Consider the following 243793-nt stretch of genomic DNA (forward strand, 5'->3'; position numbering starts at 1 on the left):
GACAAGTAAATGCTAGATTGCGAAACATTAGTTTCAAACGTTATGATGAGCCATATATACTGTGACGAAATATTTCATATGGGCAAAGGGCGACAATGTGGTGTGAACGGAACCACACGAACCCGCTACCTAAATTATATTCACCGATTCTTTCGTGAAATGACACTGGTCACACCGCACCCACTGCGCGCGAAGCGCGACGAAAATTCTGGGCTTTACTCAACTTTCATGAAAATTATATGTTGATACTCCGTGAAAACAGCCCGAAATTCTTCAGGCTATCTTCCTGATTGGAGGATTGAACTACTTCTACTTGACAAACTGAAAATAGCGAAAATTAAGTAAGTAGATCACAAAATATTACGAAGTAGAAGTAGAAGTAGCGAAAATCAGATCTACTCAGGTAAGTACCAGAAGTAGAGAAAAAGTACTTGAGTACTTTGAAAAAGTAGAAGTACTTCGTTACTGAAGACCTCTGCCTACCTCGCATTCGTAATCCAGATTCAAAATAAAGGCAATGTGGCAAAGTATGAGTAGCAATTGAAGTCACAAGAAATCACTCTTTCCATATAGTCTAGTTCAGGGGTTCTCAGCCCTTTCTTGGCCGTGGCCCATTTTCCGGTTTAAAAATGTGCTGTGGCCCACCTGATATCTTAGAGTCATAATCCTGTTTAATGCGTTGTCATGGACAGCGCCCATAAGCCTATTTCTCTAAAATATGCGCATTTTCTCTAACTGATGATATTTAAATCTCAATCTCCCGGGATATGAAATCGCGCGAAGCGCGAAAAGAAATTTCAGGTTGAATTAATGTCGTCCAACAAACGACCAACGAGATAATCTTGGGCTCCTTCGAGCTCCCCCAATTGGGGGTGTGGGTGCGGCAGTTACGGCCCTGGTATATCATAAGCTAAAACTCCTAGGTAGATTATTTTCGTCCGCTGCTCCATTCGCGTCGCGAAACACAATGATCAGATCCCCGCACTGTGTGATCGGGACTTTAGTGATACTATTGTGGGGAATATTATAATCATTCTGGGCCAGCATCAAACAATTCATTGGTGAATGGGGTACTATGGCGAAGTGAAGAAAGATTTTTCAATATGCATGATGTACTTTGTCCGTCTTGTACCAAAACACCTGAAGTTGGATGTCAGAATATTCAATCCAATGATACAATCAATTCCTGTGACTCTTTCATTATGTACACTTATTTCCAGGCCGGACATTTCAAACCGACTTCAAAGATTAATGAGCTCCGATAAATCCACAATCCATTAAGATTCGTAGTGGTGGTGCAGTATACCTTCGCAAGAAGTTACTAATAATTTGCAATTATGGCTATTTTTAGCTTACAATAACACGGCCTGCCGAAGTACAGTAAATCTGTACATCAATTGCACTTCATTGCGGTTTCATTGCATACCCCTTTCGACGGCATACGACATATGACCCTGCCGGAATACTTGGTTACTTCAGCATTATCTTGCAGCTATTATACGCTTGAAATTATTTTAGTTGCTGTAAGCCGTAGGTTGTCATAGCCAGTAGAAAAAGCCACCGTTTCTCCCTAACGTTTTGGATTTGTAAATGCTTACTTCATACGCGCCACCACGTCTAATCATAGTCGGATGAAAAGCTTCATGTAGCCTACGTATAATTGGATAATACGAATATATTTTTAGCGAATAACATAAGAAATATAACTAAACTTACAACAATTCTGAAATTTTCTAAATAGCTCTGTGGCCCACCTCAAAATGCCCTGTGGCCCACCAGTGGGCCATGGCCCACCCTTTGAGAACCCCTGGCTAGTTCAAACCTTCTTTGCTGCCATTGTCACATTACGGATTAAACGGTATGTGTTTCAAATTGTTACGTGATACGTTTCCAAATCCCTAATTGGTAAAACAAGTCAATCAGTGCTCGCGATGATTATATGACTCACAGTCGTCATCATGTATATCACCCATAAAGGATTAGCGTGCATGCCAAAAAAGTCAAAAACTGAAATTCAAAGAAGGTTAAGGTTTAGACTTTAAATCACTAAATATTTGTACACTGGGGTCAGGGGTAAAACTTTCATTTTAGTTTTTGCCGAGCATGTCCACAAGATTAGGGATTTTAATTGAAGTCGGTCTTATGACAAAAACTCGAACACTCGGTCAAGGGAGGGCGAAGTTCAGGAAAATGGCAAGCTCCGCTCAGAGGCTAGTTAAGCTGCACACTGCCCGGAAGACATCGAACAAGAAAATAAGCTTTGTGCTATTGCATATACATTTCAGTGTAGTGGTTCTCGACCGGGGGAGGGGGAGGGTGCACTATTATAAACAGAGGCGTGCCTAGAAAAGCTTGAGAACCACTATTTTAGAGTCTTAATAGAAGAACGTGGATAGGTGTTAAAAAGAGTTAAAATGTATCATGCTCAACATTGTCTCCAATCATGACAGCAAACAGATATTTTTTAAATAACCCTCAATTTCTCATTACTTAATATGAACACATTAACTGAGCAGCATATACTAGCAATGTAATTTTGAAATGAAATAAAAATACGCTGGAGAATATAGCCAAAATTTTTCACTCGGCCCGCCAACGCATTTTCTACTTCTTAATGGCCCGCGGAGGAAAATAATTGCCCACCCCTGCCCTAGGGCTTGATTATTCCTTGAACTATGAAGCGTATAAGAGTCCGTAGAAGATATGCTTGCCGTAAGACGTAACGAGGTGTGTGGGCGTCGCCGTGCGCAAAATCAGTAAAAGAACATCCATGCTCTTCCTAAATGCATGGCGGGTAGCCATCAGTGGGCCGGGGAGTGTCGCTGACGACGCCCGATTGGTTGATTATGAATACTGTTTCGGAATACCCAAGCGAGCGACGTCTCCATGAGCAAGAAGAAGAGGCATGTCATGCTTAGACTTTGGCCTCATTACCAAATATACCATGTCAGCATTGGCCTCCCAGTCCGAGGATGGGTTAGTATCAGGTGGCAACAGAATAAGGTCTAAAGGAAAATCCGAGACGAGAAACAAGCGGGTCCCAGCCTGGAAGATGCATTAAGGCGTCACGTTGTATACTCGGCAGGCATTAGAGGGTGTCAAAGTGTGTGCGCGGGAAGATGCCTATTGGGCCACCTACGATCTTATGAAACTTGTCAAGCCCTTGGTGGAAACCAGTATGGCCAGAGGGGTCTAGACTTGCGTTACGATTGTGTCCAGCCACCCTACTCGAAGAGGGGTTCGTCGACCACTAATGATCTCCGTCCAAGGCAATATATTCCAGATCAGAGGTCACCAATGCGGTGCCCACGAACCCCAGGTAGCCCGCAAGTACCAGGTGAATCGCCCGCGGGCCTGTTCTAAAAATAGATGGAGAAGAAACATCCCTTACAAGTGATATTCATTTATTTAGCTGTTATTGTGTAAATCACACTAACATGTAACATAGTCACTCCGCCATTTACCCGCTTCAAATTTTAGTGTTTTTTGGCTGTAACTCGTATTGTGTTCACAATAGAGAAAACTTTATGATGTTTCCGCAGATTTTGAGCTATATATCATGACTCTTCGACCAGCGGTTGCCGGTATGGGCCATTTTACCCCCCCCCCCACCAATTGGGTGGTTGCCGGATGGAAAATGGGGGTAATTTCCTAAAGTCGATTTTTATTGAAGTTTTGGGTGATTTGTCAGGATTTAAGAACTCCCTTTTTTCGATTTAAAAAAAAAAGTAATTTTCACTCCACCCTACTATACAAATTCCAGTATACCTGAAACAAAATAACCTCTGTGCTGAAGCGCCAACCAACTCGTTCCCCCAGCTTCTACCTCATGTATGGTTGACATTCAGGTAACAATCGGGCGAAATAGCCCCACGGATCACGGTAACACAGTATCAATATAGCTGTATCACCACGAAGTGCGATCGTGCAATTTTTAAGGTGGACACATTCTTCGATGCCTCGCCGCAATTTCTTTCTTAAATCTAATGAGTTGAGTTTTAAACCTTACTCTTTCCACGTCAAATCCATTCGACTTAAAACCCACCTAATGACATTAACCTATATGTAGCGATTGCTAATTAGATTACATAATTAATCATATTATCATAGTTTGCTTCATACACAGCCTGGTGTTTCCCAAGCCGCCGAAGACTGCAGAGCAGAGATGTATCGACGTGGAGATGGGCGGGCCTCTTTTGTCCATGTGTCTTGATTTTGTCAAAACTTTGAAAATACTGGATGACAATCTATGCGAGGATTATGTGGAGCCGGAGAAGCCGGCTATTGTAGCTAAGTAAGGATAAAGAAAATAAATTACTGCATCGCGTAAAACCGGCACTTTTCATCCCACTCACTTTTATTCGCACGACTGCATTCTTACATTATAGCTGGTATCAATACGCAGTTTCCTGTGAAACCCAAACATTGTTGAAAGGCTAATGCAGTGGTTCCCAACCTCTTTCGACTCATCGCCCCCTTTTGAAGCTCCACTACGATCATCGCCCCCCAAATATTGGGAAACAAAAAACAGCACTTCTTCAGCCCCCATCCCCCCGAAAAAAAGTTGGTATTTGGCCCCATAGGGTGATAAACCAAACCCCAGACCCCCCTCAGCCAGTGGGCTATTTTTCGCTACATATCAGCTATACCCTACTTCATGTACTGTTTGGTGAGTCACCGTATTTCGCCTAAACGCGCTAAGCGCGACAAATTCATATAATTCATGTTTGAATCGGTCAATATGGTCGATTTGGTATGTTGGAAAAGGTAAGACCCCTAAATAATAATTAAACATCTTCGGGCGGAATCGTTGTTATATTGACTTCTTTACATGATGCTATTTCGTGACCTCCCATATCTGCTATGTTAGAAAATATGGAAATCGTCAAAACGTACCAAACTAAAAGACGCACATGATTCCATATTGGTATTTCTTTACTGGCAAATAATTTTTTACTTGCGGGATGGCATTTGTCCTGTAGGGTTAGGGTCGCCAGGACATGAACATTCGATGCCAGCCATTGAGGCGCCTATGGACAATTAAACATAGGCCTATATGTATAATGTATATGTATATCGTAGTTTTCGGTCAGCACAAGGGCATTCCTTTTCGGCCAAGGTCTTCTCGCTGCTGATCGTTCTGGCACACTTCTCGAAGTCGCATATTACATGGCCTCTAACTTCATATGTCTTGGTGCGTCGTGGCGCAGTGATGGCCGACGCCGAATTCTCCCATTTCCATAAATCATGCGTAGTTTTGTTGGGTGACGGGGTCCCCAACATCAAGATACATGAAAATACTTAAACGCGCGCAGCGAGAAAAATTTCTGAAAAAGTCGCCTGAATTTCTAAAAAAATACTTTATCATTCATGTTAATTCGCGAAATAATTTTGGGCTTCCTTCGATTTCGGCCCCCCCCCCACCCCCAATTAGGGGGTTTGGGATGCGGTAGTTACGGTCCCGACTCCAATATAGCCGTTTTAACGCGCCATCGCCCCCTATCGCCCCTTTCGTTGTTTCCGCCCCCTATCGCCCCCTTCGTCCGTTTTCGCCCCCCTATCGCCCCCTTAGTTATTTTTGCCCCCTAGACCGCTAAATCGCCCTCTGGGGGGGCGATACCGCCCACGTTGGGAGCCACTGGGCTAATGCATTCGCATTACGCAATCAATCTCATTTTAACCATGCAATGAACTCTGAATGGTTTTCGCTCAATATCTCTCATCCTGTTGGCAAGGGGCCAGACTTATAAAACTATCAATATAGTTAGTTGACGGTCAACTAACTATTGTTTTCGGGTAATTCTAGTGCTAGTTGCGGATTTTAAAAAGTGGGTAGTTCTATAGTTCCAGTTGCGCATTAAACAAAATTACTTGCCTATTGCCTAACAACTGGAAAACACGTATTTTCAATGTTGCTTATACCTCATTCACAATTTAGGAATTGAATACAGTTGGTTGTGTTTAGTAATAGTTAGTTGCGGTTAGTAAGTCTAGTTCTAGTTCTAGTAGCGAACGAAAATAGAGTAATTTCTACAAGTCTACTGACTTGCCCCCTGCTCCCTCAAATGCTGGACCATAACTAACCTTCCGATAGAAGGATGATGAGTACTGAGCATGGATACTTTCTGCAATATTTTATACGGGTGCTGTATTGGAGACTTCGTACTTCCTCATTGGTACAAAGTAAATTTTGGATTGTAGACCTTTCCAATGCTCTCCGTTCTCGTCAGGGTATCGCACCAAGGAACTATCACAGAGGCAAACGATGACGGTGTTATCGACGCCAATTGCCAATATATTACCGCCGCCCCCGGATTTAAAAGCTTCTTGTATTTCAACTTCTTTGGTATGTTCGTCGTTGTACATGTGCCATCTTGCCTAATATTTAATGCTTTTGGAGAAATGGTCCAACATCAACTGATGATTTTGAAAACTTTTCGACCGATACTACTGTGTTGACTCGACTACCGTTTTACCCAATTTTTGAACGAAACCCTGACGTTCGCTGCCTCGGGATCGGTTTTTAATACTTTTTCTAGAAAAAAGTGGGCAAATTCTCAAAAAAGAGGACATTTAGGTGTCCTCCAAGGACACTTTCAATTTATTGAAAACTGAAGACAAAACCTCTCAAAAGAGGACGTATGGTAACCCTAAAGTTCACGAGCACACAATCACTTTTCATACGTTCGATGGTAGGTCCTGCCCACCTCATCCCAACAACTCGAATGATTTACAAATACAATCTGCTAGTTCCCATATGCATATTCATATTCGTCCTCTTGCAGATCATCTGTGTTTCCTACATCCTCATTATTCACTACGTGAAGAAAACGCAGTTTCGCGTCGACCAGGGCAGATCAAAGAATTCTGCGAACGCAGGCAACAGGAACCGACCCGTCATCATGTGCACTAGTCTGGTGATCGTGTTTGTCATATGCTGGCTGCCGTATCACGCACAGCATTTGGCGAAGATGAAGGGAGTCGTCGGAAAAAGCGTGAGGCATTTTTAATGTTAATGATTTAGATTGTAGAAAGTTCAAAGGGGTTCATTTTATACGACCGCAAATAATTCAATGCCAGTTCTATAATCCATTGGAGATTATTTGATATTTTCGACCATACTGATTTCCTCGCACTTGGTGACAGTGCGGTGGGTTGATCACGACTTCACGGAAATGTAATTATTACAACATGTTTCGCATATGCTGCGATACGACCAATCGACGTTTACAGCCTTCCGCAGTGGAAAATAGTATCGGAACTGTTATTCTCGTTGGTGATTAACTCCTAGTGCTATGGGAAGGAGAGGTTTTTTGTTTGTTTTATTGAGATAACAACAGTGGCGCTTTTCGCCTAGTAAGGCCATGTGCGCCACGACAGTAACATTTGTAACAATTCATTGTCTTTGCTTTTTCGTCATCTTCCGGGCTACTTTTCACACTCGCACTCTTTCACCATCGGCCTCCCTCGTTTTTCATGCGCCCGTATATCTTCGTCTGTACTGCCGACTTTTTGGCGCGGCTCGCCTACATCTGGGCTTTTCAATGCACTGCGACTGCAGTGAGGTTAGCGATGAGGAGCCCAGAGAAACCTCCGACACGTAGAAGTTGGTCCGAACAGGGATTCGAACCACTGCCATTGGTGTCGTGGCGCTGGTGCTCAACCAACCGCGCCACTCGCTTCCCTAGGGAAGGAGAGTATAATATAAGTATTCAAAAAAGTCATCTCTTATTATACTCGATTTCGAATCCTCACAATTAATACTCGATTGAGATTCGAGTATGCTCGAATCATGATACCCAGCCCTAGTGCGTAGTTCTGAGTTCAACATGTTGAGCAATAAGTTTACCCGACTAGTTTGTACATCATCCTAATTTGTTTTGTGATGATGAACCTTTGTGAAATCTCTATATCTCGCCATATTTTACATTGAGCGTGTTGAATGGTGCTGCGAATGGACTCAAGCATCAATCAACCCACCGTCATATCGCACGCGCTTCGAATAGCGGTCATACGAACCGATGCACATCGCGATGTACCGACACTATATGAGTATCTGTTTCACTTCCCGTCACAAGTACCGAAAATAGGATTTGTGTGAGTCGGTACATTCGACATTAACCATATTATTGTTTTATCTTCAGCTTTATTACAACGCTCTAGTTTGTAAAATATTATTTGATAATCACATTCTGTGAAAACAGTGGTAAGATTGTGAGGAAGAGAGAAATTCCCAACCAAGCACTTTTCATACATACTAATCTAGTTGTATTTTTCAGATCGAGGTGCTAATGATGGTGTTTATGAAAAGTTTGTTCATATTATAACACCCTTCAACGCAACGCAAGAGGTGGTACACATAATAACACACACATAATAATTTTAATTGAGTACTGATCGGAAAGTTGAATCTCGTGTTGCGAATAAATTGGCTAATATGTAATCCGTAAAGAATTTGCTCGCATTACGATGTCTTACATTATAATACATGGATTCTCTTGCGAGAAATATATCTCAATCTATCATTGACCAGACATTCGGATCTGGTATACTCAATATACAACCTGTTAATCTCAAAGTCACATTGTTGGAGCCATAATTGCTGTGTCTTACAAAATACAAACTCATTTTAAAGTTGAATAAAAAATTTCTGATCGAGTTGCAAGGGTTCAACCCTTGACACGACAATAATCAGGTATACCTATAGCCGACGCAAGCGCTTGAAAGCCTGTTTCAAATCTATATGTGATATACACACGGGAAACAATAACCACATTCACGGCTTTACTACAGCAGTGATTCGTTACACTCGATATGATGGTTGGGTGCTGAGCGGTTGTAATTGTAATGTATATACTCAACGTGTACGCGATTAATCCGACATGCAGCTTGCAGAACGTTGATCCGTTGTATCACATTTACTCATATACCACCTAAGAGCGAGATAGTGTAATGGTTATGCGTCCGGCTTCTCGAGCCGTAGGTCGTGGGTTCGATCCCTGGCCGGGTCATACCAAAGACTCGAAAATTGGTATCCGCAGCTATCCTGCTAGGCGTTCAGCAATCACGGATAGCATGGAGGAGAAAAAAAAACGGGGGCTAGATGACCTCGTGGGGCCGCATCGCAACTCCGTCGTCAAAGCATCTCGATGGTGCAGGCGAAAAAGAATATCATATATCTCTCTCTAAGGTATATATTAGACTCGACAGGATGTCATAGTCGTCTGCTGCACAGAATATGTAGGTCACTGCGCGCTGGAACACCTGTTTTCAAAATCCGTACGTGGAAAATCAGCCATATGCACGGATATCCATATCAGTTGAGGTTTATTCTGACCGAAACAACGGTTACATATAGTCATTAGTTCGACGAAATACACAGCTCGCATACCACGAACCAACATAGCACGCTTTTCTGAAGTGTTTGGCTTATTTATTATATTTCACGAAACGATACATGCCGCTTTTAGCGTACGAAGCACCTCAGAATGCTGCTTCTTTGAATTTCCGGTATCTTTGTTTATTTCCACATCACCACCAGGCGTCTATACTACTTGTCACCCTCATTGAAACTTGTCGATCGAATATGACTAAATGCATGATTCCATCTTTAATGTCATACAGGAAAGTTTGTTTTATTGGGATTTAGAGATGACTAGCTGATTATGGCGGTGACAATAGAAGCGTAACCAACTAACCATCCATGTTAAGTTGTGACCTATATATATGTCCTCTATCAATGCTACGTGGGCTGATTGCACGGCAAGTGATAGCCTATGCTGCACAGTAACTAAGCACCGCTTCTTTTCAGGAGTACTGAAGTATGTTTTAACTATACTTGCCCTACTTGCTCAAGTGTTACGTTTCAAGTTATGTTTTAAAATATTTACATTTCTGTTAAACTGTTTACTAAGCAAATCTACTTACTTTTCACACTTCGTGTTTACTAATGTTGAAAGTAGTTTTGACACGTACTTGCATCGCGCTCATGAGTCAAATTGTCGTAAAACCCCACGAAATGGTCCCTGTATTAATGTAACTGCATGGCTATATATTATCGCATTTTTTACCAATTTTTTGTGGCCCCAAGTATGACCGTGCGAGGATGAATCTAATTGAGACCGCCGAACGGAATATATCAATACTAGTCAGCCCTCACGTTTACCGGACCACGACCTGACATATCGATCTCGCCTTCCGACACTCGTCACCTCTTTATGTCGCCTTTTTGTATTATCTTATTTTACTTTCATTCAGTGTGTATGCCTCATGTTAACAGCGTCTGATTTCAAAGACTACTCCAACTCGTTCCGACGCCTTCCCCTCTTTTCATTGTATCGCAGTCTCGTGGTGTGTTGAAATGATGAGATTGTTAACAATAAATTAAATTGAATTAAATGAAGTACCACTAACTCCGAAGTCACTACTCACCGATCCTCATACTCTATATGGCCAGTGAACGAATTCACGACATCATCAAGGGGTCATTATTGCAAGATATGGTACTGGGTCAAAAAGCCGAGAAGTCAACAGACATTATATCTCCCCTCCCCCCCCCCCAATACCTACCGTACCTATCTGTCTATAGACAGACAGTTGGTAGGTAAAACTACCAATTTAAGGTACGATTAGTTATTTTCCATTAGTGGTGAAGATGCTCTTTGAAATTTCAACAAAAGTCACCCCTGATTAATTACTTAAAGTGTGCGATCCCTCGACAAAATCTACTTAATTAATCTAATTATGTGGGTACTTCTCATTATATGGATCCAATTGGAGTAGTTTTGACATGTCTTGGAAATGAGTACTTCTCCTTGAAGTTGAGAATGGCGTTACTTTGACTCTACTCGACTTGCGGAGTGAATTTGCGCATATGACTCGACCAACTCATACGACTCCAGACTCAGACGGTCAAGACCGACATTCTATATTACTTGATTCAATTCTCTTGTATCAAGACCGATACACTTCAAGAGTACTCGTGTAAACCCTATTTATCTGTTTGAATAAATTTGTTGAGAGTGTGAAATATAGGTTTATTATATATGCGAGGCCTCGATATCACCCAGAAGTGAGTTGACCTTTTTGATGTGAATAATGAACAGTGAACTCTGCGACTCGGACTCGGACTTGACTCTGGTGGTGGGGTGAAAATGATTCGACCTGGCCCGAGTCAAAACTATAAAAGTAAAATTGAACTGTGACTCGGAACCTTGTGACTTGGTTACAACCGTGACTCTTACCAATGCTATAACTCTGACCACCTCGACATGTAGGTTCATATTTGTGAGGAAGTTGTAAGTGGTGCTGATTACCTTATTATTGCGAGTGTCCGCTTCGTATCTTCCCCATTCAAATATACAATTGTATCTTGGAATACGTTGTTAGCATGTCAACATACTTACACCATTTCCGGATATTGGATAACTCCCGCGACCCAGTGAGCTTCAATCATGCTACCTTTTGCTTTTCAGTCTAACTTCTGCAACAATTTGACGCTAGCGACGTCCACACTCATATATGTCAATTCCGCGATTAATCCATTCCTATATTTTCTCATCACTCAATGCAGAAGCAAAGTGAGGTAATTGTCTATATCTTACATTCGAGTCAAATGTTGAAAGGGTTATGTCATCGTAGTGCGCCTTGATGCTAGAATTCACGCAACCCGTATACAGTGAAATGGCCGCTTGCCTTTACATATGACTAGAGCAGTGGTTCCCAACCTGGGGTTCACGGACCATTTGGGGGGTCCGTGAGGAAGCATTTAGGGGCCCGTGATTACCATGATGAATTTGGGGGTGAACGAGAAAGTTTGATTGTTCTTTCTTTCCTTAACCACAACAATTGGACAAAGTACAGTATAGTTTAGTAGCATAACTATTACAATAGTCAATAGTATTTTAATTGAGTTTCAGGTAAAATCCAAGCAGTGGTCCACAGAATTATTAATTTGTACAAAGGTTCCCGCATATGTATCGTGATGACAGGAAATATTTTCGAAGATTGTACTGTAACGTGTTTGTTGTAGTGTCATCGATCGTTTTGCATTAGTCGTTAAGATGCGTGTTGCAATTGTGAAAGTATACCACCTCCGATTTAAAACTTACAGAATGTAGGCTACTACACATGAACCAAATCAGAGCTGGCCAACTAGATCATATCCAGCTTTTCCGCGTTAGATTAGAGCTAGAACTATATCCACACAGTTTATCCAAATATGATTTAAATTAGCATTACAGAATAAAAATCAAGTTGAATCCATATCAAACCTGAGTCCATTCTTATGAGCATGAGAATGGCAAATGTCTGTACAGCAACCTTGGTTTGATTCACACTATACAGTTCTCCTGTAACATTTTCAGGAAAACCAGAAATAAAATTAGAATTCAAATTAGAGCATAGAAACATTTCGCAAGCTAGGTTTTATTCACATTATTTAGTTCTGTTACATTTTCAGGAAAACCAAAAATAAGATTAGAATTAAAATTAGAGCATAGGAACATTTCACAAATTAAATTAGAATTCGATTACTGGCAGATCGCTGTGATTAATGTAATTAGAGAACTAGGGTTATCTAGTTTTCCAAGTCTGTAGCGAGCCTTATTTTGGTACTTTGCTTGCTTGCTCCACTTGTAGGAGTTTTGGCACGTCATGGAAATCCTCCTTTGCTTGTACTGTAGCATAAATTTACTGTAAAACCGTCTACTGCTACTCGAGTAGCTGCACCCCAGCTGTCACACCAATCTTGAGACACCCTAACCCCAACTTTGACCCCAACCCACATCCCACCCCCTGCCCCAACCGTAGTAATGGAAAACCCTAACCTCAACTTAAACCCTAATCCTAACCCACATCCAACTCTAATACCCCCTCCCCTAAACCTAATATCCGTCTATTCAAATGCAAAAAAAATGCGTTGACGTTTATAAAATTTTATCGTGTTCATGTGGAAACATTTCGTGTGTCATAGGGAACACTGTTTCGATCTCGGGCGTATATCGAAGAAGCGCATTTTTATGTACCATCAATCACTGTTATTATAGTAACGATAGAGATCAGGGGCGGCCAAACCGTGCCCCGCAGGCCAAATGTGGTCCGCGAGAAGCTTCTGTGTGGCCTGCGAGGTAATTCTCGAAATTGGATATAACATCAGGTAAAATTGCAAGGCCAACCACAATGTGATTGGCCTGACGGCAAAATTCGATGACTAAAACATCAGTTTCGACGCATTGGAGTAACCAGGGCCAAGCCACATTCATCGCAGATATTCGTATATGACAATAAAGTAGAATATTCCGTAGCAGATTTATTTGATTTGACATTTTTCTTAGCACTTCGCATGATTAATTGTCACATTTCTTGCATTTAGTATTGTAACCCCTCCTGGAAATTATAAATACGCGTAATTTACAGAATTGAGTCAAATTATACTCGCAATTAGGAGATAACGTGTCGTCCAACATGCGACTGCGCTTGTGCGCTCGATGCGAGATCGTCGGCGATGAAACATTTTCACAAAATTACAGAGGCATGTTCACCGAAAAGGTCGATAGTGCTGTCTAAAACGCCAAATAATCCTGTCCTTACCAAATGCGCTGCTCGCTATACAGACGGCCCCTAATATATGCAAGTAATATATTTATTGATCGAATTTATTCATTACCTTTGAAAATATTTCGTGCTTCGCGCGACCAGGGCATGACTGCGCAGTGCACAATGTAAAGTTGCACACGGAGTTTTTATGACATAATTGTAATCAATTTTAAAGCGTAGTCTAATAAGTCTTGTTTTCAATCTGACTTAATTCGGTTCGTTCCTATCGGAAGACCAAAAACGGTCATCAACAGTCAAATTGCCCCGCGCAGTGGCTCGTAAATCTCATGTGGCCCTTTGGCCGAAAACGTTGGCCGCGCCTGACATAGATTGAATTGGCCAATATTTGCAAATTACAATTCAGTTGCATAGAGGAAGAAAGAAGGAATATGCATCTTCGCGATGCAGTCACAAGTTGATGTAATTTTTGTAATTATACCATGATATTGTGACAGAGCAAATATATCGTCTGGTTGTAAAATTGATGTAAATGTAACCAAACACCCCTTCCCACTTGACAAAATTAAAAATATTTGTAGTGTAGCTTAACTGCTTTGGTCGAACAAATGATTGAGAAAGAGTGTAAGTCCTAGTCCTTGAATACCTGACTATGTGCATGTTGACTAGACATATGCTATTTGACTACGTACTTCCTAAATTTCGTTTATGACTAATGACTAATTAGTAGTGTGAGAGTGTGTGTGCTTGTATTCAGTACAGTGTGTAATGAGAAAATTAGTAAGATGCATCTATGTATTAGTTGCTGACTCATACACAAAAGCAACACTTCGATTGTTTTATCTACATTTTAATTATATAGGATGGGCTATATGTCGTGTTTGAATGACTCATACATATTAGGTTATTAGAGAGTCCATGTTATAAAAACTGATAAAATATGGAAAAGGAGTGGTACTTAGAAAGGCAATTTTTCATGCATAGTGAATAATTCGAGTTGTGCCACAATGGAACAACTTTGCATGTCATTGGTAATCATATGATTGCATATGTTTAATGGTTATATGATAGTCATTTAAACGTCACGGTGGCATATAATTTTCGAAGTAAATTGGTAATAGTGTTTGAGTCGGGTTTGAGTCGGAGTCGGTAGGTTTAGAGACTCAGGAGTCGGAGTCCATAGCCCTGGGCTGAACGCTATTATGTGTTCACTAAAATCTGTTTTTCAACTTTGGTGTCATATATGTTACGATCATATCCAAAGGTGCCGTCGGGATCTATGGGCGTTATTATTACATTCGTCACCACCTATTGTTGTTGAAATGGATTTAGTTTAGTTACAGAATTTACTTTAAAACAATAAAAGTCTTCCCAATTTCTACATAATTATTAGGCTAAGATGGTCATTTTGTTGCTGTTCATCACTAGCACACAGTTGATATTTGCAAAGGAAAGATGACGGTTGCACGATAATAGAGCTAAATTTGAACTGAAACTTTGAGGGTCCGAGGGGGTTATGTGAAGGTCCAAAACGGGTCCGTGAGGACAAAAAGGTTGAGAACGACTGGTGTTCGCGGTGTCTTAGAAAAGCATAGAAGTGTACCGTGCTATAAGTGGGTAAATACGGAATATAGGCCTGGTGTAAAATGACCAATGTAGTGCACAATGATTAAAGTAAACAACAAGACTCTCGAGTAGTAATGCCGAGTAGCTTTGAACACTTTGTCTATTCATTCCAACTCTTTTGTACAACAGACATGCGAAGGAAACCAGAGCCGGCTCAGCATTGGTTTCTTTCTTCAGAAAGAACACCAGTGCAGACCGTTCCAAGGCAGCATCCAGAAATACTCCGGTACACACTGCGGGAGTATAGTGTAACAGACAACATTGTGTATTTCCGCGCCCATATTCGGATACGAATATGATTTCCTATCGCAATGATCTCGAGTCTTTATAAGTCGACTCGAGACGAGATTCATGTGAACCTACTTCCAAACGGTTGAATAAACTGTGTAGTGTATGGACAAATATATCGTACGAAGAACTATCACGACAGCAAACCAGGACAGTCTCTCAGTTAAGTACCAGACAGCTTACAACGTAATATTGGACAGCTACTTTCTGAGTTATACTTCACAGAGACATATTCCGCATTTTACTATAACACAAGGATTCGTCTGTAGTCGGAACTAAATACAGAGATGGAGAATAGAGGTTGAAATGAACATATTTATTTCAATCACGATAACATGATCTTAACTAATGATATATCGATATATAATTGACTTGAATTGCGCGTTGGGGGTAAATAGCTACGTATAGTCAGGATTGGCAGCATATAGATAGTGTTGCTTTTCAGTATAGATAGTTAAGGCTCCCCCGTGGATATCTCGAACTCTAGATATATCTGGATTTACCTCAGGGTTTCAATACGTTTACTTCACTTAACCTTTACCTTAGTTATCTGTGGCTAGACAGTGGTTCCCAACCTTTTTTTAGACGCGCCCCCTTTATGATCTAGTGAAACATTTCGTGATCGGTATTGTCATATCACAAAATCCAACCGGGATGCTAGCAGCCCCAATAGATTCTTTGATGACATGTTGATGAGACAATTAAAAATATGAAATTCTGTGTATATTCAGAGAAACACGCGTGAATTAGGGTTAAATCGCGCAAAGCGCGAAAATTTGTTTCAGTTGACCGCTTCTTCGCGCCCCCTTCAGAGCTTTCACGCCCCCCAGCTTGGGAACCACTGGGCTGGAGTGTTGGGAAAAAGGGTCGCGCGCGCCAGTCCACGGAAATCAGGAGGGATATGTGAATTGCGTGCTCTGGAGAGCTGGAACTGAAGATGCCTTACAAAATATTGTAAGACCTCGCGTAAGTCTGCATCTGCTGTGATTATTATCGAAGAAAGCTAATAATGTCCTACTTGACAAAATTCGATTAATTTATAGTTTCAATTTTACTTTGATGCCACGCAAAACAAATATGCGTTAATCGCGGTGACATTCGTGACGTGCCATGCATTGGAGCAATGTTTCTTTAGTGACGGCCGGATGATTTCAGATATATCTTGTTACGTTTACTGCGCGTTGAAAATATTTGTATTCAATTCTCCGCGTAGACTTTGAGTAATAGGGAAGTTTCGACTTTTAGAATTATAATAGAATTGGAGTTCTAGCTAAACAGTCTTTTTACTATTTGGAATAGAATCATTGCATTAAGTTCGTTCTTATAAGCATAAGAATGGCAATTGTCTGACCACCAAGCCTGGCTCGTTTCGCACTACACAGTACTCCTGTGTAGCATTTTCAGGAAAACCATATTAGGTAAAAATGAAAATTAGGGCATACAGAAACATTCAAAAAATTAGGATATAATTAGATCGCCAGCATTTAGCTCTAATTAGTCTAATTAATAACTAGCGTTATATAATTATTCGAGTCTGTCTCCACGAGACTATACTATACAGTATCCAGTAATATACTCAGATAAAGATATGAATTGCGTTGCAAGCCAACATTCTCACTCGTAGTGCGAGGCTATATGCTGAAGATACACGCAACAGGCATAGGGGCATCACCACGTATGATCACATGCCTGCTGCGCTTTCATAAAAAAATCCTCGTTTTATTCATTAAACAACGGACGATTTTTGGTCAAAAGCAGCCGATGATGCACTTCGACAATTACCGTATCGAATCGATTGACATTAAGTAATAAGGCCATGATGAATGATAAAAATCGTTCGAATGCCGTAGTTGAAGTCCACTGGGCCGCAGATTTCCATTTCATTTCATTATCCGTCCGCATATTTACCGCGACTAAATAATAATTCAGAATTAACGTTTTGCATCATAATTGATACGCTTTTAAATTGCTCATATTTTTTGTAACTCGTAATGATGCACCTAAATGGTTTAGCTGAGTGCGCATGTGAATAGACGAAACGTTTATTTCGATCTGTGAATATAGGAATAGGGTATGGATGATTTCGGAAAATTTATAATATAACATATATAACAATAGTGTGTGGTTGCTGACAATAGACATAGCCTATTATTATATTCTTAATTCATAGTAAAACTGGTAAATACACACATAGGCGGGGAGCAACCTGTCCCCTAAGGAAGATGGAGATTATTCACTGGTCAATAAAATAAAATTTCTTTTTGGCAGAACAGCTGAGTGCCGTTTCTGGGGTTTTCGAGGTTGCTCATTACGAATATCACGTTAGTTTTCCCAGTTTGGCTCTTTTTCAGAAGTTATTTATAGCCCTAAAAAAACAAAATTACTGTATTTTCCCTTGAATATTTCACTTTATAGGAAGAAAATCGTAGTTTTTTCTGATTTTATACTGCACAGAGTTAGAGATACATGACTATGAAGAACTCTCATGTCGTTCTCAGTCATTCTGTCATAAATTAACATGACCTGGTGCGAAATATTTTTTTGTCTAAAAAGCAGTTTGTCAAGTCTCCAAATTCTACTTTTGCACAGCAGAAATGCAAATGCTCCTGTATCAATTGGTCATTCTGCCAAAATTAAAGAGGAGTAATAAGCTATAACATTTGTCCTTGTGAAGCTTTACTACAATACTCATATACGTCTCATTTCTTTTGACTTGTAAATGGATGATTTTCCGCTGAGTCAGCAAACTGGGTATACCTATAGTATCCCTATCAAACGAGAAGCTTAAATCTGGTATCTTTGATAGATTTCAGATTCGACCTCAGTAGGTTCTGCACCGTGAACCCTTTTCAAATATTACAATTTTCGCGTCATTATTACATCTTTGGTTGGAATTTATTGCATTTCACCTGCGGGTCGCTCGATTCATGGCGCTGGCGGCATAAAAAATCAACACTAAACGAGTATGGACCTTAACAATTTTATAGATTTTACTTGCTTTGTTACAAAAGTTTGCTCGAAATACCCAGTTTTCTGTTTGTGAATATTTAGTGACTCTCTGCTGTGAGCTTGACCCGCAATCACACAACATCAAAACAAAACTACGCTCCATGTAGGTAGTCGGCGAATGAAGCTTATCCAACCAATCAATGAAATTGATATCGTTGTCTGATGTAAAAAATTTAGCAAGCGTACGGGGTCCATCTCGATTACATATTATATTGTAAAACCCGTTTTACACTCTGCTCAATATCAACGTAGCAACCCCAGTGTAGCAATAGTAGGGCTGGGCACAATGATTCGAGTACTCGAATCAGAATCGAGTATTAATTTTAATGATTCGAGTCGAGTAGTGAAAGACAATTTTTTCGAGTACTGAAATTATACGCTTCTCGCCACTGAAAGTTAATTTATCAACGAGAATTAAGTTTCGATACTAATTTTCACTGTTGAAGCCTTGAAACCTTGATTGGCGGTATCGTAGCCTACGAAACATATAGTACAAAGCTACGAAGGTTACTGGATGTAGCGCATTTTTGAAGTCATGATTATCCCACAACATTGTCACCAAGTGGATGAAAGCGGTATGGTCGAAAAAATACCAAAGTATTATTTATGAGATGGAAAACAGGCATTATATTCTTTGTGGTGGCATAAACGTTACATATTTAAACGTTGACGTATAACATTCTGTTCTGACGTCATAATGGGTGATACTCGATTACTCGACTCGACTCGAAGCATATTTCGTGATTCAGAATCGAATCACTCAGGTACTCGATTTTGCCCAGCCCTAAGCAATAGTCAGATGCCGAATACATTGTCCGGTCTGGTCTAGACAGTTAAGGCGTAAGTAATGTTTTCGTGATTAGTACAGCAGCAACTTTCCATTGATATCCGTTTTTATCGGCAAGCGGCTCATAAATGGTCATAAAGTTGACTTTGGTCAAGTGGAAAGTCTGACGTAAGTAGTATATATGATGGGTGGCGAACTAGCGTTGTGGCTTATGGGTGATGACCCCCCTCTCGTTGTACTACAAAAATTTTCAATTATTTCTACCATAATACGTATTTTAAGTTACAATATTTTAACGAAATCCGGTCCTATGAAGAATTCCAGTGGTTACGTTCAAATATTGTTTTTTCGCGTAAAAAGTGGCCTGTCTCTAAGCCAAATACGGTTTTTCAGGCCAAACTACTTCGTTAGGACAGCCAGTTCCAAACAGAAATGAAGATAAGTGGTACAATTTTAACATTACGTCGGAAAAGACCTAATTTACATAAGTTAGGTCTAAATTTGGTCAAAATTAAGTTTGTTTAGGAAAAAAGTAAAAAAAATTGATTTCTTAGGATAAAATTTTCCATTTTTTAGGTAAAAAAATACCGCCCTAGTAATATAAAATTGTACCCGCTGCAGTGTTCTGCCACATCACGTGATCTCTAATCGTACATGGTACGACCATAGTGTCATATATGGTGTGGACACAGCGAGATTGAATGGCTCACTGCATTTGGGTTTCGTCAGTATAGTATATCTGATCGGTGGCGAACTAGCGTTGTGGCTTATGGGTGGGGTGGTGACCTGCCTGAAAACCCGGGGGGATGATCCCACCGTTTTAGACCCCCCTGTCGGCGGTGAACTGCCATTGTTTCTTATGGATGCGGTGATGATCCCACCCTTTCAGGTATAGGTTGTAGGGATGATGTGCCGTGAAAACTCGCGTTGGTGAGTCGTACTTTCAGGTATGACCTGCCGTAACGTTGGTGATACCACCCTTTCGGTATACGTTGTGGTGATGACTTGCCATGGATTGCTTGGTAGTGAACTAACGTTGTGGGTATAGGCAGCGGCGATGAGGTGACGTTAATGTATCAATTCCAACCAGTGGAAGCGGAGTTATCACCGTCAAAAAAGCTGGATTATGAATAAAATAGTATTTACGGTGACCAATTCCCTACTTATTTATTATAGTGGTGCGCACCGTAACTACTATTTTATTCAAATCCAAATGTTTCGACAGCAATACCTCCGCTTGTTCTGGTTGAAATTCAACCAAATTTCGTGAACATCGTTTCTATAGACAACCTAACACTTTCTTGGGGTGAACAGAAAATTTTCAAATTTTTTGTTGTTCATTTTTATGTAATAAATAGAAACTTTCTTCTCCTGTAGCAATGCGGCTACTGGTTGGAATTGAACCAAATTTGGTGTGTAGGCTTAAATTAGGTAACCTAACAATTTTATCAAGTAGCCAGTGCTATTTGAGAAAAAAAGTCATTTTTGAAGAGCCCTAATGGCTAGGCTATGTCAACAACACTTAAGTTATGCGTACACTGCTGGTGACACATCATGTTGCTTCATTCTGACAGTGTTGTCTACATCACAATTTATCATCATGCGCTTCTTAATATAAGAATGATGCAATGCCCAAGAAGTATTTCCTCAGTTAGGATCTTGCGGTACGTTGACCATAACACCATGTCTACTTATTTGTTTTATTTTATGATTCACAATGAGCAGACAATTAGCCATTTACAACGGTAGGCCTATAAAGTAGGCTACAAGCTGTAAATTATCGAATGAAAAGTTCACCGACAGTGCAAAATTTACGATACAAACGAAATGCAGACGTCAAAAGAATTTCGACTTTATGAATAATTTTAACAAATTTTGACCTAACGCTACAATTTTGACAAAATCTTGACAAATTTTGACATGTCTAAAAAAACGCCCTATAGCCCTTACAACTTGACAATTCGAATAGGAAACACGGCGGTAGATCTACATTTCACAAGCAGCAGAATAGTAGTAATAATAGTCGTCAGACTATATTTTCATCGGATCATGACATACACAATGTACAATGCGGTAAGTATATGACCTTAAATAATCAATAATATGACTTTATTTTTTGGAAAATATGACTTTATATGACTTTATGTGAAAATCGTGTATTTTTACATGCTAACAACGTCACTCACGGAACTAGAGAGTAAAACAGACGCAACATAACAGCAATACACATCCATTTATTATTTTAAACCATTGTTGTAGCACAGTTTCATGTAGTGTGGAATGTTAGAGTCTTTGAAGTTACGATTTGGACGTAAAAATGACTTTAGTAAGGAAAATGATCGCTCCACAGACGCTGATATGGGTTGACAAAATATGACTTTCTATGACTTCATAACTTTCTTAATATACCTCATAAGGATGCGGTTTTTGCGGTAAAATTGATTTTACGACTTACTGATGCATAGAAAAATATGACTTAAATGACTTTAAATGGCCCTAGCGATAAGAGACAATGCGTTGTAATGAACATGTGAGAGGATGCCAGTTGCGGTCTCTTAAACTGGTTTCCACCTCGACCTAGTGGCCGTTGTCACAGTTCTTTTTCGCAGTTAATCTTTATTCCCCGGCTCTGTAATACTCGTTCCATTTTTTGTGAGTGCGTTCTTTCATGGTGTCTTTTACTGGGCTTTTTTGTCGCTGTAAGAACAGCGACGCGGAGGAAGAGGAGCTCAGATAAACCTCCGACGCGCAAACGAACCCGGGCCGCCCTGGTAGCAGGCGCTTATCGTCACCACTACACCAACTCCCCCGCTAGAGTAGTAAATAGTAGTAAACTTGAATGCATTTCCAATCACGTCTTCCGTATCTTAGACATGAAATGACCGCTATTCGGCGCCAATACGTTTTCATTGAATTCGAAACTGCAAAGTCGTAACGTCGATGCCGGATATGGTTCGGGGGTGAAACATACGATTTAAAAGGCATGATTGAACCGCTGGTGGAGCGATTTCAATTCACGCCGCAAGATGTCACGAGTGACCCAGACTTCGTCAACTGCGGGGCCGCAAATCTGCAACAAAAGTACGTCCGCGATCACCAGGGTTGCGTTTTGACAATATATTTAATGACAATATATTTAAAACTCAAATGTTTGGAACAGGGATCTTGTTTATACAGCTCGCTACGCAAATCCCATAAATTTTTTCGTCAATTTCATTATTAGGGCCGCGAAAATTGCTCCCCCATTCCAGCATATGTTCATCTGTAATATAAAAGTTAATATGAAACGTATAGTGAGGGTAAGCATGGTTTTTCGGGGATCTGGAGCCAATCCTGTTCTCTGCAGTGGAATTCTGATGCGATCCGAATCCTGGTTACATCGTAAATGTTAAATCCGGATCCAGAAATATCCTGCATTAGATTGAGCAACTCATGGGCCCCTGTCTTCGATATTTTTCTAATGACACCTCGGCAATGCATTGATAATAATCAATAATCAATAATGGTCTGATTATATTATCATCTTATCAAAACACACACAATTTACAGATACAATGCGATCTACTGAACAGATAGAATGATGCCGAAATGATCAGTAGCGGTCTCTGGATCTGTCATGCACCTTTTGCCTAGTGCCCGATGTCGCAGTGTATTCGATGTTAATTTTTATTCGGCGGTCCTTTTGTATACGCCTTTTCTTGCTCTGTCCATTCGATCTTTTTGAGTGCGTTCTTCATCGGGTCGTTTTCTGGGCTCTTTGTCGATGGGGAAGAGGAACCCAAATTACCATCCGAGGCGGAATCGAACCAGATTTACCCACTGAGCTATACTACGCTAACTCTGTTTAGGTTTTTCGAAATCGTGATACAATGCTGATAGCAATGCTGATATCATAAACATAAAGTGACTTTCATGCAATTAAGGATCATGTCCTGATCGGATTCTGCAATCGGAGAAATAGGTGAGTCCGGATCGGCTTCCGTTTGAGAAAGTCACGCCGGATTCCTGTCCGGTGAGCATCCGAAATCCGGATCCTGTACATCTCTAGTAAGCAGGTGATGTGACTAGTCTACGCTTCACATACACCAGATCAGGGGTCACCAACCTTTTTGCAACCAAGAGCTACTTCTTGGGTACTGATTGAAGCGGCGGGCTACCATTCACTCCCGCCGTTTGCCCGTACCAGACTAAATTTGCCCTTTTATATTAATAGCACTGGGCAGGAATCACTTTGAGGAAGACTTCTAAGACAGTCTTTTAAAATCAAAACAAATGTTAATTAAACTAGCTAGTTACAAACATTTTAAAGAAACCATGAACTACTTCACACCATGTTTATATAAATTATGCAACAATTGTAACTCAAGTTTTTATATACATCATGTCACACTTTGGACTGGACATCCTGTTATCTGTTTCTATATCAGTCCGTGGAAACCCGGGCATTGCATGTTATCAAGTAGTGCGCTGTACTCTGATATGTAACTTGACACGGCAACTGTGAGTGAGTCTTCCAGTTGTGCATTAGTGAGGCGTGTTCTGTGTTTGTTTTTGATGAAGTGCATGTCAGAAAAGGCTGATTCACAAGTTGAACAAAACATGCCTGCAACCTTCATAGCTGCTGCGCCTACACCACTGTATACTTCTCCGTGTCAACTATAGGAACCAAAGGTTGCTGCAGCCTGGTGGGCTATATGAGGCGGAGCTTGGTGGTCATTTTGCAGCGTTACAATTTCAATCTCCAACTGTTCAGCATACACGCTCAATGGATTTCGTTATACCAGACAGCAGCAACGATTACAGAAAGTTAGAAACATGGTACTAAACTGCGTTGAGAGTAAGATCTTCAGGATGTGTCAAAAGACGCAATACGTAATGGGCAGGCCGTGTTATTTTTGGCAAATGCCAAAACTGCCAAAAATAAGTTATTTTTGGCATTTTTCGATTTTCATTTTTGGCAGTTTTGGCATCGTCCTCTAAATAGATAGTTTCAGCCTCGAATTAGTCACAAAACGCTTTATTTGGACTAGTTTGTGAAAAGACACCACAAAATGTGCAGCATCCACGTATAATCAGTGCCAACAAATAATAAGAAGAAGAACAAACCTAACGATTTCATAGGTTAATAATATCAAACGAAACCACAAAATGTGCAGTATCCATCGGAATCGGTGCCAATACGCAAAAAAAGCCTAACAAACACGCTCAACAGCTGATTGTTACAGCTGTTGAATAGACTTAAATCGTTTGCACTGTAACAGTGCTTACAAAATCCGGTCAGCTAAGTTTCTCCTAAATTCATTTCTCGCCCAGCGAATCTGGGAAATATCGGCTTCAACAGCAGCCGCTGAGGGAAAGAATGTTGCCAGTCATCCACAAAAGGTTTTCAGAGCTTCAAAATCTTTGGAGGGCCGAACCGGCTTCCATGTATCATGAAAAGAAATCACTTCGCCAGTGCCATCGATCTCATCGCGGAATGAATTTTCTTCCCGATCCTTTTCCAGGAGTTTCCTGTGCTGTCTCTCAACACATTCTATTTAGTAGCCCAACTATCATTTCTCCTTCAGTCTACCGATATATTTTCGGAGGACTTTTGTCACTTCAGGTGGCTTTAATATTACCAACTCGCATGGAAGAGTCCTGGAGTCCTGTCTGGCAAAACGAGATTATGCAGCTCAGAAATAGCCAGACAGTTAGTTGAGTCACAATGTTCAACTCGATCACAATGCAAAAATCGTGGTTGATTTTGGGGGTTCCAGTTCCATGAGCAGATTATAATTTATATTTTAATAATCAGCACTGCGGCAGCTTCTCATTGATACCCGTTTTATCAAATTTAGCGCTCGACAAGACGGTCAAAAATGGTCGTAAAATTGCCTTTGGACAATTGGAAAATATGACGTAAACCAAATGCACTCAGCCGTTCAATCTTGCTGTGCCCACACCATTTAGGACACCATGCTTTCACCCCTAATGGGTGGGCTGGACCCAGATTAAGAAATCTGCCTTTCACAAACGCTCTTTTCGCTTGTAACGCGGTCCTGTTAACACAATACCATGAATGAAATACATTATTTGGCAGGCCGTGTTATTTTTGGCATATGCCAAAAATTGTTTCAAATTTTTATTTCTGGCAGTTTTGCCATCTGGCTCCTGAAATGCCAAAAATAACACGGCCTGGTAATGGGACAGACAGTGAAAATATTCTAGTGCTTCACGGCTATATGCTACCGAATAGTAATGTTGTTTACTCCTTTGGCATTGTCCTGGACGTCTAGCTACCATAATCGAATCACAACCATTTCAAGAATACCGTGGACGGCATTCCGTAATGTCGCCTGTATATAGGCAGTGTGTCGTATCCTCAGTCTTGTGATTCAATTACATGTTGGTATATTACTAATTGAGGATATTTGATATCATCATTTTAAGTGTTTATATATATATATGTATTGTCATTTGAAAGTTACATGTTAGAATGATTTAAACAAGAATAGCTAAATCATAAATCTAAATGAATAAAAGCTCAGTCGTATACCAGTGCTTATAAGTGCTGCTATTTGATTTATTTTTAGAACAGCCTCGCGGGCTACCTGGGACCCGCGGGCACCACGTTGAAGACCCCTGCACCAGATCATCGCAATTTATGTGTTTCCACGGACCTGGTGCAAAAGTTGGCTTTCATTCGGGTTCCCAATAGAGTAGCATGGCCATATGGACACTAATACAATGTTGATACCGACACTTGATCGGTCAAGCGCTCGCGCCTAACCTGAAATAGATAATTTTCGATAGATTTATGAGACTACGCTATGTATTGTATAGTCATTTTAGCGTTCACGATGTCATAATCCGGAAGCACGTAAATACAATAAGTATCATTTCACGGGCATTGGCGCGGTGTTCTAGCAACTCTCCCAGGCATGATTAGCAAGGCTCTTAAGCGCACTCGCCTTAATTGCTTCGCAGTTCGCTGGACTAATGATGCACAATGTGCATTGCACATATTCCGGTCGTATATTACGGGTGACGTGAGACGCCTACCAGCGATCCATCCATCCTTCGATAGCGGAAGCCGTGATTCAAGTCAAGTGAGAATTAAGGGTTCGTGATTTTATTAGTGGATCGCGCTGAGTAACGGCAATTCAGCAGCAAGTATAGTGCTCATACCAATTGCTAATTACTATAAGAATAGCCATGTTACCTACGAATATTCGGATCGAACTAATAGACTTAATATTCACGATTCATGTTATGTTTATGCTCGTGGAATTATCAGGTTCCGTCAACTGATGTACAAATTGTACGTACACGTACATTCATTAGTCAAGGATATATGTAGAACTATAGATATCCTTGTTTTGAATATATCTTATTGACCTGTTTCTGAACTTCGACGGGACATTTCCTTCGTGATTCCGACTGCCGCGTATTTTGTGTCAATGGACTGAGAGACATAAAACTTGCATACGGGATGCTTGTGAATCGACTTTGTTATGCACAATATTCACCAATGGTGCTGTTGCATGAAAACGGCAGTCGCTGCTGTTAGCCCTTGTCGCGCCGTGACAGTATTGCAGAATATACTTTCGTGTTGTGGAAATATTTCATTAAGTTAGGTATCGATTAGCTTGTGATCTAGTCTGCAGCGAGGTTACCATAGGCAGCACAGTACATATGTATGATACGTAAGGCTATACCTGTCATACTGACTTCCATACATCCACGGCTAAGCTGAATTAGCGGCCTAAAAGGGATAGAAACAGCCTGACATAGGGCCGATAAAACTTTTCATTCTGGCCTGAAGATGTAGTTATTATAATATTCCGATATTCTATTTGATTCCCGACCATGGCGTGTCTTCAACTATGGTCAATACCCAGCGATGGCGCTTATATATAATTTGACTTAAGTGGCCAGGAAAGATATTAGCGGTTGCGCGACGAGTATAGAGACGCATCATCAGTTATTAACACCATCGTCAGTGACACAAGCTGAAGTGTTGTGAGCGTCAGAATATGAGCGCTGATTTCGTGCAGTTGCATACTGCCATATCGTTCTTGATCATTTAGTTTACGTTTTTCTTTCCAATAGCTGTAGTTTCGTGTGACATTATAGTCAGATTCAATTGTGATCGATGTAAATTGAGATGCTTTGATCCTTGAATGCGGCTCTACCATAATACGGAGAATAACTAGAAACATGTTAGAATCCCGAAAAAGGGCGAGGGTCGGGCAGAGTTTTTTATAGAACAAATGTACTAAGAGTGAGGCAATTTGAAAAGTAGTCGATGGGTCTTAAGTGTAGGTAGGCATGAATAAGCGACGTAGTAGTCAACTATGTCCTAATTATAGTTTGTAAAAAGCGCAGGGTCGTACGAACGGAAATCAATACATTGAACGTGCATTAACGTGCGCTAAGCAAACTACACGTTTCTAGTACAATTCTATAATTTCGCAAATCCATATCGATTCATTCTTCGGAAACTGTTATAAAGATCAACCGTGACAATTGGATCTGCTATTGCGGAGCAAGAATATGTTATATTACTGGTTATCGCAATAATAGGACGTACTTTGCTATTGTCTCATCTTATAGCAGTTTTCAAACTGCGGTCACACCCCCTAGGGGCGGCGTAATCCAATTTCCAGGGGTCACGAGCAATGGCGCACTCTACTCGGTAATGCTAAGCCGTCAGGCTTTTCTCTTCAATTTTTGCGAAGTTGAATTGTCGATCGTAAATGTAGAAACGTCGTCGATATATTCTGATAATAACTGTTTTAACCTTCTTATCTCAAGCCTGACTCATTCGAGGTTAATCCAGGCTCCAAACTGGTCATGGTCATCCGACCAGCGTTAGTGGCGTCCTACAAAAGCATATACCGAAAGTGATGGGGTTGCTACAAGCTACAAGTCGGTACTCAAGAATCATGATGAAGCGTATAGGCCTGGTGTAAAATGAGCGATGTAGTCGAAACGCCATGAAAACTAAAACAATAAGTACAGTAAGGTCTTTTGGGGCTCTCGTTTTGCGTGGTTCAGCTGTATTTGCGCACTCTTTTGCGCGTGACATCTAGTAAGCGTGGCAAATTGAAGTTGGAGGAAAATGTTGTTAATTCGATGAGATTGAACCCCTCATTACAGATTTGCATGCGAGAAGTGTCTCCACCGCCCTTTCTGTTAATAGTAATTTATCCACGTAAATTACATTTGCTTGTATTCTCGATTATTTTCTGGGCATGGGATGAGGCGTGAAACGAAGTGCGGTAAGTTAAGAGGCGGTTAAGAGGCGAGGTTAATGACCATGACCACTGCTTACAGATCTCAATATATCCACATCAATCGTACTCGATATTCTTTTTAACAGACATTATCACATTGCCGAGATTAATAAACATGGCAAATATGACTACGACCGGCGGGAGCGACATACTCGAAACGACGTTTTTGAATACCACGATGCTCGCGACTGGAGGCACGTCCGCCGCTCTACCGACTTTGTCACAAACATTCTCAACGGCGGGTAGGTTAAAGTCTGAGATATCGATTCGGAATATTATATTGGTAATCAATCAGAGATGGCCAAAGTAGTCAGCTTTGGTACAGTATTCAATTCGTGGTAACTTCATGGATTTCTGCTCAAGTACGAGTGGAAATATAATAGAGAGAGAGAGAGATATGATATTCTTTTTCTCCTGCACCATCGAGATGCTTTGACGACGGAGTTGCGATACGGCCGTGAGGTCATCTAGTCTGCGCTCCCGTTTTTTTTCTCCTCCATGCTATCCGTGATTGCTGAGCGCCTAGCAGGATAGCTGCGGATACCAATTTTCGAGTCTCTGGTATGACCCGGCCGGGGATCGAGCCCACGACCTACCAATCGAGAAGTCGGACGCCCAACCATTACACTATCTCGCTCGGTCAACAACGTCTAGTGCGGACGTTGATAATTGTAATATATATATATATATAAAAGGCCCGCAGTGCAGACGCTCCCAAATCTAGTTTGTGAACGTGAACCTCTAAATTTCTGAGGTTCACACACACAACGCGAACATGAGACTCCCCTTTCACGCCATCCCTAGTCTTGACCTCCACGGAACCCCGGAGACTAGCTCATGGCAACCCTAGTTTTCCGTGGAACACCAGTTAAGGACCACTAGTCTAGTTGAACTAAAAAAATGAAGGTCTGAGAACTACTCAAGTATACGTAGTTTCAAAAAGCGAATTTGGTCGAGGGCTCTCTTACTTTCAGCACTTATCGGAGGTGGCAACTTTATAAATTACGATATATATCTTCGCGAAAAACACAAAGCGACTGATGCCAGTAAAAATAGGTCAATGTTCGATAAAATGTCAGTTATCGTGACACAGAGACTATTTCCGCCGACTACTATTGCGATTTCACTCATAAATCGTAAGCTGATAAACCGTAAAACAAGTTTCCACTCTACAAACTGTAAGTATCCAAGAAGTCAGTCTTTTCACCGTAATAACGTGTAAGTATAAGTAGTCTAAAAACATATCAACTTGAGTCAGTGAGCCAAATAAGCAGTACTTACTAGAGTACTCTTGAAAAGCAGACGTGTAGTTCGTTACTGACCACCTCTGCGAATTATAATTCGTTATTCACCGGGTGATGTTCTGAAATGCCATACCTCGGATACCTGGTACCATGCTAACGCGGTGTGTGGATATTATTAATATTTTATGTCATCTCACAACGAGATATATCGACCTGTATCGGTGTGATGTTGTGAGCGGAATACCATTGTGTATTAGTCCTATGGGGCAATTTGCGGCGGAAATCATGGTGTAAGTTATCTCGAAACCGTTATCCAGCGTTTGAAGAGTTTCGATATTGGTGCAATCATGTTAATTATGATTGATACTTTTGTTAGATTCCTGCTATATTCTCGTCCAGTGTGCAGAGGTTGTCAACGTAGTCAGCGTTGGTACTCAAGGAGAATTAGCAATGTCCAGGATATGTCGAAACTACTCCAAGTGGAAGGAGAAAATGGAGGGTTCGAAAATGGAAGTCGCATACTTTTAGCAGTTGATCGGAGAGAGAGAGAGAGGGATCAGATTTATTTTCGCCTGCACCATCGAGATGCTTTGACGATGGAGATGCGATACGACCTTTAGGCAAGGTCATCTAGTCTGCACCACCGTATTTTTCTCCTCCACGCTGTCCATGGATGCTGAGCGCCTAGCTGGATAGCCGCGGATACCAGTTTTAGAGTCTTTGGTCTGACCCGGCCGGGGATTGAACCCACGACCTACCGATCGAGAAGCTGGACGCATAACCATTACACTACCTCGGAGTATATAGGATTGCCCGAAAAATTGTTACGAATAAATTTATGTAATCTAGAAATACAATCACATGAGTAAGTGTAGAAAAAGTAGGCGAAACCTACTTGAGTGGCGCGTAAAAGTAGAAGTACTTCGTCACTGACCACCTCCGGGAAAAAAACATGTCAGTATACCGTGATATGCTCACATCCACACGCCGATACCTTGGCATCTGCAGAAAACAAATCAATCTGAAAGTATCCTTTAATTTAACGCGGCACGTTTTTTACTTTTCATAGTTACCGCCACAAGAAGATACAGACCATGTATTGATGATAGCTGAACGGCTGGAAAATGTTCCGCTTTCCCAAATAAAATCAGTATTTTGGTTAGTTTTTTCAGACATAGAATAGAATTAGAAATACTGAATTCATAAAGACTTGACAACTGAATTATACTCCTAATTGGAAAGATTTTCAATAAAAATCATGTTCGGATAAATTCAAAGCAGAGAGTTCATTCCCATAAGAATAAACATGAGAATGACAAATGTCTACGCATGAAACTTGACTAGTTTCGTACTATACAGTCAGGGTTGCATTTAAATCAAAAATCAATTTAAAACAAACATGTTTAAAACAGGACCCTTGCTCAAAACAAGTTTTTTATTGTTTTGTTTTTTGTTTATATTTTTTAGTCATGACGTCACAGATATTCAATTGTGACGCCATAACGGATTGACATTGACAATTGAAAACATTAGGGTAAATATCTGGACTATTGCTGTTGAACCGACTATTTTGATGGTTCCAACCATCCTATATCGATATACGTCGACTATATCGGGTGGTAATTGTCCGTAGGCTCATACAACATGTTTTTGGGAAGTATTTAAACAAATATGGCATAATTTTACCACTTAAAAACACTATTTTTAAAAGGCCTTTGTTTAAAGCAGTGGCGGCTCGTCCTATAGGGCAACTGGGGCATTGCCCCACCTAAAATTCTGTTCAATAACAATTTAACCATTTATAGACGCACAGCGCTCAATATATACCGAGATCACAGCGAAACCCGCGTTCTTCTTGTGCTTTCGCTAGCAAATGCCCATACATAGAGAAGTCTCTGCGAAAATCGAATTCTCTTCTGTGTTTTCGCTTTGTGAATGCCTAGCCGGGGCTTGCCCCGGTAGCGCTCATAACAAGCTTTCACTATCTATTCTCTCAAAGCCGCGCACAATTAAGAAACGGTGATATACTCTCTCCTATTCGTAAAATGGCCGAGCAACCGGGGCATATATGCCTGTCGCCCCTAAGGTGTGATGTAACAATCGTATCTATATCTGAACTAGGATACCGTGATATGCGTTGAGTCGACCTTTGCTGGTATAGGTCGATTTTGATGGTGTTTCACACCATGATAATTCTTGAAACTTGGTATGTCATGTCGTGATGGTGGTATTTAACACTGTCCTAAGTTTCAGGGTTTCTACTCAAAGTTTAGGGTAGTAATTCCGTTTCCAAAGTCGAGTGTGTGCTGATCCGTCATGTATCGCAAACATATTTCACGCAAAGCCGGTATTGGTCTCCATTAATTTTAACGATGCTCCTTAGCTAGATCCGTCATGAGCTTTTACATGGTATGTCTTGATTTTAGTATCGAACGCTGTGCCAAGTCTCAAGGTTGGCACTCAATGATTAGGGCAGCAATTTCGTTATCAAGTTCGAGTATGGTAGAGATGTGCGCTGATCTGACACTTAGCCTACCTAACGCATTGCGGATTTCACGCAAAAGCCGGTGTATCTGTGTTCCATACTGAGATAGGTGATGAGATGATGATATCATGAAACAGTTTACTAACATCCTCGGTTTGCATTCAAATATTTAGTTTTATTTTATATTCTCCAATGTCAATTTCACCGTGGAATGGTGGCCTTCGGGCCATTTGCTCACAATTACAACCCCTGTCAAGCGCGATAGCTGTTTCGTTTTCGATGGCGGCTAACAGCTTATCGCTTGATCAGCCTATTCCTCAGTAAATTTTACGCAAAATTCGGCGTTGATCAATTCGTATTAATTTTGACAGTGTACCATACCGAAAACGGTCATGAGGCTACTTCTCGATGATTTCATGTAACAGTGTACCAAGTTTTCGGCTTTCATCCACGTATTTATTCGGTAATATATTTTCCGAAGGCGATTTTGCAGCAGACATATAGACAGTAGACACTATAGACCGTAAGCCGTATGTGTCGTGTGACAATCTCCAGCCTCAAGGTCAAAATCTCCCAAGCTGTACCGGGACCGAATTTCCGAGGCTGCTATCCGTAGTTCTTCAGAATGATGTTTTGGATTCAATATGACATTTCCTTGTCCAATCTATGAGATAACAATTGCGTATGTGTCCGAACTCGTTGACCTTTCCAGTAAGGCATACGCAATCTCTCGATTTCAGACTTGGACAACTAGAAAATGTTCAGCTTTTCTGAATTAGATTAGAATTAGAATTAGAGCTCCATAGTTTTTTTCAAATTAGATTAGAATTAGAATTAGAGTTACACAGTTTTTCCAAATTAGATTAGAATTAGAATTAGAGCTCCACAGCTTTTCCCAAATTAGATTAGAATTAGAATTAGAGCTACAAAGCTTTTTCCAAATTAGATTAGAATTAGAATTAAAGCTACTTAGTTCGCAAAAAATTGGAAATTGAATGAAATTGTATATGGGAACGGAACACAGCAAAATTCAGTTCATATCAAATCACAGTGCGTGGTGCAAAAGGCCGTCACGCGATAAGCGCCACATATTTTTGTTTAATAAACAACCACAATAACATCAGTGCATTCCCATTAACTTCTGTACACCAATATTGGCTCGATTTATGCTATACTTCAATACAATATTACTTCTTTATAATAACCATGGGCATCGCCCATGTTAGTCAGAACGGCGATGAACTAACGTAAAGTTTTAAAAACTAGAATTTTGTTCGCAGACTACAAGCTACTCTAGCAGGCTATTATTCGTCATAATATCTACTATGACTGCACGGTGTAAGTAAGGCGATGGCGGCTTGGCACTGGATTTCCCTGCGCAAGAGGGATCTTCTTGTTAACTCACTGCAATAGTGCAATATGCCTCGGACAAAGAGGCATTTTCAGGAAAACAATAATTAGATTAGAACTAGAATTAGAGAAAAGGGACACTTCACAAATTAGATTAGAATTAGAATTAGAGCATAAGAACATTTCACAAATTAGATTAGAATTAGAATTAGAGCATAAGAACATTTCACAAATTAGATTAGAATTAGAATTAGAGCATGGAAACATTTCACAAATTAGATTAGAATTAGATTACTGGCATTTCGCTCTAATTTAGTGAAATTAGACAACTAGAATTATCTAGTTGTCCAAGTCTGCTCGATTTATAGTCATTTCCATTTCTGCAGATAAGTAGTCAGGTCAAGTGCGAACATGAATCGTGTTGAATCTTTGCTCCGTACGCCGTTTAGCCAGCTGCCTTTAGAGCAAAAATTAGAGGTAAAGCGACCAGGTCCGTATCAGCCTAGAAATTGCCCATTGGTCCAATCGTACGCCGGAGGAAAACGCACTCGTGCCTTTTCTTCAGCGCATTTCGATAAAAATGAATGGCTTACTTATAGCGAGGATAAAAACGCCTTTTTTTTTATTTTACTGTCTTTTATTCGACAGTGCCGGTACCGGAAGCAGTGGCTCTTGTTGGAACAAAATGGGTTATCGCGATCTGAAGCATTTGTCAGAGCGTGTGAAAGCGCACCAAAAATCCAAAAATCATTGTTTACGGGAAATTCATGTGACCATCATGAACGTTGAAAAACGCTACTGTGACGTCATATTGATAACAAGTCGCTTGCGGCCCTTGCCCCACCACCCGATATTGTCACGAGCCGCCACTAGTTTAAAGCACTGTTTAAGACATGTTTAAAAAAAGCGTTTTCAGACACCGTTTGTTTCAAATACAAACCTAACTACAATTCTTCTATAGCATTTTGAGGAAGACCAGGAAATAGATTAGAATATTTGAGCATAGAATCATTTCACAAATTATATTACCGGTATTTCTCATTAATTTGTGTAATCAGAAAACTAGAGTTCTTTGCTTCGCCAAGCTTGATGTTGATCTATTGGCGTTTCTATTTTCCAGCCACCGCAATGCCCGCGCCTGTCGTTCCGGCGATGGATTCCTTGAACGCGTTTCGAATATTCATCTGCGTGATCGGATCTCTGGCGAATCTCGTGGTCATCATCGCCATCGTTGTCTCACTGGAATTTACGAAAACCGTGACGTCGTGGTACGTAGGCGGATAACTAGAAAATTTCCAGCTTTTTCGGCAAAACCAGAAATTGTCTTGGAATTAAAATTAGAGAATATAATCATTGACTGACGAATTAGTTAGTCCAATTACACAAGCAGAATTATATGTAGTTATCCAAGTCTGCATGGTTTGAATTCCCATGACATGTCAATTCGACGATGTCTCCAGCAGGCCAGAGGTTTTTGAACTACCATATATGTTTTGCCGGGGGTCCCTTTTCAAGTATTTTGATATTTCGGGACCTTATAAAAATCAAAGAATGCTATAGCAAAACTAGAAGATGAAAGCAAATGCTATCAAACGTAATAATCCTTTATATTGGGATGCTGGATTCACCTTTTTTGCTGTAGTCAAGTCACTAACGCAGCGGTTCTCAACCGGGGGTCCGCGAAGCAATTTCAGGGGGTCCGCGAGACTTCTAAATTTTTTAAGTTGTTGATAACGTAATTTTTATTTTATTTTTTAATTTGAGAGAGCGTGAGGCAGTTTCGCATCACAACTGCTGAAAACTCATGACTCATATCATCATAATAATCGTCCGACATGAACTATCGTAGTGTAGAAATTCATTTTCATTGCCAATTTTCCAATAACCTGCTGATACAAACATATTGCTGTTTAGAGACGTTTTGTTGATGTTTGTGGAAAAAATAAAAATATAGAGATAGTAACGTCAATCAGGGTGACTTCGTATTTCCCTAATTTGTCCAAATGCAGGGATTGAAACCTCGCCACGAAATCCATTTTATCCTATATGTAACCACTATTTGAGCAGCTTCTTGGAAGTACAGAACTTCAATATACAATTGAATAGTATATTCATATTGAAATGAACCCGAATATGTTTGGCTGACATTCGTCATAAATCAGACAATGATATACCTTAAAGCTCGGCTATCAGATTTGGCGCATTCTTATTGCGGATGCCCTATCCGCAAGGCTGATTTTTTGATGACCAAGGAGTGTTTCGTTGCTATCAAAGCATTACCCCCCAACCCTGAAATTCATAGCACCAGTTATATTGGTATGCAGCCTTGTCTTGTTAATGTTGAATTGTTCATGGTCGAAAATGTTCACTCGTAAATATATATATAAACCCGAACAGAACAAGTCGTTTCATGACAGTCTTTCTCGGATTGGAAAACTTGGATCCATTATTTGGCGCATAAAATTTGTCTATACTTTTTTATTAGGATTTCACTTTGGCGGTAGAAACTCTCTTCGGGCGATCACGCCAAAAGTATCGTCGGAAGCGTTATGCGTTAATATTGCATTAGCCTCCATCTATCTTTTCGGCACTCGTTCATATCAAAACGAAGACGCGGATTTTCAAGACACGACCACGTGCTTCAAGAAAGTCAGCAGCAAAATTAGCTTTGAAATAATGAAAGTCTACTAATTTCTACATAAATAGTATGATGTTATTTCAAGAAAAATCATTATTTTGCTGGTTATCACAAGCCTACAGTTCATATTTGCACGAGACAGATGAAGGTTGCTCCATAATAGAGCTAAAATTGAACTAAAACTTGAGGGGGTCCGCGAGGGTCCGTGACGGTCAAAAGGGGTCCGCGAAGCCAAAAAGGTTGAGAACCACTGCACTAACGTTTGGTTTTGGATAACGAAACTAGCATGTGAAATATACATCCAGTCGGTTTGTCTATATGTTTTTCTTAGTGAGTAAATTCTAATTCGCAGGCCATCTCAAACTAGTTCAGGGGCCGCTGCTCTAAATGTTCATAGAATCGCCTGTTTACTGATAGACACACTATTGAAATGTGCCAGGAGCAGTGGCGCAAACTCCATTCGCATACATACAAGGCAAAAGATGACTAGCAATAATATAATTTTACGTGGCATTCGGAACACCGCGCAATCGAGTCGTATTTCAGTAATCCTGCTGTATAGGTATGTTGTTATATTTGTAACTATTTGGTGCCTACTAGGACGTGATAGATCACCTGGAAATGGTAACCTGCAAATGCCAATCAATGCTAAAATTGGCACCTGTCTCGTTGTGACATATCTGTTCAAACATTGCATAATGCATATGAACTGTTGAGTGTTTAATGTTCAGCTCACAAGCAACGCCATCAGGTCACAAATCATTTTTAACGTTACCACTGCTTTATTTCTAAAAGGCGGGGATTCCGAATCAACCTCCTAAATCGAACAATGAGACTATACGGCTACATAGCTATACATGAACCGTGAAAACATATTCGATTAGGGTAAAGCATAAATCGATTGCAAATACACGCCAATATTAGCCTTACTTATTCAAACGTTGCACTATGTACATTCACGCGATCAATATTTTCGAGACTTTACTTGGCCGGATTTCAATAAACTGTCATGCTAAAATGTTTGACGAACATCCGAACGACATCCCGCAAGGATCCAATTTCACAGGGCTCGGTTGCTATTACGAATCGCATTCTACCGCGGTTTCAACATATTGTCCTTTACATTCCCCCATTCCTTTCAGGTATATATTACAGCTGGCGATCGCCGATCTAATATTTCTCTTGACCATTCCCCTGAAAGTTATCGAGGACCAGTACAACGCATGGAGCTATACCGAAGGGATGTGCAAAGGTCTGCAGTTGATACTTTTCGTCAACTATTACGCTTCCATTACTTTCCTCACGGTGAGTTTGTTGCACATTTCACAAGCAAGTCTTCAGGTCTCATTTTCGCCACCAATCCAAGGAGGCTACACGATACCAAAGAAGAGTATTTGAAGTCAGGAACAGGTTTTTAGTAGTTCTAGTTCTATAGTTGCGGATTTTGAAATTGGATAGATCTAGTTCTAGTTATGTTTCGCATTTAAAATTGTTTCGGAAAATCTAGGAAACACGTATCTTCGTATGGCGTATATCTTGATACCGGCAGTGGTGGCTTTTGAGGTGGGCAAGGTGGGCGGTCGCCCGCCCCCCTCTTTGGTTTTAGCGCTTTTTCAAGGTTTGTAGCGAATAGACGTGGAAATCCTTGTACCAATCAAGAAGATGATGATTGCGTTCAGAAGAATCATCAAATCTCCGCATTTGATATATATGTCCCATATCACGACAATCATCAAGTCAAGCTGCGATTACACACTTATAGCCCCCCCCCCGGAAGTCTCGCCCAGCCCCCCCCCCCCAATCGTAGGGCCACCACAGGGTACCCGTATTATATGGTGTGTGATGTTCTAGCGGTCATTGTTAGCTCAGAGTCATCACCGCTAACAAATTAAACAAAAACAATAGTTGCTTTGGAAATGAATTTATAGTTAGTTTTGTTTGAGATAATTAGATGCGTACTTTTAACGGTCGTTAGTTCTAGTTCTAGTTGTGAAAAGTGAGTAGTTCCAGTCATAGTTCGCATTTTGAAAATCCATTAATCAGTACAAGCCTGACTTAGATTTGGGCAATTGTACATTGCCAAGAATGAGCAATACCGCACGACGCATGATTAATGTAAATTTGCTTAGACGCGAACACTGGTCAAACGCATTGCATGGATTCGTGACGATAATGACGTAGCCTAAAATGGCTCCGTTGTCTTGAGTCAGTTATTTGCACACACGTGATATTTAATCGCGGAAAAAATTCGATTTCTGATTCATATGCAAGGAATTGCGTCAGCGGAAGTTACGGCCATGGAGTATGAGCTTTTTATAGAAGTATGCCTAATTGCCTATATGTAACAATCAATGACGAAGCCATATTCGTGAAATGCGTAAGCATGTATCACACATTGGTGCGGTTTCCGACTGTAATATTGGTATTGACGGGATGCTATATTTTCAGGTCATGGCTCTTGACAGATATATCGCCATCTGTCATAGCTTTTCCGAAGGGCTGCAGAAGCTACGGTCGCATAAGGTCGCCTACGCTGTGACGGCCTTTGTCTGGGTACTCTGCATACTGCTCTGCATACCGGTTATGCTTAACGCTAGCGTACAAGGGATTGAACCCAATTGTAAATGCAGGTATTGGGGGGGGGGCACTGTTTGTTTTGTGCATAAGGCCTTACAGCACCTATATCGAGAGAGAATGGGGTAAGCACTCGTGTGTGTAGCCTTAAATCTCATAGGTATTCTTCTGTCGTATTCTGAATATATAATTTGGATGTATGATAGTCAAAGGTGCTGAGCAATGGACTACTTTTTTTGGGGAATGCTAAAGTTTCAGCTGTTTACACTACTGATTCAGATTGTCCTACTTTTAACTACTTCCAAACTACATGGGTTTTACATTTTGTCAAGTAGATAATAGTGTATGTATAGAATTACAACACGTTTAAAAAATTCTGCCTGAAACAACAAAATCCGAGTATACCAGAAACAAAATGACCTTTATGCTGAAGCGCCAACCCGTTACCCCAACGACTATACCTCATTTATGGGTTGAAATTCACGTAACAACCGGGCGAAATAGCCCCAGCACGGATCGTGGTAACACAGTATAAATTCGAAAACGCACCTATTAGCCTACTGTACTGCTGCGAAGTACGATCTTGCAATTTTTAAGGTGGACACATTCTTCGATGCCTCGCCCCAATATCTTTCTTACATCTACTGCCTTGAGTATTTTTCTTACTTTTCTCTTTCCACTTCTACTTCGGCTAGTTTGGGTTTGACTTCCAAATCGCTACTTTGCTTCCACTTGTAATCCGTTCGACTTAAAGTCCACCAAATGACATATTCCTAGCATTTGCTGATTACAGTGATTTCTAGAACTAGATATAGATAGTTCTAGATATCCCTGGCTGACAAGATTTTGTAATATATATTCAATCATATTATCATAGTCTGCTTCGTACACAGCCTGGTGTTTCCCAAGCCGCCGAAGACAGCAGAGCAGAAATGTATTGATGAGGACTTGGGCGGGCCACTTTTGTCTACGTGTCTTAACTTCTTGCAAAAGACAGATGACAAGTTATGCCAGGATTACGTGGAGCCTGAGAAGCTGCACATTGTACCCTCGTAAGGAGAATTAAAATAACCGTCCTCATTACAGAGTATAGGTACTTTTTATCCCACTCAAAGTTCATCATTCTTTAATCCGCAAGACTCCATTCCCACATTCACAGTGGTCAATACCAGAGTTTGATCAATTACAATATTTTAATTCAATTACAATGCTAAAAATATCAAATTACAATTACAATTACAATTACTGTTAAATATGTAATTAATTCCAATTATAATTACAATTACAATTACTTTTAAACTGGTAATTGATTCCGTAAAGAGGTGTTCTTTGACAACCGTAGCGACGTAATTCCTGATATGTAGAATACCCTTTAATTTAAAAAAAAACTCGAACGTATTCGAACTATTCCTAATCATGAGTACTGAAAAGTACAAGCACAGAAAAATGTTTCAAAGCGACTGTTAAGAACCAAAGGTTTGCGCGACTAACAGCGAATAGGCTACAGGACAGTAAATGAAATGTAATCAAACGATTAGGCTACTCAGAGCTGAGTCAGGATAATGAAATGTAATCGGTAAGGCGTCAGCCATAAGGATGATACCGATAAGGCGCGTAAAATTAAAATAAATGCAAAAGGAGAGAACCTCCTGATAACTAAGAATTACAATATTTTGATTCGCATTTACATTTTCACTTGCTTGGAAACTGTTAGATTGCATTTGATGAACATTAGGGGGCGAAAAGTTTCTGGCCCCAGTAAATTTGGCCAAGATTGGAGGTAAGATTGGGATAATATCTCTACAAATGCGTGATGAAGTTTGATGAAGCCTTGGTTGGAAACTTGATTTTTTTGCTATTGTTGCAACAAGCCTCGGTACTGGTCAGAGATTAAGAAAACTTTGACCATGATGTAGGAAATGGTTCAGCACAGGTTTCAAAAGAGTTTGTTTGCTGTTCATCCATTTTTGAAATACTAAGATTTAGTTTACCCCACTGGTTCTCTAACTTTTTTAGACACGCCCGCCTTTATGACATAGAATATTTCGTGCCCCCGTATCGTCATAGCACACAATGAAACCAGAAAGTTAGCAATCCTTACATATAGTTTGATGGTATGGAAGGCTAGGACTGTTGATGAGAGAATTCTCCAATACGAAATTCAGACTATACACCGAGCAATAACCATAAAACGGAGGTTAATCGGGCCAAGCGCGGAAAAGATTTCAGTTCACTGGAGCGTCGCGCCCCGCTCAGTTGCTTTCACGCCGCCTAAGTGCGCACGCCTCCAGTTTGAGAACCACTGGTTTAGCCTATATTGTAATTCACAAAGTTTTCTGTTGCTACTGAAGTATGGGAAACAGTTTAGCGTGACTGAATTATCTAGTTATAACGCTGCACGCATATAACACCGATGTAAATAGGCTAATTATTACATGTGGTGAATGTTCACTAAGGCCTTAAGGCCCCTCATCGTCATCCTGGTTCGTACCGGATTTTCACTGGTGCGACGAATAAATGATTGATAAAATGATTATTTTATGCTGTGATTGTCAGGTTTCGATGAAAATGTAATTGAGATTGTAATTGAGCAAACTTTTGATCAAATTACAATTACAATTACAATTAGACAAAATTGAAATGCTTCAATTACAATTACAATTACAATTACATGAAAAAATGTAATTCATTACATTCAGCTCAATTCCAAACTACAATTGATCCAACTCTGGTCAATACGCGGCTTCCTGTCAACTCCTAGAATTGTTAAAACGCGAATCGATACGATATCAATCTCATTTTCACCATGCAACTTACTCTGAATGGTTTACAGTATATCTCATCCTGTTATTACGCATATTCACAAAAATAGCTAATTCGCGTAGCCAGCGGGACAGACTTGTACCACTACTAATCTAGTCAGTTGGCCATTTTCTAACTGCTGGTTTTCAAGCAGTTCTTGTTCTACTAGGTACAATAGACTAGACCACTACTAACAGTGGCGTAGCCAGGGATGGGTTTTGAGGGATCGAACACCTCCCATTATCCGAATTCAAAACCTAGTCCTGCTGAAATACCGATTCTGTCTCCATTATTTCTTAGCTTATTCGTAATGTCGGAATTGAATATAGTTCGTTGTGTTTTAGTAATAGTTGGTTGCGGATCTTTAAAGGTCGTCAGGTCCAGTTCTATTTGCTAGTTTTGTTGAAAAAATACCGAGTATAGTTCTCGTTCTAGTTGCGAATTTGGAAAATGCAGTAGTTTTTACAAGTCTACAGTGGGCGACTGGTCCCCCTGTTCCATCAAATGCTGGACTACTGTACAGACTAACCTGCAAATAGAAGAGTGATGAGCCGGTGTTCGTTCTGTAATTATTGATATGGGTGTTGTATTGGAGAATTCGTACTTGCTGATTGGTGCAAAGTAACTTTCGAATCTTCTTAAACTATCGACCTTTCCAATGCTCTCTTTTCTCATCAGGGTATCGCCCCAAGGAACTACCACCGAGACGAGCGATGCCGGTGTTATTCAGGCGAATTGCCAATACATTACTGCCGCACCCGGATGGAAAAGCTTTTTGTATTTCAACTTCTTTGGAATGTTTGTCGTACCGTTTGCGGTAAGTGCAGTTATTCCCTTGATCTCTGTAGCCTGGGACTGAAAAAGCGCGCTGTCTGATTTGGAACTATAGTGATGTGAATTTATTTCGTTTTAGTCCGTTACGTACAAGATCCAAACAGTTCCTTTTAAACATTTGTATAATAATTATTATAGTTTAATAAGATCAAGTTATTGGGAACTGTGCATATTCTTCGAAAGACCTTGAATACACCACTGGGCTAATTTACACTTGGACAAAAAAAAATACATAGCGTCACTTCTGTAATTTCGGTTTTTTACTTTTAAATATCTCTACCTCGAACGCCATTACCAATTCTATATCTACCGCCATTCTCTGCATGAATTACCTAGAAATAACGACTTGACTTTACTACTGAAATTTAAATTTTAAATCAATCTCGACATTTTTCTTTGAGGCAGGTTGCCCCTCGGATTGAGTGTGTCCGGAATGTAAATTCACGGAAATTACATATCTTGTGGTTTTTCACTATTTTAACATGGCGATGTGAAATTGCAAAATTAATGTATTATGACGGTTTACGGACGGACTGTACCTTCCCGGCTTATAAATGAAAACGGTTCATTGGAAGCGGTAAAACAATTTCAAAAGTAACCTTTTGCATAACTAATGAAGAAAATTAAGTTCGGTTTATAACTCATTTCGTTTCTATGTTCAATGTTCATACATAACCATTTAGTATATTCATGGGCCGTGTGAGTATCTAGAGATGGACGTATATTGATTTTTGCAGGCCGATACCGATACCCATTATCGACACACTCGCATGCCCAATAACTGATTACATATAGGCCGATATAAATATGGAAGGAGCGGAGAACCTTCTTCCGAAAAAACAGATATTAGCCAAGATGGCACTTGTACATGTACATTGTACAATGTACATGCAACAGAAAGCTGAACAACAAGCAATCAAACTGAAATCAAAAAGAATTTTTGCTGAATTGTGCACATTCATTGAAATTTAGGCCAACCCAAAAAGCTAAACGTGATACAGAATTGCTGATCAGTCCAATAGGGGTAGATTGTAAGGAAGCACAGTTTCTGTGCATGCTCACCAGTTTAACTTGTCCTCATGCGAGTGTAAATCTGAGCAGTTCCACTGAAAGCACGTTCACTGTGGGCACGTGGGAGTGACGGGGTTAGTGGCTTTGGCTGGTGGCTTTGGATTTTGAACTATTGCTGATACCCTGTGCAAGTGCGTCATCTATTTGCCTATTTATTAACGGTATTGGGGGTATAGGTACGTTTAAAAAAAAATCAAAACAGCTATTGTCCTGTGGGCTGTCACTATGTGTGGTGTGAATCACGAGCACGATCAGCTCAGTAGATAAGACGTTGACTGATTGACTACAGCGAAAAAAATCGGATGGGAAGTGCCGATGTCACATATCGCCATTTGCGTCGTTGATTTCTGAGATTGAGAACACGTATCATTGAATTTTAAAAAAAATGAATTTTTTTGTGATATAAAATAACGGCCGCGATATCTGCTTTCCTAAACTTCAATGTATAATTGAATAGTATATTCCATATATTGAGTTTCATTTAAATATGAATATGCTATTCAATTTGATACATAAGTTAATACAGGGTTTACAAGCACATAGTCTCTATTCACTTATTCGACGGTAGGTCCTATACCTCACCGCAGCAACTCGAAAGATTTAGAAAGGACACTCTGCTAGTTTCCAAATGTATATTCACGTAATCCTCTTGCAGATAATCTGTATTTGCTACATCCTCATTATTCACTACGTGAAGAAATCGCAGTTTCGCGGCGACCAGGGTGGATCAAAGAATTCCGCGAGCGCACGTAACAGGAACCGAATCGTCATCATGTGCGCTAGTCTGGTGATCGTGTTTGTCATATGCTGGCTGCCGTACCACGCACAGCATTTGGCGAAGATGAGGGGCATCGTCGGAAAGAGCGTGAGGAATTTTTAATGTTGTTCTTAGAAGGGCTCGCACCAGTATGAATGATGTGGAAAATTCAAATAGGTACCTTTTACGCGACCTCAAGAACGTAATGCATGTTCTAAAACACAATAAAGATTATGTGGTATTTTTCGACCATACCTATTTCATCGCACTTGGTGACAACGTTGTGGGTTGATCACGATTTCACGGAAATGTGTTTTTTTACAGCCTTCCACGGTGGAATATAGTATCGGAATTATATAGTTCTCGTTGATGATTAACTCTTTTTCAGGCAAGGAGACTAGGAGAGTATAATATCAGTATTCGATAGAGTCATCTCTTACTATCGAATTCGAATCTTTACAATCAAAACTTGATTCATATTCGAGTTTATGCGCGAATGATCGTGTCCAGTCCTAGTCGTTAGGCAGATGCGGTCAGTAACGAAGTACTTCTACTTTTACGAAGTACTCAAGTAGATTGAATTTTCGCTACTTTTACTTCTACTTCGTAATATTTTGTGATCTACATACTTACTATTCGCTATAGCGTTTTAGCAGACCATCGTTAAGTGTCTCGACAGAAGACATGAAATACATTTTCCGCTTTTCTGAAGTAGTATTGGTATTTCTCGTTCAATTCGCAGTATCATTACTTAGAGTTCTAATTAGTTTCAGTTCTTTTGTCTGGACAACATACATGTTTCAGTTTAAAAGCAAGTGTACCGTCGCCCTCTATTTTATGAACATACAATTACACTATAGGACTTCACGCCGTATTTTTATCACCGTATACGAATCGCGAAAAGTGTTAACATCGTATCCATGCAACTTTTCCGTATATTGCTCTTCGACTAGACTGAAGGCCGTAATATGAGTGAGAGAACATGCCATAGCCTTTTATAAAACGGGATGTTCGAGTATATAAAAGATTTGTATCTCATTCCCGTAGCAAAACTATCATTTGCATATCATGATGCGGTCGAATGCACATGCTGTGTTGCGGTATCGGTATAAGATTTCGAGTATGGTCTGTAGACCAGTGATTCGCAAACTGTGTGGCTACATTTGAAATTAGACATGGAGACAATCATATGCGACTTAAAAGGTCTCCGCTGCTTTATTATCCGATAAATAAGCACACGTGAAGATGAAACTGGTAATTAACATATCATGATTGGGTTGCTATGTTGGAATTAAGTCTGACTTTTGGCTGTCTGCTTCCAAATCCGATTGCATAATCGGCGTGGAAGCAATCAAAATGATATTCCCATTGCATTGTCGAGGCTTTGTAAACATGTCTTTTCTGAATTGATTGAAATGAAAGCTGTAAAGGACAGATACTGCTTCAAATTGACGACGAAATGCAGTATTTTTGTTATGGAACCTCGATTCAGTCGTATAGGTTCGTATCGGGACAATCTTTAAAAACTAGTTCTGAACTTCTGGTTCGAATAAACCACCGTACCCATCGCATTAACACGTGAAAATAATATTTACAGCAACTCTTCTTGTCTTGTAAGGGTGCCGCGAGCGATATATATATAATTTTTCTATGCTGTCACAACTTGAAAATTTATGGGAATCATAGGCTCGCGTAAATGAAATCGAAATTGAAATGTTGACGTGCATTTAGAAGCAAATGCTCTCCGAATATTGTACGTTGATTTCATTCCGTGGAAACAGCACTTGAGAAGTTATGACGTGTACCGTTTCAATATGGAGTCGGTGACTAGCGGCGAACATAATCAAGTCTTGTTTGTTGCTCCGTCGCTAACTCGCTATAGTTTCTCACGCTGACGCCTAGTCTCCACGACCAGATGGAACTTCGTTCGCTAAAAACTGTTATTAACCTCCACAAAAAAGATGATTATTTTAAAAAAATTCACTTGTAAGCACCCGACAGTGACTTAACTCGGGAGCAATGGAAATTCCTTTTAGAATTGGTAGCATATGGCGGTTTCTGAGAACTACAGATTCCCGTTAGCCGTACTTAAAATGTAGGACGCTATGCATATGTATGGTGTCACCCTCATTGAAACTTGTCGATCGGATATGACTATATGCATGATTCCATCTTTAATGTCCTCCAAGAAAGGCTTGTTTTACTTGGAATTAGATATCTGTAGCTGATTTTGGCGATCCTCAGAGTAGGGTAATCAAATCATCCATGTTAAGTTGTGACCAACACCGCTGTCCTCTATCAATGCTAAGTGGGCTGATTGCATGGCACGTGATACGCTGCTCAGTAACCAAGTACTGCAACTTTTCAGGAGTACTGAAGTATGTTATAACTATACTTTTACTACTTACTCAAGCGGTTTCTTCTAAACTGTTTACTATAGGCAAGGCTATACTTACTTATCACACTTCGTGTTTACTAATGTGTAAAGTAGTTTTGACATATACTTGCATCACGCTTATGAGTTAAATTGTCGTAGAATTGGACGAAATAGCCCCTGTGTAACTGAATATAAATTCTCGAGCTTTTCACCAACTTTTAGTTGTCTCAAGTATGACCGTGCGGGGATGAATCTAATTGAAAGCGCCGAACGGAATAAATCAATACCAGTCAGCCATCAAGTTTACTGGACCACGACCTGACATATCGATCTCCCCTTCCGACACAGGCCACCTCTTTTTGAAGCCTGTCCTTTTATATTACCTTCTTTTACTTTCATTCAGTGTGCATGCCTCCTCTTTACATCGCCTGGTCCAGGTGGGCGTCTGATTTCAAAGACTACTCGCAAGTCGTTTCGACATCTTCCTATCTTTCATTGTATCGCGGTCTTGTGGTGTATTGAAATGATGAACTTTTTAGCAATAAATGGAATTGAATTTGAAACAGTACCTGAACACCTGTTAGGACAACACTTTGGTTTTTAAACACGATCAACACTTGTGTTCAATTTTCGGATCAGATTTCATGTTCAATTTTCCCAATTTGAACTGCACTTATAAATGTACAGTGTAAGCGATGCTCAAACTCTGTGGCCAGTCACCAAATTAACGATATCAAGTGGTAGGACAATACAAAACGAAAAAGAATAATCCATTGACATAATACCGGAGTCATTATCGCCAGATATTGTCCTGGGGCAAGCACCTAGAAGCCAAGACCCAACCCCCTAATACCTCCCAATCTGTCTACCTACCAATTTATAGCGTCAATAGTTATTTTCCGTTAGTGGTGAAGATGCACTTTGAAATTTCACAATAAGTCGCCCCTACTACTTAAAAGGTGCGATCCCTCGACTAAATCTACTATTTTAATCAGGGTAATTTTCGTACCTTCATTTTCTACATCCACTTGGAGTAGATTTGACATGTCTTGAGAATGGCTACTTCTGCCTGTATTTGAGAGGAGATGTAGTCGGTTACATCTACTTCTACTTGGACCAGGGTTGTATTGGTTCGACTCAACTCGACTTGAGTCAATATGCTTATTGACTCGACTTGTACTGGAATCATTGCGCATGACCCAACCAAGTCATATTTACTGGGTACATTTTATATTACTTGATTCAATTCTCCTGTATCAAAACCGATACTTGAAGAATAGGCGCATAAAAACCCTATTTTATCTGTTTGAATAAACATGTTGAGAGTGAGAAAAGTGAATTTATTATAAATGCGAGGCCTCGATATCACCAAATACTTTCACAGAACTGAGTTGACCATCTTGATCTTAATAACGAACAGTGAACTTTACGACTTGACTCGGTGGTGAAGTGAAAATGCATCGGTTTCACTCGAGTCAAAACTATAAAAGAAAAACTGAACTGTGACTCGGAACCTTGTGACTTGGCTACAACCGTATCAACATGTTCGATGATAATAAAGATTAACATCGAAAAGACTGCGTGGTGGTATAATCCACAACTGCAGCACCAATCTGTTGCGGGTTCGAGTCCGACCGAGGTCGACTGCAGAAATCCCACCTAAGTGTTGGAGTTTTATCTAGGCTTCTCTTCGTCATCTCATCCATGTAGGCAGTGTTCTATAAAAGCCTAGAAAGTAGCCCGTGCTACAAGTGGGCAGCTACGGAATAAGAATAAAGAAAATTGCCCTGGTGTAAATAACGAGCGCAGTCGACAAACACCATGAATGCCACAAATAAACAAACAAGCCGTGTCTTGTACCAACGCTATAACTCTGACGGCCTCGGCATGTGTATAGGTAGATATTTGTAAGGAAGTTGTACGAGGTGCTGATAACATTATTACTTTGAATCTCCCCCATTCAAATATCCAATTCTGTCTTGGAATGCGTTGTGGTAATGCCAACACACTTACACCATTTCCAGATGTTGGGTTACTCCTCGAACCCTGTGAGCGTCAGCCCTGTTACCTTTTTCTTTTCAGTCGACATTCTGCAACAATTTGACGCTAGCGACGTCCATACTCATATATGTCAATTCCGCGATCAATCCATTCCTCTATTCTCTTATCACTCAATGCAGAAGCAAAGTCAGGTAAGTGAATGCCTCATATTAAGTCACGATGTCTGATATATTGCGACTCGATGCTGTAGTTCATAAATCCGTTGTATACAGTGAAATGACCGCTTGCCTCTATGACTATAGAGCAAGTAAGATTTGATGAAATGAAATAAGAATTAAAATTAGAGCAAAGAAACATTTTGCAAATAAGATTGGAATTAGATTATCGGCAGTTCGCTCTAATTAATATAATTAGAGAACCAGAGTGATCTAGTTGTCCTAGTCTGTACCAAACCTTTTTTTTTAACTAAACTTACTTTAGTATCTTGTTGGCATGCTCCACTAGACATAGTTTCGGCGTGCTCTATAAATCCCTTTCTGCTTGTATAATTGAGCAGAAATTTACGGAATAACTTCTACTCATACGCTGACTACTTGGACCACATCGAGAATTCATTCCCACTGTCTTGTACAACAGGAATGCGAAGGAAACCAGAGCCGGATCAGCATTGGTTTCCTTCTTCACAAAGAACACCAATGCAGACCGTTCCAAGGCAGCATCGAGTAATTACTCGATACTCGATACTCCGGTACGCACAAAGATTCGTCGGTAGCCCAAATTGAAAAGTCCACCGCCTGAATGTCGCTCGTAACCGGCGGTGCTAATTCATCTGGAATGCGGTGCGATGTGCTCCTTAACCTTCATTTGCGACTCAACTACAGGGAGATGGAAAATGTTGGATTTGACCCGGTACAACGTAGTACCTTGACCAGAATTGAGGCTTGCAGTTTGAAGATGCTGGTCCTTTCTAATATCGCCATAGTTCTATTGTTTATAATACCTACACTACAGCATTACTGATCGTAGGAGTCAATTACTGTGTACGCATACGGTTGCACAGAAGACGGAGGTGGTCAGTAACGAAGTACTTTTACGTGTTCAAAGTACTCAAGTAGTGTCTTCAACTTACACTAGTTACTCGAGTAAATATAATTTTCTGCTATGTCTACTTTTACATCGTAATAATCTGTGAATTACTTACTTACTCAACTTACTCAAAAAGTATTATATTCTTGCAGAGAAAGAGAGAGATTTCCGGATGTAACATTATATGTTTATTGCGTTTTTACGGTCTACCGTATCTTTAATTAACGTATAAATCGCACAACGCGTTTCCGTAGTGCCCTTCGCCTTAACTACTGGCCTTATAATAATGAGAAAGGCACCATTTCATTGACATTTTTTGAAACGAGGCACTGGGTTAAGCAAAATTTAAGAACTAATGTTGCATACAAAACTATCATTTGCAGTCCATGTTGAATGTTCATGTTGTGGAAACATTTATCCCTTCTGGGATATGGCAGCACGAACCCAGCTCTGCACTGTCTGCGTTGATGCTTTCCACGACTATCTACTTACATGAATAGATTGAAAGTCCGGCAATTCTACTCCAGGTAGTTTATTAGGTTTCTTTCAAACCCTTACTTCTACTCGTTCCTGGGTATATTTGTGTGTCTGTACTTTTAATTCTACTTTAGTGGCTTTCTTGGACTACTTTGACCTCCTGTGACAGTAGCCAGTCAATTTAAAACTGCTTGCACGTACAATGTTCAACAAAAGTTCCATGTTCGGAAGTGTAGGGGAGATGTGGTACCGATGGATCAAAAATTGCAAAATGATCTCTGGCCCTCAAATCTTCAGCCGAGAATAGCAGATCTTTTGCTGTCTCAACACTTCGATACAAGATCTACCTATCGCGGACATTAACATGGATATCCGCCTTTTCAAAAGATATTTATAAACATTTAAAATTTGTTGCTCGAACGTGTCATCGGTCCCCACCCGGTGGGTCCAAAGGCACACGACCATGGTACCTATGAGACATACGCTCGAAAACTCAAATTTGTTAACTTGTTTTGTTGTGTACTACAAGTTAAGCTACAGCAAGCCAATGAAGGATGTTTCGTCACGCCCTTCAAGAATAAAATAGATTATATCAACTCAAATGTTGGCATAAAACATGTTTTGATTTACGCCCAAACTTACAAAATTAATGCCACATACATATTACCCGCAAATCGACATTTTGACTTTCAAATACCTCGTAGTAGCGACAAAACACCACAGGTAACTATGATTTAAAGCCTATATATATGTAGGCGAGTTTCTGTTGTTAAGTGATTAGTTGGTCCATCTATTCTGCTTGATTTGGCTATGGTACCATAGGTCCCCCACCCCATGAATATTGTAATTGAATTGAAAATAGTTCACTCGAGGATGGTATTGATTCAAAAAATATGTGCCATTATATACCCTGATACAAGCCCTATACTTCACATCAAAAATTATGGCGGGTTTGTTAGTCTGAAAGGTGGTATAGAAAAATGCAAATGTCGATCCAAATTTACTTTACACCCCCTAAAACGTTAATTATTCGTCACAGACCCCATAACTCTCGCACGTCGAATTTTTGTGCATGTGGGGAAAGATTCTGCCAGCATGTAACTGTAGACAAATTCACGGAGTGTAATCATGGAATTATCATGGAGAATTTTTCAAGTATTTTCGGTCCCAGTGATCCATCGGTACCACATCTCCCCTACTGTACAAGTCTTGTTTGCGTCTACATATCAGGAAAATTCATACAGTGTTGTGATGAAATACTTTCACTAGAATCGGCGAGGCACACCATTCTGAGAATGAATAGCTCAACAAGCTCATACTCTTATTGGATCAGTACCTCTACATCACCGAGGCTCGATATAGGATTGATATGCCACACTGTTCTATCTCACCGTAGTGATTCGAAATCGGTATTCATTCAGCCTTCGGGCTGGTGTGGGACAAGGTACCTGCAAATTGTACAATGTACATGTCCAAAGACATGCCTGATGTCTTGCGGTTATATGCATGTAAGAAGGAGAGGTCAGGATGCGCCTTGTTACTTTTGGCATGCTAGTTCGTATCAAGTGGTTCGTACGATCGGTCCAAGTCATGGAAAGCCTTAATTACAGGGTAAGGATAAGTCAGTCGATACTTCAACATGACTTAAATCTTTGATGTTGACAATACGGACTTATATAACTATTTTGTTTAGCAATATTCATTTATTGATAGGAAACTGAAGTAAATTTAAGAGATTAACGACAATAGCTACAACGTTTTGTCCGGATTCCATCTCTTCATCCTTTTCTCTGATGCGTCTTGCGATGTAAAGCTCAAAGCTTCCGGAAATGTACATTTCACTTCACCTAAGATTGCTGCAGCATTAGACATCATCATTAGATAGTTCGATAGTCCGAAACGATTTACATCACTAGCGATTGAGAAATCCGTTGTAGTATACGGGAGCCGCTGATGCCTGTAATCAAGGTAGTGTCGCACGGGTATCAATCCAGTGTAGCAGCCCTCGTGCGCCCCCTATTCGGGTCCGCTTTCGGTCATGCTCTGTCTATTCGGGAAGAGCATGAGCTGGTTTGGTCTCTTTGGGTTGCGTGGGCCGTGTTGGGCGGTCGACGGTATTTGTGGTCGGATACTTGGTTCTGGGATCTGTATCGTCTGTCGGGTTGCGGTGTATTTTGTGTGCTGAATAAACCTCCATACTGGACAAAGGCCTCTACATTGGCGAGCACGCCTGGAGCAGTATGGAGAATTCGTCGCAGTCTATCAACTCGCGGGTCTGGCTAGTTAGTGAAGTCAGAAGATTGGAGAGAGAAATTGAAGCACAACAGTTGGTTATGCTGGAGGCCGAAATTGATTGTCTGCAACGACGATTTGAGGACATGGAAAGTACATGGATTTCTCGAATCGACGGTACGTCTGCAAACTGCGTGAAAGCTATGGAAGAGATCGTTCAACGCAAGTTTCAGACATCTGAGGATAGAATGATTTCGGTGCTCAAGGCAATACTACAAGGTGACGATGCTGGTTCTGAAATTGTTATGGGCGTTGAAGGTTCCGGTGCTTCTATCGGTGAAGGTGTTGGAATCGGGAAAGTGTCCAGCAGTGGTGTACCGGTACTTGTCTCGTGCTCAGATACTACATCCTCCGTCGCCTTGCCAGAGAATTGCAGTGTAGCAGCTGAAGTCATTTTGGGTGACGATCCTGTGCTTGAATATGAAGTGGAAGTCTCGACTGAGGATTCAGATTTCATCGTGCAGCTGCCATGTAAGCGACGTGATGAAGAACGATCAGAAAGCGGCTGGAGAGACAAGCCTAATAACCGGGAGAAGATTCCGAATGACACAGGATTTATTGCGGCAATCGCGGGAAGCTTGTTGGAACTGAATTCGAATGGATACGTTTCACCTGTCTCAGATCTTCCGAATTGGCTGAAGTCGTACATCTACTATGGGGAATTTGGGAACCGCCGTGTGAATGATAGTATGGACTGACGACTGGAAATTGCATATGTTTTATTGTGATTACTGTACCTTGATTGTTCATGTTGATATTTGATTGCTATTTTGTGAATTAGTGAGAGTACTGTCTATAGTATCTCTCAGAATTAGAGGAGGGTGATGTAGCAGCCCTCGTGCGCCCCCTATTCGGGTCCGCTTTCGGTCATGCTCTGTCTATTCGGGAAGAGCATGAGCTGGTTTGGTCTCTTTGGGTTGCGTCGGCCGTGTTGGGCGGTCGACGGTATTTGTGGTCGGATACTTGGTTCTGGGATCTGTATCGTCTGTCGGGTTGCGGTGTATTTTGTGTGCTGAATAAACCTCCATACTGGACAAAGGCCTCTACACCAGCTACAAAATTAACTGGTTAAGATACACTCGTAGTGAAAGCAATGTCGTTATCCAGTGAATTAGACAGATACCTTCGCCTCAGTTAATGGCAGTTGTTACCACTCAACTCGCTGAATTTGTGAGGTTATCATGCAATCTAGTGTGTGATGGATTACAATGCGAATGAACTTGTAGTTTCTAATTTGATTTGAACACTGCGTCATCTACTCACGACTGGCAATTTGTCTAATAACTTATTGACTATTTATAGCATATTATAGTATAGGCAGGCAGGCTATAGTTCAGTGGTCAGTTCAGGGGTCGGGAACTTATGGCTCGCGAGCCATATATGGCTCTTTTGGGTATAAGATATAGCTCTTTGACAAATTTTTAGTTTTTCACTTAATTCGTCAATATTGCAGCAACTATAAGTTAATTATCATAGCGGCCAGAATAATTCTCGTGGCAGCATAAACAATACGTCTTCCAGAGGTCAAGATAGTGGGGTATCCATGGTTAGGCACGCATATCCCCTTTTTCAAAATCCTCAAATTTAAATTGCTGTCGCGCCCTAACATCACTCGCGAATTTGATCTACCCGACACCGCGCGCCTCGAAATCTCGGACTGCATGATACCTTGATTGATCAAAGAGAAAAGCAGATATTGAGACGCATTTATGGCAATGCAGTTTTCGAATACACATTTGCTTCCTGAAATAAACGCCCAATTCAAATTAGAAACAATGCCATAGCGATCCATGTTCTAGATTGGTAAGTAATAGCTTTCTAGTACCGTCGTTAAAATGTAGGTGTGTATCGCAAGGTTATGTTACGCCGAATAGTTGAGAGATGGATCAATATTTATATATTCGAAAGCATCTGACGGGGAGGTGCGAAGCTGCGGTCAGCTGAATTTTTTTTCGCGCGACGGGCGATTTACATCCAGTTCAGTTTTTGCTGTGTATTATTCTAAATTGCAAACTTCAGAATTCTCCCATTGACAGTCATAACCTTCCATGCCATCAACTATCCGCTGGGATTGCCAGCATTCTATTTGCATTTTGTGATATGACAATAGGGCGCGCGAAACTTTTCACTATCATACTGGGGTCGTTTGGTAACCACTGTTTTAAGCTATTTACGATGAGTTGCGCTATCACAGGTGGAGGCTTGACCCGTCTGTGCGTAACCTGTACCTTAGCTCTCCTTTCGGGCTTTATTTTCGAACCATATATATGAATATTTCGTGATTTTGTAAATAAAAATGTTCAAAATCTTGTCATTCATAAACACCGATAGAAAGTATCAATAATCATTGAAGGTTTCAAGGTATGAAATGCCGTGGTGACTAGGTTTGGTTCCACCTACGCATGTGAGTAGAGAAGATATGGCGCACACCCCCAATTCCATCTATTATTGCTACCATTACGTCACAATTGAAAATTCTTGACGTAACAGTTGATTGACATGGCTCTTTGGGAGTTACATTTGAAAATATTGTGGCAATAGGGCTCTTCGGTCGAAAAAGGTTCCCGACCCCTGCTATAGTTGATGCTATTCTCTTTGGATGGATTCCGCAAACCGTGAGCAACTGAGCAACCAACATTGATTGTATTGTGATTATATTGCCAAAATAGCCCGTGTTCGATCACGCGCGTAACCAAAACAAAAAAATATTCGGACGGACTCAAGTTGAATTCAACGATTACTGCTACATTCCGGCCCAGTGTACAAAATGGCAATGTCTAATAGTCCTGGTTTTCCTATTTTTACATCAATCACGACAACATAACGCTAACTAATGATATAGCGATGTATAATTGACTTGCATTGCGCGTAGATGGTAAATGGTTATGTAGTCAGGATTGACAGCATATAGAAAGTGTTGCTTTCAGTATTGATAGCTAAGGCTTCCCCAGGGATATCTAGAACTCTATATATCCCTGGGTTTACATTAGGTTTTCACGACGTTTACTTCACATAACCTTTACCTTAGTTATCTGTAGCTTGTGTGTTGTGAAAAACGGTCGCGCGCGCCAACCTGCGGAAATCGGTAGGGATAGGTTGATCGCATGCTGTGAAGAGCTATAACTGAAGATGCCTTAAATATGGTAAAACGTCGCGTAAATCTGCATCTTCTGTGATAATTATCAAAGAAAGCTATACTGTATCCTACTTTATATAATATGACGAATGTACACATTGTACAGTTTCAATTTTACCTTGCCGTCACCCATAACAAACATGAGTAATCAGGGTTACCATACGTCCTCCTTTAGGAGGCGTTGTCCACCTTTTTCGGGTTTTTGAAAATGTCGTCCGAGGACGCCTAAATGTACTCCTGTTTTTAGATTTTGTCCTCTTTTTGGAGAATTTTGGTTAAATATAGGGTGAAATTCGACTGAGATACAGTACACCAGCACTGAAGTAACGCTCCGGCGGCAATTTCGGGAGCTGAGCCGGCAGGTTGACTTTTTTTTTCATAGTCAACCAACCACAAAGTCAGGAAAAATTTACCATTTCTTCCGAATTTTACTCCCCAATTCTAAGTCTGCAAATGCAGAAAAAGTTTCCTCCTTTCCCGATTCCAAAGTATGGTAACGCTACGTTAATGCATTGGAACATTGTGTCTTTGACGACGTTCGGCCGATTTCAGATAAATCCTTGTTACGTTTACTGTCAGTTAAGATATTTGACTGCAACTCTCTGCGCAGAGTTTGACAACTCGGCAATTTTCGGCTTTTACGAATTATAATAGAATGAAAGTCATAGCTACACGGTTTTTTTCGATACATACAGCAAAATTCAGGTTCATATCAAAACAGAGTTCGTTCTTATTAGCATAAGAATGGTAATTGTCTGCTTACCAAGCTTTGGCTCGTTTTGCACTGTGCAGTTCATCTGTGCAGCATTTCCACAAAAACCAGATTATATTAAAACTAAAATTAGAGGGTATAAAAACATTTCAAAAATTAGGATATAATAACCAGCGTTTAGCTCTACTTAGTCTAATTATAAGACTAGAGTTATAAAATTGTCTGATTCTGTCTCTATGAGACTATATAGTATCCAGTTATAAACTCGGATAAATACATGAATTTGGTTGCAAGCCAACATTTCCACTCGTAGTGCGAGGCTCTATGCTGAAGATATACGCAACACGCGTAAGGGCTACGCCACGTATGATCATTAGGGCAAGTTTTATCAACTTTTGGAACTTTCTTCTACAGCTTCCGGCAGCTTCCTAGACACTCGGAAGTTTATAGTATGTTGTTCTAACCTAAGCTGTTTGGAGGAATCTTATATTGCAACTATTGGCAACGTTTCTTCATTTTTTTCATGCAACTTTTTGCAACTCTTTTTGATTTTCATGCAACTTTTTGCAAGCTGTTTCGATTTTTTATGCAACCAACTTTTTCTGCAAATATTTGGCACTAAATGTAAATAGATCGCTTGATTATTTAACTGTCGTTTAAATTGGAGGTCCTGTCTGATTTGACGTACATTCAGGCTAAGACCGCTGAAAATTATATTTTCAATGGGTCTATGTTTTCAGGCTATTGATTTTGTTGAAGTGGCCTACATTGAGTTTTGCTACAGTGACTTGGATACGGAACGATTCGAGTATCTCATATACCCTAATAATTGTAAGGAACTTGTCCATAAATTCAACTTCTTGGTGCAACTTTTGTGAAAATTAAATTCAACTTTTTACTGCAACTTTTGTGAAAAATAAGTGCAACTTTCCACGGATTTGACTGCAACAAAAACTTGCCTTTATGATCACTGATTACATGCATGATGTGCTTTAATTAGAAGTCGTCGGTTCAGTCATTAAACAACAGACGATTTTTGGTCAAAAGCAGCCAATGATGCACTTTGACGTTTACCGTATCGAATCGATTGATATTAAGAAATAGGGCCATAATGAATGATAGAAGCCGATCGAATGCCGTAATTGAAGTCCACAGGGCCGCAGATTTCCATTTCATTTCATTACCCGCCCGCATATTTACCGCGACTGAATAATAATTCAGAATTAACGTTTTGCATCAATAATTGATACGCTTGTTATTACTCATATTTTTTTTGTAACTCGGAATGATGCACCTAAATGGTTTAGCTGAGTGCGCATACAATAAGCGCAACGTTTATTTCGATGTCTGCGTGTGGGAATGGCGGTATGGATGATTTTGGATAATTTATATTATGTTTATAATATTCCGCCGTTAAGCTCAGATGAGATCGTAAATGCAATCGTAATTGCGTTTTGATATTAGAATTCACGAGCTGTGTTATTGTCATGAAGGCGTGAATCCGCTGGGACAGAGATCAATACGAAATCCAACTAAACATCGGTGCGATGACTTGAGGTTACGAAAAAACATATAGTGTGTAGTTGCGGACGATAGAAATAGCTTATTATATTCTTTACTCACAGTAAAACTGGTAAATACACACACAATCTGGGAAGCAACCTGCCCCTAAGGAAAATGGCGATTATTATCACCGGTATCGCACTGTATAGTGTATTCCTCTGCGTGTCCACTGCCAGCGGTCCGTACATGACTGAGGTACATTATGGCTAATACGGGTTTTCATGACATGATAATACCTTTAAATTGCATATTCACTAAAAACGCATTGTAGAATATTCATCCATAAATCAGCATTGGTCGATTGGTATTGATGTAATCCTGCTAGCCGTATATCATTAGATAGTGACGGAAAGGCGCAGAAAATGGACACGTCTGATTTTATAAATATATTCCCGATAAGTCGCCTGATGTTGCTGTGTTCTAGTAATTCCGACAACAATTGCTGATTTAATTGCAGGACTAGGAAAATATCAGGAATTATATAACGCATGTCATTGTCAATGTGGTGTCATGGTGCATAGATTTACAGCAAATACCCCGCATATATTGAAAGTATGATATCAACCGCTAGTTGTTCAGATTGATTAAAAAAATGTAAACAAATTACATCGCATACTTGGGCACTGGCGTGGGCGACGGGTGACTTTGTCCGTCCCCAATATTGGACTTGTTCATTGTCATTTCATACTTACTTGCATCGTAGAGGGTCCATGGCGTTTCGCCATTCAAAAAATATTTTATCCAGGTTTGTATCGGTGGTTTTCACCTCGATTCGGTATTGATAAGTTATCTAAGTATATAGCTGTAGTGAAGTGCTGGCCATACTGTTAAGCGTTCTATCGCCTCAAGTATCGTCACATTTCCTCGGGGTTTTCTATACTTCAATCTTGTACAGCCAACGCCCAGCACTCTCATGTCGGGAGTGATTAAAAATAAATGCGGACTTGCGGAGTGCATGACAAGCCGTAAATATACCTGGTATAAGGCAGCTTACAGTATCTCAGGTTTTTCGTAATAGAAAACTGCGTAGATGGCACGGTAAGTGCACTTTCCTGTTTCGATCGAAATTGCTTGGAATGAAAAACAAACAAATTAGCCTGTTGCCTGAATTTTATTACCGATATATGCAAAGCACTGGGGCTCGTGTGCAGTTAGAAGCAGATGGTAGTAAGCAACCCACACTACTTTGTTTGCTTATTGTATTGATTTTTGCGCGTTCTATTTAAATGAGCATCACTTATGTAACCTTATTTTTTAAGTATGCATTCAATCGATTTCTAATCCGATTTATTTCGAGTTTTCGTGTATCTCGATTCTCAAACGATGACGTGTCATCACTCCGTCAGTCATCTGTTTACAGGGACACTGCACTGCACTGTAATTAAACAATGAACATATGTTATACACCCAGCAAAGATGAACTTAACTTGCTTCAGTATGATATTGAAGAAGCCGATCTCCTTACGTTCCACATTGGCTACTAACTATACTAGCATTCATGCATATAACAACGATGCACTGTTTCATAAACTTGCTAAATAGCGATACTTAGTGCCGCCTATAGAAATATATACTGCTCGTAGTGCTAACGTTGAAATTTCCTATCCAACAAACGAATAATATCAAAATGCGTCTATGCATTCTTTATGATTGCACCAGCACTAAAACTTTACTGTCGGCCTGTTATATAATCATAATATTGGATAATACTGTTAAATTAAGGAGTTCTAGTAATCAGATTTTTCACGCAATCCTATCGACATTTATATATATTGCTGCCCAGGCTTTGGCGAACCGCTCAAATTTGTCACTGCCCCTCGTTTGCACATGTCTGATGTAAACGCAGGAATATAGGCTCTTTCATATTTTGTGGGTACAGCGTGTAAAATTGGCACTGGGCGACAGGGTTGTTCAAAAATAACTTTTTTCCAGATCGTGGGAATTCAGTGAATAAATTGTTAGGTTGCCTAAAATACGCTGCACACCAAATTTGGCTCAATTCATACCAGTAGAAGCCAACGCAGAGCCGATTGAAATTTATTATTTGCTATGAAAAAAAATTCTTACTGAAACCTCGCTAAAACGATGCAAAACAAATTTGACGCAATTCCAACAGGTAGAAGAATTATTTGAGTTCTTCATTAGTAATTGGTGGTTTTCCCACCGTCAATGATATTTTAGCAAATTTCAAACTTTCAACCACTTCTACCGGTTGGAATTTAGCAAAAATTCCTATGCATCGTTCTTGTAGGCCACTCAACAATTTTGTGAGGTTGACAGTAATATTTGCAATTGTTTTTATAATAAATTCCAAAATTTCAATTGACTCTGCGTCATCTTTTACTGGTTGGAATCGAGCCAAATTTGGTGCGCAGCGTTTTTAGGCAACCGTGCAATTTGATCAGTGAATCCTCGAAATCCGGGAAAAAGGTTATTTTCGAACAACCCCACTGGGCACTTGGGCAATCTAAGCTACAGTCGCAAAATTGTATATGCGGGTCATGCATAATGTTCATAATGTAATCTCGATACGAGTTGGTTTCAATATTTCATGGCCGTAATGTCCCATTGATATTTCTTATTTTGATGAACGCGGCTGAAACCAAATTAGAGCTGAATTTGTTTGGCGAGGGCTAACTTTCATCGATTTTACCCCGACTTAAGATGCGCGCTGTGTAGGCTCGAAATTCGGTTAACATTCGAGTGACAGCCGAGATGTAACCTAACGCTGTTCGGATACGCGTAGAAACCCGGTCAGGACAAACTTCAAGTGTAAAATGTGAAAGGATTTCGCCGATACAACTGATCTTTCGGTCGTGCTTCCTGCTTACATCTTTCAGGGTTCAATCGTGCGTATCTGCTAACATAAGTAAATATAGTTGCAGTCGACATTACACTAGATTACCTGATCATCTCTTGTTACCAAAGTATGCATGGTATATTTTCCTCTGCATTTCATATGTAAATGTGGTAATTTCGAGGTATTGGTCACCGTATCTTCATTACATAAAATATGTATAAGCCTACATATACAATTTACATACTCCGGTCGCGTAGTCGCTTATCTGTTAAGTGAAGGCTCTTTTGAGGCAATGTTTACGCTAAATTTCTAGAGATATGGAAGGTATATGCCTAGAGGTGTTTGAGACGTCGGTTGAATAACTAATTGCAGTCGATTACATGTTTAGTGTTAGCGACACAAAACCTGTGTGGACTTATGTTCATTGTTGCATGTTTGTTCGCGCGTGTGTCGCCAAAATTGAAGAAATCAAGTCTTTTGTTGTGTTGCGAGCACATCGAGACCTAAGCATTCGTAGATTACTCAGTTCAGTTCGGAGGCATGTTGATATGATGGACGGCAGGGGCACGAGGGCTTTGTGATTGGCATATAACGTACGATGTTTCGTCCGTATTATTAATCTCGAGGTAATTGAATCTTTATAGATCCCTGTCGTTTACCGTGAGGGAGTCGGCGGAGCGAAAGTGATCTGTTGGCCCTTGTCGTGATTCATATTTACCGGCGCGGACATTAGTAGAAAGTTTTTCGATAAGCTGTAGATGTCGTTGACACTAACAAGGCGTGCATCTCAGAACGCCATTATTCAGAATCATAGAAGGATCCAGTGCGTCGATATATGGATTAGAAAGAGCCATACGGGAATACTTTCTCGGTCGGTGATCGAAATTCGGTGAAAAAATATATGTTTTCTATATAAATGGGGTTTGCATCCTTTCGGCATTTGGCTAGTAACGCACAAGTCGCTTGGACTTATAGCATTTGATTTCAGGTTGTTTCAAGCGATGTGTGCTGTTAAGTGCGGATAAGATACTGGCTGAATTAGAATCCTCATGGTTATGAAATAGAACTTGAAGTAGTTCCGTGCAAGTGCAGTCGCGGCCTATGGAAATGAAGTTGGGAAAGTTGAACAGGATATGGCCGCTTCAGCGTTCAAATACATACGGTATATTAAAAAATTCGGTTGCAAATATTCGATCGATAATTTGCAAATATCGGTTATTGTAGAGGAAATAGTACGTGTTCTCTCGACCTCCGTAGATTTGCGTAGTTTATTCAATGTATTTATGTGCTTGTTGAAAAGTGGACGTAAAATCCGTTCGAATCCAAGTCACAAATATTACATTTCGCAAACATTTGATAAAATTATGGCACAGTATCGTTTTCACATAATGAGCTCCTGCGCCTCGGTTCGTGTTTAACATCACTTGGCAAGGGGCAACGGATCCTAAATTTGTTACGTGCGGATATCTCAACTCCTAAGCGTGGCATCGGAAACGTACTATGTAAAAGCAACATGCGGGGCTGATTTGGCTCAAAACATCGCACTGCCGTTGACACAGTACAGTATGGAGCTTTAATGGCAATCCCTGTATATGCCAGGGAATTGTAACCAAACTTAGCTTTCTACACGTTGTATAATCGGACTAATTATAGCGAAATGCCTGTGATGTAATTCTAATCTAATTTGTGAAATGTTTTTATGCGTTAAGTTTAATTCTAATATAAAATTTCTGGGTTTCCTGAAAATGCTACAGGTGAGCTGTATAGTTGGAAGCAAGTCAAGCTTGCTGTACATACATTTGTCATCCTCATGCTTATGGGAATGAACTGCAATTTACTATAAACTGAACTCGATTCAGTTTTCGCGAATTCAGTAATCCCAATTCTAATTTAATTTGGAAAAAGCTGTGTACCGTTAACTCTAATTCTAATCATAATCTAATTTGGGAAAGCTGAAAACTTTCTAGTTTCCAACTCGCGTTGTAGCATACAATGCCGACAATGCCGTACAGTTGTCACGAGTTTAGCGGTACGCGTCGTCTAGACGCGACCTATTTGTCTGCACCCCAAGCCACAAACCATCGCGATCCCCCGGGATTTTTGTGAACGAAATAAAACTCAAGTACACTCGCGCGTTGCGTTGACAATCGCACGCATTGTAAATAGGAAACGTCACTCACTACTCGTAGATATACATGCCTGCCTTGATAAAAACTGTTCACTGATGACTATCATCGCTTATCCGCATGGCACATCTGGTCGTGTTTGGCCTTTCTTTGCTATCAACCGCTACTCAAATATCAAAGAGTGACGATGTCTATATGTATTATCGGCTCTGACCTCATTGAATTAGTTACAGTATGTAGCCAATATGTCATCTCATGATAACATATCATTCGGCATTCTTCCTTAATTTCACTGATAAACGGTGGTCCTTCTGCCACCGATTTTGAGGGCAATGTTAATATGTGAAATGTCTCACGGGGACGGTGATTGGTTACTATTCGGAGGAAGCGGGAGTAGCCTATAGCGTATGAAATTCGTGTTACGTAGTAATATATCATTCAGTATATTGTAAAAGAGCCAGGAGTTGTGGAACATTACGATTCATACAGGCAGAGGGTTTGACATGATTTCGAAAGTATGTATAGAGTAACTAAAAAGGTCCTTGACATTTGTTTCAAATCGCGCACCTGTCGCCTAACCGCAGCGCCTAGGGCTAATATTACGAAAGGTTTCGTCTACCTACAGTCCTACACTCTACACTACAGTCTACATGCTGAATTTTGCGATTCTGTGGTATACAACTTGGTTGAATTCTACTATTGTCACTTTTGTCAGGCACGAACAGGCATTTAAGGCATGCTGGTCCCACAATATATGCTGTAACCACTGCGAGATATTCGTGCCTGGAGTCTTGCCTTTCGTTCTTTGGAGGGGACACAATCAGACTAATTTGTAAACTGTTCCTTTACGCTTGTTTTATTTCTAATCTAATTTGTGAAATGTAACTGTGCTCTAATTTCAATTCTAATCAGATTTCTGGTTATCGTACCAATACTACAGGGTAACTGTATAGTGCGAAACGGGCCACGCTTGGTGTACACTGTACAGATATTTTCTATTCTCGTGTTTACGAGACAGGACTGTGGTTTGATATGAGCTGGACTTAATTCAATGTCCAAGTTTCGCGAATCCGGTAATTCTAATAATCTAATATGGAAGAACTGAGAATTTTCTATAGTTGTCAAGTCTGGTACAATGTACAGATTGCACACATACGCCGACTTCCCATCTATTATGATATGTTCAATGTTCATATGCAGCCTCTGGTTACTTCAATCTGAAGCTCAGAGAGAGGTAACACATACGTTGAAAAATTATTGGTAGAACCAGCATCGCGCGTAACAATCGAGTGATTATGACGCTTCAAAGAGCATGACTATCAGTTTAGATCTATTGTGATATTGCTGCACTGAATGTTCCAAGAGGCGATATGAAGCGTCTTGCGAGACATAGTTTGAGTATTTACATTATACACACTTTAAAGCTTAAGTGTGGATTTAATATAATCCACAACTATATAGTGTGTCGCGCGCGATGATGAATAATTGGATAATCACACTTTCACAAGAGATAGACAGAGACAGGTCCAGTTCCACAGTCTGTCAGTACAGTGAACACCGCCTTAAAGGACGACAGCATCTTCGTCTATGGAAGATACTACAATGATTGCTATACAGTTAACAGAAAGGACCTGCTGGAATACAGATAGTGAGGTCAATCAATCAAGTCAATCAATCAACGAAACACTAACCCTGACCTACAAATACACAAAGAAAATGCAATGAGAAATAGCTTACGGAACTAAAATGCAATGAGAAATAGCTTACGGAAGTATCTAAAAATCATTAGGCTGTGTTGTGGCATCCATGCATTGGGAGCAGGCGAATTATGTGTGTCAAAGATGACAAGGCAATCTCAATATGCACACTAGTATTTATCCGGTAGAACTGCTTCTCGAATGTGTTCACTAGTCATTCATACCCAATATACTCATACATAGCAGCTTGCTTACGTCCCATAATCTATATTGGAACGACTGCAATAAAGTTTGCTATCTATAATTGCAGGCCAATACCAATAGTTTTTCTATATCGGTCGCCTTTCCTTCCATGTCGTTCGATTTTCCCACGCAGCGTAGAGCGCGATTTTGAAAAAGGACGAGTCCATGCGTAAAATCGTGCTGAAACTTTGATTTGTACCGCAAGATGACTTTGATGGCTCTGTTGCTATCGAACATTTAACAAGTGTAGCGGTCTCAGAGGAATACAATTTCATCGCAATACTGTGGATAACTGTTGATAAGCTTAGTATCGTACAGAGACAGCGATGAGAAGATGTAGAGCGCAGAATTATTTACTACCGCGCTATGCAAACCGCGAATCCTTGATCATGCCGATGGTCAGCTCGGTCCACTAAACTTTTTACTTAGCGTGTACCTAATTTAGTAATTGATGGATAAATTTGGGAAGATTTGTCTTTGCCGAGTATTGTTCCAGTCGATTTATTCCAATTTTCGATGTCTGTGGTAAGAAGTAGCAAATAACTTGTGTTGCCAAACTTTTACATCGTATAAACTTCCCATGAATTCTCTATTTGAAGAGGCGATTTGTAACACAGTTATGATGGTAAAATGCTATCGTTTATTCACGGTATATGCTCCTTCAGAATTTTATTGATATCTGAGTCGTTTACTCACGCTACATTAAATGTGGGGCGTGCGGTAATAAAATTAACGGATAGTCAAAGATATAGGCATAGCCGGCGTGTGTAAGATGCTGATAAAGATAAATAGGAAATGGTGACTGAATGGATATGTTGCCTCGTCCTCAAAGACACAAAGGCACCGTATTGCTGAAACATTGTCACCGCTTATAGAACCGAGGGTAAAAAGTCTCCGGCACTAATTAAGTTTGCATAGACTTCCAGATCGGGATAAGGAATTGATTCTAAACTGAACCAGTAGAATACTGATACGCAGCAAGCGTTTGAGGTAGGCTATGTTTATGTATATATTGAGCACGGAAGACTAATCGTCATGATTGATTAAATTGGATGATTTGATTTAAACTAAATCTCTTTTCATCATGATTCTTTAATGGTGATCAGTAGGGGACGGTTGGATTAAATTGATTCCTGCAGCGCTATTAACTATGATGCAGGGACTCGTCAGGGGTAGTCGTCCGGCCACGAATTCTGTCATTGGCGTACATTTGTTGGATAAAAATGTTTGCGCGAAAAATGATCGAGTCTACAGATTTCGCGTCGACGGGAGAGGCCGTTCACACTTTCATGCCTTGGCGTCGACTTTTATGAAAACACGACAAGCTAGTTTGTGCCAACATAAGGAGCTTGTGTATCTAAAAATAGTGCATTGAGCTTAAGCGATCTCTTCGTCCCGACCATTCGAAATTGCAAACCAGTGACGTTTTTAATATACAATGTTCTTTTCAAATCTCTACCAGTTACTGACGACGACAGCCGAAAATACTCATTTCATTTCGATATAACTATAGACCTTACAAAGTGGGCTCTCAGTTGTCGCGGGCAATTATGTTAATCACATTTTCTTGGAATAATTTCACTCCGCGAATGTACGTCCATGTTTGCATCTACGTTTATTTGGATTGACAGATCTTCCATTATTGGACCCGGCTTTTCAAAATTTTCAAATATAGGGATTGCATTGTTTGGAATTTGTTGGATAAAATATAGATTTGGATTACGCTTTTTCCTTTCCGATCCCACGACGGACCGTGTGAGATATTACCGAGGTAGTATTTATGAATGAGAACACTGCTGGTGCAATTCGTAAGACGCGACTCGAAACTATTACACGATTTTATCGGCATGTCTTATTAGAAGGTCTGGTGCCGTTCACGATACGTCATTCCCGACTATGTGACAGTTGCGAAACGTCTTACCGTAATCCTGATAGAGCGATAGCACGTTGAAGTCCAAGGAATTTGGATTATACTTGTTATGATTACTGGAAGATACCGGTATTTCATTTGAACATTCACAGGTTAGAACCTACTTGGGTTCGTTTGCGAGTGCGATCCTCTGAATTATCAAGGTTAGCATACCAAACACTAACGTTCACACAAGAAGGCTTGGTTTCAAATCAATAGTTCCCTGTGGTTCGGGGGCTCATGGGTTCAACGCGCACATACGATTTTTGATTATACGCCCGCCTTCGCCATCATAGGTTGCAGATCACTAGATCTGACCAGTGGGTGAATTGTGGCTGTTGTGATATTACGTCGTGCGCAGTACCGTACGCAGGGGAGCTTAGGGATCGAAATCGAATCGCTGATTATGATTAAGCAATTGGTATCATGTTGCTGCATTTCGCTTGAACAATGCGATTTCAAGGTAAAGCCTGCCATTTCTGACCTGGTATTAAATTTGGGGTTCCGCGATGAGTAGTTTAGTAAGTTTTAAAGAATGGGCGTACTGTTGTCAAAGGCCGGTGACTGAAAACAATTGGATACTACCCACGTCACGTCAGCATTATAAATTGAACTTTCAAGTTTCTTGCACTCTGCTATTGATTTCCATCACGTTGCCTTCTCCAACCATTTAACGTATAGGTTTGAAATGGAATTAATTCAAGTATGGCGGACGTAAGGTCTGAAATGGCTTCTCCTTTATTTTCATGGTTTTTGTGACCGCAATTGCTTACCTGTGATAGGCTAACCGCAATTGGATTGGAAGTAGGCTAACCGCAATTGGATTGGAAGTAACGTCAATTTTGAAAAAGAAATCACCGCCATATTTTCGCCTCGTTTCATTTTTTGCCCACTAATTGATCATTCCGCCGTCCTTTTCAAACGTTATTGATTGGCGAGGTAATTCTAGCTTACAGATGTGAAATACTAATCCGGTTATCCGAATAATGGTTAACGACATGGATACGTCAACGTATGTGGAGATCGCGAACCCCGGAAATCAATCATCGACAACGTCTTACAATCGTTCGTTGGAACGAGCGCCAGACGCCAATGACACGGATATATGCGACCTGCTGTCCGAATATACGATGGGAATACGGCCTGTGTCATCGCAATATCAGATGTTAGTGTCCACTACAATTGCGGCGCCACGTGAGTTCACCATAGTCCGATGAGCCCAACGTGTGAATTAATTTTACGGGAAAATTTTTACACTATGTGCATCGGAAACTTGAAGCAGATCAAATATTTATCCGATAAGATACGATTGTAATATAGGACATGACGTCCAAAAAGTGCGTACGGGCAAGCCTCTCTGTGTGTCTCCCAATAGGCAGTGCGCATATTATCACCTTTATGAAGTTGATGTGCCATCAAACAAAGCTGTTTAAAATTTGCATTTATATGTAATTTGACTGTCAACGGCGTATGCATCACTACTACAAATTCAAATTGTACCTGACGACTTAGAGATTTCCAGGACATGTCACAATCACTTCAAGTGGAGGCAGAAAATAAAGGCTATGAAAAGTACTCAAGTAAGTCGTAAGGGGCCCATATCTTGACCATGTAATTATAGTTAGAGGTGACTATATTTTCGCAATTGCATGGCTCATTTCACAATTATAACGAAAACGACTAAGGATTCTACAAACAAGTGCAATATTCTAGTTCAGTATATAGTCAGTTACCAGTGATCAATGCGCTATTTTATGCGGTTTTTATGACAATTTAACTCGTAGTAGGCGATACCCTGCCCGAAAGTAGTTGAGGTACTTCGTTAATGACCGTGACCACTTCTGCCCTGACATTACTTCAAGACATCTCGGCCTATAGATTTTTAATGATCGCACACTTGACAGGACCGCCGGTAAACTTCCAAGCAGAGGCGGACGCTGGAGGAACGAACGCCCTGAACGTTGCTTGGATATGTATATGCGTCTTCGGGCTGATTGGCAATATCGCCGTCATTGTGTTGGTGCTCAGAGAGAAAGACCAGAAAAACGGAATGGCGTTGTGGTAACTTGGATTTGCTTGCTAGTGTATATGCGACTCGTGCGTCATGTGATAATAAATTGTTGGTCGCCTAGTTGAATGCTGTTTTCCAATGTGGCGGGTCGTGGGAGAGTCATAGTTCAACTATATGCCTTTTCAAGGCACCAAATGACCATTTTTGCATTGATTAGGGAATGCTTTGGATTTTTAGACTTCTCTCAACTCACTCAACATTTTCCAAGTCAAATTTTTCATGTATGTATATTGTATAATGACGAGAGGTGGTCACTGACGAAGTATACTTGTAAGTTTTCTGAGTACTCAAGAAGGCTTTGCCTAGATTCATAACTTACCCAACTAATTATGTTTTAGTCTACTTTCACCTATGATTTTTCGGTAAAACTAGTCATTTCTTTACACATTGGATTTTGTAAAGTATATGTTTGCATCACTGTTATGAGTGAAATTTATATAAGAACTGGGCGAAATAGCCGCTATATCGGGGTTGACATTATGGTCACGTATATTAGGGTTACCATACGTCCTCTTTTAAGAAGATTTTGTCCTCTTTTTTCAATAAATTGAAGGTGTACTCGGAGGACGCCCAAATGTCCTCTTTTTCTAGAAAAAGTATTAAAATGAAATCAAAAACTCGACCACGACGCAGAGGTCGTAAGAGTTCCGTAAAAAAAACGGGTAAAACCGGGAGTCGATTCAAAGTGATGACCTTTTTTTTAGTCAACGGCACATATTGTCGTAAAAAGCAGGTAGTTCATTCGTTCGGGAGTCGAGCCGAAGTGATGACTTTTTTTTAGACAAGACGGTACTATAGGCCGAAAAGTTTTCGAAATCACCAGTTTTATTTTCCGGTGATGGAGCTTTCAGAATTTTTGAAAAGTGTCCTCTTTTTTGAATCTCAAAATATGGGAAAGTATAGCTGCCTCCCGATTAAATGAAGTATATGACCCTTCGACCGAATCTACTCTTTAAAAATACTTACCTAATTACTTTTCATCGATTCGCTTTCTATCTCCATTTGAAGTACTTTTGACATCTTTTTGTAATCATTGATTCTACTTCTAATTCAGTGTAAAATTACGAGGTTACTTCCACAACTATACTCTCAGGAGAACTCATCGCTAGCTACTTTGACCGCCTGTGCATTCGAATCCCTACATACATGAAGTTTATATTGAGATATCTTATGATATCAACGTTGCTTCGATACCCTTCCTCAGGTACGTTCTGCAGCTGGCGATCGCCGATACGATATTTCTGTCGACGATTCCGTTTCAAGTAATCGAGAATAAGAATTCCGGTTGGATATTTCCTCAGTGGTTATGCAAAGTAAAGCAAGGCATCACGTATCTCAACTACTATTCCACGGTGTTATTCTTAACAGTGAGTCATCGTTAGGCATACTTCTGTTGTATAGATACCTTAAAATCGATACAGGTTTTATAAACCTGATGTAAACTTACAGCGCCCTAATCGAACACGTTAACGGAATGGATTGATCGATTTCACAATCCATTATTTTATTTTGAGCGTGTATACTCGTTGTACCGATGATGTGCACACGCACATAACAATATTTTGAAGAGCATTCGACAGTGTTTGATGTCGTTATTGTGTACAGAAATATTTAAAGATAGTCCACTTATTTATAGATACTATACATAAGTAGATTCATCTGTTGCAAACAGAACCTCACTCAGAATTATAGAGCGGATATAAATCCTACGGGCCTACCTGCATGCCTTCCTATACGTCAATTAGATTAGAATGTTGTGTTTGATACCGAGGTGCGTCTGAGATAGGTTCTGGTTTCGAATGTCATGGGTGCATATTCAAACCCGTATATGAAGGGTGGTACACGGGTGTGGATGTATGCTTTTTTCGCTAAGAATGTACGACAACACATCGCAACTTTACCTTAACTAGGCCTACGAGCTACCATATGTCCCCTTTTAGAAGGATTTGTCCACTTTTCTGAAGAAAAGTGAATGGTCCGACGACGACGCTCAAAAATGTCAAAATGTCCTATCTTTCGCGTTTTCATTTAGTTGCTCGTATACTTTCAGCATGACCTTTAGGCGAGATTTTTTTTCGAAAAAATACTCTAGCCACGAAACAGGCGGAATGGTTGGTTTCAAAAGGTTTTCCAACAAATTGCACTACCAACCCTGCCTTCTTGATTATTATCACAAACATTTTTGGACGTTCTCTGTCACATTTGGGCTTTTTTTTCGTGCGAGGATTTATCTGGCGCAAATTTGTTTTGATGTGTGCTTTTGTAACATGTAAAACATCATCAAAAGCAACTTAACAGTTCAACTTTCGTTTTACTTGCACGCAGAAAAACGGCCCCTTTTTGAAGGCTGAAAATATTATACGCCCAACATAGGGTCGCCATATTTTGAGACCTGAAAACTAAGACACTTTTTACAAGTTACAAAAGATATGATAGCGGAAGTAAGGTCAATTTTCCAGCTCGAGACCCGGCCTCGCGTATAAATCGGTTGGCGTTGACCTTTTACGCGTCATTTATGGCATTTTCTTAGTGGTCTGTGTACATGTACAATTGCCTAGCTCTCAAAGCTATGCAGGAGGACGAGTTTCTTAAAGAAGTAGAAATTCTCCCAAAGCAGGACCTATGGTAACCCTACCTAACATTAACTCCATACTAACATCGCAGTGAACTAAATCAACATGCCTGTTGTGGCTAATATGCAACATGCGCATCTCGGCCATTTGCGACATACGCGAATCGTAATGGTATCTGTTAGGGATGGTGTGAACCTCTGAAAGGTTCAGGTTCGTGTGAACGCGAACCTTTTTAAAAGGTTCTGTGTGAACACGAACGTGAACCTCATGACGTCACGTTACGTCATATTGCTAATTCCAACCCTATCTTTCAATGAAGTGATAGCGTATATTAATGTACATGGTACCTATCGACGACTCGGGCCACATCATGCCACAATGCCGAAGTACATGTTGGCGTTTTAAACGTCGCTAAATGTATCAACTGAGGCAATCGAAGGATATGATATTCCTATAAATCAATATCTTCTGTCGCTTTGCCTACAATTTCGACGAGGACTTACCAGGGAATATAAGCTTACACCTTAAGGGTCTAGGCCAGACCGAACAATGTATTCGGCGTCTGAGTATCGCTACATTGATATTGAGCAGCGCGTAAACGGGTTTCTATACTTGCTGCCGATACTACCCCATTAACAAGTTATACAGCAGTAGCCAACACCTCAATCGCGAGGATTTAATTTTAATGATGCAGTAACGATATGAAGTCAAGATTGACCCCGTATGCCTGCTAGATTTTTTTGCATCAAAAACGATATCAATCTCATTGATTGCTTGAATAAGCATCATTCGCTGACTACGTACTTCGCTAGGGATATTGTGTGATTGCGGGTCAAACTCACAGCAGAGAGTCACTAAATATTCACAAACGGGAAGCTGGATATTTCGAGCAAATTTTTGTAACAAAGCAAGTAAGACTTTTGAGATTGTCAAGGTGCATGCTCATTTAGTGTTGATTTCTAATGCTGCCAGATCCATGCATAGAGTGGCCCACGGTTGAAATGCAATAAATATGGACCAAAGATGTTAAAATGAAGTGAAAATTTTAATATATGAAAAAGGTTCACAGTGCAGAACCTACCAAGGTTCTGTTGTGAACGCGAACCTCTAAATTTCCGAGGTTCACACACAGAACGCGAACGTGAACCTCACGTTCACACCATCCCTAGTATCTGTAATTCAGAATATGGCGGCGGTTTAATTCAGCTATACGCTCTCTGAAATCTATTACTTCAGTTTTTCCTGCACCAGACACGCTTCTCGTTCTTTTTCAGGTCATGGCTTTCGACAGATACATTGCCGTGTGTTGTAATTTGTCTGGTCGGTTGCGCAAACTGCGAACTCGCAGAGCGATATACATCATTACTGTAACGGTGTGGATGGTGTCCTTGGCGTTCAGCGTTCCGGTTGCTTCGCGGGCCGCGTTGATAGGTTTCGCGCCGAAATGCGAATGCCAGTAAGAAAATATTTGTGTTGCCAACGCACGCCACCTCTCTGGGTTTTTATTATACTTCCAATTCTACTGAAAGACTTTTTTGACGCAAAACTATTTACTTTTACCAATTATGATTTCATGAGTCAGGTTTTGTGAGTGAATTATCAGAATCGAGGGGTGACAGCATATGTTGCCAAAAGTTTATAGTGTCAGTGTGATTCGTCCTACAATTTATCAAGGAGCCCACCCCGATTTACCATTAAAAGTATGATTCAGCTCGACTAAATGTACTTTTCAGTACCTTCCCAGTACTTTTCTTGTCTTTTATCTGCTACTTCTATACTTGAAGTATTGTAACATGTCTGGGAAATTCCTACTTTCACTTGTAATTATATGGAGCTCTACGGTATTACTTTTACGTCTACCCATGTAGCAATACTTGTTACGTTGAAAATGTACGACCTGTGCAGGTCGGAGGGCCAAAACCATTTACTTTTGCGGGAAAAGCAGTAACGTGTCGAAGTATCTTCGCAGGATTGACTTTAGAACCTCTAAGACACCTGAGGAACGGTGTGCCGAGGAGGGAATGGGAGAAGGCAATCTTTTAGAATGTTGCTTGTCGCTTGTCTCCGACCACCAGTGCCTTGAAACTGACATTACAATGTAAGTGATGGTAATTGAATCTGCCTTGAAAAGGAAGCGCTAACTCTGTAACTTAATAAAGATATCGTATGAGATATATTCTAAATTGTGTATCGAAGTTGATCTATACTTTATATCTTTTAATCTTACTGAGAATATGTTAGAAGCTTGGTACAGTGGTTTATAACCGCCGGTTTGTGCCAAATCTCTTGCAATACGCTGAATATAACACAGTTTTTTTTCATCTGAATTGGTAAACAATAGCAGTTGGACGATTGTCCCATGAGTTAGCGAAATGAAAAATCAGATTTAAATTGGAACGTATTTTGCTGCATTTTGTCGTAATGTAAAGTTCATAGTCTACGATTAACTGTGGAATGGAGCATTCAGCTCTTTTAAGACCAGATAAAACTGTTGGAAGTATATATGTATAGAAAGGATGTAGCAAAATTCGCAGTTCTTTCGAAAGAAACCGAACAATCAACATGAAGTTATTGGTTTCAACAAGACTTCGCCTCGCAGAACCGCATATATCACGTGCAATGTCGAAAGGCAACAGGGAATTGTTCATTAAATTGAAGATCGCAATATTGAATTTTGACTTGCATCCATTTGTTGTAATTACATTTTTGGTTATGTCTGATTTTTGAATTTATTTTCAAATTTCACCGGTCCCCAAGGTAAAAATGTTGAGCACCACTGCGTCAGATGTCGATGCCTTAAATTTACTGTCGTCATCATATAATGTCTTCAGGAGCGTCCGCGACTCACTACCAAACCAAACGGACATTTTTCTCGCGAAATGCTATTACGGAACTGATCCGATGAAGTACAAATACTTTCTCGTTCTGAACGCTACTATCATGTTCCTTCTGCCGCTGTGTGTAAGTTATGAGATGTACATCTTGAGGCTTGTCGCATGATCGTAGTTTCCAATTACACCTTTCAGGTTATCGCGGTTTGCTACGCTCTGATCATCCGGCATTTGCGCAACAAATCGTTTCACGGAAGTCAAGGCCGCTCCGACCACAGGCTGAGAGCTGTGATCTACATGTGCGCTTCGCTGGTCGTTGTTTTCCTGGTGTGCTGGCTGCCGTATCACGCGCAGCATATGGCGAAATTGTGGGGAATAAAGGGACGTAGTGTGAGTGACGTGGCTTGCGGCTTGCCGCGTTATAATTCGCCGGCTATTATTATATTAAACATGAATATTAAAGAGGGATTGGTTTGATATTTTCCAATGTATGCATATCCTGAATTCATTACCCCGTCCGATGAGAGTTGGATTAGTGTAGACATCATGATCATCCGGGAGCGTCGCGATTACGTTCCGTTCTTCTGTTTCCGGGTATTTTAAAAGACATCATAACGGGGATTAACTGTTGGGATATATTTCATCAGGATGAATTTCGATTGGATATTATTCGATCCTTATTTTCATTTATTGCTCGTTGGAGTCAGTCAGTCATTTTATTGGAAATTTTATCTGACCAAAGTACCCCGAGACTGTGATAAAATGAAGAGATGGGAGGGGGCCGAAACGACATGGGAGTAGTATTTTAATGAGACACCCACCGCGGCCTAGCCAGAGTATGTAAATAAGGGGAATTCGCACTGAATAAAAAGTAAGGATAAAATTAATTCAAAAGCAAAGATAACGAATTGACGTGTATCGGTAGGCGAGGCGGATATGTCACATCATGGTCCGATAATCTTGAAGGCTGTTTAGTATTGGTATAGTATTTGGCTACGGAAAGACGCAACGATTTAATTTTATCGTGCCGGTGAAAACTGCAAATTTGTGTTGCTCAGTTGATTTTTTTTTTTAATTTATGGTTTTCATTATGTATATTGGATTCTCGTTCGCCCGCTGAGCAATGATCATGCCTTCTCGTTTCGATTCCGAGAATCACAATTGAAAATCATGCAACTACGAAGTTGAAAGGTTGCGCAACAGTGACTTGTTATAATATAGCAGCGGGATCTCGAGATTTGAAATGTCGCGCAGGCTCGGGTTATCAAATCGCAACCATATAGCGTGTAGCAAATGCCATGTGCTTAGTGAAAACTTGCATCGGTAGAATTCGGGTTTCGAAAAATTCGCGAATCCTAGACCCATTCAAATCCGTTCCAAATCTTTGACTCTGGTATTTAGCAAACTACATTCAAGTCTACGAGCTTATGCATTCTTTCGCTAAAAACAATCTCGTGAATACGACACAGTGTGACGATTATGACCGACACATGCCGCTTCATTTTCATCGGTTATCCGTTTTATGTTAACTTCCATTATACTTTTAATTCGGATTACATGTTTGTTATTCACATCTTCCGGAGGTCAAGAGACGGGTGATTGATTGAAAGACTACTCCAAGTTGTTTCGATTCTTCTCCTTTCATTTTACCGCAATCTTGTGACGTTTTAAAAGACTACACCGAACTGAACGGAACATAGCCAAAAGCGCTGGACACTACGTGAAGCAAACCTATATGTTAAATATATTGCAGACGGCGTTTTGCGAGACGCTAATCGAAGTCACGTCGCTTTTAGTATATCTCAATTCAGCCATAGATCCATTTATTTACTTCATCGTGTCTAGGATAAAGGGCTTTCTAAGGTAAGGTAAGAATACGAATACAAGCCTCGTTGAAAACCTAACAATCTTGAAACTTCCAGATCCATACGAAGCTCGGTGTCGGCTTCGGCCGTGATCACTCTATTTTCGCGCAATGACCACTCGGAAAGGGTCGCGTTACCAAAGAAGACTCCGTTGCTTGAAGAGAAAGACCCCGCCGACGAAGGTCACGATGACTACGCTACCAGTGAGATGAATTCATACGCGCGACCACAAGCCTGCTGAGCGTGTCGACGAATGGTTGCCCTTGTTCGGCGAAAGGGGCGCTCCCGGTTTGGCGCCAATTCACGAGTCTGGCGTCGTAATTTGAACGCTGACTTCCGGGTCTTACGCTTCGGTCCCGCGCAAACGTATATCGCTCATTTTGAGGGGAACTATTACAGTACAAGCTGTGCTATTGTTAAGGTTCAAATTCGAAAACGCGCGGTGACCAGACTTGGATAACTGGATAAAAGTATACTATAATTACAGCGAAATGCCATTAATTTAATTTGTGAAATGTTTCCATGCTCTCATGCATTTTAGTTATAATCTATGTTCATATTTTCCTGGAAATGCTACAGGAGTACCGTGTAGCGCGAAATGGGCCACGCTTCGTGTACTTGATTTACGCTGTATCTCTTTCGAATTATGATTTTAATTAAACATCCTATGGTACGATATATTGCAGTCACACGCTTTCCATTGGATCCAAACGAGTAAGATGGTGGATGGTTGATACTTGAACAGAACCCTTACACTCCCTGTATATGCCACGAAACTATTGGTGTATTTGACTCGTTCCCACACATTAGAATGAGTGTGACTACAAAATTGGATACCAGAGAATGCCGTTTACCTAGTTTGCGTCTAACGCTATAGTGGAAATTTGCTAATTACACAGATTTTCCACCCATGCATATTTACAGTGCGAGATCAATTCTTGGCGAGGTGCGTGACTTTGCTTCGTGAGGTATGTTTGCATCGACTAAAATATAAAAGAAAAAGGGTCGGCGGATTTTGCGACTGCTTTCTTGCGTGAGATCTCTATATTTTAGTGGTTATTACAGTAGCCTATATACGCGGGAAGTGGAATTAAGTCTGGTAATTAAATGGTATTGAACACAAAACTGTGCCTGTCTTGTATTTGAATCTCGTTCGATCGTAACTGTGTCAATTTACACTTCGACAAACAGATAAGAGAAATCTTTGATTTGCCTCGCTTTATTTCTGATCACGATCATTGATAGATTCGTGTTTCATTCGTATTTTAACTTGGTAATTTTGATGTTTGTACAAGTTCAAAGCACCATGAGCGCGTAGTGTACGAGGGATGTGCAGGACCGGATATCCAATTACCCGAAGCACACTGCGAGAATGTCCTCATTACGTTTTGGAAGCACTTGAGCAACTAATGAGCCGAAAACTGGTACGCTATCGCTCACCACCTCGATAGTGACCCCTCCGTAAAAAGCGATTGATGTATCGATGCATTGTTGCGTTACGATATAACCATGTCGCAGACTAGTAGCTGACAGGGTTGTGGCAATATTGAACAATAGCATCAGGTTAAATATTTGCTAAAGTCGATAGGTCGTGACAATATCATCCTGCTGTTGTACTAATTGACCCAACCTGAGACACATCGAGTAGTTGAAGAGCTTCTTGGAGGTACAGAATTTCAATATACAATTGAACAGTATATTCATATTGAAATGAACTCGAATATTTACGGCTGACACTCGTCAGGGGCAATCGTCAGCAACTAGTAGAGAATTGGAAAGAACATTGTATATCAACAATCGTATCACAAAATATGACGTCACCAGCATGAAATTTCGTGAATGAGAGAGCGTTCAATGTACTATTTTTAGGTGGTACACTAACTCTTTTTGTTGACAGAGTTTTAGTTCATGTATTTTGATAAAAGTCGACTCCAAGGCACACGAATGGAATTGTGAACGGCCTCGCCCAACGATTCGAAATCGGTCGTCTCGATAATTATTCGCGCGAACGATCTACATATTCTTATACTTGAGGTACCTATGGTGCTTAATTTCTAATGTGAGTCTGTAGAATTATTGGAGTCGCTTGCTCCATACAGCGCCCCTATTTCACATTCAGCCAGTGTAGCTGATGAATATATCCTTTACGCCATCTCGCGTCCAAATCCAAGGAAATTTCACGCCATGAGTCATTCCCATTGGTCATTGTGATTTACAGATGTGATCAGTGAAGAAGTACGTCTAATTGACAGTTTCTTACATAAAACTACATATACCTTTCTAACTTTGAGTATTGAAAAGTAGAAAGTACTATGGTGCTTACCCGGAGGTGGTCAAATTAGTCAACAAAGCTACTCAAGTTGAAGTAGAAGTAGCGACGCAAAATCTACTCAAATGCGAGTACCAGTAGTACTTTTTAAAGCCACCTAGAACCACTTAAAGTGGAAGTAAAATTGACTAACTTTAAATCTACTCAAGAAAGTAGATGTGAAAACGGTCTGGATTCGTTCCCATGGACTGTGAAAAAACTGTAAACTGAAGGAAGGAAAGGACGTGGTTTATTTTTGTCTTTGATGTTTTTGCGGCATATACACCGACTCATGACACACATACACACGATCTGTGCATATGCACACCATGAGTGCATGATGTGCATATGCCGCTGGACAAGGAAGTGCAGATATAGCCTTTACGACTTCCTCAGTCATGCACCACCCCTCAATGCTATCCCAGTAATGCATGTGCGCCAAGCAGGGAAGTCATGGATACCAGTGTTACTAATCAGGTCTTTGGTCTGAACCGGCCGGGGATCGAACCCACGACCTACCGATCAAGAAGCCGGACGCTTCACCATTACGCTATCTTGTCGGTCGCTGAGCTATGTGGAAGGTGTAGAGAGCTTGAATCATATCCATTCATTCCAGGAGGCATCAATTTTCGACAGAATAACCATTCGTCTGCATCATGGGATGCAAATGATAGTATTGATATGGAAATGCGATATTAATCCTTTGTTTACTCGAACACCCCGTTTTAGAAAATTTTAGAGCATGGCGGCCTCCTCCAGATTATAAGGCCCGTCGTTTAGTCGAAAAGCAATGCGGAAAGTTGTATCGGATGCGGTGTTTGCGCGATTTGTAACCTATACGTTGAAAAAAAAAATATGGCGGGTCGTAACATTTCCATATAGTGTAGCTTCATTTTCGGAAAATAGATTCATTACTACACTTGCTTTTATACTTCGACATGTATGTTCTCCAGACAAAAGAACTGAAACTAATTAATTGGAACTCAAAGTATGATGCTGGGAATTCAGAGAGAAATACAAATGCTATTTATCAAAAGCGGAAAATACATTTCATGTCTTTTGTCCAGAAAGTTTTAGCGGTGGTCTGTTAAATCACGTCTAACGCTGGAAAAAGTCAGAGTCTACTTTTCCAGATTATGACACGTCATGGGCGGCTAGATTACGATATGATAGCTAATTGTTAGATTGCGAAACGGTAGTTTCACACGTTATCATGGGCGATATTTACTGTGATGAAATATTTCATATGGGCGAAAATGCGGTGTGAACGGAACCACGCAACCCGCTACCTAGAGTATATCCACCGATACTTTAGTAAAAACATGTTTGTCACTCCATATCTGCTGTGCGCGAGGCGCGACGAAAATTTTAGGCTTTACTTAACTTCTATGAAAATCAAATGTTGGCCCTCCGTGAAGACAACCCCGAAATTCCTCGGGCCATCTTTATGATAGGGTTGATTAAACTACTTCTAATTCAAAAACTGAAAATAGCGAAAAGTAAAATTAAGTAAGTAGATCACAAAATATTACGAAGTAGAAGTAGCGGTATATTATATTTACTTGAGCAAGTACCGCAAGTAGCGGAAAACACTTGAGCACTTCTAATACGTAGAAGTATACTTCGTTACTGGCCACCTCTGTGCTTATCTTTATGGGTCAAATTTTCAAAAGCCGCCTGTGATATAGCCCCTGTATCGCGGTAATTGAATATAATACTGTACTTACTTGTTGTGTCGTCAGTCGTATTGTGTAATCGCGAAGAAAACAACTTTCAATTTCGAAATTCGCCACAGCCAATTCAATCCTAAACCTATGTGACCCCTCGACCAGTTTTTGAGCTACTTTTGATCTTTCATTTTCTATTTCCATGTACTTGTTTTGGGATGTCTTGGAAATTGCTACTTCGTGTTCTTGGTGATAGTACATATGATAGATAATCGTAGTTGTGGATCCTGCACGCCGTCCTAGATGTCTGTGCATTGTGCAATGTGCAATGTGCATGTAAGGTCAATGACATCGTATAATATATGTAGGAAAGTCTGTTGAAATCGGGTGCTTATTCTGACATAGTATATAACGGTAATTCTGAATTCGCACATGGCTGTATTTCTTAACAGCCGAGATATCTTTGATTGTCGTGTAGTCAGGCCTCAAATTGGTCACGATAAAATGTTATGTCGGGGCTTTTTCTGCAGCTAAAAAAGCAACGCCCAATTGCGACATTGTATAGTTATCGACTCGCACTGAGAGAATGAGTCTGATTGAGATTGAAAGCATATAGTCAGATCTGTCGTATAGACGTGTTCGAGGAATTACAAGTGACATTCATTACTACGAGAAACTATACATGTGACATTCATTGCTACAACACACGGCTCTAACATATTTCGAGCGTCGCGCTAGAATTTTAGAAATAATCCTAGCAAACTCGTTCCAACGGTTATCGCACTAAAATTCGACCTAGACGTATATCCTATCCTATCCAGCATATGTATTGCACAGTATTATTCAACATATAAAAACATCACGTCGTTTAGTCACAGCTGGCGTGCTTTCTCGTTGTGTTATCACGATTTTAGTGGCTTGTGGGATTTGATGATTTGCCAATTACGGATTCCACGATTTACTTAAAGAACCGGAAAAATGTGTCACGTATCACGTAGTTGCGATATTCTCGTGCGTCGTGTAGTGTATGACATATATAAACAGCAATCGTACATGCATAATGGAGAATTATATGTACGCGTATGCAGCTTCAAAGAATATTTTGCTAGCTCCGCCGCGATACTGTCATGCCCAGAGTGGTGCAGATTGTTGCAAAAAATCTTCAAATCATCACGGAGACAAATCTAAAAAGATGGGAGTAGTACTTTTGTTTTACTGACATATACCGAAGAATTCATACCTAGGAATTTCGAATTTTCAAAATACGATTATATTAAATAATAATGAAATAAGATACTTTGCATCTGTCTTGAATATGTAACCGAATAAAGGCATTTAAATCGCATCCAGCGAAATTCAATTTAAGTGAACTAGCTTCTGAAATTTATTCATGGACAGAATAGTATATAGTACATTCTGTTTCACAAGTAAAGTGGATCAATTTCATCTCATATTTTAATGAAACCTTTGTAAGCGATGAGTTGATATAGGCTGTATAGCTCCACGCGGAATACTTTCAGCACCGTACTTCACTTGGCACGATTGGTCATCCTGTGGACGATCGTGGAATATTCCATGAACTAGGTCATGACGCACGATACCCCGCTACTGATACTCCTCACATGTTACAATAAAGTCTAACTAACGATACTGCATGCTATGCCCACCCGATAACATTTTTTCTGGCAGTTTTCAATCCGCATTTTCCAATGCAACACATTATCTGCGGGATATTGCGTGACCGCTTCATTGGAGAACAGTAATAGGTAACATTTATTCCAATTTCGATACACTATATCGCATCGTGTATGTAAGTAATTTAATCACGAATTGTGACATTCTTGGAATTTCTAGATAAGAAAGTTATTCCGGTTTGTTCCACAGTTGAAGAAGGTGCAGTGCGTGCCGAACTTTTCGCATACACAGCGTGAAGAAGCGAAACGTCTGCATGAAACTCACGCATTAGTTTCAGGAGAATCGTGCGTTGAAAACTTTATAGAATCGAAAAAGTAGTAGAGTGTGGCGCGATGTGAAAATTTCATTCCAAGATATTGCGGTGACGCATTTTCCTTTCTTAATATAAGTTTTTTCAACCCGAATTATATTTTGGCTACATAAAAGTTATGATATAAGCTCTTCAACGCATATAGCCACGAGTGATTACAATGCATCCAGTAGTCATTCGCGCGCGGTGATTAGCATCACGAGGCAGGTGGGGTTGAATATTGCTAGGTTCGGATATATTGGAAACCCTTAGCCGGAGTGGAGATGAAATCTGCTGGAAAAAATAATTGTTTATACCGGTAGGCTAATATGCATTTGAGCTGCATAAACATTTGCGATGCTGTGTGGAGCTTTCAAAGTATAGAAGTGATGCATGTGCATGGTGCATTGTGCATAGAACGTAGGTGTTTAGTGATATTCTAGTAAAAATTTCGATTTGAGTTTTTTCAGGTTACGGAATAGATTATTATATCATGATAGGAATAGGACGGTCTATATTTTTGTCATTGATGTTTTTGTCCTGTTGTAATATCGTGGTGGATCCACCATATAATATACAATTAAAGGCGAAGTTCATCTTACAATAGCAATACATTTGCTGCCAAGTCGAAATTTATTGTTAATTAGAGTAGAGCTGAATCCCTGGTGGCGGTTGTAAGATGTGTGTCAACTTCTAGATCAGAGGTCACCGACACGTGGTCCGCGAGGTGATATTTTGCTGCTCACGATATGATTTGAGATTTCGGAAGTAAGCTTAGTAAAGCATTTTGAAATGCTGAAATTGATTTCAGTTTTAAAATTTTGTTGTTGTTGTTCAAAGTTAGCTGTTCTCTTATGCCTAACATCACCATTCCTCACTAGCCGAAATGGCGTCCGCGATGTCAAAAGCATTTCGTCGAGGGGGAATCAGCTGATAACAATGGGCATGTTGCCTTGACGTGTAATGGTTCAGACACTGTCAATACACTGAGACGCTTAGAAAACGGTTTGGGGCTTCCCCACAAGGGGATAATCATTAAGCTAGTACCGTGTCTCGATAGCCCCAGTATATATATTCCCTGGTCGATGTTAGGCGTCGTCAGGTATCGTGCACAGCTCGAAATAAATGCTTCGAAATAAATGCAATGGTCATTATAATTTTTGTTGTATTTGTATTTCTTTAACAAAATAATATTTATTTGTGGTAACTATGCTCGTCGTCCATGTTAGAGAGCCCAACGTATTACTGACGTAAATTTTCAGAGACGTGGTTGCTAAACGGTGTGGCCTATTTCGTCTCGATATTGTCTTGAAGACCAGGACTTCTACAAAACTTTGAAAAGTGGCCGGCGACTAATTTTGAGTTGGCGACCCCTTCTCTAGATGTTGTTTCGTTTCATGACACGATTGCTGTATAGTTTATAAATCATATGCGTATAAGGTACAGTGTTCTAGAAAGAATCGTCTCGGGTATCATCCGTCTCCGTACATCTAATGGCACGAGTCAGTAATTATTGTTTTACTACAAAAAAGAACGGACTCACATTAGGTTTCTATTCACGGCATACTTCCTATCATGAGAAAGCAATTATTTTGAATTTGAATATCGGCGGTCGTTTCTCCTTCGCATCATCTTGTCCGCGAATAGATATGGGTGTATATAACATGGCACGGTTGCTGTATTGAAGATTGCACGTTTGATGTGATGTGTATTTGTATCGATATTAACCCCTGATGATGGGATTCCTGATTCAGTGAGATCTATCATCGCTCGGAAACGCTACCAGTGCTATACGTGATATTCAACCACCGACGCAATGTAACCGTATAGCTGTTTTATTGAAAATAACTCTTCCCTAATGCGATTCGCGTTTAGAAGTGCGGAACCTTTTGAGTACTGCAGACTGCATGAGTTACCTGTGATTTTAGACGGGCCGCGGAATTAATTTAAGAAAGAATTACTCGCAGCCGCATACTTATGTTTGCCGGAGATGTAATTTGGGAAGAGCCCAAGTATTACCCACCACTTTAAAATCATGATCGCCCGTGGGGGTGGGTGCGGTTGCGCCATGGTTAGAAACTCCCTGTATAAATCGTTATGATTTCTACAAAAAAATCTTCATTCCGTATAGTGGAGTCGCGGATAAACTTTTTCCAGTCTTGGATTTAATATTGTACGTTGGTTCCAGTATCTGTTCCATTATATTTCATTATCAGTATATAGAAATTTCCAGTTGGTGGTAAGCCTTTATTTTGGTGAGTACCGGATTGACGGCATAGTTAATACGGCAGGCCTTCACGATATATCTATGCAACATCCGATAATGCAAGCAGATATCAGAGAGTGTGAGGTTAGCGTAATCAACATGGGGTCACGGGATAGCCACGCATTTCCAGAGGTTAATTCAATCGAATCAGAGGATTTCGTGACTTGATACGCGCCCATTACGTAATCGATAACTTCAAATAAATGCTGAACATGTATATTTATACTTCAGATATAAAATAAAAATAAAATAAAAAAAAATCGTTGCAAAATGAATGCTGAACGCATCCCACTTCTAAACGGAGTAGATTCTACGCAAATGTTCGGTGGAAATCCTCTACTAAACGGAGCAGGTTCTGAGCAAATGTTCGGTGGAGATCCACTTGCAAACGGAGTAAATTCTCCGCCAATGTTCCATGAAAACTTCCCAGGTACACAGCGATATATCCACAAATCCGTAAGACTGCATGGTCCGGAAACTATAATGCATTCTTCTTCACGATAGACGCGGCCAACGCCGACGGCAGAACGTACGAAGGAGTTGAGGCTGTGAATGTTTTCCAAATCTTCGTGTGCACCATCGGACTTATCGCCAACTTGGCTGTTATTGTATTGATACTCGCGCTGAAGGAATTGAGAAAAGGCATCACCGTATGGTAAAGTACACAGATTTATTTCGGCGTTTCATATCCGATCGAAACTATGAGATACTGCACCGAAATGTGTTTAAGACATATTGAACGCCGTGACGTATGTAAATCGCATACGTCTTTATTCATTCAGTCAAGTTGTCTGGGTCGATATATTGATCCTGATTATCATACAAGAATCGATATGCATAATTTCGACATGTAAAAACGGCATTTACACCTTAGTACATTAGTTCGCAACCTTTTTGACCTCGCAGCACTCTCTGAAAGGGAGTTCGAGACACTCTAGCACTCCGAAAACCCTGAGTGCTGGATTTGGGAACCTACTCTTCATCACAGATTATGATGGTGATCACTACAAAAGGGTCATCACCTTCGTCCAAACCAGACTATCATGGCCTCATTGCCTGTGTGACTTATTTTTAGTCATCAGCTTTCTAAATGTTACTCATAATTTGCGTTTCTTTAAAGGGGCACTGCGCTCTAAATTTGATGTGGTCTAACATTAAAGTTAAATGTGTGATGGACATTTTTGCAGCAGTCATTCTTCACCTCCGGCTTCAATTTAAGAGCATATCATATCTATAGCACAGTGGCCTTATTGTTTTATGTCGACTGCAACCGTATTTACCTCATTTTCCCGTGGCACTCCTGAGCAGTCTAATCGGTACCACAGTTAAGAACCATCACTGCCTTAGTAAATGAGCATGTTGGATGCAGATGGAAACTCGAGGCAGCTGACTTTTGCAAAACCTTGAATGCTCCCGTGGATAACCGAACTTCTGATGGTCAGATTTATGTAGTTTTTCTGCCATCGGCAACGAAGTACAATTGCGGGTACATTCGTCACCCGCATGGGTCGCCGGTAATATTTATACTCTGTGATTACGTATTCAAAACTATATACTGTTTTAGGTACATCTTGCAACTCGCGATTGCTGATACCATTTTTCTATTGACGATTCCATTTCAAGTCTCAGAGGATAGCAATTCGGGTTGGTTATTCCCGGAATGGCTGTGCAAAGCCAAGCACAGCGTCATGTTCATCTCGTACTATGCCACGATATCTTTTTTAACGGTGAGAATGTTAACTCCAGATGGGTAGGCCTACATGTTATCCACCGCATGATCCGGTTATACGCCAATCTAAAATACTCTTATCATAAGCGTGTATATACTGTACTATACTGTTGTATCGGTCTAACGACTGGTTGTGTTACCCCTGTATCACGGTAAAATAATATAATCCCCAAAATGGACCCTTTTTCGTGCGGTCTATTACGTACTCTGCGTTAATCGGAAAGATGCATCCTTTAATATATAATGCTATCATTGGCGGTTGACCTACAAAAACCTACGACCCTTCGTCCCAATGTACTTTTTCTAACTATAGGGCCTACTTACTTGAGTAATTTTCAGACATCTCGTTTTTCACATCTGCTTCAAGTGGTTTTCAATATCAAGTCGTTATTTCTACTCTTAATTAAGCCGGATCTTTCCGCACTAATTCTACTTCTACTTGAGTATCATCGGTGACTACTTTGACCCCCTACGGTCATAATATGAGTGATTTTTTTCACCGCAAGCGAAGAATGTTTTGTCTTGTATTATTTATTTCATATAAGACTGATATAAAAGTATGATCAAATCGCATTGGGTAAATCTTGAAGAATCTGCAAGCTCCACGCTCTACATAATCCGAATATACGTTCATCTGTATATCACTGGTTTCCTATTTACATGGAAACTGTCTTCCCTAATAAAAGTGATTGTATTGTGAGCCGGAATACGGACGAAATTTAGAAAGCGTAGGCACGAAAGCAGCTGACCGATAGTCGTGCATTTCGTCTAGTCTGAACAAAAAAGCCGTATGGCACGTTGGATGCAAATCCTAAATCATATTACTAGATGCACGAGAACAGTTCCGTGACCCTGGATTTAACTTTCATACGAATGGTATCGCAGGTGACTTTCGTTTAACAATGTCATGTTCAAATGATAAGTGACATTTTAAATTATACATATTTGAGGTAAATTATCTCAAGATATGGTATCATTACAGGTGATGGCTGTAGACAGATACATCGCTGTGTGCCACAGTTTTTCCGAAAATATGCAGAAATTGCGGTCTCGCAGAGCTGCTTACTTGATAACAATTGTGACGTGGACTGTATGCATACTGATCAGTATACCTACCATGATCTCCACCGATGTGGCTGGGCTCGAACCAAATTGCAAGTGCAGGTATACGGTTTTAAGGGACATAATTGATTTCGTACATGATAACTTATACAGATAGCGACAGGTGTGACACCATCTAATGAAGCCACAATGTCTTAATTCTGATCTTGATGGCCTCCAGGATTTTCACCAGATATTATCCCAACTTGCGGAACAACTCATTATACAGTCACTTGTAAACAGTCCCCAAATTATCCGCATCGATAGTATATACACAGAAAAGATCAGTAATGAACTACACTTCTGTTGGGGGGGGGTACTCACATTACGTTTTGCCAGCTGTCACTATTTACTACAAGTAGATTTGTTCTTTTTGGCTACTTATCATGTTTAGGCAAAACTGCTTACTTTCCTGCATCAGATCATGTTAAGTAGATAGTCATTTGGGGAAATGCTAATGTCACGTAAATGAGTGGCATTGTCATAAAGACTGGGCGGTAAATATTTTCGAAAAATACACCTACTTCTTGTATATTTAGTAATTTTGCGTTATTCGCGAAGATGCACTCTGAAATTTCATAGCAGCCAACTTCGATCTACTATACTAAAAGTGAGCGACGTCCCGACAAAATCCATACTTTTTATAACTATACCATTTGAGTACTTTTTCATATCTTCATATACTAATTCCACTTGAATTAATCGTGGAAGTCGCCGCTTTTACTTTTAATCAATTAGAAATTTACGACTATAGTACTACTTCTACTAGAGTACCAACAATTACTATCTTAACCCCCTCTAACCATACATGAGCTGTTTCCCCTTTAAAGACTGGTATTTCCTCCACCACCTCGAACACCTATGGAACAATGCGTAGATGCCGGTATGAATAAAGACGAGGAGTTGCTGGAAACCTGTCTAAAGATTGTTACGCCAGCTGTTTCCTGTTTGCCATTGCCACAGTAAGTAATTTATATGGGCTAGTTTGAAACGAGCTAACCTATCTATCAAGCTGTACCTGTCGAGCTGGACACAAGACACAACAAGTCGAGTAGGGAATATAATTCTTCAATATAGCAAAATTCGAATGTACGAGTGCCGCATTTATACGCCTTCTTCGACAAAAATTATATTTCAATATAATTATTGTCTCGGCACTTTTTTCCCAATATCGAGACCACCAAACTTCGATTGTGTTCATCATATAGCACCTAAAATATGAACCATGATGACGCATGTACGTTGTACAGTGTTCCCGTGGACGGTATTTTTGAATAGAGATTTAGTTTGAAAAGTGTAGCTGATATCATTTTTTACTTTTCAGATTTGATGACTTCCTACCTGATTCGCTTCCAACCCCACAAGAGCTATGTAAAGCTGAAGGATTCGATGAAGATTCGGAAATGTTCGCACACTGTCTTGTCATGATGAACTCAACCGATTATGACATCCCTATACCTCCGCCTCCACCGACCTCAGAAGAGCTGTGTAAAGCTCAAGGATTGGATGGACATTCTGAAACGCTCGCGCAGTGTCTTGCTAGGATGAACTCGACCAATGGTGACATTCCGATGCCCGCCTCGACCGCGGTCTCGCCACTTGACACCGATCTCCAAATGGGTTGTCATTACCACGATGACACATACGCTTTCAAAGTTTTCATAATAGTCAATTTCGCGGCCATGTTCCTGTTTCCCCTTGTGGTAAGTACACCTCGGTCATGTGATCCTAATGTAGAGCTGTAATCTGGGCGCAGATACGGATGACGGATTGAACGTTCCGTAAATTGTAGAATGCAGACAAAAATCAACGGTATAGCCTAGGTCTCTTTACGCTTTATTCAAAATCGATTTTTCCGTGACTGTTTTTGAAGGCGGTGGCGATGCCTAAAACCACGGCTGTGGATCGGAGTCTGAGTCGGTGTCGTAGGAGTCGGAGTTTGACTAATTTTCACTGAATGGAGTCGGAGTCGTGAAACGATAGTGGCTGGAGTCGGAATCGGAGTTTGTGACAATGACCCTGACACCGACTCCGACTCCTTTATTATGAAAATAACTGCTTTCGAAGGTATCTTAAAATTACTAATATCAACTAAAACAGGATTTTTATGTATCATCATTATTATCATTATTACTCACGATATAGATCAGGGGCGGCCAACCCGTAACCCGCGGGCCACATTTTTCGAAATTAGTTGTAACATCAGGAAAAATTGCAAGGCCAACCGAAATTTGATTAGTCTGACAGCGAAATTCGATGATGACTAAAAGATCAGTTCCGACGCATTTGCATAACGGGGGGGAGTCAGCCACATTTATCCCATACCTTCGATATTTCGCAGCAGATTTATTTGACTTAAAATTTTCTTAGCACTCGCATGATTTATTGTCACTCGATTTCTTGCATTTAGTATTGGAGCTATATCCCGAAACTTATAAATACGCGTAATTTACAGAATTGAGTCTAACTATATTCGAAATTAGGAGATAGCGTGTCGTCCAGCATGCGACTTCGCTTGTGCGCCCGCAGCGAGGTCGTTGGCGGTGAAACATTTGCACAAAATGATAGAGTCATGTTCATCGAATCCTTCGATATTGGTATGTCTAAACGCAGAAGAATCCTGTCCTTGCCAAATGAGCCCAGTGGTAGGCGAACCGACGCCCAATATATGCAAGTAACATATTTGTTGATTGAATTCATTCATTACTTTCGAAAAAAGTTTTCACGACATAATTGTATCAATTTTAAAGCGTCGTAATCTTAGTCTTATCGACTAAAGAAAGGTCATCAACATTCAACTGTCCCTCGCAATGGTTCTTAAATCTCATGTGGCCCTTTGGCTGAAAAGGTTGGCCATGCCGGATATAGATAAAATTTGACATTCTTTGCAAATTACAACTCACTTGCATAGAGGAAGAAAATCGCAATATGAATCTTCGCGATGCAGTGACAAATTGATGCAATTTTTGGAATTAGGCCTATATAGGCTAATTGTTGTTGCGACTTTACTATTGAAATATTCGTGGACTGCTAGGATATATTACCTTGGGCAGTTAGTAACTCGGTATAACGCGCTTTCTCTCTGTGTTCAATCTGTGATGACCAGCACTGATCGATTTTCAGGTTATCGCTGCATGCTACGCCTTAATCATCAGACACTTGAAGAGCACCACTTTCCAAAGAGACGGCGGGAATTCCGGTCGTGACACCATAAATCGAGACAGGGTCGTGTACATGTGCGCCGCTTTGGTTTTTGTTTTCGCCTTGTTCTGGCTGCCGTATCACGCTCAACATCTGGCGAAGTTTGTTGGAATACGCGGACAAAGTGTGAGTGCAAGATTAGACCGTATTGATGTGGAAATCCTCGAACATATTGAAGCATAATTGTACTTGAATATTCAATGGTGAAGCGAGTCATTTTATTGTTGGCAACTTAAATATACACGAATAATATTTTAATATCGATATAAACCCGAATATTTTTCGCTGACACCCATTAGGGCTAATCGTCAGCCGCAGACCTCCTAATATTAAAAGATACAACAATTCTTTTCAGGGAACTTTATTCTCCGTCCTCGCGGCCTTGAGTTTAGACAAGAAAAAAGCATCCATGGTCACGTGTCCACCAAGTGTCTATTCCACGTACTCGATACTAGACACTTGGTGGCCCCAGCAATAACAGCACTACCACAATAGCTATTATCATAACATAGGCTTACCATACGTCCTCTTTTAAGAGGATTTGTCCTCTTTTTTGACATTTTTGAAAGTGTCCTCGGAGGACCCCCTTTTGTTCTCTTTATTGAGATTTTGTCCTCTTTTTTGAAAATTTAGGTCAGATTTATAGGAAATTGCGAGTGATATGCCGCAAATTAGCGCAGAAGTGAAGCTCCGGCGGGTATTTCGGAGGGAAAAGCGGTGATTTTAGCTCTGAGCGAAAAGAAGACCTTTTTTTTTTTTTTTTTTAGTCATCCACCTGGCAATGTGGAGAGAAAAACGTTATTTTGAGCTCTGAGCGGAAGTAATGACCTTTTTTTTTTTTTTAGTCAACCGATCACGAAGTGGGAAAAATTTACCGGTTTTTGAGAATTCTTCTCCAGTTCTGCATGTCTGAAATTTCTGAAAAAGTGTCCTCTTTTTACATTTACAAAATATGGTAAGCCTATCATAACACCAATCAATACAAACACATCCCTAATGAGTGAGCTGTCACATCTATTATTCTGTACCACCAAGACTGTCTTGAACTACCTCAAGGATATCTAGAACTTCTAGATATCCCTGAACTACCCTGAACTACAATGTGAGCGACATTCTCAACATATTCTGATTACGTCTCAGTTCGTCGTAAGTTTGCATTTCCTTTGCTCCCATCGTGATACTGTTAAAATGCGCATTTTGATCAGTGATGCCAAGATTACTGGAAATTACCCCTATTTCACAAAAAAATGTTCTCAAGGTAGATCCTACTGTCTTCCTACTGTCAAAGCTAGACTATTATCCAGGATTCCTCTCGACGTACATTGCACTTTTGAATGATGTTTATTCCAATCACATGTCCATTGTCTACAGTAGCTTGCTATATTTTGTGACATTTATGTAGATCACAGATGAAATTGCTATGTGGATCCTGAAAGTTGATATTGATGAATATATATCATAATATGCACTGAATAATCACACACCTGTTATTTACCACTGTAACAGCCGCAACTTGTCAAAAAACTATATCTTCGTACACTGTGTTAGGTACAGCACCCTATTACTGATGATAGCTTTTTTGAAAGTTTATGTTGTTTCACGAAATGGAGTTTTGCAAGTTATAAACATATTCATGGTACTTTCCATTCCTTCTATTTTTATTTGCAGTCGGCACAAGTGAAACACGAGCCAGAATCAGGGTTGCATTTAAAACAAACATGGTCAAAACAAAGCCCTTGTTTAAAAAATGTGCTTCATTGGTGTTTATTTTGGTTTTTCTAAGCCATGACGTCACGAATATTCCATCGTGACGTCATAGTGGATTGACATTCACAATTGAAAATATATGGTAAATATAGCTCCTTTGACGAAATATCTACGTATTAGAGCTGTTGAAACGACTATTTTGAGGTTTTCAACCATTCCATATCGTAGGGGAGATGTGGTACCGATGGATCACTGGGACCAACAATACTTTTAACATTCTCCATGATAATTCCATGATTACACTCAGTGAATTTGTCTACAAGTTCTTGCTGACAGAATCTTTCCTTACATGCAAAAAAATTCGACCTGCATGAGTTATGGGGTCTGTGACGAATGATTTACGTTTTAGGGGGTGTAAAGTAAATTTGGATCGACATTTGCATTTTTCTATATCACCTTTCAGACTAACAAACCCGCCATGATTTTTGATGTGAAGTATAGGGCTTGTATCAGGGTATATAATGGGACATATTTTTTGAATCAATACCATCCTCGAGTGGACCATTTTCAAGTCAATTACAATATTTATGGGGTGGGGGACCTATGGTACCATGGCCAAATCAAGCAAAATAGATGGACCAACTAATCACTCAACAGCGGAAACTCGCCTACATATATATAGGCTGTAAATCATAGTTACATGCGGTGTTTTATCGCTATTACGAGGTATTTGAAAGTCAAATGTCGATTTGCGGGCAATATGTATGTGACATTAATTTTGTAAGTTTAGGCTTAAATCAAAACATGATTTTTTGCCAACATTTGAGTTGATATAATATATTTGATTCTTGAAAGTCGCGACGAAACATTATTCATTGGCTTGCTGTAGCTTAGCTTACAGTACACAACAAAACAAGTCAACAAATTTGAGTTTTTGAGCCTATGTCTCATAGATCCCATGGTCGTGTGCCTTTGGACCCACCGGGTGGGGACCGATGACACGTTCGAGCAACAAATTTTAAACGTTCATAAATATTTTTTGAAAAGTCGGATATTCACGTAAATGTCCGCGATAGGTGGAGCTTGTATCGAAGTGTTGAGACAGCAAAAGATCTGCTATTCTCGGCTGAAGATTTGATGGCCAGAGATCATTTTGTAATTTTTGACCCATCGGTACCACATCTCCCCTACACGTCGGCTAAGGTGGTAGTGTCCAGCTCTTAAAAACATGATTTTTGGAAAGTATTTACGCAATTATGGCATAATTATACAACTTAAAAAACACAGTTCTTTTTTTAAAAGGCATTTGTTTAAAACGCTGTTCAAACTTGTTTTAAACAAAGTGTTTTAAACAACCACTTGTTTTAAATGCAACCCTAGCCAGAACTATTTTCTGCCTATATTGCACGACAACTCCAGCATTAAACGTAGAATCTGGGCACACTCCGGCAGCATGAATCTGAGACACCAACACATGTACCATCATGGTGCATATGCGCATGTATCCCTGTATACACAATACAGAATTTTGCAAGCATGGTGTATCCTAAACTCCGTGTAAATTCATCTGCTTGCCGTTCTCCGGAAGAATGAATAATCTCTTTTGCATTGCATTGCAGTCTTCATATTGCGTGCGGTTGGGACATGTAACGTCGCTGCTGGTGTACGTTAACTCGGCAATTAACCCGTTTCTGTACTTCATCGTAGCCAGACTCAAAACTCACGCACAGTAAGATGGATTTATACTCTGCAAGGCAGACTTGACAAGATAATTCTAGTCATCTAATCACACTAATATACGTGAAAAATCGGTAATTTATTTTGTGAAATGTTTCTACGCTATCTCGTTTCCGGTTTACCTGCAAATGCTACAGGATAACTGTACAGTACGAATTAGCCAAGCTTGTACATCTGTCATTCCCATGCTTATGAGAATAACTATGATTAGATCTAACTAAACTAAACCGAACTTGATTTTTGCTGTATTTCTTTTTAATTCGTAATTTAATTCGATTTCAAAGCTTTTGCGAATTCAGCAATTCTATTCTAATCGAATTTGGATATAAACTGTAGCTATGGTTCCGATTTTACTCTATACTTCGAAACAGCTTAAAATAGTCGTTTAGTCCAATTATGCAGTGCTAGGGGCTGGAACGCATAATACAATGTCACCTCTAAACCCTAAAATTCAGGAAGATTACAAGAACCCGGGCTGCGTCCGCCGTATTAACGTTATTCTCGCGCCACGGCCGCGCCGAGCGTGCATCGACAACGCGACAGACGCACCGCTCTTCGCATACGGGAGGGAAGGAGAACAACACGGAAGCTGTTACCAAATCCATCCCGTCAGCGTGAATCAACCGAACGATAGTGCTCGATTTCGCTTCGCGAGAGGCATATTAATCAGAGAAGAACTGTCCTCACTGGTAGAGCAAGCTGCTCACTGCGCAGCTGTGACTCGGACAATAGACTGATGCCGTCCCAACCTTCCACAGTCCGCGCTGTCTTCCTTACTTCATGGACAGGCATATTTATTTTTGGCAATCGATGAACCAGATGCCAAAACTGTTAATAATAAAAATTTGAAAATGCCAAACATTTCAGGTTTTCATATTTCGTTGAATAAAAACGTCAGCAGGAACTAAAACGACCGCGCTTCAAGTGCAAAAACGTGTGTTCGTGAATGACATACCACCCATTAAGGGTGCAGATATATGAAGTACTGCTCAACATGAAATACCTCCTACGATGCTGCTTCAGCCCTGAAAAGATTATGAAGCGCAGAAGATCTCCTGAGGAGGGGAGACAGTCTTTCTACCAACGGCTACTGTTAAAGCTGTTTTTCCCCAAATTCGTTGGAGAAAAGTGAATTCAGAATGAACTTGACTGATATGATTTTTGAAGACTACTTCAGTGCAAACAATTTAGGTCAATTGGACAGATGTAACAATCATGTGTTGAGTGAGTGGAAATGGGTTTGGTAGGCTTTTCCATCCTATTGTGTGTTGGAACTAATTGTGAGTGGATACTGCACAATGTTTGGTTCGTTTGACAATACTGACCGAAATGAGGCGTTTTCACGTGAACTGGACATTTGTTATATTATTTTGTAATTCGGAATACAATTCGATTTCTAAGATTTTGTGAATTCACTAATTCTAATTCTGATCTAATTTGGAAAAGCTGAATATTTTGTAGTTGTCCAAGTCTACTTTCTAGTATCATTTTCTAAGAACCGATGGAGGAATTGAAGGGATTACATGCATTATTACATATGTTATACATAAAATCCTATGTAGACCAGAGACCGTAGTCCAGAAGTCCACACATTTCAAAAACAATTATTCAACGCTAATAAGTTCCGGCAGCTTCCTAAATACTCAGAAGTTATGTAGCATGGTGTTTTAAGCTGTTTGGAAGACTCGTGTATTGCAACTTTTTGCAACTTTTTTCCATTTTTTTCCATGCAACTTTTTGTAACTTTTTTTATTTTTCATGACACTTTTTGCAACTTTATTCGAATTTTCATTCAAATTTTTGCATTTTTTTCGATTTTTCAGGCAACTAATGTTTACTGGAAATATTTGACACTATTTGTAAATAGATCGCTTGATTATTTCACAGTCGTTTAAATTTGAGGTCCTTTCCGATTTGACGTACATTCAGGCTGGACTGCCGAAAATTATTATTTCACTGGGTCAATTTTTTCAGGCTATTGATTTTGTTGAACACTGAGTATTGCTACAGTGCCTTGGAAACGGATCGATTCGAGTATCTCATGTCCTAATAATTTCAAGGAACTTGTCCAGAAATGCAACTTTTTAGTGCAGCTTTTGTGAATATAAAGGTAACTTTCCACGGATTTAACTGCAACAAAAACTTGCCCTAGTCATCAGTAATCTTCGCGCATATTTCTGTGTCAGTCACCCCTTACGCAGCGTATATCACACCCACAATATGACACCGATGCTTTTTATCGCTAACTCCAATATTGAATGGTAGCCCATATCAAATCGCGCAATAGTTTGTTGATGGTTTCTGCGAGAATTTTGTGGAGTCGAGATGAACGTGCAGGCAGGTGAATGTAGCTGGCATGCTTGACTTATCGCGATAAGACCTCGCCTTGCCGTTGGCTACCTAAAGCCGCTGGAAGTTACAGTGATGAATGTCGACAACAAACTATATAGTACACAAAATATTTTGAATATTGTCCATGCATATAATGACATATGTTGATGTTCGTGTAGTGCAGTGCTACCTAACCTTTTTCCGTTCCCGACCCACCTTTACTGCAATGTTCCATTGTGCGATCCACCAATAAACGACCAAACGTAACTCAACGCACAATGAGTCGTGTGAGTAATGAGATAAATTAGATGCCCATAAGTGGAATTGCGCGACATTTGGAGAATACGAGTCTATCAAGCTGACAAAAATGGTCGTGATGATAATAGTGGTTTACAAACGAGGTAGCGGGTATTCAAGTATATAGTAATTCGTCGTTTACGTCTTACATAAATGGGTTCCGAGTATTGTTTGCCGATTTCAATTGGGCTGGGTAGCACTTTCTCATCAACGTTCGCAATTCCAAGGCATACACAAAAACACACTGTCCTATTTCGCACTCCTATCAAAATGACTATCACGAAAATCTGGTTCGCTACTTAACTGTAAGCACGGGAACGTGGCTTTAATTCAGAGAGAGAGATGGGGTATGAGCCCATCTAATCGAAAGAAGATTAGGTGTTTATCATTTTTGGCAAATTGAATAAAAAAACTGTAACATTTAGAAATTCTTCGCTACCCACCAGAAATGGCTTCGCGAGGCAGCGGTTTGGTAGCACTGGATTGTCTATGCAGTACAGCAGGGGTCACCAACCCGGTGCCCGCGGGCCCCAGGTAGCCCGCGAGGACTAGATGAGTAGCCCGCGAGCCCGCGTTCTAAAATAGGTGGAATAGCAGCATTTGCCAATATTCGTCACATATTATTACCAGTGTGCTTTTAAATATATAGATTGATTGATTCAGCTATTTTTGTAATACACTACATATAACTTACATATATAAACACTTAAAATATCCTCAATTACAATTAGTAATATATATAGATGTATGTGATAGAATCACCAGAAATTGAAGATACGGCGCATTGCCTACACAGGCGGCATGACAGAATGCCATTCACGGTCTTCTTGAAATGGCGGGGGGTTCCGTTATGAGAGCTCGACGTCCCGGACAATGCCAAAGTAGTAAACAATATTACTATTTGGAGTTAGATGGCCGTGAAGTACTAGCAGATGTTAAATATCTGTATACCCATTACGCATGGCATCTTTTGACACAGCGTGTTTCTGTTACACTCAACGCAGTTTAGTATGCCATGTTTTTAACTTTATGTAATCGTTGCTGCTGTCCGGTATAACGAAATCTTGTCATTTCTGGATGCTGAACAGTTTGAGATTGAAATTGTAATACTGCAAAATGACCCCCACCTCTGTCTGCAGCAAACGTTTGATGTACAGTACAGTGGTGTATGCGCAGCAGCTATGAAGGTTGCAAGCGTCTATGGTTCAACTTATTGTTGTGAATCAGCCTTAACGCCTAATTAATGCACATCTGGAACACTCACTCAGAATTGCAGTGTCAAGTTACATACCAGAGTACAGCGCACTAGTTGATATCATCCAATGCCAGGCTTCCCACTGACTACTATAGAAACAGATAACATGATGTCCAGTCCTGCTCAGTGCTATGAATATCAAAACAGAAATACAGTGTGGTACGGGTAAACGACGGGAGTAAATAGTAGCCCGCCGCTTCAATCATTACGCAAAAGTAGCCCTCGGCTGCAAAAAGGTTGGTGACCCCTGCAGTACAGTGTCTTTCTTCGTGCGTTCCGTGTGCCCTACATCTAAAATTGGGTCCGAGCACTCATGAGCATGCGACATTGAACAGGGGTATCATAGTCAGAGTCACGCTTAAGTTTATGGTTAGAGTTAGTTCTGAGTTAGACAATCGCATACTGAAGTGTCGCGTGCTCAAATGCCAGACAAACCTGAAAATGTTTTAGGATATGCCTGAAATAAGTATCAACAGTAAGTTGATGCACTATGCAGTGTGGAATACCAAGTGTTTAGCACTGTATTGGAGGCAGTTGACTTAAAATGAATGATGGACTCGATTTGTGGATTACCAGTCGAAAAGTAGTCTCAACAGCTAGCTTATAGAGTTCAGGGGGCGACATTAAATGACATTCCAATTCCGAGATGATACACCAGATTGAAATGAAGAATTACATTCCAGGTTCTTTTCATGTATAGCGTAACTGATTTCAGCTTTGTAACTTACAAAATGTATACTTCCTGATTATCACGAGTCAGTGTTATCGCTCAAACGGTTGATCGGAAATAACTCGATCTGCTGGAAAGCGTGTAGTCTACTGCCTGTACAGTGTACAATGACGTAATAATCAATGTTATGCTGCGTTTATTAATGATCCGAGTAACATCCTTTGGAACAGAGCCTCATGCCAGAGTTAAAACCAGTTTATAACTCATGTAATGCCATGGCATGGAATGATATTTTTGCGGAAATGAGGATTACTGTATATATGCGACGCTTCGGGAATACGGTAGTCAAGAGACAATCCATGTTCTCACGTCACATGTAGCGTTTGATGATGAGGATATAGCTGTCTGGTTGGCAGGTGACATCTTAGTAATGCCTCATCCATCCAAGGTATTGGCAGTAATACAAAAGGTTCTTAGAGGATTTCAGAGCAAGCACGCACGTTCAACTCGAGTACATTTCAATATGAATATACTTTTAAATTGTATATTTTCGAAGTGACTTATTGTAATCGTCAGCTCAATTTATGGCAGTGCGTGTCGTTATGAAGTTATGAATTATCAAAGTGATTGACTATTTAGATCCGGCCGACCATCATAATGGTATACGATATTCTAATGCATCGGGCATGAATACTTCAATTATGCAAGCATGTATTCGCTTACTTAGATTGGTAATGGCATGGTAATTTGTCAACTACAGTTCCATCATGGAGGCCTAATATCCGATCCGTACAGTATATGATCTCGCTATAGCTAACAACCAACCGCGATTTCATCTTACAATATAGGCAGGGTTTACATGTAAAAACAATTTGTCGTTCCCAGTGATAAACCTAAAAGTGTGGTTCTGCCTCTGCGAGCCGCCAAATTACAGAAGTCAGCATCCCAACCACAAACCAGGGATATCTAGAATCTAGTTTCTAGATATCCCTGCCACAAACATTTATTTATATTGCTTTCCATTGCTAGAATTACGCAAACAATAATTTATCACTCTCTCCGGGAGAATAGGTAACACGATTCACATTATTTGGCAGAGCTGACTTGTTGGCGAGTCTTTTTGCGGATCAATCATTTCAATCGCTTTTATTCCTTTTGGTTGTATTATCCCAGACAAACGCTTATTACGGTATATCTCGCCAGTTATAGGAGCGATGGAAGGTTCGTAGGCATATCATCTCTATGGTGCTGTATAGGGCGTCCGCGTAATATTCTGACGGTCATATACGGCCATATGGTTGTATGAACTTTCTTTTGAACCGCTAACGAGGTAAATTTTTCCGGTTAGTGACTTACTTCGTGAGAGGCTGTACGAAGGTTACGCGTATGAAAAAAACTCAGATTGCATTGACGTTTGAGACATTATTTCATGGAGTCGTTACAGATTATCTTAAGAAGAGAAACAAGAAACTATGGAGCAACAAATTTCGGAGACTAGAATAGCTTTGTGCGTTATTGGCATTACAGCTAATTTCGTTGTGCTACTGGTCTTGATGATCAAGAGGAAATTGCTGAAAGCCGCGACTAATAGGTGATGTTGCTGAATAATAATTTCATCTGAGTACAAAGGAGACGATCGTGACTCTTGTATTGTTCAGATACATTTTCCAACTGGCGATTGCCGATTTTCTCTTTCTCTGTTCCGCTGCTAGTAAAGCGGCGCGCGGTTTCACCCCAGACGAGCAAACAATCGACAGTTGCACGGCGGAATGGTTAATATTTTATTTAAACTATCATTCTTCGATTTTATTCATAACGGTGAGTGTATCCGCAGAGAACTTAAACGGCGGTGTTGTGTGAGTAATTGCATATAGTCCGTGCCACATGCTTTTCATCGGCGTCGACGGGAATGTTCGGTTCCCGTTCGTATTCGGACGATTCAGAGGTTCGCATTTACATATGAGCCTCCACGGGCTCTACCCTGTAAACCTTTTTTTCGAAATACCAGTATTAACCAGCATATTCTCAACATCACTGATCAAAATTGCATGTACTTCAATTGTATCACGATGAAAGCACAGGAAATTAACCACAACTAATATTAACCTTGTGACGTCATATATTATCCCGAGTTTTGAGAATGTCGCTTGTCACATCATAATTCATACACTGCTCCATGCTTTCCATAAGCCTGTGTATATTCTAGTGTAGTGACGCAGTCATCGATATCAGACGAGACGGAAACGGTGTATTTGCTTGCAATTGGCGTTGTGACGTCACGTGGCGACATAAGTTCTGGTTCAATGACAACCTGTGATAAAAGTGAAATTAAACTGGCCTTTAACCAGAATTGGAAAACTAGATTATTATAGTTGTATAACTAGAGTAATTAGAGCAGGGCCGGCCAACCCGTGGCCCGCGAGGTCATTTCCGAAATTTCTAATATCAAAAACGGATTGCACAGATTGTGAACTTGCAAAGCCAACCGAAAATTTGATTAGTTAGGCCGCAACACTTGAGATGTGATGACTAAAATATCAGTTCCGACGCATTGACAGATCCATCAGCCAGTCACATATTGCTATATATCTTCGTACACTACAATAAAGCAGAATAATTTGAGATAGATTTATCAAAAGTAAAAATTTTCTGCAAGCTTAGCACAACATGTTGTCACTCGATTCCTTGTTTTTAATATTGTTGCCCTTTTTGTGAAAATGGAAGAACGCCTGATCCTTCAGATTGAGTCTAACTATACTCGCGATTACGGGACAAAGGGTCGTTCAACATATGCGACTTTGCGTTTGCGCTCGCAGTAAGATCGTTGACTATGAAACCTAGGCACGGAAAGATTGAGGCATGTTGGTCGCAGTTTTCGATATCGATATGTCCATGCGCCGAATAGCCCTCGCAAACTTAGCCCAGCGATATACGGCAGGCCCGCAATATAGTCAAGTGACAATATTATTGACCTATGAACTTCAAAAATTTTTCGCGGTTCGCGCGGTAAGTGGCCCGCGCAGTATTTCGTCAATCGAATGTGGCCCTTTGGCTGAAAAGGTTGGCCGGCCCTGAATTAGAGCAAAATGCCGGTCATCTAGTCCCGATATACTATGCGAAATGTTTCTTTGCTCTAATTCTAATTCAAATCTAATTTGTGAAATGTGTTCGATGCTCTAATTTTAATTCTAATCTACTTTCTGGTTTTCCCGAAAATGCTACATGAGCACCGTGTAGCGCGAAACGAGTCAAGCTTGTTGCACATATCCATCTGCTTTTATTGTGCTTTTGAGAGTGAATTCTGATTTGGTATGAGCTGAAGATTCAATTGACAAGTTTTGGCGCATTCGGTCATTGTTATTCTAATCTAATTTGGAAAGACTGAGGAGCTATAATTCTAATCTGATTTGGAAAATACTTTGTATCTATAATTCTGATTCTAGTCTAATTTGGAAAAACTGTAGGTATAATTCTAATTCTAGTTTAATTTGGAAAAAGACAGTGTATCTATAATTCAAAATCTAATAGAATCTGGAAAAACTGTGTAGCTACAATTCTAATTCTAGTCTAATTCGGAAAAAAACTTTCAGCTATAATTCTAATCTGATTTGGAAAATACTTTGTATCTATAATTCTGATTCTAGTCTAATTTGGAAAAACTGTAGGTATAATTCTAATTCTAGTTTAATTTGGAAAAAGACAGTATATCTATAATTCAAAATCTAATAGAATCTGGAAAAACTGTGTAGCTACAATTCTAATTCTAGTCTAATTCGGAAAAAAACTTTCAGCTATAATTCTAATCTGATTTGAAAAATACTTTGTGTCTATAATTCTGATTCTAGTCTAATTTGGAAAAACTGTAGGTATAATTCTAATTCTAGTTTAATTTGGAAAAAGACAGTGTATCTATAATTCAAAATCTAATAGAATCTGGAAAAACTGTGTAGCTACAATTCTAATTCTAGTCTAATTCGGAAAAAAGCTTTCAGCTATAATTCTAATCTGATTTGAAAAATACTTTGTATCTATAATTCTGATTCTAGTCTAATTTGGAAAAACTGTAGGTATAATTCTAATTCTAGTTTAATTTGGAAAAAGACAGTGTATCTATAATTCAAAATCTAATATAATCTGGAAAAACTGTGTAGCTACAATTCTAATTCTAGTCTAATTCGGAAAAAACCTTTCAGCTATGATTCTAATTCTGATCTAATGTGGAAAAACTGTGTAGCTATAATTCTAATTCTAATTCGTAAAATACCGTGCAGCTATAATTCTGATTTAAATGGAATTTGGAAAAATACTTTCTATCTTTAATTCTAACTCATAGTCTAATTTGGAAAAAAAACTGTAGCTATAATTCCAATTTAATTCGAATTTGTACAAAACTGTTTAAGTATAATTGTAATTCTAGTCTAATTTGAAAAAATAACTGTGTAGCTAGAATTATATAATTATATTCTAATTTGGAAAAAACTTTGTAGCTATAATTTCAGTTCTAATATAATTTGGAAAAGAACGATCTAGCGATAATTCTAGTTCTAATCTAATTTTGAAACACTGTAGCTATAATTCTAATTCTAGTCTAATTTGGAAAAATATTGTAACTATAATTCCAATTTAGCTCAAATTTGTGAAAAACGGTGTAGGTATAATTCTAATTCTAGTGTAATTTGGAATTAAACTGTAGCTATAATTATATAGTTATATTCTACTTTGGAAAAAACTGTGCACTGTGCAGCTATAATTTCAATTCTAAGATAATTTGGAAAAAACAATCTAGCTATAATTCTGATTTTAATCTAATGTGGAGAAACTGTGTAGGTATAATTCTAATTCTAGTCTAATTTGGGAAAAAAAAACTTTGTATCTATAAATAAAATCCTAATATAATATGGAAAAAACTGTGTAGCTATTATTCTAATTCTAATGTAATTTGGAAGAAATGTTTAGAAATAATTCAAATCCTGATATAATCTGAAAAACTGTGTAGCAATAACTCTAATCCTAATCCAATTTGAAAAAAACTGTGCAGCCATAATTCTAATTCTAATTGAATGTGGAAAAACTGTGTACCAATAATTGTAATCCTGATATAATCTGGAAAAAGCTTTGTAGCTATAATTCTAGTTAAAATCAAATTTGGAAAAAACTGTGCATCTATGAATCTAATTCTAATAAAAATTGGGAAGAGCTGAAAAGATTCTAGCCGCTTAACTGTCATTGGTTCAACTCTGCCTTTAACACATTCGTTACATTCCCAGGTGATGGCGATCGACAGGTACTTGGCAGTAGCTCACAGTGTTTCCAGCTTCAATCAGAAGATTCGTTCTTGGCGCGTTTCTTTTACTCTGATGGCAGTCGTGTGGCTGATTAGTTTCGTCTTCTCGCTGCCTGCATTGATTTATAGTACAGTCGAAGATGGCGCGGGGTGCAGGTAGGTAGCGTGATAATGATGTGGAGATATTGCCTGGGAGGCTTTTGAGGTCCTTCGCAAGTTTTTGATATTGATCTCAGAACTTAATTTAGTGTGGTATTATTTTACTTTGCCATTCACAGTAATTGACAAGTGCTGCCGAAGGTACGCAATATCTATATTTCGGCTTATGATTTTCTTTTATGAGCATTGAGTAGTAATTGCTTTTAATCCCTATTCGTTGTAGATATAATTGTTGAGGCGAGCGCAATATCCAACTTTCACTGTTTATGTATAATTGCGGGCTGCAAGCTATTTGGTTTTCGACTTGACTCTTTAAGAATGACCAAATCTCATGGGTAATTTTGTATATATAAGACAGATTCGTATCGTAGTGCCATAGAGATGGGGAATGTGGTACATATGCAAAATAACAATACGCTGCGCACCAAATTTGGCTCGATTCCAACTGGTCGATGTGAACGCTCAGGAGTTTGAAAATCTTGAATTTATCATTAAAAAAAATTAAGTCGACCCCGTGGAATTAGTTAGTTGTCTAAGAGAACGATGCGAAACATATTTGACGCATTTCCAACCCTTCGAACGAAGATATTTGAGTTTTTCATTATTAATTAGGGGATTACCCCCCTGTCCAGACTATTTTTGAGAATCCAAAATTTTCTACTGCAATAACTTCGCTTCTACTGGTTGGATCGGTATTCTAGACAATTTCTTTTATTTGTTTTTACTTTTTTATAGTAAATTAAAAAGATCCAAACTCATAAGCGTTCACATCTACCAGTTGGAATCGGGCCAAATTTTGTGTTCAGCGTTTTGCTTGTGCAACCTAGCAATTTAATCAGTGAACCCCCGGAATCCGGAAAAAAAGTTATTTTTGAACAACCCTACTGCACGTATGTCGTATGTAAGCTTTGCGTGTGGGTTGCACCGATGGCGATCAATCCGCGATCGCCGATTAAACGGCAGTACTTGACCTGTTTCCGTTGCAAAGATGATAATGAGCCACTACACCGGAGAACTTTAATCGGCCAAATTTAAACCGCTGAGTGAGGTATCTCAGAAGGTTAATCGGCTCTCCGATGGCGCGACATGTCTCGCTGATCAGTCCTGAATTACTCCCGATTAAGGCGATCGGAGATTACTTTTCGATCGGCATCGGTGCAATCCACCCTAAGAGTAAGAAATGAATAAATAAATTGCCAATAATTTCGAATGCATCATCTTTCATTATAGTTTTAGTGACGCGTTTACTCTTTCCTTTAGAATCGTATTTCCAATCGAAAAAGTTAATCACACGAGGTGAGTGTATAGGCCACGCTATTGTACAGAGGTCTCAAACTCAAATGTGCTCGTGGGCCAGTTTTCCAGTTTTGACGACGCCGCGGGCTGCAGCATTTATAGAGGTATTCTATGTCTTTCTAAGTAGGCCTTATTTTGCGGGAATGAATTGTCCTAATGAAAGTGAGCCGATCCAACAGACTGACAGTGAACACAGATCGTCAAAGTGTGATTTACTCTTGTATCAATTTAGGCCTGGCACGAATAGAATCATCACATTTATAACTATTTGAATCGAATTGTTGTTGTACTTGATATATATTAATTATAAGATATAGACACCATATGGCGGACAAATGTATGATACCCTCATAAAAGCTATCGGGTTATTATTTTTCGGCTACTATGAATATTTTGAATTTACCGGATTGATAATAGAGACTGATCTGATATCAAAACATTTTTAAGTTCAGCATTGTAATTCCAATCCATGATTCGGGTATAGGGCCTACTTCTGATAAGTAGGCTATTAATCTCATGGCCATATATCTTCAAATATAGGAGCAGAAAAAAATATAAATATAATATAAATATACTAATCAATGTGTCCTAGTGTTTGAAATGTCGGGACGCCGAACGGCCCATTGCTGTTACATCGTTGGAGCGTCCCACTACGGTACTCGATACCTTTTAGTGGCCTTAATAACATGGTTTAGCGACCAAAGATGTAACTAACAGATTGCCTATGGTTGCCATTACAACTTGTTTAGTTAGCGAAATACCAAGCTGCGACCTTCTGATCTATTACTTCCCTGATACGCGATTAGTTTGCTGCGTCCATGGTTCTAACAAATTCACGGCATTCCGAGTCACTCCAAGTCCACTCGAGTCATTTTCATTTTGCCATCGAGTTAGCCCAAGTCTGAGTAATTTAGGAAAGGTCGCATCTAAGTCCAACTCACTAATTTCAGTCACGAATCGTCTAAGGGTCACGATTTGTCATCATTAGGGCAAGTTTTTGTTGCAGTTAAATCCGCGGAAAGTTGCATTTATTTATTTATTTTTGCAAAAGTTGCAAAAGTTGCACTAAAAAAACACATTTTGCTCGGTTGACTAAAAAAAAGGTCATTTTACCGGCTCAGCTCCCGAAATACCCGTACTTCGGTGCTGATTTACGGTGTTTCAGTCGAATTTAGCCGTGTATTTCACCAAAACCGAAAATACTTTCATGAAAAATCGAAAAAGTTGCAAAATGTTGCAAAGAGTTGCATGAAAAAAATGGACAAAAGTTGCAAAAAGTTGCACTATAAGATTCCTTCAAGCAGCTTAAAACAGCATTCTACATATCTTACGAGTATTTAGGAAGCTGCCGGAAGCTGTAAAAAAAGTTGCAAAAGTTGCAAAAACTTGCCCTAGTCATCATAAATTGGAAATGTGGCGAAATAGTGAATCTTCCACTGCATGCTAATGTTTGCAATTGATGTGATAGTGAAGTTTGATGAATAGTTCGAGGCTTTCGGAGCAATTTAAGAGGGCATTTTCATTTTATAACCTGAAAAGATATATGTGACACTTATATACTGTCAAATTAATAAAAATCTAAAATGTCGCTGCGGGCCGCACAAAATGCTCTGGCGTGCCGAATGTTTGAGACCTCTGCTTTCATTTGTGTGACTTGGAATCAACTTTCATCAAAATACACCAGCCTATGCTGTGTAAACAGATGAAGTTCGTGTACCATCTGAAAATAACACATTAAACGGTCCCTTATTCTGAATTTCATGCTGGTGATGTCATATTTTGTGATACGATTGTTGATATACATTGTTATTTCCAATTCTCTACTAGTTGCTAACGATTACCCCTGATGAGAGGCAGCCAGAAATATGAATACACTATTCAATTAAACAAAGAAATTCAAATTAAAAAAAATTAATTTCGGATTTTTGCAGATATTTGATAAAAATGTAAGGTTGGCTAAAAAAACGTTTCACACCAAATTTAGCTTATTTCCAACTTGTAGATGCGAAGCTATAAGATTTCCTGATTTTCGGTCAACCCTTTTAAATTGTTAAATTTTTTATAATAACGGAACATAACAATTTAGTTCAATAGGAGTTAATTACAGTTGAAAATTTTGGATTTGAAAAATAACATTGACGGTGTAATCCCAGAATTATTATTGAAAAACTCAAATATCTTTCTTCTACGGATTAGAATTGTGTCAAATTTGTTTTGCATCGTTTTGTAGACAACTCAACGATTCCATTCCAGTAAAATTTTTTAAAAAATATATGTTTTTATATTAAATTCAAAATTTTCAAACTCTCATAGCTTCATATCTACTAGTTTGAATTGACCCAAATTTGGTGTGCAAACGAACAGTTTGATCAAATGGACAAAAAAATTGAAAAGGGGTTACTTTTGAGCAACCCTATTAAACATAACAATACCTAATGATCACCGATACACAAGCGACTAACGGCGTGCTGGCCAATGCATCCATCCTCTCGCATTTTTACGCAAGTACGCAATAGTCACAAGTCTAGGGAATACAAACATTGTTATTCCAGCTCAAATTAAACCATAATTGCAGACCATACACAAAAGTTTATAGCCCTATTTTTAAGTGATCCGCTCCTAAGTATAACACCATTTTGGCAATCGCCGCTCTCACACTTGAGACTATGAAAATCATCACAATTGCACGACTGGACATGCAGTGGACTCTGGACAGTCGGCAAAGATCGCTTTCGGGAACAGGCTTCGTAACGGCGCTAATAATTGTTTCAGTGTGAGCAACAACGTCCCTCCTCCGTGCAAGTACAATGATGACTCGCCTGGACAGACAGCCTACTTTTGGTTGGAATTTTTGGTGATGTTTCTCTTGCCGATCATAGTAAGTGAAAAGAGACCGTATATAGACGCCACAGCTTAGCAAAACGATCCGATACAAGTTTTGGCTGTTTGAGGTATGATGTGTAGATATATTGGAAATGGCTACTGCCTTATGAGAGGTTCGTTCTACGGAATTCAGCAGTGGTGTAGTTACACACGGGTTCACTCTTCAGGTGATTTGCACTTGTTACGGGCTGATTATTCGTCACGCGATGACATCCAGAATGCGGACAACAGGGAGATATCTTGATCATCGAAATAGGAGAGCGTTGATCACGTGCATCGCTCTCATCGTGGTGTTCGTTGCCTGTTGGTTGCCTCATCACGTCAGGATTTTTCTATTCATGAAAGGGATTGAGATTGCTCCGGGAAGTACTTGGATTAAAACGGTATCGTATCGTTATTCTATACTGTGTCCGTTTCTGAGAGCTTTATTACTAAAAAAAAGTGTTAATATTTCTGGGTCGTTTTTATGGCAGACGTTACACTATTATTAGTACAATCATGATGGTGGCGCTTTTCATATAACAGGTTTTGTGTTGGAATAGTTGTTACAGGCAATTAGCAACATATAAATATATAGAAACATCGCTCATTCTTAGCTGTACATCAATTTGTACATTCAATACATATTCAAATAGCTTCATGGAGGTACAGAACATCAATATACAATTGAATATTATATTCATATATTGAAATGAGCCCGAATATTTTCGGCTGACACTCGTCGTGCATAGATCGTTGATGATATGTTCGGGTAACAAACTGAGTTTAGAACTTGACAACATCCGTAAAAACCTTAATTGATAACGGTTACCATGAACACGTCATCAACCGCGGCATAGACAGGAAATTAACGCAATTCAGCGTAAAAAATAAGTCAACAGAGCCCACTGAACGAACAACCAAAGATGTTGATATCCATATACCTTGGATTGGTCCTATTTCCACCCGCTTTGAAAAACAATTTATTTACGCGGTCAGTAAGTGTTACGTTACGACTTACGACATAGTGAAAACTACCGTGATTTTTACGACAACGCAACTGCTCCCTTCAACACCTAAACACGTGCTTCCTGCACTTCAACAAAGTAATGCGTGTACGAATATAAGTACCACTGTAATCGTAGTTACGTAGGAAGAACATCGAAGCGTTTGCAGGAACGCATAAACCAGCATGTCCCTAGATTTATCAGAACACGTGCATCACGCTCGATGAAAAGCTCACCCTTGACTCATCCGCTCAAGCTTGAGGCTGAGCGTTCAAAGGTCATAAATTCTGCTGTTGACAAACATCTGTTGGGATAATCCCGCTTGTGCGAAAAATTATCGAGACTACAGATTTCGCGTCATCGGGAGGGCCCGCTCACACTTTCATCTATGTGCCTTGGAGTCGACCTTTATCAAAACACACCAACCCAGGCTTTGCATACAAAAGGAGTTCGTGTACCATTTTAAAATAGTACATTGAACGCTCTCTTATTTGAGATCTCATTTCATGCTGGTGACGTCATATTTTGTAATACGATTGTTGATATACAATGTTCTTTCCAATTCTCTACCTACTAGTTGCTGACGATTATACCCGACGAGTGCCAGCCGAAAATATTCGGGTTCATTTCAATATGAATATACTACACTATTCAATTCAATACATATGACGAATTCAACAATATTGTCCAATATCTTTGGATCTGTGAGAACATCTTTCAATTCCAAATTTATCTGGTTCACTCGTGCAACAAGTATAGTAGCGCAATGTATCAAAAAATGTTCTACTAATTCTTCTACATTGTACTCCTGACATATAGTGGAGTGTCAGCACAACCAATCTTATTCAGATGGCGGTTAAGGCTACAATGTCCGCTTACTAATCAAAGGAGAAACACGTCTCTTCGCCTTGTCCCAAGTTTTTCTATCTCGTCCGCAATTGATGGTCGTAGATTCTAGTCCAGTTGTATCGTAGACTTGTAGCTTAGAGCGGAATGGCGTTAGTCAAGTTCTAATCTAATTTGTGACATGTTTCTTTGCTGTAATTCGAATCAAATTTGCGAAGTATTTCCATACTCTCATTATACTTCGAATCTAATTTCTCTTTTTCCTGAAAATACCATAGGAGAACTGTTTAGCGCGAACCGAGCCAAGCTCACTGTACACTGTACTGTACAGACATTTTCCAGTCTCGTGCTTTCGAGGATGAGCCCTGACTTGAAATGAACTGAGTTTGATTTGATCTCCAAGTTTTCGCGAATTCAGTAATTTTAATTCCAATCTGATTCGGAAACAAACTGTGTAGCTATAATTGTAATTCTAATGTATTTTGAAAAAATGTCTAGCTGTAACTCTACTTCTAGTCTAATTTGGGGAAAATGTGTAGTAGGGCTGTTCAAAAAAAAACTGGTTCGATAATTATGATATTATCCTTGATCGGTGGATAATCCAAGAATTATCATCGAAACACTCAAATAACGCCGCTTCTACGGGTTGGAATTGAGTCAAATTTGTTTTGCATCGTCTTTGAAGACAGCGCAACAATTTCATGGGGTTGACAGAAAAATTTGACAAAAATTTTTTTTGCATCTTTGTGTAAATTCAAAATTTTCAAACTGTATGAAATCCGCGATTATTGATTGGAATGAATTAAAATTTGGTGTGCCTCGTTTTTTAAGGCAACCTAACGATTTAATCACGTAACCATCAAGATTCAGGAAAAAAGCTATTTTTGAACAGCCCTAATGTGTAGCTATAATTGTAATTATAGTCTAATTTGACAAAAACTGCGTAGCTATAATTGTAATTTTAGTCTAATTTGACAAAAAACTGTGTCGCTATAATTGTAATTTTAGCAATTTCATAAAGCTGATAATTTTGTAGTTGTGGTTTGTAGATGCTTAACGTATTATTTTTGTTTGTGTTGTCTACATGGTTTATAGCCTATTTAGGGTCTCTAATGAAACGAAGGGATATCGCATACTGGTCATTAGCTTGTTTCATTAGCTTCATTAGCTTTTCATTAGCTTCATTAGATTTTCATTAGCTTCCTTGCTTCATTAGCTTCCTTTTTCATTAGCTTCATTGTACAAAATAAAGGCACCCCTGGTCAGTAACGAAGCGCCACTTTTTCGAAGTACTCGGTCGGTTTTTCGTACTGGCGCTGCTTAATGAAGGTGGTTATGTGTTTTTTTATTTTCATAATGCGCAACTGGAACTAGAAAAACTGACAACCTTCAAAAATTCGCAACTGTCAAACACAAAAAAATAACTGATATTAAAATTTACTGAATCGCGAATGGCCTACAAAATATTGGAGATAGAATCGGCATCGTTTACTCAAGCAGCTATGATATTTTTACATTACTATCACTTGTATTGGAACGGTTTGCTTTTACACTGTGAATTTTGAAAAGTGAGACAAAGTTTTAGGATAAGTTCGTTCAACTTTTACGTGTCAAACGTAATAAGCGTGGTCGTTGTTGCAGGGCGAATTCTGCATTGATTTTGTGCGAATAACAACTACTCTCCTGATAGCCAACTCGGCAATCAATCCGTTCGTGTACTTCATCATGGTCAACTCACTGCATTACATCAGGTAACAATATGTGCTCGGAAAATCATAGAGGCAGCCTACATTATTATATTGGCCGTTCTGGTCGGCTAAATTTTGAAGCAGATATGTCCAGGGTTGTAATGACTCGAGTCGCGATCTTTGGTGATTCGACTTGACTAAAATCATTTGCTAAAATATGGAAAATGACTCGACTCGACTTGTTCTCGAGTCACTCCGCATGACTCGACACTCGGGAGGCCAAGACAGTCATGTTGTTGTAACTTGGAAGAACAGTAAGCAACTACATTATCAGAACAGCTGTTTGTAAAATAGGCCCGGGAAGTGTGTAAAGCAGGGGTGTCAAACATACGGCCCGCGGGCCGCATTAGGCCCGCCAGACGATTTCATCCATCCCGCGAAGCGTTTCTGAGTGGATTGAAAAATTCTTATATTTTCCAGCACATTTGTAACAAATGTTGAGATTTTTCGCAGGAAATACTTCCATGTTCATAGGCCATTATAACCACTCGACTACGGCGCTGTGGTTTCACTCTAGTTGCCACTAGTAACAAGTCGGTGAAATTGAAATCCAATTTCAAAAGGGCAAAAATTGCACACAGAGTTTTCTACAAATATGGACCAAAAAGTATAGTTATTCAGAGAAGCGAAAACGTCAATGCGGAACCGTTATATGCAGTTTACATGGAAATTTATATTAGCTACACAAATATATAATTGAAACAACTATGTGGTCGCACTGCTGTGTCACTTCTGACCCAATAGAGTCCCGGACAAGAGAGAAACCGGACTCGCGGTTTAATAATATTAAACCAAATTCCCACATCCGCATTTCCGATTAAATATATTTTATTCCACACAACGCATATGCATGGATAACGCCAGATTACAACTAAATCAAGGAAGCATAGAATATACCAACTTATATCATCGTTAACCCCCGCCACTGTTTTAGCGGTTCTTAACTGTGTTCAACCGGACAGTCATCGTATTTTTGCCAATTACATTCTTCGCAAATAAAGGTGTTTTTTTTAACTCTTCCAAGGCTTGCATTATCTATATATGCTTTTAAGGTTTTCAAGTGAAAAGCAAGATTATGAGGTGACATTTTGGAATCATTTGACTGGTCCGGCCCGCGAGCAATTTGGAGGCTTGAATCCGGCCCGCGACGCAATTTGAGTTTGACATCCCTGGTGTAAAGTGAGGAGAATTACAATATTATGAATGCTACGCATTCAATATCACCCAAAAAGAGGTGTAAAAACGTCAGTTGAACAGGATTGAACTCGAACATGAACAGTGAACGTAGTGACTTGGACTCGGACTCACTGTGACTCGAACTAGAACATTGGTTCTCAAACTTTTTTAGACACGTCCCTGGGGTTGCCATATTTTGGGAAGCTGAAAAGAGGACACCTTTTTCAGACTTGCAATACCGGAGAAAAATCCGGAAAATTGGTAAATTTACTCCGAGTTTGTAGTTGGTTGACTAAAAAAAGGTCATCTTTCCGGCTCGACTCCTGAAATACCCATTTTCTATAAGGTTTTACGTTGATTGACTAAAAAAAATCGTCTTTGTGGCTCAACTCCCGAAAGACCCGCCGGACCGTTACTTGAGTGCTAATTTCCTATATCTCAGTCCAATTTTCACATATACATTTAACCGAAATTTTCAAAAAAGTGGACAAATTCTCTAAAAAGAGGACATTTGGAGGTCCTCCGAGGACACATTCAAAAAATTCAAAAAAAGGACAAAGCCTTTTAAAAGAGGACGTATGGTAACCCTACACGCCTCCCTTTATCATACTGAAAATTTTCTCCCCAAATTATCGTCATATCACAAAATGCAACCAGAATGCTAGCAATCCCAACGGAGTGTTTCATGGCGTGGAAGGTTAGGACTATTGATGAGAGAATTGTCAGATATGAAATTCGAACTATACACAGAGCAATGACTATAAATTGTAGGTAAATCGCCCTGGGCGTGAAAAACATTCAGTTGACCGCAGCTTCAGTTGACCCGAGTCAAAACTATAAAAAATAGAATTGACTCTTGACTCTGAACCTTGTGACTTGGTTACAACCCTGGCGATTTCTTCTTCGGCGTGCTTGGAACGTGTGCATATCAGCCTGAGTGTTCGACTCAATAGCATGCAACATTTGGGCATGCGACACTTGAGCATGTGCGTTAAAGTTAAGGTTAGGGTTCGGGCTGGGGTGGAGTTAATGTATGATTCAATTTCAGGGTTAGGGTTAGTTTTGGGGTTATAAAGTCACATTCTTAAGTGTGGCATGCGTTTGCCATGGTGTCACATGATCAAATGTCGGCTTTACTTGGTGAATGTTTGGCCATGCTTTTGCTTTATGTGCGAGTCTCACGTTGTCGTTTATGTAGCATTTCACAGTGATAAAGTGCAAAACCCATTTAATTTACCTATAGTACTTATGACCACAGACAGGTGAGGACACGCGTGCAAGAGATATACACCCGAAGTGCATCAAAAGGACGCGAAGGCGACAAAGGATGCCAATTGAACAAGTTCTCCAGCTCTCAAAGCAGATACGGGAATATACAGGAAGAAACAGCGTCTACCACGCAAACCAACGACTCCGACATCGACAAGACTGCCTCAACAGTCGCCGTCAACCCTGCATTCAACGCTGCTGATGATCAAACCAAAAATTAATACAAACACTCGGCCTGCGTATGAAGTTTGATAATATTGAAGATTCGGTTCTCAATAGAAATTCAGTAGGTTTCTCCGTGTAAAGTTTATGGTGAAATATCCTAATTTGACTGTACTCTTAACTTATTTGATATAAATTTACCATAAAGTACAGACTATTTTTGAAAGAATAAAATTTTACTCGCGCTTTGCTCGCGAGATTTTGTGTCTCCGGTTTTCTTGATTTTTATATATTTCCCCGCCCCACACAAAGACGAGCAAAATTTACATGGAATACTCCAGTGATATTGTGTTAGAAATCGGCATTTTCTTGATATCGTTTGCTTCAAGCCATATTGGGGTGATTTATGCGCATGCAGTCTGCGGGTTTGGTCAGGTAGGCCTACGTTTGGGCGATTATAATATATTTCGACTATATCGACAATTCTAACTGAAGTTAAAACAACACGCAACAAATTAATTTATTAAAATGGCCCCGCCCTCAGATGTGTAATTCTAATTAATATTGATGTCCCCTAAAGTTTCGAAGACAAAGCCTTTATCAGACCTATCGGTAAATCTGATCACGCAGACGAAGAGAGGATCATAAATTGATTGTAATATATGCAATATAGTATCAATATTATTGACGAATTTCATTCGTGACTTTGAATTTTTTTCGCGACGCGTGCAACTGAACTGCAAAGCCACACTAATTCTGCCAAACTTTAAGATATGTGATAAGGCGATTGACCCGCCGTGCCGGGGGTTCAATGAATCGCAATTTGCGGGCTGACAAAGTGCTATTTCGCTTGTGGCTGTGGTGCTCAGCCGTGTGCACTGACGTACGCTGGTGAGGTCGAGTTCGATAACAAACCTCATGCTGCTGCTAATTTGCGACAGAACAAAACGCTGTCACTTCGTAAGCTAAGGCGATGCCTTACATTTGATGTGGTCTCTGAAATGGAATATGGTAGAAGTCACAATGATTTGCCTTAAGTACTCGTTGATGCACAGTTCATTTAGTGCAACAGCAATCTATATTGTAAATGTACTAGATGCGTATAGTTAGATATGTAATGTTCGTATATTTTAGATGTTGTGGCTCGCGGAAATTGAGGTTACTCGAAAGCTTGCAGATTATCGTAGGCTTCCCCCCCCCCAGGTTATTAAAGGACAAGAACCACTGGCCTAGAACATGCGAATAAGACGAAAGGCATGTAAATACATTTGACTCTTAAAGATATAACAACAAGAACAAGGGATAGAAATGAAGAGACATTAGTCGTTAAGCCAGATAGATATGACAGGTTGCGGTCCACACAGTGTCCACAGACAAGTATATATTCAATAAAATCTATAAGTATTTTCACTTGAATGTAGTGAAAGTGCTCGACGACTTTTTGATTACAGGAGAAATACTACGCCGCATTCGTAGTCCGTCATACTTAACAGACCGAAGAAAAGTTGAACAACTTGAACATTTTCAGCTTTTCCAAATTATATTAGAATTAGAATTATAGCTACACAGTTACTTTCAAATTAGATTCGATTTAGAAATACTAAATTCGCGAAAAGTTCATTCTCATAAACAGGAGAACGGCAATTTCTGTATAGCAAGCTTGGCTCGTATACCGCATGTACAGTTGTCTTGTAGCATTTTCACGAAAACTATAAATTAGATTATTATTAGAGCATAAATCATTTCACAAATTAGAATTAGAATTATAGAGCAGAGAATTATTTCACTAAATAGATTAGAATTATAGATTACCAGCATTTCGCTATAACTCAGGGGTTCTAAAACTTGGTCCGTGGGCCTTTTAGGGGTCCGTGAAAGGGCGATGTTGAACTACATCACCAAGAAACTATACAGAACCAGAATATTATCCTTGAGTGGGACTGCGACCAACTATTTTAGGCATGCAATAGCCCAAATACGGGATATGTCTTCTTTTAAGATGATTCGTCCTCTTTCTTCAATAAAACTAACATGTCCTCCGAGGACGCGCAAATATCCTCTTTTTTTGCAATCCGTCCTTTTTTTTATTTTCAGTGTAAGGCGAATATAAAAAACGACTAAGAAAGGTCAACTCTCCACAATGTGGAACTGGCGCGAAGGTTGACTAAAAAACGAAAACTGTCCGTGGAAACCGGATTTAGGTATCGCCGCAAAAAGTTGACCTTCTTCACATACCGGGCGATAAGCATTAACCACATTTTCCCCAAATTTCCCTCTTATTGTACCTTGAAGAAAGTGTCGTCTTTTTTGGATCTTAAACCATGGTAATCCTACCTAAATAGTGTTTGAGCTTGATATTGTGAGCTTTTTCGTTTATTTTAATCATCGACTTCTGAAATATGGGAGGTACCCGCAATCGATCACAAAACTTGAAGGGGTCCGCGGTCAAACAAGTTTAAGAACCCCCGCTCTAATTGGTCTAATTATACTTGGCGGTCATGTGTACTGTAATTCATGTACAGCATAGGCTATAGGGTCATCGCAACAGCATACAAGGTCCTATAAATACAGCCGAGTTTCAGGACTTAAGACAGGAGAATTGAAATACATATATCAATGCAAACATGATTTTCTTGCTGTGTATTCACTCACGATGTAACGCCACGCAGCTTTCGCAAAGCATCAAAGATAATCATGCATGACTATACATTCCAGTAAGTTGAGTGGCGGTATGTAGCAGCGTGTAATGGAATGCAACAAGCAACACGGCATTCACGGCAGAACCCTGCGCCGCTTCAGTGAACGACATGCCTTTACCATGCTGATAGCGCTTGAGCACGAAGAGTATACGGATTCTTGGTCTTCATGGCTAAGATCAAGGGGAGTGTAGTATCTATGTAACCGTTTATAACCTTTTCGCCGTTGCTAACTTCCCATTGTTGTTCGAAAAGTCGGTAAGCTAATCCTAATCTCATTGGTGAAACGTTTCTTTGCTCTAATTTCAATTTTAATCTAAGTTCTAGTGTGTAGTGGGCCTCGCGGCTACAGGAGTACTGTTTAGTGCGAAATTAGTCGATCTTGCCGTACGCTACATATACATTTGCTATTCTCATGCTAATGAGACTGAACTATGACTTGATATGAACTGAACAACATTCAGTGTCCAGGTTTTTGCAAACTCAGTAATTGTCATTCTAATCTAATCATGAACAACTGTGCAGCTACAATTCTAATTCTAACCTAATTATGAAAAAAACTGTGTAGCTACAATTATAATCTACTTCGGAAAAAAACTGTGTAGTTGTCATTTTAATTGTAGTTCAATTTGAGCGGAAGTCTGTTCCTATACTTCTAACCATAATTTGGGAAGGCTGAAAATTTTCTACTTGAGCAAGTCTGCTCGGAAGGTGTGAGTTCTCCTCTTCCTGCATTGTGGTTCTTGTGTAGTCTCTGCTAACAGTTCTGAGAATGGCCAGATTAATTACAGATACGAGAAGTAAGGAAGCTTAAAAGGATGATAAATGATAGTAATTTCAGTACAGGCCGAGATGGGTGTTAGATTAAGAGATCACATTTTGTATTGCACAATGTACAACGAACTGCACGATATTATGCCGATAAGCCTTATAGTTTGCATTGTACACATAAAAATATCATCACCGACTACTGATGACTGATACATGGGGATCTCTGAGGACAGTTTTCAACCTTCTCCAGAGGATATTCGAATACTATTGTGCCTTCTCAAATGTACAAGATATTAGTAGGGATTATAGAAGTGCCATCGAATAGCGCTAGAGCAGTGGTTCTCGAACGCCGGTCCGTGGCATGTTTCTTTCCGATCCGCCAAATATACTATAATTTTGCATCTCAATTCCAAAATGCAAGGATTCAAACACTTGTCTAATAATTACAGAAATAGAACATCAAATTTCAGATTGATTCGGAAGTTTGTAACATATTTTCTGCATTGTGTCATAACAGAGCGTTCATTGTCTACGCTGAGCGTCCGTCACAGTGGCCAGAGTGTTTCACGAAACTGGTTAAAAGTAGTATGCTACTCGTTCGGGCAACTTATATGTCAAAGCCAAGGTGACTTTTATATACCCTTCGATAACTTCCGACAGTGCAATTAAGGGGCACTTGGCAATATAACAGAGGATATAGCAAAGAGCCAAGTCGCATTTCTTTCAAGGGATATAGATAACAATCACAATCAAGTTAGTGGTCTGTAACAGAAGTTCGCGCATAAATATGTATTTTCAAAATGGCAGCATTAAATGGAGTTTGCAATATTACATTTGAGTTGCATACATTGGTCGTAATTAAATTTGTGGTTAGTTTGGATTTTTGATGGTTCGCCGGTCCGCAACATTTGTTTTGCAGTTATAGCGGTCCGCGAGGTCAACAAGGCCGAGAACCACTGTACCAGAAAGCTGCCGTGTCCTTTGTATGAAGTTAAAGATCCTTATATTGCGTAAAAAACGTTTCTTGTGCCCGTCCGTGAATCGAGATCATTTCCTGTGTAGCAAGGCCACATGAATCACTATCTACTTTACTAGGAAACTCACCGAAACAAGCGATATTGATTGATACAAAAAGATTTTGGTATCAACTAATGGTACTTCGTTAGGGATTATAGTGCAGTTGTATTTCTGTTATGAGGCATTATACAAATGGAATTAATTGCGATTCAAAGTGTCTATGAATATATATTTACACCGGGGCTCTCTAATGGCATACATTTGGACTGCTTGCATATTCTAAAACTCTACTTTCTCGATATCAGAAGCTAACATTTTTGTTCAGTTTGAATTTATTCCGCTTGTTAGTACAAGCCGCATAGTTACACATAATTTCAGGGGACTATAGCGTGTGGTGTCTGGAAACAGCTAGACCAGAACTATATATCCCATATAACTCGCTTGAACTGTATCATCATCATCATCATCATCATCAATCATCACTGTAACGAGTAAGTTACTAAATATTTCGTGACATTGAGGGCATATATCACTATAGATATCTGACAGTTACTGAGAAGGTTAACAAAATGCAAGTTGATATTATTAAGATTCTAAAGTTTGATCCTACAGACAATTAGCATATTTCTGAGGACGAGTGCAGAGTCAGTGTCACGGTAAAATAATGAATGATACGTGGATTAACGGAGATAGCGATTATGTGCCATTGAGAGCGTACTGCAGACGTGACGATCTGCCGTTGTTTAGAATATATATCAGTGAATTGAGTCGATATCATCCTGCAATAAATTGTAGTCAAAATGTTCGCCGTGAAATCATGTATGTCGGTTTGATAATACGGTATTCAACACTCTCATGCGTTTTTTTCAAGTGCTATAGACACGGAAACACCCCCGTACAACCATGGATGATTATAACGCAGCCCGAATCGCTATATGCGTGATCGGTATCGTGGCTAATATTGTGGTATTGCTGGTACTGGTAATCAAGCGGGAACTGCTAAAGAACTCTTCTAAAAGGTATTGACCTCAAATTTGCAACACAACTGTTCTCGTTTCTCTATGCTTTCACGCGTTACACTATTGTCGTTCAGATACATTTTGCAACTTGCGATAGCAGACCTTGTCTTCCTCGTCAGCGGAATTGGAGAGACAGCGTACACCGGACTAGCGAAGGAGAAGTACACAAATGCCGGATGCCAGGCGAATAAATTCATATTCTACATCACATATCATGCTTCTATTCTATTTATTATGGTGAGTAATGGGCTGTAAACTTCATTTATTTGTAATAGCTACTCCTCGGTTGTGCACTTTTCCATTGTTCAAGTTCACCGATTCGTGCAGGGTTGAGATGAGTCAATTCTACTACTGACGTTATTGATATCGGATTCTAACTAAATCCGGATCGGATGCGGATCCGAGAATGCAAAATGGATTGAAATGTGGAATTATTCGCCCAATCGCATATCCAAGGCTATATGTGCATGAGTCTTGCCTCTTTACTACGGATGTATGGTTGTACCAACATGTGACGCTTATCTGATATGAACCGATTTCCCGGGGATTTCATTTTTAGGAATTGCGCCAACATTCGCGTTCGGTATGAGAACATCGATAATTTCGAGGTTCGCGCTTACAGAATAGGCTTAACAGATTCTGCCCAGTGAACCTATTCGGAAATTTATCGGGATTTTACTTCATCATTATCATTGGTTTACTAGGAATTTTTATCAGTTCAATACACCACAAAATGCGATACAATGAAAAGATAGGAAGGTGTCGAAGCGACTTGGAGTAGTCAATGGAATCAGACACCCACCTTGGCCTAGGCGATATGAAGAGGAGGTATACACACTGAATGAAAAGTAATAGAAGATAGTATAGAGAAAAGCAAGCGACAATAAATGAGGTGGCATGTCATGGAAATCGATATCGATGGGCCAGGTCGTGGTCCGGTAATCTTAAGGAAGGACTCATATCATGTTTGATCAAAAATCTTTAGGATTCAACTCCAATCACTCGTATCATCGCGGTGGTTAAACGAAAGCAAATTCAACAGAAACCAAAGATAAACTTTGTATCGCCAACAACTCTACCGATCCGCATACTTGCACGTATAACACATTTTGGAAACTTGACAAAAAGCTACTTCCGGATCAATTGTAGTTGAAATATACCAAAATTTCGTCGCCATACCGGCTGCAAATCCTTAAATCAGTTGTTCAAAGCCTTTTTCAGATGTCCAAACCCCTTTTTTAGAATAATTATTAAATTACGAAAATAAAACTCATAATTACATCAAATTTACCCTAAATTTTCCAGGCTCAAGCAAATAATTATTGGCTATATTGTTGGTTATTGGTTATAAATAGGACGGTTATTTTTTGATATGTCAAAAAATGGAAAATTTTGTCGAAATAGCTGTGTTAGGTTAAAAATTTGTCAAAATTTTTAACAAACTGAAAGTTTTTTTCAACCCGAATTGTGTTCATTTTTTACCTTTTAGCCTACTTTACACTGTTGTAGATGTCAACTTACTGTGAATCATAAACTTTCAAGTCAGAAGAATAGGTTGATATGGTGTGATGATCAACACACCTTGAAACATTGTGGACTACAAGCACATCTATTAAAATTGGGAATAGCAGATTCAGCCAATTGCTCAACGTGCTGGCAAGAAGAGAGTGTCGCCCATTATTTATTGACCTGTCGAAATTATAGACACCAGAGAAGAGTTCTCGAGGACACGTGTCGGAGGAAGAATATCGCTCCCACCGTAACAAACTTTTTGACTGACACGCATATTTTTCCATACGTTGTGGAATTCGTTCTCGCAACAAAGCCATATATTTGAGTTTATATTTTGTAATGTAAAACCCACCCCCAGATGGTAAATGACTTTTTGGATATGGCGAACAAAACCACTTGCGTTATAATCGCCAATCAAATAATAATCAACAACAACAACACCTTGAAACGTATAGGTCATAAATCATTCTGCGGCGAGGACGTGTTGGTAAACCGAACAAGAGCTTCTTGGAGGTACAGAACTTCAATATACAATTAAATAGTATATTCATATTGAAATGAACCCGAATATTTTCGGCTGACACTCGTCAGGGGTAATCGTCAGCAACTAGTAGAGAATTGGAAAGAACATTGTATATCAACAATCGTATCACAAAATATGACGTCACCAGCATGAAATTTCGAATGAGAGAGCGTTCAATGTACTATTTTTAGGTGATACACGAACTCCTTTAGTTGGAAAATGGAATTGTGTGCCTTGGAATCAACTTTTATCAAAATACACCAACCAAAACTCTGTCAACAAAAGGAGTTCGTGTATCACCTAAAAATAGTACATTGAACGCTCTCTCATTCGAAATTTCATGCTGGTGACGTCATATTTTGTGATACGATTGTTGATATACAATGTTCTTTCCAATTCTCTACTAGTTGCTGACGATTACCCCTGACGAGTGTCAGCCGAAAATATTCGGGTTCATTCAATATGAATATACTATTTAATTAAACCGAACAGCTCAACTAGTTGAATTCTTCATAAGTCAAAATTTTTTCGAGAAGCTTTTTATTGTGAAAATATGAAAGCTTTCTCGGTGTTTAGAGCAAATTATTTGTTTTGAGGACAAAGCATAATCGTCCCATGACAAGGCCATAACATCGCTTACGATACATACTGAAGCCATTTAGGGACATATTATTTCCTTACACAACAGCTCCTTAGCTTACCCCCACTTGGAATTAATTAATTGTTGATATTTGTTGCTGTCACATTCCGATGCCAGACCCACAACCTAACTGCGGAGCCCGTAGGCTAGTAACCCTGCCCTAAAATCATACCTGCGTTCCTCATACTTCTACAGTGAACCCCCTCTACTGAACGTTTCACTTGGATGCTTTTATCATATGACAGGTCATGGCCATCGATAGATACTGCGCCATAAATCACGGATTTTCCGATTTCGCGTTGAAAATCCGATCCTGGCGGGTATCAGTAGTTGTAATCGCGGCGGTGTGGTTGATGGGTGCCGCTTTTTCCTTGCCGGCCATTCTCTACGGAAACGCTGACGACGGAAGTTGCCGGTATGAATCGCTATGAATCGTCTAGAGGTGGTCAGTAACGAAGTAGCCTACTTCTACTTTTTCAAAGTACTTGCAGTAGATTTCGCCTAGTTGCACTCCTTACGCAAGTGTTTTTTATTTTGAACTACTTTTACTTCATATATTTGGGAGTTGTCAGTTTGGTAGGCAAAACTAGGCCTTAAATACCCACTTGTACTTTCTTGACAAATCTCTATTTTTACTTCTACTCAAGTATCTTGGAGGTATAGAACTTCACTGTAACACTGCAATTGAATAGTACATTCATATTGAAATATACCCGAATACTCGTCAGGAGTAATCGTCAGCAACTAGTAGCAAATTGTACTTGAGTAGAAATTGACGGTGTTACTTCTACATCTACTTGAGTGTCAGCAATGACTACTCTGACCAACTCTGGAATTGTCGATATAGAGCGGTAGCTCTGATGCAAATCTAGATTTTCCAGGAAATTTATGGCCTGCAACGGAATATATTTATGAAGGCGTGTAATATAATGTCGAAGCTCTACTCCATGAAAGATACATTAAATTTGAGGGGAATTCTCAACCCCATATCAATCACCTATTTTTTCAGATTAGCGTTCCCGGTCACAAAGGAAGATGACTACAGGTGGGTGAAAATAGGCTTTCCTTTCCTGTCATTTCATTCTCCTATTGTCAGAGATAGAACCAAAACTTTGGGGGTTCAAGCGTTCGGCAATGATTAGTGATTACACAGTGTAGATCAGGGGTGGGCAATATTTTTATCTCGCGGGTCGCATTCAACATTTGAATCCTTTCGCGGGCCGCACCATATAAAATTGGGATACCAAGCCAAAATTAAATATTGGTATTTGATTACATAGTGACCAATTGCACGGAAATACGATATATATGTATTTGTATATTCAAAACGAACCAAACATTGATTTGATGATAACGTACATGCGTCAGAAACATCGATGAGAATTCATAAGCCGGTCGTCCACGGACCTGTCCTCATGGTCAAAAGTAGGGATAATTTTGGTTTAACTCCGGGGCACACAATCCTGACAGCATCACAACCATGCTACCTTTAAATACGCTTCTACAATATAAAAATATTATAAATATAAATACTTCGACACATAGCCTACAAAGAACGAATCTATCTAACACACTCGCGTATCGGTTTTTCCTAGCACAGCACTAAACGCAATAAACTTGATCATGTTTCCAATCTAAAATCACACTCGTGGTCCGAATTAAGTCATTTATGTTTCACTTTCTGTAAAGTTTAGCAATTGAAACCTTCCAAAATGCAAGGGCCTCGAATTCGGGTTATGGCGCCGTCAATGAAATAAAAAATACTATGGTAATAAGAATATAACTTATCATTATGTTGAAAGATATTAAGAAAAGTTTAATCAAGTACCCACAGTAATTTGATTTTAGTGCGTATTCTTTCAATATTTTTAGAACGTTTCTTGCTGATTTCGCAAGATGCCAAAACGGTGTTGCGGGTCGTAGTTTGCCCATCCCTGGTATAGATTGTCGAAGCTGAACGTGTTTATAGAAAAGTGATAGGTTTTATATAGTTCGGATATCTAGTAACTCGTACAATGCTTTCATATATCTTATCGAAAAAAACCTAAATATTTTATATTGGCTCTTGGTCTTTTAAGAATATTGGGCAATGTGGGATTATGGAATCAATTCAATGCAGTATAGTCTTGTACGATCTCAATGATCTTCGGAGATTCACCAGTTGGTTAAGTTATCAATGAGGCTACATAATCAATTAAAGATGGATATTAACAGTGTCGGCACTAGGATTTACTCCTTGAAACAAATATCTGATTTAAAGGTAGTATTTAATTAAAACCATGAAAAGTCGCCATGCACTAGTGAGTCTAAAATGTACATTTACCTATTGTACAATCCTATGTACTGCTATCGCATAGCATAGAAGAGGCATGTCTCTCATATACGACCCTAGATACAATGCTAAGAAAATGAAAACGGGCAGAATAGAGCCCAAAGGGAGCATAGAAATATGCAAACGTGTACCGTCATGACCCGAGCATTAATAGTCAATGTTTTAGTGGTTAATGTGAAGTAAAATGCTTCTAAATTTTAGCTCCAATGAATCTCAATATTCAATATTACGTATAGGTTTTATAACTAAGCATCAAAGTTAGAAACAACGGTATTGATACGGACTAAGGAGGTGACATTTTGACTAGTCCGGCCTAAAATCGATTACCAGGTGTGTAGCCCGCCCACGACCCAAATTGAGTTTGCGGAAACTAGAAATCGCCAAGTTTATGTATCAGTTCCACTGCGGTCATTGCCCCGAATATTTCAATGACTTCTTTACATGGGAATCAAAAGCGCACAAGTACAACACACGCGCGTGCACGTCGTCCAGATATCATATGATCGACCGAAAAAATCATCGCTCTATCAAATATACCGGACCTGACGTGTGGAACAGTATCCCGCCGGCCATCCGACAGTCGACTAGCATGTCAACATTCTAGTCGAAATAGAAGCAATTACTACTAAATAAATACTAGTCCATCCTCAAGATTACCGGACCACGACCTGACCTATCGATCTCGCCTTCCATGACATGCCACCCCATTTTTGTCGCTTGCTTTTTTCTATACTATCTACTTCTACTTTTCATTCAGTGTACATGCCTCCTCTTTACATCGCCTAGGCCAAGGTGGGTGTCTGATTCCATAGACTACTCCAAGTCGCTTCGACACCTTCCTCTCTTTTCATTGTATCGCATTTTTGTGGTGCATTGAACTGATAAAAATTGCTAATAAACCAATGATGATGACATGCCTGCTATCGATATACCCATCGACGCTTGAGACGTGATACATAATTACTATGACATGATCACGTTTTTCGCTATTAGTTCGGTTAACGTAAACGCATCATTTGTTCCAGTAATAGCAGTGTCCCTATTGCGTGCAAGTTCCCAGATCACAGCACAGCACAAGACGCTTACTTCTGGTTGGAATTCACGTTGATGTTCCTCGTGCCGATTGTAGTAAGTTATAGCAAGCATTGAACATGAGTACTGTGCGAATGTGGTCAATAACGAAATACGTTTGCTTTTGGGGAGTATTATAGTAGGTTTTGCCAACTGGCATTATACTTACTCAGGAAGTTAGACTTTAGACTTTCACTTCGACTTCTACATTTTAGTCAAACTATAGTTGATTTTACACGATGCATTTTGTAAGTAGAACTTATTTTTGGATATGATTGCATCACTTTTATGCCCATTGTTTCTTTAGTCACCATGTTTCCACCCTGCAGTTGCGAAAGTATAGCCACCTCCGATCAGCTGCTGAAGACAGAATGCGGTCTTATCTAGGTTTTGAAAGTACTTACTTTAGCAATTTTCAGACCTTTCAGACCTGAAAGAGATTTTGGCTTGTCCTGGAATTCGCTACTTCTATACTCGTAATTTAATAGAGAAATTTACGCCTTCACTACTACTTTTACTTGACTCCACCTCCACCTGACTCCAATTTCAAGCACTGTATACACATGCCAAGTACTAATGTACATTAATTCAGTGTTATTTTTAGTTCGTGACCTACTTTAATGCAAGTTTTTTTGTGAGGCTCACAATGAGATATGACCAAACGAACGGAGAGCAAATTATTGAGAAAAGAAAAAAATGTATCCATATGCAATTTACTACTAATGCGAAAGTTGAGATTGCATATTATAATTGCTATTATCACGTCATATCTACGCTTCATTAGCTTGATTTTTTACCTCGGAAATTGTTCAGAAATACCTAAAATGGGGTACACATGTTTCCGACCAACCGCCGCATGTAAGATCGTCAGCATTCATTTATACCTATAAAATTGATACCTTATCAATTATAAAAGGACTGAAATTCCATTGCAATCCTACCAGCCCTCTATGACATATCGAATAGAAAACTGTAACATTTGGAAACATATTCACGACCCAACGGTTGATAAGCAGTGCTAATCCAATACTCTTTTTACTTTCCAGGCAATTGCCATTTGCTATGGGTTGATTTTCGTTCACATCATAAAGTCGACGAAGCGGTCGACTGGCAGGTGTTTCGACCCACGACGCCGTGGTCCATTGCTCACATGCCTTGCACTTATTTTGTTATTTATCGCTTGCTGGACGCCACACCACGTCCGAATACTACTCTTCATGACTGGCGGAATAACTGGGGACAATTGGAGGGAAACGGTGACTGGAATATTTTGTAATTGTGGTATCGCACGGTATTCCTGCCAATTTATACGGACGAAGCCAGCAGTGTGACCATTGAGGTTACGCGAGGGATCTTGCCCGTGTTGCATTCTTCATTACAGTACGACAGATATCTGCCCCAAGCCAACGCATGCACTTTCCAATTAATGGGGTATCGTGGATATTTATAATATACCAAGTGTCGAAACTGCGAGTTTAAAACAACTAGTGTCGTAATATCTGGTTGATCATAATACCAAAGCTAAACGGAAGCTTGCACGTAACCCAAACACAAGTTAACGTTATTTTTAACTTCTGATTTACATCTATACTGACATGAAGGGTGTATGACTTCGTACTTGGATTATTCCTTACCTTCCATGATACCAACATCAACTTGTGTAAATTCAAACAGCCATGTTTGAAGGAAAGGCCAAATCGATTCACAGTAGTATAGTGAATAATCCAACAATTGGGTGATCGCGCGTAATGTTTTAGTTACCCTCTCGTACGGTTGCATTTAAAACAAACGCTGTTTTAAAACACTTTGTTGAAAACATGTTTTAAACAGTGTTTTAAATAATGGCCTGTTAAAAAAAATTGTTTATTTTTAAGTTGTAAAATCATGCCATAATTGTGTAAATACTTTCGCAAAAAACATGTTGTATGAGCCTACGGACAGTTACCACCCGATAGAGTCGACGTATACCGATATGAAACGGTTGGAACCCTCAAAGTAGTCGGTTCATCATTATTAGTACAGATATATTTCTTCAAAGGAGCTGTATTTACCCTATATTTTCATTTGTCAATATCAATACACCATAACATAACAATTGAGTATTGGTGACGTCATCGCTTTAAAAAAACAATAAGAAACACGTTTTAATCATGTTTGTTTGTTTTAATTTGATTTTTATTTTTAATGCAACCCTACCCTCTCGACAGCACACTCGACCATCGTCTCAAAAGCCCAGAATATATCGACATCTACCTTTCTGCTTATATTGCTATATGTGTTGAATAGATTTTTCATAACGCGTATGATTCAATACCAATAATTTTTTTTCCAGAGCGAATACTGCATCCATTTGAGTCGTACCACGACAATTCTCGTTCTCGTCAACTCGGCCATCAACCCGTTCGTATACTTCATCATGATAAACTTACCACGACAAATGAGGTAGAACAAACAGTCCTTCTAGAGCAGGAGTCCCAAACCTTTTATGTCCGCGACCCCAAATTTCGATTGAAAAATGTTGCGCGAACCCACCTCTCAGTTTAGAGTCCTGGTTACTAAAAAATAGGGTCGGCACCTTCGCCCAAACCTACTCACGGCATATGTGTGAAGCTGGCGACTATGTACGCAGTAATAGCAATTATGAACTCGTCAACATACCAGTGTTAGGATCAAGTCACTACCTTCGAGTCACGAGTCATTTCGAGTCATTACACATTTTGACTCGAGTCAAGTCAATTCAATCGATTTTCAAGGTGACTCGATTCAAGTCAAGTCACTCGATTTTTGGAGGTGACTCGAGTCAAGTCGAGTCAAGTCAAGTCAAGTCACGAGTCAAGTCACATTTCAAGTCAAGTTGCCATTTCGAAGTATGGGGAATGATAACGTTGTTGCATTTTGCTAGCTGTCTGAAATACAGATTGAGTGGTTGATTTTGAACCGATGAACGAATATTGAGTTAAATATAAACGTAATAAGGCGCTGTATCACTCACATATACGTGAGCTGCTAAACCATAGCTTATAGTTACCAGCCAAAATAGAGAATAGATACGAATTGATAGGATGCAATACATTACCCATTTGCAAATCTATATGATACAATTCGACCCTGCGCCAATGGTTGAGAACTATATAACCTATATCCGAATTCGATTTCAATAAATCAAGAAGTTTGGTTAAGGTCAAAACAAATATTAATTACTTCACTATACTAGTTTACGAGAACGTAAGCTGTAAACTTGGATCACTTCGTTTGCGGTAAATTTATTTGTGAGGGAACAATGAAGGCTCAGTAAAACTCACGATCATTAAATGATTGGTTGCTCTCACAGTTACACCAGCGTTTCGCGAACAATCCGGACATATGCAAGATTCAGTTACTTTTATTGACACCGATTACTTCATGACTTGAAATTGACTCGTGAATTTTGCTCCGAGTCAATCCATATTTCTGATACGCCGATTCAAGTCAAGTCAAGTCATTTTAGCAAAGTGACACGAGTCAAGTCAAGTCATTCGAAAAAGGTGACTCGGGTCTGACACGAGTCAAGTCATGACTCGAGTCATCCCAACACTGCAACATACGTCCTTAGATTAGGAAACTCAATCAAAACTATAGCAACGTATATATAGGGTCTTTTGGAACGATTTCTATATATATTCAATCGAAATGTGGTCAAGTACTGCTACGTGAAATATTGCGCCACGCGAACTACAGATAACGATCTATAAGTTATTCGGCAGCGCCGAGCCTGTGTGTATGTATCATACTGCTAACATAGAGCACTTCCGGTCACTTGTAGCTTTCTTAGAAGGAAAAATTACCATCGTATTGATTTATATTATGCTCCCCACACTTCTTCGTGGTGATGGTCGACACAAACCTCACGTTATTGTAGGTGGCGCTTCATAATGACGCTTCAACTGATCCGTTACCTTGTTTACCGCGTTCGCAATCCTCAGAGGTCGCGTTTTCTTCTATTATGAAAAATGAAGTGATATATTCAGAAATGAGCTGCCGATAGTATCCGCTCAATTGGTATTCTTTTAATAGTATTTGGATTAATTTTCGTTTCCGCGACCGCATAGAATAGGCATAATACGACGCCATTGCGGTCACGTCCCCTAGTTTGGAACCTTTAATATACAATGAGCATTGAGTAATGAATGTAAATCGACTGTTATATGTCCACGACACATAAGTATACGCTATAGTTTATGTTCATTTATTCGGAGCCCAATTGTTCCATCTCCTAAGCAGACCGCAATTTCTAAATATTGCTTGTGTTGGAAGTCGAGTCGCAGTCCCGTTGACGATGAGTGTGGTGGAGAAGCCGGAGTCGCTGCGTTAAAACTGATCCGAACCGGGGGCGTAAATTTGAATTTTGTGGAGTCGGGAGCAGACTCGGAGTCGCAATTTGAAACTTTACGGAGTCGCAATTTCGATTATTACGAGAGTCGGGAGTGAAAGTCACATTGAAAATAAATTCACGTCTCCGATATCCGTCTGTTGGCCCAGTATATAGCTAAAGGCCTATTTTCATGTTACGTTACAGAATCATAGTTTCCAGAGGCGATCAGTAACGAAGTGCTTCTAATTTTGTGGGACACTCAGTAGGTTTTTTTCTATACTTGCACTACTTACTCGCGTGGTTATCTTTATAGACTTCCTCCATTTCTACAGATCAGATTGCTAGGCAACACTATACGAACTTTTATGCTTAGCGATAAAAGCGATAAAAACGTCCTGAAGTAGGGCTTATATATAGTATATAACGATGACTAAATAGATTTTCGAAAACCTAATTTGAGTGTCATTAACATTTTGCGTTGGTGGGGAAGGTGCATCGTGCGATTCCGAAAGTATAGTCACCTTCGATTTACTACTAAATGTAGCCTACATGACCGCTCAACCAAATCTACTATTGAAACTAGCCTACGTTCTACCTTCTTCTTGCAATTGAGTCGAAATCTACAGTGTTACTTCTACTTCTTTTTAAGTACCAGCTGTGATTACTTAGACCACATTTAATAGTTTCCAACTGAGACCAATTCGCAACCTCTCGGATAATGAATCTTGCATACATCAAAATGATTGGCAGTATTGCAGAACTGAAACCAATAATTCTTTTATACTTCAACCGCAGAAATTTGAAGAAGCGTATACAAGGCTTGCCGGTCATGCCGTCAACAAGCTCAAGCCGTCTCAACGACACTGGCGCTTTGGCACAGGATCATCAGTCCACAGTGCCAAACAAGGGGGCTAATACCAACCAAGCATATCTCCCAGAAGCGACCACTCAGACCCATCACGAAACTAAAGTCTAACAAGAGCGCAACGAAACGTACGGCATGACGAAAGTTAACGGAGTTGCCATATTCCTGCATTTGAAACAATAGGTGTTTTAAAACACTTTGTTACAGACATGTTTTAATGTTCAAACCAATGTTATTTCAAAAAAAGTCCTTTTTCAAATTTTACAATTATGTCGCAATTGTTCAAATATTTGAGAAAAACAGGTAGTATGAACTTTCAGACGACTTGCACTAATCATTGTCGACGTGTACCATATGGAATGATTGACATCCTGAAATCCTTCAGCAGTTATAGCACGCAGGTTATATTATGAGTCACCGGTATTCAGAGGGTAAAATGTAAATCACCACGTCATCTGTCAGCTGGAAGAATAGATACAGAATAACAGACCTATCTCTTGATTAGTTTGGGGAGTTTGATTAATAATTGTGAGACTAAAAGGGAAACAAGTTTGATACTGAAAGGCGCAATGGCAATCCATGTCACATAAATTTCACGAATAGGGATCCCTGTCATGCGCAATTGAAATCTTTGCACCATTACGCACTGTCCATTGTTGCTGGGCAGTCTTCAAAAACATCGGATGATACTAATCGTCAAAGACGTTAAAATAACGTTTCAAGCTCTGACTTGCGCCTATCGCTTGATAGACGAGATTGAACAAGTTCCCGTAGCAATAAACCAGCAGCTATCTTACATTTTCCCGCGTTAGGGAGTCGGGGAAGTTTGCGCCTATGATTAACCGAAAGAGCTACTCCTTTTCATGCCGTGTTGTTCTTGTGTAGTCTTTACCCATTGTCCAGAGAAAGACCTGACGAACTGCAGACATGAGAAAGAAAACGAGAAATCTTCAATAGAATGATAATGATAATGATAGTAATTCCAGTAGAACGAGATCGAAGCTAGATTGAGAGACATTTTGTATCACAGAATATACATTGAGCTACACATGTTACTTTGCGATATGACGTCGAATTGTGTCTCGAACGCAGATAAAAAAAATCAACGCCGATCACTGATGATTGGTATATGCGGATCACTGACGACAATTTTCAACTTGTTCCATAATATAGGATATTAGAATAATATAGTGGACTGCCCTCGAATTACACTTGAGCAATTCTTCTTCAACCTGGGGTTCACTTACCCCTTAGAAATCCGCGGTCTAGTTTTATGAGGTCTGTGAAATGCCAATGACAAAACTACAACTAAAACTCACCAATTCAGCCTGTTTAATATTGTACTGTTTCAATATGTTGCAGAAAAAAGGCTGATACTTTTGTGTTCTAGTTCTCAATCTTTGTCTTTTTGGAGTACACCTTGCTTGATGGTGTCACAATTAAACTATATTGTGTTGCAATAATCAAAATCCGAATAATAGTTGCAACAAGGAAGTGCAACACTCAGCCTTTGTAAAGAAGAAGTATGACAGAGGAAAAGATCCAAGATTAAAGTTTAGACTAACTTTTCATTTTTCAAGAGGGCGACATGATTGAGGGATGGATTGCAGTAAAATCAGATTCGCAAATATATAATCCATCATTAAAACCGTCGATGCACTTGAGTGGTAGAAGACATTTAACGGGATGATGAAATCGGGGTATGAAAACGCACATATCGATTTTGGAGATATACAGGCCAATGCCCATGCATACTGTATAAGCCTTGTTTACAATCACGCTCATCTCGACCCCCACGGCCCCACCGCTACCTTTGGGTGTAAATACACTCAACGTTCCTGACTATGTCACGTTTTGCTATTCAACGACTTATCCCGCTTTAAGTGCATGGCTGTGTGAAACAGGATTTAGCTTTAGCGCAATGTGTATATTAAATACGAAACATTGGAATCGATTGGAATTAGAGCGAGACATGTGTTAAGCGTACGCAAAGTCTCGTCGCGTCTTTACGAACTGATGGACGGTACGCAGACGCAACCATTGCATTAACAGTGCAGTGAAACGTGTAAACAAATTGCCAACAACGTGTCCGTGGAATCAAGATAATGTGTTATTTGAAACTTATTAAAAACTGTCCTTTTGGGGGACTTTTATGTTTTAACATCTCTATGTAATTGGGCATACTTACTATTATTGTATAGCTTCAGCATTACTTGAAATGATTTATCCGTGACGGAAAACAAAATAGGGGAGCGTGTAAATGCTGATTTCATTGGCCTTTACATTGGGTCGCTTCTTTAACAAGACTCGAACCAAAGACTCGAAAACTGGTATCCGCGGCTATGCCGCTAGGCGCTCGGCAATTACGGATAGCATGGAGGATAGAAAACGGGGGGGGGGTGCAGACCGATGACCTTACTATAAAGGCCGTATCGCATCTCCGTCGTCAACGCATCTCGATGGTGCAGGCGAAAAAGAATACCATCTCTCTCTCTCTCTCTCACCACAGTTCACAATAATCACGTGGACTTACAATCAATAATAATTACGCTTCAACTGGTAATAAGGGCGTTTATCAGTCACCGGGTCCCCAAATTTTGCGGTTAAGGAGTCCACGAAACCACCCAAAAATATTTATTGGTCCGCGCGGGTAAAAAGGTTAATACAACACCTGCACTAAAGACTTGTCGTGTGCTTTGCAGCAATTTAAAGATCCTTATGTTGTGTTAGAAAACGTGTCTTGCACTTTCTCGCGAATCGAGATAACTTCCTGTTTAGCAAGGCCAAAAAAATGAAGATTTACATTACTTGGAAACACATCGATACAAGCAGTATTGATTGATATGGAAAGATTTTGTTATCAGTAATGGTACTTTGCTCGTCATTATAGTTCTGTTGTATTTCTATTATGAGGCGTTACATGATGCGACATATGATTATATTTATACCTGAACATACAAATGGTATAGATTTGGATTGTTTGTTAGTTCTCGACTTTCTCGTTATCAGAAGGCAATATTTATACCTGAATTTAGTCCATTTGATTGATCAAGCCATATTTACATATAATTATATATTCAAATGACTAGAGTGTGATGTCAGGTAACAGCTAGACTGAAACTACAGCACTCGTTTGAACGGTAACCAGTAAGTTGCGAAATAGTTCATGTCGTTGAAGATATAATCCCGTATAGTTATTTTGAAAGTGACTGTGAAAGTAACAAAATGCAAGTTAGTGTTCTTATGATTCTGAACTGTAGAAACTGATTTTTGAGCCTACAGATGATGAGTAGTACATTTCTGTGGACCGCTGCATTGGCAACAGAGACCAGGGGTGGTCAACCTGCGGCCGGAGAGGAATAATTGTACCGTCGTCTAAACGTAGCCTAATTCAATTTGCATGTGTTGGCGGCAGACTATGCAAATTTGTTTGTTTGTCTGTGGTATTCATGGTGTTTATCGACTGCAACGGTCATTTACACCAGGCCGATATTTTGCAATTTTTGATTCCATATCTGCCGACTTGTAGCACGGCCCACTTCTATAGGCTTTTTGTAAGACGCCGTTGCGCAGGTGAGGTGGCGAGGAGAAGCCTAGATAAACCTCCAACCGGGACCTACTTAAGTTATCGTAGGCCCCGCTCCAACACCTAGATAGAAATTCTGAATTCGACCTCGGTCGGACTCGAACCCGCAACCCATTGATGTTGCAGCCGTGGATTGTACCACTGCGCCATCTCGCCACTCCATGCAATTTTAGTTTACGAATACACTCTCAATTCTTAAGAGATTTTAATTCACCTTCAAAATTTTGTTTGCGCTTCACACAATTTAGGGTGACTTGATTTTTCAATTTTAACATAGTAGTGTACTTTCAATCTGAATCCCACAGTACAAATTCGAACCGCAGTGGACGATGATATCCCTCATTAAGAAATGCCAATTTGCGACTCGCGAAAGAAGTTTTTAATGGTACGTTTGTGCGATTCCAGTGTATTTTGACTATATACCGACAATCCTAACGAGAGGTTAAGAAATATCAACACGCAAGAAAGTGATTAATAACAGTGTGCCCACCCTTAGTTTCATTCTCATAAGGGCACTCGCTCCATCAGTTCTACCGCTAAATCTGATTAAATGGGCTAAGAAAGGATTAGTCTCTGTGCATTGTGCAGCTACCAATAATTGACGAAATTCATTCATGAATTTGAAAAACTTTTAGCGCTCAGCGCGACTAAGAAGGCAAATCCCAGTAGCTTTTCGTATAACATTGATACTCACGATTTCGGGGCTTTAAGGCCGTTATAAATAAATTGATGGGCAGGAGTCCACCGTTACCTGTTCTGGCGCCTCCGAGAATAGCGTAATCCATGCTTGACTTGGTTCTCAATGGAGATATAGTGTGTGTGTGTGTACGATTTCTTTAAAATGGTATGCAGGGCTGTAGAAATGGCTCGTCCCAGAAAAGAGGGTTGCTTCATCCCAGAAGTTTTGCTGATCACCGAATGGGGTACAAGAACAACGTTTTTTATTGGGCTGACCAGGGGCTGACGAAGTGCTGTTGCGGTCCAGCCTGTACCTGTCACAGTCAGGCATTGATTGCAGGTCACCACCATCGCCGTCAGTATGCAATTGAGCTTTGCTATTTTTTACATTTCTTGCCGTGTTTCTCAAACATCTTGTTGCTCGATAGTCTTGGCGTGAATTTTTTTTCTCGTTTTGGCGTTAGTTGCTTTACTATTTGAGCTATGTCGTCTGTAATTTTAATAGCTACCTCAGAAAAGCTTACTAGAAAGGAGGTGGATAATGATGCTCTAAAATGACGACTTCAAAAGTTGTCGCGGGACTTTATTGAGTCCAAGAAATCCCGATCTGTTCATGGGATGGTGCGCTACGGTCTTACAAATAGAAACTTTCATGTGCCAGGAATTTCACAAGAAAACGGTGAAGGCACAGAAATCAAAGGGACTGTCGAAGATGATGTGAAGTCCCCCAGCAGCCAATTTAAGAGTGATATTTGTAGACTTCTATAGATTGTCCATTACGACCGCCCGCTAGAATGCGGCCGTACGCCTTTAAGTAATCGAAATGAGGCCATGAATAGCAAAAAAAGGTTGAACACCCTTGAGATATAGAGTGCGACGGTAAAATAATGAATGACCTTGGGTTAACGTATAGGTAGCGATTATATTGGTCATAGGGAGATTGTTACGTACGTACGTATACGTACATGTACCGTGTCGTTGTCTAGAACAGTGCTCTTCAACCTTTTTCGACGTGGTACACCCTTTTAACGTTTGCTCAAAACTCGTACACCCCTGTTCATTAGGGGTCTGCAAAAATGACTTTTTTTCTCAAATCGTACTGGCTACTTGATAAAATTGTTAGGTTACCTAACTTAAGCCTACACACCAAATTTGGTTCAATTCCAACCAGTAGCCGCCTTGCTACGGGAGAAGGAAGTTTCTATTTATTATATAAAAATAAATAACGAAAAATTTGAAATATTTCTGTTCACCCCATGAAAGTATTAGGTTGTCTATAAAAACGATGTTCTTCAAATTTGGTTCAATTTCGACCAGTAGAAGCGGAGTTATTGCCGTCAAAATATTAGGATTTGAATAAAATAGTATTTGGTCACAGAGTCTATTCGCAGCCAGTTATGCCCCCGCCACGCAAATTTGAATTTACTTCGTGTCAGAGCAAAAACAGCATGACATTACGAACGATAATCAACCTAAATATAACAGTATTGGGGAGAGAGTAGGTAAAGCTACTGCTGCAGAAGCGGTAATTCAGATCAGCGATGATAGCAGGCGCACCAGCCTACTGCGTATCAGGCCTGCCCCACACCACACACAGTCGATAGTAGCACATGGGCTGCAAGAGATGTCAGTAACCTCAGATCGTATACCGCTATACCCGGTCTGTTGTCGCTGATTTACATCACTAATAACAAAATACTAAATTGCAAATGTACGGCGTAATATTGGACATACAATCGGCATTTTAAAACAAAAGGGTTTCGATTTCAACATGGAAGCTCTTTCGACCCTGGGTGGCTACGTCACTTCATTTATGTGCATTGCGGTATTTATTACCGTCGGCTAGGAAGTGCAGATTCAAAAAGTCTGAGCTATCGCGGCGGTTTCCTCAAAAATCACTAAAAGACAAATGACTAGCTAAACCAGAGGTCTCAAACACGCGGCCCGCGAGAGCATTTTTTGCGGCCCGCGACGGCATTTTGGAATTTCAAGTATATGACAGTATCTTTAAGTGACATATATCTTTTTTAGATATAACAACTTGAAGTTAACCCTAAAACTACTATAAAAATCACTGAAATCTCAACAAACTTCACTATCACATCACTACCATGCGGTAGAAGATCAGCTATTACGTCACATTTCTAGTTCATGATGATAAAACATGACCCGTTGATGATTCGTGACTAAAATTGTGGTTTGGTTTGGTCCGCCCTTTCGCACAATTCCTCGATTTCGGATTGACGAGAGGAATAAATATAAATCACTCGAGTTGAGTTAGATCAAACGTTAAAATCAGAGAAGGACTTGCGACTCGGAACGGTTACTTGGAATATTGTATTGAAAATGGACAGAAGCTAGAAATCTTATTAGAAGCGCAAGAGGTGCGATCTCTAAAAACGTTAAGAAAGAATGCTATTACTATGGTCATTAATGACTATATTTAGATTTGTTATTGATATGTTCCATTATTAAGCGAAGGCAAAATCCAACGCTGATATAATTTGACTTTGGCAAGGACAGTGACAATAGCCTACTTATCACGACTATATCAAAACCCGGATTAGGCTACACTGCTCAAATGCTCTGATATCAGATACATCTTCAGTAGATTTTAAAATATTCTACATCAAATTTGTGGCACGTAAAAGGTCCACTAGCTGAAATATTATAACCCGACAGTTTTACGACTCATGATGCACCCTCTTGCATGATGTCTATAACTCATTATTCTAACAAATTATGCCCGCAACAAAACCAATTTATTCAAACATTGGAAATTATGTGATTTTTTCGTGTCGAGCGTGAATAGTACAATAGTAAATGACATTTTCACGATGTTTGTGGAATGCCTATCGGCAAGGTCCCGTCAAATAAGGCCTATTTTCAAATTCTGCATTGAATATTCCAATCCTTTATGCTGCGGCCCGCGGCGTCTTCAAAAACTAGGAAATTGGCCCGCGAGTACATTTGAGTTTGAGACCTCTGAGCTAAACACATGTTTGTGAACTGCATACTTGCCAACACCAAACGGAACCATTGGTCTATTGCCGACGGCTAATATTTGCTTATGACATCACAGTGGTGTACAGCATTACACTTGAGATAACATCGTACCATTTTGCTCATCAACCTGTGCGTCAACCTGTACTGACCCGTAAACCTGCCTTTGTGATAGCAAGCCATCGAGTCATTGTAATTCGGATCTGGTACACCCCTGTACACCCCATCCGAGTGGTACACCCTTTGCAAATTTTGGTACACCCTAGGGTGTACGACCACCCCGGTTGAAGAGCACTGGTCTAGAATGTAGATCAGTGAATTGAGTCCTTATCTTCCTGAAATTAATAGTAATAAAAGAGTAACATATTCGTAGTGGATTTATATATGTCGGTTTGATACTATTCAACACTCTTTTTCGTGTTTTTTTCCAAGAGCTATTAACACATTCACGTATACCGATGGAAGCCCGAATCTTTATATGCGTAATCGGTATTCTGGCTAATTTCAGACTGATCTAGCTAGAACTTGGTAACGGATATTCTGCATGGTGTCATGACAGAGAGTTCATGGTCTACTTCTGGCGTCCGTCACGATGGTACGAGTGTTCTACGGGGATGGTTAAAAGTAGTATACTACTCTAAGTTTTACCGTTCCGCGAGGTCAAGAAGGTTGAGAACCACTGTACCAGAGAGCTGCCGTATCGCTTGTAGGAAGTTGAAGATCCTTACTTTGCGTAACAAAACGTTTCTTATGCCCGCCCGTAAATCGAGATCATTTCCTTAGTATCGAGGCTACAGGAATCACTATCTACTTTACTAGGAAACACACCGAAACAAGCGATATTGATTGATACGGAAAGATTTTGTTATCAACTAATGGTACTTTGTTAGGGATTATAGTGCAGTATTTCTATTATGAGACATTGTACGAATGTAATGAATTGCGATTCAAAGTGTCTATGATCAATGATCATATATATTTATACCGGGGATCTCTAATTGCATTGATTTGGGTTGCTTGCATTTTCTACAACTCGACTTCCTCGAAATCAGAAACTAATATTTTTGTGCATTATTCCGATTGTTAGTAGCAGCCGTATTTACACATAATTTCAATAGTCTATAGTGTGTGGTGTCTGGAAACAGCTAGACCCTTGTTGTTTTATCTGTTACGGAATATTTCGTGACATTGAAGACATAATCCACTATAGTTTTCTGACAGTAACTGTGAAGGTAAGAAAATGCAAGTTAGTATTCTTAAGATTCTATAGTTTGATCCTACAGACGATTAGTATATTTCTGAAGACGAATGCAGAGTCAGTGTCACGTTAAAATAATGAATGATACGTGGGTTAACGGGGATAGCGATTACGTGTCATTGAGAGCACGCTGTAAACTTGCCGTCGTTCAGATATATATCAGTAAAATTGAGTCGATATCATCCGGCAATTAATTTTAGTCGTCAAATTGTAATATGTTCGCCGTGGAATCATATATGTCGATTTGATTTTACATTATTCAACACTGTTATGCGTTTTTTCGCGTGCTATAGACACGGGAACATTTCCGTACAGCGTACACCCATGGATGACTATAATGCAGCCCGAATCGCTATACCCGTGGTCGGTATCGTGGCAAATATTGTAGTATTGCTGGTACTGACAATCAAACGCGAACTGCTAAAGAACTCTTCTAAAAGGTATTGACCTCAAATTTGCAATACAATCGTTCTCGTTTCTCAATGCTTTCACGCCTTACACTATTATCCTTCAGATACATTTTGCAACTTGCGATAGCCGACCTTGTCTTCCTCCTCAGTGACGTTGGACTTACAGCGCATGCTGAACTACTGGGAAATAAGCACACAAATGACGGATGCCTGGCGAATTTTTCCATATTGTACATAACATATCATGCTTCTATTCTATTTATTATGGTGAATAATAGACTGTAATATTCATTATACATAGTAGTTTAGCCTACTCCACGGCTGCGCTCCCTTTCACATATTAGAAGTTCGCTGATTCGTGCAGCGTTGAGATGGGTCAAACCTGTTACGAATAACCCTGATATCGGATTCCAACTAAATCCGGAACAGATCCGTGTCCAAGAATGCGAAATGGATTGATTTGTTGAATTGTTCGGCAAATCGCGTATCCAAAGCTATATCGGCATAAGTCTTGTCTCGTTGTAGTATACTATATACGGCTGTATATTAGGGCTCTTCAAAAATTACTTTTTTCTCAAATCGTACTGGCTATTTGATAAAATTGTTAGGTTACCTAATTGAAGCCTACACACAAAATTTGGTTCAATTCCTGCCAGTAACCGCTTTGCTACAGGAGAAGAAAGTTTCTATTTATTATATGAAAATGAATAATAAAAAATTTGAGAATTTTCTGTTCACCCCATGAAAGTGGTAGGCTGTCTATAGAAACGATGCTCATTTTTTTTTTTTTAGGGGTCTGGAGGAACCGCAGTAAACCTCCCCCCGGGGTGAAGCGCTTGCTGCAGACTGTGGTCTTGCACACAGTCCTTCACAAGCGCCTTAATAGGGCCCTTCTGTGTCGTAGAAACGATGCTCACCAAATTTGGTTCAATTCCAACCAGTGGAAGGAGTTATATTGCAGTCGAAAAATTGGGATTTGAATAAAATAGTATTTACGGTGACCGATTCTTTGTTTATTTATTATAGTTGTGCTCGCCGTAAATACTATCGTTTCTATAGACATCCTAACACTTTCATGGGATGAACAGATAATTTTCAAATTTTTTATCATTTATTTTTATATAATAAATAGAAACTTACTTCTCCTGTAGCAAAGCGGTTACTGGCTAGAATTGAACCAAATGTTTGTGTGTAGGCTTAAATTAGGTAACCTAACAATTTTATCAAGTAGCCAGTACGATTTGAGTAGAAAAGTCATATTTGAAGAGCCCTGCTGCATATGATTGCAGCGACATGTGACGTTAATGCATCTGACATGAACCGAAAAAGCAGTCCCTGACGATTCTATTTTAGAGACAAGCCTTGTTTCGCCAACAACGTGACGAAATGCTAGTTCCGGATCAATTACATTCAAAATATATCAAGTTTTTGGTGCGATACCGGCCGTAAATCCATAAAGCAGTTGTTCAAAAACCTTTTCCAGTTGTCCAAAACCTTTTTTTCAGAGAAATCATTCAATGTAAGAAAAAACTACAAAATTACATCGAATCTTATATACACTGAATTTTCCAGACTCACTTAAGCCATTAATGATTGGGTATATTTCTGGACATTGGTTTTAACCAGGAGATGATATCACTACTGTCAACGATACCTGAGTGATTTTTGGTACACAATATTCCCATACACCTCCAACTGCTTTCCTCACCTCCACCTGTAACCAATGGAATATTGGTATTGATACTGCCATCTTCCGATGCCCTCACAGAACCCTGCAATAATATCGTGAAGCCCAGGATAGTAACCCCTGCCCTATTGAGTAATACCTACGTCTATCACCCTTATAGTCAGACCATTCTGAAGAGCTTCTTGGAGGTACAGAACTTCAATATACAATTAAATAGTATATTCATATTGAAATGAACCCGAATATTTTCGGCTGACACTCGTCAGGGGTAATCGTCAGCAACTAGTAGAGAATTGGAAAGAACATTGTATATCAACAATCGTATCACAAAATATGACGTCACCAGCATGAAATTTCGAATGAGAGAGCGTTCAATGTACTATTTTTAGGTGATACACGAACTCCTTTTGTTGACAGAGTTTTGGTTGGTGTATTTTGATAAAAGTTGATTCCAAGGCACACAAATGGAATTGTGAACGGCCTCGACCTACGATTCGAAATCGGTCGTCTCGATAATTATTCGCACAAATCGGATTATCCAACAGATGTTTGCCGATGGCAGAATTAATTGCCTTTGATCGATCAGCATCAATCTTAAGTGGATGAGTTAAGGGTGAGCTTTTCACATCGCGTGACGCACGTGTTCTGATAAATCTGGGGACATGTTGGTTTATGCGGTCCTGCAGACGTCTTGACGTTCTTCCCACGTAGCCACAATCACAGTGGCACCTATATTCGTACACTACATTACTTTGTTGAAGTGCAGGAAGCACGTCTTTGCGTGTTGAAGGAGAACCAGAGAAGACCATTCTATTGGATGTTTAACTTCGATACTTTTATATTTGACAGATCATGGCCATCGATAGATACTGCGCCATAAACCGCGGGTTTTCCAATTTCGCGTTGAAGATCCGATCCTGGCGTGCATCAGTTGTGATAATAGCGGCAGTGTGGTTGATAAGTGTCGCTTTTGCCTTGCCGGCCATTCTGTACGGCAAATATGAAGACGAAAGTTGTCGGTATGAAGCGTGAATGAAACTTTATTCCATGAACAATACATTTGATTTGAGCAATGGGAATTCTCAATCTCAACCCCATGAATCTCTTATTTTTCAGATTAGTTTTCCCAGTCACAAAGCAAGATACAATTAGGTGAGTGAAAATAACGTTTCCTATTCTCATAGTCAGAGACTATTATCGCTTCGGTCTTTTGTGATTCGGCCATTCGGAAATGAGTAGCGATTACACAGTAGCCAATGGACTGACCAAGGGTTATAGATCGCCGAAGCATAACGCTTTGGTAGAACAGTTATAGGTTTTATATAGTATGATTATTTAGACATTCATACAATGCTTCCATATATCTTATCGAAGAAAGCTTATATATATATAAGTAGTCGTTTGGTGTATTAGCAATATTGGGCAACGTGGAATGAAACCAATTCACTAGTCCTGCACGATCTCAATGATCTTCAATGATTCAGTTAGGTTTTCAATTACGCTATATATTTAGTTGTTTGTTCAAGTTCAAGTTTATTCATACAATTTTATCATTTGAAAATTCACAAGACTGCGATGCAATGAAAGAATGGAAGGTGCCGAAACGACTTGGAGTATAGTCTTTGAGATCAGACACCTACCTGGGCCTAGGCCACGGGTTCTCAAAGGGTGGGCCATGACAAATATTTGATTCAAAGGTAGTCTTTAATTGAAACTCTGAGAACTCGTCACACAATATAGTGAACCTAAAATTTACACACTGTACGCGTGTATTGCTATCTGCTGCTATGGATCAGGCGTGTCAATCAAACGACCCGCAACGCTAAGAAAATGAACAAACCGGAGCGGAGAGCGTAGAGGGATCATAGGAATATGACAGCGTGTATCGTCGTGACCCGCTGGTTAAGGTCAATGTTTGAGTGGTTAATGCGAAGGCTCCGGGATCGGAAATATTTTATGTTATTATAGGCGTGAAAATAATTAAACATCCCTGTGAAAAACAATGGTATTAATAAGGAGGTAACGAAATCGATAACAAGATGTGAATCCGACCCACGACCCAAATTGAGTTTGACATGCCTATGCTCAGATATATCCATCCACGCTTGAGATGTGGTACCTATAAGTTACGATGTGATCGCATTTTACGCGATTAATTGTGTACAAATAAACGCATCATTTGTTCCAGTGATGTTAATATCCCTCCTTCGTGCAAGTTCCCAGACCACAGACCAGCAGAACATGCTTACTATTGGTTGGAATTCACGTTGATGTTCCTCGTGCCAATCGCAGTAAGTAATAGTAATCATTGAGCATGAGCAAGCGGTCAGCAATGAAGTATATACTTCTACTTTTGAGAGTACTCTGGTATGGTTTGTCTACTGGCATTAGTTAGCCCCTGTGTCGCGGTAACTGATTATAGTTTCGAAACTTGTGCCGATTTGTTTCTCGAGTCGTTTTGCGTTAGTCGCGAAGTTACTCACCTTGAAAATCCGAAAATAACCGCACCTCCGGGCAGCTTTATTTTCAGCTTCGTTTAAAAATACTGCTGATTTGTCCTGGGAGTTGCTACTTCTATACTTGTAATGTAATAGAAATTTACGCATTTGCTGTATTACTCCTGCTTGATTGCCGACGCTGACTTTGATGCAAACGTATCCAAAACCTATTTCTTTATTGCAAAATGCGAGATGTAATAAGTAAGTACACTCTTAGTGAAGCGAGTGTTATTTCCACCCTTGTACCACCACTTATATACTGGTGTGAATACACATTATACACCCATGACACACGAAACCAGAGCCTAACCACTGTATTATACCGCGGTCTGCATCGAGTACAACATTTTAATCCAAATTTGGCATGCACGTAGGAACGTATAGGAGGGTATGCACATCGGCACGTATAGGATTTATTGCCGCGTAATAATTATGAATTATGTTCTGTTCTCGTCTATCACGCTAACTGTCCTTTGGGTGCGAATTTCACACCATATTTTCGCTAAGAGTGATAGTTTGCCAAAAGAATGCTAAATTATCCATAGTCATAACTTCCTGTGTAAGTATAGTGCGAATAGACAAAACATACTTGAGTACTCCGAAAAAGTAGAAGTCCATCGTTATACTAACCACCTCTAATTCCAAATATAGTAATAAGTTTAAAGTACTAATGTGCATTAGTAATAAATAATTCATTGCTTTTTCACTTTTCAGGTCATTGCCATTTGTTATGGGTTGATTTTCGCTCACATCATAAAGTCAACGCAGCGTACCACTGGCAGGTGTTTCGACCCACGACGCCGTGCTCCATTGCTCACGTGCCTCGCCCTTATTTTGGTGTTTATAGCTTGCTGGACGCCACACCACGTCAGAATGGTGCTATTCATGACTGGCGGAATGACTGACGAATATTCGAGAGAAATGGTGCGGTAACTTTGGTTGTAATATCATGCATTTGTCGAAACCCTGTCAATTTATCCGGACGCAACCAGTAGTGAGTTTACGGGAGGAATCTTACCCGAGTGGCATTATCGATGATAGTGTGGCAGGTATCGTCCCTAGCCAACGCGTTCGCCTTCCAATAAATGGGTTATAGTGAAAATAAAGTCATAACAAAGGATTATTCAAAACAAACAAGGCTTACCGCTGACCGCGTAATCGAAACACAAGCTATCCCAGATCTTCAACCTTAATCCAAACCTAAATCAAATTCTCATCCCCGACCCGAACCCCGAAACCCCAGCTCGCCAACTCGGATGCCATAATTTTTTAATTATATATAGACTTACCGCAGCTTCGTAGTGAAGTAACCACGGAGTGGAGCTGAGTTTTATAAGAGCGTAGAAGGCCACCATTATTCAGTGCATGTGCGACTTGCGTGCATTGTGCAGTGAACACTTGTGCAGGGTGCGCTTTGGGTTACCATATTTTGGAAATCTAAAAAGAGGACACTTTTTCAGAAATTTCAGACTTGCAAAACCGGAGAAGAATTCTCAAAAAACGGTGAATTTTTCCCACTTTGTGGTCGGTTGTCTAAAAAAAAATAAGGTCAACTTTTCGCTCAGAGTTCAAAATACCGTTTTTCTCTCCACATTGCTAGGTGGGTGACTGAAAAAAGGTCAACTTTTCGTTCAGAGCTCAAATCACCGTTTTTCACTCCGAAATGCCCACCGGAGCGTCACTTCTGTGCTAATTTACGGCATATCAGTCGCATTTTGCTCTAAATATGACCTCAATTTTCAAAACACAGGACAAAATCTCAAAAAAGAGGACGAAAGGGCGTCCTCCGAGGACACTTTAAAAAAAGAGGACAAATCCTCTTAAAGACGTATGGACGTATGGTAACCCTAGCTTTGACAATGTACTTGAGACGTATATTGATCCGCGTGGCGTTCCATTCCGTGTTCTGTTTAACAGTGTTGGGATGACTCGAGTCATGACTTGACTCGAGTCAGACTCGAGTCACTTTTTCGTATGACTTGACTTGACTCGAGTCACTATGCTAAAATGACTTGACTTGACTTGACTCGGCCTATCAGAAATGTGGATTGACTCGTGACTCGGAGCAAAATTCACGAGTCAATTTCAAGTCATCAAATAATCGGCTTTGATCAAAATCACTGCATCTTGCATATGTTCGGATTGTTCGCCAAACGCTGGTGTGATCCGTGAGAGCGACCAATCCTTTAGTGATCGTGCGTTTTACTGAGCCTCCATTATTCTCTCACAAATGAATTGACCGCAAACGAATTGATCGAAGCTTACAGCTTACGTAGTCGTAAGCTAGTATAGCAAAGTGAATTCTGTTCTCTGTTTTTACCTTAACCAAACCTATTGTTTTACTGAAACTGAATTCCAATATAGTTTATATATTCCTCAACCATTGGCGCTGGCTCGAATTGTATCATGTCGATTTGTAAATGTGCAATGTATTGCATCTTATCAATTCGTATCTATTCTCTATCATTGCTGGTAACTATAAACTGAGGTTTAGCAGTTCTACTTACATGTGATCGATACAGCGCCGTCTTGCGTGTTTATTTAACTCTATATGCGTTCATCGGTTCAAAATCAATGACCACTCAATCTGTATTTCAGACAGCTAGCAAAATGCAATGACGTTATCATGCCTCATACTTCAAAAAGCAACTTGACTTGAATTGTGACTTGACTCGTGACTTGACTTGACTTGACTCGACTTGACTCGAGTCACCTCCAAAAATCGAGTGACTTGACTTGACTCGAGTCACTTTTGAAAATCGATTGACTTGACTTGACTCGAGTCAAAATGTGCAATGACTCGAAATGACTCGTGACTCGAAGGTAGTGACTTGATCCCAACACTGCTGTTTAATCCAACCCCCATGGTTGATGGGGGGAGTGATATTTACTTATTAGAGTTTTACTATAACACTATACCTACAACTCGAAGATGTATAGATATAGCAGAGGGTGGAATTAGCCGGACAAGGTTCTATTTCTTCGCCTCCGGTGGATTATTAGCGATACTTCTCCATTTTCTCCATTTTCTGCTTTACACAATACACGGAGATGAAGCGAACGGGTTCATGCCTGTATTATTCCTTACATTCCATAATATCAATATCCTGTGGTGTAAATTCCAACGATCGCGTATTTTTTAGGGATGGTGTGAACCTCTGAAAGGTTCAGGTTCGTGTGAACGCGAACCTTTTTGAAAGGTTCTGTGTGAACGCGAACGTGAACCTCATGACGTCACGTGACGTCATATTGCTTATTTCAACCCTTTATTTCAATTAAGTGATTGCCTATGTTAATGTATTGTACACACACGATACCTAGCGACGACTCGGGTCACATTGTGGCACAGTGCTGAAGTACATATTGAGGTTTTAAACGTCGCCAAATGTATCAACTAAGGCAATAAAATGATATAATAATCCCATAAAATCAATATCTTCCGTCGCTTTGCCAACAATTTCGACGAGGACTTGCCAGGGAATATAAGCTTACGCGTTAACGGCCCCGGCCTGACCGAACAATGTATTCGGCGTCTGAGTATTTCTACGTTGATATTGAGCAGAGTGTAAAACGGGTTTCTATATTTGCTACCAATATTACCCCACTAACAAGTTATACAACAACAGCCAACACCCCAATCGCACGAATTTGGTTATTATGATACCGTATATATATGAAGTCAAGATTGACTCCGTACGCCTGCCAGATTTTTACATCAGAAAACGATATCAATCTCATTGATTGGTTGAATAAGCTTCATTCGCTGACTACATGCAGTGTATTTCGCTCTTGATGTTATGTGATTGTGGCTCAAGCTCACAGCAAAGAGTCACTAAATATTCACAAACGGAAAGCTGGATATTTCGAGCAAACTTTTGTAACAATGCTGTGCAACTTTGCATTTATTCATAGGTTAAGTACCGTAATAAATGATCAAACTGAAATACAAAATAACAGTTGCATCGACTAGCCTAATCCAGGGTTGTAACCAAGTCACATGGTTCCGAGTCACGAGTCAATCATACTTTTGTGGTTTTGACTCGAGTCGAGTCGAGTCATTTTCAATTCATCACAGACTCGAGTCCGAGTCCAAGTCACCGTTTAAAGGGTCAAGTCCGAGTCATAGTGTTATGACTCGAGTCGAGTCCAAGTCACAGTATTGAAGTCATGTTCAACTCATGTTTTCAATCCTGCTTGGGTGATATCGAATTCCTTGTTTGCGAAACATGCTCATTTTGTCCCTATCAGAGTCTTGGCACGTGTTTATTTAGGCATATAACGGACAGGTCCTGGCCTCATTTACCGATGCTAAATATAACTTTACTAATCTTAGAACTTAAAATCAAATATCTCTCTTGTCAGTCTGATACATCACCAATACAAGCATTCAGTTTTTATTATGAGCACATCGACGATAGCTCACGAATAGCTGATAGAGAATCAACGAATTCACGTCTACATACTATCTGATAGAGAACCAACAAATTCACGGCAAGATACTAGTTGATAGAGAATCAATAGATGCATGTTTATGTAGAGGTATTTACAACAGGCCAGCATGCTGTAAAAGCGTGCATGCAACTATGTGCATTGTGCAGTGACAACAGAACAGATACCTTTTGATTATACTAAAGGTTTTTCCAATTGCATTACAGACTACATCGCTGTTACAGCATTGGATAAATAATTGTACAATGGGACTGTTCAAAAACATTTTTTTCAAATTTTCCGGCTACTTCTTAAAATTGCTAGATTGCCTAAAAAATCAAATTGGCTCAATTCCAACCAGTATAGAAAGCAATGCTATGAAAGAAAATTTTAGACTAATTACAAATAGAGATTTTAGAATTTTACCGGCTATCTCATGATATTGTTACATTGTGTAAAAATATGATTCATAGCAAATTTGACTCAATTCCAACTAGAAAAAGTGAAGTTATTAGAGTAGAATGTTTTGGATATGAAAAAATAGTCGGCTTACTACTATGTAATTATATTATATGAAAGAATTTTTCACTAAAATACTCCATTTATTTTCAAATCCAAAATATTCTCCTCTCACATCATTGATTCCACTTTTTTCAAATTAAGCCAGATTCAGTGTTCCTTTTATGCAACATAACAATTTTATCAAGTAACCACCCAGTAAAATAAAAAAGAAGTTATTTTAGAACAGCCATATTGTACAAACATCACACAACATTAGCCATTCATCATTATACTCACGTGCACAATGCACATACCTAACAAAACGTCAAATGGACGAGGGGCATTGTGTGCATTGTGTGTGACAGCAGATCAAATCAATGAGTTACACCTCAAAAATACTAATGAGGAAAGGAGATCCTCAGATATGTTAAAGCGGCATGGCCGTAGAATGAATCCACATCTACTGAATACACGTTCCACTAGTGCACTAGATGCAGGAATTGACAAGCATTTTTGAACCACACTGAAGAGCATTGAATACTCATTCTTTCTAGTCGCCCAAAAATGCAAAGAATCATCGCCTTCAAATCTACACATGAGCTTATCGGTCTCTTGACCATCTGAGTCATTTCATTGGCTCTAATTGAACTTTGCTTCAATTGTTTGCTTGTATAATTGAAAAGTCTTGAGTACTTGAATTGCGGAGGATCTATTACCTCTTCATCACTGGACGATTTTGTACAATGCATTATTGCTACTATGTATCATTTTCTGTTGTTTTTACGGTGGCATATCTGATATCAGACAAGTGCAACGAAAGCAGTATTGACAAATAGCGATGTCGGCAGAATTCGTCGGATGCGTTGATCTAGCCATTACGATTCGCAAATTTCTTCATCTTCAAGTCATATAAAATAAGCCGAGTCAATGACTTGGGTCGAGTCATGCGTTATGACTCGAGTACAAGTCGAGTCAATCCAAATATTGACTCGAGTCGAGTCGAGTCATTTTCCCATTTCAAGAAAATGACTCGAGTCAAGTCGAGTCATAAAAAAATCGTGACTCGAGTCTGACTCGAGTCGAGTCATGACTCGAGTCATTACAACCCTGGCCTAATCCCTATTGCTCCAACAACTCATAAGACGTGGGTGCCAATACAATACATACATGCACGCACGTCGCACAATCACAACAACAAGAAGACGAGATCGCTCATGCGTTTAGGGAAACTATCAGAGAGAGAGATAGTAGTAAGAGATAATCACACAAATGCAAGTAAAATTATTGAGATTGTCAAGGTGCATGCTCGTTCAGTGTGGATTTTTTTATGCTGCCTGTGCCATGTATAGAGTGGCCCGCAGTTGAAATGCAATAAATATGAACCAAAGATGTTATAATGAAGTAAAAAATTGCAATATATGAAAAAGGTTCACAGTGCAGAACCTACCAAGGTTCTGTTGTGAACGCGAACCTCAGAATTTCCAAGGTTCACACACAGAACACGAACGTGAACCTCACGTTCACACCATCCCTAGTATTTTTAATTCGGCTATAATGTTGCATGTTAGAGCATGTTAGGTTTACGGTGACCAAATTATTGAAAACGCGAGCGGCCGGCCTCGCTGCCTCGAATAAGTCCAAAGCGACCCACAGCGGTATGAGAATAATCTAAAAATTGAGTGATCACGCCCTTGTTGCTCTTTTGGCAGCACGCTCGATCATCGTCTTAAAGTATTGCGTTCCCGGAACATATCGACATATGTCGTGCTGCTTTGTAATAATGCAATCTGTGCGGAATAAATGTTTTCATAACACGTATATCATTCGACGATTTTGCTTCTAGGGCGATTACTGCGTCGATCTGCAACGTACCACGACAATTCTCTTGCTCGTCAACTCGGCCATCAATCCATTCATATACTTTATCATGATAAACTTGAGGCAACAAATAAGGTACAAAATACAGTCATTCTAATCATATATAGCAAATCGATTATAATGCGGGGTAATTATAACAGTGCTATTTATAACTAATAACAAACGAAATGAACAACAAAAACGGGAGAGCAAAGTGTATTATTGCATTAAACTTATTAAGAGAAGTTTGAACGCTTCCAGGCTACGCCCCATCACATTTTTGGAATCTGAATAAAGTATTATCATTCGTTCCTTCTGCATGAACTCAAAGTGTACAAGAAACGCATTTATTCCATCATACACATATTTGGCCTCTTCTACCAAGGTGCTGTAGTTCAGCGTGCATACTGGGTTGGGCATTCGGTCACCTGCGAAGGTATGAAACCGACCTGGCTGAAATATCTTGGTTGAATGAGCCGATGATGGTGTAGCAAAACGAGGACGCAACATTGTGTGGCGTCAAAGCTAATGGCATTCTTCTGTTCTGCACAAAATTAAAATAAATTGTTCACACCTAATGACAAAATGTAAATAGGACATCTCAAAGTCAAAGGATTCTGTCGTGGCCAAGCTCTTAAGTGACCATTGAAGTTCGATACACAAAATGTTTATCAACATGAAAAAGGGTGGTAGAATCACGGAAATAACCGAAACCTATGATTCACATCACAACTTCTGTATGACCATTCCGACAGATGACCATGTAAGAATTGATGTGGCAAGTTGTGTCTGTTCTGGGTGCTGCAAGATTTATCTGCAGTAGATGAAGGGTTATACTAGCATATGAACACAGATTTTCAGCATTGAAAAGATATTGTAACGGGGCAAAAGTAACAGAGCGGATGACACCCTCGATCATGATTAATGTCTCAGTATGGTACCTTCCCTGCGATGCAAGTCCTAGTTTTCCTGTTATCATGGTAGACTATGGTAACATTGCTCCAGCTTCGTATAATACGTCGTAAATCTTTTGAACAAATTATTCGAGACCAGAAAATATTTACTGAAGTGTCCAAAATTTCTTTTTTTTCATATCATTCCGGGGTTTCGCGTCGTAGCTCAGCGTAACTTCAGGTATATTAGGAGACATAACTACCGCATGTGGACTCAAAATATGAAGGTGGTTTCTTCATCCTACTAGCGGTGAGGTCGATTGTTACATTTGCCCCGTGTCACATTTGTCCCCGGTCTCCCGTACGCCATAGTTATTGTTCAGAGTTGGATCTGTTTAGACTTTAGATCGTACCTTTCCGGCTCCTGAACCGATAGCAATTTGTAAACATATAGCTTGTATCAGGAGCATAGTCGGAGTCGCAATTTCGACGAGTAGGGAAGGAAGTCGCATTGAAAATATAGTTGCGTCTCCTCAATCTTTGACTTGTATATATAGGAAGACCTTGGTAGCTTCCACAACCATGCGATATCTAATGTCCACTTGCAAATGAGTATAACTATTACTAATAAACTCATATTCATTTGCAAGTGGATGTTAAATAGGGTGTGGAAGCTACCAAGGTCTTACGTTCATATATACCAGTGGTTCTTAACCTTTTTCCTCCAGCGCCCCCTTTCAAAAATTATCGTGCTCCAGCGCCCCCCCAAACTTCATAATGTAAGGAATGTAATAAAGACAATGAGTAAGAGGGAGGGCACTTCGTCAACCCCCTAAAAACGATTGCCTTGCGCACCCATAGCGTGATAAACCGAACTTCTGAGGGCTTCGCCCCCACGAACCCCATAGCGTGATTTCGATGGTCAGCAAAGTTTGTGTGGCCTGGTCGCCTCAGGTACCAAAATTTTCTATAATGCATGAATGAATAGGTGGTAATTACATATATAACTCGCTATAAACTTTTTATCCTCTCAGCCCACGTAATCAGATTTACCAGTGGCACTGAGTGAGCTGTTGTATAGTAAAATAAAGGGCACGGAATTAATAATTAAACATATTCGGGCGTGCCCCCAGGTACAATTATTCGTTACCAGGGCCGTAACAGCACTTCGTCAGCCCCCCTCAAACAAAAAACGTTGGCCCTGGGCCCCCATCGGGTGATAAACCAAGCTCCCGGGGGACTTCACTCCCAGACCCCATTAGGCTGTCCTCTATTTGCTGATAGCCTATTAGGTATCTACATTGGGTGTCCATTTACTGAGGCAGCTATTCTTGCCTAGTCGCGTGAAGCGCGAAAAATTTCACTAATTAATGATTGAATTGGTCAATATCATCGGAAATTGCATATAAATTAAGAATACCCTTTATCCTCTCTCTGCTCACGTAAACACATGTACCGGTAGAGCTGAGTGGGGTGCAATGTTCCCTCTAAGCTGCGCACGTGCGCAGTGCTGACACGGTCTATGCGCACAGAAAATCTACGTTGCGCACAACAAATCCGAAATTATTACATTTTTTTACTCGTTACGCACTATTGTCCAGGGGTCAGCGCAGTGAGTTGTTGAGTGTGCGCAGACTCATCAAAACTTAAAACGAACATTGGGAGGTTTCTTGGAAACTGTAGGGCCCGTTACTAATAATTAAACATATTCGGGCGGGCGAACCCGTTGGTATGACTTCGTTGTACGATGTTATTTCGTGTCCCCTGTTTGCAATATCAAAAAATATAGAATCGCTCAACGGGGATATCGCCCAACAGGAATATCCTTGTCGCCTAATCGTACTAAACTAAAAGACGCACACGATTTCAGATTGGTATTTCCTCACTGACATAAACTTTTTCCCTGTCAGATGGAATTGTCTTCTGGGGTTCAGATTGCCAAGACAGGAACATTCGGTGTCAGTCATTTAGGCGCCCATGGACAATTAAACCTATATGTATTTTGAAGGCAATATGTAACGAAGTTTTCGGTGTTAATTCGCTCTGAATACTCATTAAGGATATGTCCTATCACCACATCATCTACTGCGAAGCCATTTTTCTCCAGCGCCCCCCCCCATACCGCCCCCCTGAGCCCAGCGCCCCCCCATATCGCCCCCTGAGCGTTTTCGCCCCCCTTCAAAATCGCCAGCGCCCCCTGGGGGGCGCTGGGGGCAAGGTTAAGAACCACTGATATATACCGTCCGCTATCATCGCAACAAAGTCTAAAAGTCCGTTGTCATTTTACGTTACCTAGGCTTACCATATACGTCCTCTTTTAAGAGGATTTGTCCTCTTTCTTGACTTTTTTGAAAGTGTCCTCGGAGGACGCCCTTTTGTCCTCTTTTTTGAGATTTTGTCCTCTATTTTGAAAATTTAGGTCAGATTTATAGTAAATTGCGAGTGATATGCCGCGCATTGGCACAGAAGGGACGCTCCGGCGGGTATTTCGGAGTGAAAAACGGTGATTTCAGCTCTGAGCGAAAAGATGACCTTTTTTTTTTTTTTTTTTTAGTCAACCGATCGCAAAGTGGGAAAAATTCACCGGTTTTTGAGAATTCTACTCCGGTTTTGCAAGTTGCAAATTTCTGAAAAAGTGTCCTCTTTTTAGATTTCCAAAATATGGTAAGCCTAACGTTACCGAAACATAAGTTTCCAGAGGTGGGCAGTAACCAAATGCTTCTACTATGTTAGGACACTCAAGTAGAACTATAGGTTTTGCCTAATGCCTACTTACACCACTTACTCTGGAGCCTATGTTTTAGACTATTTCCGCTTATACTGATCAGATTGCTAAGCAAAACTATATAGGCTATCCGCTATACTTTATACTCGCTGTCATAAAAACTTCGCGAAATAGCTCCTATTACGATAAATGAATATTCTTTTTCTGAAATCGCACTTATTCCTAGTGTCATTATCATTGGTGATTTTGCATCGGTCACGAATATGCTTCATGCTATTCTGAAAGTATATAAGCATTTTCGATTTATACTAAATGTGCATTACTCCGCAATCAAATCTACGTATAATTGATTCGCTATATATTGAAGAAGTGAAATCAATAATTCTTCTACTTCAACTGTAGAAACTTGAAGGAGCGTATACAAGGCATCATATCGACAATCAACACAAGCTTTCGCAACGACACTGGCACGTTGGCGCAAGATCAACGGTCTACAGTACCAAATACAGCGGCTAGCACCAACCAAGCACATCTCGCAGACGCGACCGCTCAGACCAATCATGTAACTAATGTTTAACATGAGCTCAACGATAGATACGTTACATGCCGAAAGTCAACGGAGTTGCCATACTCTTGCATTTAAAAATAGGTGTTTTGAAACACTTTGTTCCAAATATGTTTGAAACAATTTTAAACAATGAATGCAGTTTCAAAAAGAAAAATTCCAAATGTTGTAATATTATGTCATGGTTTTGTTTTCTTTATAGCTCATCATCGTTCATCACTTAAAATGCTTTCGAGTATTTGATTGTATTGAGGATATTATTTGCGAATTTTCAGCCTTTGTCGTCTCCGCAAAGACGACATATAAAGAAAATTATTGAAGTCAGCTGACTCGAAATATCTCTTCTCAACTGATATATAAACACGACAAAAATATACGTCCACTAGCAGTACTGCTAAAAATCATTTTTGTGAACCGGTTACTTATGCGTGTTATAGCGAATCCGTATATTTGAATAAATTGTTGCCGCACTGGTGTATAGTCGCCTGGTAAAACTGCGGCTACTCTATCAAAGAGTAAGTTCTAAACGTTGACATGTTTTGTTGGATAGTTCCGTGTAGGACCATAACTTCCGCACCCCCAATCCCCCAACTGGGGGCGAGCTCAAAGAGGCCCAATTTATTACGTAATTACACCAAAATTGGTCGTTATTTCTTTAGAGATTTACTAAACTTGAGAAAATTTCTTCGCGCGATTTAGTGTTGCAAGATGTCTTGATTTTAATATGAGTCCCGCAAATGAAAATTCGCTTACTTTATACAAATGAGCATTTCGGTGCCGGCCATCATTTTGACACGTCACACCAACGCATATATGAGGTTTAGGCTAACATGCGCCCTCCGAAGTGTGCTGTCCAAATGATTGGTGGCGAGAAAGTCTTGACCGGAAATTACCACCGCATGGTGGCCGTTACTTCCGAGTTCCAATATACTGTATATAATATGTAGCTACATTGTACAATTGCACATATATTCGGCTACACGGATAGCACCAGATTGTGATATATCTTGTTAATCTGATACCAGCTGTTTGCGATTACGCATTTCATTTGTTAATCCTGATTTTAGTAATCATTTGTAGCCTTATCAAGCCTTTTCAAATAGGCTGTTCTCACCGCTATATGAAGTGTCTGCGAACCATCATTGTTGGTTATTTACGTTGTCGCAATTGGTAAATCTTACTCGTCTTCTTATGTTCGTTCCTTACTCCTACGTTATTACATTCATTCGGTCGTATGCCGCGGTTGCTGTACTAAGAGTCAGCTATCTTCAACAAGTTGCATGTTGCTGTTGCTGTACTAGGTGCCTGCTATCTTCATCAAGTTGGACGTTGCTGTTGCTACCAGGGCTTTGGAGCCGGAGCCGGAGCCCGGAGCCGGAGCCCCGGAGCCGGGCATTTTCACCGGAGCTGGAGCCGGAGCCGGAGCTCTATATAAAATTTAGCCGGAGCCGGAGCCGGAGCTGGAGCCCGGTATTTGAGGAGTAGCTCCGGCTCCGACGTATTTCATAAGATGCTATTATATGTGCAACAACCACATCTGCTGATTTATCATAATTGAACAGCAGGCCTTAATATTAATGCTGTGCGCAGCAATGGCGTAGGCCGTAGAGTTAAGTGCGTTCTAGTGCAACTATGATGTTATCGACAATTGACAAGTATTAATTATGACGTCACAGGCCGGCACGGCGGCACCTATGTCTTCGTTGCTACATCGGATGTTACTGACGGCTGACAGACTCTAGATTACTATAGATAACTAACCTATGGGTAGATTAGTAATCTATATAGACCAGGACGGGCCAAACTTCTGATCTATAAGGGACACATGAAATTGATGATCGAGCGCGCGGTCCACTAGCCGCGCCAAGCGGGTAAAATTTACAAAGTTTATATATATACCAGGTCAATAATATCATTACTTGAGTATATTGCGGGTCTACCGTATAGTATACCGCCTGCTAGGCTCAGTTTGCAAGGACACGACTATTCGGCGTCTGGCCACATCTATATCAAAGGTCTGCGATAATATGCGATAATCCTTTTGGGCCTACATTTCACCGTGGACGATATTTATGCGAGCGCAAACGCGAAAAGACTTTCTCCCGTAATTGCGAATACAGTTAGACTCAATCGGGTTAATTAGGCGTTTTTTTTTCATTTTCAGTAGGGGGTAGGCTACCAAGCAAGAAATCGTGTGACAATTAAACACGCGAAGCGTGAAGAAAAATTTCACTATTATTTCAGTTTATTGTAATGTACGACGATTTACTGAAATTTTGACTGGACCCTGGACCTGCTATTGCGTCGGAACTGATATTTTAGTCATCAACATCCCAAGTGTCACAGTCAGACTTGTAATTTTTGGTTGACATTGCAAGTTCACAATCTGAGCAATTCATTTTCGATAATATAATAGGACATTACCTCACGGGCCACGCAAAACCCTCTCGCTGGCCACATTTGCGGGCCACCCCTGATATAGGCAGGACCATTCGATAATTTCAGAGCCGGAGCCGGAGCAGTGGTTATAATGCGGCTCCGGAGCTGGAGCCGGAGCTAATGTATGATAGAAGAGAGCTCCGGAGCCGGAGCTGGAGCAGTTTAAATTTACGGCTGCTCCAAAGCCCTGGTTGCTACACTATTTGTCAGCTATATCTTCATTCGAATCCGACTTGAGTGTGCTATTTTGTTATCGAAGTCATGGAATACGTGTATGAATTACAACCATTAGCATCCGTAGATAAGTCTTTATATAGGCTTCTGCGCCTATAATCGGCAGCGCAGGATGCAGACTGCCGCGCAGAGACACCAGCAGTACAACTGCTACCTGCAGAGAGGTATGATGAGCTCAGTGAAAAAATGTCAATTTTGAATCGTGTGCATATCGCGAAAGAATTTTGAATCGTATTGCGGACGGTATCCTACATATCTTATTGCGTATGAAGATTAAATACTTGGCAAGTTGCAATGAGAGTGTATTGTTGCATCATGTGGGAGCATAGTGGGTGACGCATTGCCATTTTTGCACTAAAAAATCAGATAAAGTGGGAGGTCTCGTCGAGAAAGTGCAACAGTTACAAAATGAACGTCAGGAATTTCTCAAGAAGGCTAGGTAGTAATAACTCGTGATGTAGATGCCACAGACATTATAGTTTCAGCTAATGAATGGTATGTTGTATTTTTAAAATTAGAATACGGTGACTTTCTGAGGAAAAAGGTCGAGGCCATAAATTTTATCCCAATTTATGTTTAATTTCAAACCACACAATGTCTATAGCACGGTGCCTCTTTTGTAGAAACTATATGATGCCTGCATTCGTTCTTATACGCGTCGATGATGCCGGACCTGCAGTGTGGAATAGTATCTCGCCGGCTATCTGACAGTCGTCGAGCATGTCCACATTGAAGTAGAAATACAAAACCCCAATCAAATGACCACGAGTAGGCACAAGTCAACCGCATCATATCGCGCGAAGCGCGAAGAAAATCTTTTTCTGGCAATAAATTCAGCAAAATATTACATTAATATTGTACGACCACTCTGGTGCGGTCGCGACCCTAATTTTTAACCTGGGTCGTGGCCCATACTTTAAGAACCCAAGGTGTATATATAGTAGGTAGTCTCTGCAGTAGAGTGTCTTTCTTCGTGCATCTCATGTGTCCTACATCTAAAATTGGCTCCGTACACTCATGAGCATGCGACATTGGACATATAGATCATAGTTACGTTCAACTTAATGGTTGGGGTTAGCTCTGGGTTAAAAAGTCACATACTGAAGTGTCGATGCTCAAATGTCAGGCAAACGTGAATCTGTTTCAGGATATGCCCGAAATAAGTATCAACAAGAAGTATGCAGTATGGAATACAACGTGTTAAGGAACCATTGGATTACACTGATCTACAAATTTAAAACCAATTGCGCCAAAAAAATTTATGATCGATTTAGACTAATTTTAGGTTGCTTAATCTCATTTTATGCTCAGAATTCCTCTACTCTTCTCATTTTCATTACTTAGTCAAATTTTGGCTATCGTTAGTGATATTACGGTTAGCGTACAACAGCAATAGATCAAACATTGTTATTGAAATCATCTATCACGAAACTTGGGTTGCTGTAGTACGGAATGAGTGAGTTTTCGGTCAACTTGAATCCACTGATTCTCTATCTTCTTTTAATCAGGACCTCTTTTCGATCCATAAAATTACACTGGTCTACAAATTTCAAAAAACTGTTGCCTGAAATTTTAATGGTTGATGTAGGAAAAAAAAATTTGTGCTCAGAATTACTCTATCACGTCAAATTTTTTCAGTATGTATTTTTCTCATATTCATAAATTAATGAAATTTCGGATTTCGTTAGTGAGATTACGGTGAGCGTACAACAGCAATAGATCAAACATTGTTATTGAAATCATCTATCACGAAACTTGGGTTGCTGTAGTACAGAATGAGTGAGTTTTCGGTCAACTTGAATCCACTGGTTCTCTATCTTCTTTTAATCAGGACCTCTTTTCGACCCATAAAATTACACTGGTCTACAAATTTCAAAAAACTGTTGCCCGAAATTTTAATGGTTGATGTAGAAAAAAAAATTTGTGCTCAGAATTTCTCTATCACGTCAAATTTCTTCAGTATGTATTTTCTCTTATTCATAAATCAATGAAATTTCGGATTTCGTTAGTGAGATTACGGTGAGCGTACAACAGCAACAGATCAAATATTGCTATTGAAATCATCGATAATGATGAAACCCGGGTTGTTGTAGAACTGAATAAGTGAGTTTTCGGGAACTTGAATCCATTGGTTCTCTATCTTCTTTCAATTAGGATATCTCTTTTCGACCCATAACATTATATGTGGAGCAACCATTTTTAGTCAGTAGCAATCATCAACTTTATATACCACACTTCGCTTAGAGATTGTGATTAGTTGCTCCATACTTAATTTAGTTCCCTACGTTATCTCTATACATCTGTCCTGCAGACGTATTCGGTCAATGCATTTTGCGACAGCACACTGCTCTTCAGTAAAACGTTAATGTTTGCAAACAATAAACATATTGTTCGTATATTGTGTAGAAGAGAATTGTTCACTCCGGCTCATGACCAAAATATGTGACCCTTCAAGCTTGTTTTGAAACATTAAAAGACGCAGGATGTCTGCTTTTCCAACGGGAAACGTGCTTATCCTGCTAACTTAAAAGAATTTATCATCATTATTCTTCGTCTGTACTTATCATTCTATTTCTTCTACAGTTTCCATGTACTGTCACATTTTACCGGAATCGAGGAAAGCTGTTTCTAAACTGTATTTCTTTTGGTTTATTGCCATGATATAAAGGGCTTCTTTTGCATTGTATAATATAATCAACCAGATGAATGGAGACCAGAGTTGGATCAATTGTAATTTGTAATTGTAATTGAATGTAATTAATTACATTTTTCAATGTAATTGTAATGTAATTGTAATTGAAGCATTTTTATTTTGTGTAATTGTAATTGTAATTGTAATTTGACAAAAATTTTGCTCAATTACAATTTCAATTACATTAAATTGCTATTATGACCTGACAAGCACAACATAAAACAATTGACTTATAATGCATTCTCTTTAAATGTCGAGAAGGAATTTGGTGGATCCATTCGCGGAAGCCCTTGACTGCGCCCTTGCGGGCGAAGTTTTTTTTAATTTTTACCGCTATGCTGGCCTCGGCTGCCATTGTATACAATTTTTAGATTACTAACCAACGGATGGATTCGCAACACGTGACTCACGATTGAATACGCCGAGAAGCGAACTGCTGAGCCGGCTAAAAGCAGCAGAATTGATATTCCCATAGCTGGCGATCCAAGCGTCGAAATTTGATATGTATGGTCCTAATCGAAAGCTAGTGTCGCACTGATTCCGCAATAAAAGTATATTTCCAGGCAATGGTACCATCCCAATATAGTCGTGAAAGTCTGGGAATCGGCATTGTTCTGAACAATCGCTGGTCGTAATTGGTAATTGTTGTGGTCATGCTGCTGCAGCGCTCTCACTTTTCAGAACAGTCGGCCTTAAACGGCTATTTTGGGGCAGTTACATTGCCCTGACGAGATTTCATTTTGTATTTTCGGAATTAGTACATCAATAGCTTACGATAAATACCAGATGCATCAAATTTGGACGCATGGATCGCCAGCTCTAGGACTACAAAGTTTGCTGCTTTTAGCCGGCTCTGCAGTATGTTTGTAGTTGCATTCATCCGTGACTCACATCTTGCGCATCTATCAGTGGGTTGGCAATCTACCATACGATTTCAGATCACGATGCTGCATCGTTATTTCGTCTGGCTAACTAACCAGACCACTGGATATTATATAACGTCTTATCTGACAAAGCACGGTTTTGTTTTCACTCCTCATCCTAATTCCTACGTCCCTCGATAAAAATGATATTATTACTTTAATTATATACTATAGACGCAAATCCAACACGTGCATATATTATAATACTTTTTCAACGACATACTGCACCCTATCCTTAATCCTAACCCATAGGAGATTAGGTAAATAACATTTTACATTTCCAATTACGTGAGCCATAATTACCGAGCATTCAAAACACGCTTATATTACGCCACAATGACATCTCACATAGCATACTATGTACTTGTACGCACATGAACGCATTTATTACTACACAATCTGAACTAGACTTGAATTGTTGTTAAATACGACGCTACGGTTGTCAAGGAGCACGGTTGAATTTATGATTATTAAATTATATGTTCAACAGCAGCAATTGTAATTGTAATTGCAATGTAATTGAAGCATGCAAGGAGTAATTGTAATTGTAATTGTAATGTAATTGAAGCATGCAAGGAGTAATTGTAATTGTAATTGTAATTTGATATTTTTAGCTTGGAGTAATTGTAATTGTAATGTAATTGAAACATTCATGAAAGTAATTGTAATTGTAATGTAATTGAACTGAAAATAATGTAATTGATCCAACTCTGATGGAGACTACTTGCTAACAGCTCAAAACGATACCTGAACTGCGCATTACTTCACAATAAAAATAAATAAGCATCGGTTTTGGGGCAATCGATCCGTGATGTTTTTAAATGGTTTAGAGGCTATGTGTTTGTGTTTTGCATTATTAAACGTCAGTTCTAAATATAAAAAGCTTTACATTTTTCGCGGTTTCTAAATTGCCGCAATATTTTACTATGAATCAGAGCTGGTCGAAGTGATCGGCGTTGCTATACTCAAATAGCACAAGTAACGGCCTTAATTTCTAGTCAATTACTTGTGTAGCCGTTCGGTCGTAGTCTTTGCTATCTAACTGAATGCGGCTAAGTTACTTCAGGTTCGACTAGACCCAGAGACACATTGCAGATTCGACGGATATATATTACGACGAAGGCAGGCACAATAAACACACCAATACTTCCAATCCAATCCAAGACTTAACACAGTAACAACTCAACACAAAGACAATCCAAGACCAACTCCATACCAAACCCCAACTCCATTCCAACTACATACCAAAGACTCAATCACTTCCTCATTTCCCCATCCCGCATGCATGACTGGTCTTACAACCAGATAGTCAGGAGTCACTATGGCTCCGGAGCCGAGCGGTTACACATCCCCGTTCCCAAGTTGAGTGATCTAGTAGCAAAGATCACTCACAAGCGACAAGAAGGAGCACAAACTTCTCTCAAAGTAAAAGTTTTCCGGTGCGACGGCTCCTTTATATTGACATTGACACGTTCAATGGCCATCTTACAGTCCACCAACGACTTCAAAGTACCAAATACATCGGATACGTTTACTTCTCCACCGACCAAGCCCCCGTTCCCAATTGACGAAGTCACTGCTCCACTTTCACCTCCACAATCCTCAGCCAATTGTTCCTCCATCACATCTCTTTCTTCGCCATGACTGTCATCATCATCTGTCTCGTCACACGACTTCAATGGTACCATAACTACCATCTCAGATCCAATATCTTTAACAGGAGCAGTAACAGTCTCTTCAGACACTGAATCCATTTTACTCTCATATTAAAGCGGTTTGTCATCAACGATTACATGCTGCTTCTCAAATTCCACCTCTTCAACGTTCACAACAGCAACAGATTTTCCAGCAGACGAGCATACCGACCCATGTACCAAGTCACCACGTGCCACATTATCCATTTTCCCAACAGCACAAGTGTCCAATAACTGTAAAATTCGTCGTGCTTCCTTCCTAAGCATTCTTTTTGCTAACTTGTTAAAAAACCGTGCAAGGGCAACTTCTTCTTTCCTCTTCAATAAATGTCTTGTCCCAAGTCCACCGCATCCGTCTCCTACTGCAAGCGGCATCTCTATACCGGATCCAGCATCAGGGTGCGTGCTCGCCATTTGTAGCCGTTCGGTCGTAGTCCTCGCTATCTAACTGAATGCGGCTATATTACTTCAGGTTCGACTGGATCCAGAGACACATTGCAGATTCGACGGATATATTACAACGAAGGCAGACACCATAAACACGTCAATACTTCCAATCCAATCCAAGACTTAACACAGTAACAACTCCACACAAAGACAATCCAAGACCAACTCCATACCAAACCTCAACTCCATTCCAACTACATACCAGAAGACTAACTCCAATAGGCCTTTTGCAGGACTTCGATCACGTGACTAGATACGCATAGCAACAACAAATTGGTTAGCAAGCTACTTTCTCGCGCACCTGCTTCAGTGCTAAATATCGCATAGTGTACTGTTGATTTCTGGTTGTAAACGTTTCGGAAATTTGTTGTAGAAGTCATCAGAGATTCACCTATGCTAGATGTCAATCCTGTACAAAGCATTTAGAATGATATCGTCAGAATTACGCAGAAATCCATCGGTAACGTAGTCGTATTACGGTACTCAACTCTGATCATATGTACTTAAATTTATGCATTTGAAGTAAAGCGATTGGCTTATATTTTGGTAAGAGTATTTGTTAGTTCAAGCAGTACTATTTGTCTGTTGTGGAGCCTGATTTTGGATGGAAGATATGGCTGAAGCAGCAAGAATCAGGATATACCGTCTGCTGGTTTGGGTGCTAGCGTGCTGCTATAAAACAAATGTCGCTGAACACATAGGAAGTATCTTTTGGGAGAACCTGCCGTCAAGACTAAGCAAATCAGTGCACTTTATTGTTGCCTTATACAATGCCAATTTTATTACCACTACTTCGCAACTGCGATTGAAGTGGATTTGGCAAATCACACTCGATTTTGATAAATAGTTGATGTCACATATGTGCGATATTTAGCGAACTAAGGGAAGTAACCATCATATAACTCTTAGAGCAGCTCAAACGCAGTGACAAGATCGGTCATCCTATACCCAGACGTGGTCAACGTGGTCATTGTTGGGAACCGAGTAGAAGTAATGCCTTAATTTATACTCCAGTACAAGTAGCACTAATTACTTCCAGGACATGTCCAAAGTACTTCAAGTGGAAGTAGAAATGAATTTCTGAAAAGCGGTCAAGAAATTCGTTACATGAAGTAGATTTGGTTGAGGGTCACTTAGTTTTAGAAATTGATGCCATGTGACAACTGTAAACATTGCATGTTGCATCTTCTTGATCAACGCAAAAGGGTGATGACACCACAAATAAGTGCAATTTTCAAAAATTAATTTAGTTACAGTGGTACTGGGGCTATTTTGCCCAGTTGTTATGACAACCTCACGCTTGAAGGGGATGCAATCATGCGCCAAAGCTACTTTCTAGTTGACAAAATCCCAAACCTGACAAAAAAGTACTACCTAAAAAGTGTCAAGTAGAAGTGGAAGTAGCCTAAACTCATATTGACGCTAGTACTAAGGTAAAATAGTACTTCGTTGCTGACCCCCTCTGTGTATTGGCTCAACCAACTCAGAAACATCCTCTAAAGACGACTAACATTGTTTCTTTCGCATTGATTCCGTAATATTCTGAACTTATGATATTCTTTGATTCATTGAATTTACAAATAAACTTGCAAAGAAGATCGATTTATTAATTTTTGTGCATTCGATACCCAGAGCATAAGAAATAGTTGAAGATAAATGGATGTTAACCTTATCAAGTTTAATAACTGCCGAGACGGTTATGTCTATGTATTTTCCACTATCTCCATAGCCACTTGTCTAGACATATTCATAGCATCCACGAAAGAGCGCTTGTCTTGCTGTACACAAATGAAATATCATTTTCAAAGCAGACATCAAAATCGGGAAAGAAGTTCAGGACAGTTAGTCAGTGGTCAGATCATCTGCTGACATTTTCTGTTGGCATGAAACCACGCTGCCTTCCACCGCATGACCAAATTTTATGCGGTGATAATAATTGGCTCCAGGCTGAATTCTTGACGAGGGCCTCATCAATTTCTTAGTTGCCTATGTTCGGCTCTCTTGGGATAATCCATCAGATCATTAATCCGTATGCATGTGGTATAGCCATATGTCTTGAAACTCAAGATATTTGCACTGTGCCATAGAGTGGCGTAATCCAATCCAGGCAATCAATAAAGTAATCCAGACCCCGGGACAGTTTGTTTCACCCTCAATTGGAGCTGATGATATTTTCCTTCGGGTAGTGGAACTTGGCAGCATGACAGAATGATCAATAACTTGTAATATAGGTGTAGAGGTCTAAATATTTTGAATTGTTCAACTGAGAAGTCATACAATAGCTTAGGATATTATATATATATATGGTATGTAGCACATTGCATTAATTCATAACACATCATGGCACTGGCAGTCATTGTCTTTTAGGCTTAAAAATAGCAGTATCCTATATATATTGCGATCGATATCAATCATCAAAATGCTGCAATGATTACCAACTACCGCTACAATACAACTATAGTATACTATCCACACCTAACTTAATGCTGCAATAAATATCACGCAGTCAATGTCCTGCAATGTCGAATTTTGTGTCATAAAATCATAGTTGACTACCAAATAACGGCTACAATGTCGATCATTTTGACGCAAGGAGTTTACATAGTTCATGAATCAAAGACATCCAACATATTTGAATCCTTGCGCATCTCCATGACACTTGCGAACGTTTACAGCCCGAAAACGATAATATACTGTATCCGAAATACGGCTACAGTAACGACGGATTCCTGCGTAATTCTGACGATATCATTCTATGTGCTTTGTACAGGATTGACATCTAGCATAGGTAAATCTCTGATGACTTCTACAACAAATTTCCGAAACGTTTACAACCAGAAATCAACAGTACACCATGCGATATTTAGCACTGAAGCAGGTGCGCGAGAAAGTAGCTTGCTAACCAATTTGTTGTTGCTATGCGTATCTAGTCACGTGATCGAAGTCCTGCAAAAGGCCTATTACTTCCTCTTTTCAATACCGCATGTTACCCTACGCATGACTGGTCTTACAACCAGATAGTCCGGAGTCAATATGGCTCCGGAGCCGAGCGGTTACACTTGCATAAGTAGTAATTTATGAGAGATGTCAAAACTACTTCAAGTGGAAGACAAAATGAAAGGTCTGAGAATTACTAAAAGTCAGTAAATACCTAAATATTATATTTGGTCGAGGGGGAGGGTGGTCGCATACTTTCAGCAGTTACTCGGAGGTTGCTACGTACAAAATCGCAAGAAATCCTCGGATAACGCAAAATGTCTATAATGACACTACCCATTGGTAGAATCTTCGAAAATATATTCCGTTACCGTGCTTTAAGTGCTATGTCAAGCAGTTCAAATGATCATGCAACTCATGAGAGTGGCACATTCTTTTCCTTAAACTTCATTCTACTTTTCAAAATCCAAATTGCAAAGGTAATTGTTTATCCAAAATACCGTTCAGGTAGACGTGGAAGTAGTCTGAAAACATATCAACTTAGAAAGTACTGCAAGTATAGGATAAATCTAATTGACTATACCCCGAAAAAGTAGTAAAAATCGACATCGATATTATTTCCCAAAGGTGATGTGATAAAACAAAAATACCGCTAGATTCGTATTCACCCCCCCCCCCCCCCAAATTAGGTATGAATAAACAAAGGAATCCTGGTGCTAAAATTGTGTAGACTAGTGTTACCAATCAAAAAGTGGTCTCAACAGATATAGCCACCAGGGACCGACATTAAATGACATTCCAATTCCAAAATGATATGCCAGATTGAAATGAAGAATTTCATTGCATCTTCTTTTCATGCATAGAGTACCTCAGTGGTTCCCAACCGGGGGAATCCCTCCCTTCGGTGGAATTTTGAAAAAATTTAGCCGGGGGATCTGGCTTAGGGTTCTATCGCCAGATACATTGGGTTCACAAAGTTTTAGATTTTTATGGTAGAGCTATTAAGTCTGAAACTAGTTCTTTACAATTGTATGTTTCTTGAGGCGGATTTTTAGCTAGATGTATGTTCAAATTCTTTCCGTATAAATTACACCCCCTGATAAAGTAAGGCTCGCGAGACGATTTCGTTTGGCCCGCGACAGCTTTTCGACCAAATTGCCTCTAAGCAGGGAAAGTCATGCTGAATTTAGCACAAGGTCGCTGGGGAAAATGTTTACCATTTTAAGCCAACATCTGAACTAACGTTAAAAACACGCGTAATTCATCGATTTAACTGTACGCCATTGCTAGCTAACTTGGTGATTTATTTTTCTTCAGGAGCTAGTCAACTACACGACCGGTAAAAAACAGGCCAAATTTAGCTCAATGTTGCCACAACGGAAAGTACGACCTCTTTCTTTTGATTTAGCTATTTTCTAAATAACAGTACACGGAAACAGTCCGCGGAACTTTATCAAAGTGTAATGCGGTCCGCATTCGAAATAGATTGCGCATATCTGAATATGTTTGGCATGGGCATATATTGCTCACCGCTCAGTCAACAAATGGTTGAACGTTAAAAAGCACCATTTTTAGTCACCGCACAATTTTTTGCAAGGGGCGAATTTAGCTCAAATATCGGCCAAAGGGGTTCTCGAGACGTAAAAGGTTGGGAACCGCTGGCGTAACTGATTTCAGCACCTGAACTTGCAAAATGTATAGGCTATACTTCCTGGTTATCATGAGTCAGTGTTACCGCTCAAGCGGTTGATCAGAAATAACTCGATCTGATGCAAAGCGCACATTCCATTGAGTAGACTGACTGCATATAATGACGCAATAATTAATACTATGAAAAGTGCGTCTATTAATGATCCGAGTAACATCCTTTGGAACAGGGCCTCATGCCAAAGTCAACCTCTGTTCATAACTCATGTAATACCATGGCATAGAATGATACTCTTGCGGAAATGCGGTTACTGTATATACGCGACGCTTCGGGAATACGGTAGTCAAGAGACAGGCGATGTTCTGAGGTCGCATGTAGCGTTTGATGATGAGGGTACAGCTGTCTGCAGGGAATGGTGAATTCTGGGTAGGCAGTGTTTTAAATAAAGGCCTTTTAGAAAAAGGTCACGAAAAACGACATGTAACAGACTAATTACCGAAATAACAACAACAGCCCTCCCCCAGTGAATGCCTAATTAGGTAATTGTATATCATAACCGTGCCCTAAAATTCGAAGGCAACATCTCCTTTAGCTTAGGGTTGCCATACGTCCGGAATTTCCCGGACATGTCCGGAATTTCACTTAAAAATCTGTGTCCGGGAGGAATTTCAAAAATATGCCTAAATGTCCGGAATTTTGAAGGCTTGAAGCAGGCTCAAAAGTTTTTTTGTAAATCAACATAAACAATATTATTTTCAAGCGGATTTATGCTATTCCAAATTCTTCTTCGCACCGCGCGCGAGTTAATGCAACGTATAATGCTATTAGTATGGCCACTAGGCACCACCCTCGTCAAAAAATGCAATCGAAATTAATATAAATAACCATCATAAAGTCTGATTGTAATCGCAATTATAAGCTAACGGTATATTCGTAGAGTTAGGGCCGATTGGATGCTTCAGTCACTGACAATGGTTCCAAATCTTGGGGTCGTTTGCCTTTATCTGGCGATCGCGATGACTTTGGACGTAATCAGCTTTCTAGGCCGTGAGTAAGCTTGGGCAAGCTGAATTTTTTTAGCAATCAGATTATCAAGTTTTGAGCTTTGCCACGGAACATTTTCAAGTTGGAAATGAGGTCGCGACCATAAAAGGTTGGAAATCACCGGATTTGCAACCTGCTGGAGCATTTTATAGTAGCCTAATATATGGAAGAATCAATATTATTGACAGAATTCATACATAAAATTTAACAGTCAAATGCATGTGCCTAACGAGTTACATCGACTACCCTATGGTGGGCCCAAGATCAGTGCTTTTTTGGACGGAAGGGGCAAAAAAAAAGTTTTTTTCGGACCTGATTAAAACATATAACCAGATAGCCGCACCGACCTAACAAACACAATCCTGACAGGCCAGACCCGCCAGACGATTTGATCCGGCCCGTGGAGGAATATATTGCAGACGCTAGCAAGTATCAATCACCAGAGCTCACATTACAGATGGCTCAATTCATGACCTATGTTCCACTCCATTCATGTATAGTGTATACCAGGGGTGTCAAACATACGGCCCGAGGGCCGCATCCCACCCGCCAGACGGTTTCATCCAGCCCGCGACGCGACTCTGGAAAATGGTACATTTCTAACAAATGGCGATATCGCAAATCACGATATAATAATAATGAAAAAAATTTCAACGTCTGCGTTTACGGTTAAATCACTTGTATTCCGCACAATGACTATGCAGGACCATATTGCCAGATTATGACTAAATCAAAGAAATCATAGCAATATGCCAACAAACATCGTCGGTACAACGCCGCTGTTTTAGCAGTTTATAAAACTATTCAACAGGCCAATCATCGTAATTCTGCGAATTCCATTGTTTGCTAATAAAGGTGTTGATAGAATAGAACCATATGGTCCGTGATATACCGTAATATATTTTTATGTACATAGGCTTGATATTTGAGTATTCAAGTGAAAAACAAGGGCATAAATTTTGAGGTAACATTTTGGAGCCATCCGGCCCGCGCGTGCTCTGAAGGTTTCAGTCTGGCCCGGGACGCAAGTTGAGTTTGACACCCCTGGTGTATACAGTCGATGGGAAATGATTTGCTAGTGTGACGTCATATTGACGGACAATGTGTTACACCTCATTTTAAAATCCGCTAGTGGGCGCTAAAGAGTGTCCGGAATTTGCTTCACAAAAATCTGGTAACCCTACTTTAGCTCTACCGGTAAATCTGATCATATGGGCAATTGTATGATATGCAATTACTAATATTATTGACAAACTTCACTCATGAATTAAGAAATTTATTCGCGCTTCGCATCGTAAGAGATACGTCCTGTGCCTATTTGACAATGAATTCGAGCTTCTAGTAGCCACGACATTGGAGATCTGAGGACGAAGCCCTCCAGAAGTTCTGTTGATTGCCCTCTGGCAATGACGGGCAACATACGGCCCGCAGGCTGGATCCGGCCCGCGACGGGATTTTGAGCGTCCCGCAGACTGTTTCCGGTCTCATATGATAATGTGGGCCCGCGGCCCGGGTCTACATGCAATTGAAAGCAAGCATTTCCGATCATGAATATTAATCGGCGTTCCAATCCAACTGATGTTCGCGTGTAGTCTTTACTAACGGTTTGCACGTCAGACATGCAACCGGAGTTCAAATAACCTGTTGAAAACTTTGATCGACCACAGATGTCTCATTGACTTCAACAGCTATTTAAATTCATTACGTTAATAAGTAATTGACTACTGTTTTTGGTCTATATGCTTTAATCTTAAAGTTTACATTGAATACGATTTATCCTTTGTATCGGTGTTGGGATGACACGAATCATGACTTGAGTCGAGTCAGACTCGAGTCAACTTTTTTCGTATGACTTGACTTGACTCGAGCCACTTTCCAAAAATGAATGGCTTGACTTGACTCGGCCCTTCAAAAATGTGGATTTACGCGAGACCTGAAGCAAATTTTGCGAGTCATTTTGAAGTCATCAAGTATACACAGTGTCGATTAAATCACGGAATCTTATGCATTAGGATTGCTCGCGATACGCCGGTGTCAGAGCAACTAGCAATTTCCATATTGTAGCTCTCACTGGACCTCCATTGTTACATCGCAAATATAATGACCGCAAACGAAATGATCACAGCATACGTTGTTGTAGTAGTAGCGCAATGCCCCCCTTTACCAGCCATTTTGTATAGTTTGAATCGAACGAATATAGTTTATGCGTTTATATTCTCATGGATGTGTAGATGATGGTGTATTGTACCATATAAATTTGTATCATCTTGTCGAGGCTACGTATTCGATCCTGCAGTTTGGCTGATAATACCAGACTGTAACATGCAACTATACCGTTACTCAAGTATTTTATTAGGAGTTCTAGGTGTGCGTGAGCGATACAACGCCTTTTCGCATGGATATTTAAATTTATATTCGTTGTTTGATTCAAGATAAATAACCAATTAATCTGTCTTTCTCATACCTGGCAAAATTTGTTCGGTGGCGAGATAGCGCAGTCGTATAATCCGCGAATGCAAAGGGTGCGGGTTCGAGTCCGATAGAGGTCGACTTCAGAAGAGAGAGAGAGAGAGAGATATGATATTCTTTTTCGCCTGCACCATCGAGATGCTTTGGCGACGGAGTTGCGATACGGCCCCATGAGGTCATTTAGTCTGCGCCCCCGTTTTTTTCTCCTCCATGCTATCCGTGGTTGCTGAGCGCCTAGCAGGATAGCTGCAGATACCAATTTTCGAGTCTTTGGTATGACCCGGCCGGGGATCGAACCCACGACCTCGAGAAGCCGGACGCATAACCATTACACTATCTCGCTCGGAATTCCGATACCTGAGTGTTGGAGGTTTACCTAGGCTCGTCCTCGCCACCTCTTCCGCGTAAGCGGTTTCTCACAAAAAGCCTAGAGGTGGGCCGTGCTGTAAGTCGGCAGTTACGGAAAATAATGAACAATATCGGCCTGGTGTAAATGACCATATTAGTCGACAAACACCATGAATACCACAAACAAAAACCTGGCAAAATTTACTGAATTTGAATCATCACTCATACTTCGGAAATTCTATTTGACTTGCATTGTGACTTGACTCAAGTCACCTATAAAAATCAAGTGACTTGACTTTGCTTGAGTCAAAATATGTAATGACTCGTGACTCGAAGGTGGTGACTTGATCCCAACACTGCCATGTATAGGTAAATATATACGCGATTCATATTTCAATTCAGGAATCCGGCCCGCCATTGGTACTTCATTTCCCCCTATCCTGCCCACCGACTGGAGGAGTTGCCCGGCCCTGCCCTGGGGTGGCCAAGATAATCGCGAGTAACAATAATAGTGACGAAATTCTTCCAATAATTTTGAGAATTTACGTGCTTCGCGGGGATCTCGTGTAACCATGATTTTCCATAACCAGAGATACTGTATAACTTTTTTATGGGGTAATATCGGTAGCAAATATAGAAACCCGTTTCACACTCTGCTCAATATCAATGTAGAAATGGTCAGACACCGAATAAATTGTCTAGTCAAGGAGTAAGCTTATATTCCGTTGAACGTCCTCGTCGATTTTATTGGCGAAGTGCCGGAAGATCTTTATTTTAATATTGCATTTGATTGCTCGAGTTGATACATTTGCTGACGTTTGAAGCGCCTGCAAGTAGGCTACTTCAGCATTGTGGCATATTGTGGTCCGAGTCGTCGCTAGTTATCGTGTACAATATCACTTCACTGAAATGTAAAGTTGGAATTAGCATTACTTAGCGTCCGCATTCACACAGAACCTTTCAAAAAGGTTCGTGTCCACACAAACCTGAACCTTTTAGGGGTTCACACGATCCCTACTATACTTACCACTGATATTCGTTTTTACAGTGCTTTTGAGACAGGGACATTCCCGTATTTCTATGGCGCTCCATATCGTTATATGCGTAATCGGTGTTCTGGCTAATATTGCAGTGTTCCTGGTGGTGGCAGTCAAACACGAATTGCTAAATAATTCTTCTATGAGGTATTGTACTAAAATTTGTAACGAATTATTCGATGCGAAAAAACATAAAAATATTTTCGTTTCTCGCTATGATCATTCAGATACATTTTGCAACTTGCGATAGCCGATTTTGTCTTCCTCCTGAACCACTTTGCTTACGTAACGCAATTTGTACAAGTGAAGAGGAACTACACAACTGTCGAATGTCAGGCGACTCATTTCATATTCTACGGGACATATCATGCTTCTATCCTAATTACTATGGTGAATAATATACTTTATAAAATTCATAATTTGTAATAGTTACGCCACGGTTCTGCTCCCTTTGACCTATCAGAAATTGGCTGATTTCAGCGGCGTTGAGTTAAGTCAAATCTATTACGAATGACTAGGGTTGCATTTAAAACAAACAGTGTTTTAAAACGCTTTTTTAGAACATGTTTTAAACAGTGTTTTAAACAAATGCCTTTTGAAAAAAAAATAGTTTTTTTTCAAACTTTGTCTAATTGTGCCATAATTGTATCAATAAGTCCGAAAAAACATTTAGTTTGAACCTACAGACGATTTGCACCCAAAATAATCAAATTATACGATTTGGGGTTGCTGGAACCCTCGGAACCGTCTTCGCTTCAACAGTTTTTGCACGTAAATATTGATCATTGGTACGGAATGGGTGTTCTGGGGATGATGACGGCCGATCGTAAAAAGGCTACATACGATGTAGTCCTGATTAAAAATATTTTTGGTCTGTTTAAGACAGTGATCGGAAGCCCTTTTCTTCGAAGGAGCCATATTTACCCTATATTTGCAATTGTCAATGTCAATCCACTGTGACGTCACAATTAAATATTCGTGACGTCATGGCTGAAAAAATGAAATATAAGACACTATAAAAAACACTTTTTAAACAAGGGCCTGGATTTAAACATGCTTGTTTTAAATTGATTTTTGTTTTTAAATGCAACCCTACGAATGACAATGATATCGGATTCCAACTAAGTCTAACATATTGAGATTTATCAGAATTTTATCGAAATCGCAATATTTTCGATCAAAATACGTCAAGTCTAGACTGTCTATCACTCGCTGCATCACTGTGACAGCACGAAACGGAATTTCACAGCATCGTCAACAATATTACCGATTCTCAAGAATATTTCCTAGAATATTACGCTAATCTGGATGAAAATAATAAACTGGCGTGTATCCGCCTGCCTCACATATTTTCATGGAAAACGAGCTTGAGCGAAATCGTGAACTTCTCGTGAAGTATAGCAAAGTTATATATGACTCGTGCAACTGCAAATGATGCTTATAGGATCCCGTGTTGAAAAATCGGTCTTGGGCACAATAACTTTACTGTGGGCGATTTGAAGGCCCTAGTTGGTAGAAAACTATAGACTTGTATCTACTATAATTATACTAACAAGTTGTGATTAGATCAAGATAGGTCATGTTTAGATATAGGTCGGAATACAAGTTTTTTTTCTTCGTGTCTTGAAATGCATTGAGGGGAGTGCACGTGTTTCAGCATATCTTGTGATCTCATAACAATCTAAAATTCCAGAAGGACATTCTGTTTTTTAGACTTTGTCAGTCCGAAGAGTCACAACATCGACCTACATAGACTGATCCTTTTCTTCTCCGGCTTCCCTTCTGTGGAGCAATCATCCAGTTTTTATCAGATTATCTAACTTTTGCAGTCAGTGGTTCCCAAAGTGGGCGATATCGACCCCCAGTGGGCGAAAATAACAAAAGGGTGATTGGGGGGTGAAAATATTAGAGCGTTCAGTTGGATATATATTTAATTACCAAACCACCGATACAGGCACAAAATATGCGTGAGAAACTATCGCCACAAACAATCCTCAGATATACCGGGTTCGCCGCGATAATTTGACCTTTTCTTTAGTCAATTTACCAGCGATAAGACCGATAAATATATGTCGAACTCTAGATGTTTTTATGCGTAAAGTCAATGCCGTTTTATTTACACGTATACATTAATACTACTATGGGCCTGGAGTTCATTCTTTGACCGCAACTATGCACTCCTTATTTTCAACATGTCATTATATCTTTTTTTACATTTTATTGCTCTTGTGTACAGCGCCAGCCCCAGTGGGAAAATGGCGAGATTGAAGTAAACCTTCGAAAGTTCACTCATACAGTCAAACTGTTATTTCTATGCAATAGATGAAGGGGGAAAATTACATCGGCACTTGAATTGAGTAAAACAGTGAACATGTATTGTAATTGCACGTGTGACAGATTTCGGAAGCGTAACAATATGCTTGTTTGTTTCCGGATCAATCATGTTGCCGCACGATGCCAAATTAATATCGCGCTTATACTTGCAAGTCCCGAAAGCAATAATTCTTAATCTTAATCTTCTTATCAATCGTAAGAAAAAAACTCAGAATTATACCAGATCTACCCTGAATTCCCCAGCCTGACCCAAAACCACAATCAACAAATGACAATGAAGTAGGGCTACTACGTATACGCTTACGTCCTCTATTAGGAGGATTATTTGTCCTCCTTTTTCAGGTTTTTGGAAATGTCCTTCGACGACGCCTAAATGTCCTCCTTGTTGACAATTCATCCTCCTTTACAGCTTTTACAGCTACGATAATGGAGAGATTCGAGTGAAAATAGGCATAAATGACGCTAAACAGGAAATTCCTGGTCCGGTCGAAGGAGACGACCTTTTTTTAGTCAACACCACTAATTGTAAGTGAAAAGTGTATAAATCGGGAGTCGAACGAAAGTGATGACCTTTTTTCTAGTCGACCAACAAAATTTTACAGCAGAATTAGTGGAATCGGTTGTTTTCAGTTTTGATCAACTTTTCTGATTTGGTAAAAGTAACGCAACCACTGCCTTAAAGTCATAACTGCTTATCTCAACCTTACAGTGGGCTCTACTTTGATACCTCTTATATGATACAGGTCATGGCCATCGATAGATACTGGGCCATAAACCGCGGGCTTTCCGATTTCGCGTTGAAGATCCGATCCTGGCGTGCATCAGTCGTGGTACTAACTGCAGTGTGGTTGATAAGTCTTGCTTTTTCCTTGCCGATCCTTCTATACTCGGAGGCTGCCGCAGACGGAAGTTGTCGGTGAGAATCACTATGAATTGTCAGTATATAGCGGTCGCACGGACGGAATCTACATTTCCATAAAACTTGTGGACTACATCAGACAATTATGAATGCCTGCAATATAATGTCGAAACTCTATATTACGAACGATACAGATTTGATTTGAGTAGGGGAGACCGGGCATTAAACTAAAGAAAGAGAAGTTTGAACGCTTCGCTTCCAGGCTACTCCCCGTCGCATTTTTGGCATCTGAACACAGTACCACCCTTCGCTCCTTCTTCATGAGCTCAAAGAGTACAAGAAACAGATTCTTTTCATCATCTTCCTACACTTATTCGGCCTCTTTTACCAGGGTGCTGTTGTTCAGCGTGCATAATTATGTCGGTTGTAATCGGTTAGGCATTCAGCCACCTGCGCTGCGAAGGTATGCGAAATCGAACTGGCTGAAATATCTTCGTCGAATGGGCCGACGATAGTGTGGCAAAGGGTGGACATGAGATTCTGTGGCGTCAAAGCTAATGGCGTTCTTCTGTTCTGTACAAAATTAAAATATATTGGTCACATCAAATGACAAAATGTGAGTGGGCCATACTCAAAGTCAGCGGACGAGGATTCATTCATGGGCAAGTTCTTAATTGACCATTGAAAGTCGACACACCATAAGTCGATCAACATGAGAAAGCGTGGTTTAATCAGGGAAATAACCGAACCCTAAGATTCATATCACCGCTTCTGTATGGCCGTTCCGACAGATGATCATGTTTGAATTGGTATGGCAAGGTAATATCTGTTCCGGTATTGAACTGTTGCAAGATTAATCTGCAGTAGATAAATGGGTATACCAACATATGAACACAGATATTCAGCATTGAAAAGATATTGTAACAGGGCAAAAGTAACAGAGTGTTACAATTGCCCCTGACACGCTCGGCCATGATTAGTGTCTCAGTATGGTACCGGCGATGCAAGTCCTAGTTTCCCTATCATCACGGTAGACAATGGTAACATTGTTCCAGCTACATATATTACGTTGTAACCACTTGAGGTGATTTTCTTATGAGCAAATTATTCCAGACCAGAAAATATTTACTCAATTGTCGAAAATTCCGTGTTTTTTTTTCAAATTTTCCCGGATTTCGCGTCGTAACTCGACGTAACTCTAGGTATGTTAGGAGATTTAACTATTGCATGAGAAGTGAGCACTCAAAATACCAAGGCGATTTCTCCACTCTACTAGCGGTTAGGTCGATTGTTACATTTACTCCTATTTACATTTGTTCACGGTCTTCCCGAAGGGGTAATCTCAATCTCATATCGATCTCTTACTTTTTCAGAATAGCTTTCCCAGTCACAAATCAAGATGACAGCAGGTGAGTGAACATAGGGTTCTCTTTCCGTCGTTTCATTCTCCGTGTCAGAGATTATAATCGCCTTGGACTTTGGCGGTTCGTCCATTTGAGAAAGAGAGGCGATAGAACGATATTAAACCATTCCTGCAATGCTTTCATATATTTTAGATTGGTTGCTTGTCTTTTAGCAACGTTGCGCAAGGGTAAATTATGAACCAATTCAGTAGTCTATCCCCCTCATCTTAGAAGCTACACCGCTCGGTTAAGTTCTCGATTAGGCTAATTTTTGTTACTTGCTAGTTGCTAGGATATACCTCTCGAAACACTCAATTCATCAAATATCATAGTATTTTATTAAAACCATCAAACGTCGTTTCGTACTATACTATTCCTGCAATGTACGATCCCACTGTCATTGTTATGAGATGCTATATAGATCAGCCATGTCAATCATACGGCCCGCGATACCAACCTAATTAAATGTAAAAATGCTTGCACATCATCCAGCATATGTCAATCACAATTTAATGTTTATAATAACAAATATACTTCCCCGTGAATAATCGTCTGACTCTGTACATTTTGAAAACATATTAGTTTGGGTAAAAATAGTTTCTTCAGTTATCCAACCTTCTTCAACGTGGTGGAAGGAAGGATGGGCCCGGTCTATTCCCGCCCCTATCATTACAGTGCTTTGGTGATAGCGAAGCGACGGAACAGTGAAGTTATAGAGTCAGAACCATTATTTTTCTCTCCACGCAATGGCAGTATGCCGACCGCCTATATCAAAGGTTTTTAACCTGGAATCCAGCGCACCGTGGGGTAATATCGATGTTGAAGGGGTGAAAACGCTCAAGGGGCGACATGGGTGAACTGAGATCGGTTGACTGTATGGGGGCGCTGAAGAAAAATGGTACCCGATGGTTGCTATAACAACCTTGATTCCATCCCGCACATAGCGCACGCAATTTTTATGTCGTTAATTGGGCGAGTGGTCATCAAGCGCGATTCAAACGCGAAATATCTCCAAAAGTAAAGTCCAAACCAGAAAAGCCCGACCGGACTTCGACCTCTTATTTATTGTTTTTATTACAGTCCTTAAAATGTGAGGGGGTGCCAGACCTTGGCAATTTTTGAAAATGGGCGCTGCATGGAAAATGGTCAAGAAAGATCGGTTCTTTACCAGGGATCCCTGGACTCCTTGGTGGTATGAAACGCCAAAGAACGAGTTACGAGATGCAATGTTAAATTATACTCTTTTTTAAACCGAAAATTATTTTGCAAATCAACATAAAATAGAATATTTTGGGGAAAATTGAACGAACTTGAAATTTTTTTTCGCTTCGAATATCAGACTACTTACAAAAATAAAACATATGTCACAGATTCTAGCCTTCTTCGCAAGAGAATGGTCGCTTCAGGCCGTTGCCTACCGGCCGTAACTTCCGCCCCAGAACCCACCAACGTCACAAAATCACAACTTGATTCAATAAAGAAATTATTGACAATACACATACCTGGAGCTAACCCACAAGAACCTTATGGACGAACATTAATTTTACGATTAATATTGCGTGAGCTTTTTTGTCGTAGACACCACTACGAATTTCATACAAATAAATCTGACAGAGGTGGTAAGTAATGAAGTAGTTTTACTTTTTTGAAGTACTCAAATAGCTTTCCTCTACTTTCAGTATTCACTGAAGTAAATATAATATTTCGCTACTTCTACTTCTACTTGGTAATATTTTGTGATTTACTCACGTACTAATCCAGTGGTTCTCGACCCGAGACCCGCGCAACTCCAATTTTGACAAAATGATTGGAAACCTAATGAGTAGGGCGATTTTTTTTGACCTAAAAAACGGAAGATTTTGACATAAAAAATCTAAATTTTGACTTTTTTTGACCTAAAAAAACTGAAATTTGACCAAATTTTTACCTTACGTATGCAAATTAGGTGTTTTCCCACATAATGTCAAAATTGTACTACTTATTTTCATTTCTGGTTGGAACTGTCTGTCTTTACAAAGTAGATTGGCCTGAAAAAACGTTTTTGGCACAAAAACTAGCAAATTTTCACATGAAAAAACTATTGAATAGTATATTTATTGAAATGAACCGGAATATTTTCGACTGACACTCGTCAGGGGTAATCGTCAGCAACTAGTAGTGAATTAGAAAGAACATGGTATATCAACAATCGTATCACAAAATATGACGTCATTTGTGTGACTTGGAGTCGACTTTTATCAAAATACACCAACCAAAACTCTGTCAACAAAAGGAGTTCGTGTACCACCTAAAAATAGTACATTGAACGCTCTCTCTTTCATACTGGTGACGTCATATTTTGTGATAAGATTGTTGATATACCATGTTCTTTCCAATTATCTACTAGTTGCTGACGATTACCCCTGACGAGTGTCAGCCGAAAATATTAGGGTTCATTTCAATATGAATATACTATGCAATTGTATATTGAAGTTCTGTACCTCCAAGAAGCCAATAAAAAAAACTAGTATTTTAACGAAATCTGGCCGTGTGAAGAATTCCAGTAGCTACATTACGTATTATGGTGGAAATAATTAAAATTTGTTGTAGTACAACGAACGAAAGATAGCTTACTTTCCTACATTCTAGGGTATAATATGTTTGTGGTTAATAAATAGCTTGTCAAGAATGGAGAAAGAACGTTAAACAGCAGCGGTTGCTGGCTGAAAACACTGAAGTTGTGTGCACACTGCTGGTGACACACCGTGTTGCTTCATACTGACAATGTCGTCTATTTCATAATTTTTAAGCTTGCGCTTCTTGATATAAGAATCATGCAATGTTCAAGCAGCCTTGCTTCAGTTAGGATATTGCGGTACGGTGACCATAAAACCATGTCACTATTCGTTTCATTTGATCGTTTATGATTCACAATGAGCAGACGATGGGTTGTTTACAACGGTAGGCCTATAAAGTAGGCTACAAGCTGTAAAATATCAAGTGATAAGTTCACCGACAGCGCAAAATCTACGATACAAACGAAATTCAGAGGTCAAAAAATGTTTGGCTTTGTAAACAATTTTGAGAAATTTTGACCTAAGGCTACAATTTTGACCTAATTTTGACTTTTTTTGACATGTCAAAAATAATCGCTCTACTAATGAGTCATTTTTTAAATTAGGTAAATGACGAGGCCGTTTCGATTCATGACTGCTAAAACTCCTGGACTCAGATCAACAGACTGGTGGTCGGAGATGAAATATACTACAGTGAAAACTCATTTTAATTGCCATCAGATTGCCAATACCGTTCTTAGAAGTTAGTCTCACCAAATTAGTGAACAGTAGTTTGAAATAGAAAATCCTTGGGTTTGTTTTCCTAATCTGCCCCGATGAAGGAATTGAAAACTCCCACGGAATCCGTTTTGTTCTGTGCTATACATAACCCCTAGTATTCCAGAATGACTTCATGATGAAGTGCTAGATAGAATTGACAATGCACGACGTTCAATAAAAAATCTGTTTCTCAATTTTGGTGCCGTAGACGTTGCGATAATACCCAAATGTGTCACTAAACGCTAAATACATTCACCACCGCCTATCTTTATGAGAAGATATCTCGGCACTTATTCATTCAAATCGAAGTCGCAGAATTTTTTATATACACGAACACTTATCTCAAGAAATGCTGCTTTAGAATTCGCTTTGAAATAATAAAACTCGTCTACATCTGGCATGATGTTTTTTTAAGTCAATTTTTTGCGTTTCATCACTAGCCCACACGTAATACTTTTGCATGATGACGCTTGCACGACAGTAGAGCTAAATTTGAACTAAAACTTGAGGGGTCCGCAGGGGTCCGTGACCGTCCAAAAGGATTCCGCGAAGACAAAAGGTTGTGAGCCACTGTACTATTCACTATTTACGGTCTGTCAAGTAGACTTATAAGATTCTTCCTGAGAGAGGGAGAAAGAGAGAGGGAGAAAGAGAAAGAGAGAACGAGAGAGAGAGAAAGAGAGAGAGAAAGAGAGAGAGAACAGGGAAATTTAGGAACTGTCTTCACGGTGTACCAACAAGCAATTGGATTTTCACAAGAGTTAAACAAAGTCAAGAATTTTCGTCGTGCTTTGCTCGAGTTATAGATATGTATAGTGACAAATATGTTTGTCGTTCCTCTCACACCGCATTGTCACCAGGACCGTACCTGCCGCACCCCAAAACCCCCAATTGGGGGGATGCGAGTTCAAAGGGGGCCCAAAATTCTTTCGTGAATTAGCATAAATTATAGAGTATTTTTTTTTAAGTCATGCTACTTTTTCAAAAGTTTTTCGCGCTAGCCGCGATTTCAAGTTCGTTTGTCTTGAATTTTTAGTACTCTTCCCCCAAGAAAAAATACGCAATTACCGCTCCACTATTTACCAAGACATATAAAGTTTTAGGCCATGTAACATGCGACTCCAAGAAGTTAGCCAGGACGATCGGCAGCGAGAAAACCTTGGCCGACAAGGACCGCCCTTATGTTGACCGAAAACTTCGTTATATATACAAAATATTAATAGGTTTAATTGTCCATAGGCGCCTAAATGACTGGCACCGAATATTCCTGTCTTGTCAATCTGAACCTCACAAGACAAATACCATCCCGCAGGGAAAAATTATATGCCAGTGAAGAAATACTAATTTGAAATCATGTGCGTCTTTTACTTTAGTAGCCTACGTTTTGGCGATTTTATATATTTTGATATAGCAGACAGGGGGTCACTAAATAAAATCATGTTACGGAGTCATACCAAAGGGCCCGACAGTTTCCAAGACACCTCACTCAACTCTACCGGTAAATCTGATTGCTTGAGCAGAGAGGAAAAGAAATTGATAGCAATAGATATGCAATTCCCTATCTTTTTGACCGATTTTATCATGATTTATCGAAAGTTTTCGCGCTTCGCGCTGGTTCACTACACAGTACGGCTAATTACGTGGCAAAAGCGGACAACGTGATTGGGGGTAGGTTTATCACCCTATGGTAGCCCAAGAACCAAGTTTTTTTGGGGGGGGGCTGACGAAGTGCTGTTTTGTTCCTGCCAACGGGTACACGGCCAAAGGTGTTTAATTATTATTGAGGGGTCCTACCTTTTCAAACACACCTCACCTGTAAATCTGATTACGTGAGCAGTGAGAGGATACAAATTGATAGCAATATATATATATATGCAATTCCAGATCATATTGCCGATTCAATCATGAAATGGTAGAAATTTTCGCGCGTTTAGGAGAGAAAAGCTAACCCAGTCAAAGGCGGCCAATCCAGATGACAAGTATAATGGTAAACAGCGGATAGCGTGAGGGGGGCTGGAGGGCCAAGCCCCCCAGCGGTTTGGTTCATCATCACGTGGGCGGCTTGACGAAGAGCTGTTACGGCCCTGATTGTCCTGATTGACAAGATTCATCACAGTAAATATGACTAAACAAAATGTTTGGCGCTATAGTATCATATTCTAGCAGCACAGAACAAGTCCTAATCTCAAAAGAGTGGTCCTCGTCTTTGTGCGGTCGACTCTGTTTTTCTTCAAACTACCAGTGGATTTTGCTGGATAAAATTCGTGAAATATACTTTCCGATTTTTTGAAAATGGTCTTTGTAATAATTTTTATGTTACATATCATTACTTTGATTTCATTTATCAGTTGTTTTAACCGGAGCACATGCGACTTAAAGTACAAAACTAAATTCAGTATTACATTGCAATTTCCAGAAGTAAAATTGATTGTAACTGACATTTCTGCGGTCTACCGTATTATAGTAAACGCACTAATCGCGCAATACGAGCCTCACAACACTGGAAAGGCACCCATTTTTCTGAAACGAGGTGCTACTGTAAACAAAAGCTAAGAACCACTGTTCCGTAAAAAAATTATCGTTTGCCTCCCATGATCCAGTCGAGTGCTTATGCTGTGGAAAATCTATGCCCCTTGGGATGTAGCAACACGAATACAGCTCTCTAGACCTTCTGCATAGTTTCCAGCTTGTGACAGTCCATGAGAGCTTATTTATGGCAGCTTTTCACAACTACTTACATCAGTAGATTTAAAGTCAGTCATATCTACTTCTACTTGATGTAGTTTTGGGTTTCCTTTAAAATCACTACTTCTACTTCTACTTCTACTTGAGTAGCTTTCTTGACTACTACGACCATTCCTGAAATCTGATCACCTGAGGTGACAGAGAAAAACAAATTACTAGTAATATATGCAATTCTCATTATTATTGTCAATTTGAAAATTGTCACGATTCGCGCTTCCAGGACAACGACTGTGATGGGCAGAATAAATAAGTATTCCCTTCGTCAATTGCGTAATCCTGAGCTATATTCGTTGAGGAAAGAGTGTTTGTTTATGAACTTTATATTTATAGCCAGGACCGAAACTGCCGAGCCCCAAACGCCCCAATTGGGGGGTGAGCTAAAAGGGGGTTCAAAATTACTTCATTATTGAACATAAGAGTGTTTTTAAAAAAGAAGTTATGCCAGTTTCTTCTTTTTTTTGCGCTTTGCGCGATCTAATGTTGCTGACAGTCTTGATTGTTGGGTAACCTTCCCTTGAAAAAATATGCATGATTTATAGAAATACGCATTTCGGCATCGGCCATTACTGCGGTCCGACACGCCAAGACATATGAGGTTTAGGCCAACATGGGACTCTGAGTAATGCTGACAAACTCCCCCCCCCCCATAAGTTTGGTTCATCACCCTATCACCAAATTGGGGCCAAAAACCAAGGTTACTGTTTCGGCCCTGTATTCATCGATGAAATGACTCGTACCGTAAGGGGTACTAGGAGGCGAGGTCCCCAATAGTTGTGTTGAAAACTCTCGGGCCTACTTGCAGTGCTTTCGGACGATCCTGGATAGGGGGTACATGAAGGTTCCGTGGGAGCTCAAGGGGTATGACAGCTTTAGAGGTTAAATAACATTGGCTCGTTGCTCGCTGCTCGCTGCTTGAAAGACGTGAATACAATTTTTTACAAGCGAGTCCTTGGCCTGAATTGGTAGTGTGACGAACCCATGACCTACCTATCGAGAAGCCTAGGCTCTACCACTACGATTGATTCAGTGCGATCGTTCCGCAGCTTTCATGCCACGACTCAAATCGTAACGGTGGAAACCCCGATGGTAATATAGTAATGAAGCAGGGATATATAGAACTCTATATATCCCTGTAATGAAGATAAAAGCTGTAATGATCAAAAACATTTATGTTATGCTTATGCTTAGGCTTGATAATAATTAAACATCCCAGTGAAAATAGAGGCATTGATAAGGAGATAACATTTTGCCTGGTCCGGCCTAAAACCGCTAACGAGTTGTGAATCCAGCGCACACCTAAAGTGTGTTTAACATGACTTCCACAGATATATATATCACTGTGCTGGCTGTAATATAGTTCAATGTATAACGTTTCCCTAAAAACCGCACAACCACTCCTCTCGCCTTCGAGCCCGTTCTGTCGATCGCGTGACAGGAGCGTCGGGAGCACAAACATAATAATTACGCTAATCACAATCACACTTCCCCTTGATCTAAAGATCACAAGGGAAACCAACACATAACGCAACGATGTAACTTCAAACGTGAAAAACAGGTGAACAATTCTAAAACAGCTGTGTATACATGAAACGGCTAACTTTCCCTTGGTTTGAAGATCGCACGGGAAGCCAAGTTAACGTGATAAGTGTGGAAACGAAAAAACTAATACACAGTGTACAGTACGCATATCGATACATCAAATTGAAAGTTAAATTTTGATATATGCCTGGGATCTATTGACGGGGACGGGGAGTCATTTGGTCTCCCTACCCCTGTGATCTATTGATCACTGAACCAAATTCAACGCAGTGAAGCCTATGTAAGACTGTTTGGCCAATGGGCTAATTCTGAATAAAATAACACGTGTCGTAACAATTTACCCCAAACGCATTCAAAATAGCTTCTTTTGACTTGCTGTAATCCTTTCTGTCCGCCTCTGGCAACTGCTTGAACACTGCAAATGTAGTACCATCCAATAGCAGTGCGAAAATAGTTGGCAATTTGTCCGTCAGTTCTTGAAGCTCGGCAACCAGTTCTAGTTTCTCAACCCACTTCGCAAAATCCCCTGACGTTGGATAATCTACGTAATTCTTCACAATATCAGTTAACTTCATATTCGCCATTGGGCCGCGATAGCTTGTAATATAGTTCAATGTATAACGTATCCGTAAAAACTGCACAACCACTCCTCTCGCCTCCGAGCCCGTTCTGTCGATCGCGTGACAGGAGCGTCGGGAGCACAAACATAACAATTACGCTAATCACAATCACACTGGCTCCTGTTTTCGTGATGAATTTGACAGACTTGACCGCATCATTTGTTCCAGTTGGGATGATATCCCCCCTGCGTGCAAGTTCCCAGAATACAGCATGGCACAAGTCACTTACTACTGGTTGGAATTCGTATTGATGTTCCTCGTGCCAATCGTAGTAAGTATAATAGCCATCATTGAGCATGAGCATTGAGCAGAGTTTATCAGTAACTAAGTCCTTCTACTTTTCCTATTACTTTAGTACAGGGTCGGGCAACATACGGCCCGCGGGCCGGATCCGGCCCACGAAGGGATTTTGTCCGGCCCGCGGACAGTTTTCCGACTTACATGATAATGTGGCCCGCGGCCCAGTCTGCTGAGATTCCTCACTATACTTACTTACTTACTTACTTCGTCAAATTTTAGTGACTGGTATGTTATTATATACATGTACGCACATTGCGCAGCGTTGCGAGAGTGGAGCTTACGCATAAGTTCTTCGAAGCGAGAAGACTTGCATTATCGGCATTTACGATGCACTCAACCCTAATGTCGTCTGTGGTAATAATGATTTTTGTCAACTTCAATGATCATTTACACCAGGCTGATATTTCTTATTTTTGATTCCAACCACCGACTTGTAGCATGGCACACTTCTAGGCTTTTGTGAGGAACCGCTTATGCCAGTGGTCGCCGACTCAAAACGGGTCGCAGGCCACTTTTCCAATTTCGTAGAGGATGCGGGCCGCAGGAATTCCATATCGAAATTAATTAGGCCACACAGTTGAACAACGACGCTATCTCGTCACCTAATCAAACCTTATCGATTGATATATTAGTAAATTAGGGTAACCGGGCTTATTGAACGCCTTGAAATCTTAATTAGGGATTGCGCCGTGTGTTGGTTGATCAGAGAGAAGCAGACATGGCGGCGCCTTTATGACAATGTTATTCTCAAATTCACATTGTATTCGCCATTATCGGCGAGAAATGGCTTTGAAGCGACATTGCTGTCGTTAAAATACATTCATTAAATACGATTTATTCCTTGTATACGTGGATAAATGGGCGAATAATGTATCGATTCAGCAATCCGGCCCACCAAGTACTTAATTTTCCTATATCCGGCCCGCCGACTGGAGAAGTTGCCCGCCCCTGCTTTAGTAGGTTTGCCTATACTTGTAATACTTACTCAGGAAGGCATGTATTTAGACTACTTCTACTTTTAGTTCAACATTTTTAGGCACAACTTATATGGTTCCTTTTTACACTTTGCATTTTGTAAGTAGGCTACTTCCGTTAAATCGTAGTATTGAGTAATAGACTTGGGAGTTGCTACTACTATACTTGTAATTTGAGAGGAATTTTAAAGACTTTGCTTCTACTTTTACTGAACTACCAACGCTAACTCTGATTTCAAGTATACTTAGCCCAACGTAGAAATGAACGTTAATTCTATACTTTTTTTCACTTTTCAGGTCATGGCCGTTTGTTATGCGCTCATTTTTGTTTACATCATAAAGTCAACGAAGCGGTCGACAGGCAGGTGTTTCGACCAACGACGACGCGGTCCATTGCTTACGTGCCTAGCCCTTGTTTTGGTGTTTATCGCTTGCTGGACACCTGTCCACGTCTGGAGGCTGCTACTCGTGACTGGTGCAATAACTGCTGGGGAAAATTCTAAGAAAACGGTGTGGTAACTTTGGCTATAGATTTCTCTTATTGTGTAATTGACGTAGCTCTGGCAAATTATCTGGGCGAAACCAGCACTATAGCAAATGAGATTACCCGAGGAATATTACCCATGTGGCATTCTTCATAAAAGTGCGACAGATACATATCCCTTGCCAACGCATTCGCCTTCCAATAAATAGGGTATGGTGCAGTGGTATCCAACCTGGGGTCTTTGAGTCCTGAGTCCTGACTCCTTGATGAATTTTGAGAGAAAAAAAAACGATTTTTTTTTCTACTTCTATTTCTCTTATGCACATGTGTCAAGCTCAAGCATTCGAGGATAAACTGTACCCGTGGTACCGGTATGCATTAAAAGAAATCCATCCTGCTGCTACAATGCCAGCAAAAAATTTCCATTCAGTCGACAAAAAAACTTTGTATTTAAAATCCGAATAAGTTTGTAGCTTATTGTTTCTGCCTGAAGCATAGCCTATGTATACGGTACGTTATAAGTGTGGTTGCATTTAGAGCAAAATAATATTTAAAACAAACATGTTTAAACTTGGCCCTTGTTTAAAAATGTTTTATTGTGTTTTTTTTATTGATGACATCGCGAATCTATAAATGTGACGTCACAGTGGAGTGTCGTTGAAATTGAAAATATAGGGTAAAATTGGCTCCTTGACGAGAAGGCTTCCGACCCCTGTCTTATATGGACCAAAAATATCAGCAGCAGCATTATTACGGCAGCATTTTACTATCGGCGTTTATTGCCGTCAGAACATCCATTACGTACCATGGTACCAATGATCTATATGTCTCACGTGCTATAACTGTTCAACCGACGACGATTTCGAGGGTTCGAACCATTCCGCATCGTATACGTCGGCAAATCGCAGGTCATACTAGTCATACCACATGTTTTTTCAAAATTAGTTACACAATTAGGACATACTTTACAGGTTTTGAAGAAGAAAAACATTTTGGAAAGGCATGTTTTTTTTAAAAAAACACTGTTTTAAAACACCATTGGTTTTGAATGCAACCCTAGTTCAAAGCTACCGTCTGGCTACACTTTACTGCAAGGCCATTGCTCTGCGTGCCTTCTGCTGCTTTACAGCTTCCTAACTAGAAAGGTCTCTGAAATCGCTTCCAAAATCCATTCAAAAAGTTAAATGATTCGAAAGAAACTGCAAATGTAAGATAAACATCGTGCCTCGACTCTGCTAGCTATGTTCGTTCAGTGATTATGACCTCAATTGTTTATTCAACGTTTATGCCAATGGTGTAACAACAACAATTTGACACGGTGTACAGTAGTTGAGAAGCATAAATATTACAATAGTAATAGTAATGTTATTTGAGTTTCGGGAAAAATTTAGGCATAGATCCGAAGAACTAATAATTTGTCTAAAGAGGTCCGCTCAAACGACATCTATCTTGCTGCTTCCTAATAAAGCAATCGCAGTGAAATAAATATTTTCATATCGCATATATAATTCAATTGCAATCATTTTGATCCTAGGCTGAGTCCTGCCAAATTTTGGAAGCTGTCTCGGGATATATCGCGCTCTCCAACTCGGCCATCAACCCGTTCGTATACTTCATAATGATAAATTTATCGGAAAAAATCAGGTAAAAAATACAGTCCTTGTAGTCTTATAGAGCAGTGCTTTTTAACCTGTGGGATGGTACGCACTTGTGCTAATGACAAAGGTGGTGCGAACTGCGAACGATGCGAATGAAAATCCGGATGAGTGCGGATGAAAATCGTGAATAATTGTTAATTTTTCTGACGTGGAATAATTCAAATAAACCTAACAGGAAATGCAAGTACAGTGTTTCCCTAACTTTTATAGTTGCGACGCAATTGTAAAAGCTTATTTGACTTACGACGCCCCACTAATCGTAGCTTTGATAATAACTTTGTCTCTCACTAGCCGTAGTGAATTAATATTTGTGCACCATAACTATTACGTAACCAAAAGCCTGGTTCAGAAGCGGGTGTACTGGCAGACATTCAGTGGCCAATCAAGGTTTCAAGGCTTCCTCAGTGGGGAATATCAAAACTATATTTCTCGTTACTAAATTAACTTTCAGTTGCGAGGAGCGTATAATTTCAGTACTTGAACAAATCTTCTTTTACTACTCGACTCGAATCATTAAAATTAATACTCGATTCAGATTCGAGTACTCGAATCATTGTGCCAAGCCCTAGACGCGGAAAATACGCTGTATTTTGGATAGGAGGGCTCAAAAGTTCATCCAAGCACTATATTAGACGTTCTTGTACAAAACCAAACAACTTATGTTTGACCGAAAATAATTTTAGTGAAATATTTGAAATCAAAGCGAGGGAAACGAGACACCTGATGGCCTAAGGACAGAGTATGTAATGAATGAAAATCGATTTTTATGCGTGTACTGTACATTGTACAACATGTAGTGCTCCATATTTATGTTCAGAGCTTGATTTGTTTGGAGCCAAATTGTTCCATCTCCTAAGCAGATATTAATTTCTAAGTACAGCTTGTATTGAGTGTAGAAGACGGTATCTCTGCTTCAAAACTGACATTGTCGTGCTTCAGAGCCAAAGCTGTAAATTTCAATTTCGCGCAGTGGAGAGCGGAAAATAAGTTTGCCTCTTCTCAATTCTTCTGTTTGCCTTTGATGAATTCGGCGTTTTGATTTGATACAATACATTGGGTTATAATTTTCATCTGAGCAAGCTACACATACAATGCGATAACACACAATGCAATGTAACGAACAGATAGGAGGATGTCGAACGACACGACATCAGTATAGCGATCCTTTACTCAAACATCCACCTCGGCCTAGAGGGCCCAATATCACAGTTCTTTTTCGATGTTGCTCTTTTTGAAGCCGCGGCCCTCTCTACTAGGTCTTTCCATTCCTTGTGAGTGCTTTCTTTCTTCAGGTCTTTTTACTTAAACAGCGGGGGAAGAGGAGCTCAAATGAACCTCCGACGGGAATCGAACCGAGTCCGCCTGCTTGGCAGGCGCTTATCGTCACCGCTACGCTATTTCCTCCTGCCTGACATATAATCAAAGGCCTATGGTCATTTTACGTCACTGAAAATATTGTTTCCAGATGTGGTCAGTAACGAAGTACTTGTACGTTTTTACGGAGTACGGAAGTAGGTTTTGCCTAATTACAATACTTACTCAAGTAGTTATGTTGTTATAATACTTCCGCTATTATGCTGAACAGATTGCTAAGCAGTGCTTTGCTTTGCCATGCTTTGTCATAACAGATTTGCGAAATGGCTCCTATATAACCCTAACCCAGGGGTCAGCAAACATTAGAGCTCGCGGGCCGCATTCAACATCTAAATCCATTCGCGAGCCGCAATATATAAAATTGGTTTTATAAACCAAAACCCAATATTGGTATTTGATTATATAGTTAGGTCAAAGGGGTGGGCAAACTTTTCAGATCGTGGGCCGCAATCAACACCTGAATTGATTCGCGGGCCGCACTATAGTAGAATCGTCATAATAAACCAAAACGCAAGCTTTTATTCGAATATAATAAAGCAGTGGTTCTTAAACCATTTTGACTGCGATGGTTTTAGTGGCATCTCGCGACCCAAGCCTCACACATCAAATCGTATGCATTTTAATATATGCCTCATAATGCGGGCATACATACGATATAAACAACGCGCAGACAGCAGTGGTAGGCAATGTAGCTCTATGGAATGTCTGCATGACTCACGCTATTTCAAATTAGAGCTTGTTATTTGACCACTGGTCACACTAGTACCGACTTTCTACTCAGCCTCAGACTATACGGTACTAACTATTTCGACGACCGGACATATAAATATCGAAGGTATTAATAGCCAAGCCGCGACGGCCATTTTGGTTTTATCGCCGGCAATTTTTGGCACCGTAGGCCTACTTCACCTATCGACATGCTGGGCAAGACGAAATGTATTCATGTGTCCTGGCGCGGTAGGTATTGGCCTCGTAACTCCTCTCTCTCTCTCTCTCATAGTCTCGCACCCGATGGTTGCACAAATGCACACCCCTGTACTAAAGCATGCCAACGCTCCCCGACGGTGTTTGTCAGAGAAAACATAGTCGGACAAATCTTGTGGTGGATTCAAGCCAATACAAAGGTCGGCACATTTTTGTGACCAAGCCTAGTTGCTGTGATGACTTTTCTGCGCGTCTCGCTGATTGTTCTATAGTAGTTAAAAGAAATTCAACTAATATTACATATTAAAAGATCGCTCGGACGACATCGCGACCCCAAATTATAATCTTCGTGACACACACTTTACGGACCCCTGATATAAAGTAGCCGAAGACTTGGAAGTATACATATGAATACAATTTAAATGTTGATTTGATGATAACGCACACGACTTAGAAACATTACCGAGATCATGGCCATCCAGAATCAATTCGTCAAAATAAGGGATGAAAGAAGGTTGTCCTGATTCTTAGGATAGGATGTAAATTTGATGTGAGCAACGATCAGGTTATAGATATGTTGATTCTGCGTCTGGTCAAACTTCAGAACTCAAAATTCTGACACCAACATGTAACCGTTAAATGAGTTTCAGCATAAGGCCTACTGTATTCAACTTGCCTTTCTTTCGTTCTTTTGTGAGGACGACATCAACATAATTTACTATTGTCTCAAACATAATTCCGTTGATTTATTTTGCACCTCATAATTTGATAGGTTGTGCCTATAATTCGAATGTTTGGATTCAAATGGTGTTTTGAATCCAAACATTCGAATTATAGGCACAACCTATCAAATGAATGCAGCAACGAATTCATTTTAATATATTGTCATATTATGACAAGTAATACGCATTGCGTTACCATCGACGCCGGGACGGAAGTATAGGCCAAACTATAAGTTGATTCTTTATTGATTGCAGCAGCATTCATCTTCGCCTTTCCGCTTTTTTATTGCTTTGGACAACTCATTATTGATGAGTTGAGACCGAAGCTATCAATGATTTGCAACTAACTACGCATATAGAGGACGAATCTACCAAACACACGCACGAATCGATTTTTCCAAGTACAGCACTGAAAGTTCTACACTAAAATCACGATTTCGATCCGAACAAACTCATTTCCGTTTGGAAAGTCTTGGATATTTAGCAACCGAAGCGCTTCAAAATGCGTATGATTCTAGGTTCGGCTTTGTTGGGACATGGAGATAATATATGTGCTTATTTAAAACAAACTAAACATTGCTGTGATGATATCGTACACGCGTCAGAAACATATAGTGGCGAGATTTCATAGGCTGGTCGACCTCAATAATCAACCTTTCAAAGCCATAGAGATGATAGTCGGTTGTCCCGATTCTTAGAACAGGATTGAAATTTAAATCGGCGAGCAGCTGTCTGTTCGTAGATTTACTAATTCCACTGTGGGTTCAGTTCCAGGACACACAATGCTGACAGCATCATACCCATGTTGGATTCAAACACGCTTCTATTATGTGTAGATAAAATATAAATACCCCAATTCTACGCATACAGAGAAAGAATCTACCTAATACACGCGCGAATCGTTTGCATAAGCACATCACTGAAATAATTCAAACTAGAGTGGCCAAAATTAAATCCCACTCGTGATACGAATTATGTCAATCTCCTTTAGGTTCTCTGTGTTGTTTAGCAGTTGAAACCTTTCAAACTGCGTGGGCTTTGATATCGGGCTGTCGCGCCCGAAATTAAACATAAGTAAGGAGGTAAAGGAACTATTTACCGTAGAACAGTGGTTCCTAAACTTTTTAAGGCACCCCACCCCACCCACCCCCCTTATGATGGTTAAATATTTCACGCCACCTTATCGTCATATCACAAAACGCAACCAGGATGCTTGCAAACCTAACGGATAGTTTGATGGCTTTGAAGGTTACGACCGCGGATGAGAGATTTGTAAATATGAAATTCAGACTAAATACAGACCAACAACTATGAAGTGGATGACAATCGCGAGCAGCGTGAAAAACAATTTCAGTTCTGCTCAGCGCTCTCCCCAGTTTGAGAACCACTGTCTTAGAATTATCATCGTGTCATCGTGAAATATTCTGAGAAAAAGTTTAAACAAGTCCCTGCATTAATTCGATTTTTAGTTCGCATTTTATCAATATTTTTAAAAAGTATCTTTAGACGCTCGCGGGCCGCACAGAATGGTTTTGCTGGCCGCATGCGGTCCGCGGACCGTAGTTTGCTCACCACTGCCCAAACCCAATATACTTTTGGAAAATCCCACCTATTCGTATTGTCATCATCATTAATGACTTTGCGTTGGTCTGAAAGATATGCAGCCTGCGATTCCGAAAGTAAAGTCGTCTCGATTTACTGCAAAATGTACATGACCATTTAACCAAATATACTTCTTCTTGTGATTGAGTAGAAATCTGCAGTGTTACGTCGACTTCCATACTATAACTTGAGTACCAACTCGGATTGCTTTGACCACCTCTGATATTTTCCAACTGAGATCAATTCACAACCTTCCAGATAATGAAGCTTGCATACATTTAAATGATTCGTTATATTGGGAAACTGAAACCAATAATTCTTTTACTTCAACTGCAGAAATTTGAAGAAGCGCATACAAGGCATCATACCGACAATAAGGTCAAGCCATCGCAACGACACTTGCGCATTGGCACAGGATCGTCAGTCTGCGGTACCAAACACGGGGGCAAATAGAGACCAAGCATATCTCCCAGACGAGACCGTTCAGACTAATCATGCAGCTAAAGTGTAGCAAGATATAACGCAGGGCGAATGTCTTTTGTCGATAATCTGACTCCGAAGGTTACTTATGACAATTCGCTGCGTATATCTTCCTTTCGACGGACCAGAGTCCAACGGCGTTGACACGGTCTGATGGTTGACGTACAACCTCGCAGTGTCAGTCTTGTACACCCGTAATTGAACACACGTACAAAGTGATTTTGTTTCTGTCTCCACCACTTGTAAATTTATTGAATCGTCGAATCGAATTGAATGGATGAATATTTCAGATATGCAACCTACATATATAAATACGAATTACTTCATGCCATACCAGATTTCCTGTATAACATTTCGAGATACTGCACGGACTTCAATCAATATTATACCCAGACATATGTTTCATTTCCTGTTTCATGTTTCAAGATAGTCTACCGAGTTTATTCTATTCATTATTACCAAATTAATTACCAAGATATATACTGTTAAATTACCCTCTCTTCGCCAAAAACAAACTTGGCTAAAAAAACAGTATATATCAAATTATGTACGTGGATGTTAGACTAATGAGCTCATGTTAGACTGAATGCTCATCTGCGTGATGTGAATCACAGGGCTCGATTATTTCCGTGATTCTACCACCCTTTCTCATATTGTTCGACTTTTTGTGTATCAACTTCAAGGGTCACTTAAGAAGAACTTGCCCATGACTGAATCCTCATCCCCTGACTTTGAGCATGTCCCATTTACATTCTGTCATTTGGTGTGAACAATTTATTTTAATTTTGTACATAACAGAAGAATGCCATTAGCTTTGACGCCACACAATATTGCGTCCTCGTTTTGCTACACTATCATCGGCCCATTCAACGAAGATATTTCTGCCAGATCGTTTTATTCGCAGCTTCGCAGGTGACCGAATGCCAAACCCATTATGCGCGCTGAACTACAGCATCTTAGTAGAAGAGGCCGAATATGAGCAGGGAGATGATGAAATAAATGTTTTTATTGTACAGAAGGCACGAAAGGGGGATACTTTATTCAGATGCCGAAAATGCGATGGGGCGTAACCTGGAAGCGTTAAAACTTCTATTTTTAAGTGTAATGCGATAATGCTATTTGTGATCCCGTTTTTGTTGTCCATTTCGTTTGTTTTTAGTTATAAATAACAGTGTTACAATTGCCCCGCATGTGCGTTACAATTGCCCCTGGGTATACGGGGCGATTGTAACATTGGAGCGACGATTTTCTCGACCCAAAATTTCCACGATTGATTGTTGATTGAGTTTCATTTTAGTTTTTATATCAACTATCGAGTTGTTGGCTTCTTCATATAAAACTTTGGAAATGAAATTTTCCTTAGAAAAACACGTGATGTTAGAAAATGAAAAAGTGTTACAATTGTCCCCGGTCTCCCCTACTGAAATCAAATCTATATCGTTCGTAATATAGAGTTTCGACATTATATTGCAGGCATTCATAATTGTCCGATGTAGGCCACAAGTTTTATGGAAATGTGGATTTCGTCGGTGCGACCGCTATATACTGGAAATTCATAGTGATTCATACCGACAAGTTCCGTCTGCGGCAGCCTCCGAGTATAGAAGGATCGGCAAGGAAAAAGCAATACTTATCAACCACGCTGCCGTTAGTACCACGACTGAGGCACGCCAGGATCGGATCTTCAACGCGAAATCGGAAAACCCACGATTTATGGCCAGTATCTATCGATGACCATGACCTGTATCATATAAGAGGTATAGAAGTAGTAGTAGAACACACTGTAAGGTTGAGATAAGCAGTTACGACTTTAGGGCAGTGGTTACGCTACTTTTACCAAATCGGAAAAGTTAGTTGCTCAAAACTGAAAACAGTCGATTTCAATATTTCTGCTGTGGTGGCTTGACTGAAAAAAGGTCATCACTTTCGTTCGACTCCCGATTTACACACTTTTCACTTAAAATTAGTGTGGTGTTGACTAAAAAATGGCCGTCTCCTTCGATTGAACCACGATTTTTCTGTTTAGCCTCATTTATACATATTTTCACTCGAATCTCTCCATTATCTTAGCCGTAAAAGCTGTAAAGGAGGACGAATTGCCAAAAAGGAGGACATTTAGGCGTCCTCGGACGACATTTCCAAAAACCTGAAAAAGGAGGACAAATACTCTTCCTAACGGAGGACGTATACGTATATGTGGTAGCCCGACTTCATTGTCATTTGTTGATTGTGGTTTTGGGTCAGGCTGGGGAATTCAGGGTAGATCTGGTATAATTCTGTGTTTTTTCTTACGTTTGATAAGAAGATTAAGATTAAGAATTATTGATTTCGGGATTTGCAAGTACAAGCGCGATATTAATTTGGCACCATACGGCAACAGGAATGATCCGGGCACAAACAAGCATTTTGTTACGCTTCCAAAATCTGTCACACGTGCAATTACAATACATGTTTACTGTTTAACTCAATTCAAATGCCTCTAGGTTTCGATTCTTCATTTTCAATCGTCTCTACCTCTGCAATCCGTGTCAATTCGTCATCTACCACCAACGATTCTGTAATTTTACCGCCTCATGTATTGTATAAGAATAACAGTTTGACTCTATGAGTGAAATTTCGAAGGTTTACTTCAATCTCACCCTTTTCCAAAAGGGGCTGGCGCTGTACACAAGAGCTATAAAATGTAAAAAAAATATATAGACATGTTGAAAATAAGGAGTGCATAGTTGCAGTTAAATAATGAACTCTATAGGCCAGTAGTTCTTAAACTTTTTAGACGGCGACCCAAATCTGAGTTTTGGTAGCATCTTGCGACCCTATAGTATAGGCCCATAGTAGTATGGGCGTATACGTGGAAATAAAACGGTATTGACTTTACGCTTAAAACATCTAGAGCTCGACATATATTTATCTCCCTTATCGCTGGTAAATTGAGAACAGAAAAGGTCAACTTATCGCGGCGAACTCGGCATATCTGAGGTTAGTTTGAGACGAGGATAACCAGTTTCTCACGTATATTTTGTGCCTGTACCGTTGGTTTGGTAATTAAATATATCCAACTGAACGCTCTAACATTTTCTCTCTCCAATCGCTCCCTTTGTTATTTTCGCCCACTGGGGGTCGATGTCGCCCAATTTGGGAACCACTGATTTAAAAAGTTAAATAATCTGATAAAAGCTGGAAGATTATTCCACAAAAGGGAAGCCGAAGAAGAAAAGGATCAGTCTAGGTAGGTCGATGTTTTGACTCTTGGGATTTGGGAATGACAAAGTCTAAAAAGCGGAATGTCCTTCTGGAATTTTAGATTGTTATGAGATCACAAGATATGCTGGAACACGTGCACTCGCCTCAATGCATTTGAAGACATGATAAACTTGTATTCCGAACTATATCTAAACATGACCTATCTTATCTTATCACAACTTGTTAGCATAATTATAATAGATACAAGTCTATAGTTTTCGACCTTTTCGACCTCGTTTTCGGCCTTCAAATCGCCCACCGTAAAGTTATTGTGCCCAAGAACGATTTTCACCACGGGATCCTAAGCATCATTTACAGTTGCACGAGTCATATATAACTTTGCTATACTTCACGAGAAGTTCATGATTTTGCTCCAGCTCGTTTTCGACGAAAATACGTGAGGGTGGCGGATAGACGCAAGTTTATTATTTTCCTCCAGTAGCGTGATATTTTAGGAAATTTTATTGAGAATCGGTGATGTTATTGACGATGCTGTGAAATTCCGTTTCGTGCTGTCACAGTGATGCAGCGAGTGATAGATAGCCGAGACTTGACGAATTTTGATCGAAAATATTGCGATTTCGATAAAATTCTAATAAATCTCAATATGTTAGACTTAGTCGGAATCCGATGTCAGTGTCATTCGTACATTTAAAACAAAAATCAATTTAAAACAAGCATGTTTAAATCAAGGCCCTTGTTTAAAAAATGTTTTTTTATAGTGTCTTTTATTTCCTTTTTTTAGCCATGACGTCACGAATATTTTATTGTGACATCACAATTGATTGGCACTGACAATTGCAAATATAGGATATATATGGTTCCTTCGACCAAAAGGGCTTCCGATCACTATTTTAAACAGACCAAAATATATTTAATCAGGATTACATCGTATGTAGCATTTTTACGATCAGCCGTCATCATCATCAGAACACCCGTTCCGTCCCAATGATCAACATTTACGCGCGAAAACTGTTGAAAGACGACGGTTCCGAGGGTTCCAGCAAGCCCATATCGTATACGTCGATTATTTTGGGTGCAAAACGTCCGTAGGTTCAAACTAAATGTTTTTTGGACGTATTTATACAATTATATGGCACCTATTTAAAAAATGGTTTTTGTTTAAAACGCTGTAAAACATGTTTTCGAAAGGCGTTTTAAAACACTGTTTGTTTTATATGCAACTATAGTCCAGTGGTTCTCAACCTTTTTGGCTTCGCGGAGCACTTTTGACCGTCACGGCCCCGCGCGGACCCCCCCCAAGTTTTAGTTTAATTTCAGCTCTATTATGGTGCAACTGTCATCTGTCTTGTGCAAATATGAACTGCAGGCTTATGATAAACAGCAAAATAATGATTTTTTTTGAAGATAACATCATATTATTTATCTAGAAATTGATGGACTTTTATATCTCAAAGCTAATTTTGCTGCTGTATTTCTTGAAGTAGGATACGTGGTAGTGTCTTGATATTCCGCGTCTTCGTTTTGATATGAACGAGGAGTACCGAAAACCATTTCCGCAAACACAGATGAAGGCTAATGCAATATTAACGCATAACGCTTCCGACAATACTTTTGGCGTGATCGCAACATTTATGGCACCAAAATGAAGAAACACGTATTTTATGAACATATCACGTCTAGAATCTAGCGCAGGGATGGGCAACATATGGACCGCGGGCCGGATTCAGCCCGCGACGGCATTTTGATCGGCCCGCAGAGAGTTTCTACCGCCAAAGTGAAATCCTAATCTAAAAGTATTATAGACAAATTTTATGCTCCAAAGAATGGATCCAAGTTTTCCTACCAGAGAAAGACTGTCATGAAACGACTTGTTCTGTACATATATATTTACGAGCAAACATTTTCGACGTTGGAATTGAAATATCCACAAAAAAAACACGCAGGCCTAATGTTAGAAAATACAAGAAGTGATACAATTGTCCCCGGTCTCCCTTATACAAGCGATGAGTAAAGATTTGTAGAATGATGTTTTTTTTAATCTGTTCACGTTGGGTGAGGAGGACACGTGCTCGCGATGTATTAGGACATTCTAACCGACCTCGCACGAATTAGGGGACAGCTAGCGGGATTCGAACCCGCGATCTCCCATTACGCGTGCAGCGGTGTAGCCATTGCGCCACGGTTGCTGTCGAGCGCATTTGATAATGTACCTTACTAGTATTTGCTTTCTCGTGGAACGTTAGCAAACGTCTTGCTAAAACAGCTGACTTCTCGAGAATCTGGACCGCACAGCCTAGGAGACAGTCAGCGGGAGTTGAACCAGGGGTCCCTAACCGTGAGAACAACGACGTAACCGCCACAATAGATGTGTGAAATAGGAACCATACATGTTTTACTTTGGTCGAGGAGTGTTGGCTTATACGATCGGCTCCCACGTGTTTGGGGCCAAATTCTGGAGGACAGTTAACGGGAGTTGAACCCGCTATCTCTGGCTCACAAAAGCAGCCGTGTAACCATTGAGTTAAGATGGCTGTCATGGGGTCTCTGTCCAAACAAAATCAATATGGGCATGCGCAGGCCAACCGTGGTGCGCGCCTATCATTGGCTTCTGTTGTTGAGACGTCACTAATGTGACGAAGATAGCTTGGTTTCTACGATACTATGACTACAAATTTTGATTTCGGAAGTTTTCACTCTCTCAAGCGCGACAGTTTGTGAAAAGCATTTTCGTCAGAAAGAGCTGCATTCTTCAATATTCAACAGATTATCTTTGACATGGTGCTATATACTCGATGACCGGTGACTCCGTCCGTCTGAACCCGGCAAATGAACTTTCTAAGCAGGGCATGCTTCACACAACAAAATACCACACGAAATTTGTCATGAAGTGCATCACTTGATCTAAGATTACAACATTGAACTCAATTACGACACGACACAGTGACATTGACAAGCCATAAACACGATGATGTAACAAAATTCACAGTTGAGCCGCGCCAGGCTGTCCGTAGTAACTAGTGATCACCAGCTCTTCTATATAAGCACCGCTTACAAATTCCGCCTCGGAAACGATTGCTTTACGGTCAGGCACTTCTTCGCATGGGTTCTGTTCTACAGTAACGGTGCCAGATTTTGAAGTATTGCGGTGAGTCGTTGTTTTCCTGCGAGACACATATTACAGTCTGATGGAGCGACGTAGGTGAATGTCTCATACAGACCTGGCTTTGACTTTCATCGGTGACGTGACTAACACTTTTGGTCGCAGGGGCTTGATATTCTGAATAAGATAAAATTTGATTGTGATATCGCATAGCGATAAAGGCGTGAATCAGGGGTGGACAACTTCCTAATCAGTCATATTTACAGAAAGCTGTGTGTAACGAAACTCAAGGAAGTAAGAACTATTTCAGACCAGTGGTTCCGAAACCTTTTTGACTCATCGCCCCCTTATCAAGCTCAACATATCTTTATCAGTCTCTCTGAAGACACCAACTTTTTTTGAAAGCAAGAGCTACTTTTTAGAAAATGATTAATGCGATAAAGCTACTAGTTACTCCTGCCCTTTACCCGCGCTCGGTTGAATTTTTTCATTTTGACATTGAGAGCACTATGCGCAGATTCTGCACTCATTACCAAGAAACAATAACTCTGAATGTCAAAGTGAAGAAAAGTGAACCTTCAAACATCAAAATTAACGCTAAATTTAATGGTGTCTTTTTGATACAAGATATTCTATGTGGTTTTATTGAAGTTTCTGCATGGCGTAGCTGGCAAAGTTGAGTAAATACCACCAACCTGATTGTGAATATTCGGTATCGTTTGAAAGAAATGTGACTTTGCTGTTTGCTATAGCCTCTATTATGCTACCTAGTAACGCAGTGGCGGCTCGTCCTATAGGGCAACTGGGGCATTGCCCCACCTAAAATTCTGTTCAATAACAATTCTTTACCATTTATAGACGCACACCTATCTATATAAACCGAAATCACAGCGAAAATCGTATACTTCTTGTCCTTTCGCTTGTAAATGCCCATATATAGCGAAGTCTATGCGAAAATCAAATTCTCTTCTGTGTTTTCGCTTTGCGAATGCCTAGCCGGGGCTTGCCCCGGTAGCGCTCATAACAAGCTTTCACTGTCTATTCTCTCAAAACCGCGCATAATAAAGAAACGGTGATTTACTCTCTCTTATTCATAAAATTACCGAGCAACCGGGGCACGATAGCTCTGTGCCCTTAAGGTGTGATGTAACAATCGTATCTATAGCTGAACTCTGTTACCGTCATATGCGTTTAGTCGACCTTTGTTGGTATAGGTCGATTTTAATGGGGTTTCACACCATGAAAACTCTTGAAACTTGTTATGTCATGTCGTGATGGTGGTATTTAACACTGCCCCAAGTTTCAGGGTTTCTACTTAAAGTTTAGGGTAGTAATTCCGTTTCCGAAGTTGAGTGTGTGCTGATCCGTCATGTATCGCAAACAGATTTTACTCAAAAGCCGGTATTGGTATCCATTGGTTTTGACGGTGTTCAATACTGAGATCGGTTATGACATTTGGCACGGTAAGTCTTAATGTCAGTATCGAACGCTGTACCAAGTTTTAAGTTTGTCACTGAACTGTGTTAGTGGTAATTTCGTTTCCTAATTCGAGTGAGAGCTGACTCGTCATTTATCGCTAACAGATTATACGCAAAGCCGGTATTGGTCTCTATTGATTTTAACGATGCTCCTTACCTAGATCTGTCATAAGCTTTTGCACGGTATGTCTTGATTTTAGTATCGAACGCTGTGCCAAGTCTCAAGGTTGACACTCAATGATTAGGGCAGTAATTTCGTTATCAAGGTCGAGTATGGTAAAGATGTGCTCCGATCTGACACTTTAGCCTACGACACATTGCGGATTTCACGCAAAAGCCGGTGTATCTGCGGTAACGTTAAGTGAGATGATGATATCATTCTCAGTTTGCATTCAAATATTTACTTTGATCGTATATTCTCCAATGTTAATTTCACCGTGAAATTGTGGCCTTCAAGCCATTTGCGTACAACCCCTCGTCACTTGATCAGCCTATTCCTCAGTAAATTTTACGCAAAATTCGGCGTTGGTCTGTTCGCATTAATTTTGACAGTGTACCATACCGAAAAGGGCCATGAGGCCACTTCTCGATAATGTCATGTAACAGTGTACCAAGTTTAAGGCTTTCATCCACGTATTTATTCGGTAATATATTTTTCAAAGGCGATTTCGCAGCAGACCTATAAGACAGTAATAAAAACGTATGTGTTGTGTTACAGTCTCCAGTTTCAAGGCCAAAATCTCTTATGCTGTACCGAGACCAAATTTCCGAGGCTGCTATTCTTAGTCCTTTACAATGATGTTTTGGATTCAATAGGACAGGCCCAATCTATGAGATAACAATTGCGTATCTGTCCGAATTCGTTGACCTTTCCAATTAGGCTTACGCTATCTCTCGAGTTATAGTCATTTCCATTTCTGCAGATAATTAGTCAGGTCTAATGCGAACATGAACCGTGTTGAATCTTTGTTCCGTACGCCGTTTACGCAGTTACCACACTTCAAGTCACGGCTCACCAGCGGACCTCTCGTGGCACATACGTTAAAATCATTGTTGCCGGGAAATTCATGTTACCGTACCATCATTAAGTTACTTGTTTACGTTGGAAAACGCCATTGTGACGTCATCTCGATAAAAAGTCGCTTGCAGCCCTTGCCCCACCACCCGATATTGTCACGAGCTGCCACTGTAGTAACGCATAATTGCACTGACAGAAAGTTAGATTTAAATTCTCCATAGCTTTGACATATAACTTGCCCGAACCGACATATTACTTTTAAATAGTTTGATACAAACACACGCACCATTTGCAGGATTCATTTCAAAAGGCAGTTCTGAGCCACAAGCATATCTCAGTGAAACATATCTAATTTAATAATGGGTAGGCTCAGGATCCAGGGTTGTAACCAAGTCACATGGCTCCGAGTCACAAGTCAATCTCACTTTTATAGTTCTAACTCGAGTCAATTCGAGTCATTTTCAATTCACTACCGAGTCAAGTCCGAATCCAAGTCGGTGAGTAGAGGGTCGAGTCCGAGTCATGGTATTATGAATCGAGTCCAAGTCATTGTGTTGATTGCCCAGTTTTCAGTTAAATTCTTGTAAAACCCACATTTTATAACTCTGTTTGGTGATATCGAATGGTTCGCATGCATATATACTAATTTTCCTCACTTTTAGTAGTTTCTGGTCGCATTTTCAATTACCAGTACCAATAGACGAAATCCCAATAGTGTGGTTACTTTACTATTCTTCGAAATTACAGTGAAATGTCGGTCTTGGCCGTCTGAGTCTCAAGTCATATGACTTGGTTCGAGTCATGCACAATAACTAGAGTCCAAGTCGAGTCAATACACAGGTTAAGTCGAGTCATTTCCGTATTTTAAGAAAATAACTTGAGTATTCATAAAATCGTGACTCGAGTCAGTGGATTATAGGATTGAGATAGAAAATTCGAATATATTTGGCGGTACCGGTCCGTAGATCAGCGGTTGAGAACCACTGTTCTCTAATATTGCATTAGATGCGCATCATTTTTATGTGAGGTTTGCCAAAGGCTTGTAGACTTGCGTAAGGGTTTGCCAGATTAAGAACCACCGCTTTATAGGATTACGATTACAACTTATTATTATCAATTACCAGTGAACTCGAGAGAACAGGCTTTTTCGAAGGCCTCCGCTTTTCATCGCCACCGCGTAACGCTTGAGATGACGCTGCCCTTTTATCATCTTCCGACAAACGCTGCCAGGATTCCGTGTGTATAACGGCGAAGCAATTCGACACGAGGAACAACCACGCCTTTTTCTTCAATACTGACAGTGTTCCCCGTATCTCCTGCAAGAGATTTCTTGTCAAGACTCTCCCACTAAAATCAAGTCACGTAGTATTATTGGAAGGGAAAATAATCTCAATATGTTTGCGTGTGTCTTGGTAAGCGTCTTAACATTTTTTTACAGTCATTCCGCAAAACATGCATCGGTGGTTGGGTGACGTATTAGCCGAGGTGACCAGTAACATGTAATTCTACTTTTTTTGAACTACTTGGTAAAGTGGATATCAGCGGCGGCCAACCTTTTAGCTATTCACGGTCGCATTTCGATTACTCGACAGCATTCCAGAGCATGGTCGCAATGAGCTAACTGGACACCAAATACCCGTTGAACTGTCCAATGTGTGAGACTAAACTATTCACCGTATTCAAATCACCTTACTATACGTACTGACATCGTGAGTAGTCATGTCATGAATTGATATGGGGTTTCGTTTTGTAATAGCGCCGAGAATGACTTTCGTCATAATAGTTGATTTACATATCAATATCAAGCCCATGTGATCAGATTCGCTGGTGGAGCTGTTGGAGGGGGTGTCTTTGAAAATTTAGGACAAGTTATAAATGATGATGCGTCTCCGGGTTGGCCGATTGCTATTAGTCCCATTGTTACATCCTGTTTTTTCTCGACCTCCCGTCAGGATTGGCAGTATAGTGTAACGATGTTGGAATCGCTCACACGCACCAGAAACAAATTTCGTTGGTGTTCCATATGGGGTCCATCATTTTCCTCTGCATCTGTATTGTTCAGATTGCAAAGGGCACAGCCAATGTTCCCTCTAATTTTTCACGAGTCTGCGCGCACTCACCAAGTCACTGCACGGTCCCTCGGACAACGTGCGTAACGACTAAAAAAAGTTCATCACTTCGGTCTTCGGCTTTCTTGTGTGCAGCTGAAATTTTCTGTGCGCAGACACCGTCTCAGCACTGCGCGATTGTGCATGCGCGCAGCTTAGCGGGTACAGTGGGCACAACTGCACTAAAATGGCATTGAATGGCAGCTAGCACGAAGAAAATTTCAAAATCAATCAAAATCTCTCGAGTCAATTCGTAAATTCAATTTACGGCCGCCAACACATACTAATTGAATTGCGTGTCGACGGCCCCATAGTTTTTCTGCTACGGCCACACAGTTTTTGAAGCAAAACTGCCAACTTGTACTGACTACTACCATATCCACTTCTTGAAATTACTTAATTGAGTACTTTAGACATTCCCATTCTACATTTACCTTTTACACCTGAAGCTGTTTTGAGGTGCCCTGGAAAAGACTACTACTGCTACTACTGCTGTCGCTTGTAATTGAGTAAAAATATACAGTTAAACTTTTACTTGAATAGCAACAGCAACAGTGACTTATTTCTTCACATCCGTTCATCCCCCCTCCCAATGAGATTGTCATCTCTGCATAACCCTTGCTTGATTTCATTCCGAGTCCACGCCGCCTACCTCAGTGCAGCGGCCATCCACAGCTATCTCTACCATTCGATTCGCAGACGTGTAGACTTCGGCCGCATTCTCCACACATAGGTTTTCACGAATTGCGGTCACAAGCCTTTCTAGCAAATCGTGTTTCCAGCCAGTACCCTGAGAGAGGGATCACGATTAAACTAAGGTTTTACAGTGTTGCAAAAATCATAACTCGGGACGGTCAACAGGGTTGTAACCAAGTCACAAGTCATTGTGAAGAAAAACTCGAACCAAGTCACATGACTCGAGACTCGGACGGCCAAGACAGACACTTCATTGTAACTTCGAAGAATATTACCACATTATTGGTATTTCATCTAGCAGTACTGATACTTGAAAAATTGGACCAGAAACTGTTAAAACTGAAGAAGATTACTATACTTTTGAAATTTTGATTTCGTTCGAGTCAGTTCTGTACCGCAAGCATGTCTCGGCGAACCATATTTGATTCAATATTGGGCAAGCTCAGGATCCCATCTTTCTAAAACAAATCTGAAGTGAAGGGGCAGTGCATCAAGGTAGTGAATATTATGCCTATCTAAAAATTCTTGTAATGGTGCATTCCTTAGCGCAGGTTGTCCCGTCCCTTGGTGGATGAAAAAGAGACAACACAACACAAGGAACTTACCTCGACAAGAATTGCGATCGAGTAATTATCCACAATTACCCAGACGTTCCTGGCGATGAAATCGCAGCAGTAGTCCAACAAGTCCGATGCGTTCGCGACGACAGGCATCGTCCATCGCACGCGGGTGATTGAAGAAAGAAGCTTGTCGACTTTAATCAACACCTGCACTGCATTGGAAGCGTCCTGTCAAACGCACAAGGATGTGTTCATAAACACACAGTAACGCTCATTCATATTCGCCACAATGGAATGAAAGATGCAGTGAACTTGTCAAACGCTTTAAAACCGTGCACCTGAAGAGAATTTTCATCTCCTGAAGGAATCTAACTTAATTTAGCCAACGGCAAATGGTAACTGAGGTGTCTCAAGTAGGCTTTGCCTGATAGAACTAGTTCGTCAAGTGGGTATGTTTTTGGGCCACTTCATCTGCAGTACTGAGCTAAGCCATCAGTCTCAGAGATACGTCTTCCAATTTTGTACCCAGCAACTGCAGATGATAAAATAAATACTTACCATCGCCATTTCAAAACAACACGAAACATTAATTATACTTTTCAAGTGATTTGGCCTGTACACATCTTTCCCGGAAGTTTCAAAAGATTTCAGATTCTGTCACGGTTAAATGCCACAACTCAATCCCGGTTCCATATTTATCGACAGATTTCAGAAGATATTAAGATTGCTTTCCATTGAATGGACATTGTGTTAGATGTGATGCTTGCCAATACTTTTGCTAAGTACGAGCCATATAATTATAGCGGATATCTTGGTCACCACGAGTGTCATCTTTGCCAAAAAGTCAATTTCAGCCGTCATTCAAGTCCAAATCTATATTAGATAGTAGTTGTTTTCAAAATACTTGACAAGAGTAGGCCTTCTGATCATTAATGAGTATCGAAACTTTTCGGCTGTATCGCATGCGCAGTACTCACAATAAACTCGATGACTGCCTTTAGACATTTTTTGCGTAGATTTTCCGGCAGTGCATAATAACCCTTGATGCGCCATAAACACAAAAAGTACTTTGCATTCCACTTCAAAACCTTATCCAACAAATCACCGTTGCCGAAAATGGCGGCGAGTCTCAAAACATCAGAAAATTCTTCTTTACAAGCTGCAAGAAAATGTTATACCATTTATTATTATTTAACGATGCACGAAAGAATATTGAAAGCATGGAGCGAAATTATACATTCACGCATACCTTTGCATGGTTTATGAAAAGAATGGCACATTTTTGTGACAATGTGAAATTTGACAGCTTCAAGTAAATCGTACACGCCGTACATGTCCGCAACCTGCGTGATGTCGAATATGGAACAGAATTTTGGCATTTCAATGCTGCCGCCATATAGAAAGCACAGCAGAGCGGCAATTGCTGGTGGGGCAATGTCATCTGAAAACATGTATAAATCAAATCACATGACATGACAAAAACCATCCCTCATAAAGGTGATGAAGGCATATCAGAAAACGACTTCCCAAAGTTTAAAGGTAGGTAGATTTGTTTTGCCTACAGAGCTGTTAAGTGGAAACGTAGTTAAAAAGCATAACTTGAGTATCGGTAAGCCTACTCGGAAACAGTAGTAGGCTACTTCGTAAATGACCACCTCTGGTGTTATATGACTTGGTTACACCACGCTCTTTGATCATATCATTTCACTTCAACGCTAAATAGCATTTGTACAAATTTCTACTGAACTAACCTACTCTTAGCTTGAGTCATCAAAATTACCAAAATGGCAACTATTGAATTTCAATATACTTAGAGTTATCTCTTCAGTGAAGTTTCCCGTCCAATGGGCTTGCAGCATCACTCGAAAATAATCGCTCCTCTGCCTCAAAACTTCTTTATGGCATAAAAAGACTTCGCCGTCGACCTAAACAGCAGAATTTACTTCATATAATACGAAATTCACAAGGCATCTGCAGTAAAACCTTGACAGCTATATCGGAAAGAGACGGGGCCAGAATTTCCCTCATCAACTTTTCGCCGAGTGCCGAGATAGGTGGCGGTAGATCAGCATCGGTGAGAATTGAAGACTGAATACCCAATGAGATTGTAGATGGTGTGGTGCGTTCCAAATCTGCAGCAAACCTAGACAGTCGGTAATGAGTTAACCATCCATATTTTCTTCTTCATTTTTCTACTTCAAATCGGGCGACAATTCATGTCTGGTCTACCCTTCAAAAATGTAAGTATGGAAAATCCAGATGGTCGACAAGTTCAATAATAAAAAGAACGCGAGTCCTACGGTTACAGTTGGATTGGTGTCACCGTATTCCAGATAGAAATCTCACTCTATTGTGTACAAGTCAGTAAAACCCCCAACACTTTAAAAAACATCATGATAATCACGTCACATTATTGTGAAGTGCATGTTATGGAGAGAATTATTTTTGATCATGACATTAGGTGTAATAACAGAACATTCTGTAGGCCTACCCGCAAACACACATTTCAGATACTTTACCGTGGTTTTAGAAGCCAAAAGAATTTAATGTTAGCCTACTTGAATTCACAAAAAATTAAAACGCTCAAGAATCTGCAATGACAGTAAGACCATCATTTCGTACGCTTCATCATTGCATATTGGGATCAGTCAATTTTTTATCGCTGGCAACACAGTTTTTGCACCAAAACTAAAATGTCACTCACCCCAGTAAATCCTCCTCCAAAGACCGAGCTACATCCCTGGCTATCTCCGACTTCGAACGCTCCATGCCTCCATCAATTTCAAAATCAAAAGAATCCTACTACGCTAACTCATACATCTAGCGCAGATGGGCTAGCAACAAAACATTCACGCTAATAATTGCAGTTCGTAATATGCATTGCAACGAAGATCGATAATTTATGCGGTTCGTAAAAATGGCATATTCACATAGAGCTTCCAACAATAAGCAACAATGAAACCACGAGCATGAAAACATTTAGAATGTCGTTTTTTCAAATAAAATCAGGTCTATGACCAAATCTACGGCCTCCAGGACGCCTCGGCAAACCAAATCCAAGTGAATTTGGATCTTCCAAACCCTCACCGCCTAAACCACGTCGAGGCCTCCCACCTGGCCCCTGCAAACCAGCTCCAAACATGTCAGGGTCTTGCATACCACCACCGCGGCCAGGACGGAACGCCCCACCAGGATAAATAGGATCAAAACGAGACCCCGGTAATGGGTTGTCAGGGTTGGACGGATGTGGCCTTCCACCAGGGGGTAATCTTCTGTTCGGATTTGCAAAGGGGCCATATGGGAATGATGGGTGAAGGTCATGTTCGCCCCCTATCATACCGAATGGCTGGTTGGGGAAATAAGGAGGAAAGTGTGGATCTTGGAATTGATTTGGGAAAAGCTGGTCGCGATCATTCGATCTCCGAAACCTCTCAAATTCCTGCGCTCTCTCTTTTTCTCGTTTATACCTGTTTGCGTACATTTCTTTCCAAGACGAGTGAGTCGTGATCGGGTGTGCTTTGAAGTCTTTGATGTATAGATTACGCCATAAATTTTCATCGTTGCTGATGTCATTCAAGGCTTTGTTCACTTGTCCGAGTGCCACTAAGCTTTTACAGTCCAGAAATGACAGGATGTAGTTTAGTATTTCAGGAAACAGCGCCAATAAACCATGTAACGGCGGGAGACATTGTTCTTCACGCATATGGTTCATAGCAGGGTGCGATATAGTTTCTTTGACCAGTCGATTCAATTTTGAAAGATTTTTATACACGGCGGCCGCGTTTGAGTTTTTATTCGAAAAGTTGAATTTGTCAACGATAAACTCCTTAGTAGCTACTTGTAGAGTTAATATTTGATCTTCTGTGTTTTCGCAAGGCTCCACTACGCTATTGATCAAAATATACGATCCAAGCAGATTGCAAACAAAATTTAGTTTCAATCGACCACCCGCAGCATGAATATAACTTGCTTCAAATACTCTTGGCTTGAGTAATTGTAATATATCATCATCTTCGTCGAATGCTTCTATGTAGAAACCGCTTTCTCGCATCATAAAGTGTAACACGATGCATACGGCTTGAAATTCATTTTGAATGCTGTCGTTTTCGTAAATCTTCTGCACCTGATGTGGAACTTGTGATACTCCATCACATTCTCGAAAAAATATCGGGCCGGGAGACAGGCAGGGCACTTCTTCTAAGGCTTCAATATCTGCAGTGGAAGTTCCCGCTGTATCGTTTTCCTGCACAGACATCGACGATACAGCCGGCTCTGGTGTGATTACTACTGGATCATTTACAGGAGCAGTTAGAACATTTCCCCCTCCCATAATTAACTTGATAAGATCGCCCGATACAATGCCAGAATCTTTAAGAACACTGGAGCCAGTACCGACACTCGTTTTACCGTCGAGAGACACATCAAATTCGCTGTCTTGTTCGATTTGCCACTCTGGGAAAATATCTTGCTTGATTGCTTGTTTCAAAATGTCTATCGTTGGACTTGGTTGATCTTCCAAGGCTATTATCTTGGTCTTACCGCCGTATCGGATTCTCAGTTTCATCTTTATTCATTCGGTCGGTGTAAACAAGTTCCAACAAAACTTTAGATTCATAGATGAAAACTTAGATTTAATCCTACCAATGTGCTATTTGTAGGCCTATTACACTTGAATGGTAAAATATGAAAATTCATTTCAATCAATATCGGTTATCCCATCTGTATTTACTGTACATGTGTGCCTGTAGTCTATAGTGTTCATATGCAACATGAAAATTATTGTCACTATTGGTATTGATCCAATTTGCATTTCAAACCCATTAGCTATATATAGAGGTGGCCACTGGCCCACTGCTGTTGGCTGTTGCATTGATTTGCTTCGGAGCGATAAGCTACGTTTGCTATAGGAACCGGGACCTTTTACATGATTAATTACTTACTATAAATTCAGTAATATCATCTCGTGGGTTATTCAGAATAGAAATTGCCAGATACTTTAACATGCATTTTTCAATAAAGCTGAGTCATTACTTGACACATCAAATTTACCTATAAAGCCGCCCATGATATTAACAAGATGGCAAGCGATACATACCGTCAAAGGTTGATTAGTTGAAGTCCAATGTCGCACACACTATCAAAACTACCTGGTCTGATATTTTGTATCGTATATACGCACTTACACAGGGGTACATAAGACCGTGAGTAACGGCCGCGTCACAAAATGCTGCAAAATGCAAGGCCAGGCTCCTGGCTCAAGTTTGTTTTTGTTGTGGTATTTTCCACCATCTAACGACTAACAATGATGGCCGTCATACGTACACTAGGGGTCGATTCCACGACTGTCGGTGAACGCCTGATCATAAGGTTGATTTTTTTTTTGACGTGTCAAAATTTATTCAAAAATTGTAGCGTTCGGTCAAAAAATTGCCAAAATTGTTTACAAAGTAAATTTTTTCAATCCTGCATTTCGTTTGTATCGTAGATTTTGCACCGTCGGCGAACTTACCATTTGATATTTTACAGCTTGTACTTTATAGTGTAGAGCTCCTGGCTCTCTCTCATATCTGTATATCACGTGATCATCGTCTTCCTTCTCGTACCAGAGATGAGCATGGATTAGGATTAAGTTTTGAAAAAACAGGATTTGTGAAATTTTGTCGGATTTGGATTGGATTTGAATTAGACATTTTTTCAGAACGGATTAGGATTTGGATTGGATTTACCTATTTTCTGGGAGATTGAAATGTCGTGTGGCGAGTGGCGACAAACCTTATTCAGATCAGCTATTAATGTACTTATGGTTGCTAAGTTATCTTGAATCAAGTGAATCGTAGGTTGTGAAAGAAAATTTTCGAATCCCTCCATTGCATAAATTAGAATTTTTCTGAATTTCCAGTTGGAATCGGATTAGGATTGAACATGGACTTGAATAAGAAAAAGTTATGGATTAGGATTTGGATTTGGATTTGAAGGTTCGGATTTGGATTTGATTAGGACATAGAAATTTCAAATCCGCTCATCTCTGTCTCGTACCACGTAACTTACCATTTATGAGCACGTGCATCTGAATTACAAGCTAGACTCATATGCGATATCCTACTGTATATTCCATGCATATCCGATCAATATATCTGAGGCAATACTGTCGTTGCATCTACGTTGAAGTTGTCAGATCAAGGACTTAACGCAGGAACGTGCGCCTTACTATCCACTAGCTAAGTCTAGCCAGCCACACATTACGTGGGACTCAGGTTACAACTCTAGCAGGTTATCAGACGACACACCTCCTATAATAGGCCTACCGTTGTAGACGACCCATTGTCTGCTCATTGTGAAACATAAACTATCAATTCAATTTATTGCTACGATTTTCATCATTTCAATACTCCACAAGACTGCGATACAATGTAAGATAGGAAGTGTAGAATAGGGTTACCATACGTCCTCTTTTAAGAGGATTTGTCCTCTTTTTGACTTTTTTGAAAGTGTCCTCGGAGGACGCCCTTTTGTCCTCTTTTTTGAGATTTTGTCCTCATGGGGTAATCGCGATTAGCAATCGTAATCGATTACATTGGAAAAAATCCGAAGTATTCGTAATCGACTACTTCACACATCTAATCGATTTATTTGTGAAATAACGATTACTTTTTATTTGTGCGAGGACTATGACATAAACTGAACATTGGTGAAGGAGATATTATACCAGGTTTATTGTTAGCATCAACGTCTGATTTGCAAACTCCACTGCTCATTATACGTCAAAAGTATAGTGGCTTGGCTCGTCATTGCGTAAGAAGTATCCACTCCACACTTAGTAAATAGATACTCGATGTACGCACATTGTACATTGTAATTAGGGTTAGTTCGGATATCAATAATTTTCACTATCCGGATAACGGATATATCCGTATATTTGGAATTTAGCTAACCGGTTAACCGGATAGTGAATCCTAAGTGAGATAATCGATTTCGCGAGGTCTGCATGAAAAATGGATCGCAAAATCATTACACAGTGTAATTGCAGCTCCCTCATTACAAAGCACACCGCATCAATAGTGGCATCCTGTAGCCGGGACCGGAGTTTTGTAACAAAAAGTCCACACGTATTAAATGCTCTTTCGGCTTGCATAAAATGGGCTGAATTATAGTAGGCTAAGCAAAAGGCTGAGGATAGTAAGAAGCGCTTCCTTTTTGCCCATTCTTCTGTTTAGGTGTCCAGTACTGGAAGGACGAGTAGCTGATACCGGAATTGAGGCCGACATGATAGCTCGCTCTAATTCCTCCAAAAGAAATTCACATGATCAGGCCCGTAGCCAGCCGAAAAATAAGGGGGGTGTTTTAAATAAAACGACGTGGTTTCGATTTCTTTTCGAATTTAGTATCAGCGAAAATCAATTACGCTTGCACGCACGAACATGTTTCCGGAATGCGAACATTCGATGTCATTCAGTTTCGCAATGTCACTCATTAATCACAATCGCTGATCATAATAATCTCAGCGGCATATTGTCTCCAAGCCACCAAGAGATAGGAGCCAACGCATGCCAGGCCCGAGACTATGGTTACGCCAGCGATGATATCGTTCGTACCATGCCTATTGCAGATGCGATTGCGCAGGCCAGCGATAATATCGTGAGCACCAAGCCAATGCAGATGCGATTATGTAGGCCAGTGATGGTGTAATGTCCACAGAGCCTATTGCAGTTCTGATTCTGCTAGCGGAACTATAGGCTTGTTGAAGACTCGAAAAACCAGGCCAGCAACGATAGCCGAGTTCGCAGCAATCAATGATCTAATTTGGCGATCTTCTCAGCGGGAGATTGCGTCGCGTTACACAGTTCATTGACGTATCCCGCTAATTGGCGACACGCTTCTCACTAATTGGCCGCGCGAAACACTGACAATACGACTTATTGAAGCTTCCTAAAAGTTTAAGGCACATTATTAACGATACTATTTTAGCCGGTTAACCGGCAGATTTATATCCGGATATCGGATACTAAAAACACCTGCGGTTAACCGGTTAACCGTTATCCGGATAATCCAACTCTAATTGTAATGCAATTGTAAGAACACTCGCGGTGCTGTATATCAGGTTATAAATACACTCTGGACGCCACTACCTCGCCGCAGGATAATAATCGCCACTCTGCCTAGTTGCAAATAGTAACTCGTGTATTGATGTTTGGTTATGCTCAGTTAAAACGCAGTTGGACCGTTGTTGCTTGGCGAGCAGTAGGCCTATATGTATGTGCGAAAGTACACCAGACAGATATTTTAAATTTTGTACTCGTCATGTGAAACGTTATGGTTTCCACAAAAAAGTAATAAAACCAACAGTTGCTGATATATATCACGACCAAGCCATTGCACAATTTGACTCGACTCAAGTCAAGCCAACCGATTTTCGATGGTAATTCCCAGTCGTTGCATTTTACTAGTTATTGGAAATATAGATTGAGTAGCCAATTATTCTGAATCGAAGAACGAATGCTGAGCTAAATACTCATTCAAAAAGACGATGTATCGCTCAAGCATACGTCAAACTACTACACTACGTGACTGTAAACGTACAGCCGCAATCTATGATTGCCAGACACAATGGAGGATAAAAAACGCAACCTAAGAAAGTTGATAGAGATTGATATGATGCAATGCCATACCCATCAACGCATCCGTGAGGTACAACTCTAGATTGCTACAATTGTTGACGAGTAATATGAACGTACAAAATATATTCGCTCGATTAAAGTCATATAGCAAGATTGGTTAAAATGAGCACTCATCACTAAGGGCATCTTTATATGACCTTAAAAAATCAATAATATAACTTTAGCTTTTTAGAAAATATGACTTTGTTTCGTGTAGTGTGGAGTGTTAGAGTCTTTGAAGTTGCGATTTGGACGTAAATGATTTTAGTAAGGAAAATGACGCTCCGCAGACACTGATGTGGGTTAACATTTCTGCAGTTTTGCATAAAGCGCTGGTGAAATGTGTTGTCTTTGTAGCTCCATAATTTGTTTCACATCGTTTTTGCCCAACCGCGCTTCTTAATGTAATTTTTGAGCTCAAGCGGATCTTTTTCGGAATCAAGGGCATTTAGATCAGCATGGGCCTCTTTGATGGTGTATGTACAACTTTCCATTTTGAGTATTAAGTTTGAAATATTGGTATAGTGGAGGCATATTCCTGTTTACTGACTGGTCAAGTTTGGATCGTTGACTGAATTTTTGCCACTCTTTACAATAACTCCTTCACCTTCCTATGCATTGACTATTTCTTTCACTTGTGGAAGTCTCTCGGCAAAATATTGAGCAGTGCTCAACCAGATTTCCCCTGCGAGTAACTACTTTAGTTTCTTGGTGCCTAATTGCTTCACGGCTTAAATTAGTACTTTTTATTTAAAGTATACAACGATATGACTTTATAACTCAAAAATATGACTATATAACTTGAAAAGCTGATTTATGATCTAACAAGCAAAATATGACTTTGTATGACTTCATAACTTTTTTAATATACCCCATATGGAAGCGATTTTTGCGTTAAAATTGATTTTACGACTTACTGATGCATAGAAAAAATATGACTTTAATGACTTTAAATGGCCCTATCACTCAATAGAACATACTCAACAGCGATACCTTGTTATTACTATACCAGTTTGCGACAACATGAGCTGTAATCTCTGATCAATTCGTTTGCGGTCAAGTTATGCGTGATATAGCAATGTGGAGGCAGATTAAAACGCATAATCACAGGCCACACTAGCGTATCGCGAACATATCCAAGATCCAGCGACTCCGATTACTGGATGGCTTGAAATTGACTCGTAAATTTTGCTCGTAGTCACGAGTCAATCCACATTTCTGAAACGTCAAGTCAAGTCATTTTTGGAAAATGACTCGAGTCATCCCAACACTGGTACAGAGGCTATCGTTTGCCAGCGGGACGATATGAAATAGATTCGATTCGATAATGGTGATACAATTCAGCAACGTCCATGTGTAACAGAGCACTCGATAATCATCACGTGGCTTGAGTTTTGAGTTGAGAGAAATGATGGCGAACTGGCAATTTGGGTGCGGTGAACAAGATTTAGGCTCATGCATGTGTACCTGTACCTATGAGCTGAGCATCACTCAGGTTCCATCACACGTTTAGACCATTATCGTATCACACAACAGTTAAAGCCAAGGAGTTCTACAACTTACTAGTGTCAGTTGGTAGGGATGGTGTGAATCTCCGAAAGGTTCAGCTTCGTGTGGGCGTGAACGCGAACTTTTTGAAATGTTCTGTGTGAACGCGAACGTGAACCTCCTGACGTCACGTGACGTCATAACTCCAACCCTACATTTCAGTGAATTGATGGCCTATATCAATGTACTGTAGAGACACGCTACCTGGCGACGACTCGGGCCACATAATGCCGTAATGCTGAAGTACACATTCACCTTTTAAACACCGCCACTGTATCAGCTGGGACAATCAAATGATATAATAATCTCATAAAATCAATATCTTCCGTTGCTTTGCCAACAAATGCGACGAGGACTTGCAAGGGAATATATGCTTATGGGCTACGCCTCAGCGGTCTAGGCCAGACCGGACAATGGATTCAACGTCAGAGCACTAAGCAGTGAGCACGATACGTTGATATTGAGCAGAGTGTCCAACGGGTTTCGGTACTTGCTACGGATATTATACCCTTAAACAAGTTATATGGCAGTAGCCAACACCGCAATCTCACGTATTTGGTTTTCATGATACAATAAACATATGAAATCAAGATTTACCCCGCCTGCTAGATTTTTTACATCAGAACACGATATCAATTTCATATGATTGGTTGGTTGGTTGAATAAGCATCGTTCGCTGACTACCTGCAATCCTGCATGTATTGTATGTCACTCTTGATGTTGTGTAATTGCGGGTCAAGCTCAAAGCAGAGAGTCACTGAATATTGACAAATGGAAAGCTGGATATTTCGAGCAAACTTTTGTAACAAAGCTATTAAAATTTTTGAGATTGTCAAGGTGCATGTTCGCTTAGTGTTGATTTTTTATGCTGCCAGCGCCATGCATAAATTTCCGAGGTTCACATTCACACACAGAACGCGAATGTGAACCTAACGTTCAGACCATCCCTACTGGTTAGTGTAGGCCTGCATATTTGACCTACACCATTATAAATTCTCGACGTGGGGTTCATTCACAGTTCAGTATCGATGATTGAATTGTGATAGCGTAATAGTTCCACACTGCAATCAGCTGCGCACAGTCGGCGAAAAAATTCAATGCTGAAAACGAAATACTGACTTGCATTATGCCTACTTTGGGTGTTCGTATAGCCAATACGAATTGCGGTGAGTGTTGCATTTAAATATACTCTATACTGAGTACTGACTATAGTGAGTTGCACTATAGATAACTAACCTACGTAATATACTGACTATAGTGAGTTGCACTACAGATAAATCTATAGTTGCACATTGCACAATCTCTATAGTTGCGCTACATAATGTTGCATACATTCATAGTTGTTTACAGCTGCTGTAAACGACTATGATACATTGGTTTCATGCATCTCGTGCTCATTTTGTAGCTAAATTTCCTCATACAAGCAATATATTAGGTTGGTAAAATGTGGATCTCCACTCCGTGTTCACCGAATTGATATTAGCGCACGGTAAATCCGTTACTGGGATATTATGAACAGTCGATCTACAGTTATACGCGCATGTTGAGTTACGCAACTTTTCCAAGCTGCTGTTGTTTTTGACATTCGTTCATCTTTGGATTTCACCAACACAAGTACGTATAGTATCGACCGATAAACAATTAATTCGAATCCGACAAAAGTCATCAAAACCCTTTTCCAGAATTCAAGTTCCACGCTACGAGTACAGCATGTCTATCGAATATCACACAGTATGTCGAACAACTGATCGAGCTATATTAGCAGCGTGTGGTCAAAAGGACACAAGGTTACGAAAGGTCAAACCTAAAAAGTTTAACGAAACACCTGTATGAACTTGAGTAGAAGAACATATAAGAAAAAAGAATCGTTGAGTCGGTATATTTCTCGCAAAGATGGTGAGTGCGCTATATCTAAGTAGATGTAGATCATGTATCTTCACTGAAGTTACGAACTTTTACGGACTCTCATTGGACAATGGTTGACACTTTTGTTGACAATCAATTACCATTATTAGACGATAATGACCTGGATGATCACGTGGACGCCGCAGTAAGATCTTGTCTTCGATTGATGTCATTATCCTTCGAACAAGGAGGACAATTCCACCAATTATTTGGAACAAAAGAGACCGCTGTACCACCGAGCATGGAGTCTACTGGGGCCGGTACAAGAGCAAAGAAGCATGGTAAGTGAAAGCTGCGAAATACGCGTATATCTTGTCGAAAATTCGCAAATTCCGTGCTTTTGCTTCGTTGGAGTAAGTAGATTCGATTATATTTTCGGTCTGAAACGGATTTTGAGGAATATTAAAGAAATCTAATAGACACAACTGTGCCGCATCTCGAAATTTTAGCAAAACAATTGCACCGAGAAATTAGTCTCAATATTTTATTACAGCAGTTTCATTACAATATGGCTGTTGAAATATACAATCATCCACATTCCGTTTGATGAAGTACTGTACTGGTAGCATGTATTTTTAAAATGTCTGAACTGGGATTGAATTGCTAACGTGGCGTGTACGCCTGGTACTTTTTAATTTACTAGTTGGAATTAACTGATTAAGTTACATATATTTTAGCGCTACTTGACGTGAGCATTTGGGACGTTCGAAAAAATAAACTGCTTTTCCAAATTTCACTGACACAGCAGGTTGCCAAAAAATAGCTGCACAGCAAATTTTATTAAATCCAACCAGTAACAGCGGCCCAATTTCGAATTCAAATTTCCACCATTTTCTAAAATGGGCGTGGTGGCAAATTTCGTTACTTCACCATGACCAAGGATTGACGAATTGCAGTCATTCCAGACATAAACTGAACAGAACATCCCTGAAGGGATGGTGAGTGGTGATGCTTTTTGCACGTGTTTAACACTGAGAAATGCATGTAATTGAGATGAAGGCATTGCAAATTATTTAAAAAATTACGACGTTGATTAACTGGAAATTAATTGACTTTATACTGAGATAGCCTCATAGCCAAGTTAAAATTATGGTGATATAATTCGTAAACAAATTACTTTCCACAAAATCGTCGACCACGAAGAGGAAATAATTTGTCAAGCAGGTATAGTAGTAGCCGTAGGCCTATACATCAAAATATATTTCATGGTATGGGAACTTACCAGAAATAGATTCACCATGTTCAATCGAACAGAAAATGCATTGCCTTCCATTCTTGCGTTTTCAAGTTGGTTTCTGGTTGATCGCTGATGAAATTTAAACTCTAGCATAGGGCATACAGCAATATTTCCGCATAAGTGAACAAGTTTTTAATTTCGGCAACAGAGTCGATGAGTCTGCTCTGCTGTCCAAACCAGGCAGTGCTTGGTGCCGATTCTCCATTATTAGTCAGAAGAGCGATGTATTAGATCTGCCCATGGCGCTCCACATGTTTGTAGTGTTCAATCTCAGCGCCGATATTCAGGCTGAGCCTACTCTGGGTTAAATCAGTAATTAACCTTAAGAATTGTCATTAGCTGGAACACAGTCAAAACTTATGATGAATCTTTATAGAGCAGTGGTTCCCAACCTCTATTGGTCGCGATCGAATTTCCCATTTGAAAGTGGCCCGCCATCAACCCTGATTACATTAATAGAGGTCTGCACTTTCGCCCAGACCTAGTCCCGGCCTATTCAGGAAGCTTTGTGCTATTCATGGTGTTTGTCGACTACAATGATTGGTCATTTATACCAGGCCGATTGTCTTTATTTTGATTACGTATCTGCCGACTTGTAGTACGGCCCACTTCTAGGCTTTTTAAGACACCGTTTGCGCGGATTAGATGGAGAGGAGGAGCCTAGATAAACCTCCAACACTTCGGTAAAAATTCCGGAGTCGACCTCAGTCGGACTCGAGCACACAACCCATTGGTGTTGCACTGCAGTCGTGGATCATATCACTACGCTATCTCGCCACACAGGATCATCACAGGAAGCTGATGACCAAAAATACGGTTAGCACCTATGTTCCCTCTAAGCTGCGCAGTGCGCACTGTTGTCCAGGGGACCGCGCAGTGAGTTGGTGAGTGCGCGAAGACTCGTGAAAAATTATAGGGAACATTGGTTAGCACCTCCGCGGCGACCCTAGAAAAAAGGCAAACGACCCGCAGGCTGAAAACCACTATAAATATTCACAACCTCAACTATACGATGCCCAAAGTGCATATGACCAATGGCCTAGCCCGGGAACGGAATGTGTGAATGCCCACTCCGAATTTTCGTCTCTGCAGTATGACGCCATTCATTGCCAACTCGCCACAGTGGTTACACGCGTCGTCTTTTGAATATTTCACAAATCAGAGCTGATAGCCTGATTGATCGTAGAGCTGATAGCCTGATTGATCGTATAGCTATCACTGTGTGATCAAATGGGTATGATAGCCTGAGTAAATCTATGAAGGCGGGCTGTAATTGAGGTTACAATGCTTCAATTTTCCACAAATAGAGTGTGGTTGTTGATGTTGTTTGTGGTATTGATGGTGTTCGTCGACTACAATGGTCATTTACAGCAGGCCGATAATATCCGTAGAAGTTGTATTCATTTCACTTTCATGCTATGTGAAACTCTCCTTTACGTTCCGTAAATTTGATATCCCTCCGCTTTTGATTACGACTTCGTTGCACTCTCGTAAAAAAATCTTCAACTAGAGCGTAAGGTCGAATTTATTCTTTGCTGCAAAAATTTCTGTAGCTTGATAATATAACCGGCTTTTCTTTAGTAAGCTACAAGAGCCCAACACAATCCATTCCATAGATCTATCGTATAATGTCGACTGCCGCCAAGTAAACGCAGAATACCAACGGCCTTCAGAATATATTGCAAATGTTGGTTGCATATTACGGTAGAAACACATTTAATTGGAATAATACCGATATGGAATTATATTCGCAATCACAATTATACATCAGGTGATCGTAGGTAGCAGTTGTCTGTCGACTCTATACATAAAAACCCGAATCACTATACGCACTATTTAAATCACCAATCCAGACACGGGAAAAATGCGGATTTCATGCTACAATGTCTGGGTGACACTCAACCCCTATAGAGATTCTGATTCTGTGTGACCATGACCATACCCAAAACATGGCCGAGTAGTCTCATTGCTGATTGAACTCGAGCGAACCTGCAAATTGACAAGACGTGAAAATGAGATGTCTAGATCATTCTGACGTCATAATAAAGAAGATACTCGTCTCGATGCGCAGTGTCGAGCCTGGTTATAACTTATAGTAGCCTCGTTTGTTAAACTGTGCTACATATCGAAGATTCGAAAGAGTATTGCGTTAACAGCAAGGTAAATATTCACATGTTAGTATCAGAACGCACGCTTATCGGGTGTCTCCTGGCAGCTTGCCCGCGCCGATGAGAACTCCGATATTTGCCGCTTATGACGAATTAAATATTTGAATTTATCACTAATATATATATATAAACCGCGTCGACCTTGTTTTCCAGCACCTCTTGAAAACGCCCAGACATCGTCTGCTGGAGAATTTCCTCACCACGAATCAACCGCCTCCGGTGAAGGAAAGAGCGTAAGTTGACCCCATTTTCTATTGAACTCGGCTCCATTGTGACAGTACAAACACGTCAATATAAGGAACTAGTGAGCCAAGTTTAAGTTCATTGCAGAAAGCAGGTTTACACGTGTTTCCAAGTCACGTAGATTTTGTTTATCGATTCAATTAAGACGACGTTTTTAGCAAAAAATTGATTTATCAAGTTTAACATTAAAATGCGCAAGAAGTGTTTACCCAAAGTACGATCCGCGGTGAGTGAAATATAGCAGGCTATTTTGTGCAAGCTATTTAGAAATTTCAGAGAGTTTATGATCACATGCATTGACCATTTTATCTAGATGCCTAGAACGTCAGTGCGCAGGCCTGCCAAGAGAACTCAGGCCGAGTGTTCAGGTACTGTCAAGGCTACAATCGCATATTTAGTGAGAGATAACGAGTTTGTGACAATTTCTGATTATAGGAGAGGCTTCGACGGCGACAACGGATATATTAGCTACTAGGCAAGTGTTTTGTATTTATGTATAGATCGAATAAGGGCAGAATTTGTTACTAATTGCATTAGCCAGTATAACTGTTAGATTGTATTGCAGCTTCAACTTAGCACAATTGGATAGTTCAAAGAAACCGTGTACCGATGAGGGTAAGTTGAAAGTTTCTTTTCAATAATAGGTAATCCGCCTATTGTAACTCTTTAGGCTCGAAAGGTTTCGAAGCAAAGAATTTTGTGCAATTGGAAAATTGCGGTTTCCAACCTTTGTACACGGAAAGCAATGGTAAAATGACCCAGCAACAGGTAACTACCCATCACGCGATAAAACTACTGCAATAACCATACCATCGGCTCACAAATGATAATTAACAGACTTTGCACTTGATACCAAAACACCTCATTGTCACTATAATTTGGTAAATCAAAGGTCTTGATGATGCTTGTGAAACTGAAGGAATATTTCAAGTATATATTTGAATATAACTGTTTGACTGGTTTTAGTTACTTTACTCGAGTTTTTTTCGCCTATTGTTTATGTGCGCTCCACAAATCTAGACAATTGGTCGAAGTGGTACATTGGTTGAGAAATCCCTTTCAATAGTAGGTTCAATTGCAGCTTGCGAAGACGGTGTTCATGTTCAAGCCCCCTGACGCTGCATTTTGCAATTCCATAATGTCTGTCATCGGCACAAGGCGGGAAAGTCTGGCCTATAGCCTCGCAAAAGCAATTTTTGCAATTTCCGGCGACCTCACGCGACATTGACATTGACGCTTGTATGCTAATTACGCGGCGAGATTGTAATTAGTGTCGCGACATTTGTAATAGAGGATTTCACGGCCCGATTCTGTTCGTTGACATATACATTTCTCGTATTTAATTTTACCAAACATGACTTCTATGCCCGCGCATTGCAAGATTCTATTACGACAATCTCATTTTGCAGGGCGAAATAGCATCTGTATCGGGTTCGTCGTTCATGTGGCCGCAAGACCAATGCATGTCAGCTCGGGTTTTAGGCTCCGAAGGTATAACCGTGAATTGCACTGTACATTTGCGTTTACGTGAAATGATTGCTTTGAATGTTAGATCCTTATGTCTCCGTTGAAGGAAGCGCTTTCATGCCTCCGCAGGATGCTTATTATAAAAACAGACAGTTCGTGCAAACTACAAGACAACATCCTAACGAGTGAGTATCGTTAGGGTTACCTTGATTTTGTTAACAGAAATATAATCGATGCCTCTAATTTGAGTATGCGACACAATCAATAAGGACAATTAATTGAGCGTGTGACTTTATTACTTCAAAATTAAGCGTGACGCTAACCCGAACTTTAACGCACATGCTCAATTGCTCATGTGTCACATGAATATATGTCCGCGTATCACAAATCTTATATATCACATTCATTGCCACCCTAAGCTCGCGGTTCTTTGGGATAACCTATCTTCATGTTGCGTTACGACTATCAAAACCATCAAGTCATTTTCGTCTATTTCACACCTTGCAATTCAATTAGGAATTAACCGACGCGGGATTCCACGCAGAACAATTTCCGTTTCGCGCCAATAGGAGATTGGTAGCGATGTGTTGATTGCCGACCTCGCGTCGCTACTCGCTAGCAACTTCCTGTTTTCAAATTATGACGCCATAGTTGTATATGGCGCTGTCGCTCGTAACGCGATTTGTCTTGCAGGCAAAACTTCCAGAACGCCAACGGGGGAATGGGATACTTGCGGTGTATCGATCAGAACATGCTAGTCCGACCCATGGTACTGTGGCTAATTTCTTTACCCTTTCATATATATTGTATTAGAGTTGCAGACTGAACAGCTAGAAAATTTTCCGTTTTTCAAATTGGAAATTGAATTACATTCCTAATTATAATGAAAATTTAGTTATAGTTCATATCACATTAGCGTTTATTCTCATGAGCCTAATATTGACAAATGTCTGCACACCAAGCTTATATCGTTTCGCACTAATTCTCCTGTAGCATTTTCACGAAACCTAGGAATAAGATTGGAGTTGCATTCGCTCAAAAGTACTTCAATTATTTGACTAGAATTATGTAGTCGTCCAAGTTCTGTATCCGTAAGATATGTTCTCCGCATTCAGGAGATACGTTCCTACGACCCGTCTCGGCATCCTATCCTGATCGAAGGCGAGGAGGAGATGCTGGGCGAGGAAAATGAGCCTGACGAGGCCTCGAACGGGACTGGCGAGAAGAAGCTGAAGGCTAAGAAGCAGAAAAAGAAAAAAGAACCGAAGATCAAAAGGCCGATGAACGCGTTCATGGTGTGGGCGAAGCAGCATCGCCCCGAACTGGCCAAAAATCACCCGGGTACGAATAGTCTAGCACGCGAGAATTTAAAGGCTATTCCCGGGTAGATAACTTGGTAACTTCGCGCTAACCCTTCAAGCCTAGGCCCGAAATAATCACGCTGACTTGTATACCTCAGTTCAGTTATTATCAATAATTTCATCTTTTCAAAACTTTTGGCTTAGAATTGGTTCGCAACCGCCAGTCCGCGGCTCGGTGCCGGTCTGGGGCATGTTTCCTACTACCGGTCCGCCGAATATACCAGAATTTTATATCTGAATTACAAAATGTAAGAAATTATTCCTTTGCTTTTTCAAAGAGATATCAAACATGAAATTTGAAATTGATTCAGTAGTTCGGAAAGTATTTTCTACACGGTTTCGTAGTAGAAAGCTCATGGTATACTTTGTGCGTACGTCACTACGGTGCAAATGTTGATCGAAAATGTTTAAAAATTATAGCCAAAAACTTGTTTCCGATAATTTAAGTGTGTATTTTACTGCGACTTTATACAAGCTTCGGCGAATTCTGATGGTGCAATTTAGCGATACTTGGCAGTAATAGAGGCCTTAGCAAATAGCAAATTCGCATTTCTTTCAAATGATATCGAACAATCGCAATCGGGTGGACTTCGCCTTCCAGAAACTTCAATAGAACTACTTATAAATATCTTTGTCAGAAAGAGAGCAAGGAATGTAGTTTCCAATATTACATTTGAGATGCATGCATTTGTCGTGGAATGGCTCGCACTGAATGAAAAGTAGCGGGACAAGACACGAAAATGAAGTGACATGCTTCGGTTGGTGAAGTCGCTATGTTAGATCGTGGTCCGGTATCGGTAGAATCTGCTTGTACCTTTACTTTGATGTGGGCAATCTGCCTGATTTCCTGCACGTAAATCTGTTGTACAAGCAAAGGCTAATCTTTCATTCCTACAATCGACTTTCGCAGGCATCACGAACGCGGACATTAGCGTCATGCTCGGCGATAAATGGCGCACTATGACGCTGGAACAGAAGCAGCCGTACTTCGACGAGGCGGAGAAGATCAAGAGCCAGCACAGAAAGGACCATCCCGGTAAGCCGGCTCCGTGCAGTATTTACCTGATCCCATATTCTGCCCGCTTTTATAATAATAAGCGGATTCTGTTTTAGGCTATCCATTCGTTCCAGACACACAATGCGATACACACGCAGTGGTGATCATAACACGATGACCAACCCTACATCCACCTCGGCCTAACGCCCGATGTCACACTTTTCGATTCTGACCTTTCATCTGTCTTTCTTTTTAAACACTTTTCAGTCACCCTTCACCGCTCTCTGCCTTTAATATTGTACTCTGTGAGAACAGCAACTGTTCGCGTTACTTTTTTTACTTTCGTTACTTAATTTAATGTTTTGAGTGTAAACACTTCCGTAGTAAGATGCTCCCGACCTGCAGACATAGATAATTAGATAATAATTCTAGTTGTTTAATTGAACGAAATTCCGGTAGGCGGTAATGTAATATGTGAAATGGTTTATGCTCTAATTCTAATCTAATTTCTGCTGAAAATTCTACATGGGAACAGTATGTAGTGCGAACGAGACAAGCTTGCTGTGCAGACGTTTGCCATTCTCATAATTTTAATTCTAATCCAATTTGGCAAAACCTAAAATGTTCGACGTTCGTTGTCCAAGTCTGTCGGCCTGGTAGGTGGCCCTATATTATCGCGCTAATACTGTCAATACTTCGCTAATATGTGCATTATATTCACTCAAATGCATCTTAGTAAAGTATGTTACTGATTTGTATGGGTAACAAAGGAAGATTTTCTCAATCCATCATACGTTTCGCAGATTGGACTTACCAGCCGAAGCCTAAGCGCCAACGCGTCGGCGCCTGGGAGAAGTCTTCCTTTTACGAAGTCACCAAAAACGCGAACGGCGAATACGTGACGCGTCACATCAACTACGCCGCCCTGCAACAGCTGCCGCAGTCCGGCAAGTCTGCGATCAAGCCCGCGCCCTTCATACATCCGGGCAACACCGGATATCACTATATGCCGGCGCCGATCATGCACGCGGACCCGTCGGCCGGGGCTTCGTACGCGGGCGCGCACCAGCCCGGCGTCTACCTCGGTGAGTGATTTTAATCGAATCATAGTTGAGCAACTGGAAAGTTTTCAGAAATTACAAAATCTCTTAGAATTGGAATGACTGAACTGAATTTGCAAAAACTTACAAATAGAATTAAAACTCGGACTGAAAAAGAAATATCACAAAATTAAGTTTGGTTCGTACCGAATTGGAGTTCGTTCTCATAAGCCTGACAATGGCACATGTCTGTACGCCAGGCTTGGCTGGTTTCGCGCGATACAGTTCTGTAACAACTTGCGGAAAACCGGAAATTAGATTATAATTTAAATTTGAACATAGACACATTTCACGAATTAGATTAGAATTAGATTGCCGGCATTCCGCTGTAATTAGCCCGACGTGCAAGAGATTTCGCTCTAATTAGTCTAGAACAGTGGTTCTCAACCTTTTTTGACACGCGCCCCCCTTGGAGATGGTCAAAAGATTCGCGCCCCCCCTGAACCACCTTTCATTTATCGTCATGTCAAAAAGAGCACATCATCTAATACAGAGGTGGGCAACGTTTTTGATAATCATGGCCACATTTCGATTGCTTATGTAGCGAGAGGCTGCATTCCAGGGCATAGCCGCAATGAACGATCTGGACGCAAAATTCCTATGGTAAACTGTCCATATCCATTCGGGTGAACTCCAGACTATTCTACTTTTCACAATGGCTCATTGTGCGCACCGAAATAGCGAGTGGCAATGTTATGAATAGTTGCCGGGAGGTGCGTATTGTCGCGCGAAGCGCGAAAAATTTTCAGGGCCGCGAACGAATTGTTATTTCTTGACAATTCCCATTCCGGCTCAGATTAAGAAGGTCGCTACTGCATTAAAATCGAAAAATGAATTATTGTTGAATTGTGCGGAGGGTGAAGAAAATTTCAAGATTAATTAAAATCTCTCGAAAATGCGGGAGTGAATTCGTAATTGCAATTTCCATGTCTACGGCCGCCAACACATACTAATTGAATTAGGCGTCGACGGCCGCTCAAATTCCCTTCTACGGCCGCAGGCTGCCCACCCCTAATCTAATAGTATACATAAGGTATATCTTACGCCAATTTTGAATCTGCATTCCAGTTGTTGAGTCTTTTACATTGCTGAAAAATTTCTCAAAACTTGTTTGAAAATAACAAAAAAAACATAGAACAAGACATCCATTAATTAATTTCGAGGTAGGTCACCCTGAGACTAATCCTGATGTTGGTAGTGAGTACAGAGAGCAAGGCGTCGTTCTGTCCTGCCAGGCTAAATTTGATCAGTTTTGGAAATTAATTAAATGGTGTTGATTTATAGCCTAATTGAGGCCGACACCGGGACACCTATGTTACATCTAAGTCTGTCTTAGGCAGTGCAGTTCGCAAGCTACTAAGAACAGCTGCCCAGCGCGACAAGCTTTAGGCTACTGTCAAAGCTATGAAGCAATGAATGACTTACACGTGCGAATTGCTCTCTATATCTCCGAAAAATTTCAAAAATTTGCTCAAATGAAGTTGAAATCAGACTATACTCCGTTGAGCGCGGTTGCTAGAGTTGCAAGCTTACTTGAATATGGAATAAATTTCATCTTCATTAATCGTCTTCTCATAATGGATGTGAAACACATGTTCAGACACGTACAATATATACTGACTTTGTCAATTTCTCGCGCCCCCCCTATATCGACTTCGTCAATTTCTCGCGCCCCCCCTGAGAGCTTCCCGCGCCCCCCAAGGGGGGCGCGCCCCCCAGGTTGAGAACCCCTGGTCTAGAATTATCTAGTATTCTAGTTGATTTGAATGCGTTGGGTTTGACGACCGCGGAATTACAGTCTGTTGTGTTCGCAGTTTCTTCGAACATGCTGGGGCCCGGTGGAATGCTGATGGCTCAAGGAGGTTCGTTTCAGCCTGTGCCGCCGCAGAGGCAGCCGTTGAATTACACTACTGCTGCAGGGGACGGCCTCGCACCTCAGGTATTGTGGGTGGTAGCGTGTTTTCGCCTGTTCTCGATGAAATCGGTAGTTTTTTTACGGGCTGTTGATTAGGGCTCTTCAAAAATGACTTTTTTTCTCAAATCGTACTGGCTACTTGATAAAATTGTTAGGTTACCTAATTTAAGCCTACACACAAAATTTGGTTCAATTCCGGCCAGTAACCGATTTGCTACAGGAGAAGAAAGTTTCTATTTATTATATAAAAATAAATAATAAAAAATTTGAAAATTTTCTGTTCACCCCATGAAAGTGTTAGGCTGTCTATAGAAGCGATGCTCACCAAATTTGGTTCAATTCCAACCAGTGGAAGCGGAGTTATTGCCTTCGAAAAATTTGGATTCGAATAAAATAGTATTTACGGTGAGCACAACTATAATAAATAAACAAAGAATCGGTCACCGTAAATACTATTTTATTCAAATCAAAATTTTTCGAAGGCAATAACTCCGCTTCCACTGGTTGGAATTGAACCAAATTTGGTGAGCATCGTTTCTATAGACAGCCTAACACTTTCATGGGGTGAACAGAAAATTTTCAAATTTTTTAATATTTATTTTTATATAATAAATAGAAACTTTCTTCTCCTGTAGCAAAGCGGTTACTGGCTGGAATTGAACCAAATTTTGTGTGTAGGCTTAAATTAGGTAACCTAACAATTTTATCAAGTAGCCAGTACGATTTGAGAAAAAAAGTCATTTTTGAAGAGCCCTACTGTTGATATTGGAAATATCCAATCTAGGCCGGTACAAATACGCTGAGTCGGCGAGTTTATCATTTCATGCGACAAGCATATAGGTTTAAAATAACTTTAATTACTTATCCGCACTGGCCCACACCATAGAAAGCAAATGCTAGAGAATATATTATTGTCCGTGCTGTCGCACAAGGACGGAAACGGCAAAGACAGATGCGTGCTCTATAATACCAAATCTTGTCAATGATCTCGTTAGGTTTGATGTAGAGTTGCTCGCATTTGGACATCGACAAGTACATAACACCTCAAAATAACTTCGCCATGAATTATCAAGAAATGCAACCCATTGACGGCGCTAAGCTGATCCGATATTGGCGTAGCCTAAATGATTCCCATTTATGCAGATACGCCCGCAGCAGAACTGAACGAGGAAGTTGCGTTGGAGATGGCAATATTTCGTTGAAGCACGGCGCGCGGCGTCGTACTGTACAGGTTTTACGTGATATTATTTCGTTGTTATTTTGACTCCTGCAATAATGTGGAGAAAGAATAAAGATTGCTCGTTTTTTTACATCGGTTCGATGTTTTTTTGTCGGGTGTGGTGAGCTGTAGGTCGAAAACCTTCAAATCGTTGCTTTCAGTACAGTGATTCGAAACAGGTGTTTCATGGAATACCAAGGGTTTCCTGGAGGTCAAAGACACACGCATATGATTTGCCCGTTTTGGCCATCATTGGGTAATGGGTAGGGATGGTGTGAACGTGAGGTTCGCGTTCTGTGTGTGAACCTCAGTAATTTAGAGGTTCACGTTCACAAACGAACCTTGGTAGGTTCTGCACTGTGAACCTTTTTCATTTATTACAATTTTCACTACATTATAACACCTTTGGTGGAAATTTGTTATATTTCAACTGCGGGCCACTCTATGCATAGCGCTGGCAGCATAAAAAATCAACATTAAACGAGCATGCACCTTGACAATCTGAAAGATTCACTTGATTCGTTTGAAAAGTTTGCTCGAAATATCCACCTTTCCGTTTGAGAATATTTATGACTCTAAGTTGTGAGCTTGACCCGCAATCATCATCAAACAACATCAAGAGCGAAATACACTACATATACGTAGTCAGCTAATGATGCTTATTCAACCAATCAATGGAAATGATATTGTTGTCTGATGTAAAAAAAATCAAGCAGGCGTACGGTGTCAATCTTGATTTCATATGTTTATTGCATCATAAAAACCAAATCCGTGCGATTGGGGTGTTGGCTTGTTGCTGTACAAGTTATTGTTAATGGGTTAATATCGGTAGCAAGTATAGACAGAGACACCCCTGCAAGTCTTCATCGAAATGGTTGGCGAAGCAACGGAAGATATTGATTTTATGGGATTATTATGTCATTTGATTGCCCCAGTTGATACATTTGGCGACGTTTTACACGCCAATACGTACTTCAGCATTGTGGCATTAAGGTGCCCGAGTCGTCGCTAGGTATCGTGTACTACTGAACATTAATATAGGCTCTCAATTCACTGAAATGTTGGGTTGGAATTAACAATATGACGTCACGCGACGTCATATTGTCACGTGACGTCATATTGTCACATGACGTCACGTGACGTCATGAGGTTCGCGTTCACACAGAACCTTTCATAAAGGTTCGCGTTCACACGAACCTGAACCTTTCAGAGGTTCACACCATCCCTAGTAATGGGTATCAATTAATTAGGCCTGAGCAATAGTCGTATGTGGCAGTGGCGTACGCAGGAGTGGTAGGGCTCGAAATCTAAACCATGTCGTTCTGAAATGACTATCTATCTCCAATATTTGTAATTAAGGGGACTAGCAATTCAAAATTTAGAAAAAATATCAATATTTTCAATTTTTTTTTCTTGACTTGAAATATCGACATATTACCTATACTTTTACCTCATGGCCTTATCTTACCCAAAACATAACTAATAACTTCATAATTTCGATTTTCATCGGCACCGGTTTAGTATCTTTTATTACTGGTAAAATGTTTATTAATGTTTTTCTCCATTATAAAATTAGGTAAAATTCTGTTGACCAGCTTCACGGTAAATCAAAAATTTGTATGACATATATGTCGTATAGTATTCACTGAGGTTTTTTGAAAAGCTAACATAGAGACTAGGGTTAGTTCGGATATCAATAATTTTTACTATCCGGGTAACGGATATATCCGTATATTTGGAATTTGGCTAACCGGTTAACCGGATAATGACTGCTAAGTGAGATAATCGGTTTCACGAGGTCTGCATGAAAAATGGATCGCAAAATCATTACACAAGACACAGTATTATTGTAGATCTATGCGTACACGCGCAGTATGAGCGAATACGAGAGAAATCACACAAATTTAACGCTCACTGCTTCTGCAACTCCCTCCTTATAAAGCACACTGCATGAATAGTGGCATCCTTAAGCAGGGGCCGGAGTTTTGTAACAAAGAGTCCACGCATATTAAATGAACTTTCTGCTTCCACAAATTGGGCTATATAGTAAGCAGCGCTTCCTTATTGCCCGTTCTTCTGTTTAGGTGTCCGTCCAGTACTGGAAGGACGAGCAGCTGATACTGGAATTGAGGCCGACATGATAGCTCGCTTTAATTCCCCCATGGGAAATTCACATTATCAGGCCCGTAGCCAACCGAAAAAATAAGGGGATGTTTTAAATAAAACGAAGGGGTTTCGATTTTTCTCGAATTTAGTATCAGCGTAAATCAATTACGCCTGCACGCAGGAACACGTTTGCGAAATGCGAACATTCGATGTCATTCAGTTTCGCGATGTCACTCATTAATCACAATCGCTGATCATAATAGTCTTAGCGGCATATTGTCTCCAAGCCACCAAGAGATAGGAGCTAACGCACGCCAGGCCTGAGACTCGAAGGTTACGCCAGCGATGATATCGTTCGTACCATGCCTATTGCAGATGCGACTGTGTAGGCCAGCGATAATATCGTGAGCACCAAGCCAATGCAGATGCGATCATGCAGGCCAGCGATGGTATAATGTCCACAGAGCCTATAATACGTGATTCTGCTAGCGGAACTACAGGCTTGTTGAAGACTCGAAAAATCAGGCCAGCAACGAACGCCGAGCTTGCTGCAATCAATGTCCTAATTTGGCGATCTTCTCAGCGGCAGATGGCCCCGTGGATATACTCAGATATCGCAGATATCGCAGGTATCGCAGATATCGCAGATATCACTATTGTGGATATACTCAGATATCGCAGACAGACATGGGGTGATTACTTCATGAATGTAATCGATTGCGATTACGATTACTTCTGAATCACGTGATTACGATTACGATTACGATTACAGCAAAATCAGGAAGTAGTCGATTACGATTACGATTACATTGGAAAAGTAATCACGATTACTCACGATTACATTCATTTTGCATCGTAGTAGTTATGTTGAAAGACAAAACATGGACTGCGCTGAAAAGGCCTAATAATATAACAACTGCCTTTACAAAAGATGGGACATTTCCTTGTTACGTCATAATGTACCCATTGCCCATTTTATAGACGGTTTATCGCACACAACGTTTTTCATTTTTGCCAGGTCCATAACTGCCGCACCCCAAATTTCCTAATAGGGTGGGGAGCGTGGTTGGAGGGTACTCAAAAGTATTTCGTAAACCAACATAAATTATAAGAGTATTATCGATACATTTCATTAACTTGGAAATTCTCTTTGAGCTTTGCGATTTAAATATCTCTAGATAGCTTGATTTCAAAATGCATATGTCTCCGCCTCAAGAAATAAGGCTTGTAAAATTCATAGTAATAGGTATTTAGGTGCCAGTCAATACCGCTCCTCGACACATCAAAAGACATGTGCAGTTTCGGCTAACATGAGACTCCACGAAGTGTGCTACGAAAGAAAGACATTGGCCGAAACTTAGATAATGTGTCCATTGTCAATAGCCGCGCTGGGTGGGCGTGACTAACAGTCTATTCCTTTCAATCTGAGCCCACGATGCAAATTCCACCCGGGCACCCACAGAGCATTAGACATGACAATTTGTGTGTGCGTCTCACGTAAGATTTTCTTTTATTCTGCTATGTTCGGTCCCCTACAATCAATATCTTTTGGCTATATAACAGACCGGGGGTCACGAATTAACAACATACAATAAAGTAATTATTCCAGGATACCAGATGTTATAATTATGAATTACGCGTCCCCTGCTCTTCAGGTAAATCTGGCCATCGAGCGCTGAGATAGGATTAAAAACGCAATACAATGCAATTACCAATATTATTGATTAAATTCAATTCAATTCAACTTCAAAATTGACTACTCTATGGGGGCCCAAGACCAATGTTTTGGTGGGGAAACTTTTGCTTTTTTAATCCTGATTCTAGCTAAACCCACGCTAACATGGTATATAATCCGATGGCTATAGCGATTGGCGCCCGTTTTGAGTAGAATAATATGAGAATACGAGAAAGTGAACATAAAATTCTGCCTTCAACTTGATGCAGATAATGTAATGCAAGCTTCCATTACGAAACGGCAAAACAACGGCTCGGTTATGATATATATCAGCAGCTGTTGATTTTAATGCTTCGTTGTGGAAACCGTAATGTCTTATTTGACGAGTAAAAAATTTCAAACCTTTGTCTGGTGTACGTTCGTACCATATAGGCCTACTGCTCGCCAAGCAGCACGGTGAAACTGCATTTTAACTATAGAATTAGAACTATTATATTCTATAGTTTAACTAAGCCGAACCAAACATCAATACAAAAGTTGCTATTTTAACTTAGGCTGAGAGGTGATTAATTATCCTGTTGCGAGGTAGTATTGTCTGAAATGTATTGATAACCCGATATACAGCACGGTGGGTTTTCTTACAATCACACTAATGTACATCGAACATCTATTTACTATGTGTGGACACTTCTTACGCAAAGATGAGCAAAGCTAATAGGCTACCTCTGACGTAATAATGACCAGTGGCTTTTGAAAATCAGACGTTTACGCTCTCAATAACTGGTATAATATCTCTTCCTTGTTCACGAGTGTTCAGTTTATGTCAGTGGTTCTCAACCGCCGGTCCGCGGACCGGTGCCGGTCCGCGACGACATTCCTGCCGGTCCGCGAGGTATATTACAATTTTATACTTCAATTTCAATATGTAATGTTGAAGGCTTGTCCATTGATAGAATAAATAAAACATCAAATTCTAAAATAATTCAGAAGATCGTGAGGTAACATTAGGGCTTGAAACCTGTTCGATTTGACTTAAAGTTCAAGACGCGTTATTTGACGAGCGGCAAGTACAGAACAGGTACGAGCTGACTCATCGCTAAACAGCGCAGTTTGCGCAATCATTCGTTTTCGATTCATTCATTTTGTGTAGGACCGTAACTGAGACACCCAAAGGGTACCCTAAACCGCTCAATTGGAGAGGGTTCGAGCTTGAAAAGTGCCCAAAATCATTTGGCAAATGAACAGAAATCATAGCGTATTTTTCTGAAACTTTTTCCAGCATTTTCAATTTATTTTCGCGCTTTGCGCGATTTAGCATCACTAAATGTCTTGCTTATTAGGTGCCCTTCTCCGAGATATACCCATGATTTATTGAAATAGGCATTTCGGCGTCAGCCATTACCGCGCCACGACGTACCAACCCCTAATGAAGTATATGCTAACATGGAACTCCGAAGGGTGTGCCAAAAATTCGGCAGCGAGAAAACCGACTCAGTCATGAATCATCGATGATATTCGGTATAGTGCCGCGATTAAGCTACATAAACTCTCTGCTTGCACCGAGTTGAATATATGTGCTCACAAGTACAGGTGAAAACATCCACCGAACTGTAGGGTCTGGGGGTGAAAACCGGAAGTTTGGCTTATCTACCTGTGGGGGACCAAGACCAACGTTTTTAGGGGTGGTCTAACGAAGTGGTTTTGCGGCCCGGATTTCCGGATGGCCGGTATAGTTGCTGCAAGGTGTTTACCTGCGGCACACATTGTATTCGTAGTTGCCAGAGTATCGTATGCGTCTGATGAACGTGGGCAATGAGCAAGGTAGCACGGCAACGTGCTTGGTTCGACTTGGTGCTTGGTTCAACTTGGTTCGACTTGGCGTGGTCGGTTAAACCCACGGCCTTCGGCGCGAAAAACTGTAAACGACTCTCGGCGGTAGCATGTTTATCTGGATAAGGCAATTTGACCTCGAGTCAGCAGACTGACTACCATAAAATCAGATGGATGCTATCATGAAGATAATTAATTACGATCAAAACCCTTTAAATGTCACTCTCTAGCTCCATATAATTGCACAAAACGGTTGCATACTTTACATTTTGGCTTCATTTCAATTTTCGAAGAGCACCGGTCCGCCAGACATTTTTTAAAATTTTACTGGTCCGCGAGGTGAAAAAGGTTGAGAACCACTGGTTTATGTCACAGTTCTTGTACAAATAAAAAGTAATCGTTCTTTCACAAAGAAATCGATTAAATATTGGAAGTAGTCGATTACGATTACGATTACTTAGGGATTTTTTCGAATGTAATCGATTGCGATTACGATTACTTGAAAATGCTGTAATCGCCGTAATCGATTACGATTACTAATCGCGATTACCCCATGTCTGATCGCAGATATCATTGTGGATATACTCAGATATCGCAGATATCACCAAAAACCGCAGACGTCGAGGTCATATAAAGGTCACGCTTAGTTTAGAGCGCAGATATCACGTCTTAAGCATGTCTAGGTTGATTCAGTGCGCAGATATCAGGTCTGGACCATACCTGGGCTCTTTTCGTGCGCAGATATCAGCTCCTGAGCATGTCCGAATACAAATAGTGCGCAGATATCGGGTCTGGACCATACCTGGGCTCTTTTCGTGCGCAGATATCAGCTCCTGAGCATGTCCGAATAAAAATAGTGCGCAGATATCAGGTCTTGACCATACCTGGGCTCTTTTGGTGCGCAGATATCAGGTCTGGGCCATACCTGGATTCTTTTGGTGCGCAGATATCAGCTTCGGAGCTTGTCCGAATACAAATAGTGCGCAGATATCAGTTCTGGACCATACCTGGGCTCTTTTGGTGCGCAGATATCAGCTCCGGAGCATGTCCGAATACAAATAGTGCGCAGATATCAGGTCTGGACCTGACCGTCAGTGCAATCACGTCTAATGATCATTTCTCATGTCTACTAATTGGTGCCTTTACGTTGCTTATAAGTGCTCGGAGTTTTCTGTTTGGTAGCTTATTTTTGTTATGTGAATAAAGACACAACATTGGCGACGAGAATGAACAACGACACTCCTGCGGCCGGAAGCCGAGGATACGGGAAAGTGCCCGAGTTTAACTTGGGTGAAGACGAGTGGGACGAGTATGTCGAACGCTTGGAGCTTTACTTTGAAGCGAATGGTATTGCCGACGAAGGAAAAATGAAAGCTGTCTTGCTAACGGTATGTGGGGCGAAAGCATATAGCCTCGTCCGAAATCTCTCGACACCAGAAAAACCGAAAGATAAGAGTTATCGACAAATAGTAAAATTGCTCGGGGATCATCTTACGCCGAAGCCGTTGTTAGTGGCAGAGCGGTATAAATTTAATCTATGGGTCCAAGACGAGGGTGAACCTGTCAATGCCTTCGTCGCGGCACTGAAGAAATTGTCCGAACATTGCGAATTCGGGGCATTCTTAACCCAAGCAATTCGAGATCGGCTCATCTGCGGTCTGCGCTCGAGACCTATCCAAGAGCGCTTACTGTTGGAGAATGATTTGAGCTTAGAAGACGCCGTAAAAAAAGCTGTCGCAATGGAAGCAGCGGGGAGACAACTTTTCGATACTGGTAGTTACAGCACCGCGTTGGTACGAAGGGAACAGCGGGGGGCTCGAGAATACCACGAATGCAAGCGCTGCGGGAAATCTAACCACGGAGAAGACCACTGTATCTTTCGCACAGCGCTGTGTCATGCGTGCAGACGGGTCGGACACATAAGGAAGATGTGCCCCGGAAAAGGTACAAGGCGAAAGAGTAAGACCGCATGCAAGATTAACTGTTTGAGCGGATCGACGGAAAAGCAATCAACTGATGATGCTGGTAACGATGACGACTGCGGTACCGAGTCCTCGGCAGACGACAGTGTGAGTATCTTGATGAATATCAATTTCGTAGAAGGGAAAGATGAGATTCGCGTAGATATTGGCATCAACGGTATTATCATTTCTATGATATTCGATACAGGTGCTGCAGTATCCGTAATTTCGAAGTATTTACTGTGGGAGAAATTTCCTCTTGCGACGCTGGAGCCATGCAACATTAAATTGAAGGCCTACAGTGGCGAAATTCTGCCGGTATTGGGTAAAACCGTGGTTATGGTGAGCTATCAGGGACATGATTGTAAATTGCCTTTGATTGTTTTGGATATGGAAGCTCCGCCGTTGTTCGGTAGGAACTGGATGCGTAAAATACAAATGAATTTGCCAAAATTAATTGGAATGGTCTCGGATAGCGGTCAGAGTGAGAATTCGAGAGATTGCCTAAGCAGGCTATTGAGGGATACTAGTATTTTTGAAACGCAACTAGGGAAAGTTGTCGGCATTAAAGCACGGCTCAACATGAAGCCCAACGCCGTTCCGAAATTTTACAAAGCGCGTAAGGTGCCATACGCTTTACTTGATAAAGTGGAAACAGAAATCCGTAGGTTAGTGGATACTGGAGTGTTGGAAAAAGTTGAGCACTCCGACTGGGCGAGTCCAATTGTGCCTGTTCTTAAGGCGTCAGGTGAAGTTCGTATTTGTGGCGACTTTAAAGTTACGATTAATCCGCAGTTGGATATACCGGAATATCCATTACCGACCCCCGACGACTTGCTGGCGCTTCTTAACGGAAGGAGAAGTTCGTATTTTAGCAAGATCGATTTATCACAAGCGTACACGCAAGTGGAGCTTGATGACGACTCGCGTAAGTACGTGGTGATTAACACCCATCTGGGATTGTTCAGATACACTCGACTTCCGTTCGGAGTGGCATCAGCGCCTGCGATTTTTCAGCAATTGATGGATCAGGTGCTACAAGGACTGAATGTACCGTGTTTGCTGGACGACATCTTAATCACCGGGTCTTCGGAGAAGGAAAATCTTGAGCTGTTATCGACAGTATGTAATCGTTTGGATAAATATGGTTTGAAAGCTAAAAAGTCCAAGTGTTGTTTCCTGGAAGAGTCCCTGGAATATTTAGGCTATGTGATTGACAAGAATGGCATACGACCGAGCAACTCAAATTTGCGATCAGTGACTTCTGCTTGCCGTCCAGACAACGTGAGTGTACTGCGGTCTTTTCTCGGGATGGTAAATGTCCATAGAAAATTTATACCGAACCTATCCAGTCTGTTGCAACCGTTAACGAACTTGCTAAGAAAGGACGTGAAGTGGAAGTGGGATGATGCTTGTGAAAAGGCCTTCGGAGCTTTGAAAAATTGGCTTACCTCCGATTTGGTGTTGGCTCACTATGACCCTGATAAGCCGATTACCCTGTCAGTAGACGCGTCCCCTGATGGTTTGGGAGCAGTAATCATGCAACCCGATGGAGAGCGTGAGCGCCCAATTGCGTACGCCTCTCGTACATTGTCACCGGCCGAGAAAAACTATTCTCACATCGAGAAAGAAGCTCTGGCCATAATATTCGGGTTACAGAGATTCCATCACTACTTGTTCGCGAGGAAGTTTACCCTATTTACGGACCACAAACCCTTGACGATGATTCTAGGTCCAAAGACTGGTATACCCGTGCTAGCCGTATCCAGGTTGCAACGTTGGGCAATCAAACTCGCGTGTTATAATTACGAAATTCGTTACAAACCGGGTAAGCAGAATGTTACTGCAGATTGGCTTTCGAGAAGTCCATCGATTGCATCAGCCGAGGTGGATCCATCAACGCAGGAAGCCAACGAGATAAATGCGATACAAGTAGACAATCTACCCATAACAGCGAAAAGGATTGGCCTTGCGACGCGCCGAGACCCGCTTTTATCTCGTGTACATTATTATGTGATTAACGGATGGCCCGCTGGCGGCTTATCTCCAGAATATCAACCGTTTTATTTTCGCAGGAACGAACTGACAGTCGAGCAGGACTGCTTACTTTGGGGTATCCGAGTAGTTGTCCCGGCGCGATATCAACGACATATCCTTGATTTATTGCATGAACACCATCCTGGGATCGTAAGGATGAAGATAAAAGCCAGAATGCATGTGTGGTGGCCCAATCTCGACGGTAACATCGAACAGAAGGTTAGAGATTGTGCTATCTGCAGACAATGTGAAAGCAGAAGGCCGGAAGTTTTGAATCCTTGGGTCTGGCCAACTCGTGCATGGCAGCGAGTACACGTGGATTTTGCCGGACCTCGTATGGGGAAGTACTTCCTGGTACTAGTGGATGCTCGGACGAAATGGCCGGAAGTGCATCAGATGAGTTCAATTACTGCTGAAAATACGATATCCGTACTTGGTAAGATTTTCTCAACGCATGGCCTGCCGGATGAGCTAGTAAGTGATAACGGGCCACCTTTCACGTCCAAACAATTCGAAATGTTTTTGACTCGGAATGGTGTTAAGCACATTAGAACTGCTCCCTTTAGTCCCAAAACCAACGGTTCTGCGGAACGATTTGTTCGTGTTTTAAAGGAATTTTTAAAGAAGGAAGCGAACAGAGGAACGGATATCAAGAACAGACTACAGTCGATGTTGCTGCACTACCGAACGACTCCGCATTCAACAACAAAGATATCTCCTGCTAGAGCTGTGTTCGGACGGGAGCTGCGGACACGGTTGCATTTAGTGCACCCACAGTTGGAGTCCACGTTGCAGAAGGGTCATCCAGCTTGCAAACCGACCGAACTTCTTAAGTCTCGTCAGCAGGAAGTGGGCGATCCGGTCATGGTCAAGGACTATCGACAGCGTCCCCCAGTCTGGGCAAGAGGAGTTATTATCGAAAAGCTGGGTCCTGCAACGTATCGCGTTCAAGTTGGTGACCTACTCTGGAAGCGACATATCGACCAAATCCGAGATCTGTCGGCGTCACGGTTTTGCGACCAGGAAGATGAAGAGATCGTCGATCCAGTCGTATTAACAAGCATGACACCAACACTAGATCGTCGTCTGACAAGTCCTCGTCTTCGTGTTCCATCCAGTCCAACACCAGTGGAAACAGAAAATATACCTACACCGGTAATCAGTCCAAGCAACGATAATGTAGCGGACGTTGACAATGAACTTGAACTATTGGCACCTGAGCGCCAAAACACTGAATATACAGTGCCGCCTGTGCGCCAAAACACTGAAAATGCAGTGCCGCCTTTGCGTCCACCGTCACAAAGAATACGACGACGACCGAGACGTTTGATTGAGGAACTATAATATTAGTTGGGGAGGAGATGTGGTGTATTACGTCAGTGCAATCACGTCTAATGATCATTTCTCATGTCTACTAATTGGTGCCTTTACGTTGCTTATAAGTGCTCGGAGTTTTCTGTTTGGTAGCTTATTTTTGTTATGTGAATAAAGACACAACAACCTGGATTCTTTTGGTGCGCAGATATCAGCTCCGGAGCGTGTCCGAATACAAATAGGGCGCAGATATCATGTCTGGACCATACCTAGGCTCTTTTGGTGTGCAGATATCAGCTCCGGAGCATGTCCGGATACAAATGGTGCGCAGATATCAGCACCTATATGAGCATTGAACATATAATGCCCTAACCAGTGCGCAGATATCAGGTTTGGCGTCTTTTTCATGCGCAGGTGTTAGCTTCGGAGCATGTCCGGATACAAATAGAGCGTTGCGACGGTCAACTTAATCGAATACGCAGGTAGGCCTAGTCGACAAACATGGTAAATACTGTTTAAACAGCTAAATGAGAAACTCCGACCATCTGCGCTTTGTTCGGCTCACGCATTAGCACGAAATCCGAGCCGTGTCGAATTCTTCGGTAATAATTGGTAGACAATCCGAGAATTATCAACGAAAAACTCAAATAACTCCGCTTCTACTAGTTGGAATTGATTCAAATTTGTTTTGCATCGTCTTTGAAGAAAATTCAACAATTTCGGGGGGTTGACAGGAAAATTTGAAATTTTTTCAAACATTTTTCTAATAAAATAAAATTTTTAATTGGCTCTGCGGTGGCTTATATATTTGTTAGAATTGAACCAAATTTGGCGTGCAACGTTTTTCAGGGTAACCTGACAACAACAAAGTTATTTTTGAATGACACTGTACTCATGACACACAAAACCTGAAAGTAGGCTACCTCAGATTTAAACCGCGTTATAAATACAGTAGCCTAGCCTACAACATTTTAATACAAATTCTGCATGCTTGTAGTAACGTAGAATGGTATGCACGTATAGGCACGTAGGATTTATGACCGCTATATAATTCTTAGTTAGTTTGGTTATGTTTTCTTGTACCACTCTTCTCCGCCCTTCCGGTGTGAATACACACTCTTTTCGCAAGGAGTGGGAAGAGAGAGCCGAACTCTTGAAAGATGGCAACTACAGATCACCATGAAGGAGCAAAAAGCAAAAAAGACAACTGACGTTAATGAAATTCATGTACTGGGCGCAAATGACTATAATAGCGATAAGCGCCAATGATGTGTCAATAAAACAAACAAACAATCACGACAATTATTCTTATAAGCGTGATAGAAACATGTGCCAATATACTACTCTCTACTTTACAAAATCCAAAGTGTAAAAAATATTATTATTTCCCTAAAATTTTTTCAAGTAGAATTGGATGTAGTACAAAACCACTAGAGCAGGGGTGTGAAACATACGAACAGACGATTTTATCCGGCCCGCGAAAAAATTTCGAGTTGATGGAAAAATGCTTGTATTATCCTGCATATTTCTAACAAATGTTCCGATTTTTAGTCCGTAAAACTTCTATTAAATAATCCCTCAATGCAACAAAGGTTAAATATGTGCATAGGCCACATTTTAACTATTATTTTTTGGTTTCACTCTAGCAGTATTAGCAAAAATTCGGTGACATTGACATGCAATTCCGGGAAGCCAAAATGAAGAACACTAAAGTTCAGAGTTTTATGGAAAAAATGACCAAGAATTAGTTATATTCACAGAAGCGAAAAGGCCAATGTGAAATCGTTGCATGCATGAATATATGGAGAATATAGTAGTTACAAAAATGTAATTCAAATATCTGCGTTCGCACTACTGTATCACTTCTGACTGAAAAGGTTCCCGACCACCAGAGGAAAACGAATCGCGATTTGAATGAACCGAATTCCAACGGCCACGTCTACAGTTAAATCTCTTGTATTCCTCCCAACGCATACGCAGAGTTAACGCCAGATTACGACTGAAACAAGGGGATCATAGAAATATGCTTATAACGTCGTAAGAGCCCCTGTTTTAGCGATTTGAACTATATTCAACCAGTCAATATTTGTATTTTTGCAAATTCCATTGTTTGCGAATAATCGTGTCGCATGAATAGAACCCCTAATCCCCTATGTTCTGAAGGTTTGAATGCGGCCCGCGAAACAACTTGAGTTTGACACCCCTGCACTAGAGTAGCCTAAGTGATGCAAGCAGGCAAAATCTGCCTGAGGACTCCAAAATAACTGTAAGTGGTCTGTTACTGGTCAGCTTTGACCAGTGACCATGCAGGCCTGACCATTTCCATCCAGACATGATGTGGAGTTGATATCGACCAAAGAAATACGCTCAGGCATGGTCCAAACCTGACATCTGCGCAATATTTGTATCCAGACATACTCCGGGTCTGATATATCTTCGTATCGCTTGGCGTCAGACATGCTGCGGACCTGATATCTATGCAGGAAACAGCACCAGGTATGGTCTAGACCTGATATCTGCGCACTATTTATATTCGGACATGCTCCGGAGCTGATATCTGCACACCAAAAGAGCCTAGGTATGGTCCAGACCTGATATCTGCGCACCAAAAGAATCCAGGTATGGTCCAGACCTGATA

At 40.2% G+C, this 243793-nt stretch overlaps 9 protein-coding genes across 19 annotated transcripts; 7 read left to right on the plus strand and 2 right to left on the minus strand.

Annotated features, from left to right (window-relative positions):
- The first annotated feature begins 28214 nt into the window (after nucleotides 1-28214).
- LOC145453954 (neuropeptides B/W receptor type 1-like) lies at nucleotides 28215-50476 on the plus strand. Its single transcript, XM_080331918.1, has 10 exons — nucleotides 28215-28530; nucleotides 28632-28787; nucleotides 34745-34892; nucleotides 37405-37567; nucleotides 38711-38892; nucleotides 39730-39888; nucleotides 42317-42455; nucleotides 44199-44408; nucleotides 48760-48869; nucleotides 49315-50476. Exons 1-10 carry the CDS (start codon nucleotides 28509-28511, stop codon nucleotides 49448-49450), a joined length of 1425 nt encoding a protein of 474 aa, XP_080188044.1. The 5' UTR covers nucleotides 28215-28508; the 3' UTR covers nucleotides 49451-50476.
- Nucleotides 50477-62666: 12190 nt separating this feature from the next.
- Nucleotides 62667-77322, plus strand: LOC145453979 (nociceptin receptor-like). Of its 2 annotated transcripts, none has more exons than XM_080331942.1 (9): nucleotides 62667-67913; nucleotides 68624-68780; nucleotides 69995-70157; nucleotides 72638-72819; nucleotides 73333-73461; nucleotides 74195-74324; nucleotides 74390-74584; nucleotides 75948-76062; nucleotides 76117-76248. In XM_080331942.1, exons 1-8 carry the CDS (start codon nucleotides 67706-67708, stop codon nucleotides 76059-76061), a joined length of 1278 nt encoding a protein of 425 aa, XP_080188068.1. In that variant the 5' UTR covers nucleotides 62667-67705; the 3' UTR covers nucleotide 76062; nucleotides 76117-76248. The 2 variants fall into 2 exon arrangements, with proteins under 2 accessions (XP_080188068.1, XP_080188067.1); XM_080331941.1 differs by having other exon boundaries at nucleotides 62676-67913; nucleotides 75948-76057; nucleotides 76117-77322.
- Nucleotides 77323-84491: 7169 nt separating this feature from the next.
- On the plus strand, nucleotides 84492-95884 carry LOC145454598 (uncharacterized). 2 transcript variants are annotated; one of them, XR_013920174.1, is made up of 10 exons: nucleotides 84492-84714; nucleotides 84789-84939; nucleotides 85849-86011; nucleotides 86996-87177; nucleotides 87945-88076; nucleotides 88439-88817; nucleotides 90238-90441; nucleotides 93642-93751; nucleotides 94215-94701; nucleotides 94733-95884. XR_013920174.1 is itself a non-coding variant. In XM_080332592.1 (9 exons), the coding sequence occupies exons 1-9, from the start codon at nucleotides 84555-84557 to the stop codon at nucleotides 94375-94377; spliced, it is 1644 nt and encodes a 547-aa protein (XP_080188718.1). In that variant the 5' UTR covers nucleotides 84492-84554; the 3' UTR covers nucleotides 94378-95884. The 2 variants fall into 2 exon arrangements, 1 of the variants encoding a protein (XP_080188718.1); XM_080332592.1 differs by having other exon boundaries at nucleotides 94215-95884.
- A 2666-nt stretch (nucleotides 95885-98550) lies between these two features.
- LOC145454075 (nociceptin receptor-like) lies at nucleotides 98551-114389 on the plus strand. The gene is made up of 9 exons (XM_080332068.1): nucleotides 98551-98760; nucleotides 99757-99903; nucleotides 99971-100130; nucleotides 103580-103752; nucleotides 105016-105051; nucleotides 107824-107929; nucleotides 108102-108317; nucleotides 111408-111517; nucleotides 113949-114389. Exons 2-9 carry the CDS (start codon nucleotides 99785-99787, stop codon nucleotides 114178-114180), a joined length of 1152 nt encoding a protein of 383 aa, XP_080188194.1. The 5' UTR covers nucleotides 98551-98760; nucleotides 99757-99784; the 3' UTR covers nucleotides 114181-114389.
- Nucleotides 114390-116894: 2505 nt separating this feature from the next.
- Nucleotides 116895-131239, plus strand: LOC145453926 (C-C chemokine receptor type 5-like). 4 transcript variants are annotated; one of them, XM_080331891.1, is made up of 9 exons: nucleotides 116895-117075; nucleotides 119477-119624; nucleotides 119699-119861; nucleotides 122545-122714; nucleotides 123309-123344; nucleotides 125657-125759; nucleotides 126749-126958; nucleotides 128035-128144; nucleotides 130849-131239. In XM_080331891.1, the coding sequence occupies exons 2-9, from the start codon at nucleotides 119509-119511 to the stop codon at nucleotides 131027-131029; spliced, it is 1089 nt and encodes a 362-aa protein (XP_080188017.1). In that variant the 5' UTR covers nucleotides 116895-117075; nucleotides 119477-119508; the 3' UTR covers nucleotides 131030-131239. The 4 variants fall into 4 exon arrangements, with proteins under 4 accessions (XP_080188017.1, XP_080188019.1, XP_080188018.1 ...); XM_080331892.1 differs by lacking the exon at nucleotides 116895-117075 and adding an exon at nucleotides 117146-119096 and having other exon boundaries at nucleotides 126749-126983; XM_080331890.1 differs by lacking the exon at nucleotides 116895-117075 and adding an exon at nucleotides 117157-119096.
- Nucleotides 131240-139739: 8500 nt separating this feature from the next.
- LOC145454784 (C-C chemokine receptor type 5-like) lies at nucleotides 139740-155485 on the plus strand. Of its 2 annotated transcripts, XM_080332766.1 has the most exons (8): nucleotides 139740-139883; nucleotides 139958-140120; nucleotides 142390-142559; nucleotides 142657-142692; nucleotides 143729-143831; nucleotides 144753-144962; nucleotides 150811-150920; nucleotides 154845-155485. In XM_080332766.1, the coding sequence occupies exons 1-8, from the start codon at nucleotides 139768-139770 to the stop codon at nucleotides 155017-155019; spliced, it is 1083 nt and encodes a 360-aa protein (XP_080188892.1). In that variant the 5' UTR covers nucleotides 139740-139767; the 3' UTR covers nucleotides 155020-155485. The 2 variants fall into 2 exon arrangements, with proteins under 2 accessions (XP_080188892.1, XP_080188893.1); XM_080332767.1 differs by lacking the exon at nucleotides 150811-150920.
- On the minus strand, nucleotides 142424-209254 carry LOC145454783 (BTB/POZ domain-containing protein 8-like). 3 transcript variants are annotated; one of them, XR_013920228.1, is made up of 10 exons: nucleotides 209123-209254; nucleotides 208402-208561; nucleotides 208229-208343; nucleotides 207668-207859; nucleotides 207396-207577; nucleotides 206464-206646; nucleotides 205815-205952; nucleotides 204176-204370; nucleotides 145328-145475; nucleotides 142424-142527 (listed from the first exon to the last, which is right to left on the minus strand). XR_013920228.1 is itself a non-coding variant. In XM_080332765.1 (10 exons), exons 2-10 carry the CDS (start codon nucleotides 208444-208446, stop codon nucleotides 200439-200441), a joined length of 1290 nt encoding a protein of 429 aa, XP_080188891.1. In that variant the 5' UTR covers nucleotides 208447-208550; nucleotides 209123-209254; the 3' UTR covers nucleotides 200335-200438. The 3 variants fall into 3 exon arrangements, 2 of the variants coding, with proteins under 2 accessions (XP_080188891.1, XP_080188890.1); XM_080332765.1 differs by lacking the exons at nucleotides 142424-142527; nucleotides 145328-145475 and adding exons at nucleotides 200335-200619; nucleotides 200677-200735 and having other exon boundaries at nucleotides 208402-208550; XM_080332764.1 differs by lacking the exons at nucleotides 142424-142527; nucleotides 145328-145475 and adding exons at nucleotides 200335-200619; nucleotides 200677-200735.
- LOC145454782 (F-box only protein 7-like) lies at nucleotides 209253-211112 on the minus strand. Its single transcript, XM_080332763.1, has one exon. The coding sequence runs from the start codon at nucleotides 210980-210982 to the stop codon at nucleotides 209414-209416; it is 1569 nt and encodes a 522-aa protein (XP_080188889.1). The 5' UTR covers nucleotides 210983-211112; the 3' UTR covers nucleotides 209253-209413.
- A 7468-nt stretch (nucleotides 211113-218580) lies between these two features.
- On the plus strand, nucleotides 218581-230323 carry LOC145454780 (uncharacterized). 3 transcript variants are annotated; one of them, XM_080332760.1, is made up of 14 exons: nucleotides 218581-218806; nucleotides 222084-222163; nucleotides 222487-222541; nucleotides 222609-222648; nucleotides 222739-222788; nucleotides 222844-222941; nucleotides 223583-223664; nucleotides 223726-223825; nucleotides 224334-224409; nucleotides 224756-224981; nucleotides 225912-226037; nucleotides 226802-227083; nucleotides 228913-229037; nucleotides 230157-230323. In XM_080332760.1, exons 1-14 carry the CDS (start codon nucleotides 218596-218598, stop codon nucleotides 230175-230177), a joined length of 1572 nt encoding a protein of 523 aa, XP_080188886.1. In that variant the 5' UTR covers nucleotides 218581-218595; the 3' UTR covers nucleotides 230178-230323. The 3 variants fall into 3 exon arrangements, with proteins under 3 accessions (XP_080188886.1, XP_080188887.1, XP_080188888.1); XM_080332761.1 differs by having other exon boundaries at nucleotides 222853-222941; XM_080332762.1 differs by lacking the exon at nucleotides 218581-218806 and adding an exon at nucleotides 221791-221922.
- The last annotated feature ends 13470 nt before the right edge of the window (nucleotides 230324-243793 follow it).

Source organism: Botryllus schlosseri, chromosome 13 (genome assembly GCF_051294905.1).
Source record: "Botryllus schlosseri isolate E-star chromosome 13, Bs_hap1, whole genome shotgun sequence".
NCBI classification, from domain to species: Eukaryota; Metazoa; Chordata; class Ascidiacea; order Stolidobranchia; family Styelidae; genus Botryllus; species Botryllus schlosseri.

Excerpts from the sequence above, each read along its gene's own strand:
- LOC145453954 (XM_080331918.1), top strand. The coding sequence starts at position 28,509 with ATGAGGCGTGAAACGAAGTGCG. Across the intron at positions 28,788-34,744 it reads ACAAACATTCTCAACGGCGG|CCACCGCAATGCCCGCGCCT; the intron begins GTAGGTTAAAGT and ends TCTATTTTCCAG. Across the intron at positions 38,893-39,729 it reads GAACCCAATTGTAAATGCAG|CCTGGTGTTTCCCAAGCCGC; the intron begins GTATTGGGGGGG and ends CTTCGTACACAG.
- LOC145453979 (XM_080331941.1), top strand. The coding sequence starts at position 67,706 with ATGGTTAACGACATGGATACGTCAACGTATGTGGAGATCGCGAACCCC. Across the intron at positions 72,820-73,332 it reads GCGCCGAAATGCGAATGCCA|GATTGACTTTAGAACCTCTA; the intron begins GTAAGAAAATAT and ends GTATCTTCGCAG. Across the intron at positions 74,325-74,389 it reads TGTTCCTTCTGCCGCTGTGT|GTTATCGCGGTTTGCTACGC; the intron begins GTAAGTTATGAG and ends TACACCTTTCAG.
- LOC145454598 (XM_080332592.1), top strand. The coding sequence starts at position 84,555 with ATGAATGCTGAACGCATCCCACTTCTAAACGGAGTAGATTCTACGCAA. Across the intron at positions 84,715-84,788 it reads GTTCCATGAAAACTTCCCAG|ACGCGGCCAACGCCGACGGC; the intron begins GTACACAGCGAT and ends TCTTCACGATAG. Across the intron at positions 90,442-93,641 it reads TTGGAATACGCGGACAAAGT|TCTTCATATTGCGTGCGGTT; the intron begins GTGAGTGCAAGA and ends ATTGCATTGCAG.
- LOC145454075 (XM_080332068.1), top strand. The coding sequence starts at position 99,785 with ATGGAGCAACAAATTTCGGAGACTAGAATAGCTTTGTGCGTTATTGGC. Across the intron at positions 100,131-103,579 it reads CTTCGATTTTATTCATAACG|GTGATGGCGATCGACAGGTA; the intron begins GTGAGTGTATCC and ends TTACATTCCCAG. Across the intron at positions 103,753-105,015 it reads GAAGATGGCGCGGGGTGCAG|AATCGTATTTCCAATCGAAA; the intron begins GTAGGTAGCGTG and ends TCTTTCCTTTAG.
- LOC145453926 (XM_080331891.1), top strand. The coding sequence starts at position 119,509 with ATGGATGATTATAACGCAGCCCGAATCGCTATATGCGTGATCGGTATC. Across the intron at positions 119,862-122,544 it reads CTTCTATTCTATTTATTATG|GTCATGGCCATCGATAGATA; the intron begins GTGAGTAATGGG and ends ATCATATGACAG. Across the intron at positions 123,345-125,656 it reads ACAAAGGAAGATGACTACAG|TAATAGCAGTGTCCCTATTG; the intron begins GTGGGTGAAAAT and ends CATTTGTTCCAG.
- LOC145454784 (XM_080332766.1), top strand. The coding sequence starts at position 139,768 with ATGGATGACTATAATGCAGCCCGAATCGCTATACCCGTGGTCGGTATC. Across the intron at positions 142,560-142,656 it reads TATGAAGACGAAAGTTGTCG|ATTAGTTTTCCCAGTCACAA; the intron begins GTATGAAGCGTG and ends CTTATTTTTCAG. Across the intron at positions 144,963-150,810 it reads ACGAATATTCGAGAGAAATG|GGCGATTACTGCGTCGATCT; the intron begins GTGCGGTAACTT and ends TTTTGCTTCTAG.
- LOC145454783 (XM_080332764.1), bottom strand. The coding sequence starts at position 209,187 with ATGGAGCGTTCGAAGTCGGAGATAGCCAGGGATGTAGCTCGGTCTTTG. Across the intron at positions 200,736-204,175 it reads CTGTTCTCTCGAGTTCACTG|AATATCAAGCCCCTGCGACC; the intron begins GTAATTGATAAT and ends TATCTTATTCAG. Across the intron at positions 200,620-200,676 it reads CCGATGAAAGTCAAAGCCAG|GAAAACAACGACTCACCGCA; the intron begins GTCTGTATGAGA and ends TGTGTCTCGCAG.
- LOC145454782 (XM_080332763.1), bottom strand. The coding sequence starts at position 210,982 with ATGAAACTGAGAATCCGATACGGCGGTAAGACCAAGATAATAGCCTTG.
- LOC145454780 (XM_080332760.1), top strand. The coding sequence starts at position 218,596 with ATGGTTGACACTTTTGTTGACAATCAATTACCATTATTAGACGATAAT. Across the intron at positions 222,789-222,843 it reads GAAACCGTGTACCGATGAGG|GCTCGAAAGGTTTCGAAGCA; the intron begins GTAAGTTGAAAG and ends GTAACTCTTTAG. Across the intron at positions 223,826-224,333 it reads ACAAGACAACATCCTAACGA|GCAAAACTTCCAGAACGCCA; the intron begins GTGAGTATCGTT and ends TTTGTCTTGCAG.